Source organism: Mus caroli, unplaced genomic scaffold, assembly GCF_978045245.1.
Source record: "Mus caroli unplaced genomic scaffold, Mus_caroli_1 scaffold_4, whole genome shotgun sequence".
NCBI lineage: Eukaryota > Metazoa > Chordata > Mammalia > Rodentia > Muridae > Mus > Mus caroli.
The window spans coordinates 133,791,308-134,051,488 of NW_028227259.1; the positions used below are offsets into that span (position 1 = coordinate 133,791,308).

The 260,181-nt window shown below is 45.0% G+C and overlaps 11 protein-coding genes, 2 non-coding genes and 1 pseudogene across 18 annotated transcripts; 9 read left to right on the forward strand and 5 right to left on the reverse strand.

The window, feature by feature from the left end:
• The first annotated feature begins 13,549 nt into the window (after positions 1–13,549).
• Positions 13,550–17,737, forward strand: LOC110294942 (shugoshin 2A pseudogene; annotated as a pseudogene).
• A 9,813-nt stretch (positions 17,738–27,550) lies between these two features.
• On the reverse strand, positions 27,551–42,319 carry LOC110294943 (uncharacterized). Its single transcript, XM_029476985.2, has 3 exons — positions 42,310–42,319; positions 32,664–32,759; positions 27,551–30,155 (listed from the first exon to the last, which is right to left on the reverse strand). The coding sequence occupies exons 2-3, from the start codon at positions 32,671–32,673 to the stop codon at positions 28,222–28,224; spliced, it is 1,944 nt and encodes a 647-aa protein (XP_029332845.1). The 5' UTR covers positions 32,674–32,759; positions 42,310–42,319; the 3' UTR covers positions 27,551–28,221.
• A 6,233-nt stretch (positions 42,320–48,552) lies between these two features.
• Septin14 (septin 14) lies at positions 48,553–79,174 on the reverse strand. Its single transcript, XM_021162420.3, has 10 exons — positions 79,120–79,174; positions 78,401–78,469; positions 72,741–72,852; positions 70,995–71,190; positions 69,324–69,510; positions 66,248–66,403; positions 63,757–63,853; positions 62,306–62,474; positions 58,381–58,513; positions 48,553–55,944 (listed from the first exon to the last, which is right to left on the reverse strand). Exons 2-10 carry the CDS (start codon positions 78,452–78,454, stop codon positions 55,765–55,767), a joined length of 1,284 nt encoding a protein of 427 aa, XP_021018079.1. The 5' UTR covers positions 78,455–78,469; positions 79,120–79,174; the 3' UTR covers positions 48,553–55,764.
• A 20,260-nt stretch (positions 79,175–99,434) lies between these two features.
• Mrps17 (mitochondrial ribosomal protein S17) lies at positions 99,435–102,658 on the forward strand. Its single transcript, XM_021163470.3, has 3 exons — positions 99,435–99,493; positions 100,677–100,816; positions 102,089–102,658. Exons 2-3 carry the CDS (start codon positions 100,694–100,696, stop codon positions 102,326–102,328), a joined length of 363 nt encoding a protein of 120 aa, XP_021019129.1. The 5' UTR covers positions 99,435–99,493; positions 100,677–100,693; the 3' UTR covers positions 102,329–102,658.
• Positions 102,659–109,136: 6,478 nt separating this feature from the next.
• Nipsnap2 (nipsnap homolog 2) lies at positions 109,137–144,288 on the forward strand. Of its 2 annotated transcripts, XM_021162400.3 has the most exons (10): positions 109,137–109,283; positions 124,854–124,993; positions 125,100–125,145; positions 129,938–130,032; positions 130,449–130,519; positions 131,516–131,656; positions 133,022–133,053; positions 139,291–139,385; positions 140,924–141,007; positions 143,042–144,288. In XM_021162400.3, exons 1-10 carry the CDS (start codon positions 109,207–109,209, stop codon positions 143,104–143,106), a joined length of 846 nt encoding a protein of 281 aa, XP_021018059.1. In that variant the 5' UTR covers positions 109,137–109,206; the 3' UTR covers positions 143,107–144,288. The 2 variants fall into 2 exon arrangements, with proteins under 2 accessions (XP_021018059.1, XP_085693340.1); XM_085837214.1 differs by lacking the exons at positions 139,291–139,385; positions 140,924–141,007; positions 143,042–144,288 and adding an exon at positions 135,721–135,862.
• A 6,696-nt stretch (positions 144,289–150,984) lies between these two features.
• On the reverse strand, positions 150,985–172,344 carry Psph (phosphoserine phosphatase). 3 transcript variants are annotated; one of them, XM_029477686.2, is made up of 9 exons: positions 172,046–172,344; positions 164,060–164,142; positions 163,724–163,945; positions 161,554–161,665; positions 156,642–156,798; positions 155,768–155,902; positions 154,603–154,748; positions 151,762–151,910; positions 150,985–151,241 (listed from the first exon to the last, which is right to left on the reverse strand). In XM_029477686.2, the coding sequence occupies exons 5-9, from the start codon at positions 156,779–156,781 to the stop codon at positions 151,134–151,136; spliced, it is 678 nt and encodes a 225-aa protein (XP_029333546.1). In that variant the 5' UTR covers positions 156,782–156,798; positions 161,554–161,665; positions 163,724–163,945; positions 164,060–164,142; positions 172,046–172,344; the 3' UTR covers positions 150,985–151,133. The 3 variants fall into 3 exon arrangements, with proteins under 3 accessions (XP_029333546.1, XP_085693342.1, XP_021018728.1); XM_085837216.1 differs by lacking the exon at positions 161,554–161,665 and adding an exon at positions 171,220–171,364 and having other exon boundaries at positions 172,046–172,343; XM_021163069.3 differs by lacking the exon at positions 161,554–161,665 and having other exon boundaries at positions 172,046–172,343.
• Positions 172,345–172,430: 86 nt separating this feature from the next.
• Positions 172,431–183,401, forward strand: Cct6a (chaperonin containing TCP1 subunit 6A). Its single transcript, XM_085837215.1, has 14 exons — positions 172,431–172,665; positions 173,534–173,597; positions 174,512–174,646; positions 175,255–175,428; positions 176,017–176,120; positions 176,730–176,840; positions 177,044–177,203; positions 177,281–177,363; positions 179,605–179,701; positions 180,328–180,475; positions 181,019–181,152; positions 182,307–182,409; positions 182,919–182,991; positions 183,084–183,401. Exons 1-14 carry the CDS (start codon positions 172,529–172,531, stop codon positions 183,154–183,156), a joined length of 1,596 nt encoding a protein of 531 aa, XP_085693341.1. The 5' UTR covers positions 172,431–172,528; the 3' UTR covers positions 183,157–183,401.
• On the forward strand, positions 174,997–175,131 carry LOC115031187 (small nucleolar RNA SNORA22). Its single transcript, XR_003836807.1, has one exon. It is a non-coding gene; the product is annotated as a small nucleolar RNA SNORA22 (small nucleolar RNA).
• On the forward strand, positions 180,519–180,649 carry LOC115031184 (small nucleolar RNA SNORA15). The gene has a single exon (XR_003836804.1). It is a non-coding gene; the product is annotated as a small nucleolar RNA SNORA15 (small nucleolar RNA).
• A 927-nt stretch (positions 183,402–184,328) lies between the features above and the next one.
• Positions 184,329–202,305, forward strand: Sumf2 (sulfatase modifying factor 2). Of its 2 annotated transcripts, none has more exons than XM_085837217.1 (9): positions 184,329–184,431; positions 187,556–187,712; positions 190,264–190,375; positions 192,025–192,069; positions 192,631–192,829; positions 196,334–196,389; positions 198,460–198,544; positions 198,693–198,837; positions 201,509–202,305. In XM_085837217.1, the coding sequence occupies exons 1-9, from the start codon at positions 184,341–184,343 to the stop codon at positions 201,591–201,593; spliced, it is 975 nt and encodes a 324-aa protein (XP_085693343.1). In that variant the 5' UTR covers positions 184,329–184,340; the 3' UTR covers positions 201,594–202,305. The 2 variants fall into 2 exon arrangements, with proteins under 2 accessions (XP_085693343.1, XP_085693344.1); XM_085837218.1 differs by having other exon boundaries at positions 192,679–192,829.
• A 419-nt stretch (positions 202,306–202,724) lies between these two features.
• On the reverse strand, positions 202,725–214,639 carry Phkg1 (phosphorylase kinase catalytic subunit gamma 1). Of its 2 annotated transcripts, XM_021163296.3 has the most exons (10): positions 214,483–214,639; positions 210,109–210,225; positions 209,550–209,728; positions 209,097–209,151; positions 205,961–206,026; positions 205,472–205,635; positions 204,809–204,899; positions 204,524–204,677; positions 203,765–203,890; positions 202,726–203,474 (listed from the first exon to the last, which is right to left on the reverse strand). In XM_021163296.3, exons 2-10 carry the CDS (start codon positions 210,189–210,191, stop codon positions 203,226–203,228), a joined length of 1,167 nt encoding a protein of 388 aa, XP_021018955.1. In that variant the 5' UTR covers positions 210,192–210,225; positions 214,483–214,639; the 3' UTR covers positions 202,726–203,225. The 2 variants fall into 2 exon arrangements, with proteins under 2 accessions (XP_029332871.1, XP_021018955.1); XM_029477011.2 differs by lacking the exon at positions 205,961–206,026 and having other exon boundaries at positions 202,725–203,474.
• Positions 214,640–218,275: 3,636 nt separating this feature from the next.
• On the reverse strand, positions 218,276–225,623 carry Chchd2 (coiled-coil-helix-coiled-coil-helix domain containing 2). Its single transcript, XM_021162560.2, has 4 exons — positions 225,475–225,623; positions 221,935–222,184; positions 220,426–220,576; positions 218,276–218,523 (listed from the first exon to the last, which is right to left on the reverse strand). The coding sequence occupies exons 1-4, from the start codon at positions 225,522–225,524 to the stop codon at positions 218,513–218,515; spliced, it is 462 nt and encodes a 153-aa protein (XP_021018219.1). The 5' UTR covers positions 225,525–225,623; the 3' UTR covers positions 218,276–218,512.
• Positions 225,624–233,300: 7,677 nt separating this feature from the next.
• On the forward strand, positions 233,301–241,784 carry LOC110294944 (protein FAM200C-like). The gene is made up of 4 exons (XM_085837219.1): positions 233,301–233,388; positions 237,042–237,291; positions 238,196–238,346; positions 239,867–241,784. Exons 1-4 carry the CDS (start codon positions 233,339–233,341, stop codon positions 241,684–241,686), a joined length of 2,271 nt encoding a protein of 756 aa, XP_085693345.1. The 5' UTR covers positions 233,301–233,338; the 3' UTR covers positions 241,687–241,784.
• Positions 241,785–245,682: 3,898 nt separating this feature from the next.
• Nupr2 (nuclear protein 2, transcriptional regulator) lies at positions 245,683–248,383 on the forward strand. Its single transcript, XM_021163779.3, has 3 exons — positions 245,683–246,058; positions 248,001–248,049; positions 248,187–248,383. The coding sequence occupies exon 1, from the start codon at positions 245,720–245,722 to the stop codon at positions 246,035–246,037; it is 318 nt and encodes a 105-aa protein (XP_021019438.1). The 5' UTR covers positions 245,683–245,719; the 3' UTR covers positions 246,038–246,058; positions 248,001–248,049; positions 248,187–248,383.
• The last annotated feature ends 11,798 nt before the right edge of the window (positions 248,384–260,181 follow it).

Genomic DNA, 260,181 nt, shown 5'->3' on the forward strand with positions numbered 1-260,181 from the left:
TGAGTAGAGGCAAAAGGTGCCTACCTCAGTGTGGGATTGCTGCCAGCCTTCAGACCCCATCTCCAAAGACTAAGAGACAGGTTTGAGAGTTCCTAGATGTGGTATTGTTGCCTCTGGATACCAGAATTTTCAGAAATATCAAGGTTGCTATGCACCAGCACAAGGGATGCTGGCAAAGGTGAGTACTGAGCCTCTAATCTGGCCTGCGACTAGACAAACAGCATTTGAGGTTTTAAAAACAGCTCTGACTTCTGCTCTGGCTCTAGCACTTTCAGATGTCTCAAAACCTTTTGACCTGTTTGTCCAGGAAACAAGAGACATTACAAAAGGGATTTTAACCTAACCTTCAGGGCCGTAGAAATGCCCTGTGCAAATATACCTGTCCAAACAACTGGACCCTGTAGCCACAGATGGCCAGCCTATCTAAGAGTTGTGGCAGTTACTGCTAGTCTACTGAAAATAGACAAGTTAACTCTGGGTCAGGATCTTATACTAACAGCACCTCACACCCGAGGCCCTCCTCTGAGGAATACCAGAACACTGGCCATCTAGTGGCTATGTGACCCAGTACCTGGCCGTACTCCTTCACCATCCTCAAGTCTGCTTTGAGAAACGCACCACCATCAATCCAGCTGCCCTCTTGCCCGATGGTGACCTGCAGGTGCTCCTCTGTGACTGTCACAAGATGAAAGGCGAAGTCGGGTGTGTGGGAGCTGTAATGATTACTTCAACTGAAATGATTTGGGACCAAGTCAGGTACCTCAGCCCAGAAAACAGAACTAATCAATCTGACCCAGGCTCACGGATGGGGAAAAGGAAAGTCCACCCCTGTATACATGGACAGTCGCTATGCTTTTACTAGCAGCCATATTCATGGTATCATCTATAGAGAAAGAGGGCTTCTCGCTATGGATGGAGAAGGACATCAGCTTGGCCCCTGTAGAGGATATTTAGCATCCCCAGTGAATTGCTATCTTCCATTGTTGAGGATATAGAAAGGATGACTCCCCTGAGACAAGAAGTAACCAGCCACTGACCTGGCTACCTTGACAAATGACCCTAAGACCAGTGAGTCCCCTTGATGTTAGAAGACAGAACCCTGACCTGCTGCTGACTGAGACCCCATGGTACAAGTGAGAGGAAACAGGGATGCAGAGGACATGCCTCCGGAGATGCTTGAACCCACAGACTGGTGAGGCCGCCACAAGGACAGCATTCTCCCAGAGATAACTGGCAAGACTCTGGTAACTGACCTCCTCCAGGCGACTCATCTGGGGTCCCCAAAACCTGAATTGCTCAGACAATAAGTTAAGTTGTACCTGGAGCAGACAGTCTGGTGCAGGACGTCTCAGCCAGATGCAAAGGTCTGTGCTCAAGTAAATAAGTAACCAGAGAGTTCTTTCCCAGGAAGGGGTCCGAATGAGAGACCAACACCCTGGCAAACACTGGGAAATTGCATTTACTGAGATCTGGCCTGCCAGGGAAGTTTTCATAGACTTTTATAGTTGCTAGTTTTTATAGATACCTTTTTCAGGTGGGTAGAAAAATGCTCCCCACCTGGACTGAATCTGCTCAAATAGTAACTCAAAAGGTCCCTCAGAAACTGGTGCCCCAATTTGGCCTCTACCTAGCAATGGGAGTCCAGCAATAGCCCAGCTTTCCTAGCCAAAACCTCTCAACTTGTAATAGAATCTTTAGGGATAGATTGGAAAATTCACTGTGCTCTGGGCAGGTAGAAAAAAAAAATTAACAAGACATCAAAAGAAACTGCAACAAAACTCTATCATCAGAGTCCAAGGAAGGGTGGATCGGCTTCCTTCCGTTGCTTTGCCTGGGCCTGCTGCACCCCAGAAAGGGAGGGATTTACTCCCTAGGAGATTATGTTTGAGAGACCTCCCCCACTGCTTCTACAGCTCAGAAACCAGCAGTTGGAAACACTACTCCTTTTTCAAGTCCCTACCTAAGGCCATCCATAAGTCCTCCATAAGGCCATCGGACTATCTCAGAGACCCAGCTGACTTCTGAGTGCTCAAGTCCAGTGATACAGTCTGGGACAAGCAGGTAGCCAAGGGGGCGCTGAAACCAACTTGGAATAGACCTGTATGGTGATGACAACTGTGAAGGTAGCTGGTGTTATACCATGCATCCACTCCACCCAAGTCAAGAGAGCAGAAGCCTCCAGTGAAGACACCAGATGACTTTCCACGCTGTGGACCCATTAAGGTTTCATTAGGCCCCAGGCCCTTCCACTCTCTGCCCCTCTACCTCCTCCTGAGTCCTATGTTTGGTGTGAATACAGGAACAGGAGCCAACTGCCACCACTCTCAGGCCTAGATCTGGAAACTGAGGAAGACAGCTATAGGGAGATATTAGCTAGCGTGACTGCAGACCAGCAACCCGGATTCCTCTTGACCTTCCTCACTGATGCTCACTTTAAATGTCTGTTTGTATTGAAGAAATTGTAGGAAAGATGTGGGAGTTTATCCTTTCAGATAAGAGTACAGAGTACTTACTGTAATTCTACGCATGCCCCGTGGCTTGCCCCCCCACTTGTTGCCAAGGACAAGGGAGTTTCCATTGCGGAAACTGAGATTGTAAAATGGAGGTTTCCTGAACACACAGAGATAAAAACAGAGACAGAAAGCCCCCTCTCAAGAAATACACAATAGATACATGTAATCCAATGGCCATGATATTAAAAAAAAAATCTGGAAATTCAGTAAGGAAGATTCTGGCCTTTAGGAAAATAGGGGGAAACCTGGGGAATTAGAATTCATGCCACAGAAAGGGAGCCTGGGGGTAGAGTTATAGTCTCAGCCAGATATCAGCCAGGATTGCTAGATATGCTTAGACCCCTGGCTGCCACACTATATAGGGACAGGAACTAACCAGACCATCAGCCCATTGATTAACAAAACTCACTTTGCCCAGGGATGGGGGACAGTCCAAATTAATGTTAGAGGACTTACAAAGAGCTGAAACTTTAACCTAGGCATTTCCCCTTATGCCGATGCCTGCTAGTCTGCATTATAGGTTAATTCATATGGATAATAGCAATATAGCTGGGCTCCTGAGACTATCTGATACACATGTATTAATGGTTTGACTAAATGTGCCTCTTCTGGTGGCTTCCAAACTGAGTAGACAGGTTGATCCGGACCTCGAGGTATTAAAGGTTTCAGTTTCTGAACTCAAACAACAGTTAGATTCCCTTGCAGAAATGGTCCTGCAAGATTGGAGGCTTAGATGTCTCATGAGATTAAGAAAATTGTGTCTGGCTTTGGGAGAAACCTGCTGTGTCTATGCTAATTGATTGGGAGTAATTAGAGAAAAATCTTGCCTGGGTTAGGGAAAACTTCAAAAGAGAAAGAAACAAAGACATAAATCAAGGAATTGATACTATTCTCTATTCTCTGGTTCCCCTGGCTAATTACTTGGCTATCAGCACTGTCTGGGTCTTTAGTTCTCATTCTGATTGGAATAGTGGGGCCCTGCATCTTAAATTGTATGGCTGGTTATGCATCAGTCCAATAAAATGACTGTTCCTTAGGACCAACCACATCTCTTTAGAGCAAGATGAGTCCACGACTTGACCTATTCTCTAAGACCATCAAGAAATGTAACAGGGCCCCCAAACCTTAGCATAACAGACTCCATGATGGAAGAATCATTCAAGCCATAAAATCCAGAACATAAACAGCAGCACCTGCCTAAACAAAAGCAAACGCCCAATTCATCAAAGTCCACAGTTCTGGAAAAGCCTCTAAATGACTAGCCTTGCTTTTTTGGCTTATGTAGTTCCATCTCTGGCTAACTGTTCCTGGTAACTGAAGTATGCCAACCTGGGACATAGTTTTAGTGCTTAAAAGCTCGCTCTGAGAAGGCTCTGTGCTACAGCTTTGATCCTAGACATCCAATGCACCCAATCAGCTAATAAAGACTTTCTATTGGCTTAACTCTACCTAAGCAGCCTTCTCCAGTGGATACCCCATGTCTTAGGCAGGGTTTCTATTCCTGCACAAACATCATGACCAAGAAGCAAATTGGGGAGGAAAGGGTTTATTCAGCTTACACTTCCATGTTGCTATTCATCACTAAAGGAAGTCAGGACTGGAACTCAAGCAGGCCAGAAAGCAGGAGCTGATGCAGAGGCCATAGAGGGATGTTACTTACTGCCTTGCTTCCCCTGGCTTGCTCAGCTTGCTTTCTTATAGAACCCAAGACTACCAGCCCAGGGATGGTATCACCCACAATGGGCCATCCTGCCTTGATCACTAATTGAGAAAATACCTTATGGAGGTATTTCCTCACCTGAAGCTCCTTTCTCTGTGATAACTCCGGCTTGTGTCACGTTGACACAGAAAACTGGCCAGTGCACCCTACATGTCCTAGTGTCTTCTCAGTGCTCCTGATAGAGAAGCATGTGCTGCATTTGAAAAGCACCCAATGCCACCAGGGTCATTCCCCACTCTTCCACTTTCTCCCAGGCTTTTACCTCATGAACTCCCAAAGCCAGTGGTCTGGTGACAGGTACTTTAACAACTAAAACAAGGTTAAAAAAAAAAAAAAGATAACAGTTGAACAACCTGGCTGAGGAGCACATCTGTGTCAGGAAACATCTAGACTAAATCCCAACATACTTTAAAAAAAAAAAAAAAAAAAAAAAAAAAAAAACAGCCTTGTAAAGCTCTAGGGAGAGTATGGCCAGCAGATGTGAGGCACAAGCCTGGCACCTCTGAATGCAGATGATGGAGGCCATTGTGGGCGGGGCTGGGAGCAATGGAGGATGGTTACAAAGTCATAGCATCAACAGGATAGTGGAGGAGCTGGGTGGGTGAGGGAACAAAACTCACCCAGATGTTCTCATTGAGTGAGTGATCCAAGCCCCAATCAGGGCAAAGGACCTTTGCTCCTGTCTCCAGAGTCTGGAGTAATCCTCCAGACCTGCCACACCCACTCCAGTGGATTCTCTGTGACAAGTCCAAAAGCTTGGCTGCAGTCCTGAGGCAAAAAGTTTCATGGAAACTGGTCTCCTGAAGTGTTTGGCGTCCCATAACACGGAAGTGGGTCCAGATTTGTCATTGTGATAGTGTGGAGGGTCTTGTGTGCTTTCCTTCAGTATTGTTTTATTATAGGTGCCCCCAAGGAATGATTTGACAAATAGCTAAGTTAGATTGAACATTGTTTCCTGGCCTAGTATTTCAATATCCTAGGCAGTCGTTGAGACGACCCTGGGCTTGGAATTTCGTAAGAATGTTACTTATTCAGAGAAATGCCTCCAGAGAGATAGTGAAAGAAATCAGGCATTGCAGTTTACTGGATAAGAACTAGAAATCTCAGGGCAAGTTCAACAAAGTAAACTTAGAATAACAGCTAAGTCACTCCCATATGCAGGAATTTACAATGGTCTAGGAAGGAGGAGGGTTGTGGTTTAAGGAGGAACTAGAGCATTGCATTATTCATGAAAAGGTTAGCAAGAGCTGAATCCCCTGGTGCAAGGCTCAGAAGAATAGCATAGTTAGGAATTTACTAAGAGCTGGCTGGTGGTGGGTTAAACAATAAATTAGAGTTAGAACTATGGCTTGGGTGTGAAAGCCCTTGCCCCTGGAGCATAAAGACCTCACACCTGGCTTCTAAGAATAAGCTGATCTTAGATAGGGCTGACTTTGTCTCAGTTGTTACACTGCCTGGTTCCTGATAGTTTTTTTTTTTTTTTTTGGTTTTTCGAGACAGGGTTTCTCTGTGTAGCCCTGGCTGTCCTGGAACTCACTCTGTAGACCAGGCTGGCCTCGAACTGACCAGGCTGGCCTCGAACTCAGAAATCCGCCTGCCTCTGCCTCCCGAGTGCTGGGATTAAAGGCGTGCGCCACCAACGCCCGGCGCGCCACCAACGCCCGGCCCTGATAGTTTTTAATGTATGCATTTTTCTGTTTTGTGTAAAGAGTCATTATGCATCAGATAATCTCAATGTACCTTGGCTGATGTGTCCCCTAACTTTCTTATTTTTTTCTGTAATATAAGTCTGACGCTCGCTTTGAGAAATTACATTCAGATCCAGCACTCCCTTGTGTTCACGTCTGTTTGTCACTTGCTGACTCCTTGCCCATCTGAGTACTGGGACCCTGATTTCTCCCGAGGGTTGAGGGACTCCAACTGAGCCAGCCCATGGCACAGACCCTTGTTCTCCAGCTCACAGCTCCCATTCCAGGCACTGTGCATCACCCAGAGACATCAGAATAGGCAGGTGAGACTCTGCCATGTCCACTAGTCCATTCCTCTTCAGTGGGTCCTCTCTGTCTTATCTTGACTGTGGCTGAATCGAATCCTGTGGAATACTTCCTGGAGCCCAGGAAGCCTGTATTCTGTGTCCTTCTTTCCTAGACCCTGGTAGCCACCCCCCATGTCAAGCCCCGCCCCTTTCTCAAAAGAATTGTATTTATGTTTTGTGTTGTGTTATTGTTTTAGAAAGGTCTTGCTTTGTAGCCCAGGTTGGACAGGTGACCTTGATCTCCTGATCTTCCTCTGACCCCTAAGTCAATGATTCTCAACCTCTGGGGAGGGACACCTTTAGGGGCCAAATGACCTTTTCACAGGGGTCACCCAAGACACAAAACACAGATATTTACTTTATGATTCATAAGAGCAAAATTACAGTTAGGAAGCAGTAGCAAAACTAATGCTATGGTTGGGGGTCATCACCACAATGTGAAGAACTGTATTAAAGGGTTAACTACATGTTTGCTGCCTCTGAAATAGTCTCATTCATTAAGTGGCCCACTTAGCCTGGAACGCGCTATGTAGACCAGGCTAGCCTGAGCACAACTGTGCACTTGCTCCTGGATGCTAGGATTACAAGTTTTAAACCATCATGCTGGGCTCCTTTATTTTTTTCTTTTCTCTTATTATCTTATTATACATTTTTGTGTGTCTGTGTGTATGTATGTATGTGCACCATATATGTTCTTAGTGCCCATGGAAGCTAGAAAAGTGGTTGGATCCCTGGGAGTTAGTTTCTGTCAGTTGTGAACCTCCATGTGGGTGCTCGGAACAGAGCCCAGGTTCTCTGGAAGAGGAGCCAGTGCTCTTAACCACCGAGTCATCTCTCTACCACCACTACCACCACCCCCTTTTATTGTTTTCTTTTTATGAAATCTGCATTTTGACAAAGACCAAGTCAGGCCAAAGCCCCTGTGTCTGCTAGTTCAAGGCTGTGCAAATGGAAGATGCCCCCGTCTTAGTTATGAGACCATGAGCTGGTTCAGGAGACAATCAACAGTGGCTAGAGGTGCACTAGAGATGCCTGTGGCAGGCAGAGGACAACATTAGGGTAGGGACTTAGGTGGTTGGTGGATTAGCTAGGTCCTGGGGAAGGAAGGGGCTCGAGAGAACTGCCTGGGTGTGGTTCAAGCCATTGCAGTTTGCTAGATGAGAAAGCAAAACTTCTGTAAGGTTTCCACCTTGAAGCCAGGGACCTGGAGAACCATGATGTGCTCTGTCTCACTCTGCCCCAGATGCTAACTCAATAGCACTGGCTATGGGAAGTGCTGCCTGTCCTTGACCACTCTGCATGCCTTCAGGACATCTCACAAGCTTTGTCCCATCAGCTGCAGATGGCTACTATTTATGTTGGGCTGAGTCTATCAGAAAGAAGCAGATGCCAGTGACATTGAAAGACTCTGAGAGGAGCTCCTCGCTCAGGCCTCAGGACAATAGCGGACACCCAAGAACTCACAATAGACCAAGCTTGATGCAAACCACATGAGGCTTTATTCGGGGAAAGCCAGAGCTCTGGGGACGACTCATATCCCACACAGGGGTAGAGGAGTCGACCTCGAGGGGAAAGAGGTCCCAGTTTTTATAGGCCCTCAGGGGAGAAAGGAGAAGGGGGGAGTAGGGGATTTCCAAATCTAAACAATGTCTATTCTCAAGAAATGGGTATGGGAGGGGTACAAGGAAAGAGTCTGGTGCAGGTGTAGCAACTCAGGATTGGCCGAGCTGTGGTTGCTGGGGAGATTTTCTGACTCTTTCTCAGCAACCATTATCACAAACACCTGGCAATGGACTTCATCAGTGGGCACACACATGGGTTCAAGGAATGGTCAAAACATTGGCAGACACACAGGTTCAAGGAGTGGCCAGAGCATTATGCACCACTATTTTTCTAAATCAGTGAAGCTAGTTCTGCTAATAGTGACATCTATCTTGCCAATTTCAGGCAAGACCTGTGACCTTTTACATTCTGTCAGGATCTTTCAATATCTCTGACACCTGACACCTGTGATGACACCCGTGACAGCTGTGATACCTGTGACAACAGCTGTGACACCTGTGATGAGAGCTCTGACACATGTGACAGCTATAACAGCTGTGTCACCTGTGACAGCTGCAGGCTCACAGGCCATCTTAGGGCCCACAAAGGAGCTGCTAATATCTGTAGATGGCAGTCCTTCGGGGCCAGAAAATATAGGTAATACTAGGGCCCCTGAAACCCTCTTTCAGTCTCCCTTCATGCCACAACATGCAGCGCCCTTGGCTGGGAGCTGCTCACAGAGCACCGTTTCCCACTTAACCGGAAGCTTTGCCCAAAGTTTCCGAAGTCCCTTCTCTTTCTGGGCCTCAAGCTTTTATTATTTCCGTCCCAAAGCAGGCTTTTCCTATGTTGCCCTGGCTGTCCTGGAACCCACTCTATAGACCAGGCTGGCCTCAAACTCACAGAGAGATCTGCCTGCCAATGTCTGAGTGTTGAGATTAAAGGTGTGTCCACCACTGCCTGCCTGCCTGAGCCCCTTGCTTTTTTCTTTTCTTTTTTCTTTTCTTTTTTTTTGTTTTTTGTTTTTTTGTTTTGTTTTGTTTTGTTTGTTTTTGTTTTTCGAGACAGGGTTTCTCTGTGTAGCCCTGGCTGTCCTGGAACTCACTCTGTAGACCAGGCTGGCCTCAAACTCAGAAATCCACATGCTTCTGCCTCCCAAGTGCTGGGATTAAAGGTGTGCACCACCACTGCCTGGCAGCCCCTTGCTTTATGATGGTGGTGAATTTAGATGAGGGAACTGGAAGGAGTCAGAGCATGGCAGGGTACTGGGCCAACCACTCCAGTGCCCAAGCATCCTACCACCCCCAGGAAACCCATGACTAGGGCTGCTCAGGTAGAGGGGATTGACCACCCCTTATGTTCCATCTAGTACCTTCCTATAAAATACTAATCTAGCATGTGTTCGCCATGATACCTGATAGGAAAATAAAATTAATTTCTAAACTGTTTCCCTTATGTCTTATCTAAATACCTTCACTTACCGTGTTTGCTAATTTATGTGAACTTGACATGAGCTATCGTCATCTGGGAGGAGAGAAGGTCAGTTGAGAAAATGCCTCCATAAGATCCAACTGTAGGCAAGCCTCTAGGGCATTTCCATTCTTTTCCTTTTTAAAGAGTCATTTATCTTATGAACACGAGTGCTCTGTTTTCATGCACACCAGAAGAGTGAATCAGATCTCATTACAGATGGTTTCAAGCCACCACCATGTGCTTGCTGGGATTTGAACTCAGGACCTCTGGAAGAGCACCCAATGCTCTTAACCTCTGAGCCATCTCTCCAGCCCTAGGCTATTTTCTTAAACAGTGGTTGATGTGGCAGGACCCAGGCCATTGTGTGTGGTGACACCCCTGAGCATGTAGCCCTGGATGATGTAAGGCGGCGGCTGAGCAAGTCACAAGGAGGGGGTCAGTAAGCAGCATCCTTCCATGGCCTCCGAATTAGCCCCCACCTCCAGGTTCCTGTCCTGAGTCTCTACCCTGACTTCCTTTGATGAACAGTAATGGGAAGGGCAAATAAACACCCCCCTCCCAGAGGTGCTTTTGGCCGTGGTGCAGCAGCAATCAAAACCCTAACTAATACAAAAGTCTTCTAAACTCAAGAGGCCCCTATCTTCTAAGCCCAGAAAATTCTATCTAAACTCAGGCATCCCTTCCTTCTGAAGTCTCTGAATATGTGGAATTTCCTTTGTTCTTCTGGTTGCTGGTGGATCTCCTGGTCTGGCTTCACACACATATGCCCCCCGCCCCCATACATCCCCACCAACCACCACCACTGTGAATGGCTGGCATAATTAAAGGGCCTGATTGCCCAAAATCTATCCCAATACATGTCTACAGAACTGGTAAAGAATCTTTGTTGCTTAAAATGGAAAGGTCTTTTTTTCCCTGCTCTAGAAATCATACACAAGACCCAACACCAGCCAAACACTGGAAGAGGCACCTTCTTGGCCAGAATATCTGAAGCAGGGGGCTCATAAAATTTGCTTGTGGTTTTTTTTTTTTTTTTTTTTTTTGAGGCAGGGTATCACTCTTAGAGCTCAGACTGGCCAAGAACTGGTTAACTTTGAACTCACAGCAATCCACCTGCCTCAGCTCCCCAGATGCTTTTACTTGTTTTGAGGCAGGGTCTCACTGTCTGGAATTCACAGTCAATCATTGTGCCTCTCCCTCCAGAGTGCTAAGATTACAGGTGTGTGCCACCATACCTAGCTCGTAAAACTTATTAACCCCAGGGAAACAGGAAGTTATACAGAATAAAAGAAGTGGGATGTTTGGGGAAAACAGTGACCCACACTTGAAATCCCAAAACTGTAGAGGCAAGACTGAGAGTTCAAGAGCAGACTAGGGTACGTGATGAGACCCTGTCTCAAAAAACAAGGCTGGTGAGGTGGCTCAGTGGTTAAGAGCGCTGACTGCTCTTCCTAGAGGTCCTGAGTTCAATTCCCAGCATCCACACTGTGGCTCACAAACATCTGTAATGGAGTCTGATGCCCTCTTTTGGTGCGTCTGAAGACAGCTACAGTGTACTCATATAATAAAATAAATTATAAAACCCCACAAAATAGAAAGCGAGGCAGATGGCTCAGCGGTTCAAAAGGCATACACCACTTCCAGTTCTCTCTGTTTCATGCTTGCAGTTCAAGGTGTGAGCTCTTGGCTGTTCCCACTGACAGCCTGATACCTGTTGCAACTCCACTGCATCACCCTAGATCCTAACCATCTGGAAATGAAAGACAATATATAACTCTTTTATCCTTATCCCTCCCCTACCACTACAGTATAAATGCCATCGCAAAGATCCACTATGCCTTCAGAGCCCTGGTTTCTGCTATGGCGATAATGCATTGTACCATCACAATGCTGAACTGTAACTTTACAGTGCTCCTGTATGCCGTTCCAGTACCCCATTGTGGCAGTGGGTGTATTGTGATGTCACAGTGCACACTTGTATCATAGCAATTTGAATTATGATATTACAGTGTTCAGTACTGACATTGTAACGCCCCATTCTGACATCAAAATTCCCCACTGAAAATGTCTAAGATGACATTGGAAGTGCCCCTTTGTGTCCTGACAGTCCTCAGCTGTAAATAGCCATGCTTCATTCTGTGTGCCATCACAGGGACAATTTTGATAATTCCATGCTCTGTTGCTATATCACAGTGCTCAAGTGGGTCATCATGTCGGTTTGTGACGTCACTTGCTAGTGCTATTAGAACATGAATTATGACATCACAGCACTTCATTTTTATATCAAATGCTCCATTGTTGCATCACAATGCACCACTGGGCCATCACATTGCTCCATTGTTACATCACAATGCTCCATTGCTACATCACAATGCACTACTGGGTAATCATAATGTTCCATTTTTACATCACAATGCTCCATTGTTATGTCACAATGCACCACTCTTACACCACAATGCACCATCCACAATGCACCACTCTTACACCACAATGCACCACTCTTACACCACAATGCACCACTCTTACACCACAATGCACCACTCTTACACCACAATGCACCATCCACAATGCACCACTCTTACACCACAATGCACCACTCTTACACCACAATGCACCACTCTTACACCACAATGCACCACTCTTACACCACAATGCACCACTCTTACACCACAATGCACCACTCTTACACCACAATGCACCATTCTTACACCACAATGCACCACTCTTACACCACAATGCACCATCCACAATGCACCACTCTTACACCACAATGCACCACTCTTACACCACAATGCACCACTCTTACACCACAATGCACCACTCTTACACCACAATGCACCACTCTTACACCACAATGCACCACTCTTACACCACAATGCACCACTCTTACACCACAATGCACCACTCTTACACCACAATGCACCACTCTTACACCACAATGCACCACTCTTACACCACAATGCACCATTCTTACACCACAATGCACCACTCTTACACCACAATGCACCACTCTTACACCACAATGCACCATTCTTACACCACAATGCACCATTCTTACACCACAATGCACCACTCTTACACCACAATGCACCACTCTTACACCACAATGCACCATCCACAATGCACCACTCTTTCATCACAATGCACCACTCTTACACCACAATGCACCATTCTTACACCACAATGCACCACTCTTTCATCACAATGCACCACTCTTTCATCACAATGCACCACTCTTTCATCACAATGCACCATTCTTATACCACAATGCACCATTCTTACACCACAATGCACCACTCTTACACCACAATGCACCATTGGGTCATCATAATGCATCACTGGGTTATCACAGTGTACATTTTGACATCATAATACCTCATTATTTGAACACAATGTGGCATAACAAGGGACATTATTTCATGACATAATACACAAGTCTCTGTGGTGACACCGTTGTTACACTTTGTATTCCATTGTATTCCATAACAATATCTCAATGTGACATCACAAGCCCTATTACATGCTCACAATGCCTCTTTGTGATGGCAGAATGCTCAATCCTGATATCCCTCTTTCCATTGTGATATTAGAGTTCTCTGTTGTGACATCCCAGTGCTGATTGTGACATGACAGTGATCCATTCTGACTTTAAAAAGATGAATGGTTGACTTAGGGTTACTATCGCTGTGATGAAACACCATGACCAAAAGTGAGTTGGGGAGGAAAGGTTCATTTGGCTCACACTTCCACATCACAGTTCATCATAAAAGGAAGTCAGGACAGGAACTCAGACAGGGCAGGAGCCTGGGAGCAGGAGCTGATACAGAAGCCATGGAGGAGTGCTGCTTACTGGCTTGCTCAGCCTGCTTTCTTATAGCTTCCAGGACCCCTTTCCAGGGTGGCCCCATAGACAATGGGCTGAGCCCTCCCCCATCAGTCACTAAGAAAATGTCCTACAGCTCCCCCTCCTCTCCAGAGACCTTAGCTTGTACCAAATTGACATGAAACCAGCCAGCACACCTGACCCTTATCCACATGACACACAAACTCACTACTAGCCCACAACCTTTCCTTTCCTATTCACCTTCAAGATCTCACATCAACAGAAACATCACAATATAAAATATAAAATATTTGAAATTTTATTAGTCCCACAGACTTTAAAAATTCAAACACCTAAACCGGAATCCTGGGCTTTCCAGATTCTCAGAAATGGGGCAGCCAGGGAAAGAAGTTGACTGTTACCTCTGGAATTAAGAGACAGAAATGAAAGACAGAATTGCAAAGACAAAGATGAATGTTTCTCTTGCTTCAAAGATCAAAACAAAAATATTAAATGATAATTAAATGATTCAATCTTCAAGATCTCTCTAAAGCACAACATCAGAGCACTAGCTCGGCCCTTAGTAAAGAGAAAGAGAATTCTCGAGGAATTACTACCGGAAAGATGCAACTACAGAAAGAAGCAGAGAAACTGAATTTTGAGAATACCTTTCTTGGCTTAAAGCTAAATACCTTGAATAAGAAGCTTACAGAAACAGAACCATATGTGAGCAATGATCTGTTAACTGCAATCGAAATGAAGCAGTCTTCCCGAGTTCCATCAAAGTTCTTCTCTCCTGTCAGCTAACAAGAACAAAGTGCAAGCCTGCACATCTTCCATATGCAAGGGGTCTATTAACCTCAGAGAATGATGCTGCTGATGGTGCTGATGATAAATGGAATACAAAGTGTAACAACAGAACTATATCAAAGACGTCACCTGGTAGTACCTCTTCGGTATCAAGACCACCTTTAGTCTTACACCAATGTAATTTGGAAGGATTCCTTCCTAAAGAAGATAATCAAAAACAATGTGGTTCAGGTCATTCAGAACACACTTCAAGTGTTAATGTACTTCCTAATGAGAGCCATTGCCACCCAGATCAAAGTCCCAAGAGTTCTCTGAGTGAGATGAAATGGCTCCATCTCCCAACCTCAGAAGGGAAACAGTGTCACTTGGTAATATGTCTAAGAGGAAGAAGTGTGTGTCTTCAACTGCGGACATACCGTATGCGACAGATTTAGATCACCAACCAATTTCAAGTCCAGGATCAAATTGGAATAATGAGATAAATGGTCAATACTAATGACACCAGTAATAACACGCAAAGAAATACAGAGTGTTTTCTGGACTTGCCTTCTGAGTCTTCCAGTGACCCTAATGCAAAGCGCATGGAGCGAGTACAAAAGAACCCTGATACCTCTCACTTCCAGAAAACTGTGTCTGAAGATGCTGACATGGCGTTAACTGCTACTGACCTAGGCAAGATTGTAACAATTTCAAAAAGCAATAACAATCGAAATAAGAAAAAGGTAGGTTGCAGGAAGGAGATTTGCCGAAATTTGAAAGGTATGAGCTCCAATAAAAAGAGAGAAAGCTCAAAGAGAGAATGTAAAGATAGCTCAGAAGGAGACGCTGAGGGAAAGACTGATGAAACCAGACCAGGAGGAGGCTCTGGTGTCCTGGATGGCAGAGTGGATTCAGAAGGTCCAAACTGCATTTCCAATACTGAACAGCCACCACAGGTAAACACGCAGAAGAAAAGAACCCCCCAGAACAGCTCAGATCAGGAGAACATTCAAAATACAAAGAGGAGGCAAACATATACGACAGATGAACAAGAGGAAACATACCCTTTCTCTGGACATTCAGTCAAATTTCTTCAAGATGGTAAATTTGATCTGTGTCAGAACACCCTACATCATAATTTAAGTGAGCCTTCTCGACGGACACTTGTGAGTCATAAATCAGAAAAAGATAACCCATTTCCAAATCAAGATGATTAAAGACACCATTTCTGAAAACCTAGAAGTTACAAATGAATTTCGTGAAGCTGATCTTTCCATCCAAGATAATGTATGTGACCATGAGACTCAGACAATGTTGGGCTCGAAACAGTCTGTCAATGCTCAACAGAATCAAACGAAAATAAATAAGACTAAGCAGAAAGTAAATCGAAGAACAGAAATAATTTCTACCACGAACCACATACATGAGGGCAATGATAAAGGTATTCACGTCCTAGAAAAGGCAACTTTCCCTTCCAAACCCAAGCAAATAAAGAAACCAGCAGGGGAAACCTAGAGGCTACAGGGGAACTTGAAACACCTCTTCTCTTCACAAGAGACCGTGGAAGCTCACGTGACTATAAGACCCAGAATGTTCTGGAACTGCACAAGCAAATTCCTGGTATGTACCCTGGTCAGAATGAGTCTCAAATTAGCAAAAATCCCAGGCAGAAAGTAAATCGCAAGACAGAAGTAATTTCTGGAGTGAATTGTTTTAGTAGTGTATTAGTCAGGGCTCTCTAGAGTCACAGAATTTATGTGTCGTCTCTATATAGTAAAGGGATTTGTTGACGACTTACAGTCTGCAGTCCAACTCCCAACAATGGTCAGCAGCAGCTCTGAATGGGAGTCCAAGGATCTAGCAGTTGCTCAGTCCCACAAGGCAAGCAGGTGAAGGGGAGAGAGAAGGAGAGAGAGAGAGAGAGGGAGGGAGGGAGGGAGGGAGGGAGGGAGAGAGGGAAGGAGGGAGGGAGAGAGAAAGAGAGAGAGAGAGAGAGAGAGAGAGAGAGAGAGAGAGAGAGAGAGAGAGAGAGATCTTCCTTTTTCCAATGTCCTTATGTAGGTCTCCAGCAGAAGGTGTGACCCAGATTAAAGGTGTGTCCAACCATGCCTTTAATCCCAGATAAATTTGAACTCAGAGGTCTTCCTGTCTTAATCTTCTGGAATTCATATCCACAATGCCTCAAGATCCAGGTCAGAAACTTGTATCTCCCAGCCTCCAGATTAGGATCACAGGTGAGCCTTCCAATTCTGGATTGTAGTTCATTCCAGATATAGTCAAGTTGACAACCAGGAATAGCAACTTCAAGTAGTGACAAAGGTGTTTATTGTTCAGAAAAGGATAAGTCTTTCTTGCTACAAAAGGATAAAGATATTCCTGGAACCTTAAAAGACTTAAGTGAGTTTGATACACCTGCTTTTTGTAACAAAGGTAATACAAAGTCATGTGATTATAAGTCTGAAATACTCTTGGGGTTAAAAGACATGACCTTAATATGCAACCTGTTTGTCAAGATGATCCAAAAGTAGATAAGAAGCTTAGACAAAAGGTGAAGGGAAAGACAGAAACAATTTCTAAAATCACCCAAATACATGAACATGATGCAGGAAGTGCACGTGACCCATTCAATAAGCAGCTCTGTCAGAAGGTTCATATATCAGAAATCACTTCTCAAATGAGCCAAATACATGGGACTATTGTTGAAGATGGGAATGGCTTTAAAAGCGCTCTCAAAGATTGCCAAGATGTTATAAGTTGTGACTTTAGGGAAATCAACAGTAATAAAAGGAAACATTGTGATTCAAGATCCTTGCACACTAGTTAAAAAAACCAAACAAACAAGGAAAACAGCATCGTGTCAAGCAGGGAACAGTTAACAGATTCTTCACAGGTGTCTGTCACCTCAGACTCTGGCTTAAAACACCGTCCAAATGAAGCAGATACTAGTCCCGGAGAGCGGACTAACCTGCCAAACAAGCAGAAGCAATGCACTGCGAGGTCACCGGGAGATGCCATCTCTGTGAGCGTGGGAAAGGCAGGAAGGCACCCAGCCAAAGCAATTAGTGAAATGACACCCAAATCAAAGAAAAGAAAGCCCCTTCTAGGCTGTTCTTCTCCTGAAACCCATGGAACGGTGGAGATAACACCCAACACTGACCTCACTAAGGCTGTTGACCCCCAACAGCCTGAGGAGGAGAACTATTTGGAGAATGAGAAAATTGCCAAGAGTAAGCCAGACTTTTGTGCGAAGGTGTTGAAACCCTTATCTCAGACATGTTCATCTAACATAAAGAATTCTTCCTTGGGGGGCTGGAGACAGTGGTTAAGAGCACCGACTGCTCTTCCAAAGGTCCTGAGTTCAAATCCCAGCAACCACATGGTGGCTCACAACTATCTGTAAAGAGATCTGATGCCATCTCCTGGAGTGTCTGAAGATAGCTACAGTGTACTCATATAAATAAAAAATAAATATTAAAAAAAATTCTTCCTTGGACAGTATGCGTAAGAGTTCTCTACCTTTGAGTATTTCTTCTGGTAAAAACCTGATGCTGGAAGAAAATTCTTCCCTAGAGAGAATATGCATCTTCCAAGCTGGTGATGACGCCCATGAGGAGATAGAGGCAGGCACGCGTAATCCCCACCACAGAACACAAAAGTCGAGACCAGGTAGCAGAACGCTCCTGGTTCTGGTGGATACCAGTTCTGCTTCAAGCAACACTGCTAAACCCTGAGAATGAGTCAGAAGGGCAGTCCTCACACCTGATGAGAAGGAAAAGGCAGTGCCCGCCCCTCTCAACCTGTCAGAGCCAAGCCTTAAAGGGCAAGTGTTGCAGTGTTGCTAATGTGCTTTTGAGGAACGCTTTGCCTGGGTTAGTATTGGAGCCCTCCTGAATATCACTGACTCATATGAATCTGTTACACAGTGTGAACCTGATAGAGATTAAGTCAAAAGGAGCCCTTTTTCTGCTTTTTCCCCCTCTAGTTTTAAATTAATTTTGTTTCATTTAAATTCTATCTGATTACTGTCATTTTAAAAACTTTAATTGGTAGCTTTAATTTATTTTTAGTTTGTTGAATACAATTTACCAACCACCATTTTCATAGCTATCACATACATTTATTTCTGGTGTTGCTCCCTAGAAGTCAGTGTGCTCTATATTTCCTTTGGTCCCAAAGAATAGCAATTTTTAAAAAACTTTTTTTTTAACTGCGGATATATAGTAGTGAAGAAAGACTTCTAGCTCTCTCCCAATTTACCCACTCCTCAGGTTCTATAATTATCAAAATTGTGCTCTATTTGATTCAGATGTTGTACTTTTAAAGCGTATCTCTGAGTGATTTCATTGCTAAATAAAGAATAAGATTTTTTTCTGAAAAAAAAATTCAAACACCTAAAAAAATTTTAGTCTCTAAAAAAAAAAAAAAAAAAAAAAAGCCAGTCTCGGCTGGGCATGGTGGCACATGCCTTTCATCCCAGTACTCTCTGAGTCCAAGGCCAGCCTGATCTACAAAGCCATACAGGATCGCAACCCACAGTTTAAGAAGCTGAACTGTCATTTATACAATCAGAATATGTTGTCTGAATGACAAAAACAATCAAAGAAGTTACCCTCAAAATGATCTTTCTCCAGTCCCGGCTGCTTGAAAAGCTAAAGGAGCGCCATCTTGGGTGAAGCTCAGCCTGAGATGCTTGGCGAGATCTTCCTTGCCTATCATTTTTGATTTTCAAGACAGGGTTTCTCTGTGTAGCCCTGGCTGTCCCGAAACTCGATCTGTAGACCAGGCTGGCCGAGAACTCAAAGAGCCATCTGCCTCTGCCTCCTGAGTGCTGGGATTATCCTGAGTACTAGCCATACCTTGTCTAAAATAATAAAAACAAACAAACAAAAAAATGTTTCTAGTTTGAGTTTTGAACCCTTCTAACCTTCAAAACTGAAGCCTGAAGCTTTCTGAAAGGTAGAATTATTTATAATGCTCAATGTTATTTCTGCCTTCAAAGGCACAAGATTTTTCTTGTCACTTTTCAGTGCTTCTTTTTTTTTTTTTTTTTTTTTTTTTTTGAGACAGTGTTTCTCTGTGTAGCCCTGGCTGTCCTGGAACTCACTCTGTAGAACAGGCTGGCCTCGAATTCAGAAATCCACCTGCTTCTGCCTCCCAAGTGCTGGGATTAAAGGCATGCGCCACCACTGCCCAGCTTTTTCAGCGCTTCTTGTACGTATTTCCCATCAACACCCCCGCCCCTGCCTCCTACCCACTCTTCAGAGTCCCCTGCCTCTCCCACATTTACTGAGCCAAGCTGTCCTCCTCCTGGGGCCTGCTCCTGCCTTCCTGCCTTCCTCCTACCTATCTTCAACATCTGAGTTTTAAGACAGGCCAGGACTACACAGAGAGACCTGGTCTTGAAGAAAAAAAAATTAAAAAGTCATTTAAAATCCAAAGTCTCTCAACTGTGGGCTCCTGTTAACTAAAAAGAAAAAAAAAAAAAAAAAAAAAACCTCAATACTTTTACTTCAAGAGGGAAGACCTAGGGCACTACCACAATCTGATCAAAGCGAAATCAAACTCCCAAACTATAAATAACTTAATGTACAACTATCTGGGATTCACTCACCATCTTTTAGGCTCCTCCAAGGGGTTTGGGTCACTTCTCCCTGGCTCTGCCTTCTATAGCAAGCACAGCTTGTCTGCAGGCTCCATTCCCCACAGCTGCTGTTCTTGATGGTCATCCCATGGTACTGGCATCTCCAAAACGCTGGGGATCTTCTGCCACAACTGGGCTGCACTTTCACCAGTCGCCTCTCCTGGACTCTCTTCATGGTGCCCACTCTCAACTTCTCAGCATGACCCCTTCAATCCTGGGCCCTCAACAGCCACTGAGGCTGCACCTTCACCAACGGCCTCTCCTGGCCTCTCCTAGTGCTAAGCCTCAACTGTTCTTCGGGACTTCAAAATCAGTACCACCTGGGTGACTCAGCATCCATCAATTGTCTTAGAAAAACAAAGCTTTTACTTCAGTGGTGCTGGTCTCTTGTTAATCACAGCTCTGGCTGACCAGAACCACAGATACTTCACACAAATGGGGTACTTCTCACAGCAGTACCCCACTATCCTGGTACTATCCTGGTTTCTATTGTTGTGATGAAACACTAGGAACAAAAGCAAGTTGTGAGGAGTAAAGGGTTTACTTGGCTTACACATTCACACCACTATTCATCATCGAAGGAAGTCAGGACAGGAACTCAAAGAGAGCAGGAACCTGGAAGCAGACACTGATGCAGAGGCCATGGAGGGATACTGCTTACTGGCTTGCTCAGCTCAGTTCTTATAGCACCCAAGACCACCAGCCCATGGCAGCACCACCTAGAATGGGCTGGGCCCTCTTACATCAATCACTAACTAAGAAAATGCCCTACAGGCTTGCCTACAGCCCAATCTTCTTGAGGAATTTTCTCAGGTGAGGCTTCTTCCTCTCCAGTGACTCTAGCTCATGTCAAGTTGCTGTAAAATGCTCACACATAAATTGCTACATTATTCCACCACAATACCCCAATGTGCCACCATTACGTCCCATTATTCCAATGCTCCCTTATGCCACCACGATGCACCACTGCGAAATTTCGCTATTGTGTGGTGTGCTGGCTAGTTTTATGTCAACTGGCACAAACTAGAGTCATCAGAGAGGAGGGAGCCTCAGTTAAGAAAACTGCCTCTGGGGGACTGGTGAGATGGCTCAGTGGTTAAGAGCACCGACTGCTCTTCCAAAGATCCTGAGTTCAAATCCCAGCAACCACATGGTGGCTCACAACCATCTGTAATGAAGTCTGATACTCTCTTCTGGAGTGTCTGAAGACAGCTACAGTGTACTTACATATAATAAATAAATAAATCTAAAAAAAAAAAAAAGAAAGAAAACTGCCTCTGCAGGCTGGAGAGATGGCTCAGCAGATAAGAGCACCGACTGCTCTTCTGAAGGTCATGAGTTCAAATCCCAGCAACCACATGGTGGCTTGCAACCATCTGTAATGAGATCTGATGCCCTCTTCTGCTGCATCTGAAGACAACTACAGTGTACTTACATATAATAAATAAATCTAAAGAAAAAGAGAAAGAAAGAAACTGCCTCTGCATCAGTGCCTGCCTCCAGGTTCCTGCCCTGTTCCTGTCCTCACTTCCTTTGATGATGACCTGGGATCTGGAAGTATAAGCCACATAAAGTCTTTCCTCCCTGAGTTGCTTTGGTCTTGGTGTTTCATTACAGCAATAGTGACCAACACTGTGACAGTACAGTCACTGAGCTATTGCAATATACTATTTTGCCACCACAATGTTGTTTATGATGTCACTGTCATGGCTTTTGACATCACTTACCTTCAGTGTCCTTCGCAATGTCCTGTCATGCCACCTTTGGCCACCACACCGCTCCATTATGCCATAATGCTGAATTGTGACATCATAATGCTAAATCATTCCATATCAATGCTCCTTTGTGCTGATCCTTAATAGTGACACAACACTGTTACATCCATTCTTCCACCGCAATACTGAATTTTGACATTCTAATCCTACATTATGTCTTCACAAGCCTGCATTTGACATCTGTGCTGAAGTCAGCTGTCACATGACTCTAACCATGCTGCATTTTGCTATCACAATGGTGACTGGTGACGCCCAAGTGTTTCACTGCGACATCACTATAATCTGTAGCGCCATCACAGTGCTATGTTGGAAAGCATCAAGGTGTTTTTCATCGAAATTCTCATTTGTATGTGACAACATTCCGTGAAATGACAGAGTCCTTCAGTATAATGTATGCGAGACCAGGTAGCAGAACGTCCCTGGTCTTAGATTTTTCCAAAGCCCCATTATGACATCACAATGCTGAATTTTGACACTGCAATAACCATTTGTGCTAATGTCGTGCTGAATTGTGGCTTTGTGATGCTATATTGTGCCATCGTGATGCTGAATCTTGATGACACGGTGTTGAATTGTAAATATCACAATGCTGTATTTGATCACAATGTCTCATCATGCCAGGAAAATGCCCTTTGGGCCATCACACAGTTCACATGTGAGAGAACAAGAACACGACTTAGAGACACTTCCACTCCAGCCAGAATAGCTCCCCCACCCCTGTAAACGCTTGTCCAGCTTGAACATCACCCTTTCCTGTGACTAACAGTTTCATCTTCCCAAAGTCAATGCCCTTAAGCCAAACACCACTAAGTCTATTCCTGCACATCCTACCTGGCTGAACTGGACTCCCACCCTTTTGACCATCACACTCCCCAGCCATGACAAAATCCCAGCCTGAAAGAGGAGTTTGTACTCTCAAATTAATGAGAAGAACCCAGGTCTATTCCCAAGTAAACCTGACTTTACAGTCAAGCTGTCTTGGCCTACCGTTTCTTCCTCCACCTTGTCCCATCAAAATGCTGTTTTGTGACATGGTGACATAGTATCCCACTATGACCTAATAAAGCTGCATTATAGCCGGCAGTGGTGGTGCACACCTTTAATCCCAGTGCTCAGGAGGTAGAGACAGGTAGATCTCTGAGTTTGAGGCCAGCCTGGTCTACAGAATGAATTCCAGGACAGCCAGGGCTACACAGAGAAACCCTGTCTCAAAAAACCAACCTCCACTCCCAAAAGAAAACCAATGCTGCATGGTGACAATGTCATTCTGAATTGTGGCTTCACATTGCTCCTTTTCACCATGAAAACATGTTGAAATTTGACATCACAGGGTTGCTACCTTGTGACAACACAACATTCCATTGTGACATCACAACATTCCATTGTGACATCACTGGATTTTTGTTCCATAATAAAGCTATGTGGTAACACCACAATGCTCCATCACTGTTATGCAAATGCTCAACTTATAATATCAAAATTCTGAGTTGTGCCACTACAAAGAATCACTGACACTACAACATCCCCCTGTGCAATCACCACATTGAACCATAACATCTTAGTGTTGCATTGCGACCTGACAGTTTTCCATCGTGAAGGCAAATTTTCCACTGTTACAATGACCCACTGTGAAATTCTTTGACTTTTGACATCCCAATGTTCCACTAGTGGTATGACGTCATAAGGTCACATTTTCATGTTCCTCTTTCAAGTGACAATTCTCTTTGTTACTAACGTTCCACTGTCTTAGGGTTTTATTGTTGATAAAGAGGCACCATGACCACAGCAACTCTTATAAAGGAAAACATTTAAATGAGGCTGGCTTACAGTTCAGAGGTTTAGTCCATTATCATCATGGCAGGAAGCATGGAGGCGTACAGGCAGCATGGTGCTGGAGCAGGAGCTGAGAGCTCTACATCTTGATTTGAAGGCAGCCAGGAGGAGACTCTCTTCCGCACAGGGTGGAGTCTGAGCATAGGAGACCTCAAAGCCCACCCCCACGGTGACAAACTTCCTCCAACAAGACCACACACCTCCTAATAGTGCCACTCTGCATGGCCAAGCATTCAAACACCATTCCTTTTCTTTCTTTCTTTTTAATTAGATATTTTCTTTATTTACATTTCAAATGTTATCCCCTTTCCTAGTTTCCCCTCCAAAAATCCCCTATCCCCTCCCCCTCCCCCTGTTCCCCACCTACTCCCATTCCTGGTCCTGGCATTCCCCTACACTGGGGCATAGAACCTTCACAGGACCTAGGGCCTCTCCTCTCACTGATGACCGACTAGGCCATCCTCTGCTACACATACAGCTAGAGCCACAAGTCCAACCATGTGTTTTCTTTGATTGGTGGTTTAGTTTCAAGGAGCTCTGGGGGTACTAGTTAGTTCATATTGATGTTCCTCCTATGGGGCTTCCAACTCAGCTCCTTGGGTCCTTTCTCTAGCTCCTTCATTGGGGACCTTGTGCTCTAGCCACTGGATGATTGTCAAACAACATTCCTATTCAGGCACCGGTACAGGCACAAAATTGAAATGAGGAATTACAATACTCCATTGTGAATGATCAAGTTTCACTGTGTCATTACAATGCTCTGACGTCAGATTACACCACGTTGTTGTTATGAAGAACTCGATCTTGTTTGTTTGATTTGCTTTGTTTGAAGGAATGTGGAAGGCTTTAGAACTTTGGATTACAAATCCGTTGACTGCTGTATGAAGAACTTACCAGTTTGCCTGGAAGACTGAAGTGCTGATTAGAAAGCAGACAGTGGACACCCAGCTCGTAGCATTGCAGGGCGGGGAGTGGGGACTCTATTGGGCTGGCGGCCATTTGTATGAGAGGAATGGCCCAATATCTTTTGCAGAGGAAATTTCAAGACCCATGACTCTGTGATGTGGTCATTACTGTTACTCTTGTACAAGCCTACAATGACAAAGAGTAGCAAGTGGGCTGAAAGGAATACAAAATGCATTTTGGAAAAGAAGGGAGGGTGGGGGAGCTTCAGAGTGCAGTGAAGCCATGTGCAAAAGAAAGAGGCAGTGACCATTAAAGAGATTTGGATTGCCAGGCAATAGTGGTGCATGCCTTTAATCCCAGCACTTGGGAGGCAGAGGCAGACGGATTTCTGAGTTCAAGGCCAGCCTGGTCTACAGAGTGAGTTCCAGGACAGCCAGGGCTACAGAGAGAAACCCTGTACCGAAAAAATGAGAGAGAGAGAGAGAGAGAGAGAGAGAGAGAGAGAGAGAGAGAGAGAGAGAGACTGATTCAGATCGCTAGAAATAACTTGCTCTGCATCTGACAGACAGGAAGCAGGAAGAGGGCCCTCAGGGATATCACCCAGCTCCAGTCTGTGAAAGGAACGAACCTAAGGAGTTTTCTGATCCTAGAAAACATAGGAAAACAGGTTCAATTGTAGTCAAAGTGGCAAGGAGTCCACCCAAGCTGAAAGCTGGAACTGGCAGTGTTCTTGGAGACTGTGGCAATGCAATATTCTGAAAATAGTTTACATTCTTAGAGGCTCGAGCTTTTGCTGGACCTCACAGCCAGCCTGCTAGCCTACCATGTACTCAAAGTGCTGGCTTCACCTGCCTGCAAGAGAAAAGTATAAGGCTCGCCTGTACCTGCCTTGGACTTCCTATATAATCAACGTTTACAATACAAGCTAAATGCATAGCTGTAATTTTTAAGGTATGTGCTCTCCTAAGCCCCTGACACAGATAATGCGTGTGGCTTATTTGCTGAAAGCAGCAGATACAGAAGCCAAAAGCAACTTCCTAAAATCTACCAGAAAGGTTGGAAGCCATCATTTATACACACCGGTGGAACGCAACACAGGCATCGATCCAGAGGCCATGCATGGAAGAGTGATGCTTTCTGGCTTGCTCAGCCTGCTTTCTTATAGTACCTAGGACCACCATCCCAGCGGTGGTGGCACTGCCAGTGTGCTATTTCCTCCTACATCAAACATCAATCAAGAAAAGGCCAATCTAGCCGGGCGTGGTGGCGCACGCCTTTAATCCCAGCACTCGGGAGGCAGAGGCAGGCGGATTTCCGAGTTCGAGGCCAGCCTGGTCTACAAAGTGAGTTCCAGGACAGCCAGGGCTACACAGAGAAACCCTGTCTCGAAAAACCAAAAAAAAAAAAAGAAAAGGCCAATCTAATGGGGATGTTTTCTCAACTGCGGTTCCCTCTCTCCAACTGACCACTAGCTAGTGTCAAATTGACATAAAACCAGCCAAGACTGCTCTTATCTTTCAATTGCTCTTAAAGCATCTCCAAACATCAGGGAGGACCCCATCCATCAAGCAGGTGTGCAACTCCACACCACCTACAGGAAGACTACCATCCTGGAACTTTTCACTGACTGCTCCAGTCTAGAAGTTTCCCCTTAGTTACACGTCTCACTACCCTCTGCACTGTTCATGCCCCGCCACTATACCCCACGACCTGTAGAGGCAAGCCACCATGTCAATTTCCTCTGCACACACACACACACACACACACACACACTTCACTCTGGTTGTCTTGTTGCCCCCATCAGGCGCACCACCACTGCTCTTCCCAAAAGCATCCCTGGTCTTGTTATATTCTGCCAGCTACTAACATTCCTTCTGGTGGTTGGATATCCCTTCTCATAAGGTCCCAACAACTATCAAAGGTATGAGTCCACCCAAGTTCACTCTAGAGGAAACAGTTCTGGTCTTCCTTATAGAACATAGGTAAGGGGTTACTTATAGTGTGGGTGTTTCCTGCTACAAAAGGTTACACCAGAAAGTTTTTAGGCAGAAAGTATAATGGCTTTCCCACAGCAACACAGATGAAGTCCATCCTCCCAGTCATCGTTCTGACCTATGACCTCCTCTAGGCTGTATGCAATTAGGGCAAAATTCCATTTAAGAAGCAGAATGGAGTACTGTAAACTCAGATGAGGGTCCCATGACCTTCCCCACCCTCCTCCTATGGATGGTCAGCCAACAAACCCAGCTGGGCTGACGCTTTGCAAGCTCAACTACTGGAGTTTGCAGTTGATTGGCTCAGAGGATAACCATGATCAACAAATGGTCACATAAACACAGCCATAAACTTTAACTCATACATATGCCCTTCCTGGTTAACAGCCATAGAACCAGGAAGTTACTATTCTAAACAAAGAACCATGAAGCTGTTTCAATGTGTTCCATTTAGACAAAATAGACTTTATTCCCCCAAACAGAAGCTTTCTACCTTGCCATACATATCAGCTCCCTTAAAATGATTTTTGGTTTTTAACTTTACTTTTATTTTTAATCATTACCCACGAGCAGAGAGAACTTTTGTACTTCCACTCCTAAGGTTTGCCATGGGATTGTACGTCACAGTCAACACAAACGAATACCAACAATTCAGTGTTCGTTGTATATATCCAAAGGGGTGATGTGTGCATAAAAACCATGTGACAAAAAAAACAAATGAATAAATGACTTGAGATTCAGAAAGCTAGAACACTTTATTATACTTTCACATCCTGTGTAATTTCTGGGTTAAGTGCAAAAAGTATGGATTAAAATATCACACACAAAATCTCCAAATCTATACATCTGTTTGAGGGGTAAAGACACTGGGGACAAGAATTACCAATCACTCAGTATTTCTCAACGATATATTACTAAGATCTGTTCTGTACATGCTACGGTAAGGCGGTTTGATCTCGGTGACAAAATAACATGTCAAACAACACCTACCAGAGATAACAAGTGAAGAACCATTCGCTCCATGTATGCACTAAAATAAAGTCTATACATAATACACAGTTCTTCAAAATCAATTCTATGCTCTCTAGACAAAAAAAATGGTTTAAAACTTCTCAGAGAGCAGGATTATCTTTCTGCTGAGATGGCCTGAGGGCTGAGCTTTGTATAGTTTTTAAAGTGAGGTTACTTAGTAAATTTGGATGTAAAACAAATTCCATCCTTTCGAAGATGAGTTCAAATCACTCTGACACCTGTAATAGAGTCTTTCCACCCATTGATTAATGATAAGCAGCAGTTCAAAATTTTGCCACATTCTACATATTTGTAAGATTTCTGTCCGATGATAATTTTTTGTATGCACCAAGTTTTGAGGTATGGGCTGGGCCTGCGGGTGCATGTCTTTAGTCCCAGTGCTCTGGACGCAGAGGCAGGCAGATCTCTGTGAGTCTGAGGCCAGCCTGGTCTATAGAGTGAGTTCTAGGGCTATTACAGAGATCCTGTCTATAGAAAAAAAAAAGATTTGTTGAGGTATTAGTGAAATGTTAATCTTTTCATTTTGTGAGGGAATTTGTAGTATAGTGTTGGGATGTTCTGAGGGTTAGACATAGGACAATACTCTTTCCAATATGAATTTGCTACTGTCCAATAAAGAAGAGCAGTGATTGGGCTGTCGAGATGGCTCAGGGCATAAGAGCACTGACTGTTCTTCCGAAGGTCCTGTGTTCAAATCCCAGAAGCGGGGCCAACCAGAGCGAGCAAAAGTCCTAAATTCAATTCCCAACAACCACATGAAGGCTCACAACCATCTGTACAGCTACAGTGTACTCACATACACAAAATAAATAAATAAATCTTTTAAAAAAAAGAAAAGAAAAGAAAAAAGAAAAGCTGTGATCAAAGGCCAGGCCATGTTCTCACATCTGTAACAGTTTTCAACTCTGGGATGTTCAGTACACACTCTAAAACAGTACCACACACTACTTAAAGGTCTTGCCAGACTCCTTACACCTCTATTGTCTCCCCTCATAGATGGGCCTTTTTGGTGCAAATGGAAGGTTCAGCAGTTGTTAAAGACACTAAGTGCAAGAACAGGGTTTTTCCCTTTTATGAAACACCCGGTAACAACTGTCTTCCTATTAAGGCTTTGCTCATTATTCACATATACATATACACAAATTCTATACACTGTTTGGTGTCTGGAGAGCGTGAGTTTCCTGGTGTCGTTTAAGGCTGGAGGAAGTAATAAAGGCCTTGCCACATTCCTTACATCTATAGGGTCTCTCTCTGGTGTGGATCCTCTGATGTCGGTTCAGCTGTGAGGAGAAGCAGTAGGCTTTGCCACACTCTGTGCATTTGTACAGCTTCTCTCCAGCATGGATCCTCTGGTGTTTAGTCAGGTATGAGGAGCAGCTAAAGGCTTTGCTGCACTCTTTACACACATAAGGTTTTTCTACAATATGGATACGCTGGTGCTTATTAAGGTATGAAGAACAGTTGAAGGCCTTGCCACACTCCTGGCATACATAAGGTTTCTCCCCGGTATGGATCCTCTGATGTCGGTTCAGCTGTGAGGAGAAGTAGTAGGCTTTGCCACACTCTTTACATTTATAGAGTCTGTCTCCAATGTGAATTCTCTGATGTTTCGAGAGATAGGAAGAACAGTTGAAGGCCTTGCCACACTCCTGACATACGTAGGGTTTCTCCCCGGTGTGGATCCTCTGGTGCTTAGTAAGGTATGAAGTACAGTTGAAGGCCTTGCCGCACTCCTTACATATATAGGGTTTCTCCCCGCTGTGGATTCTCTGGTGTCGGATAAGCTGTGAAGAGCACTTGAACGGCTTACCACACTCTCTGCACCTATAGGGAATCTCTTCAAAGTGGATCTTCATATGCTGGATCAAGTAGGAGGAGCAGTAGAAGGCCTTGCTGCACTCCTGACACTTGTAGGGCTTCTCTCCTGTGTGGATTATCTGGTGCCGGGTGAGGGTGGAACTGTTATTGAAGGCCTTGTTGCACTCTGGGCATTTGTAGGGCTTGGCGCCGGTATGAAGTATCTGGTGGCGGGTAAGGTTTGACTGATACTTGAAGGTCTTGCCACACTCTCTGCATATGTAGGGCTCCTCCCCGGTGTGGATTCTCTGGTGTCGGATCAGCTGGGAGGAGAGCCTGAAGGGCTTACCACACTCTCTGCACCTGTAGGGCATCTCCTCGAAGTGGATCTTCATATGCTGGATCAAGAAGGAGGAGCAGTAGAAGGCCCGGCCGCACTCCTGACACTTGTAGGGCTTCTCTCCTGTGTGGATTATCTGGTGCCGACTGAGGGTCGAACTGTTATTGAAGGCCTTGTCGCACTCTGGGCATTTGTAGGGCTTGGCGCCGGTATGAACAATGTGATGTCGGGTAAGGGTTGACTGATACCTGAACGCTTTCCCGCACTCTCTGCATTGATAGGGCTTTTCTCCGGTGTGGATGACCTGGTGCTGTGTGAGAGACGAGTGCTTACTGAAGGCCCTGCCACACTCGTCACACTTGTGCGGTTTCTCCCCTTTATGAATTACCTGGTGTTGACTGAGCGTGTGGCTCCTCTTGAAGGCTTTGCCACATTCCTGACATCTGTAGGGTTTGGCTTCAGTATGAATGACTTCATGCTGAGTAAGGGTCGAGTTATATTTAAAGGCTCTGCCGCACTCTTTACACTTGAAGGGCTTCTCTCCCGTGTGGGTGATGCGGTGTTGAGTAAGGACAGAAAGCGCAGAAAAGGCTCTGCCGCACTCTTCACACTTGTGTGGTTTCTCCCTCTTGTGTGTCACCTGGTGCTGAGCAAGGTTTCTACTTCTCTTGAAAGCTTTGCCGCACTCTTTGCATTTGTAGGGTCTTGCGGCCGTGTGAATGATGCGGTGTTGGTAGAGGACCGAACGGTATTTAAAGGCTTTCCCACAGTCTTTGCATTCATAGGGCATGTCTTCTTTGTGCACCCTGAGATGCTGATCGCAAGCTGAGTCATCGAGTTCTTCCTGCTTGTACGGCTTCTCTCTGTGCACACCTTGCTGGATGGTAAGTTCTGGGCGTTGATCAAAGTCTTTCACAGAGTTGTTACAGTCAGAAAGATTCTCTGGGGAGAAAAGAAGACATACGATTTCATGGCTAAAACTATGAATTTCATTAGACTAACAGCATTTTCTCTCCCGTGCGTTATTCCCCAGCCTCGTGAATGTCCTATATCATCACACATGGGCTGGATTCTCCAAGGGATGCCCATGTGAAAAGAATGGATTAGGGGTTGAGTGTGGGAGCTATAAGCTCAGCACAGAGGAGAGTGAAGCAGAAAGATCAAGGCAAGTTCAAGGTGTGCGTGGCGCCATACCAAGTGCCAGGATGGCATGGGCTACAGTGAGACCTTTTCTCAAAACAAATCAATGGCAAAAAAATCAAACCAAACCAAAACAACCCAATAACCCTGTCCTATAGGGTTTTTACTGCTGTGATAGACACCATGACCAACTCTTATAAAGAACATTTACTTGGGACTGGGTTACAAGTTCAGAGGCCTAGTCCATTATCATCACGGCAGGAAGCATGGCAGCATCCAGGCAGGCCTGATGCACACACTTCCTCCAACAAGGGCACACCTATTTTAACAAGGCCACATCTTCTAATAGTGCCACTCCCTGGGCCACACATATTCAAACCACCACAAACCCCAAAACAACAACAACAACAACAACACTTCCTGTGTGTGTTCAGCTGTGTATTGTGGTGCAGAGAAAACCAATGCTGGCAGCCGAGCAATGAGGCCCTCAAATAGACAGCAGCCTCAAATAGACAGCAGCACCTCCAAACGTGTTCTTCATGCCCCAGTCTCCTCCTTCTAAAGGAACACTGGCCTCAAAATTCAGTCCAGCTGAATTTCAACTGTTCAAGTTCCTAATTAAAGCGAGGAACATTTTAAGAATTACCCAAACTTCATTTAAAAGGAAACTTATATTATCGGATGTGATGTGGCTATTTAATCAAATATATAGTCTCTTAACTGATTTTCTGGGATGCTGTATGCTCTTGATCTCTGTTGGCAATGGGCATTTTGTTGTTCAGGGCTGTCCCATGCTGTGAAATTCGTATTTGTAGGGCATCTCTCCTGTATGAACTCCCTGGTGTCGACTAAGAGTTGAGCTATTATTGAAGCCTTTGCCACACTCCTGGCATCTGCAGGCTTTTGCCCCAGTGGGAACAAGTTTGTGGCGAGTAAGGGTTAGCAGATATCTGAAGGCTTTGGTACATTCCTGTCTTTCTTTAATGCAAGCTGTCAAGATAATAATTCCCATATCTTCTCCCTATCATATTTTGGAATAAATGGTTTTTGGGGAGGTTTTGTTGTTTTTGTTTATGTTTTGGGGTGTTTTGTTTTGTTTTGTCCTGCTCTAGTGAAAAGCCTACGGACAATGAGAAGAAACAGCTGCAGGAAATCAAAATAACTAGTCCCCTCAGCTGTGACTTCTTTTTTTTTTTTTTTTTTTTTTTGGTTTTTCGAGGCAGGGTTTCTCTGTGTAGCCTTGGCTGTCCTGGAACTCACTCTGTAGACCAGGCTGGCCTCGAACTCAGAAATCCGCCTGCCTCTGCCTCCCGAGTGCTGGGATTAAAGGCGTGCGCCACCATGCCCGGCTGGTGACTTACTTCTAAGTCCAACATCAAAACCATGCCAAGAGGACGTGTCCTCCGGATGGTAAAAGAGCAGACAGAGGAGCCTCTCCACTGCCCTGAAGTAACATGAAACTAACGAAAGATAACCGTCAACTGCCTTTGTGACAAATCCCCAGCAGTGCCCCAGTGAGAACAACACTAAGGCCACCTGAGGGGAGTCTTTTTATTTTTGTCATTAGCCATAGCTCCTCTTTTCTGAAAACAACATTCCATGGTCACCCCAAAATATAGACAACTTCTGACATCCGTCTGCTCTCTTGGGAGAGAAAAGGGAGGACTAAGGCCTGTGTGAGGGAGGTGTCTGAGGGCTGGCAGGTAACTGCAGTACAGTCAGGACAGGAGGGTGTGTATGCATGCACCTGCAGAGGCCCCAAGGGAGCAACGGAGCCCCTGGATTACAGGAAGTTGCAAACTTGCCCCTCCCCCAAGCTGAGCGTTGAGAATCAAATTTGGGTCCTCTGAAAAAGCAGAACTTGTTCTCAACCACAGAGAATTCCCTCCAGCCTAAGCCCTGAAGTCCTAAGCAAATAAACATAAGACCCTACAGAACACAGCAAACAAAAGTCGATGTGAAGGACGGTAATGACCTCTATGCTATGCACTGCTGTATTATCCGGATGGCCCTGGCCCACAGAGACAGGAGCAGATGATAGACTTTGCATTACTGCTGTTTTAATTCATGACTTGTGCACTTGAAGGTTACATAGCTAGGGCCAGAGAGATAGCTCACAGTTTCAAGCATGAGTAGCTCTTCCAGAGGGAGAGCCTGGGTTCAGTTGCCAGCATCCACATGGCAGCTTCCAACCGTCTGTGACTCCAGCTCCAGGGGCTCCTGAACAATCGTCTCCTCTGAAATAGAGCTTCCCGGCCCACATCCGAAAGCCAGGCATCTTCCTGTGTTTTCCGATCCATTCCCACCTACCTGGGGACATGATTCCTGACTCCTGTCCCTTCACATCCCAAGGCTCTTGTTTCTGCTCCAGCAGTGTGACCAGGTAGGGCTTACACACAGCAAGACCTGTTTATTACAAACAGAGAATGGTATTCAGTTAAGAATCTCCTAAGAAGGAATAATGATTCTCTGACCATACTGTGCTGGGAAAAAGAGATCTGAGGGGAGATTTCAGGAAATGGTTTCCACAATTATTCCCTGACACAGACATTAGAATCTATGTAAGGGATTTTCAACTTGGAGATGCTAAGCTTTGCTTGCACAGTTGACCGTCAAGGCAGAAGGGGAAATGGACTGAAAGATACAGGCACAATGCTTCATGCTAGCACGTTTCTGAAGTTACCACTGACTTAGTGCAGTGGTCCTCAACCTTCCTAACAATTTGACCCTTTAATACAGTTCTTCATTGTTGTGGTGTCCCCCAATCATAGGAAATCAGCTGTTAAGAGGCTATTAAGAATTCTGAAGCCGGGCGTGGTGGCGCACGCCTTTAATCCCAGCACTCGGGAGGCAGAGGCAGGCGGATTTCTGAGTTCGAGGCCAGCCTGGTCTACAAAGTGAGTGCCAGGACAGCCAGGGCTACACAGAGAAACCCTGTCTCGAAAAAAAAAAAAAAAAAAGAATTCTGTAGACAGAGATCCTCAGCCAGGAAGACAAGGTTTCTGTAATTCTCCACCATCACATTTCTATACAAATTCTACCGAACAGGGTCTAGGCATTCCCTGCTCTTCTGGAGAGAAACCAACGGACACATCCTTGAATGACAACAGCTCCTGAAATATAAGTGGTTAGCACAGAGAACTAAACAAAAAGAAAACATATGACTTAATCCAAAAAATCGGATGAGGAACTGAGCAGAGGATCCTCAAAAGAAGAAATGTGAATAGCCAAGAAGTACGTTTAAAATGGTTCGGCATCCTCAGCCATGGGGATATGCAAATGTGAAGTACTTTCAGGTCCTGTCTCCACACAGTCGGAATGGGTAGCATCAAGAGAACATGGCAACAAAGGATGGTGCGGATGTAGGAAAGGAGACTTGTCACTGCTATTTGGAAGTGTAAACTGGAACGGCCACTGTGGGAATCAGGGGGGAAGTTTCTCAGAAAGCTAAAGACAGACCAGCACATGTCCCGGCATAAACCCAGAGGGCTCCATCTACCACAGAGATACTTGCTCATCCATAACCATGGTTGCTCTCCTCCGAACAGCTGGGAAATGGAGCCAACCTAGCTGTCCATCAGCTGACGACTAACAGTGAAGATGCGATACACACAGTGGGGTTTTATTCAGCTGTGAAGGACAGTGAAATTCACTGGGGGACCAGAAAGACAAATGTCACATGCTCTCCCGAGTACGCTATCCTAGCTTTGAACTGTTAGATCTGTATTCTTCACTTGGGGTGTTTCTGAAGGTCAGGAAGCTAGACCAGGGCTGATGAAGGCTGGTGAGGCTTCAACAGAGGAGGGATGGTGTAATATTTGTGACATGAAAGTTGCAGGGATGGTGTGGGGTACTGGGAGAGCATCCCCCACAGTGGACTGGGTCCTTTCACATCAATCATCAATCAAGAGAATGCACCACATGCTTGTCCACAGGCCAGTCTGATGGGGGCATTTTCTCAACTGCTATGCCCTCCTCAGATGACTTGAGTTTATGCCAAGTTGGCAAAACAAAAACAAAACCACCTAACCAGGACATTTGTGTTCTGACTAGAGAGCCGTACTGTGGAGCTGGAGAAATAGCTCAGTGCTTCCCGCTCCCTACAGAGAGTAAAGGTACTTCTGACCAAGGCAGACAGCTTGAGCTCTATCCCGAGGACCCACCGGGTGGAAGGAGAAAACCAACTGCCACAAGCTATCCTCTGACCTCCACAAGCATGTTGTACAGCCCCATTTGTACACACACACAAACACACGTGTGCACACACACACACAAGCAGACACAAATTAGATGCAGTGGGGAAAAAAAGTAAATTTTAGGACAAAAGAAAAACAGGATTCTAATGTTATATAGAAAGGTAAAAGACACAGAATAGTCAACACAACACCAGAAAATAAGTTTCCCAGATGGACACTAGCTAACGTTAGTGGACTTGACTAAAAGTTCTCTTTCAGCTCTGAGGTCTGTGAACCAAGAAAGGTCTCCAGAGAAGCGATGAGAGTTCCAGATTGTAGTAAAAATGGATAAATGCATTCACTCTAGGGTTGTCTCTGTCCAGAGCTGTGGACTGAGACAGCTGTGGGAGAGAACAGATGTGAGTGTCTGGCAAACACTGCCCACTGATTTTCAGTATTCTCTCTCCAGAGATGTCCGAATACCTGTTGGGTTGGTCTGTTGATAATTCCTTTTACACATACCCCACAACCACCCCAGAGAAACTAGGGATGCCGGTGGAAATCATCTGTATCATGTCTTCAGAGTTTTAAAAGCAGCTCTTCTTCCTGCTACCCACAATGATGAGCTGCAGCCTCACGGCTATGGGATGCATACTTTTGATGTTTAAACTCCACTGAAGTTTAGGCTATTGGATACCAAAGCCTAACATAGCTGACTCATTACAGCTAATGAGAATACCTTTATCCTGGGAAAGCACAAAAAGTGAGCCAATTACAGGTCATGTCTACATAGATGTCACCATGAATCTTTGTTATAGAACCACAGATTTTTCAGTAAGTACTGCTGAGTAAGTGCCACACCATGTCCAGTAGGATCTGTGTGACAAGTTCCACAAACTGAGGCGATTGACCTCAAAAGAAGGAGGCCTCCTGAAACTGGCTGTGGAACTCTTTGCCAGAGAAAAAGTATTGAGCTGTAGTTCTCATGGCAGTCTATCTATTTTGTTTTCTCTTATTCCTTTTCTTATTTACACATTCCTAGTAGCCTAGGCCAAGATCTTAAGCGACAATAATGGGTAAGAAACCATTCCTAGAGATGGAGCCACTAACATGACCTTATCCCCAGAGAAACCAATGTTTTACTCTCTAAATCATTTACAAAACTACCATGATAAAAACTTTCCCAACAATAAAATTTCATATGGCTACACGTGTGTCATCAGAGGTGGATTTTGGTATATGGTAAAGAAAGCCTTAATTAGAAAGATTTAAAATAGTTTAAATTATAATTGACCATGGAGCTAGAGAGTTAGTTCAGCAGTTAAGAGCACTGACCGTTAAAGATTTATTAACCTGCTCCTGGAAATATGCCACTAGCCTTGGATGACAGCGCCCACTGAATACATCCTTTAGAATTGTTATATTTTGGTGGTTTATAATGATGTTAACTGTTCTGTTTGTGATTCACTGAATACATGGTGTCTGAGTTGTAATGCTTGGATGATTTTTTTGTGCTTTACTGTGCCAAATGATTTTTGTTGTTATCTGTGATTGTTTCACTGGATATAGTTTCTAAGAGATGTAATGTTTGGTTTTTTAATGTATAAAATCCCCTGCTTGAGAGCTGCAGAATACACTCAGATTCAAACTGCCTCTGTGTTTGTTTCTGTTTGTCACCGCTGAATCCTTACCCACCTAGCTTCAAAGGATCCTCATTCCAGGGACCCCCATACCTGACTGGGGTGGTCTGTGGCAATTAAGCACATGGATGAAATAACTGAAATTCCTGTTTCCACCGTGCGCACAGAAGCTACAGAGCTGCATGACAGCCCATAAGAGTCACAGTCCAGAGCTGGTGACGGCCTTGAGAACAGAAACCAAGTGCCAAGAATTCATACGAGTCAAAACAGGGAACTTAAGGAAGGGAGATGGCTCGGTGGGCTCAGCATTCATGGAAATGCCCAGAGAGCCTAGAGGCCTCCTTGGAATCCCAGATCTCAGGAGATAGACCAGGAATCACTGGGGCAAGGTGGCTGGCTGGATTTGACAAATCAGAACATTCTGAGTTCAAGTGAGAGCGTCTGCCTTAATATGGAAACAATTGAGAAAGACACCTGACACCAGCACTTGGCCTCTACACACACCATCATATGTGCGTGCACACCTATACCTACAGTCACGCGTGAATATGAATACACAGTGCATGTGCGCACACACACAAAAAGAATAAAAATCAAAGGAAGAAATGGGACACTTCTGAGGGCATCCATTTCAAAGCTTAAACACAAGTAAGAATCACAATGCACTGGGAAATGAGCAATCACATTAAAAATAGGCAACTTAACTCAACAACTGACAATTGCATTCATAAGATAAAACAGAGGCCGAGTTATCAGAATGGAAGGATATCACAAGTCATTCCTAGCCTCCCCCCACACTACCCTCCACCAGCACAGTCTATGATTTTAAGGATATGGAAAGATGCTCAAACTCTATCAGAAGATGAAACACACAGCCTATGGCATGTGCCTGTGATCCTAGCACTCAAGAGGGTCAAATACGAGGATCATGACTTTGGAGCTAGCCTATGCTACACATCACATTATCAAACAGGCAGGGCAGAATAATAAAATCCTACCTTGCCACATCAAAAATGAATAGAGCATACGCTAAGTCTGCACGTTAATATTATTTTCATCTCACAGAATAACTTTGGGTCTGGGATGTAGCTCAGTGAAAGAGCACTTGTCTCATAAGCACGATGCCCAAGGTTCAACCCCTACTACTACCAAGAAAAAAGTCCTAACTTCACCAGACCACAGTGTAAGAAGCAACAGGCAATTACAACCACTGCCGTGTCTTCACAACTAAACTCTAGGTGACTCCTTCTGTGTTTTACACCTGCAGATTCACCCAGCACAAGATGACAGAAGACTATGGGAAGACACCTGAGCTAAGCACACACTTCTCTTGTCACTACTCTGTAGCTGTGCAGAAAAACTAATAGGTATGTAGTATTTCCATTACATCAAGTGCTCTGGGAAGTACAAAGTACCCCAGGGGACGTCTGTAGCTTGTTTGCGGATGCTGTCATTACACACACATTAGTGAAGTACCTGCAGGCTCTGGGTACCAAGGGACGAGATGAGTCTCCACCATCTCTACTTCAACTCTCATTTTGCTAACTAACGCAAATTCCATTCATTAGTAGTGGTGCTTCTCAGCCTTCCTAATGCTGCCACCCTTCAGTAGAGTTCCATGGGGTGGTGAACCCCAACCATAACATTATTTTTGTTGCTACTTCATAACTGTAATTTTACTAGTTCTAAATAATGATATAAATGATTTTGGAGATAGAAGTTTGCCAGAGGGGTCGTGGCCCACAGGCTGAGAAACGCTGGTTTAGCGGCTTCCCTAATTCTGAAGTGACCATGAGACTTTGCTTTTGGGAAATCACCCAGAACACTTGAAACATAAATTGTCAACTTAAAGGACCTTAACTTAGTTAGGGTTCCCTAGAAAAACGGAACCAACAGCACACACACACACACACACACACATATATACACATATACATATATAAAATTTACAGGGAGTACTGGAGACTCCCCAAACTGCCACTGCCACTGCCCATAGGTCCCTTCTGCAGAACACACTGTGGACTTCAGACACAGGACCCAGAGGGCCTGATCTGAACATCCTCTCCCTGGGGACTAGATTTCAAGGTACCAGATAGTGCCGTGCAAGTTTCCAAAGGAGAAAAGCAGACAACAGTGCTCCATGCTAGGATGCCTATGCACGACACCGTGAGCAGCAAGCATGCCACGACAAGCCACACAAAAATAGCTTGGAGGTAACTAACAGCTCTAACTGGACTTGATGCCTCTAACCAAGAGGGATATCAGGCCTGGTGCTGGGAACCTAACCAACTACCCAGAGGCAGTGAGATCATGAATCTAGGAGGAGAACCTACAACTGTCACTTTCCTGGGCCAGCGTAGCTTCTAACCACATTGGAAACATTCATCCCTACACTCACAGATAAATATAGTTCTCACCCGTCGTCAAGGGAACTTCTCTTTGCATCAGATGGAGACCATTACAGGAAAACACTAACTGATCAAAATATAGAAAACGTGAACGTTTCAGTCACAGTTGATACAAGGACTACACAAGTCCTGCATCCGAAGCTCTGGGTCCATCACAGTGGTGATGGGGTAGGAGCCTGAGGAGCTAGATGTCAAGATGTAAAGACCACAGTTACAGACATGCCAACATGTCTGTAAGGGCAAAATCTCACTGGGCCCCAGCCCTAGGCAAAGAACACAGGCCAGTAAGGATTGCTGAGACCTGGAGAAACAGCCTTCAGTTAGGAAGAAGCCTCCAATTGATAAGTCATCAGCAAATGATCAGATACATAAATAGCATTTATATAGACTTAAGTTGTGTGTGTGTTTGTAAAGGAATTAAATAAAAGCTATGAATCTGAGAGACAGCAAGGGGTACACAAGAGGAGTAGGAAGTGAAATTATATAATTATATTAATTGTAAACAATCATTTTTAAGAAAAGTACAAAAAAAATTGCCAGGCATGGTGGTACATGACTTTAAACCCAGCACAAGGGAGGCAGAGGCAGATGATTATCTGTGAGTCCCAGGCTAGCTTGATATCTAAACGGAGTTCCAGGATAGCCAGAGCTACACTACACAGAGGGGCCATCTCCTGCTCCCTCTCTCTCACTCTCACTTTCACTCTCTCTGGCTAGATATAGGTGGAAATATATAAACTAAATACACATTTAAAAATGGGAAATTTATTAGATTGGCTTATATAAGATATTAATTAGGGCTACCACTGCTGTGATGAGACACCAATACCAAAAGCACCTTAGGAAGGAAAGGGTTTATGTGGCTTACACTTCCACATCACCACCTTTCATCATCAAAGGAAGTCAGGGCAGGAACCTGGAGGCAGGAGCTGATGCAAAGGCCACGAAGAAAGATGCTTCCTGGCTTCCTCCTCATGGCTCACTCAACCTGCTTCCTTATAGAACCCAGGACCACCAGCCCAGGGGTGGCACTGCCCACAGCGATCTGAGCCGCTCTTCCAAATTAATTGCTAATTATGAGAATGCCTTACAGGTGTGGCTATAGGATCTAATGGAGGCAGTTTCTCAAATGAAGTGCCCTCTGCTCTGATGACTTTATCTTGTGTCAAGTCGACATAAAACTAGCCAGCACATACAATCCAACCTGGGTTAGTATGACAATGGTTGTCTTCACAATCAGAGAGACCTGAGAACCCTGCAGTTCCTTCCTCAGTTTGCAAAGCTGGATGCCTCTGCAGTCCTAACCTCGCGCTGAAAGCCTAGAGGCTTCCTGGAGATCCACTAAATGTCAGTGTGTGTTGGAAGCCCAACGAAATGGGGTTCTTGTATCAGCAAAGGAATATAGCCGCAGTGGTAACAGCAGTGAGAGACACAACAGAATAGATGAACTTATCAGCAAGACTGAAAGAGCAAAAGGGCAAGCTTTCCTCTAGGACTTCCTTTGAATTGAGCTACTAACGGAAGGTACCACCCACATTTAGAATGTCTTCCCACTTCAGATAAGCTAACCAAGAAAATCGCTCACAACTGTGCCCAGCAGCTCATGTCTGAATTGAGTCTAGAGCCAGTTAAACTGACAACCACAATTAGTCATCATACATATGGACAATTTTCACTTTGTGACAGCTGACATTTCCTGAATATGTGTGGCATTGAGAAGTTAAACTTAAAGGAACAAGAAAAAAAAAATGCTAAGAGTAAAATATATTTCCCTTCAGTCTCATCATGCTTAGTATAAAAAAAAAAAAAAAAAAAAAAAAACCTGCCCTGGAAAGGTCCTCAGACTAGAACTCAGAGTAATATAATTTCAGCTGCATGCTGCACGCAGATAATTGACTGATGTGTTTGTTGAAACAGGGTCTTGAGATGTTACCTAGGTGGCCTGGTATTCCCTGTGAAGGCCAAGCTGGTCCTTAACTCAGTCCCTTGGGCATTATTCCAATGGCTAGAAATACAAGCGTGCACAGGTACACGCTAACATGCCAATCATTTCAGAGAACGCCCAGCAACAGAGTTGACCATGGCATCAGTAAACCGAAGAAGAGAGAAGACTAGAAAAAGAGAGTATTTGGAATCTTTCAGGCTTTTGTTGTTGTTGTTGTTGTTGGAACAAACAAAGCATCCTTAAACTTCATGGAATTCCCTCAGGTAGGCACTTTAACGGGTGCTAGCCTCAGCACATTACACGTTCACTCGAAGCAGTCAGAACACAAAAGGTAGGGCAGCTTTGTAAAGAAGAGAATTTTGAAACTCCTAACATGGGTGATATGTATACAATGGGTGTCTACTGCCCTGATGACAGACCTGGTGATGGTTGGGGGGGGGGGTGCAGGGCACTGATCCCCTCATCTTTCATTAAAGGATCCATATATGAACTGCCAAGCTTTTTGGAAACAAAGGAGATGAAAAGTCTCCTTAGACCTCGGGCAGTGAATAACTATACGTACCCGTGTAAGCACAGTCACAGGGTAGTCATGAGGTAGAAAAGCTAGAAATCACAGTCCCTGTACAGTCCTGAAGTGTTTCTAGTAGATGCTTCCAGGAGCTATGTCAAAGCATGGACTCTCATTTATTAGCAACAGCAATTAAACCCAGGACTGGGAGCTCTTACCAAAAAGCTAACCCAGCTCTCAGGAGGCATCAACCAAAAAAAGAGGAAACTTACAGGCCAGAATGGGCTACCTGAAGAGATGTCTGTCATTAAAGAAAAAGCAAAAGGGGGGAGGGAGGTCCAGAGAACATAAACATGGGGAGGGGCAGTCCTTGGGAACTATTGGCAAGGTGACTATATGAATTTTTATATATTCATGTGAAAGCTCTTGAAAAAAAAGTTAAAGCTGACTTACTGTATGACCCATAAGTCACAATTTAGAGTAAATATACCAAGATTAGGACACAGTTATAATATTACAGTAGCCAAGATATGTAAATAAATGAAGTGTCTTCAGATAAAATATACTAAACAGTCCCTGTATCCCTTTGGTAACCAGCCTTAAAGGCTGCAGGTTCACAGATCCGCCCGAGGACAGAATCCCAGGGACCTTAACAACTCCTAATCTGGGGCATGGCACCGGTAGCACCTAGTACCTGCGCTTGAGGTCAGAAGTACTGAAATCCAGTACCAAAAAAAGAAAAAAGGCATATATATCACCTCTGAAATCTGCCAGGGGAAAGCTCAACCCAAAGGTTTTTCGTGCTAAAGTGCCCGTGCCTAGGGAGAAGAGTGACGTGAAAAGTTTTACTAGGAGTCTAATTAATAACTGTCCAGTGCTTTCTGCACCGGCGCACGGTTCACGAATATAAAACAAGTCCTTTTGCATTGCTACCCGATTGGGGGGGGGGGGGAGAAATATAAAAAGCACAAGAATTTGTTTGATACGCGGGGACAGTTTAATGTGAAGACATGGGAAATTCGTAGGAATTTACTGTCCAAGGTGCAGGCCGCTGGGGAGAAGGGGGTGCGGACCCCAGCCCAGGGCTTTTCTCGGCAGGACCCGCACACGGGGAGTCGGGGTGTCCCCAGTATCCCGCCATCGGGCTGCCAGCCTTGTGCCCTCGCCGCGAGCCGACAGCTGCCCTAGAGAACTCGACCCGACCCGGGACTGGCCGCCGATCCCGCACCGCTGCATCTACAGTAACCACCTCCCTGCTCGGAGGCCGAGCCAGGACTCACCTTGTCCCGATTCCGGAACGGATCTTTTCTGCGGTGTCCCGTTCCAGGGTGTCCGGGTTCTCCGGTCTCCGGTTTCCGCAGGCTTCCGTTCCGGGGTATCTGGGTTCCCGGGTCTCCGGGTTCCGCGGTGACCCCGGAGAGTGTTTGGGTTCCGAGGTGGCTAGGAATAATCCTCCCTGGGAGTCCAAGTTGTGAGTTGTGAGGGCAACAGGCTGGCTGGCAAGAGCTGGACCGAAGGTGCAAATAGGAAACGGTCTCCAGTGATGGTGGCACCCCACCCAAAGCCCGCCAAGACAGAATGAAGTCTGTCTCCATGGTAGTTCTCAGTCTAAGGGACCTGGATGCAGACCACTTCTGGCTTCCCACAGCCTTGATTGACACTGCAAGTTATCACTTCCAGGCTGAGTAGGGACAAAAATGATAGGTCTTTGCTGTATACATTATTTTTGGCAATTCTCTTAAGAATTTTGTACAATGTATTTTTTTGCATTTTCATATAGTTGCTTCAAACCCCTGTTAGATATGTATTAGATATCATGGCATGTCAGGGCAACCTGACTCCCACTTTGTTCTGGAAAGAATGATGAATACAGAATCCTATATTGATAGTCTTTTTCTTTGACTTTAAAGATATAATTGTTTGTTTGTTTGTTGTGACGGGGTTTCTCTGTGTATCCCTGGCTGTTCTGGAACTCTGTAGATCATGCCGACTTCAAACTAAAAAATCCACCTGCCTCTGCTCCCAAGCGCTGGGATTAAAGGCATGTACCACCACCTCTGGCTTCACTTTTAAATTTCTATTTCTGATTACATATTTCTGTAACTGAGATCATCCTTTGCTAGATATGTGTTGATTCTGCTTATTTCTTTCTTGATTTTCAGTTAATCTCTGGATATTTCTAGTTTGACTATGGTGTATGTCTTAGTGTAACTATTGCTGTGAAACACCATGACCAAAGCAACTTGGGGAGGAAAGGGTTTGTTTTGCTTATACATCTATATCACTGTTCATCACTGAAGGAAACAGGACAGGAACTCAAAAAAGGCAGGAACCTGGAGGCAGGAACTGATGCAGAGGCCATAGTGGAGTGCTGTTTCCTGGCTTGCTCAGCTTACATAGAATTATTTTCAGCTTACATTGCTCATCTTTCCCCCCAGTGGTTTCCTACAGTAGAGTACGCATGAAGAATCTTCAGTTTGGAGATGAAAGACTTCCTTGCACATATGACTAAATCAAAGGGAAGATTTGGACTGTAATTCATGACACTTCATGCCAACAAACTCCTACAATCACCACCGATGAGAGTGTAAGAAGCATCCTCCATCAAGGAAGGAGATTTTAAAAGGAAATACAGTTAAAATGAACCTGCCCACGACTTCCCTGCAAAGTGTAAGCTCCCAAGAAATATTTAATGAAGGGAGGGAGTGAAATATGGGCAGGGGGTTGGGAATTCTGTAGGGGAGAGATCCTCACTCAGAGAGACAAGGTTTCTATAATTCTCCAACATCACATTTCTATACAAATTCCACCAAGCAGCGTCTAGGCATTCCTGCTCTTCTGGAGAGAAAGCAATGGAGACATCCTTGAATGACAGCAGCTCCTGAAATTAAAAAAAAAAAAAAAAAAGAACAGCGTGATGACCATGTGACATCAGGAGCTAGGGGTGTAGCTTTTGATGTCATCGCTCATGCTGTGACGAGCTTTCAGATGTACCTGCTTCTTGGTCCTCCTCGCTCCTGTAATGCTTCATCCATACTCCCCACAAGTAACCCAAATCAACTCACTGTCTCACTACACTGAACTTAGTGAGTCCTGGAGTTGTTTCCTTGTCTGTGATTGGTACCCTGCTGGGGTGAACAAGCATCTAGTCACATTTCCACATGAAGAGTCAAACAGCACAAAGGACCAAACATGAGCTTGGGAAGAGTAGTTGAGTGTCCCAGCAACAGATGATAAAATGTACAACTGGAGTGGATCTGTGAGTGGGTTGTCCATGGAGGCCATCTCACTATGGCCACCTTGTCCCTCATGGTAGAGGATGATGCGCCTCCCTGCTGTGGCAACGGTTGCATGCTCCCTGTGACGAGTGATGGGACATCCAACCAAAGGCCAGCTATCTCTTTGAGTATAGTGTTCTTGATTGGGAATCCCAGAGTGGGCACCTAACTGTATGTGGCAAGGGGCAGCATACTGTCATGATGAATTAGGTGCGCCGTGTGAAAATAAGAATGCTTCAAAAGGGCGGATAAAGACTATACTGCAGTCTCTAAAAGCAACATGAATGGAATGGGTGGCAGGTATCTTTCAGCAGTGTGGCCAAGAAGAAATAAAACGGAGGCTCAGACGCCTCAAAATGAACTTGCCATTGTACAGACTCAATTCCATACACCAAGTAGGTGCATGAAAAAAATCCATTAAAGGATTCCCCTGAGCCAGGCGGTGGTGGTGCACGCCTTTAATCCCAGCACTTGGGAGGCAGAGGCAGGTGGATTTCTGTGGAGAGCCGTGCTTCGAGCAATCGCCATTATAAGATGGCGCTGGCTTCCACTGTGCCTAACTAGTAAACAAGCCTTGTGGGCAAGTGTGAGAGTGAACTCACGCCTAGTCACTGCCCATCTCGGGGCATAGTAATGAGGTGATGGGCGAGCAACAAATCAGGAGCTGACACGCCACATCAGGTGCTGAAACGCTACTCTGAGGGCTATATAAGCAGCACCATTTTCCGGGGTCTGGGACTTCTGTGTTCTTGCCGGCGAGAACGATAGCTTGGGACAGATTTCTGAGTTCAAGGCCAGCCTGGTCTACAGAGTGAGTTCTAGGGCAGCCAGGGCTATACAGAGAAACCCTGTCTCGAAAAAACCAAAAAAAAAAAAAAAAAAAAAAAAACCAAAAAAAAAAGACTTGCCTTAGTCATGGTATCTGCTCACAGCAGTGAAACCCTAAGGCACCTATACAGATGATCTAGCATGCATATACATGCAACCACACCAGAGCACGCATAAAGATTGGCGTGAAGACATGCTTAGGCATCTTTTGTGTACATATTTACTTCCATGAAGTCATGGGGATGTAGCAAAGTGATAATTTTTACACAGTGTTGTAGATTGAATAGGAAATGTTTTCAACAAGGTCATGCTTAGAATCTAGCTTGTGGTGCTATTTTCCAGTATTATGGAAACTTCACTTGGTAGAGCCTAGCTGGAAGAAGCCACTAAGAGTAGAACCTCTGTGGTGTCTTATCCCTGGCTTCTTCTTGTCTATATCTTTCTGTTCCCAGCCTTCCGTGATGTGCACTAAACTGCTTTATCACACCTTCCATACCCAAAAAGAATAAACTATTAAAAACCATTAGCTAAAATCTTTATTCTTCTAAGATATCTCCATCAAGTAATTTGTCCACACTGATGGAAAAGGGACTAGGGATGTTTGAATGATAAATCTCTCTCTCTCTCTCTCTCTCTATATATATATATATATATATATATATATATATATATATATATATAGTACTTTATAGCTATGAAAAAGAGTGTCCTTATGTTTCCAATTGTTATTTGGAGCCAGCAACACTGGCTAGCAAGATAAGAAAATCACCTGCCTTTAAAAGAAAGGCAAGCTGCCATGGGGAAGGTGACCGTCCCCAGCCAACTAGATGAATAAAGAATGTAGCCTTTTGTTAAATAAGCAGCTAACAACCAGAGCTGGGGCTGGATGTATGGGGGCAGAACTTCTGGGCAGGCAGACATGCAGGTGCAGATGCAGGAGATGTGGCAAAGTGAGGAAGAAAGGAAAGGAGGCAGAGGGGAGACGAACAGAGCCGGAAGCAAAAGTGAGAGCCACAAGGATGGAATGGCAGAGAAGTCAGGATAAGTTTAGACAGCTAGCTGAGACCTTGCCCCAGCAGACATACCAACAGCTTTAAATTATATAGATGCCACCATGTCTTAAACCTTAAGCATGATCTCAAAAGACCCACAATAGATCTACTTCTAGGCCAACCTGGTCTACATAACAAGTTTAGACCATCTAGGTGAGACCCTGTCACAAAGAATGTGGGGGGATGTCAGGAGCCATGGGACACGCTGACAATTAGCAGGTGATCATCCTGAAGTGGCCTGCTTCAGATTATATAACCTGGGACAGGTGCATCCTTATTAAGCAAGGCTGTAAGGGATTCATTTTAGGAAAGATTCCTGCTATTAATATGCTTTTCCTGTTGTTATTAAACATATATAATAATCACTAAGTAGTAGCATACCCCTTTAGAGCAGATCTCTGCAGATCCACAAAGATGTACGGTCATGTAGTGATGCTATATAGACAAATAGATGACTTAATTCTTAATGATGATCCTATAATAATTCCTAAGATTATACCTGTGATTATTAAGCTCTTTTATAGTGGGACTGCTAATTAGGTCCTTTTCTGATAGTCAAAACTGCAGTGAGAACTCAGCCAGTCTCCCAAGTGTCCCAGTTAGTTGCTCTTAGATGGTAACCAGACTTTCTCCTACTCAGAGCACATTCCAAGAAGTTGTAAAACAATTAACCAAAGGTCATAAAAAGGGAACTAACGATTTATTATAGGTGCTAGGACAGAAGATAAAATATTGACTGGGTTTATCTATACAAAACTTCACTAATAACTTAGTTATGGTTTTAAACTTTCAGTGAACCTGTGGAGCTGAGACAGGTGAGGGATGTTTAGCCAGATAATTACTCCTAATGGATATGCATGTAAACATTCACTGTTGTAAACTTCTATTTCTATTTCAATTTACGAGTCGATTTTTGTGTGAACTTGTGATGGACTTTGTAACGTGATCATGTATTCTGAAAGATGTGTAAGTTCTGAAGATAGGAGAGTTTTTTGCCTTTCCCCATGTAGACTAGAATTTTTTGCCCTTCACAACTTAAACTAGAATTTTTTGCCTTTTCCCACTTAGAGTAGAATTTTTCCCTTTCCCCACTTTGGATCGTTCCACTTTTCCCCTTAGATAGCTTTCATTGGAAACTTTTTACAACTTAGTAATAAACTTCCATAACCACTTCTCTAAGTGTCCCTTTTTCTTCCTGTGACTTCAAGCTGGCAGGCTGAAAGTTAGAGGCCAGCAGTTCCTGCTGAGATAGAACAAAGGCCACACTGCTTAATCCTCCCGTTATGCTACAGGTGTTAATCACCTAAGCCAGGAGTCCTTTACCCTCAGAAAGAGCAAGAAAGTTTTTTAGGACTTTTTAGAAGTTATTATCAGCATTTCAGTACAGTTAGAGAGCTAGAAAGCACTGAGACCCTCAGACTTTAAAGCTATCACCAGAGCCCTACTCTGTGACTCCACCACTACCTTCTCCGGGCCTAGGAGACTCCCGGCAGAGGGAGACCTCTAAAGCTCCAAACAGCAATGTTGGGAATGCTGGGAACAAGGAATATTTTCTAAGCAAAGATACAGGGAATGAATGAAGCCAGCCTAAGATACCATGTGGCAAGACCACAGGAATGAGTCTGAGAACACGCATTGGTGGTCAGATGATTACCAACGTGTGACCCAGAAGCTGAACATGGTACTTTCCCTGCTATGTTTCAGTCTTGGTTTGGCCCAATCATTCCTTTCTATGCATGGCACTTCTCTCCTTACAGAGGTATGATCTTGTTCAGTATTTTTATCTTGGACACATAAACTTGTTTATTCTTTATCTTCCAGGGGATCACAGCTAGGAGTTTGTTTGCAGCTACAGAAGAGACTATGAACTTAGGCACTGAGAAAATGTGGTAACAGATACAGCTGGGGTACTGCTGTAAATGAAGTACATCCATCTAGTATTATGAGACAGCCATACCACATTGGTCGACTAATGTAATGCGATGGCTTGAATCTGAAATCGTCCCTACATGTTCACATTTTCAAAATTTGGGACTCAGCTGATGGTGTTACTTTGGGAGGTCAAAAGGGCTTTAGAAAATGTGAGACAACTAGAAGAAATTGGTCACTGGGAATGTATCTTAGCCACTTTCTGACTTGATCTCTATTTCCTAGCCCTCCATGATGTAAACCAAGCTGTCCTGCATTCTTTCCCAACCATAATAAACTGGATCCCTGTATCCATGAGTTAGCATAGGGGTTTCTCCTTTAAGATGCTTATATAAAGTAATTTGGAAGAGAGCTAGAAAAATAACTAGCACACAACATGAATTTTATTGACTTTATTGATTTTATCTATCTAACATTGTTAGTACCAATTTTACAAACAATGCATTAAGATTAAAGAATAGCAATATAAAAGCATTCCAGCAATATAACTCACAGCTATGTTGAAAAGCTAGCTATAAACACTATAAAATGTTTAAAAGTCAATTATCTGAATGAAAGTAAAATGCATAAAATACAGGTAATACACTACTTGTGGAGTTATTTATTCTTCTAACAGTATTCACTGTGTGTCAAGAATTGTCCTAAGTCTAGGATGGATAAATAAATGATCAGAACAAAGGTTCTTCCCATCTTAAGGTGACTTACCAACACATGTGAGACTCATTGTGGATTTGTTTCTCTTTCTCTACTTTTCACATAAAATGGAATTTTCTCCTTCTGACCATATCTGCTTATGCTATACAATACATCCTTGGCTATTTTGATTAATAAAATATTTACTAGGTATTACTGAGTATTAGTCTATGTTGCATCATCTGATGAGTTATACATGCTATCTTTGTTCCAAGATATTTGATCACACTGTGAATCCTGAGATTGTGTTATTTGCTGGAAAGACCATTTTTTAGTTGTGGTGTACCTCAGTCTTAGCACACATTTTTAATCCAAGAGATTTCCACTTAAATATTATAAACAGGATTAAATAAAGTCAACCACTGGTCAAGAGGTGGAGCAAGCAACCAGTTGACAGGAATTATTAAAAAATAAAACATACAGAATAAGAGAGAGTCAGAAGGACAGATAGAGAGACACACGGAAAGTAGAAGCAGGGGACATTCAGTTTGAAGGACGTTGTTTGAGACAGTGTAAGAGGCGGGCATTGCTGATGGAATGTTGGATGAGGAAGAAAGTCAGCTGGGTGCTTTCTCTGTCCCTCTGAGCTAGCAGACTTTCACCCCAGCATCTGGCTCCCATGTCATCATGAATAAAATTGAACAATTGAGATTTTGTTCAAAAAAAAAAAAAAAAAAAAAAGGTGCCCAACATGGGGCAGTACCACATGGACAGAGAAATCACAACAGCTAAAGACAAACTGAGAAGTCGTCAGAGTTCGTAAGACACCAGGGGAACATCAAGGAGAGAGTTAAGTAATATTAAAAGGAAAAATATTGCCCATGTTAAGGATGGTAAATATCATAATACAGGGTGTTAGGACCTTGTATAGTGATATTTTAGATGCTTGAAAATAGAAGCAGAAAATTAAAGATAATGATCTGAGATTGACATAATACCAACTATGATTAGTATCAATCTGGTAATTCATATTTTTATCCTTAATGCCATGTACATTATGAAAATTTGTTCCATGACATTTGGTCACACTAAATCCTGAGATTGTGTTATTTATATTATGTTATGAATATGGAAATGTCATATTTATAATGCAGATATGAAAATGGCTTGATAACTGTGCCACATATGAAAAGTAGATTAATAAGATACAAGTCTTAGAAAGACTTACAGATGAAAGTAAGAAAAATACTCAGACACAGACACAGGAATTTAGACAAGAACCTACTGCGCCTCTGCGTGATGAAACTGAAAAAGGGCTGACCAAGATTATGAGAAAACCAACCTTAGTTTATCCAGTGACTATACAAGAACAACTACCAGATGATAGGAAATACCAAGGTTATGGAGAAGGTAAATGGAATCCGGTAGATATATTAGATTTGAGGAGACTTAAGGAAACTGTCATTGCATATCTTATGCATTTACCCTTATGTGAAGCAGGTACTAAATTCATTGGACACTCAGAACAGAATTATACCCCAAGACTGGGAAGATTTGGCAACAGCAATATTGGAAACTTGTTCTCAGATACAATGGCAAACCTGATGGAAAGAGGAAGATAGGGCCGAAGAATGATGTAAGACTGGAGGTATTAATATTTCTCAAGATCAGATGCTAGGTAAAGGTTAATATGCTGAGTTACAAGGACAGGTTGAATTTGATGATCAGCCCTTGTTGCTTTGTTGCTTAGCAGCTTTAAATGCTTGGGATAAGGTTGAAGAATCAGAAGAGACTGAGTCCTTTTCTAAAATGATACAAGGTCCAAAAGAAGCGTTCACTGATTTATTGCAAAGATTGACTTCAACTATAAATAGAATAGTATCAGATTCAGAAGTCAGACAAAGATTAATCACATTTTTGGCTTTTGAAAATGCTAATTCAGAATACAAAAGTATGATTAGACCTTTAAAGACAAGATCAGCACCAATAGATGAATGGATTAGAAATATGGCTGATATTGATTCTCACTGTTATTATGCTACTCTGATAGGAGAAGTAATTTCTAAACGTTTTAAGAAAAAACAGAATGTCAGGTGTTTTCATTGTGGTAAGCAAGGTCATTTGAAAAAAGGATTGTAAGTATGGCATTCCTAGAAACAATGTTTTTTCTGGCAATAATACAAGAAAAAAGGCCCCAGCCTTCTGGAATATACAGAAACTGTAGCAAAGACCAGCACTGGACTAATTAGTGCTTATTAAGAAGGGACAGACAGGGTGACCGTTTGCTATTGGGAAATGCCTTAGGGGGACTCCTACAGGTTCCAATATCAAATTTGATTCAATCATTCCCTGTTAGCACAAGAGAAACTCATCCACAGAGCAATCAAAAGATTTAATGCCTGTTGTTTAGAAACAACACTTCTCTGGATTTAATTGAGGACAGGACAGCTTCAGTAGATAGAACAAAAAATTCAGGACAGACCAGAAACCAAGTATTTTGGCAAAATGACTATAAATGATCAAAAACCAAAGATAAAAATACAAATAAAAATGGTGTTGAATGTAGCAGAAGATGGCCTAATCGGCCATTATTGGGAAGAGAGGCCCCTTGGTATTGCAAACTTTATTTGCCCCAGTATAAGGGAACGACAGGGCCAAGAAGTGGAAGTGGGTGGGTAGGGGAGCAGGGCTGGGGGAGGGTATAGGGAGCTTTCGGGATAGCATTTGAAATGTAAATAAAGAAAATATCTAATAAAAAGAAAAGAAAAAAAGGAAAGAAAACGGTGTTGAAATTAAAGGTTTAATAGACACAGAAGCCGATGTAATAATAATTTCACCAAAATCTTGGTATCCAGATTGGCCTCTTCAGGAGGTAAATATTTCGCTTCTAGGGATGAGAACTTTATCTCAGGTGAAACAGAGTGCAAGGTGGGTTGAGTGTGTACAGCCAGAAGAATAAATAGGACAACTAAAACCATATGTGCCTGATATAGCTATAAATTTATAGGGACATGATTCGTTGCAGCAATGAAAAACACACATTAATATTCCTCCAATCTCAGAAACAAACCATAAAGTATGCTTCTGAGAAAAATGTTAAAATGTATTATCAAAAACAGTACAGACCATTTCAGATTGTACATAAGCAGGACACAACAGCTGTTGGTCTTTCAAAAGTACCAACTGGCCTGCCTCTAAAATGATTAGCTGATGTACCTGTGTAGGTGGAACAATGGCCTTCAATGTCAGGAAAAGTAAAAGCATTAGAACAGCTGCTACAGGAGCAGCAAAGTGTTCAACATAGTGAAGAATCGACCCATCCTTGGAATTCTCCTATATTTGTCATTAAAAAGAAATCTAAAACAAAGAGAATATTAACATATTTAAGAGCCTAGAATTCCTTTGCCTTCTTTATTACCTAAGAGATGACTCATTATAATGATTTCTTTAAAAGACTTGTTTTTTACTATACCTTTCCAAGAAAAAAGAAAAATTTACCTTCATAGTGCCCATTTATAATAATGCTCAACCTGTTTAAAACTATGACTAGAAATACTTCCACAAGGAATGTTAAACAGCCCAACACTGTCAATATTTTGTGCAACAGCCATTAGAAATAACTTGTAAGCAGTTTCCTCAGTCTAAATTTTATCAGTATATGGATGGTATCTTACTGGCTGATTCAGATGCAGATACCTTAGGAAAAACATTTGATGAAGTAAAGAGAATTTTGCCTTGCCAAGGAAGAAAATTGCTCCTGAAAAAATGCAAAGAGGAGATTCTATTAATTATCTAGGAGATAAGATATGTTCACAGAAAATGCAACCACAGAAAGCACAGATCAGGAGAGATTGATTATGAACTCTTAGTGTTGCTGGGAGATATTAACTGACTATAGCTAATCACCGGATTAACCACTCAAGAGCTAAGGAATTTATTTCAAACTTTACAAGATGATAAGGACTTAATAAACCAGGAAAATTATCAGCTGAGGCTGAGAGAGGTTGGCTCTGGTAGAAAAGAAATTACAGGAGGCACATGAGAATCACTTGGATCCGAAGCTTAATTGTATTTTAGTTCTTTTACCTCCCACAAGGATTTTCTCTCTTATGCAGAGAGAAAATAATATCTTAGAATGGATAGTTTTAACACAGAGAGTTTTAAAAATTGAAGACCTATGTAGAAAAGATTTCTGAATTAAGTCTGAAAGGAAAAATGAGACTTGGTCAATTAACAGGATTAGGTCCAGCAGAAATTATGGTACCACTTACTGGTGTTGAAATTGCATCATTACTGACAGAAAACAAACATTGGCAAAGAGCTTGCAACAATTTTTTTTGGGAGAGATTAACAACAAATATCCCCAAAACATGAGACTTTGGTTTATAAAACTAACTGGATTCTACCTCATATAGTAAAAGCAACACCAGTTTCCGAAGGCCCTACATTCTATAATGATGCAAATAAATCAGGAAAAGCAGGTTATAAGTCAGGAAAAATAAGTAAAATGCCATATGGTATTACTAGATTTTCTTGAGTCTCTCAATATAGTTACTGACTCTCAATATGGCAGAAAGCATTATTTTACATCTTGAAAACTTTGAAGTTATTCCAGATGATTCAAAATTAACTTCTGTATTTATTCAACAACGACAAGTAATCAGAAATTGAAATCATCTGTTGTATATGACACATATCAGATCCCATATGGGTCTACAAGGCCCCTTAGCACAAGGCAATGATGAGACTGCTCAACTATTCATAGAAAATACGCTGGAAGCCTCAGAATTTTAGAAAACATATTTTAACAGCAAAAGTTTGAAGAAAGACTTTTCTGTCACTTGGGAACAAGCTAAGAAATTATAAATAAGTGTACTAATTGTTCTTTGTATAACCAAACTCCATTACCCGCAGGAAGTAATCCAAAAGTTACCCAAAGAAATAAAATTTGTCAAATAGATGTGTCTCATTTTGCAGAGTTTGGGAACTTAAAGTATGTGTACCATCCCATAGGCACATTTCAGGATTTGAATATGCAACTGCTTTAACTTATAAAAGGGCTGATTCTTTAATTAAACATTAAAAGTTGTGGATATTATGGGGATACCTGTACAAATTAAGACTGACAATGCTCCAGCATATGTCCCCAGTAAAATGAAATTTGCTGCATATTACAACATAAAGCATATTACAGGTATACCACACAATCCTATCCAATTCATGGTGTTTGTGCAATGGTCTGCATGTATGGTTATCAAAATGGAAAACCACTAATTGGCAGATAAGTGGCAAGGATACCTGGCCATGGGAGGTATGAACGAAAATGGAAAGCCTATCAAAACTTAGCAAAAGCATTAAATTTAATGTAGCTCGTACAGGCAAGACAGGCAAAACATCTGAAAAAAATAAAATAGTGGATAAAATGGCATCATGTTAAATTTGCTAGAGAACAAATTCAGAATGAATCAACAAGAATGGTGGCTTATACAGTCAAAAAACTTGAAAGCTTATGCTTAACACTAAAAAATAAGGAGAAATGGAGAAACAAACTAAACCAGGACAACCCTATGAGAATGACTATTATAAGGAACCCACAGCCAGGAGGTGGTTCACACCTTCAATCCCAACACTTGAAAAGCAGGTACATAAGAATTACAGTGATTTTAATTTAAAAGGTGCTTGCAAAAGGCAGGCTGAAGTTTAAAGGGAATGTCCTTTGTGATCTAAAAATAAATACACTTAAACCTGGAATCAATATGCAAAGAGGGGAATATAGGTATGTTTATCCACGCATACTAGGGTATATTGAGTTCCAAACTTTCAGGAGTTTAATTTCAATTGAAAGATACCTTCTCTGTTGCCAAAAAACATTCTGTCCTGGAAAAGATATAACCCGCCACAAAAGGAAGGCACCACCCACCCCACTAGGGTTAGGGTTGTGGTGGACTCCATGAAGGAAAGACTGCAGGGGGCTGGTGAGTTTCTTGAGGACAGCCCACCATCTTGCTTAGCTACTATGGGTGTACGCTGGAAAGGCTCGCCACCAGGGGCTTTGTCTCAGGATAGCTTCTTGCTTGTGCAAACAGTGGACACCTTTGGGCTTGATGGCTGTGCTCTACCTAATCAGGATTGCCCATTAATTTGACAAACACCACCCAAAGATCAGCCTCAGACCACAGGCTACTGGGATGTTCAAACTGTTGAGTTCATATGAGACTGACAAGAACATTTTACAGAACTTTGAACTCAAAAATATTTAATCCTAAGACTGCCCAATGCAACTAAGCTAGACATTGTAGAAAGCTTGGCAGAATTAGCTTCATTGTTGTAACCAGTTCTACTGTACTAGAGTTAAAACCTTTCCTTTTTAGATAAAAATGGGGAAATGCTACAGGATATTTGATTACACTGTGAGCCTCGAGATTGTGTTATTTATAGGAAAGCCTGTTTCTAGTTGTAGTGTGGCTCAGCCTTAGCAGATACCTTTAATCTAGTTGAATATTGTAGACAGGACTAAATGAAGTCAACCACAGTCAAGAGGCAGAGCAAGCAGCCAGTTGACAAGAAGTGAACATAGGATTATTAAGAAAAAAAAAATAGTCAGGAGCACAGATAGAGAGATGCACAGGAAGTAGAAAGGAGGTTATCTGAGATGGCACGAGAGAGGGAAATTCAGTGTGGGTCACTTTAGCCAAGAAGAAAGGTCACCTGGGTACTCTCTCTCTGCCCCTCTGAGCTAGCAGGTTTTCACGCCAGCATCTGGCTCCCGAGCCTTCATTGGTTAAAAATAAACACTTGAGGTTTTGTTTAAAACAAAAAATAAAAAACTTATCTTCCTCCCACAATTAAAATTTTGTTTAAAAACGACGTATCTTCCTCCCAAGTATTTGGCACTCTCGTGGAGGATGACACGTGCTGAAACATTTTTGAAAACATTAGAATTTCAGTCCGAGCTAAGTGGGTACATGAATGGAGGATAATGGGGCTCTGAACTCAGACAGGACGGTGAGAGAGATTACTTCTTACGATCTTTGTCCTTCTTTATGTTGGTGCACACCTGAGCCTGTGCTGACTCAGAAGCAGCCTTCATCTTATAAAAATCGATGATTTGTTCTTCTAATTTTCTCCTCTCTTCCTCCAGCTTCAGGATCTCCTCTTGCTGGATTCTCTTCAGGTGCTCGAACTTGTCCTGCAGCTATAAAATGAGAAGTAACCCTGTTGTCACAAAGATCCGTAAAACCCAAAAGGCAGACCATAACCCTAGAACAACGTATTTAAAACCCCTGGGCTTCCACGAGGAGTACAGAAGCTCTTAAGAGGGGTCAAGGATATCATTCCTGTACTCCTCAAGGTTTGGAAGTCGTTAGCAGTCACCTTTGGAGTAGCCCAAAAACTGTCAAAAGATAAAAAATTTAAAACTAAGCTTCTCATAATTCTAATGATTGGCTCCTACTTCTGCTTCTAGAGTCAGGCAGTGGGCCATTCTAATGGGCCTATTATATTAATATTTTATAATACTACATAAATCATAATGGGATGCCAAGAGGGTGAGCAAAGTCGGCATTTAAAGGAAGGAGGAGGAGCAGAAACCAGAAAGCCGAAACCAGGAGCAAAATCCAGATGGGTGTTTGAAAGTTTACTTTTCTTACAGGTTTAAAAGAGAAGCTTTCTTACACGAATTCAACTACATTCTCTCAAGAGTTTTTCTTGCAGTTGGTTCTCTCCTTCCACCATGGAGTTCCCAGGATCTAACTCAGGTCACCCAGCTCAGCATCAAGCACCCTTACTTGCTGAGTCACCTGTCTGGACCATAACTGGTTCCTTTTGAAGCTTCCTTTGATTATAGGTCGTTTAGCATAGGTGATTCCATTCTGGTGTCGTCTTGTACATTTTTTTAAAAAAATTGTAACAGATTATTATATTTACTCAATTATTCCTGATGGGATTCCAAGGATGGAATTCAGGTCATGAGGTTTGGTGGAAAGTGCAAAAGAGATATTTAATTAGCAAAGCACACAAGGTGCCATGTGGCTTGTATAAAAACTGCACATAGTAAAATGAGAGGCAGCAGAGATTAAAGATTGAATTCATAACTAAGTATAAATAGTAAAATTCTTGAAAGCTGAAATCAGCAATATGAGGAAGTTCTCAAAATAATGTTCAGAATATATCCAAGTAATCCTTTGCTAAAGAGATTAATATAGTAAGAAACAAGTTTTATTTGTCTATATAAGAATGGCCCTGGGCTGGTGAGATGGCTCAGTGAGTAAGAGCACCTGACTACTCTTCTGAAGGTCCAGAGTTCAAATCCCAGCAACCACATGGTGACTCACAACCACTTGAAATGAGATCTGACACCCTCTTCTGGTGTGTCTGAAGACAGCTACAGTGTACTTACATATAATAAATAAATAAATCTTAAAAAAAAAAAAAAAAGAATGTCCCTGAAGGGGTTGGGAGGTCTTGCAACAGGCTTGGTGTTCCAGGGACCTTGGGATTCACTACTGTGTACTGCCACAGTTCTCCTTAGCAACCCCAGCCTTAGTAATCAAGTGAGACCAGGCATGGCTTCATCTGATGCCCTTAGAAGGTTCAAGTTATAAATCTTGGGTTCTACTTCGTGATGCTAGTTCTGTGTACATGCACAAGGCGAGAGTTGTGGGATCAAGACGTCTTCACATAGATTTCAAAAGGTATCCTAGGTAGTCCCAAGCCTGGTCACAGGATTAAAGGTGCTACAGAGGGACTTCACTTATGACAACGCCTAATGGAGCTATGGAAATGAGGTAGTCCCCAAGATCCCTGTGGTGGTTTGATTACAACTGGCCCCATAGGTCCATAGAAATGGCACTATTAAGAGGTGTGGTCTTGCTGGGTGGTGGCGCATGCCTTTAATCCCAACACTTGGGAGGCAGAGGCAGGCGGATTTCTGAGTTCGAGGCCAGCGTGGTCTACAAAGTGAGTTCCAGGACAGCCAGGGTTATACAGAGAAACCCTATCTCAAAAAATAAAAGGGGGGTGTGGTCTTGTTGGAGTGGGTGTAGCTTTGTTGGAGGAAGTGCTTCACTAGGGGGTGGGCTTTGAGGTCTCAGTTACTGAAGACACACCCACTGTCTCTCTTTGCCTGTTTGTTGCCTGTGGCTCCAGATGTAGAAGATGGAGACGGAAGAGGAGCTATCTCTCCGTCACTGTCTGCCTGTGCATTGCCATGCTTCCTGCCATGATAATGGACTAAACCTCTGAACTGTAAGCCAGCCCCAGAGTTGCCATGGTCATGGGGTCTCTTCACAGCAATAAACCCCTAAGACAATCCTGGATCTGTAGGGTTCCCAGCATGCAACTCCATTCTGGGAGAGCGATACGCAGCACAGGTGCTGGGTGAATGGAGAGTGCAGACCCTGCCCGATTATATCAGAAAAAGAAAAAAAGAAAAGTGCAAAATGCTTAGGGAAAAAAAAACATATCATTTCAGCTTACAATTTCATAAGGGCTATATTAAGATCCTATAAAGTGAATAGCTGCTTTTAGAGAGATGTAAAGTTTCTTCCAAAATAAAAACCCACTAGTCTCTAGAATGTATCCCCTAGAGGAACAAGAAGGGGAGACTGGGTGTGAGGTGGGTAGTACATGCCTCCTTCTCTGCATCCTTAAAGGTCAACTCCTTCTCCTTGACTCGCTGCATGAACGTCTGCTTGAGTTCTTCCTCCTCCTTCTGACACTGAGTGTGGAACTCTCGTCTCTTGGCTTCATACATCTCTTGAAAACTGAAAGTGAGAATGTTTGTTATTCTAGGTTAGTCTCCTATGTAAGTGCTAATAAATGACCAGGGGGGTGGCAAGCTGGGGAAGAGTTCTTGCTGAGCGGAAAGACCTGAGCTGACCCCCAGGTTCCATCCTCACGGTAGGAGAAAAGAGGCTCCTGCACTCTGTCCTCTGAGAGAAAAGAGGCTCCTGCTCTCTGTCCTCTGACCTCCGCCATGTATGCACACACAGATGCATACAAAACAAAGGTTAAAAATAATTATTTTTAAGTGCTAATGTGAATTAGCATGTGAACTATAAATCTGTATTTCCAAAGTGTTGCTCACCAATAGTCTGTGTAGTGACACCCCAAATTTCTGTATGAGGAGATGTAAAAACTGAGACATTAATTACGTGAGTATATGACCGAGCATGAAAATTTGAAACATCATGTCCATGATTTCTGCTGTCCTGGCACTCACTCTGTAGACCAGGCTGACCTCGAACTCAGAAATCTGCCTGCCTCTGCCTCCCAAGTGCTGGGATTAAAGGCGTGCGCCACCACTGCCTGGCATGTCAGTGATTTCTTATTCCCGTAGTTGATGTTTTATTTCCCTGGGGGGAAGGGATTGGTAGTGGTGGTGGCAGTGGTTTAGTTTAAGGTTTTGTTTGTTTGTTTGTGCTGCTTTCCTTTTGAGACAGAGTCTCACTATGCAGCTCTGGCTGGCCTGGAGCTCACTATGCAGAACAAGCTGTCCTTCAACTTAGAGACTCATCTACCTCTACCTCCCAAGTGCTGAGATTAAAGGTACATACCGGCCGGGAGTGGTGGCGCACGCCTTTAATCCCAGCACTTGGGAGGCAGAGGCAGGTGGATTTCTGAGTTCGAGGCCAGCCTGGTCTACAGAGTGAGTTCCAGGACAGCCAAGGCTACACAGAGAAACCCTGTCTCGGAAAAAAACAAAAACAAAAAAAACCAAAGGTACATACCACCACATTCAGATGTTTAATAATAATCTTTTATTATTATTATTATTATTATTATTACTTTTATATTTTTTCAGTCTAGCCATTACTCCCCTTTTTGTTCCCCCTCCCACAGCTCCTCATTCCACTCCTCCTCCCCACTGTCTCCAAGAGGATGTCCCCCCATCCCCATCAGGACTCCTCACTCCCCTCGAGTCTCTCAAGAGTTAGACGCATCTTCTCCCACTAACTCCAGATCAGGCAGTCCTCTGCTATATATGCCTCTTATCTCTTGGACAACAGTATTTTAGGAAAACTAAATATAACTAAGTATGAGACTGGTTTCAAAAATAATCCAGATAAAGACATCCTTTAAAAAATAATTCACTTAGTTTAGGGTTAAGGAGAAGATTTGGTGTGCTGTGGTTCTCAGTTTCAGGGTTATGACCCCCACAGGGGTCATATATCACATATATATTTTCATCATGATCCATAACAGTAGCAAAATTATAGGTATGAAGTAGTAACAAAATGATTTTTTGATTGGGGGTCACCACAACAATGTAGTGATATGTCAAGTGAAGGCTTTATGTCTGGCTTTTTGGAAAGCCTTTGTGTCTGCCTTTGACTGAGATGTTTCAGTAAAGCCTGTGCTATGTTTGGGTTAATCAGTAGAGTTAATAAGACAACATGCCAGGCAGTGGTGGCACACACACAACTTTAATCCCAGCACTTGGGAGGCAGAGACAGGCAGATTTCAGAGTTCGAGGCCAGTCTGGTCTACAGAGTGAGTTCCAGGACAGCCAAGGCTACACAGAGAAACCCTGTCTCGAAAAAAAAAAAAATCAGACAACATTGAAGAATGTTATCTGTCTGGGAGGGCTGCACTTGGTACTACATGGGAACTCGCAGCTGCACAGACCTCGGTCCTAAGACGCTCCTAGCAAACCTGGAGTTCTTAGTTTTGATTATGGCTAGCCATGGTCGAAAGGGACTGAGATTTGTGTGGCTTGTCTGTTCTCACGGGCAGCAAGGACAAGATAACGTTGATAGCTGGAACTTTTCCCAGCCCCAGTTAACCTTGTAGAATGTTTGACTACAATAACTGGACTGAGCTAGCTGGGAATCAGTCTTTTCCAAGGCTGAACCCCTTCTGCTCCTTCAGGAAATGAGGGCTTGACAAGCTTCTCTCTCTATTGCAGCACTTACAACAGCCCAACAGCCAAACATCAATCAATACTGAGAGGCCAAGTCTTTTTTTTGGGTTGGGTTTTTCTGTTTGGTTGGTTTTTTGTTTGTTTTGGGTTTTGGTTTTTTTTCAAGACAGGGTTTCTCTGTATAGCCCTGACTGTCCTGTAACTCACTCTGTAGACCAGGCTGGCCTCGAACTCAGAAATCCACCTGCCTCTGCCTCCCAAGTGCTGGGATTAAAGGCGTGCACCATCACCGCCCAGCTGAGGTCAAGTCTTTTAAGTTCAGACTTTATCTTAGAGAACCTGGCCTAAGTTTGAACTCAGGTAAACTAACAGGTTGGTACCTAGCATTCGTTTCCAAGTTGTCCCCCCAACAACCTAGCTCCCGAACCTAGCTCCAGTCTCTAGGCTCATCCCTAATAAGACCAGCTTTTCCAGGTTACACCGTCAACAAGACCAGCATCTCCGGTTACTCCCCAAAACAAACCTGCACCGCCAGGTTACAAGTCCATCTCCTGCCTAACAACCACCCATGCAGAGGGGAGCAGAAATTAAGTTTATGACATGGCTCCTCCACCACCAAAACCATCCTGCATGTCGGTGGTGCATTGGGGGTGCCCAAGCTAGCTTGAATAGAATTAAGACCCTACTGTGAGTTACATCAGATTGGTTCCTGTCTGGGTTTTGATGGCTCACTACCGTTTCCCTGGCACTACCATACAAAAATGGGAAAGTGTATGAGAAGCACTGGCTCAGTCGGTAGAATGGCCCCACCACACACGCTCACGGGGATCTGGGTTTGGCTCCTAGAAAGCCCAGTGAAAACCCATCAAAGCTGCATGGCAGCCATGTATGTCTATAACTCCAGGGCTGTGAAAAGATTCAGGAGGATCCTGGGGCTCAATGGCCAGATAAGCTAACCAAATCTGCAAACTCCAGGTTTAATGAGTGATCCTGTCTCAAAAGGGAAGACACAGAGAGATTGAGGAAGCCACTCGACAAGAACTTCCAGCCCACAACAACAAAGTGCTGTAGGGCCATGTCCCTCCCAGTCTGACATTCCCTCCAAATTAAAGTATTTACCTCAGGAAGGAATGGCAACCTCATAAGGGTAGTAAACAGGAGGTCTCATACCCAAGAGAACAACGACAATAAAAATCAGAGAGGTTTCTGAGAGCCCCTACCAACTGTGTAAAAGGAGACAGCGTTTGCTGAGGTGGACACTCTGTGGATAGAGACATGTTTTGACTGTGGAATTGTCTGTGAGGTCAGGAGAACACCAGGGTGGTAGTTTCCCAGAGTTGTCTCCACCCATGTCCAAATTTGTTAAAAACCTAAAAATTCACGAAGAGCCACGACCTCATTCTTGAAGTGAGCATGCCTTGTTTTATGGGAGTTCTAAATGATCAACTCAGATGTAACATCAGTTTCTTTTTAAAGATGCTCACTTTGAGATGTATGTGTGTGAGTGTTGATTTACTCGTGTATGTCTTGTGCATGCCAGGTGCCCACACAAGCCAGAAGGGGGTGCTAGAACTGGAGTCACAGATGATCACCAGTCACCACGTGGATGCTGGGAATTGAACCTAGCTTCTCTATAACAGCGCTCCCAACCACGGAGCCATCTCTCCAGCCCACTAGCCATGCCTGCACTCACCTCACTGGCCGGTTGTCTGGGCCCGTGTCACTGAAGCCCAGCTTCTGCAGCCTGTTGCTCCTGTAACATTCATAATGCTGAGTGTGGGTTTGATCTTTCAGATCTTCCATATTAGTGGACAGAAGCAAATCCCGGAGCTTCACAAAGTCACAGTGGTTTTCATTTTCCACTTGTCCAAAAAAAAAAAAAAATCAGTAATAAATTCATTATGGAGGGTTTCTATTATTTTCCCGAATAAGCTTTCTACCATCTGGATATTCTCTTTTTTTGTTGTTGTTTTTTTTGTTTGTTTGTTTGTTTTTGTTTTTTCGAGACAGGGTTTCTCTGTGTAGCCCTGGCTGTCCTGGAACTCACTTTGTAGACCAGGCTGGCCTCGAACTCAGAAATCCGCCTGCCTCTGCCTCCCGAGTGCTGGGATTAAAGGCGTGCGCCACCATGCCCGGCTACTCATCTGGATATTCTCAACCCAAACATTTTGCTCTGTTTAATGATGTCTCCAAGTTTTCCTCGCTCATTTTCATTCATTCATTCTCTCTCTCTCTCTCTCTCTCTCTCTCTCTCTCTCTCTCTCTCTCACACACACACACACACACACACACCTTGCATATCTCAACAAAACCTACCAGCTCACCAATTATTTCTCCTATGATTTTAGCCTATGTGATATTTGTCCTTGGCTATCAACCTGACATCCCTGGGAAAGAATTGCCCCCATCAGATTGGCCTGTGTGTGGGCATGTCTGTCTGCTGGGTAGGTTCTTGATTACTAATTAATGTAGGAGGGCCCAGCCCACTTTGGGAGGTGCCACGCTGGGCAGGTGGATCTAGGTGGCAGTTCAGTGACACTTTTAGGTACCAATATTTATCCTTTAGCTTTGTTAAAGTGAGTCCCAGCATTGTGAATGGCATGTTTCAGGAAGGCAGAGGTCCTGTGCATATGACTCATTGGTTAGACATGGAGATTTGGAAGCTATGGGGCTAAGTCAACGACTGGCAGTTTCCTATAGGGAAGGATCATAGCTGCTCCAAGTCAACAGTTCCTAACCTGTGGGTCCTGACCCCTGTAGGGGTCAACCAGGCCTTTCACAGAGGCTGCATATCAGATATCCTGTATATCAGCTATTTACACTGTTATTCATAACAGTATCAAAACTACAGTTAGGAGGTAGCAACGAAGATAATTTGAAGGTTGGGGGTCTCTACAACTTGAGGAACTGTATTAAAGGGTCTCAGCATTATGAAGGTTGAGAACCAGTGTCACATAGGAAAGGACCATAGTCACTCGAAAAAGAAGCTTAAATGAAAGGACTCTGTGTCCCTCATCAGCAACTGCCAACTACAAGTTAGCTGGAGTTTTATCAGCCCTGGCTCAGATTAAAATGCTATTTCGAGAGCATTGATGACACAGTCCATATTGATTTCATCATCTTGAAACACAATCTCATATTTACCTTGCAAAACACCCCAGGGGTAATGGCGGCCTTTGACCATTCTCTTTCCAACTTTGACCTCCTCCATACTTCCTACTACAGCAAACGGTAACAGCCCCTGAACAAGCATAAATGATACAAGTTAAACTCCCTCCAAATGATACGGCTTGCTCGGTTTCTCTTTTCTTTCTGGGATATAAAGTACAGAGGTGAAGTAGTTTAGTACATTCAACCACACAAATAATCTATCCTGTGTCAGATTTTAATACTTGGCAGAAAATAAGTACTAATTGTTTTTTTATAAGCATTAACCCCAGGCTGACATATAATTAAAAATTACCTACTTAGTATTTCCTAAAACAAGGCATCCTGATGCACGCAATACAAAGATAAAAAGAATTGGGTTGTTAATACATATAATTTTTTTCACATTTTCTTTACAGTAAACACGAAGACAATATAGAGGAGTTGTTATGAAAACTATTTTTTTTATTTTCTTTTTGTGTTTTATTTTGGTTTTGGCTTTCAAAACAGTTTCTCTTTGTAGCCCTGGCTGTCCTGGAACTCACTCTGTAAACCAGGCTAGCCCTCTCAGACGCTGGGATCAAAGATGTGCGCCACCATGCCTGGCTGAAAACTAATTCTTTTAGGATTTATTTTATTTATATGAGTATACTGTTGCTATCTTCACCAGAAGAGGACATCGGATCCCATTATAGATGATTAGAAGCCACCATGTGGTTGCTGGAAATTGAACATAGCATTGAACGATGCTTTTAACCACTGAGCCATAGTTTATAAGTTAACAGATGAATCTATTAAAAGTAAAAATTAAGCTGGGCTTGATAGTGCATATCTTTAATCCCAGCACTAAGATGGCAGAGGCATATGGCTCTCTGTGAGTTCAAGACCAGACTGGTTTACTGAATGAGTTTCGGACTGCCCAGACTAATAAACGGTATTGTATATGTCTTCAGGAGGGCTAGGGAGATAGTTTCATTGATCAAGTGCTTCCTGCGTAAGCATAAGGTCCTGAGTCTGATAAGAAAACCAGGCATGGTGGCACATGTTTGTACTGTCAGCACTGGGGAAATGAGAACAGGAAAATGGACCCGAGGGACTTGCCAGTCAGCCACCCTAGCCTTGGTAAGATCTCAGCCAATGAGAGACCCCGTCTTAAAAACAAAAGCAGACGACTGAGAAACAACACCAGAAGTTGTGCCCTGGCTTTCACATGTGCATGTACACACACACACACACACACACACACACACACACTATGTGCCTGCTCACATGAACAGGCATATGCACACAGAAGAAATTCAATGGTGCTTTTACATGTCAAGAACACACTGTGTATTTCAAAAACTTGACAGAAAATCTTTTGAAAGAAGATTCTAGGTTTAAATGTTATGCAGTATATACATATAGACATATAGACATATAGACAAATACTACATGGTATCCCAGTCATACATGCAATATATACATATAGACATATAGACAAATACTACATGGTATCCCTGTCATACATGCAATATATACATATAGACATATAGACAAATACTACATGGTATCCCAGTCATACATGCAATATATACATATAGACAAATACTACATGGTATCCCTGTCATACATGCAATATATACATATAGACATATAGACAAATACTACATGGTATCCCAGTCATACATGCAATATATACATATAGACAAATACTACATGGTATCCCTGTCATACATGCAATATATACATATAGACATATAGACAAATACTACATGGTATCCCAGTCATACATGCAATATAGACATATATACATATAGACAAATACTACACGGTATCCCAGTCATACAGAATTTTGTGGGTTTTTTTTTTTAATCAACTAAAAATAAACTCAAATGAACTTTTAAAAATGCTTTTTATTTGCTTGTTCTTTCTTTGATCATTTATTTTTATTTTATGTCCATTGGTGGGTTTGCCTGCATGTATGTCTATTGAGGGTGTCAGCTCTTGAAGTTACAGACAGTTGTGAGCTGTCATGTGGGTGCTGGGAATTGAACTTGGGTCCCCTGGAAAAGTAGTCAGTAGTAGAGTCTTCACCCTTCATCAAGGAAGCCTCTCTTTGCAGTGGAGCGAGAGCTTTCCAGAAAACCACAACCCATAAAAATATAGAGTTGGGGACTACAGTCCCAACAGATGCATCTACAATATGACTCTGGAACAGAAATCCCAGTACTCAGGTAGTGAAAGTGGGAGAATCCGGGATTTCAGGTCAGCCTTATACATGCCACAGTAAATTCAAGGCCAACTGGGCTATGTGAAACCCTGCCAAGAAAGGATGGAAAGGGAGGAAGGAGGGATGAAGGGAGAGGGGAGAGGGATGAAAGGGAGAGGGAGACAGGGAAAGTGGGAGGGACAGAGGGGAGGCAAGAGAATTTCCACAATGTATTTTGAGGAAAAATGCATTGCTTGTCAGATAGAAGAGAGAAAGCACAGGCAGCGTCCCACTTACCGAGCTGTTCACTTGAGCACTCGCATCGTCATCGACCTGGAACTGATATATCTGGATGCCATTGCTGTTCAGCTCGCTCATTATGTTGTTCTTGAACCTCTGTAGGTCGTTCTTTGAAAGTGAGTCAGCTTTGGCAATCAAGGGTATGATGTTCACCTGTTAAGGAGGAAGAAGATCAAATTTCACTATAATTCACTATCTTTCAGTCTAAACCCTGAACCTAAAAAATAAAAAAAAAAAACAAAAACAAAAACAAAAACAAAAACCACCTGTATATGATTTGTTGTTGCTGCTGCTGCTGTGACAGAATCTTCGATGGAATTCCAGGAAGAATGCTAGGCGTACCCACAGCTCTGCCCCCATCATGCTTGGCCACAGAGAATTTCCTGTTTGGGGGAGTGCTGAGGACTAAACCTCAAGCCTTGACTGTTCGAGGTCAACGTTCTACCTTTGAGCTGTATTTTGAGCCCTCATCTTTTATCAGAACTCCGGTTTAGAAGTCTTAATCACAAGATCTTTTCTAAAAATCCCATGCCCCCGTGCCTCTGGAATTAGTATGATTTAAGTGGTCGAACAAACCTCATATTAAAATGTGGGGGTAGAGAGTTCCTCTCTCAGTGGTCATTCATGTAACTATTTCTCCATAAATGTGTATTAACCAATATCTTTCATACACCTTGGCTCTATCCAATTTAGAGCTACATGTGTTTAAGTCTGTTATATGGTGCAAATGAATAGATATCAGCTTTGAGCTCAAATCACATTTGATGAAAAGACCTCACATTAAAATGTGTGTGTGTGGGGGGGGAGAGTTTCTTTCTTAGTGGTCATTAACGTAACTCTTTCTCCGTAAATGTATATTAACCAATATCTTTCATACACTTTGGCTCTACCCAGTTCAGAGCTATATGTATTTAAGTCTATTATATGGTGCAAATGAATAGATATCAGCTTTGAGCTCAAATCACATTTGTTCAAATCCTTGGGCAAATCCCACATTTTCCAAACATGCTAAACTGAGGTGGGGGTAGATCTAATAAATGAGTAGAAAAAAATAAATGAACAGAATTTAATCTAAACTTGTAATATACCTTATAACTATTTATGTTATATAACATATATAATAAATAATATATATCACATATAATAGATATCATGATACATAACAGTTATATATCATATAATAGTTATGTTATAGCTATTATATATCATATATAATAGATATATCATATATTATATACCATAATATCTGTTATATATGACATGCAATATAGTTAATCTTCTATGAGAATACATGCTCACAATAAATTCAAGCAGTGGAGATTAGAATGAAAGTCAAGGTTAGAAATGAAAGTATTCTGGTGTGAGTTCTGACCTTGAGGAGAATTTGAGGAAGCTATGAGCAGTTTAGCATGTGTTTCCATGCAACCATATTATAAATGGTCATTTTTAAGATTAAAAGCTTAGTGGTGAAACAGATGAAAACTTTAAATTCAAGAGATTGAGAAGACTTGAGATAAAACACCCATCATCTATTGTCCAACCACTGTCCTTATGAATAAGATGAACCCAGCCTTCAGTTAATTCTTCCATACAGCATGGGCCCTCTGTGCGAACTGGAGAACAGGCTGAATATGTTGGAGCAGAAGTACAGGATCATGTATGCTGTTAAGGACCTGGCCACTCCTGCAGTACATTCTGGGTAAGAGGGACAGTCACATACATCATGTGGCTGTAGATACTTGCTAGGGGCCTGAGCCTAGAGCCTCTCCAAGCCTCAATGACAGGATGCCCACTGCCTCAAGTACTGAGCCACTGGTTCTGGCACCTAGAGCAAGGATCTTATCTTGTCCTTTATACCATGAACTCATAAAAATGTAAAGAATTTTCTAAAACCCCGGAGATAAGAAGTCTGTCAAAGGAAATCCAATTTCGTATGATAGCACCTGCAATACCTTGGAGGCTGTGGCAGGAGGATCATGAATTCTAGAAGGACTTGAGCTACAAATAAGTTCCCCTGTGAACAAGGCAAGTCTACATGTCTCTTAGTATCCCTCAAGGTCTTGTCTGGGGTCTTTTTTTCTTTAGCAGGCTGCAGCTTCCTGTGTGTTCTGTACTCTGAATCTCCTCTGAGAGAATTTGAAGCCAGAAGCAGAAAAACTTCAAGTTTCATTTGGTCAATGGTACCAGGCAAGGGGGTCATAGGATTATAGTATCATACAGCAAATTCAATTTTAAAAATATATACAAATGGCTGTCATCTGATTAGAATTCAGTCGCAGGAAAAAAATAATTTTTAGTGTTTTTTCCTGTATCTCTTTCTCTCCAAACAGGTAACATTGTCTTGTTCTGTTTTTTATTGCTGCTGTTTTTGTTTTGTTTTTTTGTTCTGAGACAAATTCTCACTCTGCAATTCAGGCTGCCTAAAGACTACTGTAGTCCAGGCTGGCCTCAAACTCACAGCTATCCCCCTGCCTCATCCCTGTAACTACTGAGATTACAGGGGTGCATCCTAATGCTCCAAGCAGTCATTGTTTTCATTAGTTTTACCTGGCATGATAGCTAAAGATGAATTCTATCAAATGTTAAATTTCCCTCCCCCTAAATATTATATATTTATGTCTTAACCTTCTAGCTCTTAAAAAAAAAGTATTCATATTTGTAATAGAAACTTTTAGGTTACGCTGTTGTAGTGGGGTCTAATCCAGAATGATTACCAACCTGTGTTGGTAATGATTCCCAAAACTGAGTTGGGAAAATCAGCATGTTAAAGCCAACCTTAGCTACATAGCAAGTTCAAGGCCAGCCTGGGCTATATAAGACCATGTCTTTAAAAAAAAAAAAAAAAAAAAGAATGTTGTACATACAGACACCAGAGATAGGTCACATGAGGAAAAGCAAAACAGTGTTTAAACCATCCACTCTATGGCATTTTGTTAGGAACGTCCTAGAAAATCTATTCAAATGCTTTCAAGAGCAACAGGAAAAAATATTCAAATATATGCACACATATATATGCATATAAATGCTTCAAGATGCATTGAACCTTGAAGAGACTCAAGCAGCTCTCACACACCCTTCTGTCAATGCTCTTCATTGTTAGCAGGTCCAGGGACTTGAGGGAATGTCCTGTAGGGGTGATGAAATAAAGGCAGACATGGATGCGAGAATCGTGATAGTCAGCTAAGGATCGCTTGATCTTCAGCTCCTCCTGGAGGTACGCTTCAAACTGAGCATCTAGGTAGTCAACGACTGGCTGGTAGCTTAAAAAAAAAAAACATTTAGCAGAACATTAATAACATCAAAATCTGATGTCTTACTATGAGGTAATCAATACTATGTGCTCTGAACAGTTTGCTACTGGATAAAATTGATGCATTTCATGGCCATATAATTTCAGGTCCAGGGGTGGGAGTGGCTCCGTTGGTAGGAGGCATGATAGCCAAGTCCTAATCCCTGAGGAATGTGATTTTATTTTGGGGGAAATGGAATTACAGATGTAATTTTAAAATTCAAAGCTGGTTATAACCACACAGTTCTGTAATCCTAACACCAGGAGGCTGGGACAGGAGGACACTGCTCTGAGACAGACTAGCCTGGATTACTTAGTGAATTCAAAGCTAGCCTGGGCTACATGGCAAATCCCAGGCTCAAGAGAGAAAGCAAGAATCAAACAAACATAAATTTGACAAAAATGTCATGGAGACCCTCAATGCACATCTTCAGTCCAGTGACGGTTGTCCTTCAAGAAAGGACCTCCACCGACAATATGCTTCCTGCACAACACACCGCCCATGTGCAAGTCTGCAGGGCATTATTTATTTATCTATTTGTTTGTTTGTTTGTTTTACTGATGATCCATATGGGAGGGTAGAGCTTGCCTCAGGTGGTGCCTAGATGGTATAAGAAAGGAGGCTGAGCAAGCCACAAAGAGCACGCCAGTAAACATCACTCTTCTATGACTTCTGCTTCAGTTTCTCACACAATGGACTATGTCTGGGGATGTGCATGCCAAATTAATGCTTTTCTGCCCAAGTTGCTTTTGGTCATGGTTTTCATCATAACAATAGAAACCGAACCAGGACAGTAGCCCAGGCTGGTGGAAAGCTCACAGCAAATCCGCCTGCTTCAGGCACACCCAGCTCTGACTCCTTGATTCCGAATTTTTGGACTGTGGGACTGTGAAGGAATAGGATTCTGTGGTTTGAAGCATTGGTTTAGGGTGATTTATTACAGTGGATTGCAGCAACTAATAGAAGACACACTGTGGGTCTTATTTTACCACAGAACAAAGTGTGTAGGGCTAAACTGATTTCTAAAACGATGTTCATATTCTACAAGTAACTATGTAAAGTAACATGCCATATGCCTTTGCTTCGTCCTTTTTCTGCCTAGTCCTCATTCAAACCATGTCCTGAAATAGTAAAATAATAGTTTTCATTTAGTCTTCTCAGTAAAGGAAAAAATACTAATTTTTAGAGCTATCTGGCATCAAATCAAGCATGGTGGTACACACCTTCAATCCCAGCACTTCGGAGGCAGAGGTAGGCAGATATCTGTGGGTTCAAGGTTACCCTAATTCTGTATAATGAGTTCCAGGCCAGTCAGTGCTGCATAGTAATACCCTGGTTAAAAAAAAAAAAATCTCTACTTCATTTTTAAATGGAAGAAACACATCATAATAAAGTCTAAATGCCTTTTGTGCTGACTTTAAAATTTAATTTAAAAAAAGTAAGAAACCACCAACCTGGCTTCCTTGTTTATCTGATCACCATACCCAACTGTCTTCACAACAGTCAATCTCAGTGGAATATTTCTTTCCAGAAGTTCATATGTCTTTACCGTCAGTCCAACCTTCGAGTAGAAATGAGAGGACTTGGTCTCTTTTAGATTTGTATTGAACAGTGTATTGATCAGGGTTGATTTTCCAATTCCAGTTTCTCCTGTAGGGAACAAAGTCATCATCACAGAGGCATAAGAGTATGCTGAACCTCAACCACCAGCTCCAGTGGGAGTGGCATTATTTGAGAAGGATTAGGGGGTGTGGCCTTTTGGAGGAGGTGTGTCACTGGGGCAGACCTTGACATTTTAAAAGTCCAATCTGGGCCTAGAGTCAACCTCTCTCTTCTCTCTCTCTCTCTCTCTCTCTCTCTCTCTCTCTCTCTCTCTCTCTCTCTCTCTTTCTCTCTCTCTCTCTCTCCCCTCTTTCTCTCTCTCTCCTCTCTCTCCTCTCCTCTCCTCTCCTCTCCTCTCCCCTCCCCTCCCCTCCCCTCCCCTCCCCTCTCCTCTCCTCTCTCCTCTTCTCTCCTCTCCTCTCCACCTCTCTCCACCTCTCTCCTCTCCTCTCCTCTCCTCTCTCCTCTCCTCTCCTCTCCCCTCCACCTCTCTCCTCTTCTCTCCTCTCCTCTCCACCTCTCCACCTCTCCATCTCTCTCCTCTCCTCGCCTCTCCTCCCGTTCCCCCTCCCCTCCCCCTCCCCTTCCCTCCCCTCCACTCTTCTTCTTCTTCTTCTTCTTCTTCTTCTTCTTCTTCTTCTTCTTCTTCTTCTTCTTCTTCTTCTTCTTCTTCTTCTTCTTCTCTTCTTCTTCTTCTTCTTCTCTTCTTCTTCTTCTTCTTCTTCTTCTTCTTCTTCTTCCTCTCTCTCTCTCTCTCTCTCTCTCTCTCTCTCTCTCTCTCTCTCTCTCTCTCTCTCATGCCTGTGGATCAAGATGCAGAACTCTCAGGTACTTCTCCAGCACATTGTCTGCCTGCATGTTATACATACTCCCTGCCATGATGATCATGGACTGAACCTCTGAAACCATAAATCAGCCCCCAATTAAATGCTTCCCTTTGTAAGAGTTGCCATGGTCATAGTGCCTCTTCACAGCAATAGAATATTGGCTAAGACACCCAGAGATCTGTCTGCTCAGCCTTCTGAATTAAAGGATTAAAGAAATTTGCGCCAGGCAGTGGTGGCACATGCCTTTAATTCCAGCACTTGGGAGGCAGAGGCAGGTGAGTTTCTGAGTTCGAGGCCACCCTGGTCTACAGAGTGAGTTCCAAGACAACCAGGGCTACACAGAGAAACCCTGTCTTGGAAAAGAAAGAGAGGGCTGATGAGATGGCTTAGTGTGTAAGAGCACCCGACTGCTCTTCCGAAGGTCCAAAGTTCAAATCCCAGCAACCACATGGTGGCTCACAACCATCCGTAATGAGATCTGACTCCCTCTACTGGAGTGTCTGTCTTCAGCTACAGTGTACTTATATATAATAAAAATAAATAAATCTTAAAAAAAAAAGAAAAGAAAAAGAAAGAGAAAAGAAAAGAAAAGAAATTTGCCACCAGGTGAGGTTCAAATGTTCTTCAATATTTAAACAATGCAGCTAAGAGAAGAATATATATATATATATATATATATATATATAGTCTTGAATTGACATCAATATTATGCTGTTTGGTATCAGCTTAAATGAGTAAGAGACAAATTTAAATGCAGTGTCTGGCACTTACCCACACAGAGAATATTAAAAGAGAATCCTTTCTGGATTGATTTGTTCACCAGCTGAGTGGGCAAACATTCAAAGCCAAAATGCCCAAGAGTGGATAAGCAGCGGATGTTCTCCTTTTGCGTAGGAACAGAAACAAAAAAGGTTCTCATTAGAATCAGAAATAACATCATTTGAAAAGACAAAGCTGATTATATTTTTTTCAAAAAGATCAGGACTGGTTATCCCTCTATTGTCTGCTTGATGCAAATGTGTGAAGTGAATTTGTGCAAAGAGAACTCACAAAGATGCTGATGTTCATGTTATAAATAAATTGAATCAACCTTTGACCACACTCTAAGAGGCCATGTCTCTAAAATGTAAGGAAGAAATTGAAGAAAAGAAAATGCCATGACAAACCCCAGGGTATTCTTCTAAAATAGAATAAAAAATAAAATGTTTTTTCTATATTAAAAGAAAGTTTTAATAATATTTGGTGTGTATCTATAGTAAGAGAACCTAAGGCAGGTATTTACTCTGCTCTCATTTTATGGTTGGGGGTCACCATGTAAGGAACTATGTTAACATTAATCCCTACAGTGAGTCCCAAGGTGATATAATGGAAGTTTGTAGGGAGTGACTCCTGTGCTCTGATAGAGATTCTGCATGTGAACACTGAAGGTCCTGTTCCCCAATTGGTTCTTGATCAGAGTGGTACACATCTGTCTTTCCAGCACTCAGGAAATCAAAGCAGAAAGATCAGGAGCTACAGATCAGCCTCAGCTACCTAGTGATTTAGTAGCCTACACATGAGATCTCTATAGTAAAGACATTTTCACCAGGGGTGGTGGTGCACATCTTTAATCTCGGAACTTGAGAGGCAGAGGCAGGCAGATCTCAGAGTTGAAGCCAAGCCTAGTCTACAGAGTGAGTTCCAGGACAGCCAAGACTGTATAGGGAAACCCTGGTTTTAAGAAAAGGAGAAAAAAATTGATAAAGAAAACCAATTATAACCTGGCATGGTGGCACATACCCTCAAACCCAGCACTCGGGGGATGCAGAGGCAGGTGGCTTTCTCAGAGTTTAAGGTCAGCCTGTTCTACCAAGTAAATTCTAGGCCAGCCAAGACTACATACAGTAAGCCTTGTCTCAAAACAACAATTGCCTGTTAATATATGTGACACAGAGAAAATCAATTGGAAGTATAAAACTAAGCAAGCAGGGGTCTGGAGAGATGTCTCAGTGGTTAAGAGCACTTCTGCCTTTTCAGAGGACTGGAGTTTGGTTTCCAGCACTCACATCCTCTATCTCCAGCTACAGGGACTATGACACCTTCTATTGGCCTCTAAGGGCATGTACATGTGCATATATATACCCACTCACACATATACACACAAACACATAAATAAAAATAAAATAAACCTTTAAAAAGCTATGCAGATGGTTTCAACTTTAAATTTTTATACACCCTTTGAGAACAACTTATTTTGCACCAAATTGCTAAAGAAGCCTTCTGCTAACACTACCACCCAAGAGTATTAGAAGATACATCAATATTATACCTAAATAACTGGTTAATTCTACAAGGCAGAAAAATAATTCAAAGAAATAATATATTTTAGGAATAGCTAATTTATTTTACCCATGAAAATCTCTCGTAAGTTTAAAAGTTCCACAAAAACATAATGAAGGTGTATTTATTATAGCACTTTTTAAATGTTAATGCACATTAATTGTGCAAATCAATGGATGTCACGCATATGTCCAACCTGCACTGATCAGGTCTATTTACTCTGCTCTCATTTTATGGTTGGGGGTCACCATGTAAGGAACTATGTTAACATTAATCCCTGCAGTGAGTCCCAAGGTGATATAATGGAAGTTTGTAGGGAGTGACTCCTGTGCTCTGATAGAGATTCTGCATGTGAACACTGAAGGTCCTGTTCCCCAATTGGTTCTTGATCAATCAATAAAGATGCTAGCAGCCAATGAGCTGTGCGGAATGGGCAGGACTTTCAGTTTTCCCCACAAGGCTGGCTAGCAGATGCAAGGGAGGAGAAAGTAGTTTCGCCATGCTTCGGAAGAAGAAAGAGACACCAGCCATGTGAGATCTCTGGTGGAGTGGTTATTAGCCACTTCCCTGACTAGACTAGGGTAGCAGGCAGGGGATTTGAAATGCAACTAAGCTGAGGGCAGATTTAGGGTGCTGAGCTAGGACTAAAGGTAACTGAACAGCTAAAGTTGAGACAGATTTAGGGTGCTGATCTGGGAGTGAAGGTAAGGGCACCATAGCCAAGGAAGGCTTAGCAGAGCCAAGCCATTGAGCTAAAGCATATCACAAATAAACGTGTGTGTGTGTGTGTGTGTGTGTGTGTGTGTATTTCATCTGCAGATCCAAGGGAACCTGAGTGGGGCTGGTAGTACTAGACTGTAGCCACAGATCTTCTGATCCTGTAGCTGATCCAGAGGCTCCACCAGTGGGCACTGGCTTAAGATGGAACTGTGAAAGTTTGCCTGGTGTTAGCTTTTACTCACCAGGCACTGGACTCTAAGCTGAAGTCCTATGCTTTCTATTCTCTCTCTCTCTCTCTCTCTCTCTCTCTCTCTCTCTCTCTCTCTCTCTCTCTCTCTCTCTCCCTCCCTCCCTCCCTCCCTCCTTTTCCTTTCTTCCTTTCTTCCTTTCTCCCTTTCTCCCTTTCTCCCTTTCTCCCTTTCTCCCTTTCTCCCTTCCTTCCTTCCTTCCTTCCTTCCTTCCTTCCTTCCTTCCTTCCTTCCTCTTCTTCTCTCTTTTTTTTTTTTGAAAACAGGGTCTCTCTACATAGCTATGGATGTCCTGGAACTCATTATGTAGACCAGGCTTGCCTTGAACTCAGAGATCCACCTGCCTCTGCCTCTGTGCCTCTGTGCCTCTGTGCCTCTGTGCCTCTGTGCCTCTGTGCCTCTGTGCCTCTGTGCCTCTGTGCCTCTGTGCCTCTGTGCCTCTGTGCCTCTGTGCCTCTGTGCCTCTGTGCCTCTCTGCCTCTGTGCCTCTCTGCCTCTCTGCCTCTCTGCCTCTCTGCCTCTCTGCCTCTCTGCCTCTCTGCCTCTCTGCCCCACTGCCCCTCTGCCCCTCTGCCCCTCTGCCCCTCTGCCCCTCTGCCCCTCTGCCCCTCTGCCCCTCTGCCCCTCTGCCCCTCTGCCCCTCTGCCTCTGCCTAGTGCTGGGATTAAAGGCATGTACCAGAGGCCTGGCTCTGTTCAACTTTTCAATGAATGGGATTTTGTCCCATAGTGTGGTGCCTGAAGTTTGGATACTACTGTTCAAGGCTGCCTCTTGGTTACCATGGCTGCTTTCTAAGCTGATTCATGCCACAAGGGACCTTCACAGTTTTATGGATACATCAGGGCCACTGCCGTGTTGAAGCTCAAAACATGAGTCCATCTACTGGGCCATGCCACTGTTATGTAGCCATGGAGGAAAAAAAATGTATCACATTACATCTCATGTGAAGAAGCTTAAAAACTAAGTTACTTGAAAACAGAAACCTGTGAGACAAAATTCTACTCATTGTAAATTGAAGAAGGCTGAGAGTTGTGGTGCACACCTTTAATGCTACACTCAGGAAGCAGAGGCAGAGGCAGGTAGATCTCTGAGTTCAAGGCCAGCCTGGTGCCACTTTCAGTGCCACTGCTACTAACATCAGACTGGCCATAAAAAAGATACCGTACACTCATAGTTGTGTGCACCACACTTGTGTGAACAGCTAGAATGTCCCCACCCCTAGTGTCCCTCAGCAACAGGCTCTCTTCAAACCAATCACATCATGAACTGTCCCTAAATCCATCAATTATAGCCATAGATGCTGTAGTGAGACAGTCATGTCTACTTAGAATCAAAACCAAGACACACAACAAATTCAAACACCAAGATACATACTGTGGCACTTTTAAATGTGGTCAAGACAGATGACCTGACACACATACAAATATGAATGCAGGTGCATAAGAAATATGGTTTTTTAAGTAACCTGGCAATTCCAAAAAAAACACAGTAACTCTCTAACAGTAGTTCCCAAAGAAAATGGTATTGAAGTAATATCTGGTGTAGAATTTTTAAATGTTTTACTATAGTTGTTTAATATGCATTTTGGTGAAGAAAAAAATACAGCGAAGACTTGGGTAAACAAAGTCAAAGATGAAAAGGGATACATTATAACAGACCTCACAGAAATATAAAAGGACACTAGAAAGATCCAAGATGGCAGGTTAGAACCCTTGGCACTCGCCAATTTCTCCTGTGGGTTGAATCCAAATACCTAGAGGGCTGCCCAAAAGTTCAGACAAGCTTGGAGAAACTCAGGAGACCTTAGACAGTGGAACTGAGGGAGCCCCGGAACTAATGACACAGCCACTTAGCAGAGAACAGGGTGAGAAATGAGAGAGCACCTAAATGGACCCATCACAGGAGCCATGCTGTGCTGAAACACTCCCTCTTCAGACAATGACAATGGGATCCCCATAGGAACTGGCTCTCTCAAGAAGTTCTGTGTTTGTGAGCTAGGTCTATGGTAGCCTGTGCCTTTAATCCTATGACTCAGGAGGCAGAGGCAAGGGCAGGTGGAGCCGGCCTGGTCTACAGAATGAGTTCCAGGACCTGCCTCAAGAAAAAAAAAAAAAAAAAAAGAAGAAGTGCAGAGTTCTCTAAGATGATACAAAAGCGTCCTGGGGAGCTATCTTGAGAATACCCCTGAACTTGTCTCTGTAGGAGTCACAACTCCTGGTTTTCTTGTCCCTGGGAGCCCCCTCAACAGTATTCTACCAACTCAGCCTAGAAGCATAGATTTCCCTTGGTGGAAAAATATCTGCTACAAACCCACTGAGAGCTTCTTGCAGTTCAGAAACTGATCTGTGACATGGAAGGTAAATGATTTCCTTGAAGACTGGCAGCTCAGATAGCCAGCTGGGGTCTGGGGAAAGAGATGTTGCAATCATTTCATGTGCACCAAAGTCCCAGAATACCCATCATGTGCACCAAAGGCCCAGAATGCCAGAGCTGTGAAAAGCAGATGGATGGGTAGGGTTCCAGTAAGTGAGAAGTCTTCTGCACAGGGAAGGAAATGATTGACAAGTAGAGAAACAAGCTACAGCCTGGGAGAAAATCTTTGCCAGCTAGACATCTGACCAGATACTAATTATCTATTATCTCCTGGACTTAGGGAGAGGAAGATCCCACACTGTTGTAACAGGGCCTCCTTCCTTTCCTGGGCTTTCCCAACTGGGGAGGAGGGATGCAGTGGGAGGGGCTGAGGACAATATAAATAGCTCGGGACAGTAAGTGGGTCTCTGAACCTCTTTCTCCATGAAGTACTTTGTTACAGTGATGCAAAACTAAAAACACCCCTAGAGTGACTTTAAATCTTGATTTAGTCTCCTTTGCTTTTAAATGAGAATGTTTTGCATACACGCGAGCGCGCGCGCACGCGCACACACACACACACACACACACCAACAGAGTCAAGAAACACTCTGACAATTGTTAAAAGCACCATTTACATTTAAATGTAACCAATACTAAGGTTCATGATCTGTTCCCAAAGATAGCAAGCCTCTTCTGCTGTCAGGACCTGAATCAACTTAGAGCCAATCATTTTGAAACTACTTATTGAAGTGCATAATGCATATATCATATACAAAAGATGCACTCAACTGGATCTTCACTGCCAGGTATTGGCACCGACGTGTTAGTTGGTTTTTCTGCCATGTCAGACCGAAATGGCTAGAATAAAGAGAGAAAACTTGGTCAGTTCCACCTATAACGGTCCTATTCTTTAATCTTAGACCCTTAGAGGATTCAACTGTGCTGTTCCCTTCACACTTCTGACTTGTTTGAAGTTGTATCTTTCATCCTAAGCAAGCATGCGTGTGCTCAACAACATAGTATATAAAGTAAGGCCATTTAACCAGTGATATCCAAAATGAAAAGATTAAACTCTCTCCAAATCAAGAAGTTACCGACATCATCTTTTTATGGATTGTTTTTTAGCCAGTAATGAATTTCATTGGGACATTCCACTCATGCATAACAGTATACCCAGTCCTCCATTTAAATGGCTCTGAGCCTGAGAAAAAGAAGCCACACACTCAGAGTGGCTTCAATTTCCAGAGGGGCTTAAACCTGAAGCTGAAGTAGCAGCCAGGAGAATTGAGAAGAGGGGAAATTAGGGATGTTGCAAAAGGGAAGCAGGCTTCTAGAGTCTACACAAATTCTCTAGGAACCAAACCAAAGCCAGTTTTGTTTTGTTTTGTTTTCATTTTTCATTTTTACGAAGCACCTTTACGCAGGTAGCATTGTGTCGGATGATCTACCTCCTGCAATAGTTAAAAGACATCTAAGATCTTCAGACTCAGAAATACCAAGTGACTTACCTGCCCCGGGTCTCAGCTGTGAAGTGCGCAGTCTGGACGGACTCGGAGTCTGCTGAGCTCTCCCTTGCTATCTGTGGATGTGGACCAAATTAATAGTCACCGTATTTGCAACAGTTGGGAACAAGGGAGTTAAGGTACAAAGGAGCGTACTGTCCTGATTTCTCAGCAGAAAAGTTTGAGAAGGCCATGCTAATCTACATTTGAGTACAGCACAAAGATACTGAGAACATGAGACTTTTGAAAAAGGGATGTATGTGGATTTGTTTTACATATTTGAGTATCATACCTGCGTGTGTGTGTGTGCCCACCATGTGCAAGTCTGATATCCTAGAGGTCAGAAGAGATCATTGGATGCCCTGGTCTTAGATATATGGACACTTTAAAAAAGAAGACTCACACACACTTGTGAACTGCCACGTAATTGCTGGGAAACCCAGGTCCTCTGTAAAAACAGAAAACACTTCTCTGGTTTTTCAAGACACAGTTTTTCTGTGTACCTTTGGCTGTCCTGGAACTCACTCTGTAGACCAGGCTGCCCTTGAAATACAAGATCCACCTGCCTCTGTCTCCTAACCTAACCATGACCAAAAAGTAAGTTGGGGAGGAAAGGGTTTATTGGGCTTCCACTTCCACATCACTGTTCATCACCAATGGAACTCAGGACAGAAACTCACACAGGGCAGGAACCTGGAGGCAGGAGCTGATGCAGAGGCCATGGAGGGAGGGGTGCTGCTTACTGGCTTGCTCCCCATGACTTGCTTGCTCAGTCTGCTTTCTTATAGAACCCAGGACCACCAGCCCAGGAATGGCACCAATAGTAAGCTAGGCCCTCCCCCATCAGTTACAATTAAGAAAAGGCATGCACATAGCCCAATCTTATACATGTTCTTATTTGAGATTCTCTCCTCTCGGATGATCCCAGCTTGTGTCAAGTTGACATAAAACAATCTAACCCAACTGATCCCTTGTCAACTTGACACAAGCACATCACCATTAAGCCACAGCCTTTTCTGTTCACCCCCAAGATCACACATTAATAACACTACCATAGAAAATATTTTTGCACACATTTTTCCAGTCTTTACAAATTCAGACACTTTAAACTTCAACCTCTTTTAAAAAAAAAGCCCAAGTCTTTTTTTTTTTAAACCTAAAATCTCAGCTGGCACCCACACCTTTGACTCCAGTACTCTGGAGGCAGACCTAGGCAGATCTCTGAGTTTGAGACCAGCCTGGTCTACTAAGTGAGTACAACCAGGGCTACACAGAGAAACCCTGTCTCAAAAAAACAAGACAAAACAAAACAAAAAACAAGCAAATAAGCAAACAACACACCTAAAATTTCTTTTAAAATTCAGCCATTCAACTGTGGGCTCCTATAAAAATCAAAATTAAATTAAATACATCCTTCAAGAGAGAAATACCAGGGCACAGTCAAAATTAGATATCAAATCCAAACAATGTCCAATATCTGGGATTCACTTACTATCTTCTGGGCTCTTCCAAAAGGCTTGGGTCACCATTCCAGCTCTGCTCTCTGCAGCACACAAAACTAGTCTTTTATGCTCTAGCAGGCTCCATTCCCCACTGCTGCTGTTCTTGGTGGTCATCCCATGGTACTCGCATTTCCAAAATGCTGGGGTCTTCTGCTGAAACTGGGCTGCAATTTCACCAATAGCCTCTCCTGGGTTCTCTTCATGGTGCCAAGCCTCAACTTCTCAGCATTACCCCTTTGATCCTGCATCTTCACCAATGGCCTCTTATAGTGCCAAGCCTCAGCTGCTCTCCAGGACTCCTTCATGCCTTCAAAACCAGTACCACCTGGGTGACTCTTACACTACCAAGTTCTTATACCAGCATGAGGTACAACCTTGGTCACCTCTGGAACACAGCTTCTGTGTACCGACCCTGAAGAAACACTTCCCAGAAGATTTCACCTCAGTGCTACAGATCTCTTCTTAGTCACTGCTAATCTCTCAGCTCAGCTGACCAACATCAATTGTTCCAGAAAAACAACACTTTTACTTCAGTGGTGCTGGTCTTTTATTAATCACAGCTCTGGCTGACCAGAACCACAGATATTTCACACAAATGGCCCGGGAGAGCCTTTGTTTCCCTCTGAAATCTCACAAGCCAGGCCTCCATCTTCTTCACTGCTTGCAACATTCCTATCCTCCAGTCTCCTACAGAGCAGTTCACTGAGCCCTCAACACTCAATGGCTTTTCTAGACCAAAGTTCCAAAGTCCTTCCACAGTTCTCCCAAATCCTGGGCAGGCCTGTCACAGTAGTACCACACTATCCTGCTACCAACTTGTCATAGGGTTTCTGTTGCTGTGACAAAACAGCATGACCAAAAAGCAAAGGGTTTACTTGGCCTACAGTTCCATATCACTGTTTATCATCAAGGAAGTCAGGGCAGGAACTCACACAGGGCAGGAACCCGGAGGCAGGAGCTGACGCAGAGGCCATAAAGGAGTACTGCTTACTGGCTTGTTCCTCATGGCTTGCTTTCTCACAGAACCCAGGACCACCAGCCTACAGATGGCCCCACCCACAGTGGGATGAACCCTTCCCCATCTGTTGCTAACTAACAGGCTTGCCATGTGAAGCCATTTTCTCAACTGAGGCTCCCTCCTCTCTGATGGCTCTAGCTTGTGTCCAGTTACCATAAAACAACCCAGCACTATCAGTTTGAGTTCAACAAGAGCTATCTGAGAGCCTGTCTCAAAGTAAACAAAAGAATTTGAAGTAAATAGCTACAAGTTGAAGACTGACTACCGCTGCATAGCAGGTGACATTGAGTCAAGTCCACAAAATTAGAAATGTGAGCTCCATGCTTAAAAGCCTAATTCCTAGTCACGTGGTCCCTACTCTCCTGGGAGAAGCCCACGCTTATGCTCTCATGAGAGTCTCTCTTCTTCCCAATGGCCTCTCCTTCTCTTAATCCTTGTGCTTAAAATCTGTGCTGAAAATGTGTTTTTAATAAATTCCAACTTTTTCTGATAAAATAAAAAAAAATAATAAAGACTAATTACTGATGCCTTAAACAAACAAAGGTATTCTTCTAGCATATAAACTTGGAGCAGAAGGGGCCTGGAGAGGTGATTCAGTGGATAAGAACATTGGCTGCTATTCCAGAGAGCCCATGTTCAATTCCCAGCACCCACATCAGCTGGCTTACAACCCTCTGTAACTCCAGCTCCAGGATATAATTTCTAGCTCCAGGAGATCCAAAACCTCTGGCCTCCACAGGATGCTGTAATCATATGCCACACCCACACCTACACACAATTTAAAATAATAGAAAATCCTCTTTAAACATAGAGCAGAAACTAGGTTTCTTTGGGGGTACCCATGAGATACTTTTTCCCCCCTAAAAATGCTAGGATATGATTTTTTTCCTGCTCCCTTGAAATTTACACCAGTGATTCAAAAGCAATGGTGTTGCTGGCCACTGGTGGTGCAGGCCTTTAATCCCAGCACTCGGGAGGTAAAGGCAGTTAGGTCTCTGAGTTCGAGGCCAGCCTGATCTAGTGAGTGAGTTGCAAGACAGCCAGGGCTACACAGAGAAACCTTGTCTTGAAAAAAATAATAAGGGGGGCAAGCTTAATGGCATACATCAGTTGACCCGGTCAAAGCAGGAGAATTTCAAGTCTGAAGCCAGCTTGAGATACTTAATTGAGGCTTAGTTGAGGTACTTAGTAGGCTGCATTGTCTGGGGTTGGGGGGGGGGAGGGGGAGAAGGAAGGGAAAGAGAAGGAAGAGGTTCAGAACTACAGGATCTCAGAGGGCAGAACAGAGGACTCATCATTCACCATCTCCACCTCCACCTCTGCCAGGAAGAATCGAGTTAGCAATCCTACAGGTGCACCTAAGTAAACTTCCATAGCTGCACCCAAAGTCAGTGACCCTGGAAGACAACAGAACGGACACTCGAGAGGAAGCTTCTACGATTCAGAAACAGGACTACCATTGCACACAGAGGGAAACAAATTATCCTAGCATCTGCCATCCTCGTTCCCTATCTGGAAGAGCGAGGCAGCTCCCTTTGGCCAGGCAGGATAAGCTCAGAAGGGAGTCTCAGAACACTCTTATCATAGGTAAGGATGACAACAAGGATTCCAGCTCTGGGGAAGTCTTCCAGGCCTTGCAGGCTAGGGAGTTACCGAAACAGGCACAATTGTCTTTCTTTGGAACAAGATAGCTCCTTATCTCCCAGCAAAGCTCCAGAGAGCTGAAGCCAGAATCACCTTGAGATGGAATCCATTGTCTGACTCCAAACTGAACAGGTGGTCAGAAACCCCTTGGATCCGTTCTTTTATTCCTCATCGCTGGGGGGTGGGGGTGGGGGGTTGTTAAAAAGCAGCTCAAGGGTGGTTTGGTTGGTTGGTTTTGATTTTTGTTTTTCTTGTTTTGACTTACGTCTGAGGGTACAGTCAGTTGTGGTGGGAATAAAGGTGTATGTTGTCAATCCAACAGGGCGTAGACCCACCTAAGAGATGAGCCAATGGCCATGCCATTAAGGGATTAGTTATCTAGATCAGGTTAGCCCGTGTTCATGCCTCTGCTGTATTATCTACCTGAGCTTGGTCTCTGAATATTGTCACTGAGATGGGAAGACCCATGGAAAATGGGCCACTCCATTCCCTAGCATTTCATCTGGAGCTGCACAGAAAAGAGGAAATGCATGCATTTGTGCCTGCTTCCTGACTACAAGGTCTAAGCTGCCTTAAGCTTCTATCATTGTGACTTTCCCACCTTGATTGATTGTGAACTTCAAACCATGAGCCAAAAAGAACACATCTGACAGGATCATCTATCACAGCAACAGACATATTGGCTACTATAGAAAGCTGGTGTGGAGGGATGGGTCAATTGCAATAAAACCCAACATTGTGGTTCTTAGGCCTTTGTGGGAAGAACGTGTTAGAGTTTGGAACTTTGGACCAGAAACATGGTTGACTAGTGTAAGCCTAGCTTCACAGGCCATTCTGGTAGCTCGGAAGACAAGAACGTTCAAAGACAAAGGTGGATAGTGTAGTCCCTCTCAGGAGGCTTCAGAGTTAAACAAGGATTCTCTGAGGAACTGCGCTAGTGGTGGTAAGTGTTACAGCTCTGAGGAAAAAGGTTTGTCCCAATAGAAGTATTGCAGCTCTGAGAAATGTATCTTGGCAGTCCTGAGCCGAGAAATACCACAAAGTCACACTGCACAGCAAACCTCACACAAGAGATTTATTGGGTAAGACACAAAAGAGTGGCTATCCCTGTTCAGACAGGATGCAGCAAAGAACTGACTGGGAGATGGGCTTCTTTTTTTTTTCCATATTTTTTATTGGGTATTTATTTCAATTACATTTCCAATGCTATCCCAAAAGTCCCCCACACGCTCCCCCACCCACTCCCCTACCCACCTACTCCCACTTCTTGGCCCTGGCGTTCCCCTGTACTGAGGCATATAAAGTTTGCACGACCAATGGGCCTCTCTTTCCACTGATGGCCGACTAGGCCATCTTCTGATACATATGCAGCTAGAGACACCAGCTCCAGGGCAGGTATTAGTTAGTTCATATTGTTGTTCCACCTATAGGGTTGCAGATCCCTTTACCTCCTTGGGTACTTTCTCTAGCTCCTCCATTGGGGGCCCTGTGATCCATCCAATAGCTGAGTGTGATCATCCACTTCTGTGTTTGCCAGGCCCCGGCATAGTCTCACAAGAGACAGCCATATCTAGGTCCTTTTAGCAAAATCTTTCTAGTGTATGCAATGGTGTCAGCGTTTGGAAGCTGATTATGGGATGGATCCCCGGATATGGCAGTTTCTAGATGGTCCATCTTTTCATCTCAGCTCCAAACTTTGTCTCTGTAACTCCTTCCATGGGTGTTTTGTTCCCAATTCTAAGAAGGGGCAAAGTGTCCACACTTTAGTCTTCGTTCCTCTTGAGTTTCATGTGTTTAGCAAATTGTATCTTATATCTTGGGTATTCTAAATTTATGGGCTAATATCCACTTATCAGTGAGTACATATTGTGCGAGTTCTTTTGTGATTGGGTTACCTCACTCAGGATGATGCCCTCCAGGTCCATCCATTTGCCTAGGAATTTCATAAATTCATTCTTTTGTTTGTTTGTTTGTTTTGTTTTTTCAAGACAGGGTTTCTCTGTATAGTCCTGGCTGTCCTGGAGCTCACTTTGTAGACCAGGCTGGCCTCGAACTCAGAAATCCGCCTGCCTCTGCCTCCCGAGTACTGGGATTAAAGGCGTGCGCCACCACGCCCGGCAAATTCATTCTTTTTAATAGCTGAGTAGTTCTCCATTGTGTAAATGTACCACATTTTCTGTATCCATTCCTCTGTTGAGGGGCATCTGGGTTCTTTCCAGCTTCTGGCTATTATAAATAAGGCTGCTATGAATATAGTGGAGCATGTGTCCTTCTTACCAGTTGGAACATCTTCTGGATATATGCCCAGGAGAGGTATTGTGGGATCCTCTAGTAGTACTATGTCCAGTTTTCTGAGGAACCACCAGACTGATTTTCAGAGTGGTTGTACAAGCTTGCAATCCCACCAACAATGGAAGAGTGCTCCTCTTTCTCCACATCCTCGCCAGCATCTGCTGTCACCTGAATTTTTGATCTTAGTCATTCTGACTGGTGTGAGGTGGGATCTCAGGGTTGTTTTGATTTGCATTTCCCTGATGATTAAGGATGTTGAACATTTTTTCAGGTGCTGGGAGATGGGCTTCTATAGGGTTTCTGGGTACTGGGTGGGGAGTAGAGACTTCATGCTCATGGATAGGTGGGTTTTCAAAACCCAGAAGTGAGTTTAGACTTTTTTTTTTACCCTACAGGAGCCATTTGTGTCATGTTCTAGCCAAAACTCTGGCTTTGTTCTGCCAGTGCTCAGAGAAGTTAGGTTGAACTTCCAAGTACCGACTGATGGTTTGGTGGAAGAAATATCAAGACAGGTGAATGTTCAGGCTTCCGTGTGGCTATTGTTTACCAGGCTTGCCTGGGTCTACAATGAAAGGGGGGCCAAGAGTTAGGCAGAAGAATATAGAAAAAGGCACAGTTGGGAGGGAAAAGGGGTACCTACAAGTTCGAAATTATAGCAGAAGCAAGTGCTGAAAAAAAGACAATAGCTGGCCAGGCATGGTGGCGCACGCCTTTAATCCCAGCACTCGGGAGGCAGAGGCAGGCAGATTTCTGAGTTCGAGGCCAGCCTGGTCTACAAAGTGAGTTCCAGGACAGCCAGGGCTACACAGAGAAACCCTGTCTCGAAAAACCAAAAAAAAAAAAAAAAAAAAAAGACAATAGCTGTTCAGGAGGAACCTCCCCCTCTGTGCTGGAAAAATAAGGTGTCCTGGGAACAGGTCCCTACCCATCAGAGGCATGGGAGGAGAAACAGCCTTTATCAGAGTGCTTGCCTCCCATATGGCAAGCCCTGGGCTTGATCCTCAGCGCCACACAAAACAGGACAGGGAGGAACATCCCTGTAATCCCAGCACTCAGGAGGTGGAGGCAAGATGATCAGACATTCAGTCATTCAGGACTGCTTATCGTGTCCAAGGCTATTGTAGCTAAATAAAACCATGGTTGGTTGGTTGGTTGGTTGGTTGGTTGACTGGTTGGTAGGTGGGTGAGTGGGTTTTTTAGACAAGGATAGGGTTTCTCTGTCCTGGAACTCATTCTATATACCTAGCAAGCTTCGAACTCAAGAAATATGCCTTCCTCTGCCCCCTGAGTCCTGGGATTAAAGGCATGTGTCACCAGACTTGGCTGGTTTATTTATTTGTTAAAAGGAGAGACTTATTGTGGGGGTTGGCTTGTGGATGGGAATGCAGTGTGTACACTGTCCATTCATTCCCTTACTTACATGTAAGCCTCTGTGTTCCTATTACTCATAATTAAAATACCACTTTACAGTAGATATTTCAATCTGTGTTCCAATAGAAGATAGATGGAAGAGACCCTAACCCAAAAGGAGGAAGCCTTAAAGTCTAGACAATCCTGGGTAGGCCAAACTAAGATCCATGAACTAAGATCTGTACCTGGGGGAGATTATATATTTGCTACTATAAGCTACTGAGATATTGACGTTGTTATTTGGCAAAACACAAACAAAAATGATACAATTCTTAAATGTTTTTATCAAGAGATAGTTTGACTATTAATTTGGAGAATCCTGTAGAGTTGAGTTGTTTGTTCTTTAAAGAAGGTTCTGGAAAGATGACTCAGTGAGTCTGTGACTAAGAGTGCTTGCTCTGCATATGGAAGGATCCGGGTTCAGATCCCATTAACCACCAAGAGCCTGTAATTCTGGTGTTGGAGAATGGAGACAGCGGACGGCTGGGATTTGATGGCTACCAGCCAGCTCTAGTTGTAGTGAGAGATGGCCTTAAGGAAGTAGGGCATACATGTCTAGAACAAAGACTATTTTTCAAACTCAAACTCTAGTGTTTGTACTGTTTTCAGCCTTCTCTGACATTGAAAAGACATTGTGGCATTTCTAAATCCATTTTTTGTGGCTGAGGACCTCCCAGCTAGCCTTCTAGTGAACATCATTAGTCTGTATTAATAAAAGGCAAGCATCTACAGAAGTAATTATAGAGCTGTGTAAACACGGTCCAAGCAATGAACATACTCAAGTTAAATTGTATGCTGGCGGATCAGTATTCAATAGTCCCTGTCTGAAAAGCTTTTCAAAGATGAAATATGTAAAATCTGTTTATGATTAGTGTTAATTGGCAGGCCATTACATGGTCACTGTGGTTAATACCTGTAATCCCGGCACATGGGAAACTGAACAACGTTCCCATGAATGCCAAACCAACCTGGGCTATTAAAAAAACAAACAAACAAACAAACAAACCTGTCTCAAAGCAAATGGAAAGAGGGGGAGGGGCCGGTGTGGGGGAAGAGAAGGGACACTATGCCATTTACTGTGAATTCTAACTAAACAAGAATGCATTGTAGCTGAGCCAGATGCTGTAGGCCTGTAGTGCCAGTTAAGAGGCTGAACCAGGATGGCAAGTTGAAGGCCAGTCTGGGTACCTTAGACCTGTCTCACAAAAAATGAAGAAGGAGGAGGAGGAGGTGGAAGAAGAGAAGGAAGAAAGGGGGAGGGAAGGAAAAGAAAAACAATCATGGGGCTGAGCTGGAGATATAATTCAGTGGTTAAGAGTGCTCTTTGCACTCAGGTATGGTGGCGTACATCTTAAATCCCAGCACTCAAGAGACAGAGGCAGGTCTCTGTGAGTTCGAGGACAGGCTGGTCTATAAAGTGAGTCCAGGACAGCCAGTACTCTATTACACACACACGCGCGCGCGCGCGCGCGCGCGCGCGCGCACACACACACACACACACACACAGTGCCCTTTTGCTCTTCTGGGGATCCATAACTCCAGGTACAGGGGGATCAAACCAGATGTCTTCTGACTTCAGCAGGCACTGGGCACATTGTGCACAAACATACATGCAGGCACAACATCACAACATCCATACACATAGACTACATAAATATTTTTAAAACTTTTAGTAAAAAAAAGACAGTAGAGAAGAGCTTGCCTAGGCTTGGGCTTAATCCTCAATAGCTTGTCTGCAAAACACACACACACAAATTCCATCAGTGGACCTGGAATTAGATTTTTCATATATTTTAACTTCATCAGTGTAAAATTGGCAGGTGGGGGAATGTGGGGATGGCTCCAGGATGGGGTGAATGCCGTCACCTTGAGAGTAAATGACATCTGCAAATAACGTTTCTGATTGACAAGGACTGTCCGACAGATCTGGTGCTCACCCATTTGGGGCACTCAGTACCCCCCCCCCCCCACACACACACACACACATGGACACACCACTATGTTTTAAATTTTGAGGTAGGACCTAAATTGCTTGGGTTAGACTTGAGTTTGCAGTCTTCTTGTAACTTCTCTGAGTGCTGGAATTAGGTTTGCACCACCACCTGGCTCAGATCAGCTCCATGCAGCTCCATAACTCTACCAAGCAAACCATTTGTATCGCAATCCCAATGCTGTAGCCGATGAGAGTTAATGATAACAGTTGAAGCCAGCTTGACCTGCGTGAGGTGCTGCCTCAAAACACAAAATAAAAATAAATAAGGTCATTATACATGACATAGAAAACTTATGCTGTTTTACTCCTTTTGGTTTTGGGGGTTGGTTTGGTTTTTGTTGTTGTTGTTTGTGTGGGGTTTTTTGCTGATGTATATTATACTGTGTGTTTGAGATAAGTCTAATATAAATCAAAATAAAACTAGAGGTCCAGTAAACTTCAGTACACGTAGAACTGAAGCATTTATCAGACCACGTTAGTGGCTCCCTGGTGCATTGGTTCATTGAATTATAATTTATGACCATGTCTTACTGTTAGATACACAGAGTATCTGGCATTTCTCTGTCACTGTGAAATCACTAAAAAGTTACAGCGAGGAAAAGGGTCCTGAACAAGGAATATGTAAACGAGGCACCGCATCAGGTCTATGATGTCATCGGGTCTGTGGCCTCAGGTCAATGATGTCATTAGACCTATGACTTCCAAAACTTCAGATTTAAGTTCTTTCACGAACAACACGTGAATAGTTGGGCTGATGAGATGACTCCAAGGATAAAGTGCTCGCCACTAAGTCCAATCCCTGGAACCCATGTGAATGTGTAAGCAGAACACCAACTCTATGTATGCCTGTGCACATACCACCCCACCCCCCGCCCCCCACCCCACCACACACACAATGATAGTAAGTGAATTTTTTAAAGTAAAAATACCATAAAATGCTTTTCAAATTAAATGTATTTGGAAAACATTTCATATAATATATATCAGCATCTCTCTATTTGATGGGGCTTTTGTTGGATTTTATAATGTATATCACAATACGAAAATCTTTTTAAGAGGAGCCCGGAGGTGGTGGTGAACGCCTTTAATCCCAGCACTCAGGAGGCGGAGGCAAGCAGATCTCTGTGTGTTTGAGGCCAGCCTGGTCTACAGAGTTACAGGGTTAGTTGCAAGATATCCAGGGCTACACGGAGAAACCCTGTCTCTCTCTCACACACACACACACACACACACACACACACACACACACACACACAAGAGGAAACAAAGAAACTTACTTAGCCTGGCATGCCACAAGCCTTGGGAGGCAAAGGCAGTTGGATCTCTGTGAGTTCCAGGCAAGCCTGGTCTTCATGGTGAGTTCCAGTGAGTTCTGTATCTTATTTTTTGATTATGTGTATTTGTGTATATCTCTGTGGCTACATGCATGTGAGTGTGGGTACCCTCATAGGCTAGCAGAGGATGCTGTATCCCCTGAATCACAGGTAACCATGAGCAGCCCAGCATGGATGCTAGGAACCGAGACTAAACCCAGGTCCTCTGAAAGAGCGCTAAGCACTCCTAACTGCTGAGCCATCTCTCCAGCCACGACAGTTTTAGTGGATGGGTTCAGGATCCCACTATGTATCCCTGGCTGGCCTGGAACTTGCTCTGTACACAAGGATGGCCTTACACTTTCAGTATTCTTCCTGTATTATTTTCCCCAGTGCTGGCATGAGGGGTGTGCATGGCTATGCCTGTCTGGGGCCAGCGTTCTCCTAACGTGCTTTGGAACCCTTCCATAGCATACAGCAGGGTATTACTTAGCATGCTTTGGGAAAGCCTCAACTTAGTGACCTCAGGGTCTTTTTCAGTTTGTATATATTAAGGAGAAACTCTGCCCTGACTGACTTAATAGATGAAGGGGTTTTGTCTTTTTTTAACTTTTTGTATTTTGTATATATAAGTGTTTTGCCTGAATTTGTGTATGTGTATCTCACACATGCCCGCTACTGGCAGAGGCCAGAAGGGAGGGCCAAATCTCCCGGAACCTGAGTTGCAGATAGTTGCACCCTCACCATGTGGATGCTGAGAACTTAACCCGTGTCCTTAACCACTGAGCTATCTCTCCAACCTGGATGAATACAGTTTTCTTGGTCTCACATTTGGCTTCAAGATCATTGAGTTTGAAACCTAAGGATATCTTTTATTAATTTTTATCTGGCCTTTTTTGGATTAATTTTTTGGGGGCTTTTTACATGTGGTAAAATTAGAACCTAGTTTCGTGGGCTGCTCTTCCAGAGATCCTGAGCTCAAGTCCCAGCAGCCACATGGTGACTCACAACCATCTATAATGGAGCCTGATGCCTTCTTCTAGTGTGTCTGAAGACAGCTACAGTGTACTCATATAAATAAAATAAATAAATCTTTTTTAAAAAAAAGAACCTAGTTCCTAAAGTTTTTTTTAAATGTATTTATTTATTTAATAGAGTACGTATGGAAATCAGAGGACAACTTACAGAAGTCAGGAAGCAAACGCAAGCCCTCAGCCTTGGCAGCACACACCTCTAGCCTGCTGACCTGGCACATAAGGTACTTTTCTCCCCTTTCTCAGACAGATGGCATTCTATAGCCTTGGCTGGCCTGGAACTTGCTCTGTAAACCAGTGACCTCAGAGAGATCCACCTGTGTCTGCCCTCCGAGTGCTGGGATTATAAGTATACACCATAATGCCTGGCTCCTAACATGATTTTAAATTGATCTAGAAAGATCTACCTCTAGAAAGAATTAGCCATGAAGTTTTCGGATTGGTGAGGTTTCAGGCAGTGAGGGAACGGCTTCCTTAACTAATGGGGCTATTCTACAGAAACAGCTGGTTTCTCTCTCTCTCTCTCTCTCAATAGAAAAAATGCTTTACAAAAATGCTTTTGTTGAGTGGGGGCACGGCACATGAAAACGCAATAATGAAATCCATTTTTGCTTATAATTAATATATGCTGATTTTTTGAAAGCTTTTTAAGAAAAGAAACGGCGTCTTCATTTCTGCCACTGGCTGTTTAAGAGAGATTTTCCAGAGCATCTTTGTGAGCAGACTTTCTTTTGTGTAATTAGCAAATCCATTCATTCTCTCTGCCGTTGAAATGCCTGGTTTAACCCTCCCCTTCCTCTCCTGCTTCCTTCTCCCTTTCCATATTTGAGGCAGAGTCTTAGGTTTCCCATGCTAGACTCCAACTCACGATGTCGCCAAGGATGACCTTACTCTCCTAATCCTCCTGCCTCGACCTCCCGAGTGCTAGAACTACATTTGGGTGCTGGTGATGTAACTCGGGGCTTCGTGAGTGCTGGCTCTATCAGTTGAACTACAGCCCAGCTCTGGTTTACTCTGGTTTGTTTCTAAGGAGAAAAAAAATCTTATCTTTCTTAAGACTTTCAGTTAACTAGGCAAGGACACTGTGTTCTCTGCTCTGGGAAATGGAAAGAAAATACCTATACTAAGTATCTCTAAGTTGATAAGATTTATAGCTCTCTGGGGTTTTGTTTCTTTTTGCTTTGAAGGGATGGATCTCTATGGAACCCTGGCTGGCCTTAGAGCTCCCTCTATAGACCAGGCTGCCCTCAAACTCATACAGATCCACCTGCCTATGCTGGGATTAAAGGCTTGCACCCCAAATGCCTGGCAACCTCTAGTTTTTGTGAGCCACCATGTGGTTGCTGGGATTTGAACTCAGGACCTTTGGAAGAGAAGTCAGTGCTCTTAACCACTGAGCCATACCACCAGCCAAAGATTTATTTATTATATTTATATGAGTACACTGTCTTCAGACATACCAGAAGATGGTTGTGAGCCACCATGTGGTTGATGGGAATTGAACTCAGGACCTCTGGAAGAGCAGTCAGTGTTCTTAACCACTGAACCATTCCACCAGCCCTCTCAACCTCTGGTTTTTAAAAATCTGTGAATTAGATATCTTAAAGCCCTAGAATGGCAGTAACTCGTGCCTGCCATTCCTACATTAGGGAGACTGAAGCAGAAAGATTACTGTAGGCATAAGTTTTTTGCAACCTACATTTAGTAGGGGTTCACCCTCTCCTCTAGCCCACCAGCCAGCAGAGGGAGTGGAAGAGAAACGTTATTAGGATTTGGGGGAAGTGGACCTGTTCAGCAATAGTTTTTTGGGGGTGAACTCAATCTTCATTCTCAGAAGTTCCGTCCCATAGCAAGCACCAAATAAGATTTAGCAGTCTTCTAGGCAGGCAGACACTAGGCTCGAACCAGAAGCTACAGTCCAGTTCTTTCAGCAGGCAGACACCAAACACAAACCGACAGCTGTAGTTCGATCCTAAAGAAATGGCAAAGCTCTCGAGCAGTTCTTGGGCAAGTTTCTTTCAATAGCTTTGTTACCACAAGTTGAGCTCAATAACGCTACATAAGGAGAACCAATACATGTGTGTCATTAGCAAATAGCGAGGCAGAGCAAACCAAACCAAAGCTCAGTGCTACTCTTCCACTGTCCGTGGGGTCGTAGTTATACTCCTTCATCAAGCATCCTTACTTGTGTTTACTATATCCAAGCATTCTTTCACCTGTGTCTGCTTCAGAAAAAAAAAAAAAAAAGTCTTTCATGTGTTTGCTTTAGCAAGACATTCTTTCACCTGTGTATCCCTGCACAACATTTGCAAAACACATGAAACTCAAGAAGAAGGAAGACCAAAGTGTGGATACTTCCTTCCTTCTTAGAATGGGAAACAAAATACCCATGGAAGGAGTTACAGAGACAAAGTTAAGAGCTGAGACGGAAGGAAGGACCACTCAGAGACTGCCCCACCTGGGGATCCATCCCATAAACAACCACCAAACCCAGACACTATTGCATATGCCAGCAAGATTTTGCTGACAAACAACCATGATATAGCTGTCTCTGGTGAGGCTATGCCAGTGCCTGGCAAATACAGAAGTGGATACTCACAGTCATCTATTGGATTGAACACAGGGCCCCCAATGAAGGAGCTAGAGAAAGTACCCAAGGAGCTAAAGGGGTCTGCAACCCTATAGAAGGAACATCAACCTGAACTAACCAGTACCCCCCAGAGCTTGTGTCTCTAGTTGCATATGTAGCAGAGGATGGCCTAGTCGGCCATCATTGGGAGGAGAGGCCCTTGGTCTTACGAAGATTATATGCCCCAGTACAGGGGAATGCCAGGGCCAGGAAGTGGGAGTGGGTGGGTTGGGGAGCAGGGCTCGGGGGAGGGTATAGGGGGCTTTCGGGATAGCATTTGAAATGTAAATGAAGAAAATATCTAATTAAAAAAATAATCTCTAGCCTGAAAAAAAAAGTTGCCTTGGTCATGGTGTCTGTTCACAGCAGTAAAACTCAAACTAAGACAGGGCCAGATTGTGCTTCACATAACCCTGCTTCAAGTAGATAACACTGGGAGATGGCTCAGTAGTTAAGAACATTGTTGCTTATGCAGAGGACCTTGGGTTTGGCAGATCTATTAGCTATAGTCTCAGTGGATGTACAGTTACCCAGCACACACATACATGTATGTACAGACAGATAAAACACTCAAACATATAAAATATCTTTTTTTTAATTTTATTTTCAAGACAGAGTTTCTCTGTGTAGCTCTGGCTATCTTGGAACTCGCTCTGTAAACCAGGCTGGCCTCAAAGTTAGAGATCTGCCTGCCTCTGCCTCCCTAATGCTGGGATAAAAGGCATGTACCACCACCACCTGGCAAAATAAATAATTTTTTAAAAATAGTACAAGACAAACTGGTGTTAGAGTTGTCTAAATTTTAAGCTTGTATCTTTGGAGGCTTCTTTGTGGATTGTCTGTATAGCAGGATGTTCCAAGGTTTAAAACCAGGTTTAATGCTGTATATTAACAATGTGTTTCCTTTATCTTTCCCCCCTATCAGATCCTCTCAGAATGCTTAATTTCCCCAGGAGGAAAAAAAAATGAAGGAGAAAAAAGTGAATGATGGATTCCAGATAGGAGAGTGCCAGGTAGATTTAATTTCCTCTCCTCAAATAATGCTAATTTTTTTCTTTATTTTATTTTATTTTATTTTTAATTTGTTTTTTACATTCCATATTCCATTCCCTGTCCCCCCCATCAACCCTCTGACTGTTCCACATCCCACACCTCCTCCCCACCCCACCCCATCTCCACGTGGATGCCCCCAACACCCACCCCACCTGACCTCTGAACTCTCTGAGGCCTCCAGTCTCTTGAGGGTTAGGTGCTCCATCTCTGAATGAACACAGACCTGACAGTCCTCTGCTGTATGTGTGTTGGGGTAAAATGCTATTACTGTAGGGAGAAACTGCCCAGACATTACAAGCACTTGTTCTTGCATGGGACCGGGGCTCAATTCCCAGCACCTACCTGGTAGCTAATGTCTGTAACGCCAGTTCCCAAGGATCCAGTGTCATCTTCTGGTCTCTGTGGGCACTGCATACACAGGGTGCACAGACATACTTGCAGGCAAAACACCTATACACATAAAAACAATTTAAAAAAAACTCAGCCGGGCGTGGTGGCGCACGCCTTTAATCCCAGCACTCGGGAGGCAGAGGCAGGCGGATTTCTGAGTTCGAGGCCAGCCTGGTCTACAAAGTGAGTTCCAGGACAGCCAGGGCTATACAGAGAAACCCTGTCTCGAAAAACCAAAAAAAAAAAAAAAAAAAAAAAAAACTCTATTGTAAAGTTGGGAAATAGTGCAGAGTATAGTAATTCAGAGATTGACACACCTGAGCTCAATACCCAGTATTGGGAAGATCTATTATATAATGGTTAGGATAGTATCTCAGGCAGTAACTGCCTGTCTTACAAGCAGGAGAACTGACTTTGATCCCCAAAATCTAGGTTAAAAAAAAATTATAGGCACTGGGCTGAGAAAGTGGTCCCAGTAGTTACAGTATCTGTTGTGTAACCGTGAAAACCTGAGTTCAGATCCCTGGGAGCCATGCAAAAGCCAGCTGCGTAGTACACACTTGTAATCCCAGTGTTTCTGTGGCAAGAGGGAGGCAGAGACAGGAGAGTCCCTGAAGCTCACCTGGTGCATACAGCTAGCCTGGTACATAGAGCAGCTAACAGGAGAGAGACCCTGTGAGGACCAACAGATGAAGTTGTTCCACCATCCAGCTGGATGAGGGGTTATTTAGTAGGAACAGGGATGATATAAAGTAGCTGTGTCACCAAAGAGCCCACCCTAGCATGGGTGACAACTCACCAAGGTAGTGCTGGAGCACTCTACACAGCTTGCAGGTGGCTCAACAGTCCAAGGACCTCTCTCTGTGCCTTCTCACCCTAACAGTTGCCTACTGTTTACACTGGGGGAGGGGCCCTAGAGATTCTTCTGTGTTTCTGTTCTGCTAGCCATATAATGGTTTGTTTATCTCCTGCGTCTCATGAGCCTCTTCCTCCCTTCCTCCATCCCTTCCTCCCTCCTAGAGAGAAGGTTTCAGTTTGGAGGAAACTGCCATACGATAGCATGCGGCCATAGGCATGTGTATACCTGTACACACATGAACATACATGCACGCACACACAGAGGAAAGCAATCTCCCGAAACCTGTTTGAGCCTTTCGTTACAATTCTTCAATATGATTTCCTCTGGACTTGGTATTTGGCTCGTACTTCTTTTCTTTCAGTATACGGGGGCTTATTTGGGGAAATGGAGTGGAATGAGGACCTGGAGAAGGGGTAGAGGCAGATGTGTGGACATGTAGACAGGGAGACAGACAGGAACAGAACCATGAGTGCAGAGAAGAGGATGGAGCACAGAGAAGGACGGAGAGGGAGAGGGAGAGGGAAAGGGAGGGAGAGGAAGGGAGGGGGAGGAAGAGGGAGAGAGGGGGGAGGGAGAGAGAGAGATGTAGGGAGAGAGAGGGACGGAGGGGGAGGGAGAGGGAGAGACAGACAGACAGACAGACAGACATCCTCATGCTCTCTGTGGGCACCAGGCCTGCACATGGAACATATGCATACATGCAGGCAAACACACATCCACATGAAATAAATTTAAGTTTTAAGATTTAATTTTATTATGCATACTTGTATGGGTTTTTTTTTTTGGGGGGGGGTTGTTCATATGTGTACAGGTACCTGTGGAGACCAGAGGTGTCCAGGTCCCCTGAAGCTGAAGTTACAGGCAGTTGTGAGCTGCCAGTAACAGTGGTGCTGGAAACTGAACTCAGGTCCTCTGCAAGAGCAGTATGCTCTCCTAACCACTGAGCCCTGGCTCCAGTCCTGGCTTACATAGAAGTTTTTATTCAGACCATCCTGCCTGTCCCCCACCCTGAGTACCCAAGCACCTGGCTTTGCTGTTTGGATGTGGTTTCCTATCATGCAAACATCAGCTTTTCCTGATGGCTCTGACTTGGTGATCCTCTGGCTTTCAGCACTCTGGGGCTTCTCATTCCCATGTCAGCCCGTTCTGCCCCTGCCTAAAGGGCTCCAACTAGAGAAAAGACTAGCTCTAACTTAAAGTAGCAATAATATGGACAGTTTTCAAAATGCAGCTCTGTGAGGTGCCCAAGCTCTGGGCTCACAGGAGTGACTTTTCTCCTATGTGTGTCAGGGATGGGCTGCCTAGCTGCCTTCTCGGGAAGCCAACTGCACTCCTTCATTTATTCTCAGAAAACTGTTCAGTTGTTTTGCTATATAAATTATGCATATATACATATTTAAATTTATATGTGTGATTATACATTATATAATATAGAGTGTGTATACGTATATATGTATGTATTTTAAAGATAGAGGAAGCATATATATTTTTATATAGTATATATGTGTGTTGTGTATGTATGTATATGTATTGTGTGTATCTATTTTGTGTGTATTTGTATGTACAAATATATTGTGTCTGGGGGGGTCTTAGGGTTTTACTGCTGTGAACAGACACCATGACCAAACAACCCTTATAAGGACAACATTTAATTGGGTCTGGCTTACAGGTTCAGAGGTTCATTCCATTATCATCAAGGCATGACAACATCCAGGCAGGCATGGTGCAGGCAGAGCTGAGAGTTCTACATCTTCATCTGAAGGCTGCTAGCAGAACATTGGCTTCCAGGTAGCTAGGATGAGGGTCTTAAAGGTCACACCCCCAGTGACACACCTACTCACAAAAGGCCACACCAGCTAATAGTGCCACTCTCTAGGCCAAGCATATACAAACCATCACAGTGTGTGTGTGAGTATAGTGTATGTGTGTGTGTGTGTGTGTGTGTGCATAAGCCACAGAACAAAGTGGAAATTGAAGGACAGTTTGGGGGACTAGGTTCTTCCTTCCACCATGTGATTGTGAGAATTGAAATTGGACAATCAGGCTTTTTGGTGAGCATCTTTACCTGCTGAGCTCTCTGGACCGCTCACCTTTTTCTTTTTTTTTTTCATTTGTATGTGCGCGCGCGCGCGCGCGCGCGTGTGTGTGTGTGTGTGTGTGTGTGTGTGTGTGTGTGTGAAGAAATGTTCTCTGTATTTACACTCTTTTATTACCTACTTCATACCTGGTTTGGTTGTTTCTCACTTACCTCTAATAGACTTTTGTCTCCCTTTTATTCATCTTTTCCCTGCAATGCCTAACACAGATTCTTAGAATATATGTTCCATAAATGTTTGCTAAAAAAAAAAAAAAAAGGGTTTGGACAGATTGATGTGTTGTTTTATTGTTGTTATTTTAATACTGGGGGCTGTTTCTAGGACATGGTGCCTGAAAGAAAAGCCCTTGGCCATTTGGCCATATTTCTGTGCCACCATGTCCCCCTTTAATATTAACTTGAAATTTTTGGACCTACATATTATACATCTTTATGAGATACACTGTGATATTGTAGTGCACACATACAGTAATGTCAGGGTAGTTGGCATATCCATACACTTATCACGTTTGCCTTAAAAATATTCCGAACCACCTGTATCTGCTGCTTTGATGTATGCAAATATTACACTGTGCAACAGGATATTAGAAATTATTGTAGATCATGCCTGTAATCCAACCCTGGAAAGGCAGAGGCAAGGCAGATGTAGTGTGAGACTGTGAAAGAAAGAAAGAAAGAAAGAAAGAAAGAAAGAAAGAAAGAAAGAAAGAAAGAAAGAAAGAAAGAAAGAAAGAAAGAAAGAAAGAAAGAAAGGAAGGAAGGAAGGAAGGAAGGAAGGAAGGAAGGAAGGAAGGAAGGAAGGAAGAAAGGAGTTTCTGTCTGACAAATACAAGGTCCTTTGATTTGAAGACATGTCCAATCTATTCCTGGGAAATCAAAAGAGCAGGAAACAAAATGGGATCGGAAAAGGTAGGACCCTCCTGCGCATCTATTGCAGTGCCTATGAAAAAAGAATAAGCGGGACACAATTAGCCCCAGGACTTCCGCCGGGAGGTGCTTGTTCAAATAGATTGGGCGTATTCTTATCTTTAGCCCCGCCCAAGACTGACAGGACTGGCGCCCTGTGAAATGGGAGGGGTGGGGCTAGCGCACCGTGAGCGTCATCACGCTGCGCCCATGCTCCGCCGGCCTTGTGGTGGACTCCGGAGGTGAGCGAGGGTTCCATCCAGGTCTGGGTGCTGGGGGTCAGCAGTGCTGCGTCCCGTGTCAGTTTCCCTGGTGGTTTCGGTAGCGACTGATTCCCAGAGCGGCCCCGAAGCTGGCTGACCGGCCGAGGTCTTGCCGTGAGCCCTGTGTGTATGGTAGCAGGTTGTAATGGCTATAAATGAGACAGACAGCTGCAGGAAGTGCTGTGACCTCGAGATCGTGCCCTGGTGACGACAAGGAATCAACACCGCAGACTCGGGAGTTGAGCACTTCAAACAACCCCATTTATTAGTAATACTCCCTAACCGGGGACCAGTTCCAAGAAAGGATACCAAGTGACAAGGTGTTTCTAAATGGTTACAGCACAAATAATAGTGGGTAAAGAGTAAATAAGGTGACTTGTCTTCTAGTGAGCTCGTAGGTACCTGTAGGTAGAAGAGCTTTGGTCTGTAGAGTTTCTGTGATCAGTAGCAGGGGAATTTTCCAAATGATTAAGTTAGCTGGTCTCTTAACTGCTTATTTTCCCACTGTATCTTTCCTCATTTGGATAGAGGGACTCCAGTGTGACCAGTTTACTTGTGTGCTTACACACTAATAGTTCCTCGAAACACTTGTGAGTTTTAACAGGCCATGTTATTCCTAACTTTTCTGTATAGGGAGTCTGAGGGTTAGATCCATTTTCTACTTTGTAAATATTATAAAGATAAGACCTATAAGGATCTCTGGCCTGGCTGTTTCAGAAAAGTAGAAAAAAATGAGTACTGGACATGGGCATTGCTCCTGACAAAATTCACTTGGTAAGCTCTAACCATCTGAAGGCTAGTTTAAATGGGGTATTGTGGCACCAGCCTGTGTATAATTTCAGAGGATCCCCTGTAACAGGTGCTACAGAGGTTTTGAGCCACCATAAGGGTGCTGGAAACTGCACCCAGGTCCTCTGGAAGAGCAACCAGTGCTTAGCTGCTTAGGCATCGCTCTAGCCCAACTCATGGGAGGCTAATGTAGAACCATCTCCCAATTTAAGGCAAGCCTGGGCTACCGTGGAGAAAGGTAAACTTCAAAAAAAAAAAAAAAAAGAAAGAAACAATGCCATTGGTTTGTTAATGGATAGGGGAAAGGGGGCAAGACTGTGTCTTAACAATGTTAAGCTTTGAGGGGTTTTTTTGTTTGCTTGTTTTATTTTAGGTGCTCACAGACACATAATGTCAATAGTCCGTTCATCCGTCCACGCCAAATGGGTTGTGGGGAAGGTGATTGGTACAGCCATGATAAAAACGGCTAAAGTAAGAGCGACCAGACTTGTTTTGGATCCCTACTTACTGAAGGTGAGGACCAACACTTGTTTTAAAATGCCATCGATAAAGTTACCAACGTTCCACTGCAGCTGTTCTCGGCCTGTGGGTCTCGACGCATTTGGGAGTCACATACCAGATGTTTACATTATGACCCATAACAGTAGCATGATTATGGCTACGAGGTAGCAACGGAAATCATGTTATGGTTGGGGGTCACCACAGCATGAGGAACTGTATTAAAGGTTCGCAGCGTTAAGAAGGCTGAGGACCACTGCTTTAGGGTCTGAGCGGGAAAAGCATTTCCCTGTCCATAAAAGATAAGTTGAGCATCTGCAGCAATCTGCTATACCCACTGCTGACCTGGAGGTGTAACCCGGTTCATAGGAGGCTTTCAGGAGCACCCAGGTCATTCTCATGTTTCCTGTAGTGACTAGCTAGGCAGAACAGCCCGGGAACAGGATAAAACTCTTAATCCCTTCTTCCCAGGTTGTCATAAGAGTCATCCCAGGGGCTGGTGAGATGGCTCAGTGGGTAAGAGCACCCGACTGCTCTTCCGAAGGTCCAGAGTTCAAATCCCAGCAACCACATGGTGGCTCACAACCACCCGTAAAGAGATCTGATGCCCTCTTCTGGTGCGTCTGAAGACAGCTACAGTGTATTTACATATAATAAATAAATAAATAAGTCTTTAAGAAAAAAAAAAAAGAGTCATCCCAGTAAAGAGACATTTGAGCCGACCCTCCAGTACAATTTTATCCCTGGACCGGGTAGCAAGAAGTCTTTCCACCGTTGATGAATACAGCTGTGATAGGGCATGGCCTCCTGCAGAAACAGCAAGTGGTTTTAAGGAATCAAGGACGGTTGCTTTGTTGCTCTGTTTTGTTTGGGGACGGGGTCACTCTATGTAGCCCTGGCTGTCCTGGAACTCAATATGTAGACCAGACTGGCTTTGAACCCACAGAGATCCACCTGCCTCTGCTGTCGGTCTGCACCACTATACCTAGGAATTCATAAGGACCAGCTTAAGGAGTGAGGCAGGGGATCCTGCAAAACCGTGGAGTAGAAACAATAAAGACCTGAACTAGAGTGACAGCAGTGGGAGTGGTGTGGGCAAGGCAGACCTGGGCAAGAAGGGACAGAGCTGTGGTTTGTGAGATGAATAGGGAGAGGGGCAGCTTCCCGGGAGTTGTTTTTCTGTGTGTGTGTGTGTGTGTGTGTGTGTGTGTGTGTGTGTGTGTGTTCTTTTTGCATCACAGATCCCAGATGGGAGTTACCGATCTGCCGCTCTCCTTCTCTCCACAGTACTTTAATAAACGGAAAACCTACTTTGCTCACGATGCCCTTCAGCAGTGCAGCGTCGGGGACATCGTGCTCCTCAGAGCTTTGCCCGTCCCACGATCGAAGCACGTGAAGCACGAACTGGCTGAGATCATCTTCAAAGTCGGCCGAGTTATCGACCCGGTCACCGGAAAGCCCTGTGCAGGAACTGCCTACCTAGAGAGCCCCCTCAGCGAACCTCAGGAGGAGCTCAAGGTCTCCTGAACCTAGGAAAGGAGGAGCCAGAGGCATTTCTGTCTGTGTGTTTTGCTCAATGGTTTTCAGTACTAACTGTTTCTCCTGTGACATTAAAAGTCGTCAGCAAAGTAAAGAGCTTAGTGCTCCAGACAGGTTTGCATCCTTTTTCAGATTCTCTGAACTGCAGGTACTCATTACTCTGTATGCCTAAGGATGCTGCATCATTTTGTGAGCTCTCTGTCCTAGATCGTATGTATTGTCTCATTGTTCATTGCCTCCCCCAAAGAAATCTTGGACTTAGCACCTTTATTTTGAAAGAAGAAAACCTTTTGATAATGACATAAAAGGCTGAACTTAGTTTTGGCAGCTTGATTTTTCAAAATTTATTGTGTGTATCCACGATGCCTGTGTGGGCACACCTGTGCCACGGCACGCACACTGTGGCAGCCAGAGGACAGCTTTGTGGAGTCGGGTCTCCTTTCACTCTTACATGGTTCCCAGTAACACCCCTGTACCCACTGAGCCATCCTATTGGCACTGAGTTTTAATGATTCATATTCAAAGTAAATTGGGCTGTTTTGTTGTGGTTTTGGAGACAAGGTTTCTCTGTGTAGCCTTGGCTGTCCTGGAACTTGCTCTGTAGACCAGGCCAGCCTCCATATCACAGGCCTGGCCTCTGCCACTGAAGTACTGGGATTTAAGGTGTGTGCCACCACTGCTAGTAAATTTAATTTTTTTTTCCCCTTACTTCACCAACTTGCAAGGAGAAATGTTTTAAATGCTATAAAGACTCTTACTGCAGAAACTTTGGCCTGTATATTTCAGTTTTCTGACTCCTAGAAGGAGACTTGAATTTATAGTCCTACCTCAAGCACTAGGCAGCTGGGATTCGTAAGTGTATCCCACAAGGCCTAGTTTAATAGACGACACCAGTGATGATCATCAGGCTCCCAAAGTGGAGAGGGACCCATAGGTGCCCTTAGGACAGATAGGACCCATGGAGAGACCAGATAACTTCCTGAGGGAGGGAGGGAGGGCCTCTCTGCAGACTCAGGAATGACAGGTATGGAGAAGGCAGTTCAAACAGGAAAGTGTGAAGTCCTAAATAACATGGCCAGTGAAACTGGAGAGATGGCCCAGTAGTTAGGAGCTCTTGGGGTCCAGATTCACCTCGCAAACTACACGAACACCAAACTCAGTCACACGGGGAGAGTTTATTGAGCATCTACCCCAGGACTTCGGGAACTGAACCATGACCCCATGGTAAGAGCCTACAGGATTTTTAAGCCCAAGATCAACAGCCAAGTTATTTTACCAATCAGGATTTAGTGATAGGGCATTTCCTTAGGAACACGTCTTTGCTGTACGCTTCTCCTGTTTCCATTGGTTGGGGTATTCAACTGTGGCAGGAGACTTGCCGTGTTTAATATTCATGGTCTAACCTGTCTACCAGGATGGGACTTGTCTAACAGTCCTGTCTTAACTTGCCATCCAGGGTGTCAGTTACCCACTTACATGGCTCTTCTGCCAAGTAAGATGTCAGTTCCCAGGGAGATTCTGGGAACTTAAATTTTACTTGACCACTACTCAAAATGGAAGTTTTAGTCCAGATCATTCCTTATATTGGTGCAGATGTCTCTTGTCTTGGGGTCCATCCCAGGGGCAGCTTACAAAAGCAAATACTATAAAAGTGTATAGACAGGTGCAGGGCATGCTGCTGGGTGGTTGGTCTGGGTCCAGGCTTATTGTGGGTAACTATACAAAACAGTTCTACTGACTTCTGTCGTGATTGGTTTCCAAGGGCCCAGAGCACAACAGAATATGTAATCAATCTCGGTGTTAGAAAGGTTCCTAATAACAGCAAAACCATTTGAGAAAGTCATAACAGCAGGCAGGCTAGGGCTGGAGAGATGGCTCAGCGGTCAAGAGCACTGACTGCTTGCTCTTCCAGAGGTCGTGAGTTCAATTCCCAGCAACCACATGGTGGCTCACAACCATCTTGTAATAGGATCTGATGCCCTCTTCTGGTGTGTCTGAAAACAGCTACAGTGTACATAAATAGGTTTTTTTCTTTCTTTTTTTTTTTTTTTTAAATGAAAAAATAATGGCAGGCTAGCCAAGTAACTGCTCCCTGGGCCTTAACAGGAAAACTGGCTGCTTTTGCAAAGGATCCAGGTTCAGTCCTCAGCACCCACATCGCATGGCAGTTAACTGTTAACTCCAATTCCAGATATGGCGCCACCTTCTGTTCTCAGTGAGCACTGCATGCATGTAGTACACAGACATGAGACATGCCAGCAAAGCTCTCATGCATAAATAAAAATCTTTCTTTTTTTAACAAAGCATAACCAGGAATTTTTAAAGCAGAAGAGAATTGCTAGGGCAGTTTGAATATAGGTAGACATTAGAGAAATAGGATAATGAATTTTTTTAAAAGGTTATCAGAGAAAATGAGGGTAAAGGTAAGCAGTGCCAATGTAAACTGGATAAAGATGCAGGGCCGGGAAACTGGCTTTTAAAGACTGATCCCAGGACTGGGCGGTGGTGGCACACACCTTTAATCCCGTTACTCGGGAGGCAAAGGCAGGTAGATCTCTGGTTTTGAGGACAGCCTGGTCTATAGAACAAGTTCCAGGACAGCGAGGACTACATAGAAAAACCCTGTTGAGGGTGGGAGGTGGGGGACAAAAGCCTGATCCTAAAACATAAACACCTTGTACAGAGAGGTGGGATAGCTTATGTTACTAGGGAAAACTCTTGACTTGGTGCCAGGGTAGGTCATGGGAAGGGAAGCCTTTTAGACCAGTGGTTCCTAATGCTGCAACCCTTTAACACAGTTCCAGGTGGGCATCTCTGCAGACCCACCTGGAGACGATAGAGGAATGGTGTATCAATTCCTAAGACCATCAGAAATATGCATTTCCTGATGGTCTTAGATGACCTTTGAGCCCCATGGGCTGTTTTAGAGCATCTCTGGCAGTGGGGTCTATGTGGTCCTCTCAGCACATCTCAGGTCTCCATCTCCAAGCATCTATAAGATACTTGACCAATTGATGTGCATGCTGATGTATCATTTTCATTAAAGTTTCTTGGGCTTGAGCTACAGTTCAGTGGTAGAGTACTTGCCTGGCAAGCACAAGACTCCCAAGGAGAACATCCTGATGGTGCTCACCTGTAAGCCAGCAACCTTGCCACCAAGCCTGACAGCCCGAGTGCGTCCAAGTTCCTGGGACACACATGGTATAAGAAAGTACCAGAATTTTTCCTCAGGCCATTACATGCTTGTTGACATGGCCCAAGTACCCACACACATGCACAATTAAATAAATGTAACTTATAAATTTAACTTTTTTAAAAATCAGGCATCAGGATATGGGCCTGGTAGTGTACCCCTTTAATCGCAGCACTCAGGCAAAGTGCAGAGGCCAGCCTGGTCTACATTGTTGAGTTCCAGGCCAGCCAAGGCTACATAGTGATTCTCAATCTTTCTAATACTGTGACTCTTTAATACAGTTCTAAATACACGTATGTGGGTGTGTCTGCCTGTGGCAGGCCCACCTGAAGAGGATAGAGGAGTCCTGTCTCAGTTCTTAAACCTAGCTTCATCTTCGATGGTTGTCTTTGGAAACCTCTTTGAAAAGATCATTGGACCAACTGCAATGGCGTCCTGACCCCCACAGGTTGAGAACCACTAGGGCCTTGCCACACCACCTCCAGTAGGATCTGTGTGACAAGTTCCACAGACTGAGGCGAATGACCTCAAAAGGGGGAGGCCTCCTGGAACCGGTTGTGGAACTCTTTGCTGGAGAAAACATATTGAGCCGTAGTTCTCATGGCAGTCTATCTATTTTGTTTTCTCTTACTCCTTTTCTTATTTACACATTCCTGGTAGCCTAGGCCAAGATCTTAAATGAGGATAATGGGTAAGCAACCATTCCTAGAGATGGGGTCACTAACATGACCTTATCCCCTGGGAAACCAACGCTTTACTTTCTAAATCATTTACAAAACTATTATGATAAAAACTTTCCCAACAATAAAATTTCATATGGCTACACGTGTGTCATCGGAGGTGGATTTTGGTATATGGTAAAGAAAGCCTTAATTAGAAAGATTTAAAATAGTTTAAATTTATACATTGATGATTATAAAAATCAGGCACTAGATGTTAAATAATAATTGACCATGGGGCTGGAAAGTTAGCTCAGTGGTTAAGAGCACTGACCATTAAAGATTTATTAACCTGCTCCTGGAAATATGCCACTAGCCTTGGACAACAGCCCCCACTGTATAGATCCTTTTAGAATTGTTATATTTTGATGACTTATAATGATGTTACCTGTTCTGCTGTGATCCACTGAACACATAGTTTCAGAGTTGTAATGCATGGATCATTTTTGTGCTTTACTGTGCCAAATGATTTTTTGTTGGTTTCTGTGATTGTTTCACTGGATATATACTTTCTAAGAGATGTAATGTTTGTTTTTTTAATGTATAAAATCCCTTGATTGAGAGCTGCAGAATACACTCAGATTCAAACTGCCTCTGTGCTTGTTTCTGTTTGTCACCGCCGAATCCTTACCCACCTAGCTTCAAGAACCCTCATTCCAGGGACCACCCCCATACCTGAGTGGGGTGATCCATGGCAGGGCCTAAAGCCACTTGGATAGTGGCATACACTTATTTTTGTAATCAATTAATTTATTATTATATCTAAATACACTCACTGTAGCTGTCTTCAGTCAAACCAGAAGAGGGCATCAGATCTCATTGCAAATGGTTGTGAGCCATCATGTGGGTGCTGGGATTTGAACTCAGGATCTTCAGAAGAGCAGTCAGTGCTCTTAACCACTGAGCCATCTCTCCAGCCCATGGCATACACTTATAATATAGCACTCAGGAGGCTAAGTGCTGAGCACAGCAAGCCCAGGCAACTTGGTAGGACCTATTTCAAAAATAGATTGAAGATGCACAGCTCATTAGTAGAGCACATGCCTAGCATATTCAAGGCCCTAAGTACAGTCACCAGTACCTGGGAAGGGAGAGAGCTCTGGACTAAAGAACTAATGAAACTCTAGAGCCAAATGGCAATGGGGTTGGGGGTGGGGAATACAGGAGAAATATGCCCTAATGCTAAGGAGCACAAAAGCAGAGTCATCAAAGAAATGCATAAACGCCAAGTTTGCATTCCGAGAGAGAGTTGAAACTCCTAACATATAAAGTTGAGTCAAGTGCAATACTGCATACCTATGATCCCAGCACTGCAGAGGCAGAGGCAGGAGCATTGAGAGTTTGAGGCCATCCTGGTCTGAATAATGAGGTCCAATAACTTAAACAGCTTATGACGGCTCTGCAAGTAATCTCAACCCAGGAGTTTACCCTGAGGTTACAAAAGGATTCCTGTCAGAACAGGCAGGACCCAAGAATGGAGTCGCGTGAGGGGAATTCTGAATGCTTGTGAGAAACTCCAAAAGAGTCTTGTAACCTCAGCTTCTTCAAAACACAAAACTTGTTCGTAGACTGCGCTTCACACCCCTTCCAGGTATAACGGTTAGCAGTGAGTTCACTCCAGATCACTCATTACTGCTTGCTGCTTTTATTATTTTTTTTGCCACGTGTGGCTTGTCCTTATGATTATACACCTAACTCGTGTGGTTCTTCTATACCCTCAGAGTATAAATCGTCTGATGCTCTGAATAAACGCTATTGCTTGAGACTTTAGTCCGCCTCGTTTTTAGGCTCCATTCTCCCTTTGAGGCCAGACTAGGCGCCACATAAAGACCCTGTCTCAGCTAAGTTGAGAAATGAAGGATCTATATAAAAAAGGCATGGCTCACCGACACTTGAAGAGGCCCTGCCCGCAGCAAGTCACATATCTGCCTTCCACAGTTGGGTCTACAGTTATATGGAACGCTCTCAGCCTCATTCACATTCAAAGGAGCAAGTGCCTCTCCCAGTCTGAACCGCTCCTCCACCACCCATAAGACCAGACCCTGTCATTTCTCCAAATTCTTGTTAGAAAAACTGTACCCATGGGGCTGGAAAGATGGCTCAGCGATTAAGAGCACTGGCTGCTCTTCCCGGAGGACCTGGGGTTCAATTCCTAGCACCCACATGGCAGCTCACAACCACCTGCAACTCCAATTGCCAGGGGCTCCACCCACACTCTCACACAGACAGACATACACGCAGGCAAAACACTGATGATGCACATAGACTAGGAAGAGAAAAATTTAAAAGATAAAGAAAACCACACCTCCTGAGCTTCAAGATAGAATCAGCTCCCATCCGTCCTCTAACTCAGAACCACGAAGGCAGCCACCAATTGGAGAGTATCCTTCTCTTGGTCTCTGCATGTAACTGAGGCCCAGGCTGCTCCCTATTCCTCTGATTCCTCGGGATCTAGTTCTGCTTTTGTCTACTCTTATCTTGCTAAAGTTTCATGCTTATATCCATAGCTCTTTTATTATCCTTACAGAATACACTTCCCCCTATACCAGTGGTTCTCAACTTTCCTGATGCTGCTAACACTTTAACACGTTTCCTCATGTTTGTGGTGGCCCTCAACCATAAAATCAGACTCTGGATTCCCCCCGTGCACAGATCTACTCCTTTCCCGTGGATCTCCCCGTGTACATTCCAGGTTCCTTTCTCACACCCACTTCAGGGACCCTGAACTCCCCTCGCGGGATCTACGGATTAACTTCAGCAACTGCTTGGCACGCCCCCTGGCGGCAGCACTGAGGCGCCACGCTGCTCCCCCTAGCGGCCGCTCCCCTGCACTACAGCGGCCTAGCGCCCTGCCCCGCCCCGCCCCAGCCTGGTCGGCCCGGCCGGGGGAGGGGTCGCGGTAGCGGCGGCGTCAGCGACACCGAGGCGGTAGGAGCTTCAGGCTCCGGAGCAAGATGGCGGCGCGGGTGCTGCTCGCGCGAGGAGGCCTGCTGCGGCCAGCCGCCCACAGCGGCTTCCTGCCGGGGCTCCGGTGAGCAGCGCCGCCCTTTCCGGGGCCCGGCCGGGGAGGGGCCGCCGTGGGGCGAAGGGCGCGGGGTCCCCGGGGCTGGGAGGGGACGCCGTGGGGCCGGCCTCCCGAGTCCCAGGCGACCGAGGGCTGGCGTGGCTGCGGCGCCTTCCCGGGCCCCCGTGGGGCTCAAGGTCACCGTCCTGCCGGCGCCGCCCTTGCCGGGGACGCCGGGGCTCGCGGGCTACGTCCGCCCGCAGCCTCTGCGCGCTGCGCCCCTCGCAATAGCAATGCCTCGCCCCAGGTCGTGCAGAGAAGCAAAAGGATGGCTGGTCTCCCTGGGGAAGCTGTACCCCGGGCTCCCCAGTCGGGACAGCCCTTAAATTTGAAAGCGGAGTGGCTCCAAAAAAAAAAAAAAAAAAAAAAGTAGCCCACGGTGGCCAGCTGTAGATGGCGGAGTTCGCTGTCGAAACTTTTTCTTTTTTCCTGACCACCGCGGAGACAGTGCTCGGTGTGTCAACCTGTCACCTTGACATCCCCACGTTTAAAAAGCGAAAGGCCATCCGAATTTACCGACAGATTTGTTTTCCCTTCTTTCCTTCCTTTATATGCTTATTTGGTGTTTAAGCGGTTTGTAGGATTTATTTTCTTATGTGTATAAGTGTTTGCTTTCATGTGTGGCTAACACATAGGTGCCTGGGGCAGCCAGGAGAAGGTTTTGGATCCCCAACTACCCGGAGTTACAGAGGGTTGTGAGCCGCCATGTCGGGGCTGGGAATTGAATCTGAGTTCTCTTCTAGAGCAGCAAGTGTTCTTAACCCCTGAGCCATCTCTCCAAGCCCTATTTATGTATGTATGTGTGTATGTATGTATGTATTTTGAGACAAGATCTTGCTACATATATTCCTGGCTGGCCTTGAACTTTCAGCAAACCTTTTGCTTCAGACTCCAAAGTTCTGCAGTTGCAGGTGTGCAGTTGCAGGCCAGCCTTGGCTAATTGAAATATTCCTTTTTTTTTTTTTTAACCTCTGAGCTCTCTGCCACGTGTGTGTAATTGATTTTCTTCCACCATGTGGGTCTGGGAAATTGAATGTAGTTGATCAAACTTAGCAGCCAGTTTCTCTACTCCTTAAGCCATCTCACCAGCTCCAGAACTTGTCTTCAGATTTCTTTTGTTTGTGCGTATGTGTGGTTTTTACCTGCATATATGTATGTGCACCGTGTGCATGCCTGGGGCCTTCAGGGACCAGAAGAAAGTCTCTGATCCTCTGAAGTACAGTTACAGAAATGGTTGTGAGCCACCACTTGGGTGCTGGGATTGGAACTCTGCCCCTCTAGGAAAGGAACAGGTGGTCTTAGGCAGGGAGCCATCTCTCCAGCATTATGAGAGCACCATATAACATGGCTTGTCTGATTTAGTGGCAATCTTTAGAACTAGGGTGTGTATCTCACACAGACACACAGAGGACAAGAGACACATCTCGAGGGAAAAGTGTGTGAATGCTTTTGTTTCAGAACAGATGCAACTTGTAGATGCAAATTATTTAAATCATCTGTAATATGATTCCAAGTGGAATGAACCGACTTCTTACTTTCATATCTGTTGTTACTGAGCAAGCAGTCCGAGCCCCTAAAGTTTGTATTTTGCTCCTTGGGAAACAGGCAGCTGAACCCCAAGGTGCTCACTCAAGGCCTAATGCTCAAAGTCATGAAGCTGGTAGAGTTTTGGACCTACCAGGTACCGGTACTTGGAGCCAAATGCTCCCTACCCCTTGATTCCTTGAGGACACTCTCACCCTCCTCTCTCCCTTCCTGCCAATCCTCTCTGGGAGCTATTCAAAGAGGAGGAAGAAGAGGGAGTCCTGAGAAGTTTAGAACCTTGTAAAGTCTGAGGTGTAGGCTGTTCAAATGGAAAATCCAAATGTCTGGGCTATAGGCAACTGGTGGGGATTAGCATATAAGAATGTTGATTGAAGCCGGCGTGGTGGCGCACGCCTTTAATCCCAGCACTCGGGAGGCAGAGGCAGGCATATTTCTGAGTTCGAGGCCAGCCTGGTCTACAAAGTGAGTTCCAGGACAGCCAGGGCTACACAGAGAAACCCTGTCTCGAAAAAACCAAAAAAAGAAAAAAAAAAAAAAAGAATGTTGATAGATATCTGGATTTTATTATACTGTTTGTGTTTTTACTGAGGTTTTGTTTTTGGTGGTGGTGGTTTTGTTTTTCTGTGGGTTTTGGTTTGTTTGGGGGGTTAGAGGTTTTTTTGGGGGGAGGGGTTGGTTTTGGGAGAGATGGGAGTTTGAGAGACAGTATCAGGCTGTTAAGCCTGCCTCTGCCTCCCTAGTGCTGGGACTGAATGAAGGTGTATGCCACCACCAGGCTTGTTTTGGTGTGTGTGTTTTGTTTTAAAGCCACCGTGATGGATGAAATTGTTTTAAGGAGAGAAGGAGGCTAGTGAAGAAGCTGAGAAGCAGGGCCTAGTGTGTTTCAACATTTACAGGCTGTTGAATAGAGGAGAAGGAGCCAGCAAGGAAGACAGGGAAAGAGCAGCCAGAACCATCATTATGTGACAGGCGTCAGAGAGGGGATATTTATTGGACCGGTTAGCTATGCCTGATCCTGGCTAAAAGGTTAAGTAAGATGGCAGTAAATAAATAAATAAATAACAGATGTGCTCACAGGGATGTTGAGGTGACCTTGCAACATGAGTTTCAGATAGGAATCAGGTCTCTGTAGGCATCTCAGACGTGTGTATTCTAGTACTATGGGTCGAGATCCCCGGCCGGGGGTCACATCAGAAATCCTGCATATCAGCTATTTATATTATAAATCCAAAGAGTTAGTAAAATTCCACTTCTGGAGTAGCGATGTGATAATGTTATGGTTGGGAATCAGCACAGCATGAGGAACTGTAGTAAAGGGTCGCAGTGTTAGGAAGGTCAAGAACCACAGCTGTAGTCCATTTTATTTAGCTATGGATTGTATTAAGCCCAGAGTTCTCAGCTGCTTATTAGACAGTCGCCTAGAAAGGGTTTTAAGGTACAAAGGATTTTTTGATTGCTCTCTTCCCAGGGATGGACCATCTCCCATCGTCCAGGCCAGAAATCAGGCCTTTCCCAAGCCTGTGCTGCCTCTCTCCTAGCCTTCTAATCTGGTCGTCAGATCTGTCATCTTTGCTTCCCAGTATCTAGGCTCCACCATCTCTGTTCTCATCCCCCTTAACTGTCAGCAGCAATTGTATGGATTCCTTTGAAGACTGTGAACTTGATCCCATCATTGAAGGAAACAGATTAAAAAAAAAAAATTCTAAGAGGCCATTTTTCCATTATAAAAATCTCCCTTGGGGCTGGTGAAATGGCTCAGTGGGTAAGAGCACCCGACTGCTCTTCCGAGGGTCCAGAGTTCAAATCCCAGCAACCACATGGTGGCTCACAACCATCCGTAACAAGATCTGACTCTATCTTCTGGAGTGTCTGAAGACAGCTACAGTGTACTTACATATAATAAATAAATCTTTAAAAAAAAAAAATCTCCCTTAACCAACCTGTGCTGGCAGGAGAGGTGGCTTAGCAGTTAAGGGCGTGTATCTGAGTTTGTCTCCCATAGCACCCACATTACCCATATCACATACTCATACTCTCCTCTCCCATGCATATACACATAATTAAAAATGGAAATAAGTCTTTAAAAACTTGGCTATAGTCAGTACTTGGGAAAGTGAGGTGTGAAGGTTGTGAGTTAGAGGCTATCCTGGGCTACATAAAGAGACACCCACACACACAGCCCTGTCTCAACCACCCCCATACAGACTGGATCCTAATCCTTTCCTTCCATCTCCAACATCCCTCCCATGAAAAGCCATTTAGAAGACAACGCAGACGTGTAATAGAGCATGGATGTAGATATTTTAGAACAGCTGTGTTTCTTAGATATGATAATAGCATAGCGGATTTATCTTAGTTCTCTGGAGATACATGTTAAAGTATTCACTTATTGAGACAGTGTCTCACCCATTGTGCTGGCCAGCCTGGAACTCTCAGTGTAGACCAGGCTGGCCTTAAACTCAGAGATCTTCCTGAGTCTACCTCCTAAGTGCTGGAAGTAAAGATCTGACCACCACGGGAAGCATATGCTGAAGTGTTAAGTGGTATGTGTCTAGACAATTTCCAAATCGTCAGTTTTCTTTTAACTTACACAACACATTTTTATCTACTTGGAGTGTGTAAATTATTTCAACTTCTCTATGTTTGAAGCTTTTCTAAACAAGAAATGGGTGAGAGGGTCTCTGTAGCTGCTGTGCAGGAGTTAGGGTCACAGGAGTATTGCTTTAATATGAAACATCTCAGAATAGATCTGCCGCCCTCCCCTGCCCGTGCGTGCTTCCTCACTGCAATACTTACTCCTGGCTTTGTGACTAGCCCTCACAAACGCTGTCTCCAGCTGACAGACGCTTCCTCCCCTTCTCTGTCAGTGGTTCTCAGCCTGAGTCAAGACCCCTTTGGATTGCATATCAGATATTTACATTACGATTCATAACAGCAAAATTCCTGTTAGGAAGTAGCAAATGAAAATCATTTCATGGTTGGGGATCACCGCAACATGAGGGACTGTGTTAAAGTGGCAGCCTGAGGAAAGCTGAGAACCACTGAGCCACATCATTAGCTCAAGAGTTACTTCTTCCTGGCACCTCATCTCCCGGCCACCTGAGACCCTGCCTCATCCGGCCACCCTGTGCTCCTGCATCTTATCCCCCACCCCCTGGGCCTCTGTCCAGAGCTTATCTGGGGATGCATGTGATCCAGTTCCCCTGCTCTCGCCTGCAGGCTCAGCTCTGTGGGGTCAGGGCCGGGTTCATTCTCTGTATGTCCTTCTGCAGCTAGCCCAACCCCTAACACATACCATGATGCAGTTAGCAAATATTTGTGGGTCAAGTGGGTAGGTAAGGCCCCCTGTGCTCTTTCTGAACATTCAATCTTTTTCCCCTGCCTCCCTTTGCTGACTAAACCTTAGTGCTGTCTCACACCTGGTCAGCGCTGTTTTCCACCTCTTGGTTTTTGAGGCGGTTTTGGTCGGGGGTTGGGGAGTGTGTTTTGGGTTTTGTTTGTTTGTTTGTTTTGGTTTTTCGAGACGGTTTCTCTGTATAGCCCTGGCTGTCCTGGAACTCACTTTGTAGACCAGGCTGGCCTCGAACTCAGAAATCTGCCGGCCTCTGCCTCCCAAGTGCTGGGATTAAAGGCGTGCACCTTTTATTTTATTTTGTTTTATTGTTTCACTGCAGTTGGGTTTATGGTTTGTTTTATTTTGAGGCAGGGTTTCACAGTTTAGCCCTGGCTGGCCAGAAACTTGATATGTAGATCAGACTAGCCTCAAACACAGAGATCTGCCAGACTTTTTCTCTAGTCTTGGGGATGCACTCCCAGCCCCAGGGGTGTCTTTTGAAAGTATTGTTTCCCTTCATCTCTACATCCAACATCTGGACAGGAGACCATCCATCCTTTTTCCCATCCACCCAGAGGTTTCTTTCTTTGTTTTTTTTCTTTTTTAATATTTATTTATTTGTTTTGTTTTTTATTTTTATTTTTGTTTTTATTTATTATATGTAAGTACACTGTAGCTGTCTTCAGACACACTAGAAGAGGGAGTCAGATCTCATTAGGAATGGTTGTGAGCCACCATGTGGTTGCTGGGATTTGAACTCAGGACCTTCAGAAGAGCAGTCGGGTGCTCTTACCTGCTGAGCCATCTCACCAGCCCTAAAGATTTATTTATTATATGTAAGTACACTGTAGCTGTCTTCAGACACTCCAGAAGAAGGAGTCAGATCTTGTTAAGGTGGTTGCTGGGATTTGAACTCCTGACCTTCGGAAGAGCAGTCGGGTGCTCTTACCCACTGAGCCATCTCACCAGCCCTCTTTGTTTTTGAAAACAGGATTTCTCTGTGTCCCTGCCCATGGAACTCACTACGTAGACCAGGCTGATTTTGAACTCAGAGATCACCTGCCTCTGCCTCTCAATTGCTGGCATTAAAGGTGTGAGCCACCTCTCCTCGCTGAGTGTTTGGCTTTTGGTTTTGGGGGTTTGCTTTGTTTTTAAGGCTTCCTTCAATAAAAGGTTGGGCCAGTCATGGCAGGAGAGTCCAGGAACTGCACCCCCTGCCCTGGGGATTGGCCCAGTATTACCAGGCTGCTTTTCCTGCCTGTTTTGAAAATCTGCTGGCAGTATCCATGGCAGTGTAACACGCAGCAGCGTAGCGCCCCGCCCACGCTGACCTGGTACCACCCGCTTCTTCCCACTCCCGCCCTGCACACCTTACAGACGCATGCGTGCCGTCCGTTTCCCGACCCTGTGTACTTGTACATGTTGTTCTCTCTGGCTAGAATTAGCACCTGCCTTGTCCATCTGTCCTGCCCGGCCTCCAGCGCAGGGCTGCAGAGTCTCTCCTGGAGTCACTCTTGCTCCTCTTGAGGCCAAGCCGGTGATTCATTCCCCTGAGCTCTGGCAGTGTGTCCGCTCTGGGATCTGTGCTCATTCTGGCTGTTTTCCCCGGGAGATGGAACTGACTTAGCATCTGGTAGAACCTGATACCAACAGAGCCTAGCATACAATGCTTATTCTCAATTCCAGTGTTTGATAGAAAGTAGGGACCCTCCAAGCTGGATGTGTGTCAGTCTGTCTGTCCATCTGTGTCTCTGTATGTTTATGTGTATGTGTGTATATGTCTCTCTGTGTATATGTATGTGTTTCAGTGTGTCTGTGTCTCTGTGTTTACATGCATGTGTATGTGTGTATATGTCTATCTGTGTATATGTATGTGTTTCTGTGTGTCTGTGTCTCTGTGTCTCTGTTTATATGCATGTATGTGTCTATGTTTTGTGTGTGTGTGTTTCTCTGTGTGTATGTGTGTCTGTGCCTGTTTATATGGGTGTCTGTGTGTATATGTATGTGTCTGTGTGTTTATGTGTGTGTGTCTGTGTCTGCATGTGCCTGTCAGTAAGAACCCAGGCCTTGCCTGGATCCAATCTCTCTGGCAGCTGTTGGCATAGCTCTCTCCATATTTGGCTTAGACAGTGAGAGAGACTGGATGACGTGTCATCAAGTATCCTGTGCCCAGGACTGGGCATATCATATCGGCTTTTGTCAGCTGAAACCTGACACTCAAACAAGATTTCAGAGTTTGACCCTCAAAGCCAGGCTCGCAGGTTCGGCCAGAGATGTAGGTTTGGGAGATGGCCCTGATTAGTAGAAACATTTTGAATGTTGTTTGTTCTTTGAAACTTCTGAGCCCATTGTTTAGTCTCTCTGAGCTTGTCTGGGGTTGCAAGACCTCCCTTGCTGTGGTTTTGAGGCTCTAATGAAATGACCTAGGCAAATGACCTCAAGCAGCCCATGGGAAGAAATGTGTCTTTAATAACTGTTGGTATCCTTGAGTCCTAAGGAAGAAGAGAAAAGTGTCACTGTCCGCTCTATACTTAGTCTACAAATAATCCTTTCAGAGTCACAAATACATTCAGTGCAATAAAAATTAGTCATGTTTTGACGCTGTTACGCTTTCTTTAAAATAACTAAACGCAAAAGAAACTCTCTGAAGTAGTCTGCCGCTAATATATACATATATTGTAAAAAAAAAAAAAGGTATATTTTGATTTTCTTAATACCCTTGTTGACTTTTCTACAGTGAACATTTTTAAACTTGATTTAATAAAAATGTTAATTTTGGATATGCAGTTTTGTAAAAAAAAAAAAAAACCTTTTTCAGTTAAATGGTAATGACTTTATTTATGTTCAGTAATATAGACTCACAAGAAGCCATACATCTTAATGCCTTTTTTCTGTCGTTTCTTGAGCGCGATGTTTACTGTGTTCTCTAGCACTTTGAGTTGACATACAAGAGTAATTCTGGGAACACCTATATAATGAACTCTTTAAAAGGAGACTTCTGTCCACAGTTCTCTGCAATAACTTGGATATTTTTAAAGTTTTATTGAGCCAGTGTGTTCCTAAATCATCTTGGGATGAACAAACTTAAAGGGAGACTTGTACTAGCGATCATTTTGGAATCCTGTTTTGAAGTCTTGTGGATGAGTTCTATTAATATATTAGATTAATAGCTTTTTCATGAGAATTATCTTTTTTTTTTGCATTAGTAACTTCTTGAATATAGGAAAAACTTTTAACGTCTTCTTTTGTCAGTGGATTAAGAGCAAGGATTGACCTTACAGTTTAATTCAGGTGGCGGGGGGCGTGGGGTGGGGGACACACAACTCAGTAGTCTTGTTTTGTAGCTATCAGGATAAAGGAGAGCAGCTATAGCAACATGCTGATACATCAGTTTCACAGTTACCAGTTAGAAAAGCCACTTCTCCTTCTACTTAGTTTACTTTATGTCCATAAACACAGTGTTGATTGAGATGTATTATTTTTCAATTAAAATGGTTTTCTCCTAAAAAAAAAAAAATTAGTCACATTTGCACATGTATAGTGCATGCTTGTCTGCATTTTTTTTTTTTTTTTTTTTGGTTTTTCGAGACAGGGTTTCTCTGTAGCCCTGGCTGTCCTGGAACTCACTTTGTAGACCAGGCTGGCCTCGAACTCAGAAATCCACCTGCCTCTGCCTCCCAAGTGCTGGGATTAAAGGCGTGCGCCACCACACCTGGCTGCTTGTCTGCATTTTTGAAGGATACATTAAACACAACTGGAATAGGCCACAGTGGCACATACCTGAGCGTGAGCACTGTGGAGACAGAGACAGAGAGCTCAAGAGTTCGAAGCTAGTCTTAGCCACACAGTGAACTTCGGGTCATACTGGGTGTCATAAGACTGGATCTGAAAATAGACAACCAAACACACTGTAAAGTAACCTATAAATCTTGATGATGGGGAAGAAAATGAATTCACTGTTATTGCTTTGGTTGTAAGTGAAATTGCTATTGAAGTAATTTTCTTTTAAAGTTTTTGTTGTGCTTGGGTTGGTTGTGGTGGTGGTATATTGCTGAGACAGTCTCACGCTGTGGGCTAGCCTGGTGTGGAATTCACCATGTAAACCAGGCTAGCCACAAACTTGAAGTGGTTTCCTGGCTCAGCCCTAGCTTGGCATCCTTTTTTTTAATTTTGCTTTTGTTTATCTGTTTGTTTGAGTCAGGGTTTCTCTGTGTAGCCCTGACTGGCCTCGAACCCACAGAGATCCACCTGCCTCTGCCTCTGAGTGCTGGGATTAAAGTGTGCGCTGCCACAGCCCAGCCCATAATGTTTAAGGATTTATTTATTTATTTTATGTATGTGAGTTAGCTATATAGATGGTTGTGAGCCTTCATGTGGTTGTAACTTAAACACACACACACAAAAAAAAAGCCGGGTGTGGTGGCGCACGCCTTTAATCCCAGCACTCGGGAGGCAGAGGCAGGCAGATTTCAGAGTTCAAGGCCATCCTGGTCTACAAAGTGAGATCGAGGGCAGTCAGGGCTATACAGAGAAACCCTGTCTCGAAAAAAACAAAAAACAAACAAACAAACAAACAAAAAAACCCAAAACAACACAACCCCCCCCCACACACACACACACATTGACTTATTTATTTTTCATATATAGGTATTTTGACTGCATGTATGTCTATGTACCCTGTGTGTGCCAGGTGCCCTTGGGGGCCAGGAGATGGTATTGGCTTCCCAGAGATTAGTTACAAACAGTTGTGAGCTGCCATATGGGTACAGTGTGGTTTATCATATCCACTTGCCACTCTTCCCAAGCCCCACGGTCACATCCTCCCGCTGCATGCGTCTATTTATCCCTAGTCCCCTGGGTTCACTTAGTACTCCCCATATGCACATGGCTGTGGGCCATCCGCTAATGCTCGAGCAGCTCCCACCTGGAGCCAGCCTGAAGAAGAAACTGATGGGAGAGATGGCTCGTGGTGAGAGCCACTTGTTGCTCTTGTGGAAGACCCAGGATTGGTTCCTGGTACCGGAATGGTACTCACAACCACCCATAATTCTAGTTTCTGGAATCTGGTGCCCTCTTCTGAACCCTTTCAGGCACCAGGCACATACGTGGTACACATGCATACATGCAGGCAAAACATACACACACACACACACACACACACACACATGAGATAAATTTTAATCTTCAAAAAATTAAATAAAATTTAAAAAGAAAACTGACTCAGCTGGGTGTCGTGGGGCACACTTTTAATCCCAGCACTCAGGAGGCAGAGGCAGGCAGGTTTCTGAGTTTGAGGCCAGCCTGATCTACAGAGTGAGTTGCAGGACAGCCAGGGCTACACAGAGAAACCCTGTCTCCAAAAACAAAGCAAAGCAAAATCTGACTCTTCCTTCTCTAGCAGGCTTTGATCACCAGTAGCTCCTTGGCTAGTAGGTGAGGTTTTATGAGCCCCTCTATTTGCGTGTGTGCATGTGTACGTGTGTGTGTGCTCACATACAGACCCCAGATCAGGGCATCCAGTGCCCACTTGCATCACTCTCTTGCTCTCAGGCAGAGACCCTTCCTGAGCACAGGATTTACATCTGAGCTAGGATAGAAGCCAGCAAGCCCCAGCAGGCCTGTCTCCACTTCTCTCTGTGCTGGAGCCCTAGGCATATTTAGGGAATACCCAACTTGTGACTCGGATTCTGGGATCAAACTGCAGTCCTCATGATTACAGAGCGAGTCCCCTTAACCCCTGCAGCAGCATCTCTCCAGCCCCTCACTCATAGGCTTGCCATTTGCTGCATCAGAGTGTCAAACAAATGTCCAAAAGGTGCTATGCTCCAAGCTGGGTATGATGGGACACACCTATAATCTTAGCACTCCGGAGACTGAGGCGGGAGGATTGAGAGCTTGAGGCCGATCTGGGGGTGCACAGTAAGACACTGTCCATAAAACATTTTGTTCTAAAAATAGGCTCAGGCTGTTTTAGGCTGGCCTGAAACTTGCTATGTAGACTCAGGGTGCTTCAAACTTGGTAATCCTCCTGCCTCAGCCTCCCAAGCACTGGAATACTTGGTGTGTACATGTTGACTGGCCAAAACTATTAATATACGTAGGAAAAAGGCAGGCCCCTGTTGACCGGGACCAGGAGACCCGGGCGAGCAAGAGCTAGGCACCACTGATTTTTACCTGGTACTGGGCATAAAGCACAAGGCATAGCAGAGTCTAACGTAACTACCACGAAGTCTCCCTACAACTGGACCCTGACCGGGGCGGCCAGGAGTCAAGATGAGGTTTTCTCCCACCTCTCCATAGCCTGCAGTAAGTCTACTAAAACCAATACCAAAACTGGGATGTATGATAGAGCTAACACTTTGGAAAGCATCTAGAGTGGGCATTTCAGGTTGGTTGGTTGGTTTGTTGGTTTCAGACAGGGCTTGTCTGTTTCACCCTGGCTGTCCTGGAAATAGCTTTGTAGACCAGGCTGGCCCTGAACTCACAGAGATCTGTCTGCCTTTGCTCCTGAGTGCTGGGATTTAAAGCATGCGCCGCCGCCACCACCACCACCTGGCCAGACAGTCCATTTTTTTAAAAGATAAGCAAAGGCTGTGGAAAGAACGAGCTGCTCCTAAGCAGGCCAGTCTGCGAGGTCAGAGGCACAGGCAGGAAGGATGGATTCTGTATGCTGTGTCCAGTTCACAGGGGAACCAGGAGGGGGGCGGATGACCATTAAACAAGCTGCTGGTGCCAGAGGTCCCACCCAAGAGTGCTTTCACTGAGAGTCCTGCATAAAGGTGGACGAGAGGCCAAGGGCTCAGGGAGGGACTAAAAGCAGCACACTGTAGGGGTCCACTGATAAAATCTCACTTAGAGCAGACGAGGGGGGGGGGGATAGGATCAGCAAAAGACTGGCAGTAGGATACCAAGCATCCCAGGAGAAGGGGAAATGGTCCTTCACAAGTCTGCCAGCTTTTCCTGGTGCGAGCATAGGCTTGGTGCAGTCAAGATTTGATTACTCCCGTCATCTAAGCCACAGTTTCTCACCCCACCCCCCTTGCCAACATGACTGTCTCTGTCTTGCTTTCATCAAGGCAGCCATTGAAACAGGCGCCTCATCTGAGTCGCTTCAAGACACCTGCCAACCAGCTGTCTTCCCAATCATGGTCTCCTCTGGGTCTGAATAATCTATTGTCGTCTGAAGACTAGGGGAGACAAGCATTCAGACTACTTCAGACACAGTTATGAGACTTGTATATAATCAAATAAACAAAACATTAGAAAAAAATGCTTTTAAAAATTATGTAAATGAGTGATTGCCTGCTTGTATGCCTGTGTACCACTTGCAGGCCTGGTGCCCATGAAGGCCAAAAGAGGGCCTCAGAGCCCCTAAAGCTGGAGTTACAGAAGGCTGTAAGCTGTCGTGTGGGTGCTAGACATTGAACCCTGAATCTCTGGAAGAACAGCCAGTGCTCTTAACCACTGAACCATCTATCTCTTCTCTAACTCAAATTCAACAACAACAAAAATCTGTGTCTAAAACACTTAAAGCCAGATGTAATGGTGCACACCTTTAATCCTAGCATTCAAGAGGCAGAGGCTGGTGGATCTCTGAGTTGAGTTTAAAGGCAGCCTGGTCTACACAGCAAGTTCCAGGCCACACCCAGAACAACATAGTGAGACCATGTCTCATAGAACAACAAAACTAAGTTGTGCATAGTACTAGGAGGTACACACCTGTTGTGGAGTGCCACAAATTTGAAGCCAGCCTGTTCTATATAAGGAAACCCAGGGTATCCAAAGATGCATAATCAGACTGTCTTTGAAAAAAAAGTTATTGCCGGGCAGTGGGGGCGCACACCTTTAGTCCCAGCACTTGGGAGGCAGAGGCAGGCAGATTTCTGAGTTCAAGGCCAGCCTGGTCTACAGAGTGAGTTCCAGGACAGCAAGGGCTACACAGAGAAACCCTGTCTCAAAAACAAAAAAAAGTTATACAAATTAAATTTTAAAAAAATTTTTATTTATAGGAGTACACACCAGAAGAGGTCATCAGAGCCCATTACAGATGGTTGTGAGCCACCATGTGGTTGCTGGGACTTGAACTCAGAACCTTTGAAAGAGCAGACAGTGCTCTTAACCGCTGAGCCATCTCTCCAGTCCAATTTTTAAGTTTTTTTATTTGTTTGTTTGTTTGTTTGTTTTTCGAGACAGGGTTTCTCTAATTTTTAAGTTTTTATCAAAATAAAATGTGTTATCATTCATTTAGAGATTCTTCAAAATAAGTTTAAAATTTTTTATTTAAAAAAATGGAAAAAAAAAGAAACAAAATAAAACGAACAAAAAACAAACAAAGAAAAAGAAAAAAACAATGGATTGATGATAGAAACAAGCACTATATGACTCTGAGAAAAAAAGAGTCTGTGTAGCCCAGGCTGGCCTCAACCATTCTGTTTCCCAGCCTCAGCCTCTGGAGGGTTGAGATAACTAAGATTCGATGCTTACCATTTTTAGTGATGTTGCTGTGCATATGTGTGTATGTACATAGGAGCATAGAGACCAGAGCTATTAGGTCCCCTGGAGCTGCCTAGTGTGGATGCTGGGAATTGAACTCTGGTCCTCTTAGAGTACATACTCTCAACCATGGAGCTGTATCTGCAGACCTCAGAAACAACTCTTTAAGCCTTCTCCATATTCCAGATGCTATTCTAGGGCTTTTAGGTGTGTTATCTGGAAGAATGCACGTGTTCACACTCAAACCTGTACAAGAGTGGGGCCAGCAGGGCTGGTGAGATGGCTCAGTGGGTAAGAGCACCCGACCGCTCTTCCGAAGGTCCGGAGTTCAAATCCCAGCAACTACATGGTGGCTCACAACCATCCGTAATGAGATCTGACTCCCTCTTCTGGAGTGTCTGAAGATAGCTACAGTGTACTTAAAATAAAATAAAAATAAATAAATAAAAAAGTGGGGCCAGCAAAATGGCTGAATGGGTAAAAGAACTTGCTACACAGTTCTGATGACCTGAGTTCAGTCATCAAAACTTACCTAAAAAGGCCAGCTGTATGCCAGGAAGTCGTGGAGCACACCTTTATTCCCAGCACTTCGGAGGCAGAGGCAGTCGGATCTTTGTGAGTTCCAGGCCAGCCTGGTCTACAAAGCTGCACCCACCTGTAATCCCAGTGCACCTATATTGAGACGGGAGAATTGCCTCAGACACTTGAGGGCCAGTTAGCCTGGAGTATAATGCAGCGTATCAGAAACAAGAGATCCTGGTCAACAAGATGAAAAGAAAGAACTCCTAAAAGCTGTGCTGACCTCCACAAGGGTCCTGTGGCACGTGCACACACACTCCTCTACACTCACAGACACCAACAGAGTAATAAATTTTAAAGTACAAAGTAGGCTGACAAGACACCCAAAGAGTAAAGTGTCCCATCACCATGTCTGACAACCTGAGTTTGACCCTCAGGCCCTCCACAGTGGAAGGAGAGAACTGACCTCTTACATGCATCCACACAAACAAGTATAGTAAAAGAGAAAGCACAAAATCGAGGAAGAGTCGGTGCAGAATTAGTTATGTGGGACAGACTCCTGTCCTTGTGAAAGTGACATTAACCCATAACAAAGGAGCTTTGACCTGTGGTAAAGCAAAATGGAACAGTAGCCTGCTCTTCTTGTTTTGGTTTTCAGGACAGAGTTTCTCTGTGTAGCCCTGGCTGTCCTGGAACTCCCTCTATAGACCAGGCTGGCCTCGAACTTGGAGATCTGCCTGCCTCTGCCTCTGGAGCATCCCTCACGTTCTCTTTTTAAAAAGAGTTAGGCCGGGCGGTGGTGGCGCACTCCTTTAATCCCAGCACTTGGGAGGCAGAGGCAGGCGGATTTCTGAGTTTGAGGCCAGCCTGGTCTACAAAGTGAGTTCCAGGACAGCCAGGGCTACACAGAGAAACCTTGTCTCAAAAAACAAAACAAAACAAACAAACAAACAAACAAACAAACAAATAAAAAAGAGTCAGGTGTAGCTTATAATCCAGCACTGGGGAAGCAGAGACTTGTTGGTCAGTCCCACTAACCTATTTGATGCATTCCAAGACAACAAGAGACCTGTCTCAAATACACAAACCAGACTGGGCCAGATGATGCACGCCTTTAATCCCAGCACTTGGGAAGCAGCGGGAGGAGGATCTCTGTGAGTTCAAAGCCTGTCTGATTTATATAGAGTTCCAGGCCAGCCAGGGCTACACAATGAGACCCTGACTCAAAAAAAAAAAAATTATTTTTTAAGCAGGCTGGGGCTGTTGGTCCCACTTGCCTAATATTTGTGAGGCCCTAAATTCAGTCTCCAGTACTGAAAAGGGTGGAGCGGGGGAGAACCTGAGGAATGACACCTAAGGTCGTCTTCTGACTTCCACGTGTGACGGTGGGCACGTAAAGATACAAACACATATACATACACATAAAATATATATTCACACATTTACCACAAACTCTAGATTTACTGTTTCACTGACTTTGCTCTAATGATGGGTTTTGTGTATTTATCCTTATGTCTTGCTCATCTTGCCTCCCCAACCCGGCCCCAGAGGTAGGGATTTATGCTCCTGGGAGTGTGGCAGTATTGGAGAAGGTGAGGGTCTCCACACTCGTGAAGACTCAGAGCACCGATTTTATTCTCCCCTAGGAAAGTGACATCCTCAAGTCACCGAGCTCGGGAAGACAGCTGGCTAAAGTCCTTGTTTGTCAGAAAGGTCGATCCGAGGAAAGATGCTCACTCCAACCTCCTAGCCAAAAAGGAGACGAGCAGTCTGTACAAGTTACAGTGTGAGTAACGGCCCCGCTGGCCTGATAGTTAGCTCTGTCTGTCTGCCTGTCTGTCCATCTGTCCATTCAACCATTAAGTTTATCATTGCATTTTCTTTCCTTTCAGTTCACAACGTTAAGCCGGAATGCCTAGACGCATACAACAAAATTTGGTGTGTATCTCAAATTATCATTTCCTGGGAATAAGGGAGGCATGTAATTGATGTTCATACATGTGGGCTCCGCTGACACTCAATAGCTCAGGAGAGATCTTTGATCCCCTAAAGCTGAGTGCTCAAAGGTTAGCCTGAGGACTGCCAGGGGCACTTGGGAGGGATGGTGGAATGGGGACACTGCCAGGGGCACCTTTAAGCACAGCTTGCTCAATCGGGACCCAGAAAGACTGTCTGCGCCTTGAATCTGTTCAGGCCTTCCTGAGAAGTAGGAACTCAGGCTGGAGAGATGGCTCAGTGGTTAAGAGCACTGACTGCTCTTCCAGAGGTCCTGAGTTCAATTCCCAGCAACCACATGGTGGCTCACAACCGTCTGCAATGGGCACCCGATGCCGTCTTCTGCTGTGTCTGAAGACAGTGACAGTGTATGAAATAAAAATATGGTCGGAGCAGGAGCCAGCCGGGGGGGGGGGGGAGGGGGGAGAAGTAGGACCTACATTGTTTTTCCCTGAGTGAACCTGCCATCCCAAAGCCCTGTGTGAGGACCTGGGGTGGACTCAGTAACAGGCCTGTAATGCCAGCTCATAAAGATAAAGACAGAAAGGACAGGAGTTCCGAGTCATCCTTGACTTCACAGTGAGTCTCTGGCTGGAACACAGCTTGAGCTGTAGTGTGGAATTCTTTCTAAAACTTAAAAAAATTAGCTAGGTGTGATGATGCATGCTTTTAATACCAGCACTTGTGATGCAGAAGCAGGCAGAGCTCTGTGAATTCCAGGCCAGTGTGGTCTACATATCAAGTTCCAGGCCAGCCAAGGCTACATGGTGACACCCTGTCTGGCTAATTTTTTTTTCCAATAAATTAAAGATAAAGAAGCTAGAGGGATGGCTCAGTGGTTAGGAGTGCTTGTTGCTCTTGTAGAGGACCTGGGTTCAGTTCCCAGTACCCACATGATAGACAATAACTGTCTTTAGTTACTTTTCTGTTGTTATGCTGTGATATCATGACCACGGTAATGTACATACAGAAGCAGTATCTTATTGGAGGCTCAGTGTTTGAGAAAGTGGGTCTGTGGCCATCATTGTTGGGAATATGGCAAACAGACTGGCAGGTAGGTAGCAGGTAGAGCAGTAGCCCATAGCTTACATCCTGATTCACAGGCATGAGAGCTAATTGGGAATGGGCTGGGCATTTGAGGCTTCAAAGTCCAACACACACACACACACACACACACACACACACACACACACACACACACGTCAGACCTCCTCCAACAAAGCCACACCTAATCCTTCCCTAACGAAGTTTTACCAACTGGGGACCCAGCATTCAAATATATGAGCCTGTGGGGTCCATTCTCATTTAAATTCCAAGGGATCCAGCACCCTCTTCTGGCTTCCATGGGCACTGCATGCACATGGTGCATAGACATTGATGCAAGCAAAACTGCCCATACAGGTAAAATAAAAATAAATCTTGGCCATATGTGGTGGCTCTCATTCCAGCCCTTGGGAAAGGCAGGAAGATCTCTTAGGTTTAAGGCCAGCCTGATTTACAGAGAAAGTCCTGGGATAGCCAGGGATAGATATATAGAGAAATCCCATTTCAAAACAACAATAGTGAACTTTGTTTGGGGGGGTGGTTTGGTTGGTTTGGGTTGGGTTTTTTGTTGTTGTTTTTGTTTTTTCGAGACAGGGTTTCTCTGTGTAGCCCTGGCTGTCATGGAACTCACTATGTAGACCAGGCTGGCCTCGAACCCAGAAATCCACCTGCCTCTGCCTCCCAAGTGCTGGAATTAAAGCATGTGCCACCACCACCTGGCAATAGTGAACTTTTAAAGTAAATAAATATGACCAAAACCAAAGATGTTGATCTCTTAGTTTTTCCCCCACCAAATGACGTATTCCCTGAGCTCTGCCTCTCTGGTCATCTTTGTGTCCTCTCTGTGTCCTGTCTTAGATTCTTGGCTGGGTGTCTTTAGTGAGTTTAAATCTCACTTCAGACTCCACACTACAATCTTTTTTTTTTTTAAAGATTTATTTATTGATTATATGTAAGTACACTGTAGCTGTCTTCAGACACTCCAGAAGAGGGCGCCAGATCTCGTTACGGATGGTTGTGAGCCACCATGTGGTTGCTGGGATTTGAACTCTGGACCTTCAGAAGAGCAGTCGGGTGCTCTTACCCACTGAGCCATCTCACCAGCCCTCCACACTACAATCTCCAGCTCTCCTGTCCCTGCTGTGTTATAGTTAACCCTTTCCTGGGTTCTCAGAGATGAATCACCGAGGGCTGGCATTCTTCATGTGCCTTATATCAGGGTGCCCGCAAGTCTCTTCCTCAAACTCACTCTCAGCCTACCCAAGCCCTGTCCCCAAGTTAACTTTATCTCTGCCTGCCCTCATGGCCTGGAACAACATGTCCCTTACTGTCCTAGTGACCCCTTACCCCAAAGTATGTCACACAATCTGTAGTCAGACTTTTGGCTACTTTGTAGGTTCTTTTTCTTCCACTGTTCTCCACCTTTTCCACGTTTCAACCCCCAACACTAGATAGGAAAGAAGAAAAGAGAGAGGGAGAGGAAATGATGTTATCCTTAGACTCCTTCCTGCTGATTAGGGACATAGAGTTCCTTGGGGCGAGTTTGATCTTTGCCATCAGAAAATCTAATTTTTTCTTCCTCTCATTTCTTTTTGAGCACAATTACTTAACAAACAGGAACCAACAGTAACAGCAAACAACCTCTCAGGGTCTTACCACTTAAACACCCTCTGAAAAGTCCCCAGAATTCCAGATATCACACAGTTGCAGAAACTATCTGCCACTGGCAAAATCACACCCCTGCCAGAGCACACGGCATATCACAGTCAGCTGCTGTGGACAGTCCAAAGCAGCCTCATATCTCTTACCTGGGATTGAAATGAAAACATCCCATAATATTTCTGTGATTTTCAAAGAAACCAAAATTCTCACTACCTCTATCTACTTGAGTTCTGTTTTCTTCCCACACTGTGGTTTATTTTTATTTGTTTGTTTGTTTTCCTTTGCTATACAACTTTGAGGAGCACCTATTCCCACAATGTAACTGCCACCTTTAGAGGCCCCTGTCAGGAGACTCTGCCCACCCATCCAGTCGGTTCTCAGTACAAGTACTGCCTGCCTCACAGCCCCTGCCTAGATAAGGCCAGGGCTTATCAGAGCAAGTGTGGGGCTCTGCACAAAGGACCAACTGATTCCGTATGTGAGTCTGTGTAGCTGCCTAGGGCCCACTGTCAGCCCCACCCTTACCCCCTCCCTTGTACCTCTCTGGTCCCCACCTTGTTTGTGCACACTGATGCCACTCCTCCCCAGTAGCTCCACTGCACAGTTGTTTACCTCCTGCTTACGTCAGGATGCTCGATAGTGGTAGCACATGACTGTAATCCAGACATTGGCACAAAGGAGGGTAGGGGCAGAGGCAGGAGGATCGTTGCAAGTTGGAAGCCTGTGTGGTTGACATAGCAAGTTCCAAGCTAGCCAGGGCTACACAGCAAAATCCTGTGTTCGAAAACAAAAAAAAAAAAAAAAAATCAAAAAACAAAACAAAAGAAAAACCACTAAACAACAATGTGTAGCACTTGTCACCATCCTCCGGTAATCACAGTGTGTTGTCAGCAGATACACTAAACAAGTAGCATTTCTTTTTTCTTTCCTTTTTTCTTTCGTTTTGTTTTTAAGACGGGATCTAGTGCTAATGTTCTGTATAGCCAGGCATAGAGGCAGACGCTAGTACCTAAGAAGAATCAGTCCCCAGTTTAAGGTCCGTATCAGCTACATGAGACCATGCCTACACCAAAGGAAGGTTACTGTGGAGTTAAGCTCAGATATGATGCCTGTTAAAAGACATGCGTGGCCATGACTTGTCAAGGCTCAGGCACCAGTCCCGTTCCTGGTGGTCCTGAATCGGTTGGTGTGTTCATCGTGAGACCTCTGAGACACCCGAGCTGGCTGAGTCGAGTTGTTGCTTCACATGTGTGTTTTGTTTTGATTCACCCACTCTTAGATCACACGGTGTCTGGAGGTCCCCCCCCCCCCATCCTGCTCCCAGTGCCTTGCCCTGCTGAGTTGCCTAGTGCTCCCCTCTGCCTTGAATGCCTCTCCCCACGCTCTGATCTATCTCTTCCATGGCCTTGTGTGTAATTCCTGACTTTCATTCTTTATGGGAAGCAGCAGAACCTAACTGTTGCAAACATCGCATTCCTAAATAGCTTTGTTCTTTCTCCTAAAATAGCAAACAGTGGAGCCGGAGCTCCTGGAGCCTGGGACCTTTGGTCCTTTGTAAACACCTCTATCAGTGTGCAGGAGTTGCTTGTAACTCTTGCAGATAACCCGGGGTTAAAGCCTAAGCTGTTGATAAGTTGGGGGCTGATACACAGCAGAATGTGGCTGACCCTTCAGTTCCGGATGGATGTCATCTTCTAAATCTGCTGTGGAGGGCTGGCGAGATGGCTCAGTGGCTTTGGGTACTCGTTGCTCTTCCAGAAGACTCAGGTTCAAGTCCCAGAGCCTACACGATGGTTTACAACCATTCATAACTCTAGTTCCACGAGATCGGATGCTCTCTTCTGGCGTCTGTGGGTACCAGGCACACTCATGGTACACAGATATACATGCAGATAAAACACTCAAATTCAAACCACGTATGTTATAGAGGCAGTTGGCAGAACAGGTAGTCAGTGGTTTGCATTCCAGATGATGCTTTCGGGGAAATGGCTCCCCTGTTTAATCGGCGCTGCTGTCTCTTCTCTTTAAGTCAAGAAGTGTTACCAAAGATCCATGAAGGCAAGCAGTACCCTTGTACCCTGGTGGGGACGTGGAACACGTGGTATGGCGAGCAGGATCAAGCAGGTAGGAAGCAGAAGTCTTTGGGATGGCTAGCTCTTCCTCACGTAGCTCTGCAGTCCTTTCATTGAATGGTCTGGTCAGTGAATGCTTGTTTTTGCAATCCTTCTCGAGTCTCATTCTGCTTTGGTGGATCAAATGACTGGTTTCTTCAGTCACTAGCTGTAAAAGGACTTCTTTAAAAAATGCCCGAATCTGTTATGGAAACATAAGATAACTCGAGGGCAGATACGAGGCACACTATAATATTTTACCATGTTCATGTGGTGGATCCAAGGCTCAGTACAATGTTGAACTGTGTTCATGTGATGGATACAAGGCACACTACAGTGTGCTACTGTGTTCACATAGCATGCACCTATAGTGTCAAGGGAAGAGTTCCTTGACACTAAATGTTTTCTGTCTTTTAAAATCCATTTCAGTCCACCTCTGGAGGTATGAAGGAGGCTATCCAGCCCTCACGGAGGTCATGAATAAACTCAAAGAAAACCAGGTAACAACTTTGAAAAATAAATGTGTGTATACTTGAAAAATACACGCATGCGCTTGTGCAGTCTAATGTGTATTCACACAGAACCTCATGACAACACTGTTATTAGCTTTTGTAATTAAGCCATTCAGCCTTCACAGTAGAAATTTCATTGTATGAACTCTTAAAGTTGTATATAAGCATGAGATTGCCCGTTTTAATACCATCAAAATCACAGTTCCTCCATGACACCACATTGCAACTGAGGAGACACTGCTTTGACACTGGCTAAGCTGCGTGGTAGACACAGCCCTGGATAACATTAGCAACCCAACCACTCACTCACTGTTTTCTTTTTGAATTTTTGCTTGTTTGTTGTTTATTTGAAATGGTCTCGTCTAGCTCAGACTAGCCTCAAATTCCTTATGTACCCAGGGATGGCCGTGAGCTCCTGATTCCCCTGCCTCCCAAACCCTGGGACCGTAAGTGTGCACCTCCATACCTGGCTTCTGTGGCGCTGGGAATCAGACCCTGCCTAGTGGTTTAAAGTGCGTGTTGTTCTTGTTGAAGACCAAGGTTTGGTTCCCACACTAACATATCAGCTCACGGCCATCGTAACTCCAGGTATAAGATCTCCAGGGGATCTTATGCCCTCTTCTGACCTTCATGGGTGTCAGGCATATGCGGTACATATACATGCAGACAGGCAGAACATTCATACACAGAAATAAAACAAATCTTTACAAACAAGCAAAAAAGCTGGTATACATTAGGAAGTTAATTCATTGGTTAGGAATTTGTTATTTCCATGCAGTAGATTCAAAACTAAGATGGAAGCTGGGCATGGTGGCACACACGTTGGAGGCCAGCCTGGTCTACAGAGAGTTCCAGGACAGCCAGGGCTACCCAGAGAAACCCTGTCTATAATATAACTATATCTTGTGGTATGTTGATGTTATTAAAGCATATCTTCATGTAAGTATCTGAAGATTTCATGAGCATATTTTCTTCCACCCAAAGGAATTTGTAAATTTCCGAAAGGCCAGAAGCGACATGCTTCTCTCCAGGAAGAACCAGCTGCTGCTGGAGTTCAGCTTCTGGAATGAGCCGGTGCCGAGACCGGGCCCCAATATATACGAACTCAGGTCCTACCAACTCCGAGTAAGTAGCAGACAGGTGCACGCTGGCTGTCCTTCCCTGCTTCCTGATGCAGACAGGAAAATGGAAGTGAGCATTTTGTTATGTGTTTGGAGTCTTACGTTTATTTTTGAGGGGGCAGTGGCAATGATTGGAAACAGGGTCTCTGGTAGCCCATGCTGTCCTTGAACTTGAGCTCCTCCCTCCCTGAGTGTTGGCGTTACAGGCATTACCACCACGTCCACCTTGTATTTTGATCTGACTTGTTCCCAGCTCCCCAGCCCCACACCCCATCAAGTCTTTTTTTACTTTTTTTCCTCTTTCCTATCCCTTCTCTTCTGTTAAGTTCTCTTGTATTTAAGTCATTATGTATAATGTTTATTACTTGATGTTTTTCCAAATAACTTTTTTTTTTTTTTTTGGGTTTTTCAAGACAGGGTTTCTCTTTATAGCCTGGCTGTCCTGGAACTCACTTTGTAGACCAGGGTGGCCTCAAACTCAGAAATCCACCTGCCTCTGCCTCCTGAGTGCTGGGATTAAAGGCGTACACCACCACACCCGGCACTTTTTTTTTTAATTTAATTTTTTTATATCCATTGTCCCCTCCCATCACCCCCTCCCACAATATTTCCCCCATCCCTCCTCCCCTTCTCCTCTGAACAGGTGGGGCCCCTGGGTATTCCCCCAACCGTAGTGCTTGAAGTCTCTGCTATAGCAGATCCTCCTCCTCCTCCTGCCTTCTGGACCCTGGGCTCACGGTGAGCCCTGCCACACCCGGTCTATACAGGCAAACACTGTTCTGAGCCACATTGCACCCCCAGCTCCAGGCAAGAAGAAAAACATCCCGTGCAGAGCCAGGCACAATAGATAGCAGCTGCCCTAGAGTGCCGAATCTCTCTGAGTTCAAAGCCACCCTGGTCTATAGAGCAAGTTCCAGCCAGCCATGGCTATCCAGAGAAATCCTTTCTCAAAACAACAACAAAAAAGAACTGAATAAAAATGTAAAAATGAATGACCTAGATACAGCCTTGTCTTTCCGGGTAGCCTCTAATTGTACTTAGGATAGAAACCATGGTTAATTGTGTTGATTGACCACCTTCCTCCTGTGCACACTGGTCATCCTCCCCAGCCTCCAGTAGCATTAAAGAGTGGCCTAATAATGATCTTTGTGCTGGGGAAGATGGAGAGAGGTCCTTCAGAGACTAGAGATGGACTAACAGTGGTTTAATCACCACTGAGGATGGCTTCCCCTTGCGCTGTACATAGGTTATCTATTCATATGACACCATAAAATATTAAGTCACAGCACAAGAACACAGCACAGACATAGTTTTGTTCCTGTTCTATGATTTTTTGATACAACTAACCAACATCTAAATTCCCTTTCAGCCAGGAACGATGATCGAGTGGGGCAACTACTGGTAAGTACGTTACAGGGTTGAGTCTGTTGGTCTCATTAATAGATTATTTCAAGCCATATCATGAATGATTTTTGCTTGTGTTGCTTTTTTTAGATAATCTCATATCCCAAACTCACTGTATAACCAAGACAGCTCTTGAACTCCTGATCTGTCTGCTTCTGCCTCCCAGGTTCCTGATGTAGAGGTGTGTGCCACAACACCTGCTTCATGCGGTAAATCCTTAGGTTTAGAAAAAGTAAACAAGGGGCTGGAGAGATGGCTCAGCAGTTTAGAGCACTGACTGCTCTTCCAGAGGTTCTGAGTTCAAATTCCAGCAACCACATGGTGGCTCACAGCCATCCTTAATGAGAACCAAATAGAGTGAGGCCAGAGCGAAAGGGAAGGTGGGGGAAGGAAGAAAAAAGTAAACAAACAAAACAAAACAAAAAACCATAATGCCCCGTCTTGATGCTGCACTTTCGCATTACTTGTTTATCTTTATCTTCTGCACATTGGTCTTTTTCCTACATGAATCCCTGTGTGAGGTGTTAGATCTTTCAGTTACAGACAGTTGTGAGCTGCTGTGTGGTTGCTGGGAATCGAACCTCAGTCCTCTGAAAGAGCAGTCAGTGTTCTTAACCATCTTTCCAGCCTCTATCTGATTTGTTTTCTTTAATTTTCTTTTTACGACAGTTTTGCTTATCTATGGGAAAGGAATATGGTGAATGTAGAGGTCAGGACAACTTCTAGGAGTTCAGATGTGCAAGACGTGAGAGAACGATATCATGGATCCCCGTTCTATTCTTATGCCTAAGCTTCCATAATTACTTAACACGAGCCACACACCACATATAATCCCATCATTTAGGAGGCTAAAGTGAGACAATCACAAGACATAGCAAGATGCTGCCTGTCTCAAGAAAAGCAACAACCACACGCACATGGGCAGTGTTGCTTTAGCTCTGACTCCTCCAGTTCAGACTCCTGTGTTGTTCAGTCCAAACCACTTCGGCATATAGCTCTTCAACAGAGGGGTTTGCAAGCCAAGTCCCAGGACTCTGTAAACTATCCTATACCCTTCTGGGGAGCTGTCTCCCTACGCATCTGGGTTTTACACTAACGGGGCAGTTGGCATTGATGAAACAGTTGGTTTTGTTTGTTTGGTTTTTGTTTTGTTTTGTTTTGTCGTTTGAATATCCAAGTACCAGAGCAAGCTTAGATGGACAAAGCAGGAAGCCTGAGCATTCTTCGTGAAAGCTGGTATTGTAAGCCCTCTCCTGTGCCTTATGCCTGTGATGCTAGCACACGGGCGGCTGAAGCAGGAAGGGTTCTACACCTTAGATGCCAGCCTGCGATACAGTGGAAGACATTGTCTTAAAAGAAAAAGTATAGTTTTGGCATATAGATCAGTGATACAGAACTGAAGAACTAGACGTTAACACTTGATTCATTTATGAGCAAGTATGCCAAGGTAAATCTTCCTTCAGAGAGGGAAGAGAATTATTTCACTGAAAGATGCTGGGGGGCTGGTGAGATGGCTCAGTGGGTAAGAGCACCCAACTGCTCTTCCAAAGGTCCGGAGTTCAAATCCCAGCAACCACATGGTGGCTCATAACCATCTGTAACGAGATCTGACTCCTTCTTCTGGTGTGTCTGAAAGACAGCTACAGTGTACCTACATATAATAAATAAATAAATCTTTAAAAAAATTCTATTTAAAAAAAAAAAAAGAAAGATGCTGGGGAAACTCAGTATGTGGGAAAAAAAAAGAGGTTGAGTTTACACTTCTGCCTCACATTAAAAAAAAAAAATACAAAGGAACTCAAGAGGCTGGAGAGACGGCTCAGAGGAGAGCAGTTGTTGTGCTTGTAGAGGACCCAGGTTGTCTCTTGGCACCATGACAGCTTACAGCAGTCTGTAGCTCCCATTCCAGGGTGTCTGCTGCCCTCTACTCACCTCTGAGGGCACTGTGCACACACAGTGCACATACATCCATGCATGTAAACACTCATCCATGTAAAATAAAGTAAGAACTGAAGCATGGCATGTTTAGATAAAAGCTTAGGGAAAGTCTGTATGTATCTGAGCTAGGCACAAGTTCTTAAGCTCTGTGCAAAAGCTCGATCAAGCTTAGTGTGGTAGCATACACTGTGCTCCCAGCTTCCGAGAGGTAGAGGCAGGAAGATCAGCAGATCAAGGCTATCCTTAGCTACATAGCAAGTTTGAGTCTAGCCCAAGATACTGAGATGCTGCCTCAAACAAGCAAAAAAAGGAGTACATGTTTGGTTATATGCTATGATAGGCACCATTTTATCAAGGGGGGGTGTTCATGCTTTTGAGCTGTGCATTTTATGCCATTGGCTCTCAACCTTCCTCATGCTGTGACCCTTTATTGCAGTTCCTCACATTGTGGTAGCCCCCAACCGTGACATTTTCATTCCTCCTCCATAACTAATTTTGCTACTGTTATCAGTTGTAATGTAAATATTCGTGTCCACTGATGCTCTTAGGTGACCCCCTGCAGGTTGAGGACCATTGTTTCAGCCTGTAACTGGAGATGGTCATAGCACTGCGATGACACTAATTAACTTCCACTCACGGAGCAGCCACAGGATATATTGAGGTTACTTAGCTATGTTAAACTTCCTGTCTAGCAGGTTCAGCATTTGATTTATATTTTGTGTATAGGGTAACTATTAAGATGGTGGTCTCCTCTGCGGCACACGTTTGTCGTTATTACCAGGCTACGGCAAGTATATTTTCTTTGCCTCCCATAACCGAATTGGAAAACTTCAGAATGAAATGAATCACCCAGAATATCTTGTCACAATCAGCGGAAACGCTTCTCTTCCCCCTCAGCAGTTACAGTGCACAGTTTGACTGATTTCCTTAATTCAAGATAATTGATCATGTTTGTAATTTTTGTGACAATATCTGTATAATTTATGGATAATCCATGGGTCATTCCTGGCAGAGGAAATGGGAAGCTTTGGTGGGGTCACGCTTAGGAGGCTCGTCTACGTGAAGGAGAGTTGGGGGTGTGCAAAGTGGTCTTCAGCAGGCTGTCTTAGCCACTAACGGAATAGGGCACTCCGTTAGTTCTGAGCCCCTTTAGTGTTCGCATTCAGTACATAAGGCTTCCCACCATTAAGAAAAAGCACTGGTCACCAGGCATGATGGCGCACGCCTTTAATCCCAGCACTCGGGAGGCAGAGGCAGGCGGATTTCTGAGTTCAGGGCCAGCCTGGTCTACAAAGTGAGTGCCAGGACAGCCAGGACTACACAGAGAAACCCTGTCTCAAAAAAAAAAAAAAAAAAAAATTAAAGTAGCCTGGCCTGACCCTTAAGGGTTATTTTTCTTACAATAGATGTTAATAGCTTATTTTTCAGGTCCTGATCATTTAAATAAATGAGGATGAATCTGTCTCCCCAGGCTTTACCCCTGCTAAACCCTTGTGTGCCTGAGACTAGGTCAGAGCCATGGGCAGTATCATGGATTTCCTGGGTAATCCACTGCAAGGATGCCGGGAGAGATTCATTTTTATCTGAGATGGTAGAAAAGTGATTTTGGGAAGAATACATTTTAAACACTGTCAAGATTTCAGATTGTCTCACTGAATGTGGCTGGCGCCAGTAAAAGATGATGTTTAAGTTTAAAAAAAAAAAAACAAAAAAAACTGGGTCTGGAGAGATAGTTCAGTGGTTAAGAGGTCCTGAGTTCAAATCCCAGCAACCACATGGTGGCTCACAACCACCCATAATGAGATCCGACTCCTTCTTCTGGAGTGTCTGAAGACAGTGTACTTACATATAGTAATAAATGAATACGAAAATAAATCTTAAAAAAAAACTAAACAGATTTATTTTAAAAACTGATGCTTTTTTCAAGGTGTTAAATTTTTGAGGTGTTAATTTTTTTTTAATAATTTATTCTTATTTCATGTGCATTCATGTTTTAACTGCATATGTGTCTGTGTGAAGGTGTCAGATCCCCTGGAACTGGAATTATAGGCAGTTGTAAGCCACCATGTAGTTTCTGGGATTTGAACTCAGGACCTCTGGAAGAGCAGTCAGTGCTCTTAACCACTGAGCCACCTCTCCAGCCCGAGGTGTTAAATCTTGAAAAGGAAGAGGGTTAGTTAGTTGGTTGGTTCCATGGAGCTTTTTTTTTTTAAGGATTTGTTTTTTATCGGTTTTACATTTGTGTCTGTGCGTGCACATGCATGCACCTGTGGGGGCCAGCAGAGGGCATTAGATGCCTTGAGGCTAAGGGTACAGGTGGTCATGAGCCCGGGAACAGGGGTACAAAGAATTGAAATTCAGGTCCTCTAGAAGAGCAGCCTGGGCACACTGAGCTGCCTCTGCAGACCCCAAATGCCCATTTTAAGCCATTTTGATCTCGGCTCTGTGCTGTGTGCCTCAGTAGCCCACATGTCTGCACTTCCTGTGCATTATAAGAACCACAGTGCATGGGTCTCTCTGAAAAGATCAAAAGCTGCAGGCAGCTTCAACTGTACTAGTGAGAGTCCTGACTGCAGCACAGAGTGTGCTGCCAGGAAGGGACCTCCTTACAGGACCCTGTGTGCTAGCTTTCCAAAAGGCCTAAGAGTCTCTTGCTGCTATGAAAGAGTATCCTTTATGTCTGTTTCAGTACACAGGAATGGGGTCCCCCATAGATATGCTGCCCTTTGGCATCTTGGGTACTGTGTATCAAAGGTTCCTCCCTTTCTTCTAATGAAGCATCTCTGTCTCTGTATCTCTGTCTCTCTCTCTCTGTTTCTGTGTCTCTGTCTCTGTCTGTCTGTCTGTCTCTCTCATTAGTTGTTCTGAGGCACGATCCAGAGTTTTTCATTGTGTAGCCCTGGCTATCCTGGAACTCACTCTGTAGACCAGGCTGGCCTCTTATCAAGGCTTAAAAACTGACTCTCGTGCTGGTGAGATGGCTCAGTGGGTAAGAGCACCCGACTGCTCTTCCGAAGGTCCAGAGTTCAAATCCCAGCAACCACATGGTGGCTCACAACCATACACAATGAGATCTGGCGCCCTCTTCTGGAGTGTCTGAAGACAGCTACAGTGTACTTACATATAATAAATAAATAAATCTTTAAAAAAAAAAAAAAAAAACGGACTCTCAGCAGCCATCAGTGTCAGTCACTGTTCAGCTAGGAGCAGGACTCGCATACCTCCCCTCCGCCACGCCGGGGTTTTGTCTGCCTTGAGCTTTTGCAGGTCTTGTGCTGTCACAGTCTCTGTGAGTTTGTGCAAGCATTTCCAATTTATGTCTAGGAGACGGTTTCCCTGAAGTCATCCACCATCACCGCCTCTGGCTCCCACAATCTTTCTGCTCCCCTAGTGCATAGATCCTTGCGTTTTTATGTTTATAGAGACTCCATAGGACTGGACACTCCAAAGCACCCTACTCTCTGCTCTTGACCAGTTGTGGGTCTGTGTTAATTGTCATCTACAAGAGAAGCTCAGGTGAGGGTTGAGCGAGGCGCTGATCTACGGGCCTGGCATAAGTCATTCTATTGCTGTGTCCACTTAACAGAACAATAGTAGAGGCTGTCCTCAGCAGTAGTGTCAAGTGTGGATTCCTCTTGTAGAATAGGCCTTAAATCCAACCAGGAAGTAGACGATTGTCCCATAACGCTGGTGCCACCCTTATGCCAGTGGACATAGATTGTGAGGAGAGTTAGCATAGATTGCAAAGTTAGCCATGAAGCAGTTCCTTATAACACATCTCCTCCCCTTCCTGTTTATATCAAGTGTTATTTGCTACTAATAATAAACAGAAGTGGCCTTATATTGCTGTTTTCATTTTTGGAAAGTCAAGATTAAATATTATCTACTTCTCACAAAAATAATCAGCCTTCTAAGAACTGAGGGGAAATGACTATGAGGTCACTGGGCTATATATGTTCTAGGCTAGCCTAGGGTACCGAAGAAGCTCCTCACTTCCCCTCAAAACCAAACAAAATTCAAACTTGATTGTATTTAATAACGTGACAAGTGCTAAACCAGTCTTCATTCCTAACAGCTGGCTGAGTGGAGAACATAGTCTGACTCTTTGCTGTGCCTGGAAAGGGCCTCAGTACGTAGCACAGGCTAGCCTGGACTCACTGTATAGCCCAGGTTGCTCTCTAACTTACTGCAGATCCTCCTGCCTTTGCTTTCAAGTGCTGAGATTCGAGGTGTACATGAGCGCCCCCAGTGCCTCCTGACTCTCCTTAACTGTCGGACACTGCTCTTCTCTCACAGGGCCCGGGCCATTCGCTTTAGACAGGACAGTAATGAGGCAGTTGGGGGATTCTTCTCTCAAATTGGGCAGCTATATATGGTGCACCATCTTTGGGGTATGTGTATTTTTCCTTCTTTTGTGATTTGCTGGGATTGAAGAATTCATTACTAGTTAAATTGGAATGGTGGGATAAATCTTTACTCCTTGAGAACCTTAGACGATATAGGAAAGGCAAGCATGGGGGGGAAGGCTGGTAAATGCTGGCCTATCTAGAAAAAGGCCAATAGCAAGAGGTCGGTGGATTCACAGCTTATAAACAGGGACAGGTTGGGATGAAGTCATATGTGGTAGCACATGCTAATAGTTCCAGCGCTCAGGAAGCTGAGTCAGGAGGATTGAGAGTTCACCATCAGCACGGACTGCATGGCATGTTCAAGACCAGCCTTGAGCTAGAAAGCAAGCCAGGGTCAGAAAAATGGGCTGCTGGGGAGGGTGTGGGGCATTGGGGGGTGGGGGACAGGAGGATAGATAGAATTCTGTTTCACTGCATATATATATATATATATATATATATATATATATATATATATATATATATATATATATATATAAACATTAAACCTGGAAAAACAACCACCACCAGGATCTAGAGGGATAGCACAGCAATTAAGAACTCACTGTCCTTTCAGAGAACTCGAGTTCTTTCTGACCTCTGAGGTACCTGCACTCACATGGCATACATCACACAGGCATACAGGCATACATGTAAATGAATGTAAAGAAGCAAGGGTATGGCCTGGTGACAAGACAGTTGCCTAGCATGTGCAAAAGCCCTGGGTTCCCCTTGATCAGAAAACAAACAAACAAACAAACAAACAGCCACAAATAGTGCAGACCAGTTACACAGTAGCATAGCCGCTGGGAAACTAAGCCTCAGCAGATACATTGAGGCAAAAAGGGTCACTTCTGTAGTCTTCATTCCTCCCAGAAACCCCTGCTGCAGCTGGGCTCTCCTCAACTGAGCTTGCCTGGTGTTTAAGAGCCCAAACCCTGGGCTAATGATAGACTATACCAGTAACCCTTCATCCTTCCAGCCCCCACTCAGCCTTGTCCTGAATATGACATTGTCTGCTGAGGAGAGATTTAGCCCACAAAGCTCAGAGTTTTCAAAGGTATAGAATTTATAAACAAACGTCAGAAGACAAATAACCGCAAAACCACTGTGTGTTCTAGAGCTGGTGAGATGACTCACTGGTTAAGGGTACCGGCGCTCTTGGGGAGGACCCAGTTCATTTACCAGCCCCCACCTAGTGGCTCTCAGTCACCTGTAACTCCAGAGCCAGAGAATCTGTGGCTCCCTTCTGGCCCCCGTGGCATGCACAGACTGCACCTGCATACATACACATAGATGCACACACGCAGGCAAACCGTTCATACACATAAATTAAAATCTCAAATTTAAAAACCAAGACAAAAGTTCATGTTCTACCCAGATCATATTGCATGTGCCTGTAATCCCAGCACTTGAGAGGCAAAGACAAGGAGAGTCTGAGTCTGATGCTGTTGGTTGTCTATCTGGCTAGCTGAGGTCTGCGCTTCTAGAAGGTGGGTATTGGGTCTGACTGAGACCGCATTCCTGTGCTTCTGTTCAAGCTTATAAAGATCTTCAGACCAGGGAGGACATCCGGAACGCGGCCTGGCACAAGCATGGCTGGGAGGAGCTCGTGTACTATACGGGTAAGCTGTTAGTGACCCCGCGACGGGTTCCTGCTTGGAGTGTGCATTTGGGAAAGTGAGGGCGTGGTAGGCTAGGGTATGAAGGTAAGGCTAGCAAGACATGAGACAGACCAGAGTTTTTTCCTAAATGCTGACTTGATTTTGTTTCAAATGAAGAATCTTGATTCTTTAATCCAGCATAGTGGCTCATGACTGTAATTCCAGCACCTTGGGGAGCTGAGGTAGGAAAGTTACAACAGAGGGCCAGCCTAGCCTACAGCGTCAGACGCTGTCTCAAAAAAAAAAAAAAAAAAAAAAAAGGGGGCTTCAAAGACTGGCTGCTCTTTCAGAGGACCTGGGTCTAATTCCTAGCACCCTCATGGTAGCTCACAAAGCTCTGTAACTCCAGGTCAAGGGATCCAGTGCTTTTTTTTTTTTCCTCTATGAGCACAAAATGTATAGCACACAAACACAAAACACACGTATGCATATACTTAATAAATTTTTTTTTAAAGCAGAGGACAGATTAAATAAGAATATTGACTTTATTACATATATTTTATAATATTTGATTATATTGCCTTGTAGAATGGATATATGTGTGGATATATACATGTGGATAGCTTAATTTTTTTTTTTAATTATTTTATTCCTTGGTTGTCCTGGAACTCAACTATGTAGACCAGGCTGGCCTCGAACTCATAGAGATCCACCTGCTTCTGTTTCCCAAGTTCTGAGGTCAAAGGAGGACACCACCATACTGGGCTAGCTTTTTTTTTTTTTTTCCAAATATTACTTTTTATTTTTTTTAGTTTCTTTGTTCTCTGAAAGAATATTTCTTTTTTTTTTTTTCTAAAATTTTCTTTATTAAAACCATCAGTTCCCCAAAGTCATTTACTACACCAATTAAAAAGAATAGTTTTGAAAATAGGTATGGTGGGATACACATGTTGAAGGCTAAGCATAAAAGATAAGCTGGACTACAGAGAAACAAATGCCAGCAATAAGAATAACAACGGTAATAATTAACTTAGGCCTGAGGGTATGGCTCAAACCTGGCCCCCAAAACCAAACATCAGAAATTTAATATTTGGTTGATTGGTTTTCCCAGAGGGTCTCACTATATAGCCTTGGCTATCCTGGAATTCAAGTATGTCGACCAGTCTGGCCTTAAATTCACAGAGACTGGCATATAACCCTGAAGGGTATTTAAGCTACATACTTACTAAGAAGGCAAGAGAGCAGCCTATGATGTAGAAATAGCTTGTCTTTTTTAGTTAAAACAAATAAAATCACATAATTGAGCCAGGCCTGGTGCAGATCAGCTAGCTCAGCATCCCGAAAGTGCAGATAGGAGACTCCAGATCTGCGCCGTCCTTGGTTACTTAGAAAGTGAAGGCCAGTCACAAAAGAAACACAACCGTGCAGCTGTATTCAGTGTTGTGTTTTATTCTTGTGTCGTTTTGATGCAGGGTCTCTCTCCCTATAGCCCAGACTGGCCTCCCACACTCTGGGGTGACAGGTGTGAGCACCATGCCTCCGCTGGTCTCCCCCTCAGCTTCTCGTCAGTTTCCAGAGCGTGATTTGGAAGTCGTTTTTACAAATTTTTCAAATGAAAAAAATTGTTTTTCTTTCCCATTTATTTCCATGTCCATCTCATTTAGACCCAGTATTATTTGGGTTTTGTTTGTCTGTTTTAGTTTAAATAACCTTTGAGAAAGCGCCTGGCTGTCCTGGAACTCACTCTGTTGACCAGGCTGGCCTCGAACTCAGAAATCCACCTGCCTCTGCTTCCCAAGTGCTGGGATTAAAGGCGTGCGCCACCACCACCCAGCAACCAAGACTTTACTAATTTCTCATCAAAAGCAGCTCTGCCGGCAGGCTGACTCTCAGTTTCTGTAACATCCTTGTTGGTGGAGTTGAGGTTTCTGGCTCGGTTGCTCAGACTCTGCGCTTCCTAACAGCACACGCGTTTCCGGTCTGAGCAGGCGCAGTGTCCATCTCTGCCGGGTGGGTTTGGGAAGGCCAGGGCAGTAACCTTCGGCTTCTTTTCAGTCCCACTCATTCAGGAAATGGAGTCCAGGATCATGATCCCGCTCAAGACCTCCCCGCTCCAGTGACGCTTCCGTGTGCCTACGCAGATTCCTGTGATGAACGCGTGTCATGATTTCATCTCACCCAGTCACCGAGTGAAAGCAAGCGAGGTGTAAACTGCTGTACATAGCTTCTAAGATCTCTTTTCTTTAAAATTGAATAATCAAGCAACGGGAACTCCGGAGGGCTGAACTAACAGAAGTGGTGCAGCCTCTGCTCAGCAACCGCTCCTTAGCCTCTGGCCCTTCAAGAAAACAGGATCATTTGAAGCCGGGTGTGGTAGCTTTGCACTCAGGGAGCTGAGGCAGGAGAATTACAATAAGTCCTAGGCCAATCTGGGCTACATAGAGAGTTTCAGACCAGCTTGGACCTTGTGAGACCCTGTCTCAATAACCAAAATTAAAGTTTGAATTCTCTCTGAGTAAAATCCCAACTATGAAAAAGAATTAGCTACTATTTCTTGCTATTAAAAAATAAAATCTGTTTTACAATTACAGATTTTTTTTTTTTTTTTTTTTTTACAAATTTCCTTCCTTCAGGAAGAAATACAAATGAAGTCACGTTTCCTGAGCAGTTTTTCTGAGTCTCAAACTAGGAACAAATTATGAGTGTACCAATGGCTGCGAATGCTATGATTTTGTGACTTCTGGTCAGTCGGTCAGCAGGCCGGGATGTATTATTGCCCTGAGCTGGAAGGGTGGTCACCCTGCACCTAGCCAGCCATGCAGGCTCCATCAGGCACCGTGTCCCAAGGGGTGGGCATGAACCAGTGCGCCACATGTGATTTTGAAATAAACACCTCAACTAGCACTAATTTTATTTGCAATATTTTTCTATAAAACAAGTAGCTCTTGGAAAAGGGGTTTCTTTTCTAAGCCGCCGTTTGTGACCTCTGGTTCTATTTTGGTAAGCTCCCAGCAGACACTTCCAAGTCTTGTACCAAGGGCAGTGCACACTAGGTCTAAGTTGGCATAAACCTTCATATTCTGTCTGTCTCTGTTTGGTTTTGTTTTTAATATAGTGTGCCAATTTTGTGACTGTAATCATGTGAAAGTCCCATTGAACCGAAGAATTATGTCTGCCCTACAAATTGATTTGTGTAAAATAAAGTATAACTAAATCTCCTATCAGATGTCTAATTTTTACATGCGAATGATTTTCTCCAAGAACATATTAAAGTAAATAAAAGCCTCTTACTTTTCATGGTTTGCACGATTGAGACCTTTTTGTTTGTTCGTTTACTTAGCTTGTTTGACATTTTTGAACCCAGGGTGTAAGTATGTAGTGGAGGGCAGCCTCTAACTAAATCCTGCCTCCACCAGGCATCGCTAGGTGACATGCGCGCACAGTACAGGAGCTCGCGGGACCACTCCGTTGTTTATGTTGTACAGGGGAAGGAGCACGGGAGCCACAGTGTGCATGGAAATCCGGACAACTTAGAATCAGCGTCTTCCATGCACGTCCCTGGGATGGAACTCAGACAGTCAGGGTTGTCCCCAGGCGCCGTTCCCCACTGAGCCACTTTGTTTGCTCTTGAAGTCTTTTGCTCTGAGCTTGTGCTTCGGAGGACTTGTACTGGGGCCATGGACTCAGGAGGAAGATAGGGCATAGAGCAGAAGTCACGTGCTGTTTAGTAGGTTTGATTTGGTGTGGTTTCTTTGAGAAAGAGTGTCACTCTGTAGCCCATGATGGCTCAGAACACTCAGCATGCCCACTGGCCTTCCCTCCCCAGGTGCTGGGTTAAGTACATGAGCCATCACACCTAACCCCTCCCCATTTTTTTCAATGAGTCTCCTGATTGGCCAATAAACTTTTTTCCCCCAGACAGGGTTTCTCTATGTAGCTCTGACTGTCCTGGAACTTGCTCTGAAGACCAGGCTGGCCTCAAACTCAGAAATCCACCTGCCTCTGCCTCCCAAGTGCTGGGATTAAAGGCATGCTCCACCACTGCCTGACTGGCCAATAAACTTAAAGCAATCATCAATCTCTAAGACTCACTCTCCCATCTTCAGAATGAGGAAAATCTGCTGTACTTCTCTTTGGAGTTTTTATGAAAATTGCAATCTTTAAATTTTTTGTACCTGGCCCTCTCCTTGAACCATGTGGGTCTCAGAGATTACACTCAGATCATGAAGCCTGGCAGTTGTGTCTTTCTCCACTGAGTCCTCTCACTGGACTGGTGAGACTGGATTTTACTGTACCCCAGGTTGGCTCTAAATCACAGCAATCCTCCTGCCTCAGACTCCTGAGTGCTGGGACTGCAGGTAGATACCAACAGGTTTAGCTACGGTTTTTTGTTTTTAAGAAAAAAAAGACCAGAGCTGAGGATAGAGGTCACTTGATAGACTATTTGTCTAGCATGCCTGTCTTAGTTAGGGTTTTACTGCTGTGAACAGACACCATGACCAAGGCATCTCTTATAAGAACATTTAATTGGGGCTGGCTTACAGGTTCAGAGGTTCAGTCCATTATCATCAAGGTGGGAACATGGCAGCATCTAGGCAGGCATGGCGCAGGAGGAGCTGAGAGTTCTACATCTTCATCTGAAGTCTGCTAGGAGAAGACTGCCTTCCAGGCAGCCAGGTTGAGGGTCTTAAAGCCCACACCCACAATGACACACCTACTCACACAAGGCCACACCTGCTAATAGTGCCACTCCCTAGGCCAAGCATATACAAACCATCACAGTGCACAAGTGCTAGCTAGGTTCAGTCAATCCCAGCAGCATACATGGGAGATTGGGGCTTCAAGGTCAGCAGCAGGTACCTAATAGTTTGTAGCCAGCCTGGGCTACATGAAAGCCTGTCTCCTAAAAAGGCAAAATATAACTAAAAGCATGACGTTACTTCCATCATGCTCCACTCTCCAGATGACCACACACACAAGTGTTTCTCCATGATTGGATGATAGGAAGGGATACCCCATTCCACAAGAGCAGCAGCGGCAGCGAGCGGAATTCCAGAGATTCAAGGGGATGCTTGCCTTTGCCTGCACAGTCCTCAGAATCGTAATGGTTGGATTCATTTGGACGAGTGAGTGACCCGTCCACAGGTCACATGAGTTCTGCTCACAGCCTCCGAAGTGTTTTCACACTTCTTGTGTAATTCCTACAGCCCTGACATCAGCAGTCCAAGAATTGCTGTCTTCAACAGAGAGATATGCTCACTATTTACTGACTGCCACAGGTCACATCCGGAGCCAAAGCGATTTCCACGGCATTCGTTTCATTCCCTAATGCATTACTAGAGTTAACAATTTACCTAAACCAGGGTTGTCCATCCTAGCCTAATACTTATTAACGCTGACTGCGGCATTAACGCATTAATACAGTGGAGGACATCTTATTCCCTAGGGTTCTTATAAAAACCAGTGCTAGGATTACAGGGCTGTGTGAGCTCATCTACTCTTCTGTGGTGCTGGGGATGGACCCCCTAGGACCTTGTGCGTTCTAGGCAAGCCCTCTACCAAATGAGCTCCTTCAATTCCTTACCCTTTAAAAAAAATGGCACTTGGGGGGCAGAGGCAGGCAGATTTCTGAGTTCGAGGCCAGCCTGGTCTACAGAGTGAGTTTCAGGATAGCCAGGGCTACACAGAGAAACCCTGTCTCAAAAAAAAAAAAAAAAAAAAATGGCCAGAGGTGGTGTGGTGGCACATGCCTTTAATCCCACAGTGCTCTGGAAGCAGAGGAGGGTGGATCCCTGTAAACTCGAGGCCAGTCTGGTCTACAAGGCGAGCTCCAGGACAGTCAGGGATGTTAACACAGAGAAGCCCCATCTCGAACAAAGAAAGAAAGACAATGTATCTGCGTGTCTGTCTATGAGTGCACATGTCATGGTGTGTGTGTGAGGAGGCCAGGGGACATCGTGCAAGGACCTGATCTCTCCTTCCTGAGATCAGGAAGAGAACAGGTTGTCAGGGTTGATGGTTGACAGCAAGAGCCTTTACTTGCTGAGCCGTGACTGTCGTCCTTGCCACCCTTTCCTCTTTAGTATTCTCTCTCCCTCTCCCTCTCCCCTTCCCCCTCCCCCTCCCTCTGTGTGTGTGTGTGTGTGTGTGTGTGTGTGCGCGCGCGCGCGCGCGCACACGCGTGCACGCATGAGAGCCTGAATGTAGGTATGTGCAGTGCATACTTGCATGTGCCTTCAAAGGCCAGAAAATAGTGTTGGATCTCCTGGAACTGGAATTACAGGTAGCTGTAAGCAACCCCACGTGGGTGCTAGGAACCGGGTCCGCTTTAATAGCAGTAAATGCACTTAACTAAACCATGGCTCTAACCCCTGAAAAATGTTTGGATTTGTGTTTGTGTTTGTGTGTGTGTATGTGTGTGTGTGTGTGTGTGTGTGTGTGTGTGTGTGTGTTTTGGGGCGTATGTGTAGAAGACTATCTCGTGGAGTGGGTTCTCTCCACCTGTATGTGAACTCTGAAGATCGAACCAGACTTGCCTGGCAAACACTGAGCAGTCCCACTGGCCCTGTTGAGACAGGGTCCCATGCTACCCGAGCAGGCTGGCCTCAACAAGGCAGGCCTCGAAATCCTGTTCCTCCTACTTTGCTGGGATCACAGGCATCACAGGCATACACCACCAGGTCCACTTGCTTCTTTTTTTTTTTTTTTTTTTTGATACAGTATCTTGCTTCAGAGCCTGTTCTTGCCTGGAGCCCCACATTCCCCTGCCTCAGGCCCCAGAGTGCTAAGATTACAAGTCTATCCCACTATACCTAGCTACAAGGGCTTGGATTCCTTAATACAAAGACAAACTGCAATCAATTCCTTAACTTTCTCTGCGTATAGAAACCGTTTTCACAGATTGAAAACTGGCACCCCACGCGGGAGCTATGTAATGCTGCTGCCGCTCTGGGTACCCAGCCTATTGTATCTCTGCATGGGCGTCACCTCTGGGAGAAGTACTTGCTGGCTGCTTCCAGCCAGTCTACAATTGGAAAGGCATGAAAGATGCCAGTACAGTTCCTGCCTCATTCATATTCACCCCTGACACAACAAAGAAGGCCTTGTACGACTGGGGGTGTGGGGGGAGCTGAGCTCGGAGCCTATGGCCCACAGAATTAACGGTAGAACTGTAAACTGCTCTCCATCCAATCATAATCGCAAATCGCATATCTATCAGATTTCCTCTGGGGCAAATTCAGCGTGCACCTGTGCAGGTCACTGCTCTGTCACAGCAGGCTGCTGTAACCAGTTCAACGGCAGGGCCACCTCCTCCACCTCTGCCTGGGCTTGTGTGCTCCAAGCGGTGATGAAAACTGAGACCCTTTGTAATAGCACTCTGCCAGCCCCAGCACGCCTGGTTGGTCCTTCCCATTTTGCTGTGCTGAAATGTGCAAACCCACAAAGCAGCATCTAGGAGAACTGCCAGGAAGCATTTACAACTGGGGAACAACGGCCTTGTTGTTGGGATGCCTGTGTGACCTCTGCCAAACGTAATCCTCCACGCCTCTCCTACGGAACCTGAGGGGTTTTGTTGTTGTTTTTGGGTTGTTTTTTTGGGGGGAGGGGTGTTGTTGTTTGTTTTTTGAGCCAGGGCCTCACTATATTGATCCTCCTGTCTCTGCCTCTCAAGTGCTGAAGTTTTCAGGCATGTAGCATACTTTCAACTGATTTTGTAGTTGGACACATTTTTTTGATTTTTTTGGCTCAGTTATATGTATATGTATATGTATATATATATATTTTTTTCAAATCATTTATACTAGTTACATTTCGGGCAGTGGAAGCAAGGGCTGAGGCTCAGTCAGCAGACAGCTTGCCTAGTGTGCCTGGAGTTTTACATTCAGTCTCAGCTTGGGTAACCCAGGACATGTCGCTGCACACCTGTGATCCCACCACTCAGGAGGCAGAGGCAGGAGGAGCAGGACTTTAAGGTCCTCCTCAGGAACGGAGCTGAGATACACAAGACCCTATCATTTAAAATAAAATAAAGCAAAATGCCCTGGGGTAGAAAGAGTACTTAGCTCAAGTGTGCAAATCTTTCAGGGCGGTGGTGGCACAGGCCAGGGCTTACATAGTGTAAATCCCTGGCTCCATTCCTAGCACTAGTGAAAAAACCAGTAAAGCCCCAAACCTCATATGCCTTCCCTACTTAACGAGCCAACAGTGGCAGCTACCTGTGTCTCCCTGAACCATGTCTTTGCCCTCTGCCTACATTCTCAGCAAGGAGGGTAAACATTCACACCCTTTTAAAGCAACAGCCCCCTCTTCATATTGCTTCAAATACCCAGGAACCTTTCGGGTCTTTCTTCCCACGTCATCTGTGAAAAGGAACTCAGTGTGTATTCCTGTGTATGTGTGTGTGTGGTGTGTGTTTGTGTGCATGTGTGTGTGTGGTATATGTGCGGGGTGTGTGGTTTGGGTACCAGATGCCCTCAAGCCACGGCACACGTGCATACAGGGGTTAGAAGACAACTTTTGAGAGAGTTCTATTGTAAGCTCCAGGAATTGAACTCAAATGGCCAGAATTTTGCAGCAAGCACCTTTTACCCACTGAGCCATGTCTTAGGCCCGAGAACTGTTTTACTAGGAAAATGTTTCTCTCTCTTCATGATTTGTAAACCTTATATGTTAGATGTAACTTTCAAACATACACATGCCTTTATTTCCTGTTTTGTTTTTTGAGACAGTCTTGCTTTGTGGCTCTGGCTGTAGAATAGACAAGGTTGGTGATGCCAGTGATCGCCCTGCCTCTGCCTCCTACTTGCTGGGATTAGACAGGGGCTACCACTTCTGGCCCCAAATCAAAAAAAAAAAAAAAAATTTTTTTTTAAAGACTGGTACTTTTATTTAAGCTTCTATTGTTACTTGTTAAAATGTTTGCTTTTATTATTTTCAATTGTATGTATGTGTGTGTGTTTCTGCAAGTGGGTCCATGCATATGAACGCAGGTGTCTAAGAAGGCCAGAGATAGCAGATCCCTCCGGAGCTGGAGTTACAGATAATTATAAACCATTAGTTGTGGGTGCTGGGAACTAAACTCAGGTCTTTTCTAAGAGCAGCAAATGCCTTGAATCCCAGCATTCAGGAGGCAGAGACAGGCAGATCTCTGTGAGTTCAAGGCTAGCCCAGTCTATAAAGTGACTTCCAGGACAGCCAGGACAACACAGAGAAACCATGTCTTTAAAAAAATTAATTAATTAATTAATTAATAAGATGTAACATTCTTTTTATTCTTTTTCTAGGATATAGGCTCATATTCTGGCTGGCTTGAATGTGCCATACCTCTGCCTCAGCTTTCTAAGTGCTTGGACTACGTGTGTGCCCACCATAGCCAATGTGATGGGGAAAAGGATGCCCTCTCCTCTGAGCCAGGGTTTCCGGTAATGAGGTGGGGTCAGGGCAGTGTGACAGTGCTGTGAACAGAGGAAGCCCAACAACCCTCTTCCTGGTGTGGGGTGGTTTGTACTTACATACTCAAAGTTCCTGAAACACTAGACACAGAAATTCCTAAGAGGCAGAATTAAAAATAGCACAAATCAGCTGGCTGTGGTGACATGCGCCTTTAGTCTGGTACTTGGGAGACAGGAGGATCTCTGTGAACACGAGGCCAGCCAGGCTACATGAGACCCTGTCTCAAAAAGAAAACAGAAAATTGAGCAAGTCTGTTCTGAAAAACTTTTTTCCCAACACAGATTTTCTCTGTGTAGCCCTGGCTATCCTGCAACTCACTCTGTAGACCAGGCTGTCCTTGAACTCAGAGATCTCCCAAGGGCTGGGACTAAAGGCGTGGGCTACCATCACCCAGCATTTGGTATATAAATGTTCTTTATATACCAAAAAGAAGCCCAAAATTCACTTAAAGCTACTGAATCCATGTTGCAAGAGTAAAAGTCTTTAATTTACTGTGCACCTCAGAAAGCTCCAAGTAAAATGTTTGTAGGAATATACACAAAGAATTCAGAATATAAAATTCTCCATTTAATTAGTAGTCATATTAATATTGGAACTACAGTAGAAAAAAATAGCTGTCTCCTAGATTCTCCCAGGAGCCTAACTGAGTGGCTTTGAGAAGGTGGAGTTGTTCTGAGTGAGCAGGAAGTCAAGCTCACTCCTCCAGTTCTCCCAGCAGCTCCACGAAGTCAGTGATGTACCACTTGGCGTTGTCCTTAACCTGCTGCCTGATCACATTGCCTCCAAAGCCGATGAAAGCATCCTAGGAAGGGAGCGGGGAGGGGGGTTCAGTGTCTTAAAATGGCATACCCAGAAACATATATAAAAATAAATATAAAATAGACGCAAGGGAAAGTTACCTATATACTCAACACACACACACACACACACCTCCAGTCTCACTCTCTCTGCCTCCAACTTGCTGATGTGAGCTCTTGGCTATTGCTCAAGCCCCATGCCTGCCTGCCTGCCTGCTGCCATGCTCCCTGCCATGATGATAATGGACTGAACCATCTGAAACTGTAAGCCAGCCTCAGTTAAATGTTTTCTTTTCTAAGTTGCCTTGGTCATGGTGCCTTTTCACGGCAATAGAACACTGGCTTAAGGTAGTTATTCATAAATATTTCTAGACTGAATGTCTTTTAGTTGCTTTGTATTCTTATCATGATATTTAGCTACTCTTATTTAACTTCTGTTGTAAACTTTCAGCCAGACCTAGAAAACAAAAATACCAACTTAAAAAAACAAAACAAAACAAAAACAAAACACTCTTGAATACATACAGCAGGAGGGCAGGCTTCCATGTCCGTAGCTCCATCTCCAATCATGATTATTTTCTTAAAGTGAAATTTTTCCTTTAAAAATCGAATAACCTTTCCTTTCCCACCCGACTCGGCTGTCGGCTGCATCTCATCAAAACCTGCATACTCACCTGAAGAGATGGGGGAAATGATTAGATTCACAGAGGCATTTTTACTTAGCTAGCGTGTTTATACCAGTGGTACCTGGACTTAAATATCAGTAGTAAGTCTGAAATAGCCCTTGGCACACTCACACTGCATGGAATATGACCCCTGTTCCTGAGGAGGTCGCCCTAGGGGTCACCTTCAGTTCAATTAGCTGCCTTCCAGTGTAGTTCTTCTAAGCTTTGTTGAGATAGCAGAGCATCATAATATAGCAATACATAAGCTTATCACATTAATATACTGTTAATGTTACCTAAAAGAAATACCAACTTATCCTCGCTCTTTTTCTGAAATAGGATCTCCTGTAGACCGGGCTATCCTTGAACTTACTATGTCCTAGGATGAGCTTGGATGTCTGATCCTCCAGCTTCCACATCTGGAGTGCCCGTGCACACCCGAGCCTGATTGCAGGGCTGGGGATGGAACCCAGGGCTAGACTGCAAGTTTAGGCCAACTGAATCCCATCCCTAGCACCGAATGTATTTCTATTCTTGCAGGAGTTAACATATTCACTAGCGGGCTTGGCGTTGGTTTGGTGTATTTGAGACTGGGTGCTCAGGCTGGTGTAGGACTTGAAACAATCCCCCAGCCTCGGCCTCCTGGGGGTAAAGGACGACTCCCCAGGTCTGGTCCACTCATTGGTTTTGTTCGGTTTTTGTTGTTGTTGCTGTTGGCTTAGTTTGTTTTGTTTTTATTTTTAAAGATGGCGTCTAAGGAGCCAAAGATGACCTGCAACTGCTAACTGCAACTCCTCCCCCTACTTCCCAAATTCGGGGATTACGTGTGTGCTCCCTTCCCAGGCGTCATGCTTTCTTCAATCAGTGACACGGAGTGTATCTGTGTGGGGTCAGCAGCAACAAGCTAGCAGTCCTGACTAGCTTTCCTTCCATCTTAGGTGGGTTCCAGGAACTGGACTGCAGTCGGGCTGCTTTAGAGTGCCTTTCTCTGCCGAGATGTCTCACTGGTCCTCACTACAGCTACCTAAGGAGGGGACAGTGGTGCAATCCCACCATTTGAAAAGCAGAGGCAGGAGGATCAAGGCCAGCCTGGTCTACAGAGTGAGTTCCAGGACAGCCATGGCTGTACAGAGAAACCCTGTCTGGAAAAACAAACAAACAAACAAAAAAGATTACCAGCTACCCTATGACATAGCCAAAAGCCCTTTTTTTGTGTTTTGAGACACAGATTCACAGAGCCCAGGCTATACTCAAACTTACTATGTATACTACGCTCAAAGACCTTGAACTCATGATCCTCCTGCTTCCTGACTGGTTTATGTGTCGACCCAGAGCTTCAAGCAGGCTGGGCAAGAACTCTACAACAGGACCCCAGCCCAGCCAAAGAGTGCTTTTGTTTGCAGGATTTTTTTTTTATTTATTGTGATTATTTTTATTGTTTTGAGAGAGACAGAGAGAGAGAGAAAGAGACAGAGAGAGACAGAGAGACAGAGAGACAGAGAATGCAGATGTGTGGAATCCAGACTAGTGTGAGCTGCCATCCAATATTCTACTTACAAACAAAGTCAGGTCCTCCAAATGAACACCCTGTAACTCTTAACCTCTGAGTCATGACTCATCCTGTTTTTGGTTTTTAGAGACAAGGTTTTGTTCTGTATCCCAAACTGGGCTCCAGTTGAAATCCTCCTGCCTCAGCATCTCAAGAGTACAGCATAAGTGGAGCCTCCTGAGATGATGTAAAATGTGGCTGTGACCTCAGGTGACCCAAGGGCAGTGGGAACGCGGCAACTCACTAACCCAACTCCTTGTTGGGACTAAACTGCTCCAGCTACAGTAAGAAAGGAATGCAAACGGTGTACAGTATGTACGCAGAGTCAAGCCCAGCCCGCTCTGCAGAGCCAAGAACAGCAAAGAGCACACAGTCTCGTCAAGACAGCTGTTCAGAAGGGGTGGGAGAGAAGGCCCAGCAGTTCAGAGTGCAGACAGCTCTTGCAGGGGACCTGAGTTCAGTTCCCAGCATCCACGTCAGATGTCTCAGAACCCCTGGCACTCGAGCTGCAGACTCATCCCCTCTTCTGGCCTCCAAGCGTATTTGTTTTGAAGATTTATTTACTTTTATTTATATGTGTGTATTTTGCCTGCATGCTTGCTTCTACAACACAGGAGTGCCTGGTGCCTTCAGAGGCCAGAAGAAGGACTAGGATGCCCTGAAACTGGAGGTACAGGTAACTGTGGGTTGTCCAATATGGGCGCCAGAAACTGAACCAGGATCCTCTGGAAGAGCAGCTGGTGCTCTGATCCCTAAACTACTTCTCCAGCCCCCATAAAAATGTTTTTAACAGAATAATTCATATGGGGCTGGAGAGATGGCTCAGAGGTTAAGAGCACTGACTGCTTTTCCAGAGGACCTGGGTTCAATTCCCAGCACCTACATGATGCTCACAACTGTCTATAATCCCAGTTCCAGGGGATCTGGCCCCCTCACACAGACAGACAGACATGAAGGCAAAACACCAATGCACATAAAATAAAAATAAGTAAATCTTTAAGATGAATAATAATTATTGTTATTGTTATTATAATTCATGTAACTCTTAACTCCAGGGCCACCAGTCTTTAAGTTACATTCCAACAGATACTACCTAGAATATAAAATAGTAGAACAGAAAAGCAAGGGAATATACTACCATTCAAATCTTACCATTAAAGTAGAACTTCAGCCTGTTGGCAAACACATTGGTTGTTGGGATATTGAGCTTTGCAGCAACATGCTCCACAATGCTCCTAAAGCCACCAGAGATGAGGAACACCTGGACATTGCGCTCCTGGAGGCGGCTTACCAGCTCCCTACAAAAAGAACCCCCGGCACCAAGCACATCAGTTACAGAAAGGAATCATGAAAACGATGTTAGGGCCTTCTTTCCTGGATCCAGTGCTGGGGGCCCATCTATAGGGACCATACCTTTGAGATTAACATTTTGTATGGTTTTCCTTTTTGGGTAGGGTGTTGTTCATTTGGGTTATGTGTGTTTAAATAAAATTACTTTACTGAACTTGTAGCTGGTCAGAAAACCAGAAACCTCTCTGCACGTTCAGTATTAAATGCCTTTTTCTTTATGCACCCACTTTTGTTTTCCTTTGTGTTATTGTTGTGTGGTTGTGGATTTCATTGCCTTTAGTTTAGTTAGTTGTTGTTTTTTAAGACAGATTCTTGCTATGAAACCAGACTAGCCTTGAACTCTCAACAGTCATCCTGTCTCAGCCACCTCAGGATGGGTATTTCAGATGTGAACCAGCACAGCTGGTCTTGGCTTTTTTCTTGGCTTGTCTGTTTTTCTGGCTGCTTTTGAGATAGAATATCATGCGCCTGTGGATTATTTTGAATTTCTAATAACCTACCTCCACCTCCCATGTGTTATGAGTACAAGGATATGTCAAGCAGACATCCAGTTTGTGTGTGTGTGTGTGTGTGTGTGTGTGTGTGTTCTGAGACAAGGTCTCACTCTGTAGCCCAGGCTGGCCCTGAACTCAAGATCCTCCTGTCTCAGCTTCCTGAGTCCTAGGAATTTTCAAATGGGCACCACCATTCCCTACTTTATACGTGATTTTTCAGCTACACTTAGCAGTTAATGGGGGGAGCTTTTCTGCTTTAGGTAACCACTGCACCAACACTAAGATTATGAAACCCTAGAAAGGCCTGGAGAAGGTGGGGGGAGGGGGGAGTGGACAGACAGGAGCAAGACCACAGGGTACAGTAAGAGCAGACATGAGTGAGACAACCTCACAGAAGGGAACCCAACAATAGCATCCTCTCAGGAGGAAAGAGCCTCACGAGCCCTGAGCTGATAAGAAGCCAGTGTGCTTACCTTATGCCAGGGGTCAGATGTGGCGGGTGCTCAGCTAGGAGCCTCTGGACTTGATCCCGAGAGGGCTGGATCAGTGCCAGGCGCTGAGTGAGCGCGTCTTTAAAAGGCAACGCTCCTCCCATGGCTCTCCGTGTCCTAGAAGGAAGACCCAAGGATCAGGCCAGCCATCACAGGTGTCCTTGAGAAGTTGACATGCCTTGCCATGCCAGGACTTTGTGACAGCCATCAGGAAGAAGGTGGTACCACGAGCCTGACAACACAGACACGCTGTGTGCTGTGTACAGGAGGTCGGCTTGAGAACCCCACTGACACCCGGGCGTCGTGTACTGCGGACCCACACATCCCATACACAAGCACCTTGCTTGCAAACTGTGAGCTTTTATTACCGAGAGAGCAAGCAAAGGTTGAAAGCTCTTGCAGCAAACACAGCTGAGCAGGTGACAGCCGTCAACTCAGGAAGGTGTCACTGCTGTACAGTGGGGAGAGCAAAGAGAAGGGACAGAAGGTTCTCGCCTGAAGCAGTAAGGCTGCACTTTCAACCATGACAGGAAGCACTGGACATTTAGAGGCCAGAGACGATCTTCTTGGATTAATCATTTTCCCAGGCTGCCTAAGAATGTGTCTCATCTGCAGAGACAACCCTGTTTTGCTTCCTCTGTTCCTGCTGGAATATTTACAGATGGTTAATGAAGACGGTGCTCTAGCAAAGTCAGTTCTAGGCAACGGGAGGAAATGCCTACTGCTTTGTCTTAGCCAGAACCTAGGAACTGAGACCCTAACCCAGCCTTTCATCCAGTCAGTCTTTTTTTTTCTTTTTCTTTTTTTTAAGGTGAACTCTTTACCATATCATAAAGGGAATACAGACGGTTCGTACATTTCAGACACTGCGGCCTCCACACCACAGAATTTGGCCAGCTCATCGATTCCTTCTTCTCTGATGACGGTGCTATCAACATCAAAGCACACTGCATCCGCTGAACAGAAGAGCTTCCTCAGCTCTGAGTGGGAGACCATCCTGGGAAGTTTTCCTCCTATAAGAGAAAAAGAGAAATGAGCTTAAAGGGGCTGGGGCTGGGGCTCAGTAGTAGTGTTTGGCCAGCGTGTACAAAGCCCTGAGTTTCACCCCAGGACCACCTAAGTCAGGAGCAGTGGTGCATGCCTGTGATCTTAGCTCTTAGGAGTGGAGGCAGGAGGAGCAGGAGTTCACGACTGGGGCTGAAGAGATGGCTCCGAGGTTAAGAGTGCTGGTGGCCCTTCCAAAGGACCCAAGTCCAGTTCCCAGCACCCACATCAGGCAGCTCACAACTACCTGTAATCCAGCCCCAAGGGATCCATAATCCTCTTCTGGCACGCACGTGCACACACACACACACACACACACACACACACCTAAATAAAAACAACAACAATAATTTTTTTAAAAATAGAGTTGCTGGGCAGTGGTTGCACACACTTTTAGTCCCAGCACTTGGGAGGCAGAAGCAAGCTGATCTTTTAGGTTCAAGGCCGACCTGGTCTACAGAGTGAGTTCCAGAATGGCCTGTCTCAATACATACACACACACACACACACACACACACACACACACACACACACACACACAGAGAGAGAGAGAGAGAGAAATAGAGGGGGACAAAGGGGGGAGAGAGTGAGTGTGTGTTTTAGGTCATCTTTACCAACATAGTTTGAGGCCCAGCCTAGGCTACACCAGACCCTGTCTCAAACAAAAATGGTAATGAAGAGTTGATCAACGGGAAAAGAAGCCTGCAGCCAAACCTCAATGCCTGGAAACCACACGGTGGAGGTTAACAGAAGAATCACAAAAAGTTCCTCTGACCCCCACACTCACATGTTACCACAACAAAGAAAAAAGCAGGCACACAAGCAAGCAAGTGTGTTCCCCAAATCCATCATGTGAGTGAACTGAGCAGGACAACGAGGGAAAGCCAGCCAGGAAGACGCATTATGTAAGAGCTGAAGAGAGAGAGTGACAGAATGACTGACAGGACCTGGAGCCTCCAACCGGTGAGAACAGGAAGCCAAGTCAGGCATGGGACCTGGGAGGAAACCAAAATGTCCTTAAGCTGTTCCCAGTGTTTCAGAGATGCTGGGCATGGTGGTGCACGCCTGTGCTTGCAATCTCAGCACTAGGGAGGGCAGGGGGGCGATCGGGAGCTGAAGGTCTATCCTTAGGTATACGGTGAGTGAGTTTGAGTTAATAAGGTCAAGGCAAGTCCGGGCTAGAGAGCCGACCTCTAAATAAGAAATAAGAAAGTAAGTAAATAGCAGATATGGATGGTGATGCACACCTATGTTCCCAGCACTGAGGAGGTTGAGGCAGGAGGATCATGAGCTCAAAGCTAGGCTGGTGCTACACAGTAAGACTAGTCTATAAATAAATAAATAAATAAATAAATAAATAAATAAGCAAGCGAGCAAGTGGTGGGGGGGTGGTCTGGAGAGATGGCTCAGTGATAAAGAGCACTGGTTGCTCTACTAGAAGACCCGGGTTCAATTCCCAGCACCCACATGGCAGCTCACAATTGTTGTAACTCTCGTTCCAGGGATCTATGGCACCAGGCATGCACATGGTGCAACTACTCATGTATATAATATAAAATAAATCATTAAACAAAAAGTCCTTGGCTATAGGGAAAGCAGCCTTCTAAGTTCAGTTCCTTCACAGTAAACTGTACATTAGACCTTCACCGAGAGAAAGAAAAGTCACTGCTGGGAACCGGACTCTGAAACCTTCACACCTGGCTTTTGGGGGAAGGGAAGGCCAGGGCCCCGGGGACTGGAGAGAGTGCAGGCAGAAAGGTCTGTGTTCAAACACAGGCCCAGAGTTTCTGTGCTGCTTAGCCTGCTGTGGTGCAGACTGGGCTCCAGCTTGGCCATGGATCCATTCGACTTTATTTTAAAAGTGTGCTAATAAGCCCTTTTTTTTTTTTTTTTTTTTTTTTGGTTTTTCGAGACAGGGTTTCTCTTTATAGCTCTGGGTGTCCTGGAGCTCACTTTGTAGACCAGGCTGGCCTCCTCGAACTCAGAAATCCGCCTGCCTCTGCCTCCCGAGTGCTGGGTAAAGGCGTGTGCCACCACGCCCGGCTTTTTTTTCTTTTCTTTTTTTTTTTTTTTTTGGTTGATAAGCCCTTCTTAACCAGGGCTCCAAAGTGAAAACACACGTTTCTTTCATGGCTGGATTTAGTCCTGAAATGGGTGAGAGGGGAAATAAAATCTCCTTGCTCAAACAGATGGCAACCCTCCCATACCTAAGATCACCTCCCACACCTAAGATCACCATCTGCTTCACTAACCTCTCATCTTCAAAGATGGATTTTCTCTGCATTAAAATAGATAACAGCAGGGGTGCCGGTGTGAGTCTACTATCAGTGTGGAAGGTGGAAAAAATAAGAGTTCAGGGTCACCAGGCAGTGGTGGCACACACTGTGAATCTCCGCACCCATGAGGAGAGACAGGTGGAGCTCTGAGTTTGAAGCTAACCTGGTCTACAGAATGAGTTCCAGGACAGCCAGGGCTACACAGAGAAACCCTGTCTCAAGAAAAAAATAAGAGTTCAGGGCCAACAGGACTACAAGAAACCCTGCCTCAAAATAAAGGGCAGTTAAGGTCAGCACTCAGCACCCACATGGCAGCTTGCCTCCCAGGAGATCCAGTACCACCTTCTGGTTTCTTCATGCTTGCACCAGTATGCATGTGGCACACATACATAAAATAAAAATAAGTAAATCTTTAAAGTGGCCACAGAAGCTGAGCACATCAGAAAAAATCAGGATCCCTAAACAGTGCAAAAGAGTGTGGGAAAGTTCCAGATCCACAGCAAAGACCTGCTCTGGAGTAGGAGAAAGGTTACTGGCCAGCTTTTGTTGTTGTTGCAGAAGGTTTTGTCAGGTAGCCCAGGCTGGTATGGAACTCTTTGGTCAATCTGCCTAGGCTGTGCTGAATGTAAGACCTTCATGCCTTAAAGTGCTAAGATTACAGGCATACAGCACTACACCTGGGTGAGCAAGAGGGCACAGTGGAGATACAGGACTCTGAAGCCAAGCTTGTTGGCCTGAGTTCTGTCTCCATGACTGATATCCTACAGGGAGAGAACTGACTCTCTCAGAATGTTGTGTTCTGACTTCCACAATGTACCATGGCACCTGTGCACCCACTCACACACACACACACACACACACACACACACACACACAAATCAGTCAGTCAGTCAATGGAAAAACTATTTAGATAAATAAAATGTTTAAGGAGAAAAAAATCAGGGCTGGAAGGATGTCTCGGTGTTAAAAGTGTGTATGTGGGGGGGTGGATGTGTGTGTGCGTGCGCATGTGTGGGCACTTTTTTTTTTGACATTTTGTAAAATGTCAATTTACAAAAGAAACAGAGCTAGAGAAATAGTTTAGCAGTTAAAAGCACTTGTTCTTGCTGAGGACCAGGACTTAGTTACCAGGACCTGCACGGTGATTCATAGCTATTCATAAAGGCACTGAATGCAAGTCCTACACTTGCATTAGGGCAAGCAAACATTCATACACATGAAATGTCTTTTTTTTTGAGATATGGTCCCTCTGTGTTGTGGGAGTTTTGGTTTTGTTAAAAACCCAGTTATGTTATATGAATCTGTTTGTGTTTTAACCCCAGGTGTGGAACACAGGGCTGCTTTAGGTTGTCCACAGTCTTTAACTATGACTGTCTTTTGCTCTCGCAGGGGCATGGTTTTTGCCAGCTCCAGATAGTTTATTCTGAAAACTCTGGAGAGGGTATAAATGCCAGAGTTCTAGAGGGGCGAGAGGCACTCAGAAGATGAAGATGGTGGCTTCCACTTCCTGATGCTACCCTTGGCTGCTGTTGTTGAGGTCTGTCAACTGGCCATGAGCAAAAGGACGAGAAGAAGGTAAAGAAATCCTAACAACAAAGATTGGACTTGCTGGGCTGGAGGAATGACTCAATGGTTAAGAGCAATGACTGCACTTCCAGAGGTCCTGAGTTCAATTCCCAGCAACCACATGGTGGCTCACAACCATCTGTAATGGGATCTGATGCCTTCTTCTGGTGTGTCTGAAGACAGCTACAGTGTACTCATATAAGATTACCATCCAGGCAAAACGAATAAATCTTTTTTTTTTTTTTTTTTTTGGCTTTTCGAGACAGGGTTTCTCTGTGTAGCCCTGGCTGTCCTGGAGCTCACTTTGTAGACCAGGCTGGCCTCAAACTCAGAAATCCGCCTGCCTCTGCCTCCCGAGTGCTGGGATTAAAGGTGTGACCCACCACGCCCAACGAATAAGTCTTTTTGAGAAAGAAAGCTAGCTGTTCAAGCCATGCATGATAATTCACATCTGAAATGTCAGAACACAGGAGACTATGGCAGGAAGGTTACTGTGAATTACAGACCAAGCTAGAATACAGAAGGAAACTTTGCCACAATAAATAAATAAATAATTTTTTAAAAATTTGGGGGCTGGAGAAATGGCTCAGCAGTTAAGAGCACTGGCTGCTCTTCCAGGGGCTATTGATCCCAGAACCCATATGGTGGCTCACAACTGACTATACCTCCGGTTCCAGAGGATCTGATCCCTCTTCTGGCTTCTTCAGGCACCAACCATGCAAGTGATACACAAATATGCATGTGGGCAAAACACGGGCAAAGCATGTGCCCTAGCCACTAAGCCACATCCAGAAACCAACAGACAATACTGTTCACTTAGGCGAGGAGGTTAGCTCACAGGCAAGCCTAAGGACCAAAAGCATGGCGCCGTCTGGTACTCACGATTCTCCAGTGTGCTGGAGTCTTTCTCTTCCCCTTCCTTTGTTGGTTAAAAATGCACCCTAAACCTCAGCTTAGAGGTTTTTAAAGGAAGATCTGTGGGTTTTGCAAGAGACTAAAAAACAAAACATGAGAAAAATGAACAACCAGGAACAGACTGGCAGGGTGGTAAAGGAGCTACGAATTGTGGCCCAGTTGGTAAAGCATTTGGCACAGAGCACAGAGCAAGCCAGGGATTGTGCCCTCTGAAACACAGAAACCACGGGTGACCTACACCTGTAATCCCAGCACTCAGGGGCAGAGTCAGTTCAGAGGGTCAGAAGTTCAAGGCTACATAGGGAGTTTATGGTTCAAGGCATGCCTGGATTAATTGAGACTGTCAAAAAGAAAAGATGGAAGGGGGCTGATTGGCCTCCTAGTAAAATGGTTCCAACAATGGTTCAAACTCAAAGTTTCCTAAAACTGCTTCCTCTGGAAGATGCTGGAGCACTGCAGAGAAGTAACTATGGCATTGCCCGTGGCTTCCACTCTGCCACATCCAGGAGTTACCATACTTATGAGCAGATTATAAAGAGAAGGGTCAGGAAGAGGACCTGCAAAGGACCTGCTTGGAGAACAATACGCAGCTACAGAACAAGCCAACTGGAGTCTGCAGCAGACCCAACAGTCCCTACTGCCTTCAGAATGAGACACACACATGTGTGATGCCTCATACCTGGAAGTTCAACATTAGAGGAGTTAAGGAAGCCTGAGGCAGGAGAATTGATCTGAGTTTTAATCCTGTCTCAAAAACTGGAAACTATAGAATAAGGGAAGAAGAGCTAGACTGTGGTTGGCAGCCAAGTGCACTGCTCTATGGGCTTAGCCAGCTCAGCCTAATTGGCAAGTTCCAAGCAAGTGAGCAACCCTGTCTTTTAATAAATAAATAAGCCGGGCAGTGGTGGCACAGACAGTTTATCTCAGCACTCTGAAGGCAGAGGTAAGCAAATCTCTGAGTTCGAGGCCAGCTTGGTCTATAGAGGGAGTTCCAGGACACCCAGGGCTACACAGAGTCTTGAAATACCAAAGAAAAGAAAGTGGACCCAAGGCTATGGAAGCAAGATCGCTGCAAGTTCAAACCAGCCTGGACTACGGAAGGAATTTTCGACTTTCAGGCAGCCTGGGCTACACACACTCTATCTCAAAAAAAAAAAAAAAAAAAAAGACTACACCTTTCAAAACGGAAGCTATGTAAGAAATGAGGAGAATTTGAGAGAAGATACAAGTACTGAGGACATATCACAGCCAGAACTCACATGCACTGCTGGGGGCAAAAACTGCAGCAAAGTTCTTGTAGGTTAATCATAGACTTACAAGCCCCAGTGCCCCTGCTCTTAGAGAGTCACCAAGAAAAATAAAGGCTGGTGGGAGAGAAACATTTTCATGGGTGTTTCTGGGTGTGATTGCCCAAATGTCCACCAACCCATAAGCTTTAAGCACTTGGGAAATGGAAGTAAGAGGATCAGGAGTTCCAGGCCAGCCTGTGCTAACTCACACACACACACACAAACACACACAAATATAATATGCAAGATTCACAGGAAAAAAGTATAATCGGGGCTGGAGAAATGACTCGGTGGTTCAGTTTGCTTGCTGTTCCTGCAGAGAATAGGAGTTTGCGCGAATGCCACCCACCTGGGTCACAGGGGTCAGTTCCCAACTTTCTGTAACTCCAGCTCCTGGGGATCTGACACCTTTGGCCTCTGAAGGTACACACACACACACACACACACACACACACACACGGTTACTTAAAGAAAACGAACAAATTTAATGAATGAAAGATTTAACACCCAAATTAAAGCTATCCCTTTATAACTGAATATGGCTATTTATTTCAAATTCTATTTCTATGGAAAGGATAGCAAAGTCAAGCCACTTCAGCTCCCGGTTTGGAGAATTTTCTTATCTCCTCCAGATGATTCTCCTGTGGCAGATTGCATCATTCATTCAGGCTGTTTGTCGGAGAGAATGGAAAAAAGTGAAGTTATCTCAAATATGAACCAGCCTAGAGTCCCAGGACATAATCTACCTATCCAATAAAGAATCAGAGAGGAGATAGCTGTGGCAGAGCGAGTACCGGTGCATCAGAAAGCTGGACACAGGGGAGACTGGTGCGAGCGGGGGAACTCACCGCGATTCCTGGGCCGCGCTGGTCTTCTTGGTTCCGGTACCTGTAACTTTCCGGTAGCAGTGGGGTCTGGAGCTGCTGCAACGTGCGAGCGCTGTTTCCTGAGTGAGGTGACCCGTAAGGCAGATCACAGTCCACACTCAAGGCTGGGATCTGCGGATGCCTCCGGCGACTCCAGAGCAGTTTGGCATGTGGGCTTCCAACTGGAGCAGCCAGAACTCAGCTCTGCAAAACCGGGTTGGAAGGCCGCCTTGGTCCAGCCCCCAGGGGCGGGGCTTCCCAATCCCGCCCCCAACCCCTTCCCTTCCAAGGGGCTCAGCGCCTACAGAGCTTACTTACTGTAAGATCTGTGATTCCTAGTTTGTTGAGTTGGCTCGAAAGAGCTCCTGGACTTTTAGAAGCTGCGTCCCAGTGCCGGATCCCTGCACGCGGGAGAAGCGAGGGACCTCTGAGCTGATTTTGCAATGCATGAAGTTCCTTGTGAGCCCTTTCTGAAGCCCACATTTTCTACACTACCCCTGCAGGAATGCAGGTGCCAAGAGAATTACAAAATCTACATACTCAATTGGCGAGTGTTTGCCTAGCATGCAAAAACTGGGTTCCGCTGGGGCCGTGGTGCCCCCCGCCCCCGCCTTTAATCCCAACAGAGATAGGTGGTCGAGGCTAGTCTGGTCTACAGAGTTCCAGGACAGCCATGGCTGTTACACAGAGAAACCCTGTCTCAGGGAGCTCACATAAACCCGGATTGCACATGCCTGTAATTCTAGCACTCTGGAGGTAGAGATAGGAGAATCATACCTTCAGTCATACTGACATTATGAATTTGAGGGCAGCCTGAACCATTACAGAGACCCTGTCTAAAAAAATAAAAATACTCTGTTCACACCTCAAGTTCCCCCTACCATTAAAAAAAAAAAAAAAAGCCAAAATCGTTGCTGGGCTGGGGAAAGGCCCTGAAGTTACGGAGTGTGTACGACTCTTGCAGAGGGATCCAGGTTTGAGTCCCAACACCAGCTCAGGGGAGATCCAATGCCTGTTGGCCTCTGAGGGCATCGGTACACATGCAGGGACATGCATACACATATAAGTAAAAATAATTATTTTTAAAGTAAACGTGGGGGTGGGGGGGTGGAGACAGGGTTTCTCTGTGTAGCCTTGCTACCCTGGAACTTGCTCTGTAGACCAGGCTGGCCTCCAACTCACAGAGATCCACCTGCCTCTGCCTTAAAATCTTATTTAATATGTATGTGTGCTCTGTCTGCATAGCAGTCTACTTCCTGCATGCCTGGTACCTGATGAGGCCAGAAGGGGGCATCTGATCCTCTGCAGGTGGGGTTACGGAGGTTGTGAGCTGCCATGTGGGTGCTGGGACCAAACCCAGGTCCTCGGGAAGAGCAGCCAGTACTGTAACTACTGAGACATCTTTCCAGCTCCTCTCTTTTTGTTTGTTTGATCTTCGCAGATGATTTTTTTTCCCTCGTGTGTTTGTGTGGTGTGCATGCTCATTTTTCTATGTGTAACAGGTGCTCGTGTGTGTATGTGTGTGTGTGTGTGTGTTGGTGGCAGGTGTCTTCCTCAATTGCTTTCCACCTTATTCATAAGTCAGGATCCCTTTATTGAACTCAGAGTTCAATGAGCTACCTAGCCTGCTAGTTTGAGGATCGTATTTCTGCCTTCTCAGTGGTGAATTTCAGACAGGCCTCTATTCCCACCCTATGTGTGGGTTCCATGAATCTAAACTTCCAATCTTGGGCTTGAATGCCAAGTACTTTAACCACTGAACCATCCTCGTAGTCCCTGTGTCTGTTTGTTTTATCTGTCCATTTGGTTGGTCTGGGGAGTCGAGTTGTTGAGGGGCAAAGAGAGAAGAGGGAGGAGGGAGAAAAGGAGGGGGAGAGAGGGAGAGCGAGCGAGCGAGCGAGCGAGAGCGTACTTGGAATTATGAACCTTGGGCTTGACATTTCGTCAAATGTTATACTAGTGAGCCTTTCAGCCCTAGCCTTACTGTTTCTTAGCCTTCAACACCCTCTGTAGCCCTGTCAGTCCCTGAACATATGATCCTTCTGTCTCAGCCTCCTGAGTGGCTGGAGTGACAGGCCCGAATCACCAGGTCCAGCATTCACCTATTTTGTTCTGTCCTATCTGTCCCCTTCCAGATGTCACTTGTCCAGCCATTAGTTTAGCAGACCCAGTAAGGAGTATGGTTCCCAAATATTTACATTGCAAGAAACTGGCTGCCATTAGGAAATGAAGTCCACCCTCAGGTCACCTGAGCCTCCGGTGCTGACCATCTGTTTCACCAAGCAGAGGAGGGACTGTGGCTAAAGGCAGGCTTCTAGCCACAACAACGGCACTCTGAGCCGGAGAAGCTCTCAAACTACACACTTCAGGCCAGCGGCACAAATTTTCAATCCCAGCATTTAGGAGGGAAGCAGAGGCAAGTGATCTCTGTGAGCTCCAGGCCAGGCTACAGTAATGTGGTGAGACTCTGTCCCAAAACAAACACACAAACAAATAAACTATACAATTCAATCCAGTAAGAAAAGCCCCCAGAGTTTTTGCTCAGAAGTGACTTTGAAGCTCACTATTCTCAGAATTCACTGGCTCAAAAATGGCTGTAAAAAATGGGGCAAGTAAGTTCCCCTGTGCCTGCTGGAGACGGGATGTGTTTATGTTACATGTATTTAATTATAGAGGGGTGGGGCTCCACAGTGAGCATGTGGACGTCAGAGGACAGCTTTATGGACTCAGTTTTCTTCTTCCACCATGGGCATCCTGGGAAATCAAACTCGTGTCATAAGGCTTGGTGACAAACATCCAGGGCTACACAGAGAAACCCTGTCTCGAAAAACCAAAAAAAAAAAAAAAAAAGGCTTGGTGACAAATGCTTTTACCAGCTAAGCCATCTAGCCATTCTCAGAGATGGTTTTGATGAGGGAGGGTGCTGGCCTAGGTTCAATCCCCAATATCAGATGAAAATGTAGGCAAATTAAGAGTTTTGAATGCTCTTCTTGCCCTCTTGCTCCTCTCTTGCATTCTCTGCTTCCCTTCCCCCCACTCTACATGCCGGTCTCTATTCTACTTCTCTTCTCTTCTCTTCTCTCTCTCTCTCTCTCTCTCTCTCTCTACATGCCGGTCTCTATTCTACTTCTCTTCTCTTCTCTTCTCTCTCTCTCTCTCTCTCTCTCTCTCTCTCTCTCTCTGCCTCTACTACCCTCTTAACTCCCCTCTCCATGCCCTGAATAAACTCCATTCTATACTTAAAAAAAACAGAGTTTTGAAATAACATTTGGTAGTAACTTTAAAATTAGTATACTAAAGGATGCAAGATATTGAACACTTAACATGTATTTTCGTCTACACAGCAATGGGAATTTTTCTTTCAAAAGGAAAAACTTAACTACTACAAATATGATTACATACATGAGTTCATTTGTGCTATTATTCCTACTTTACATATTTATCAAATAAATTCCAGATATTTAAATAAAATGTATCAGCTGGTCCTGGTCCTGATCGCCTAATCTCAGGCCTGCAGAATGTTTGGGCACGAGATGGAAGTGTTGATGTTCAGGCAGAGCACACATAACACATCATTTAAAAATGCCACTTCCCAACACTTAGGAAGCAGAGACAGGCAAACTTTATGAGTTGCAAGACAGACAGGACTACACAGTGAGATACAGTGAGACTATCTAAAACAACAAACAGACATTAAAAAATACACAAATAAAAAAAAAATACACAAATAAGTGTCATAGAAATAGCAACGACAACAAATTAATAAATGATAGAACAGTGGTTCTCAACTTGAGGGTCTCTACCCCACAGGAATTGTATATCAGATATTTATACTGCAATTCATAACAGTAGCAGAATTACAGTTATAAAGCAGCAATAAAAACAATGTCATGGCTGGGGAACTGCATGAAAGGGTTGCAGCATTGGGAAGGCTGTGAACCGATGGGCTACACAAGTGTGCAGCATGGTGAAAACCAAGATATGTATAGAACTCCTCACAAGTTACTGACTGAACACAAAGAGCAACTGTATTTTTAGAGATTGACTTTTTATTATTTTTGATTTATGTAGCAGCTATGTGTCTGCACGTGAGCATGTGCCCATGAGTGCAGGTCTGTCAGAGTTCCCTGCAGCAGGTATTACAGAGGTTGTGAGCTGCCTACTGTGGTGCTGCGAGCCAAGCCCAGGTCCTCTGTGAGAGCAGAGACAAGTGCTCTTAACCACTGAGCCATCTCTCCGGCAGCTCCAAAGAGAGTAAACTGGTGACTTTCAAATAAATGATCAAAGTTAACAACATGAACAATGGGATACACTGGAGTCACATGATTCTCCTTAAGCCACAAAGACATACCGTAGTCTCTGTAATATTTATGGCCAAAAATAAATTTAATCACTAGAAAACATCAAAGTACACAAAACTAAGTCTTTAAAATAACCTTTCCATACTCATACCAAGTTCAAGCCAGGGAGAGTGGTACAGATCTGTTCATCTCAGCACTCTAGAATCTGAGGTGAGAGGGCTGCCAGTGTGAGGCCAGCCTGGGCTCCACAACAAGTTTCAGGTCATCTTGGGTTACGTAGTAAGCTTGACTCAAAAATACAATCTGGTGTGGTGATACATGGCCATACTCCTAGCACTCTGGATACAGAGGCAGAAGACTCAGCACAAGGTCATCCTGAGCTACGTACTAAGTTTGAGGCCAGCCTGGGTTACATAAAACCCCATTCATTTTTTAAGAGATAAATTTAAAAAAAAAATAAGGTCAGGGTTTGGGACATGTACCTCTTCAGAATGGAAGACGTGACACTAAATACAGTCCTGGATAAGATCCTAGGACAAGGGCTGGAGAGATGTCTCAGAGGTTAAGAGCGATGACTGCTCTTCCAGAGGTCCTGAGTTCAATTCCCAGAAACCACTCGGTGGCTCACAACCATTTGTAATAGGATCAGATGCCCTCTTCTGGTGTGTTGAAGATAGCAACAATGTACTCGTGTACATAAAATAAATAAATCTTTAAAGATCCTAGGACAGAAGCAACAAGTTAGAGGCATGGCTAGGGAATCTAGGGCTATTGATGAAGAACTAGTTTTGTTTGGGTTTTGATTTCTTTTCTAATCATGTCTGAGTGTTTTGCCTGAATGCATGTATGAACATCACATGTGTGCCTGGTACCCTCAGAGGTCAGGAGAGAGATTCAGATCCCCTGGAGCTAGAGTTAAGGATGATTTTGGGTCACAATCTGGGTACTGAGAACCAACCTGGGTCCTCTGTAAGGGCAGTACATGCTTTGAACTGCTGAGCCATTCTATGGCCCTCTTAAGTTTTTGAAAGATTTTCAAATTAGTGTTAGTTATGCATTAGGGATGGTCTACTAGCAGTCAGTGGCCACAGAGACAAGAAAAGGGCATCAATAATTCAATTCTAGGGATCCCTCACTCTCTTCTGACTTCTGAGGGCATGAGGCATCCAAGTGGTCCACATGTAGACAAACAGGTAAAATGCTCACAATCGTGAAATAAATAATTTTTAAATTTTTTAATGTTTTAATTTTTTTTTGAGACCAGGTTCTCTGTGAATCTCTGTGGATGTCCCTGGCTGTCCGGGAACTTGATTTGTAGACTGATCAGGTTGGCCTCAAATTCGGAGATCTACCTGCCTCTGCTTCCTAAATGCTGTGATTAAAAGCAAGGTGGCCAAGCAAATCCCAGTACTTGAGTGAGGGCAGGAGGATCAGGACTTTAGGTCATCTTCAACGAGTGAGTTTGAGGCCAGTTTTGGCAACATAAATCCCTGTCTGGGGATGAGATGGCTCAGATGATAAAGGTGCTTGCTCCTAAGCCTGGTGGCCTGGATCTGACCACAGACCCCTATGATATAAGGAGAGAACCATCTGGCCAGAAGGTGGTGGCGCAGGCCTCTAATCCCAGCACACCAGAGGCAGAGGTAAGTGGATCTCTGTGAGTTCGAAGCCAGCCTGGTCTACAGAGCAAGTTCCAGAACAGCCAGAGCTCCACAGGAAAACCATGCCTCAAAAACATACACACACTCAAAAGTAATCCTCTAACCTCTCTAAATATACTCTGCCACAGATGCAAACACCCATGCACACGAATGAGCGTAATAAAACCTTTTTGAGACTCTCATTTAACAACAAAACTCTTTACAAAGACTGGAAAGTAGTTGTTGTAGGGGTAGACCAAAGCCTGTGACAATCACATATCTCAAATGTATCTTACAGACATCTTCGCATATATGTTAAATGTCACAGAGATTTTTTAGTTGCAAAATATCAGAATAAATTTAGCCCAATGGGAACTTGGTGAAATATATTATGATTCAGTCATTTAGTGAAATATGCCACTATTTAAAAACAAAAAAAACAAGCCATGTGGTGGCAATCACCTTTAATCCTAGCACTCAGAGGGCTGAGGCAGGTTGACCTCTGAATTTGAGGCCTGTCTGGTCTACAGAGTGAGTTCCAGGACAAACAAGACTACACAGAGAAACTGTCTCAAAAAACTAAAAGACAAAAAAAAAAAAAAAAAAAAAAAAAAACAACCTAACAAAAACAGTTTAGCCAGATGTGGTGATGTCGTGATATTCCTTGTTGAGAATGACAGAGTCACTGGGACATAGTTCAGAAGTTAAGCTCCCGGCCAAAAAGTGTAAGCTAGGTGTGGTGGCGTGTGCCTGTACTACCTGCATTTAGGAGGTGAGCAGATCGAGCCAGAGGCTCATGGGTTAAGAGCACTGGCTGCTCTTCTAGAGGCCCTGCATATAACTCTCACTCAACACCTAACATGGCAGCTCACAACTACAGCCCTATAGGATCTGATGCCCTCTTCTGGTAAGCAGATATACATGCAGACAGAACACCTATATACATTAGATAAACAAACGTACGAACAAATAAAGAGGTAGGTAGAGGCAGGAGGATCAGGAGTTCAAGGCTAGCCTTGTCTACATAGTGAGACCTTGTCACAAAAACAAAACAAACCACGAACAAACATAAAGCAGCTCCAATATATTCTTGGCTAATGTTTTAAAGGACTTTTATACTAAGTATTACTAGTGTCAACTCTCAGTGTTCCAGGGCGGTCTTTAATTTTCCAACTCAATCCAACATCTCTGTGTCCTGTTCTCTACTTTACAAGCAGACAACTGACTCTGGAGTCTCCCTCTGCATCATTTACCAGCAGCAACAACAACAAAACCGCACGCCCACCCAAGCGGTCTATATAAGTAAACATGAGTCTTCTTCATGCCACGTTATCATCTGCACAGCTTTTGTGGTTTTCAATTCTACAACTGCACTTGAAAACATTACACTAGCATACTCACTGCAGCCAGAAGAGCAGAGGTTTGGTAATAACTAAATGTCAGCCGTATGACTAGTTGTTTCTCTTTCCTTTTTAAATTTCCTGTATTCGGGACCTTTAAACCGGTTAAACCAGCACTCAACCTCTGAGCTACATACCGTATAGTTCTGTTTTCTTTAGACAGGGTCTCCCTATGTAGCCACGGTTGGCCTGGAACTTGCTATGCAGACCAGGCTGGCCTTGAACTCACAGAGATCTGCTTGCCTCCCATGTTCTGTGACTATGCCTGGCTCTGTATTGTTCCTGTAATGAGGACCACACAGATGTGGAGGAGAATAAGAAGTTCTCATTGCTATCAAAATGGCAAAGCCTTCAGTATAGCTCAGTGGAATACGTCCAATGGCATTACGAGTTGTCATCTGTGTGAAGTGATTCATATTCATATACATGTTTAAAAATTCAGCACGTATCTATATGTAAGTGCTCAACATACAGGCAGGAAAAACACTTATACGCTTACTATTCTTTTTTAAAAACAATGTTTAAAAGAATGCTTTCAAAGACTGGGCACCACTGTCCAGCCATGTTGTTAGTTTTTAGCAGGCTTAGTAGCTCATACCACTTTGGAAGTTGAAACAGGACTGCTACGAGTTAGAATACCAGTCCGGGTTAGACAGTTCGTGGTCTAGCTGGGACATAGAGTGAAACAAGGATTACTATTTGTTTCATTATTTTAAAAAAATTAAAACAAAATCCATTTTAGTTTTCAAGCTGCCTCAATGACCTGGGCCCTAAGAACAGACCGATCCTGAGTCTCCTCAACGCCCATCGCACCACTCCTAAGAAGCCATCTAGTACTTTCTACCTAGCGTAGTCCTCCCGTCAACCTCCGGGGTCTTAAAATGACCAGGGTACAGGGGAAGGCTCCATTTTCTGTGCTCCCCCATTTACAGATAAAACAGGCAAGGAAAAAAAAAAATGAACCTGGGAAACCTCGCGAGAGTGCGAGGGAAGCATCCCGGAGTCCAGTAGCTAGAGACACCCTGCAACTAGAGGCCGACGCCTCTGCTTCCTGTCACACCCAGTCGAGTGCAGAGGCCGAAGCATCCCTCACACACGACCTGCAGGGCTTTTCCTGCACCGCGGGGCCGCGCAGCCTCCACGCTGCAGATTCTTAAAAGCGCCGAACCGTGATGCTGGGCGGCGAGCACAACGGAACCTTAAAATCCGGAGTGCTGAAGACGGGAGAACCAGTTTCTCCGATGCGCAATGACGTCGCAACTGGGCGTGATGGGCGGGGCCTAGAGAGACCAGCGTCGGGTTAAGCCAATCAGCGGGCGGCAGGAGGGTCGCCACCCAATGGAGGTGCTCTGCGGGCACGCCGGGGGCGGGCCGGGTGCGTAAGACTTTTCGAGAAGACCCCGCAGAGAGCACGTTGTTCTCGGCCTCTCCGGAGCTAGGCCAGCCATGGCGGCGGTGAAGACCCTAAATCCGAAGGCCGAGGTGGCCCGGGCCCAGGCAGCGCTGGCGGTGAACATCAGCGCGGCTCGGGGCCTGCAGGATGTTCTGAGGACCAACTTGGGGCCTAAGGGCACCATGAAGATGTAAGCCCGGGCTGGCGGGAGGGCGGGCCTGGCGGCTCGATGGCCGCAAACTCGAGTCGCTGCCTCCATGCCTTCGCGCTAGCGTTTTCTTTCTCCCATATCTGGGCTGCATCCCATCCAAACTCCCCGAATCCGCGCCTTTCGGGGTTGCCATTTGCACCTATTTCTTATAGAGGAAGAGAGTGGCGTGTGCACCCTTCCCGAACCCAGCCCCCGGCCCCGAGTTTACTGGGATGTAGGAGTAAAGTCCAAATTTCGGGATCTGTTTTCGTTACCTCGTTAGCTAGCAAATTAATGAAGTTCACTGAGACATAGCGCTTGGATTTTTTTTTTAATTTTTTTTTTAAAGATTTATTTATTTATTACATGTAAGTACACTGTAGCTGTCTTCAGACACTTCAGAAGAGGGCGCCAGATCTCGTTACGGATGGTTGTGAGCCACCATGTGGTTGCTGGGATTAGAACTCTGGACCTTCGGAAGAGCAGTCGGGTGCTCTTACCCACTGAGCCATCTCACCAGCCCTTTTTTTTTTTTTTAATTAGTCACTCTTATTCACTCTCTTTTCTCGCCTCTCGTATCCGTTCCTCAAATTACGGTTGCTTTGGAGTCATATATTTCATAGCCTCCTTTGGTTCCCTTTACACTTCATTCTTTTTTGTGGGAATTTTCTTTATGTATTTAGTTGGATCGGGTCTGACTGATAAGTTACGGCTTGTCTCGAACTCCCTGTGATTCACTTGACTTCAAGAGGGGATGGAGGATATACATCACCTCCCCTTGGCTGCTTTATGGAATTCTTACTTGTTTTGTTTTGTTTTAATTGGAAAAAGTCACATCCTTGCTCATCAATTCCTTCCCATTTGGCAGGCTTGTATCTGGTGCTGGAGACATCAAACTTACTAAAGATGGCAATGTGCTGCTTCATGAAATGGTAAGAGGCTGTCGTGCTGGGTTTAAAAAAAATTTTTTTTGACCTTTTCCATTTGAGGTGGATAAAATTATTCATCAGGTCATACCTTTCAGTCAGAAATATAGGAAATGCTTTAGTGAGTTAGGGACTCTGTCAAATGTGACACATGTGTTTGGATCCTTGGTTTTTTTTTTTTTTTTTTTTTGGTTTTTCGAGACAGGGTTTCTCTGTATAGCCCTGGCTGTCCTGGAACTCACTTTGTAGACCAGGCTGGCCTCGAACTCAGAAATCCGCCTGCCTCTGCCTCCCGAGTGCTGGGATTAAAGGCGTGCGCCACCACATGTGTTTGGATCCTTGGTTTTTGTTTTGTTTTTTGGTCTACTTTGTAGTCTGGGCTAAAATAAAAAATTGTATAAAAGAATATTGTTATCTCTACTTTAGCTAAATATTGTACCACAGAGCTATAATCCCAGCATTCAGCCAGATCTCTTGAGTTCAAAACCAGGTAGAGCTACATAAGCATAGTGAGACCTTGTCTCAAAAACAGTGCAATGGGAAAGAAAACCAAAGATAAACGCTCATCTTTCCACTCAACTGCAGGAGAAATGAAAATCTTACTTTTGTTTGTTTAAGATAAATCTCACTGTGCAGCCCTGCTTGGCCCCAAACTGGGATTAAAGCTATGCCTCTCACACCGGGCTGTCTTATAGTTATTATTTTTGTCCCAGGGATCATATTAAATTGACCCAACTACCCATTTCCCTCACTTTCAGGTCCTATAGTTCAAATCCTAGTAAAGGGAATGACTTGAAATCCAAGCAAAATGTAGCCAGCGGTACTGTGCAGTCTTAGTGGAAGGCATTGAAAGAAGCCTGTCCGTGTTGTACCCTAGGTAATGTTTTAAGTTATTTAAATAGTTCTTTTTCTACCTACAGCAAATTCAACACCCAACAGCCTCTTTGATAGCAAAAGTGGCTACAGCCCAGGATGACATAACTGGCGATGGCACTACATCCAATGTCCTCATCATCGGGGAGCTGCTCAAACAGGCGGACCTGTACATTTCTGAAGTACATATGCTTCTTGCTTCTGTGCTATGTTGTTTGGTGGGCTATTGGTACACAGTGATGTGATGCTAGCTGAGGGCACACTGTAGAATGGTCGGGCTGCTTAACGCTGGGAGCCTATGCCTGTCTGTAACCTGGTCTGAAATGAATGGGAAAAAACTTGCCGACTGTATGTAAATGATTACATGTTTATCATTAACCTGCTAGCCTCAGACTCAGGAGATCTGCCTGCTACTGCTCCTACACAAACACTATTCTCTGATCTCAAAATGATGTGAATTAGTTTCAGATGTCTGTAGACAAGAGAAGAAGCAAGCTCTTACAGCTAAGTTTTAGGAGCCAGTTTTTGTGGATTGCACAGTGAACACCCAAGTGTGCTCTGTAGTTCCCTTGGCCTTGACTCTGTGCTAGAGTAAAGTCTGTTCTTTTCCTCTGCATTAAAAGGAGTACTGTGTCCTTTTAAATGTATTCAGAAAATCAGCACACCGTCTTAATTGTAGTAAGTATGAATAACTCAGGGTGTTGCTTCAGACGTTACTGGACTTAGTGTTAGTGGTGTCTAGTTGAAGATGCAAGTGTTGGCAATGGGTTTATCACTGTTTGGATTATAGGGTCTTCACCCAAGAATAATAACTGAAGGTTTTGAAGCAGCAAAAGAAAAGGCACTCCAATTTCTGGAACAAGTCAAAGTAAGCAAAGAGATGGACAGAGAAACACTCATCGATGTGGCCAGGACATCTCTGCGGACTAAAGTTCATGCTGAACTTGCAGATGTCTTGACAGAGGTGTGTATTAAGCATAGTTGGGCGCATGTGGTACAATGCATGGGGAAAGTCTTATCTAAAAACCTGTTCTAAGTGTTGCACACATAGGCTCTTCACAGGGATGCTGTCTAGAGGAAGGGGTTAGAGTTTTCCCTAGGCAGTAATGATCTAATCTGTCTTCAACGTGGAAAGAAGGGATTGTTAACTGGCAAGGCTTAGGAAGGAAAATTTGCACTGTTGGAAGAAGTCTCTAGTCCTGTGGTTTTGCTTCCATTCCTCCCTGCCCCCTTTGCACATTTAAGGGAACTGGTAGTTTGGTATGAGTTACAGTCTAATCAGGCTGATTAACATTCTTCTCTAATACTTTCTTTGGGGGACTTTGGAACTCACCTGCTAGTCCACAATACAGCATGAATTGTTACAAGGTGTGGTTAACCATTTTGAGGGAAAGGTGGGTTTGAAATATCGCTGAGATTGGAGGCCTGCGCCACCATAAAATAGCACTCCTGTTACAGTTAGGGTTTTTTCTTATGCCTTTTACACTCTTCTGAACAACAGCTAAAGTGTATCAGCCTGTACACACTGAATTTATTAATGGTTCTCTCATAGGCTGTAGTGGACTCCGTTTTGGCCATTAGGAAAAAAGACGAGCCCATTGACCTCTTCATGGTTGAGATCATGGAGATGAAGCATAAATCTGAAACCGATACAAGGTAGGTAAGAGACCGCTTTGACGTGCTTCCTACCACTGAACTGCTCCCGGTTCATAGTGAATAGGTTACTGAGTGTGGCATTTGCTGTAAGTAGCAAGCACTCTGGAAATGACGGAGGGTGAGGCTGTGTTTGTCGTCAGTATGATTCTGACCACATCAATGAACAAGTATTGATCTGCTTGTGTACAGTACGCAGAAGGAAAAACTCCCTTCAAGATTCTAGTTTGAAACTTTTTTTTTAAAGATTTGTTTATGTGTGAGTGCTCTATCTGTATGTACACCTGCAAGCCAAAAGAGGGCATGAAATCCCATTAAAGATGGTTGTCAGCTACCATGTAGTTGCTGGGAATTGAACACAGGACCTCTGGAAGGATGGCTAGTACTCTTAACCTCTGAGCCATCTCTCCAGCCCTGAAAACATAAAGTGATAGCCTGCTGGTAGTAGATGTGCAAGCTTATTATTTTTGTTCGGGTGGCCGGTCTTGTGTCATAGAGCACTCCTTTTTCACATTTGACCTTAGGTTTAACTGAAAAGTTGTTGAACAGTTTCACAATCTAGTGGATGTATGTAGAAATTAGTACTAACAATTATTTGACTTTATTTTATAGCTTAATCAGAGGGCTTGTTTTGGATCATGGGGCTCGGCATCCTGATATGAAGAAGAGAGTGGAAAATGCCTACATCCTCACGTGCAACGTGTCCTTAGAGTATGAGAAAACGTGAGTTTATGGCCCTCTTCAGGGTGGAGGAAGGTGACATTCTTTTTCCCCACTGTGAGGACAGTAATGCAAACATGGGGGCTTGGGTTATGTGGAGCCCACTGGTACAGCACTTGCTTGGAATGTGTTTAGCCTGATGTAAGCCCCTTAAAAAAACTAAGATAACATGGAAATCTCTCCTTTGTCTTTTATTTTTTTAATAGAGAAGTGAATTCTGGCTTTTTTTACAAGAGTGCAGAAGAGAGAGAAAAACTAGTAAAGGCTGAAAGAAAATTCATTGAAGATAGAGTTAAAAAAATCATAGAGCTGAAAAAGAAAGTCTGTGGTGACTCAGATAAAGGATTTGTCGTTATTAATCAAAAGGTAAGAACTTAAAATTATGAATTAGTCTTATTTCTTTTTAAGGTGAAGGCTGCTGAGAAATGTTTGTTTTTATTCAGGGGATTGACCCCTTTTCTTTAGATGCCCTTGCGAAAGAAGGGATCGTAGCTCTGCGCAGAGCCAAGAGGAGAAACATGGAGAGGTGAGTGAGGCCAACGTTATAGTTTGCATGGGAGTTAGAATTATTCTCTTCATACTTCTGCTTGTTTTTTCATTTTACTAGCATGTATGAATTGAACAGAATTGTTGTTGTTTGTTTGTTTGTTTCCTTATACAGGCATTTCACACACATTCCCTGTGTGTGGCTCTGGTTCCCTTCTGTTCCTCTTACTGCTGGCTCCTGTTTGTAGATAGTCTGTTCTTAGCTGGGCGTGAATCCCAGCATTTGGGGAGCAGACGCCATATGTTCTCTTGAGTGAGGCTAGCCTGCTTTACAAAGCTAATTCCAGAACAGTCAGGGCTGTTACACAAAGGAACTGTCTCCCCCCAAAAAATGACACAGACTCTTGGTTTTATTGTAGCAATCTGTAAATTTAAAAGTCTACCTTATAAAAGTTTTTTTGTGTATATTCAGGCTTGTGCTTGGAGCAGTTTACAGTGTCTCCTACCTTGTGGATCCAGGGATTAAGCTCAGGTTGACAGGTCCCCAAACTTACCGTTTAGTTTCACTGTATTATCTGAGCTTGGCAATCCTCGGCCTTCCAAGTATATGGTTACAGATAAGCAACACCATTGCCAGCCATTATTTTAGCCATTTTTAAAGTTCAGGGGCTGGAGGAGACAGCTCTGTTATTAGAAATACGTAATGGTTCTTACAGAGCACCTGAGTTCAGTTACAAGCACCCCAAACGATGGTTCACAACCTCTGCAGCTCTAGTTTCTGTGGCTCAGAAGCCCCCCCTCTGACTTCTGGGCTTCTATGTGCTCACAGAAAAACTACAAAGTAGAATTCATTGGCATTAACTGTGGTCCCGTCTGGTCATCATCTCTGTCACCACGCTTCACTTTTTTCTTCTCCTATCCTTTAACACCATGTAAAAGTAGATTGAAGATATTTGTCTTTTTCCATGTCTTTACATCTTTTATTATGATTTTATTTTTTTTTTTTTTTTTTTTAAGAGAGAGAATTTTTTTTTTTTAATATTTATTTATTTATTTATTTATTTAATGTAAGTACACTGTAGCTGTCCTCAAACGCACCAGAAGAGGGCATCAGATCTCATTACGGGTGGTTGTGAGCCACCATGTGGTTGCTGGGATTTGAACTTCGGACCTTCAGAAGAGCAGTCGGGTGCTCTTACCCACTGAGCCATCTCACCAGCCCTGATTTTATTTTTTTAAGACAGACCCAGGTGACTTCAGAAGGAAAGAAATCTGTTTACTTCTGCCATCTCAGTGCTTTGGTTAAAGGCATGTGTCACCGTGCCATCTGTATTTTCCGTGTGTGTGTGTGTGTGTGTGTGTGTGTGTACACCATGGGCATTCAGTGTCCGTGAAGGTCAGTTTAAGGCATTAGAACCCCTAGAACTGGAGTTAGAGATGCTTAGTCAACATGTGGTCCTGTGGTCTGTGCATGAGACTCTAGGTGCTCACTGCTGCCTATCTCTCCTGCCTGTTGTACACTTTTGGAATAGACGGTGTAGGGACCTAAGAGGGTCAGCCTGGCGTATTTCACTTGCTTGGCATAGTTTATAACATGCAATCAAGTGAGAGCTGGTTGATGTTCCGCTGTGTAAATGTTGTCCTGGTAGTTCGGTTGTGGATTGTCTCACATTCTGAGATTTACATGGAATTCTATGAACATTGCTTTAAACGTTTATTTTATTTTTAGGCAGGGTCTCAGTATGAACTGACTGTATAAATCAGAATGGCCTCTAGTTCACAGAGATGAACCTGCCTCTGCCTCCTAAACCCTGGGATGGAAGGTGCGCGTCACCATGCCCAGCTGCCTGCTTTAGTTTTTTCAACCATGACATAAGTGAGACTTTTTTTTTCCTTGTCTAGAGGCCAAGGATGTGGTTGCACACAAACCTTGTAGTCCTAGCACTTGGGGAGTGGAGGCAGACTATTGGCCTGTGTGCATGTCTCAACCAAACATTCAATATATAAAACTAGAAAAGGTTCCTAAGAAATGTTCCTCCCACAGAACCCCATCCATGGTCTGGTTTCTTCATGAATTGCTGTTTTGGTGGCCTTGGCATGCAGTTTAAATTGAGATTAAATAGGTCATTTACCCACTGGGTTATGAAGAATGTGAAGGGGGCTGTTTTAAGATACACTTTCATGCGGTTCTGATAATCTCCTTGCTAAAAAGATTGTTGGCCTTTTTGAACCTGACCACCATGGCTTACTATATTTTCCTTAATGTGCTTTACTGTTGCAGGCTGACACTTGCTTGTGGTGGGATAGCTCTGAATTCCTTTGATGACCTGAATCCTGACTGTTTGGGACATGCAGGGCTTGTATATGAGTATACACTGGTAAGTAAGTGTTTTCTTCCTAAGACAAATAGTATTTTGTTTATCAGTGGTTGAGTAGGAAACTTTAAACTCAAAATTCTTAACAATTTTATGGGTTTTGGTTGGTTGGTTGGTTGGTTGGTTTTTGTTTGTTTGTTTTGAGACAGACAGGGTCTCTATACTGCACAGACTGGCCTGGAACTCACTGTGTATGGGTCTGTCACTGAGTTGAATCAAGGTTACTTCTAGGAACATGGGTGGAGGGTTATTCACTGGGCATAACCAACTCTTAATAGTGACTACACCATTTTAAAATGACTTCCTTTTATGTTTTGGTATGTTTATGTATAATGTAAGTTGGCTTTTAATTTCTTTTGCACCTCAAATTATTTCTCCCCTTCAGCTTTTCTTTCCTGGGATGATGGTGGGTTCCTATTATATTACTAAGTCTTCATACGCCCCTCCTGATTCTCTTTGCATAATACTTTTTGTATTTGTTGGGTTTGTGTTAAGATAAGGTTTTACTGTGTAGCCTTTGGAACTCACAGAAACCCACCTGCCTCTGCCTTCCAAGTCATGGGGATAGAGGTATACACCATCGTGACTGTGGGTAATCTGGTTTTGACAATAATTTCTCTTTTACACAGGGTGAGGAGAAGTTCACCTTTATTGAGAAGTGTAACAATCCCCGTTCTGTCACTTTACTGGTTAAAGGACCAAATAAGCACACACTGACTCAAATCAAGGATGCGATAAGAGATGGCTTGAGGGCTGTCAAAAATGCTATTGATGATGGTAAGAACCACTCAGTATTTGAGTTGTATTGCTAGTCTAAAAGGCATGGCTGAATACTGTGTTCTTTAGTCAGTAATTTACACAGCCAGACACCATGCAAAAGTAAAGTCTTCCTTTTAAGATGGCTGATATGCTGTATTTTATGGTATATCATTATTAAAAGTGAGTACAAGTAAGTGGCTAAGCCTGCTGGTTCCTGAGCTACTGGTTACTACTTACGGTAAGGTTGGATCCCTGTGCTGCTGGCTGTGACTGAGTGTGCTGTGGCTCTAAGGAGCAAGGCTGTGCTGAGGGTACTGCCTGTTGGTGCAGCGCCTGCCTAACTTGCCTGAGACTTGTACTTGACTCTCTGTTATTGCAAAAACAGATTCTGTGTGTGTGTGTGAGAGAGAGATCACAAGCATAGAGAAGTCATAAGTTAATTGCCTAATAACATCACACCTTAAAATGAATTCTAAACGACTGTCTTTGTTTTGTTTTGTATTTGGTAGGTTTTGTATCTTTCCCTGTAACTTAGCATTGTCTCCTTCCCTTGCCCACCAGGCTGTGTTGTCCCGGGTGCAGGTGCAATAGAAGTGGCACTGGCAGAAGCTCTGATTAAATACAAGCCCAGTGTGAAGGGCAGGGCTCAGCTTGGAGTCCAGGCATTTGCAGATGCCTTGCTCATCATTCCCAAGGTTTGAATACATACCTTTTTTTTTTTTTTTTTGGTTTTGGTTTTTCGAGACAGGGTTTCTCTGTGTAGCCCTGGCTGTTCTGGAACTCACTCTGTAGACCAGGCTAGCCTTGAACTCAGAAATCCACCTGCCTCTGCCTCCCCAAGTGCTGGGATTAAAGGCGTGGGCCACCGCAGCCACCTGGCTAGTTAAAACTTAAATTAGTTTTCCTGGAAGCCTGTAGCTGTGGTCAGTTGTAAATGTTAGTTCCTACAATAGAAAACTAGCTAGTTGTGGTGGCTGTGCCTTTAATAGCATTTGTGGGGTAGAGGTAGGCAAATTTCAGGCAGCCTGGTCTACATAGCTCATCTCATGCCAGCCAAAGGTATTTGTAGCAAGACAATACAGCCCTGAGTGGGTAGAATTTAAAAGACTCTCCACCCTATCACATCCTGTGACAGGCGAGCAGGGAGTCTCTGCACCTGTACAGGGGAGAAAGCTGGAGAAAAGAAGGGGGAAACCAACATACAGGTCAGATGCAAATTAAGGACTATGTGGCAGGAAGAGAGGCTTAGCTGACAGATTAGCACAGCTTCATAGCACCAGCCCAGTAAACCACTGCCTAGATCAGTTACTGTTCTCTGTTCGGTATTCAGTAACGGTTAGGGCTTATTACCAGTGCTTTGATTTGCTAGGTTTGGGGTATATTAGAGAGTTAGTTGGTCAACTACACTCTGCCTGTTCTTCAAAAAAGAACATGAATAATGGTTCTGTTTTCAGTCAGAGCATGCAACCTCAGCCTGTGTGATTGGTAGGAGCAAGAAGGGGTATGCTGTAACACATGTATGCTGTAACACATGTATGCTCAGAAGACGGCCTACAGGGAACTTTTTTTTTTTTTAAGATTATTCATTTCTTTAATGTATGTGACTATAATGTAGCTGTCTTCAGACACCAGAAGAGGATATCACATCTCATTACAGGTGGTTGTGAGCTACCATGGGGTTGTTGGGAGTTGAACTTCAGGACCTTTGGAAGAACAGTCAGTGCTCTTAATTGCTGAGCCATCTCTCCAGCCCCCTGGGAACTTTTTAAAATTGGAAATACTGTTCATTTATTCTGGCTTAACCCTTAATTCTCAGTGTGTCTTCTCAAAAATTAAATCTGTTCTCTAGGTTCTTGCGCAAAACTCTGGTTTTGACCTTCAGGAAACATTAGTTAAAGTTCAAGCTGAACATTCAGAATCCGGTCAGCTCGTAGGTGTGGATCTGAGCACAGGTGAGAATATTGCAGCTTGGTTGTGAGGTAAACCTAGGTGGGGGAAGATGGATGACAGGAGGATCTTGGTACCAGTGCTGTGTGGAAAGCAGAAAGCCTATGTCAGTAACCTAATAGAAGACATTTGGGAATGAGAGAAGTCAAAAGTGCATGTGTTGTGGGTCAACAGCAGTGTGTCCTGAGCAGAGTGCAGCAGTCTGGTAAGCAGTGAGCACTGACTGTAAGGCATTGCTAAGAAGAGTGATTGGAGAACTCTTGGTTACTAATGGAAGAGTACTATTCCTTTGTATTTAAAGTCCCTGACGTTGGCCTGATGCAGCCTGTGATCCTTTCAGAACTCAGGCAACAGGACTGCAGCCTGGATGCCGTCTTGGGCTATAGTATAGAAAATTCTTGTCTTTTGAAAAGGAAAAAAATATGGTCTCAATTGGCCCATGTTTTCTGTTTTAGAATTGGTAGGGTTCATCAAATATATGAAAAAAACCTTTGGTGCTCTTGGTTATTTGCAGGTGAGCCAATGGTGGCCGCAGAGATGGGTGTGTGGGATAACTACTGTGTGAAGAAGCAGCTGCTACACTCCTGGTGAGTGTACACGCTCATGGCGGCTCGCGGGCGGGCGGCAGACACAGCAGTTTGGGTTGAAATCTCATCTGTCCTCTTTTCCTCCTTTTCAGTACTGTGATCGCCACCAACATTCTCCTGGTCGACGAGATCATGCGAGCTGGGATGTCCTCTCTGAAGGGTTGAAGCCTGCCTGTGATACTACAGGATGTTGGGGGGGAATGGTTATTTTTGTCCAAGCTTCAAGTGATTTGGAAAATAATTTTCTCTTCCCTGATTGGAGAAAAGGAACAGGACATTTGGCACCTATTCAAATTATACTGTAAAATTTTATTTTTGCCTTGAGTATCTGAAGACACTCAAAGCAGCTCTCTTTCAACCCACTGAACAAGTTGTTTTAGCTTCACCGATACATAAATTACATAAGATAAGCATGTTGTCTACCCTTGTTCCTTAAGTGTTCTTTGAAAGTTTGTAATGGTTTTCTCCTAAATAAGGCATGGTGACACATGCCTGTAAGCCTAGCCCTTTGGAAATAGTCCGGAATTTCTAAGCCAACTCAGGCTACAGGAGACCCCAGGTCAAAAGAATAATTTGTTGTGGATGTATTTGAAATTATCCAGCCAACTCCATGTTAAACATGTAAGATCCTTGCCAGTGTAAAACACATCTGGGTAATTTATGGGTTTCATAGTGTCTAATAAATACTTAAAAGAGTGAAGCTACTGGATCATTCACACTTGAAATGACTGAAAATGCTTCAGAAAAGCTAATAAAGCCAAGTTACTCCGTTGAGGCTGGAGGGTCAGAATTCTGCGGCCCAACCTCCAGACATGGGAACATAAGAGGCTGAGAGAGTTACACATTTAACAGCCAAAAGAAGGACGGTTGAAGAATAAGGGTTAGGGTGAAACACAAGAATTTTAGGCTATTTTCTATCTTCTTTTTGCATCAGACCTGTAACAGCTTATCTCTTAGGTTTTCATGTACTTGATTTTATGTGTTTGATATCTGGGGAGAGAGGCTGGCTCCGTATTCCACAGTGAGTGAGTGAACAGCTCTACTGAATAGAGGAAGGCCTCTGGGTGGAGAGTTGGCTCAGCTACTTAGAAGTACTGCTTCACACAGACAGGCAGTTAGTGCCCAGCACCATGGGCAGCTTCTAGCCAACTGAGACTGCAGCACGTTGGACAAAACGCAAGGGCGTTAATATCACACAAAAGCGGTCAGATAAAATCTGAGAGTAGGATGGGTGTGGGCCTGTGTTCATTCGTGGGCGGGCCTGACAGGCAAACTCCCAAGGAGCACCCTGCCATTGGTCACTGAGTCAGTACGAGTGCGCAGGCGCGAAGAAGCGCCCGAGCAGACGCATGCGTTCTGAGTTCTGGTTCCCCAGCATGGGTTCCCTGCTCCCTCCGGTGTTGCTGCTGTGGCTCCTGTCCTGCCCCAGGCTTCAGCTCGGTCAGTGTGTGGCTCTGTGCCTATATCCCCTTTATCCCTGAACACCTGAAAGTGACTGTATCCTGCGCTCTAGATGCTACCCCCGCCTCGGAGGGGGTTTGCGGGGTCTCGGGCTACTTGCTGGGGCTGGCCATCATGAAACTGCACTGCACTTCTTTCTTTTCTTTTCTTTTTTTTTTTTTTTTGAAGCAGGGTCTCTTCTGGTATTCAGCCCTGTTTGGGGCATTGGGAGTAAGGCATTCTGATTTTCCTTTTCTCCATTTCCATGTCTTGAGCTGGTGCACTCGTGTGACACGTAGCTTTTATTTGTAGAAAGCTTTGAAAGTTAAAGATACGCTTAAGTCACATACACACAGTAATCTGATACTCAAAATGTTGTTTGTTTAAATGCACCTTTTATCTCTAGTTACTTTTGGATTCAGTTTTTCTTAGAATATTTTATGTGTCTGAGTGTTTTGCAACCTCATATGTAGGTGCACCACGAGCGTGTCTGGTGCCGGCGGAGGTCGGGTTGGATCCTAACAACAGAAGAAATATGGTTATAAACATGGTTATAAATGGGTGCTGGAGACTGAAAATGGAGCGTCTTCGAGAGCAACAGGAGCTCTTATATGCTAATACCCTATTTTATTTTATATTTGAGGCAGAGGCTCAACTATGTCGCCTTGTCTGGCCTGGAATATAGACCAGGCTGACCTCAAATTCATAGATTCAAGCACTCTCTCAGCTAAGCTACAGCACAGAGGCCCCTTGTTTAGGGGTTTGGGGTTTTTTGGGGGGGGGTATTTATTTTTTTATTTTGGTATAAAGGTCTTGACTGTGTAGCCCTAGCTTGTCTTGAGCTTGTGATCTCCTGCTACAGCTTCTTTAGAATTGGGATTATAAGGTATAAAATATGGTCTTAGATTGTAGTTTGTTGTGTGACAGGATCTCACTATGTAGACCAGGCTGGCCTCAAATCACAAAGATCCATCAGTTTCTGCCTCCAAATGCTGGGGCTTAGAGGTGTACACCACCAAGCATGACCTGAAAAAAAAATATTTTTTATGTATGTGTTTGTGTGCCATGAGTGTACAGATACTGACAAAGAACAGAAGACTTAACCTGGTCCCTAAAAAAAAAATTAATTTTGGCTTTTAGAGACAGAGTTTCTCTGTATATCCTTGGCTGTCCTGGAACTCATTCTGTAGACCAGACAGGGCTCAGACTCAGAGAAATGCCTGCCTCTGCCTTCCAAGTGCTGGGATTAAAGGGCTACCACTGCCCAACCCTAAAAATATTTTTTAAAACATTAGTTTGTTTGTTAAATTACAATCAAACTACAGTTTATATTGCAGCTTGATATTTCATTCCCCTTTAATTTGAGATCTCCCTACTCACTCGGTTTTTTTCCCCTCTCGGGATTATTCTTTTTTTTTTTTTTTTTTGGTTTTTCGAGACAGGGTTTCTCTGTATAGCCCTGGCTGTCCTGGAACTCACTTTGTAGACCAGGCTGGCCTCGAACTCAGAAATCCGCCTGCCTCTGCCTCCCGAGTGCTGGGATTAAAGGCGTGCGCCACCACGCCCGGCTAAAATGTGTAGCCCAGGCTGGCCTCGAACTCGTGATCCTCCTGCCTCTGCCTCCTTCAGCAAATCCTACTGGCGTGCGCCACCACTACCGGCGGGATTATTCTTGAGACGGGTAGAATTGTATCAGAATGAGAGGTTGGGTTAAATATAAGACCCTGAAAAGCTGGGTATGGTTGCTTATACACCTTTAGTCTCTTGAGAGGCGAAGGTAGGTAGATCTCTGTGACTGCCAAGCAAGGCTAGTCCATCTATATAGTGATTTTTTTTCAGGGCAGCCCAGGGTTGGAGGGGGATGCCAGTGGGGTGACCTTGTCATCAAAAACTAAAATAAGGAAAAAAAGCAACTAATTTTAAAATGAGAAGCTAGGGTCGAGCACCACATAGCATATGTGAGACCCTGGTTTCAATTCCCTGTGACACATACATCAAGTTCTTGAGCCTGGGGCACAGTGCCACATGCCTGCAATCTTAGCATTGGTGAGGCATAGATGGGAGGGTCCCTGGAGTGAATGAGCTGTAGAATTGTTTGGGGTTTTTTTTTTTTTTTTTTTAAATCAGAAAGATTGCCATGCAGAAAAACCCTATCTCACACACACACAAAAATAAAAAAGTAATATGCACATAAATTATGGGTGTGATTCATTTGTACAGTGCTTGCTTAATGTGAAACCTGATTTCCATCCCCAGCATCACATGAACTGGGCCAAGTGGTACACACCTACCTGTTCCCCTGTCATCAGGAAGTCAACGTCATCCTCGGATACCTAGTTCTAGGCCAGCCTGGGCTGCATGAGCCCTTATCTCAAAAATAAAACAGTAAAGTGTTCAACAGTTCAAAGGGAGAGGGAAAGAAACAGCATGAAGTGTGAGTGATGTAGTTGCTTACATATTAATCCCAGCACTTGGGAGGCAGAGGCAAGCTGATCTCTGTGAGTTCAAGGCCAGCCTGAACTATATAGTAAGACCTTGTCTCCAAAGGTCAGAGCGGGTGGTAGAGGGAATGTGGGTGGAAAATGTACATGTATTTGAAGTTACAGTTTCTAAATTTACCTAGCTTAGGCAAGAGAGGTATGTAAATAATCAGGTATGGTCTGGAAAGGTGACTCAGCAGTTAAGAGCACTTGCTGTTCCTGTAGGATGAGGACCTAGGCTTGGTTCCCAGCACCCACATGGCAGCTTGCATCTGTGTTGTTCCAGACAACTCAGTGCCCTCTTCTGGCCTCTGTGGGTACCAGGCACACACACTCACGGTGAACTTATATACATGCAGATACACACTCATAAAATAAACATGTTTAGAAAGCAAAGTGTTGCCAGGCAATAGTGGCGCACGCCTTTAATCCCAGCACTTGGGAGTCAGAGGCAGGCAGATTTCTGAGTTTGAGGCCAGCCTGGTCTACAGAGTGAGTTCCAGGACAGCAGGGCTACACAGAAAAACTATGTCTCAAAAATTATTATTATTAATATTGTTAAATTTAACTAACAATGCGGTAAGTGCAGCCCTATCTCTGTGCATATATCTGTATGCATTACTAGAACCTGTCTTGTTCTGCAGGACATGCCCAGGATCCTGCCATGGTGCATCTGCCAGGTGGCCGGTTTCTGATGGGGACAGATGCTCCAGATGGCAGAGACGGTGAAGGGCCTGCCCGGGAAGTGACAGTAAAACCCTTTGCCATCGACATATTTCCAGTCACCAATAAAGACTTCAGGTATTTCCAGTTTTTCGGTGCAGGGGTAAGGGTTCCTTCTAATCTTTTCTAATTCTAACCTTTATTCCTAATAAAGGGATAGCTGTGAGAGATTGATCTGAAACACAGATTACAAATCACGAAAGATAGACTCTCGATTTTTATTTTTTAAAGTTTAGATATTTGTTTTCTTATTTTATGGCACATGAATGCTTTGCCTGCGTTTAGTGTGTGCACCCACATGAAGACCTGGTGCCCTCGGAGGTCAGAAGAGGGCATTCAATCCCCTGGAACGGGAGCTACAGGAGGTTGTGAGCTGCCATGTGGTCGTTGGGAATCAAACTTGAGTCCTCTTTGTTTAGCTGTCCTGGACCTCACTCTGTAGACCAGACTGTCTTTGAGCTCAGAGAGCTTCCTACCTCTGCCTCCTCTGTGCTGGGGTTAAAGGTGTGGGCTGCCACCTTCCCAAACCCACGTCTTTTTTTTTTTTTAATATTTATTCATTTATTATATGTAAGTACTCTGTAGCTGTCTTCAGACACACCAGAAGAGGGCTTCAGATCTCGTTACGGATGGTTGTGAGCCACCATGTGGTTGCTGGGATTTGAACTCCAGACCTTTGGAAGAGCAGTCAGGTACTCTTACCCACTGAGCCATCTCACCAGCTCCCAAACCCACGTCTTTTTTTTTTTTTTTAAGATTTATTTATTTATTATATGTAAGTACACTGTAGCTGTCTTCAGACACTCCAGAAGAGGGCGCCAGATCTCGTTACGGATGGTTGTGAGCTACCATGTGGTTGCTGGGATTTGAACTCTGGACCTTTGGAAGAGCAGTCGGGTGCTCTTACCCACTGAGCCATCTCACCAGCCCCAAACCCACGTCTTTAAGAGCAACAAATGTTTGTGACTGTTGAGCCATCCCTCCAGTCTGATCCCAGTTTTTAGAAGTATGTAATACATGAACCCAGAGGACACCGACTACATTAGTTAGTGGGTTGGCACATGTTTTTGTAGCTTTAAAAGGAGCAAACTGAGGGTGTCTCTCACTGTGAAAAACTTAGCTAGCAGGGCCTTTGGTTCATTGCTTAGCACTGGAAAAAAAAATTCTTTAAATTTAAAATCCTTAAGTTGGGCTCTGACCTCCATGTGAGCACCATGGCACATATGTTCACACACACACATACATACATCCATGCATGCTCATGCGTGCACACACACACACGTAATAAAATGTTAAAAAACTAATTAATAAAAATAAAAAGGAGTGGGGCTGGTGAGATGGCTCAGTGGGTAAGAGCACCCGACTGCTCTTCCGAAGGTCTGGAGTTCAAATCCCAGCAACCACATGGTGGCTCACAACCATCCGTAACGAGATCTGACTCCCTCTTCTGGAGTGTCTGAAGACAGCTACAGTGTACTTACATATAATAAATAAATAATAAATCTTTAAAATAATAATAATAATAAAAATTAAAAGGAGCAAAACATGTTGATACTGATACAAAAAAAGAGAGAGAGAAAGAGAAAAGGAAGGAAAAGAAAAGAAAAGGAAACAGGGCGTAGTGGCGCATGCCTTTAATCCCAGCACTCAGGAGGCAGAGGCAGGCGGATTTCTGAGTTCGAGGCCAGCCTGGTCTACAGAGTGAGTTCCAGGACAGCCAGGGCTACACAGAGAAACCCTGTCTCGAAAAACCAACCCCCCCCCCAAAAAAAACCACTGCTGTACAGTGAGTCCCCATCTTTTTTTTTGTTTTTTTTTTTTTGTTTTTTCGAGACAGGGTTTCTCTGTGTAGCCCTGGCTGTCCTAGAACTCACTTTGTAGACCAGGCTGGCCTCGAACTCAGAAATCCGCCTGCCTCTGCCTCCCGAGTGCTGGAGTCCCCATCTTTACAAAACAAAACAATGAGGACCTCACAGAACTATAACCACAAAAGACATTTTTACTAACATATTCTAGTTTTATAGAAAAATCAGGTCAGGTGTGTTAGGAGCAAAGAATAATGTTGGTGTTGCACAAAGGAACACACAAATCGAAAGTAGCTTGGCAAGGCAATTTTTTTTTTTTTTTTTTAGATTTATTTTATTTATTTATTATATGTAAGTACACTTGTAGCTGTCTTCAGACACTCCAGAAGAGGGCGCCAGATCTCGTTACGGATGGTTGTGAGCCACCATGTGGTTGCTGGGATTTGAACTCTGGACCTTCGGAAGAGCAGTCGGGTGCTCTTACCCACTGAGCCATCTCACCAGCCCGCAATTCTTTTTGTAAAGATTTATTTATTATATCTAAGTATACTGTAGCTGTCTTCAGACATACCAGAAAAGGGTGTCAGATCTCATTACAGATGGTTATGAGCCTCCATGGGATTTCTGGGAATTGAACTCAGGACCTCTGGAAGAACAGTCAGTGCTCTTAACCACTGAGCCATCTCTCCAGCCCCAGGTTAATTTCTTGAAGCTTTTGAAAATTTGAAAGAGTTTTCACACGAGGCTCCCTGGAGCAGAGGACAGACATCAGGAATAGGAGGTGGAATCGTAGCCACTGAGCCAAGTGAACTCTCTCTTTCCAGGGAGTTTGTCCGGGAGAAAAAGTACCAGACTGAAGCCGAGGCATTCGGGTGGAGCTTCGTCTTTGAGGATTTTGTCTCCCCTGAGCTCAGAAAACAAGAAAATCTGATGCCGGTGAGAGAGCCTGGTCACAGCAGGGATGGAGGTGTGGGAGCCAGATAGACTTCTGAAGAGGAGGGGTCACCTGGGGGGCGTCTTGGAGGAGCTGACAAGACAACTGCTCAGTTAGCTGGAGCAGCCAGGGCAGTAAAAGCCGCGCCTGGCGATGCCTGCCTGTAAGCCAAGGCAGAGTAGCAAGGTCAAGGCTAGCCTGAACAGTTTAGGGAGACCCTGGCTCAAAATGGATTTTTTTTTTAAAGGGACAGAGCTGTGGGCCAGTGGCAGATGCTTGCCTAATAACATGTAGAGAGCCCTTTGTTTAGTCTGGGTGAAGGACAGAGGAAAAAGATTTCTCTCAGCCAGGCATGGTGGCGCACACCTCTAATCCCAGCGCTTGGGAGGCAGAGGCAGGCGAATTTCTGAGTTTGAGGCCAGCCTGGTCTACAAAGTGAGTTCCAGGACAGCCAGGGCTATACAGAGAAACCCTGTCTCAAAAAAAAAAAAAAAAAAAATTCTCTCTACTTTGGCTTTGATTTGAGGGTCTATGGGAGAGGGCTATTGTGGATTTTTGTTGTTATTTTGTTTTTTTGTTTGGTTGGTTTTTCTTACTTAGTTTTGTTTTTTGAGACAAGGTCTCACTATGTAGACCCTGGATCTTGGCCTGGAGCTCACTCTACAGACCAGGTTGGCTTTGAACTCACAGAGATCCATTTGCCTCTGCCTGCCAAGGGCTGTATTAAAGGCGTGTGCCACCACTTGCCCAGCTTCAGACGAGCTTTCTGAGACTATGTAGCCCAATCTGGCCTGGAACCCACTATATAGTCCAAGATGCTCTTAAACACCGGATCCTCCTGCCTCCGAGATGACCGGTATACATTGTTAGGCTGTTTTTACGCCATGATGGAGATGGAATCCAGCGCTTCTTGCAAGCGCTCTGGCAACTGACCTAAAAGCCCAAACTTTTCAAAGATTCCATCCAGGGGCTGGTGAGATGGCTCAGTGGGTAAGAGCACACAACTGCTCTTCCGAAGGTCCAGAGTTCAAATCCCAGCAACCACATGGTGGCTCACAACCATCCGTAACGAGATCTGGCGCCCTCTTCTGGAGTGTCTGAAGACAGCTACAGTGTACTTACATATAATAAATAAATAAATCTTAAAAAAAAAAAAAAAAGATTCCATCTAGAGCCAGGTGTGAGGGTTGTATACATTCAACTCCAGCACTCTGGAGGCAGAGGCAGGAGGATCTCTGAATGTGTGGCCAGCCTGATCTACAGAGTGAGTTCCAGGAACGCCATGACTACAGAGTGAGACCTCTCTCAAAAAAACAAAACAGGGGGCTGGTGAGATGGCTCAGTGGGTAAGAGCACCCGACTGGTCTTCCAAAGGTCCGAAGTTCAAATCCCAGCAACCACATGGTGGCTCACAACCACCCGTAATGAGATCTGATGCCCTCTTCTGGAGTGTCTGAAGACAGCTACAGTGTACTTACATATAATAAATAAATAAAATAAATCTAAAAAAAAAAATTAAAAAACAAAACAAAACAACAATAAAGCCCCACAGCCCACAGTCTGTGTTCCACTTCCAATGTGGGTCGGGTCAAGAGGGGATCCTCTGCTGGGTCAGTTCGGCTTGCCCTGATAATGTTTTCTGTCTCTGCAGGCTGTTCACTGGTGGCAACCAGTGCCAAAGGCATTTTGGAGGCAGGTGAGTTTTGCTTCCTCTGCCTCATTATTGATAACACTGCTGAGTTTCATTCTGGCTTCCCTAAACCCGTAACTTGTCCAGGAATACTTTTTAAGACAGGGTCTCTCTGTATAGCTGTATAGCTGGGCTGCAACAGGCTCTGTAGACCAGGCAGGGGCCTCAAACTCAGAGATCTGTCTGCGTCTGCCTCTGGGTACTGGGGTCACATGCATCACCTCTCTGCCCCGCCAGGAATGATGAGTTAGGACATTTTAGGAGTAACCCTGTTTCTTCTGCTGTAACTCTTCCATATTTCCCACTGCTCTCTTTACTGAAGAAACCATCTTTTTGTCTCTCCCCTCCTCCCTCCTGTCTCACGGCATCCCACTCTGTAGCCCAGGTTCCTCCTTCCTCAACCTTCCGAGTGCTGGAAATCCAGGTGTGTGCAACGCTTGTCTCTTCTGTTTCCCCCTCACCGAGCTATCCTTCCGGACCTCCCTCCTCTACCTAGTATAAAAGCTGAACTGCGTCACCCCGAGCCAAGCCGGGTTTTTTTGTTTTGTTTTGTTTTTTGTTTTTCAGCCTTTCCCTAGATCCCAGAAGCCTGTCTCACTTCGCCCTGTCTGTCAGCCTGCAGGTCCCGGCTCTGGCATCCGAGAGAAACTGGAGCTTCCCGTGGTACACGTGAGCTGGAACGACGCTGGTGCTTACTGCGCATGGCGGGGGAGACGCTTGCCCACAGAGGAGGAGTGGGAGTTTGCAGCCCGAGGGGGCTTGAAGGGTACGTGGATCATCTTCCCTCCCTGTCCTGCACTGGCTTGAAAGGATGGGGCTGGTCCAAATCCCGTCCCGAAGGGATTTTCGAGTACCCTCCCGTAAGGATTTTTGTTTTTATTTTTTTTGAGACAGGTTTTCGTTTCTCTAGCCCTGGCTGTCCTGGAACTCACTCGGTAGACCAGACTGACTTCTAACTCAAGGAGCTCTGCCTGCCTCTGTCTCCTGAGTGCTGGGATAAAGTAACCTCTGCCCAGCTATAGTAGTGATTTTTAACGTGGGTAACAGTGTAGTATAAGAAGACAAAGAAAACCCACCAATCCCTGAGCTCACTCTAGCTCAGGATCTGAAAGCTTACCACCCATCCTCACCCTGGAAAAAATCTCCACTCTGAAAAGCCTCTCCCCACCACCAAGAAATTGTATATAAAGCCTGCCTTCTGCTCGGCCCTCTGCTGCTTCCCCCAACCCCAGCAGAGGCCGCCACACTCCCGGGTTCTCCCTCTCAGTCTCTCCCGTGAGGTTTGTTATGCAGTGTGACTTTGTGGTATTCCTTGACTCTTGACTGCCAGGATACCTCTCAGAGCATGGCTGTAACTCAGGGAGCTTGACTGCATTTCCTCAACGCTGCTAGATGGGTCCTGCTCTACTGCTCCAGGGGTCACAAAACACATTTTGAGATGTGGGAGAAGCCAAAGCTGGGGTTTTCAGACTCCCTGGTACCTAGTCCTCCCTGGGGTGCCGCACACAGGAGTTGGGAATGACAGATCAGGGGTCCACTGGCCCATGAGGAGGCTGAGACTGGAGGCTCCCAAACCCTTGGCCATCTAGGCGTTGCAGAGTTAAGAGAAGTTGGGAATGGAGTAGGGGCTACAGGCTAAGGACAGTTCCTAGCCCTGGGGCTGGGGGGAGGGGGAGCTCTCGCTTAGCTCAGTGGTGATTGTCCTTAGCTTGATGGCGGTTGTCTGGAGTACAGATGGACTTTCTGTGGGAGATTTAGCTGTGGTTTTATAGGCTAAGGCCTTTTCCTTGTTCCCCATGGCCATGGTAGATGAAAGAAATAGTCTATGGTTCTAAACTGTTAATGACTGTTCATCGTGGAAAATGGATGCATACTAACGTCTCAGGGTAGACCCGAGATTAAATACCTCTTGCAGGGAGGAATGTCTGGGGAGGGAAGCTTATTGGCTAAACCCTCAGGGCCTCTAGGAACCTCATTAGCATGGAGAACTCTGTTTGGGGCTACATGACAGAAGTGGGGAACATGGCACCTGTTCCAGACCAGGAATCTGGCAGGGATCGGGGAGTCGCATAAGTCTCGGATGTGTGCCCACCAAGTCTCCAGGTCTCAGACCCACTCTAACTTACCAGGCGTTCTGGCATGGTCTTAGCATCCCACTCTAACACTTTTTTTTTGGTTTTTCGAGACAGGGTTTCTCAGCTCTGGCTGTCCTGGAGCTCACTTTGTAGACCAGGCTGGCCTCGAACTCAGAAATCCGCCTGCCTCTGCCTCCCGAGTGCTGGGATTAAAGGCGTGCGCCACCACACCCGACTCCCACTCTAACACTTTTGCTAGGGAAAATTTGCCCCTGCCAGAGCAGAGCTGTAACGCTTGCATTACGGAACAGAACTTTTAACACTTCCATAGAAGCCTTTCCCTTCAGAGCTGTAAAACTTACATACGGACCAGTTGCTGGTCTATAGTTTCATCTCTGGTCCAGGACAGATCCATCACCTACAACATACTGTGAAAGCTAAAACCTGGGGGGAAACAGACTTTAGGGGGCTAGAGAGAGATAGCTTAGCAGTTAAAAGCGCTGGTTGCTCTTCCAGAGGAACTAGATTCGATTCCCAGCACCTACAGAGTGGCTCACGACCATCTATCTATCTGTAACTCCAGTTCAGGAAATGAGCGCCCCCTCCTGGCCTTCATGAGCACTGCATGGATGTGGTGCATAGTCGTACTTTCCCACAAAACACTCATACACATAAAACACTTTTAATTTTTTTTGGGAGGGGGGAATGGGTTTATTCAGCTTACACTTTCCACATTGCTGTTCATCACCAAAGGATGCAGGACTGGAATTCAAGCAGGTCAGGAAACGGGAGCTGATGCTGAGGCCATGGAAGATGTGACTTGCTGGCTTGCTTCCCCACTTTTAAATTTTTTAATTAAAAAAGAGAGATAGCCGGGCATGGTGGTGCACGCCTTTAATCCCAGCACTTGGGAGACAGAGGCAGGCGGATTTCTGAGTTTGAGGCCAGTCTGGTCTACAGAGTGAGTTCCAGGATAGCCAGGGCTACACAGAGAAACCTTGTCTCAAAAAAAAACAACAAAAAAAATTTTTTTAATTAAAAAAAGAGATTAAAATTTTTATTCCTTTAACTTTGTTTCCTTTTTATTTGCACACGTGTCATGTGTGTACAGGTCAGATGAAACTGATTCTCCTGAAACTGGAGTTACAGATGGTTGTGAACTGCCATACGTGTATACTGGGACTGAACCCACATTCTATGAGGAAATAGCAAGCATGCTTAACTGCTCAGCCATCTTGAAGCCCTAAAAAATATTCTTAGAAAGTCACACATAGTGGCACCAGGGCTTACATCCCAGCACTCAGGAAGCAGAAGCAGGCAGATCTCTTGTGAGTTTAAGGCCAACCTGGTCTGAACAGTGAGTTCCAGGACAGCCAGGGCTATATAATGAGACCCTGTTTCAAAAAAAACCCAAAAAACAAAAAACAAAGAACAATTTACATGGTCAGGGCTGCAGGATGATAGACTCATGAGCAAACCCGGTGATGGGTCTACCAGTGACTCGCTCTCCTTTCCACAGTGGTGATGCTCCTGCCTCAGCCTCCTGGGTGCTGTAATCCCAGGCGTGAGATAACAAGCCTAAACACTAACAGGGCTTCTCTGTGTAGCCTTCGCTGTACTGGGACTAGCCTCAAACTCAAGTGATCCGCCTGCCACTGCCTTCCACGTGCTGGGGTTAAAGGCCTGCGTCACCACCGCCTGACTAAACAGCCCAAAGAGCAACTCTTTAATGTCTGTAGGAAGGGAGTGAGGCTTTTGGTAACTCTGTCTGTCATCCTGCAGCCCTGACGGTGGAAACTGTCCTTAAAACGGAAACCCTTTCCCCACCTAAGCACTTGAACACACTTGTGAAACACAAGGTTCCATCATTAATCAGTTAGAACCTGTTGATGTTTGCCCTTTTAAGTCCAGCTAACAGGTTCCTTACTCCTTTTTCAACCCCCCCCCCATACATACACACACACACACACACACACACACTCAAGAGTCACAGGTGCTCAGCAGAGGAATGAAATCTACCTTCCAAGGGGTAGAAGGGGGTGGGGCCTGGCCTGTGATGGAATGATGTCAGCCCTTCTTCGCCACCTCCTGCCTTCCTTCCTGTTTCCTCCATTTCTCCCTCTTCCCTACCCCCCCCCCCACCTTCTCACCTTCTCAAATTCTTTCTCTTTTTTTGTCTCTTTGCCATTCTATAGGTCAGGTTTATCCATGGGGGAACCGGTTCCAGCCAAACCGCACCAACTTGTGGCAGGTAAGACCTAAGGAATTGTTTTCCATCCCCACCAAGACTCAGAGTGCTCTGTGGAACACTGCCAAGGCCAAGGGCACAGAAGACAGTGCTGAGTGTGGCCTGGTGCCACAAGTTTGTCCTCCCAGGCGGAATCACAAGTTCAAGGCCTTCTTGAGCAGCTGACTCGGAATTTAAACATGGGTGTACCCTGCCTCAAAAAAAAAAGAAAAATATGTTTTTTTTTTTTTTTTTTTTTTTGGTTTTTTCGAGACAGGGTTTCTCTGTGTAGCCCTGGCTGTCCTGGCACTCACTTTGTAGACCAGGCTGGCCTCGAACTCAGAAATCCGCCTGCCTCTGCCTCCCAAGTGCTGGGATTAAAGGCGTGCACCACCACGCCCGGCTGTTTTTTTTTTTTTAAAGATTTATTTATTTATTATATGTAAGTACACTGTAGCTGTCTTCAGACACTCCAGGAGAGGGCGCCAGATCTCGTTACGGATGGTTGTTAGCCACCATGTGGTTGCTGGGATTTGAACTCTGGACCTTTGGAAGAGCAGTCGGGTGCTCTTACCCACTGAGCCATCTCACCAGCCCCAGAAAAATATGTTAACATGTGCGTGTGCCCATGCCTTGGCACACTTGTGGAAGGTGGAAGACATCTTATGGGAGTTGGTCCTCTCTTCCTACCATGCTGGTGGGGGGATGGAACTCAGGTCCTAGGCCTTGGCAGGAGACGCCTTCACCTCACCAATACCTTTACGGCATTATTAAACATTCACTTAAAACAGACAGGTGGTGGCAGCACACACCTTTAATCCCAGTACTTCGGAGGCAGAGGCTGGGGGACCGTTGTGAGTTCCAGGCCAGCCCAGTCTACAAAGCGAGTTCGAGGACATCCTGGGCTAGATAGACCCTGTCTCTAAAAACAAAACAACAGCAGAGAAACAGATAGACAGACAGACAGAAATAAGTGTAACAGACTATCACATATGGTTGAGCAAATCACAGCCAATTATCTTCCCTCGTATAGGAGCAGCTACTCTTGTGTAGTGGCTGCAGTTTGTTGGACGTGTGTGTGACCTCTGCACGTGTGTGCACGTAGGTGTGTATGGAAGTCAATGGTTCATGTATGGTTTCTTTCTCAGTTGCTTCACCACTTTATTTTAGGATTTAAACCAAATCAATGCTCATAAAATAAAAATTAATAAACTTAAAATTTAAAAATTTTTAGCCAGAGGGTGGTAGTGCATGCCTTTAACCCCAGCACTCAGGAGGCAGAGGCCAGCAGATCTCTGAATTCAAGGCCAGCCTGGTCTACAAAGCAAGTTCCAGGACACAAGTGTTGGGAATGAAACTCTGGTCTCCTTGGGTCCTCTGCAAGCAATGTGCATGCTATTTTTTTTTAAAGATTTATTTATTTTTATGTGCATTGGTATTTTGCCTACAGGTCTGTCTGTGTGGTGGTGCCAGATCCCCTGGAACTAGAATTACAGACATTTGTGTAGTGCCATGTGGGTGCTGGGAATTGAACCCAAGTCCTCTGGGAGAGCAGCCAGTGCTCCTAACTGCAGAGCCATCGCTCCAGCCACTCCGCAGTATTTTTTGAGACAGGACATCTCAATGGAAGATGGAACCCTCTCTTTCATAGATTAGTTAGCCGACCACCCCCAGGATCTGTCTCTCTCTCTCTGCCCCCACAGCACTGGGGTTACAGATGCTTGCCACCACGCCCAGATTTTATATGGTTCTCAAGATGTGAACTTGGGTCCTTCTGCTTACAGAGTGAGCCGTCTCCCCAGCCCCTGGGCCCCAGTATTGATGAGAAGGAACCAATCACATGAGCAAACACAGGTGACTTTAAGTCAAGTCAGGAAGGGCAATGGAAGAGCAGGGGCTCCAGTGGCCCCAGCCCTGCCAGCGATGGAGGAACTGGATGGGCGGAGACAGCGCTCTTTCCAAAGCACCATGGAAGGGAACTGAGGTCACTCTCCCCGCATGAAGCAGCAGAGTGTAGTGACCCAGGTTTTCCTCTGGACAGACAGGAGCACATGCCTTGGGACAGGCTGATAAACCTTTCATTGTCTTTGTCAGGGAAAGTTCCCCAAAGGTGACAAAGCTGAAGATGGTTTTCATGGACTGTCACCAGTGAACGCTTTCCCCCCACAGAACAACTACGGTAAGACCTCCTTTCACACACAGTGCCTGACAAGGTGGCAGAGGAAAACCCTTCCTCTCCGATCCCCTGGCCCCATTTCCCCAGGGCATTTGGTGGGGAGGAGAGAGTCCCCTGCTTCTCCATCTGATGGCCCACTGCTACTCTGTAGGACTATATGACCTCATGGGCAATGTGTGGGAATGGACAGCGTCCACATACCAACCTGCTGCCCAGGACATGCGTGTCCTCCGGGGGGCATCATGGATCGACACCGCAGACGGCTCCGCTAATCACAGGGCTCGGGTCACCACCAGGTAAGGGTCCGGGGACCACAAGCCTCTGCCACCATGGCCCAGAGTTGGGACAGGAGCTGCTTCTGCACCCCATCCCATCTTCTCACACCAACCCCTTCCTCACCAAGCTCTTTCTGTATCCAGTCCCTACTCCTCCCACCCTTCGTGCAGATCCAGCCTCCATGCAAAGTTGTAAGAGGAGCAGGCCAGCGCTGCTGAGTGTGGGAGGTAAACATAGGTCCCCGAGGCAGCCTGGGGACCCTTTCCTGAGACTCAACAGCACCGAGGGGACAGAGGGAGGTCTGGCAACCTCCTGCTGTAGGCTCCCTCCCCACACCTAGCAGGGGCAGAGGAAGGAGACGGAGTTGCTCATCAATACATCACACCCAGGAGATCTGAGTTAACCGACTCATCAAGCTGCCGGATGCAGAAAAAGTTACTGCTTAGAGTCATTTTGTCAGCAGGGAAGTGCTGGGGCGGCTCGTCTTGTATGGCGGTCAGTGGTAGCTCCCCCATGGTTGACTTCTGGTCTCTGTGGCTTCTGCCTCACTCCCCATAGGTTTAGTTTGGTGGGCCATGGCTGAGACGCCTCAGACTTTGCAGTTGCAGATTATAGGTTTGGAAGATGGTGAGCCCCTGTTAACAGAGCAGACTGACTGCCGTGTTAGTCAGGGTTCTCTAGCATAACAGAACTTACAGAATGCGTTCCTCTCTATGTATAGAAAGGGGATTTATTGGAATGACTTACACAGGCTGTGATCCAGCTAAGCCAACAATGGCTGCTTATGAATGGATGGTACGAGAATCCAGTAATTGTTTAGTCCATGAGGCTGGATGTCTCAGCTGGTCTTCAGTAGCTGCTGGAATCCCAAAGTAAGCTCTAATGGCACTGAAGGAATGGACTTATTAGCAAGGTGTATTCCTCAGGGTCACAGAACTTATGGAATATCTCTTATACTGAGGAAATTTATTATGATGACGTACAGTCCGTAGTCTTAACTCCCCAACAATGGTCAGCTGTGAATGGAGAGTCCAAGAATCTAGTAGTTGCTCAGTCTCACGAGGTTAGTTGTTTCAGCTGGTCTTCTGTAGAAGTAGATTTCAACAGATGTGCTGGCAAGTAAATGCAAGCAGGCGAAGAAGAGCGGCTCTTCTTCCAATGTCCTCATGAAGGTCTCCAGTAGAAGGTGTGGCCCAGACTAAAGGTGTGTACCACCACACCTGGATCCGGGACTTGTTTTGTCCCAGGTTGCCCTTGAACTCAGAGATCTCCTTGCCCTTAGTCTCCTGGGATTAAAGGCATGTACTACCTTGCCTGGGCCTAAGCTTTTCATGGCCACTATGTCTCAAAATCTCCGTGCCAAGATCCAGGTTAGAAACTTGTGTCTTCCAGGCTCAAGATCTGGATCACAGGTGAGCCCTCCAACTCTGAATGGTAGTTCATTCCAGATATTGTCAAGTTGACAACCAGGAACAGCCACTACACAAGGTGAAAGCAAGCAGGCAAAGAGGGAAAGTTTCCTTCTTCCAGCAGAAGGTGTGGCCCAGAATAAAGGCCCGCCTCAAAAGATCTGGATTGGGCTGGAGAGATGGCTCAGTGGATAAGAGCACTGACTGCTCTTCCAGAGGTCCTGAGTTCAATTCCCAGCAACCACATGGTAGCTCACAACCATCTGTAATGAGAGCCAATGCCCTCTTCTGGTGTGTCTGAAGACAGCTACAGTATACTCATATAAATAAAAATAAAATAAGTCTTTAAAAAAAAAAAAGATCTGGATTAAAGGTGTGTCTTCCCACCTCAGAGATTCAGATTAGAAGTGGGTCTTCCCACTTCAAGTTGAGCAAAAACCCTCACAGGTGTACCCCTCCATTTCTGAGTTTTAGTTAATTCCAGATGCAGTTGAGGTGACGACTAGCCATCATGTGCCGTGCAGCTGTGCTGAGCTGTTCTGCTAAACTTAGAGCAGGAGCCACTCATCAGTGGTCACTAAGATCACCCTCTATTGCAATCCTTTGTGGCCACCCACCGCCCCACTCTGTCCCCTTCCCCCTAGTGGCAGGCACACTTGCTGGACTTGACCTCAGACCAATCATGTTGGTTATGATTCAGTTGCTGTGAAAAGACACCACGACCAAGGCAACTCTTATGAAAGAAAGCATTTAATGGGGGGATTGCTTACAGTTTCAGAGGGCTAGTCCACGGTCATCATGGTAGGAAGCAGAACGTGGTGGAGCTGGAAGGGCACTTGCGAGCTTCATATCCTGACCCACAGGCAGCAGGCAGTGAGAGACCCTGCCTGGGCCTCTCATGGGTTTTTTTTTTTTTTTTTTTGGTTTTTTTCGAGACAGGGTTTCTCTGTGTAGCCCTGGCTGTCCTGGAACTCACTTTGTAGACCAGGCTGGCCTCGAACTCAGAAATCCACCTGCCTCTGCTTCCCGAGTGCTGGGATTAAAGGCGTGTGCCACCACGCCCGGCTCTCTCATGGGTTTTTGAAACCTCAAAGCTAATCCTTCGTGACAGTTCCTCCAACAAGGCCACACCTCCCAACCCTTCTAAAACAGTTCCACTCCCTGATGACTAAGCATTAAAACATACCAGGGCCATTCTCATTCAGACCACTACAGCTCCTCTTTTCTCGACAGATTCCCCCCGCCCCCAAACAGTATGCACCTCTCTTCCTTCTCTATCCAGGATGGGAAACACTCCCGATTCAGCCTCAGACAACCTGGGCTTCCGCTGCGCCTCCAGTGCAGGCCGACCGAAGGAGGACCTGTGAGCAGCCAGACCGAGATGGAGAACACCCTCTCAGCCCTGTATCTCCCTGACCATATTCCAGAGGCAGCTGGCTACCAAGCTCATGCGTCTGAGGGTGGCCTTTTGAGCCCCTCCCCTCTGACAGACACCAAGAACGCTCGGACCGCAAGAAGGGACTGCAGTAGCCTGGAAGATGAGGACCTGGATGTCCAAGGCTGGGAGCTGGTCTGTCTCTTAAGTGCAGTATTAAGGACAAAGGAACCAAACCCTCCAGTATCCAAAAGATGGCATTTTTTAAAATCTCTCCCTTTTTGCTTTCTCCCTGGCTGGTTCAGCTTTCACTTCTGGGAAATTCTGCAGAAGGAAAATGCTTCCTTTGTGAGGTGGTGCCAAAGCCTTGCTGCCAGAACCTAGCCTCGCTGTCCTCTGAAACGAGATATTCACTATGTGGCAAGGCTGGTCTCGAACTCTCGATCCTCCTACCTCAGCTTCCTGGGTGCTGCTGGGATTACACACCACGCCCACTATTTAAAAGCCCCGGTAAAGCAAATGATTTATGAAGTGAAGATGTGCATTGTGGGAGAACCAAAGTCAGTGCCCTTCTAGGAAGACAAATGCCAGAACCTTCTCTGAGAGTTAGCTAATCATGTAGGGCCTTCTGTGTATCCTGCAAACATGACCCTGAAGAAGAACTGGATCCTATGAGGTCAATAAATTCTTATGTATATCAGGAAGTGCAATATAATTGTTGTTTGAGATAGGGTTTCATGTAGCCCAGGCTAGCCTCACGCTCCTTGTGCTTTCACTTCCTCAAATATCCATAACCTTAGCTAGGCAGTTATGAGCGCCTGTTCTTGCAGAGGAGGGGTTCAATTCCTACCACCCACAAGGTGGGCTCAACTATCTATACAACTCCAGTTTCAGGGTTTCTGACGCCTTCTTGTGACCTCAACAGGTACTGCATGCATGTGGGTTACATAATATACATGCAGCTAAAACCTTCATAAAATGCATCAATCTTTAAAAAAACAAGAAAACTATAACTTGGGAGGCAGAGGCAGGCGGATTTCTGAGTTCGAGGCCAGCCTGGTCTACAGAGTGAGTTCCAGGACAGCCAGGGCTATACAGAGAAACCCTGTCTCGAAAAACAAAAAAAAAAAAAAAAAAAAGAAGAAGAAGAAAACTATAGACATCGACAAAGGTGCACAGTAGAGAAGCCAGAAGGCTTATAGCTCCCAGAATATACGTGCTCTTTGCCCTTCCATGTCTGCCTGTCACGGTCTCAGCTGCGTTGGATTTATTTATTTGTTTATTTATTATCTATTTTTGCTGTACCAGAGAGGTTGAATTTGGAGGTCTTACACTCACCACAGGGTTACATTCCTAGCCTTATTTTTATTTTGAAATAAGCATCACTAAACTTCCCCGGGCTGGTCTAGAACCTGGGATCCTACTGTCTCGGGGCAACAGGCACATGCCACAGCACATCTAGCTCCAGCTGTAATTACTGCTGTTTAATGGGAACACCCTGTGCTTCTAGTGGCGAGCCTTTGAGAGCACGGAGTAGGGCCACCTATTCCTTTGCAGAAGGCTACTCGGGGCATCCTCTTCTCACAAGTCCCTCTGTCTGCTTTCCCCTGGGCCCCGCTGCCCCTCAGAAGTCGTCCTCCTCAGCCAAGGAGAGGAGCACGGCCTTGGGCGTGTTCTCGAAGAGGGCGGCTCTGTTCTGCTGTTGCCCTTTCTTCACCCAGTGGCCGTAGATACGGAAAGCGTAGGCGTCAATGAGCCTCCGCAGCGGCCGAAGGGCGTAGGGGTCTCGGATGACGATCTCCCTGGTTACCGGCTTCACCCGACGGTACTGGTAGTAGATCTTTACTGATGCCAGCACAGTTAGACAGATCACCTGCAGGGGGCAGCACTGAGAACCCTCAGCCCACAGCAAAGCTTGTCGGGGAAGCCTTAGCTGGCTTTGGGGGTGCCTGCCCTTCATGATGTCCCCTATTCCCAGGCTACAAGCATCTGTAGGGATTTAGGTAACAGGGTCAGTTAGCTGACATTCCCTGCAACCAGAAATTGAATTGGAACAGTGGGTACAAGCCATTCCCCCATAGCTTAAAGCTCTGGGAGCCTGGTGCCAGCAGGAGCCAACAGCAGCCTCCCCCAAGAACCTTGAGGAAGGTTAAATTTCAGTACCTTGAACTTCCCTCGGGGGCTGAAGTGCCGTACTTCTTCTACTACATACTCCTGAAAGAAAGGGTGTGCCAAGGCCTCTTCCGCCGAGCAGCGGTCCTGAGGTTGCACCACCAAGAATCGAGACACCTGGGAGATCATAAGGGACCTGAGAATACCACGGCAGCGTTCTGGAAAACACTGGGGTGTGAGTGTCAGTCCTGATTGCCAACTTGCTAGGATTTAGGACTACAATGGAAGCAGGTCTCTGGACCTGTCTGTGCGGGATTACGCACACAGGTTGAGGTGAAAAGCTACACCCTAAATGTGGGTGGTTCCAGTTCATGGGCTGGGGTCCTGGATGGAAAAGAGAAAGTGAGCTAGCTAATCCCCAACATTAGTCTCCCTCTGCTTCCTGACTGTGATGGTCCTCACATATCTGTAGCCATAAACAAACCCTTCCTTCCTTAAGTAGGTTTATTATATATATTTTTGGGGTTTGTTTGTTTGTTTGTTTTTGGTTTTTCGAAAAAGGGTTTCTCTGTGTAGCCCTGGCTGTCCTGGAACTCACTTTGTAGACCAGGCTGGCCTCGAACTCAGAGATCTGACTGCCTCTGTCTCCCAAGTGCTGGGATTAAAGGCATGTGCCACCATTTCCCGGCCCTTCAGTGGTTTTTGCTAGGTATTTCATTAACATCATTGAGACAGATACAGTGATCCCTCCACTCTGGGACATGCTCCTGTCCCTTGACATCTGGGGAGCGGGCGGCCATGGCCTCTCACCAAGTCTTTCACTGTGTCAGAGTGGTCATCCCACTCTGGTGAGCCAAACTGGTATTTGCCGTCCATGATCATCCGCAACATCAGCATTTGCTTCCGGTGCCAGAAAGGCGGGGAGCCAGCCAGCAGAGTGTACATGATGACGCCTGTGCTCCACCTGGAGGGTGGGCGGGGCCTCGTGTCACCCTTAGCCTCACGGGTAGGGGAGGCGTGCAGGAGTGGTCTCACTGGGGTCAGGCCATAGTTGTACCCACCTCTCCACCCTCCCCCGCCCCCCAGCTCACTTACATGTCCACCTCCTTCCCATAGCCAGGATGGCCGTCGTCCATGGAGCACTGTATGATTTCAGGGGCCAGATAACTGGGAGTCCCACAAACCTCTGCGGGAAGGGCTGCTATCAGGACAGGACACCAGGGGCCCTCCCTTGGAAGAAGTTACTCAAGAGAGCCAAGAGACAGGACAAAAACAGTGCTTGGGAGGGCTCTCCTATTTTACACTCAATAGTAACAGCAGAATACACAGGCTCAGAGGGTCACCTGTGGATTCCTAGGTCCTTTTAGGCACCCGGGCGTGGAGCTCAGGTGGTGGGAACCTGGCTCAGTGGAACTCAGAAATTCGCCTGCCTCTGCCTCCCAAGTGCTGGGATTAAAGGCGTGCGCCACCACGCCCGGCTTCCACCTTGCTTTTTGAGACAGGATCTCTCACTGGCCTGAAGCTGACTGATTCAGGTAGACCAGCCAGCAACCGCGAGGGATCCTCCTAGCTGCCAGCCTATTGCTGGAGTTACATGGGCTGTGGGGATTCGAACTCAGGTCCTCATGCTTGTGTCCTCATTTGACCCACTGAGCCATCTCATTAGCCACTGACATGCTAGAATTCTTATTCTGGGGAGAAAATCATGCAATCTCCACCCCTGAGGCCCCTTTATGGGCCAAGGCCATAGTACCAGACCTCGGAGCTTCTCTCCTGGCTGCAGCTGGCAGGAAAACCCGAAGTCTGTGAGCTTTATATTCATGTTGTCATCCAAAAGGATATTCTCTGGCTTCAGGTCCCGATGGACAATATTGAGTTTGTGCAAGGTACAGATCACCTCCAGCAGGGCCCGCATGATCTTTCTGGAGGGAGATGCATGGCATTGGCTTATTATTTTTATTTTATTTATGTTGCTGTTGTTTAAGAGAAGCTTTCTCTTAAAAAAAAAAAAGATGTATTTACTTTATATATGTGAGTACACTGTCACTGTCTTCAGACACACCAGAAGAAGGCATTACAGATGGTTGTGAGCCACCATGTGGTTGCTGGGAATTGAACTCAGGACCTCAGGAAAAGCAGTCACTGCTCTTATCCACTGAGCCATCTCTCCGTCTAAAACATGCTCGCCAGGCCTCCCGCCAGACGGCTTCGATGCTAGTACTAGTGCAGAAGGCGCATGCGCCTTACCTGGTTTCCTTCTCGGTTAAGGTGACCTTCTCAGTGAGATAGTCAAAGAGTTCCCCTCTCTTCATCCTGTGGGAACAAAGCGTTTCCAAGACCACCAGCGCCTTACTTGTCCCCAGATCTGTGTTCCCACCCTGCTGCTGCCGAGGGCGAGGTGGACTGATCCTCTGAGGAAAGGAACCTGGGGAGGGCGTAGAGGAGTTGTCTGGGAAGAACTGGAAGAAAAGCAAGAAGCTAGGAAAATATGGTGTCCCTGCCTATGAACATTCATGGCACCCTGGGATCTGTTGGTGCTGGGGGCAGAGGTTAGGCATCTGAGTCTCTGACCCAGGACCCCTAAAACCAGATCTAGAGGAGTTGGGATTTTTTTTTTTTTTTTTTTTTTTTTTTTTGGCCAGGAAGCAAAGGGGAAGAATCAACCGTGTAAGTGTTGGGAAGGCAAAGTCTTCCCATCATAAGTTTAAAAGCCAGCTGTGGAGGCGTATGCCTGTAATCCTCATGGACACAGGAGAATCAGGAGTTCATAGTGAGTTGGAAGCTAGCTCGAGCTACATGGGACCCTGTCTCAAAAACAAAAACAAGAACAAAAACAAAAACAAAGGAAGAAACAGGCTGGAGAGATGGCTCAGTGGTTAAGAACACTGACTGCTCTTCCAGAGGTCCTGAGTTCGATTCCCAGCAACCACATGGTGCCTCACAACCACCTGTAATGGGATCTGATGCCCATTCTGGCAGGCAGAATACTGTATACATAATAATTAAATTTAAAAAAAAGAAGAAGAAGAAAAACAGAAACGGGGGCTGGAGAGATGGCTCAGCAGTTAAGAGCACTGACTGCTCTTCTGGAGGAGCTGGGCTCGGTTCCCCGCACCCATGTCAAGGCACTAACAATTGTGTATAAGTCTAGTTCCAGAGGATTCAAGAGAGCCTGTGGTCTGCATAGGCACCGACACTCACTTGCACATACCCACATACAGACACACCTGCACACATACACACCACACACACATCAATGATAATCAAAACAAATGGTTTAAATAATGAAGACACAGGCCAGATCTGGGGGCACACACCTTTAGCTCCAGCACTTGAAAATGCCCTACAGGCTTGCCTAAGTTTGGATTTTCTTTTTAAAGAATCATTTATTTATTTTATGTATAGGAGTACACTGTAGCTGTCTTCAGACATATCAGAAGAGGGCATCAGCTCCCATAACAGATGGTTGTAAGCCACCATGTGGGTGCTGGGAATTGAACTCACGACCTCTGGAAGAGCAGTCAGTCGGTGCTCTTAACCACTGAGCCATCTCTCCAGCCCCAAGGTACCTAGTTTTATCTTTTCCTAATTAACCACAGGACTGGCCCTAGTAAGGCTCTCTCCCCTGCCCAGTGGCAGCTATGCTGCTGTATTCACAGGACTCTGTCCTGTGTAACCTTTGGGGACAGCTCAAATGTCTTTAACCTTTAGTGAAGTGGCTTGGAGAAGCTATTTTTACTGGTGTCCCCAGGAGCCCTCCAGGGTAAAACTAGATTGCTCTAGAAGAGACCACGTTCTAGGTCAGAAAGGGAAAAAGATCAAATTAAATTTTTTTGTTTTTGTTTTTGTTTTTGTTTTCTGGGATAATGTGCACAAACTGGCTTCAAACTTTTGATGCTCTTGCCTCAGCCTCTGGCTGGCACTGCAAATGTGGACCTCCCAGGCAGGATTTGAAGTGCAGTTCTCTCTTCCCCTCCCTTCTCTTCCCTCCTGTTCTTACTCCCCACCTGCTCATCCCCTTCTTACTGTCCTCTGTTTTTTTGTTTTTGTTTGTTTGTTTTTGGTTTTTCCAGACAGGGTTTCTCTGTGCGGCCCTGGCTGACCTGGAACTCACTCTGTAGACCAGGCTGGCCTCGAACTCAGAAATCTGCTTGCCTCTGCCTCCTAAGTGCTGGGATTAAAGGCGTGCACCACCACACCAGGCCTGTTCTCTGTTTTTGAGATGGGGGTCTCTGTATACACTTTGGCTAGCCTGGAACTCACTGTGTAGACCAGGCAGGTCCTGAACTCACCAAGATTCTGTCTCCCAAGGGCTGGAATTAAAGGCATGCATGGCCTCACTAGAAGGATTTTTTTTTCCTCCTTTCTTTTCTTTTCTTTTCTTTTCTTTTCTTTTCTTTTCTTTTCTTTTCTTTTCTTTTCTTTTTTCTTTTTTCTCTTTTCTTTTCTCTTCTTTTCTTTTCTTTTCTTTTCTTTTCTTTTCTTTTCTTTTCTTTTCTTTTTTAACAGGGTTTCTCTGATGGAACTCACTTTGTAGACCAGGCTGGTCTAAAACTCAGTAATATCTGCCTACCTCTACCTCCCAAGTGCTGGGACTAAAGGTATGGTTTAATACCTGGCTTAAATTTTTTTATATAAAGACTGATCATAAAGCTGCTGGTGGTGGTTCATGTCTTTAATCCTAGCACTTGGGAGGCAGAAACAAGAGGAACTCTGTGAGCCCAAGGCCAGCCTGGTCTACAGAACAAGTTCTAGAACAGCCAAGGCTTTTACACAGAGAAACCCTGTCTCAAAAAAAGGGCTGGCAAGATGGCTGACTTTTGAAGGTTCTGAGTTCAAATCCCAGCAACCACATGGTAGCTCATAACTACCCATTATGAGATATAACACCCTCTTCTGGTGAGTCAGAAGACAGCTACAATGTAGTTATGTATAATAATAAATAAATCTTTGGGCTAGAGCAAGCAGGGACTAAGCAAGTGGAGTTGACCCAAGCAAGCAGGGCTGAGGGAAGTGAGCAGAAGTCCTAAAATTCAATTCCCAACAACCACATGAAGACTCACAACCATCTGAACAACTACAGTGTACTCACATACATAAAATAAATAAATAAATCCTTTAAAATATATACAATTAAAAGGAATATGTACACACACACACACACACACATATATATATATATATATATATATATATATATATATATATATATCTCCCATAAGTGGTACTCCAAGTTTCAAACCTGGCAGTGTGGCCCTGAATCAACTGTTGTCTTTGTCTGGTGTCTCACCATGGGGGCTGATGTTGGCTGGCACCCTGGTGAGGATTGCTGGAGGGCCTCATAAGCCCCAGGATAATAGTGGCTCCAGGGTTGGGTACTTACAGATCAAATACCAAGAAGAAGAAAGTGTTGGTCTCGTAAGTGTCCTTCAGCTGTACTGAAACGGAAAAGGCTAGCTAGTCTCAAGGATCACAGGAGCCTTGGCACCGGCCACAGGGCAGACTGACTTCAAAGGCAGGGGTGGGAAGGTGCTGGGGTTTCCAAGGCAATCCCTGTGGTGTGGGAAGGACCAGGGGCTTCATACCCCGCTTTCCCACCTGCCCTACTCCCAACACTGGCTGTACCCATTCTGAGTAATGAGGGAGGCACCTCGAGCCTCAGTAATAGGCTGGCAGAGCCACTGAGCAAGATGCCCTTGAATGGGTAGAGCTCGTCACACAAGGTGGCTCTTACTTAACACCCTGACTTGAGTTATTAGGGCAGAATCTCTCACTATAAAGCACGCTACCGTGGCTTGTGCCCGGAGGAATAGGGGAGTTTGAAGGATACACTTACTGATGTTGGGGTGTCCTGAGACCTTCTGCAGGATGTCCACCTCCTTCAGGGTGGCTTCCCGAAGCTCCTGTACCTCCTCAGAGCTAAAGCTTCCTCCTCCGGTGATGTCAATGATTTTCACTGCGTATTCCTGGCATGTGGGTTTGTGGATGCAGCGCCTGACCACACTGCTGACTCCCCTTGGGGGCAGAGAACAGATGGCTTTGAGACTCCTTATTCCAGCCTTGACCAAAGGCTACCGTACAGGGACTGGAGGGAACCTAGCGTCAGTTCCCGGCACCCACATGATCACTAACAACTTTCTGGAACTCCAGGGGATCTGACGGACACCAGACACGCATGTGGTGCACAAACATGCACACAGCCGAAACACTTGTACTCAGAAAACAGAAATGAAATCAAGCAGGACACCAAAGGCCCTGGACTGTAACACAGGCTTCCCCTCTCACCCTACGGGGAGGAACTAAGGGGTCAGAAATCGATTAGTGAGGAGGGTGGAGCCAATCTGCGATCAGAGCTGAGGTCAGGAACTGTCTGTCGCTGGTGGTCCTGGTCTTACCTGCCCAGGATCTCCTTGGGCTCATAGTTCTCGTAGAAAGTCTGTGCAGAATGCGAGTCAGGGAGGGCGTCATCCCGGGTCATGGTCACGTGGATCTCAGGGGGATCCCAAACACCTCTGAAGGGGGTACAAAAAGAAGCAGGCAAGTTCCCACTCCTCCCGCCTCTTTTTTCCCTTTCTTTCTTTCTTTTTTTTTTTTTTGGTTTTTTCCAGACAGGGTTTCTCTGTATAGCTTTGGCTGTCCTGGAACTTACTTTGTAGACCAGGCTGGCCTCGAACTCAGAAATCTGTCTGCCTCTGCCTCCCGAGTGCTGGGATTAAAGGCCTGAACCACCACGCTCGGCTCTCCTTTGTTTTTCTTTCCTTGTTTTTCTTTTTCCTTTCTCTCTCTCTCTCTCTCTCTCTCTCTCTCTCTCTCTCTCTCTCTCTCTCTCTCTCTCCAAGACAGGGTTTTTTGTTTTTTGTTTTTGTTTTTGTTTTAGCTCCGGCTGTCCTGAAACTATTTCTGTAGACCAGCCTGGCCTCCAACTCACAGAGATTTGCCAGCCTCTGCCTCCTGAGTGCTGGGATTAAAGGCCTGGGCCACCGCTGTAGTTCCAAACCAGCCAGAGCTAAAACCGAGGAACGCTGTCTTGAAATACTATAAGAAAAAAGGTGGAAAAAAAGCAGGCAGGGTTGTCTGTGGGTATGTGCACACTAATGCAGGTACCTGCAGAGGAGGAAAGAGGGATAAAGAAGAGGGAGCCTGAGATACTGGATTAGAGCAGTTGGGAGCCGCCATGCAGGTGCCGGGAACCAAACTCTGCAAGGGCGGCCAGTGCTGGTAACTGCTGAGCCATCTCTCCAACCCTTGCTTTTCTTCTGTGTTTTCTCTGCACTTGTGGCAAAGAAGGAAAGCTTCGCACTTTCCTCCTGGTACTATTGCATCCTGTGGTACCCTTCCATCCCTGGGGACTCCCTTACCTTCCTGCCCCTCCTTCCAGGGTGAGCTTCCTGCATACATCACACAGCTCCTCCCTCGGCTGTCCATCAACAAGCCAGCTACCACCCCTTCTGTATTTGTTGTTATTCTGCCTATGATGGCTGGCGGCGACGACTCTTTGGCTTCTTCTTTTGGCTTAAGAGTCTCATGGAGCCTAAGCTGTCCCTGAACTTGCCTGTAGCTGAAACTGATCTTGAACTCCTGATCTTTCGACTTCCCAAGTGCAGGGTTTCAGGTCTGGTCTGTGCCATCATGCCCATGCGCTGTATTCTTAACTCTCCCCCCTTCCAGTTTCTCAGCCCTTAGCTCCTCCCCATATGGCAGAGCATCCATGCCTTTCATTTCCTGACCAATTTTATTTTTATTGGAGTACAAGCGTTTCACCCTTATGTATGTTTGTGTACCACACGTGTATCTGGTGTCCTTAGAGGTTAGTGGGTTTTTCTTGGGGGGGGGGAGGGGAGTGTGTTTTGTTTTCTAAGAGAATAGAGACAGCTTATTGAGAAAAAGAAAGACACTTTTTTTTTTTTTTTGGTTTTTAGAGACAGGGTTTCTCTGTATAGCCCTGTCTGTTCTAGAACTCACTCTGTAGACCAGGCTGGCCTGGAACTCAGAAATCCGCCTGCCAAGTGCTGGGATTAAAGGTGTGCGCCACCACCGCCCAGCAGAAAGACACTTCAAAGAATGGGAGTGGGCCAGAAAGCTGGGGAAAGATAAATATTAAAAAGCCCATTGTTGAGCTAGACCTCACTCTATAGCCCAGGCTAGCTTACCATTAATTACATAGCCCAGCTAGCCCTAAAGCTTGTGATTCTCCTGCCATTAGATTTACAGGCATGAGCTATCATCACTCTTGGCTAATGGCTAATAGCCATGAAATAAGCTAAACACTGGGGGTATGCTGGGCACAGCAGACAGGCAGATCTCTGTGTGTTCCAGGCCAGCCTAGTCACCAAGGTGAGAGAAGAAGACACTGCCTTAAATAACAGAAAGAAAGAGAGAAAGAGAGAAAGAAAGAAAGAAAGAAAGGAAGAAAGAGAGAAAGAAGAAAGAGAGAAGGAAAGAAAGAAAGAGAGAGAGAGAAAGAGAAAGAAGGAAAGAAAGAAAGAAAGAAAGAAAGAAAGAAAGAAAGAAAGAAAGAAAGAAAGAAAGAAAGAAAGGAAGGAAGGAAGGAAGGAAGGAAGGAAGGAAGGAAGGAAGGAAGGAAGGAAAAGAAGAAGAAAACAGACCTAGTGGCTAGTGAGATCTATATAGCAAGTTCTAGGCCAACCAGGGCTACATGAGACCTTGTATCAATAAAAAAGGGGGAGTGAGGGCAGCTGGATATTGAAAAGAAAGCTTAGTGGCTACAAGCACTGGCTGCTGTTTCAGAGGCCCAGGCTCAAATTCCCAGCACCCACAGAGCAGCTCACAACCATCTATAATTCTAGTTCCAGGGAATGAGGTGCCCTCTACTGGCCTCTATCGGGACCAGGAGGACATATGGTACACACATAGAACAGTGATACATGAGCCGGGTGTGGTGGCGCACGCCTTTAATCCCAGCACTCGGGAGGCAGAGGCAGGCGGATTTCTGAGTTCGAGGCCAGCCTGGGCTACAGAGTGAGTTCCAGGACAGCCACGACTACACAGAGAAACCCTACACAGAGAAAAAAAAAGTGTCTTTCTTTTTCTCAATAAAAAAAAAAAAAAGAACAGTCATACATGTAAAATCAAGATAATCTTACTTTAAAAAAAGCCAAGCACTGTACTGGAGCTAGACGAGTGATGCTTGGTCTCAGATTCTGCTATTACCTCCCATTAGACTGTGATGCTTAGATGTGCCTTCTGCCCAGCACCGGTGTTTGGCAAGTGCTGGGTATGTTTCAATGGACAGGTGATGCACTGTATAAGTCTTAGTTGATGGATACGGTAGATCCTACCTAGCAATGACAAGCAAGACTCCAGTAGTCCTGGAGCAGAGTGGACAACACCGTAAGGTTTTGTTTTTTGTTTTTTGGTTTTTTTTCCTTTTGAGACAGGGTCTCACTATGTTGCCCTGGCTGGCCTAAAACTCATAGATAAATAGATCTGTGTGCCTCTGCATTCCTAGTGCTGTCATCAAAGGCATGTGTCTCCATGCCTGGCATGAGTCAGTTACTCTTATTTCTACTTTACTTTAAAAAATAATAATTTAATTTTATGTGTCATGGTGTCTGTGTGAAGGTGTCGGATCCCCTGGAACTGGAGCCGAGGGCAGTAATGAGCTGCTACGTGGGGGCTGGGAATTGAACCCAGGTCCTCTGGAAGAGCAGCCAGTGTTTTTAACCACTGAGCCATCTCTCCGACCCATCTTATTTTTATCTTTAGGTGCTAGCGATAGAACCCAGGGTGTTGAGTATGCTAGGCAAGCACTCTGTCACTGACTGAGCTGAGCTACGCCCCACCCTCACCGCCACCCCACCACATCCCCCACAGCCCTGAGTCAGGGTGCTCAATCTTGGATATGGAGAAGCTAAGCTGGCCTATCTTGTTCCAGGGACATAGAGGCTCCTACCAGGAAACTGAATTCCTGCTCCAGACCCAGGGTTTGAGAAAGGCAGAAAATCACCCAGCAATAGGAAGAGGCAAGCAGGCAAAGGGTACATGCTTCATGTCCACTTCCAAGAAAGTCTGGTCTCCCAAGGGGCCCAATTTGCTGACCAGCCAAGCGGCAGTGCTGGCTGCCTCAAGCTGACCTTTGCAGGAAGCCTGGTGTCCAGAGACTGGGTGCCTGGTTACCAGAGGAAGGTTTAGAATAACAACTGTCTCCTTTGCCAATAGCAGGAACCAGGCCTGTGTGCTGACCCTATCAACAGCCAACAGAGCCCGAAGGTGTTAGTATGCCTTGAAAAACAAGCCTCTTTGCTGAAAGGCCATTCTAAAGTCCCAAGATGGGCATGTATGCCCCTCACTTATTATCTAGGCACAGCAGATCCCTTGCGTGAGTTAGTTCAGAGCAATTCTTGGTCCACACCAGGTTGCCAGCCTGAGCCAGGCTGGTCAAATTCTGGCTGTGTTTACCCTTTCTGATAATATACGTGTGTCCATCTCCCTGTTCTTAAGGCCTGACTTGAGCCAACCATGGATCTGGATTTACTGCTTCATTATCCCCTGACACTTGTTCCAAGACTCCCTAGGGGTGTGGAGATGTTCTAAATGAGAATAGATAGTCTAATGTTTTGGAATTTGATATTCCAGAAAGCTAATCAGAGAACACAGCCAGATCCATGATCTGTAGGTAACTGCCTGACAGGTGCTCTGAGAATCCGTGCTCTCCCAGGATTAAGGGGAAATGGGTCAAACAGACCTGGAAGGGGTTCCTGTCTTTGCCTCACAAGCCCATTGCTCCCATCTACTGCCTGGCTACTCACCGTGAGGTCCTTGTAGGCCCTTGAATGGAAGTGACAAGAATTCCAAAGGTACTGGAGCCCTTGGGAGACAGCAGACCACAAAGGACTGAAGCTGTGTCCTGAGCAGACACTTATTGGAGTTGCTGTCTTGCTCCTCTTGCGAGACTTTGGTACTTGGTGATGGAAGGCTGGCCTGCCAAAAATAAATCACAACTGCAAACCTGGGATGCAGGCCAAGGTCCAGCAGGGATAGGCCTGGGGCAAATGGGATGCAGGCCGAGGTCCAGCAGGGATAGGCCTGGGGCAAAACTACATCAGGGGTGACACCTGGCGGAGCCTGGGGAAAGCACACGTGGCAGGGATAAAGCAAATGGCTCAGAGGAGACAAAGCCTTTTGGTTTTTTTTTTTTTTTTTTTTTTTAAATATTGGCTATATGTGGTGGAGAACACTCAGGAGGCAGAGGCAGGTAGATCTTTTGAATTTGAGTGATTTCCACAACAGCCAGAGTTAGACATAGAAACCTGGCCTGGAGAAACCAAAGACAAACAAGCAATTTTTTTTTTTTTTAAGATTTATTTATTTATTATATGTAAGTACACTGTAGCTGTCTTCAGACACTCCAGAAGAGGGCGCCAGATCTCGTTACGGATGGTTGTGAGCCACCATGTAGTTGCTGGGATTTGAACTCTGGACCTTCGGAAGAGCAGTCGGGTGCTCTTACCCACTGAGCCATCTCACCAGCCCCGAGTGTGTATGTCTTAGTTAGGGCTTTACTGCTGTGAACAGACACCATGATCAAGGCAACTTTTTTTTCTCTCCCCCCTCTCCCCTCCCACACCTCCTAATAGTTCCACTCCCCAGACCAAGCATACACAAACCATCACAGCATATCTGTATGTGGATATGAGTATCAGTGCCTGCCCAAGCCAGAGGTGTTGGGTTTTTCTGCAGCTGGAATTATAGCTGTTTGTTTGCTACATGGGTGCTGGAGACCGAATTCTGGAAAAGCAGTTTATGATCTTAAGGAATGAACCAGGTTCTCTAGCCCTGTTTTTTTTTAGATTTTATGTGTATGAGTCTTTTGCTGGCAGTATGTATGTGTAATACAGGAATGTCTTATATGCTCAGACATCAGTGAGGGCATTAGATCCCCCTAGAACTGGAGTTACAGACTATTGTAGCCACTATGAGTATGGAAAACTGAACTCAGGTCCTCTGAAAGAGTAGCAAGTGTCTTCACAGGAGCCATGCATCTCTCCAGCCTGGCAACACCAGCTTTGAAAGGAATACATTGTTATTTTTTGAAGACAAGAGTCTTTTATTTGGAGATAGGGTTTCTCTGTGTAGTCCTGGCTGTCCTGTAATTCACTCTGTAGACCAGGGTGGCCTTGAACTCAGAAATTTGCCTGCCTCCTCTGCCTCCCAAGTGCCGGGATTAAAGTCGTGTGCTACCACTGCCCAGTGAAGACAAGAGTCTTATTACACAACTCTGAGGACCCAGAAACCGTGCAGACCAAGAGGCCTCCACACTTGCACTCCTGCTTCTGTGTTGGCACTATAGGTGTGCAACACCAAGCATGACCTTTTTTTTTTTTTTTTTTTTTTTAAGATTTATTTATTTATTATATGTAAGTACACTGTAGCTGTCTTCAGACACTCCAAAAGAGGGCGCCAGATCTCGTTACGGATGGTTGTGAGCCACCATGTGGTTGCTGGGATTTGAACTCTGGACCTTCGGAAGAGCAGTCGGGTGCTCTTACCCACTGAGCCATCTCACCAGCCCGACCTTTTTTTTTTAAAGTTTTTTATTTTATGTATGTGAGTACACTGTAGCTGTCTTTAGACACACCAGAAGAGGGCATCGGATCCCATTACAGATGGTTTGTGAGACACCATGTGGTTGCTGGGAATTGAACTCCATGTTTTTGTTGTTGATGTTTGGCTGGTTTTTGTGTGGGACAGGGTTTCTCTGTGTAGCCCTAGCTGTCCTGGAACTCATCCTGTAGACCTGGCCAGCCTCAAACTCTCAGGGATCCACCCGCTGTGATCCCAGAGCTGTGATTAAAAGTGTGCACTGCCATGCCTGGCTACAGGATGGTTTTTAACTGGGTATGGTGGCACAAGCCTCTAATCCCAGCACTTGGGAGGCTGAGGCAGGATAGGCCATAGATCTGGACTATACAGGGAGACCCAATGGCTTGCGTACACTGCCTCCATGCAGACACGCAGTGTCAAGTGGCCATCGGAGATCTCAGTAATGTCTACCTGCTTACCACTTACTTACCTACTTGGTTTGTTGGCATGGCTGAAGACAGGACCCAGAGCCTTGTGAATAGTGAATACTAGACAAGCCTGCCGCAGCTGAGTATCACACCAGCATCCTGACACATCACAATTAGCATGTGATCAAAATTTAAAATAAATAAATATATATAAAATATTATATAATATATATAAATATATATATATATAAATAAATATATATATGGGTTAAGACCCCACATGACAGGATGTGATAGTGGATGCCTTCAATCCCAGCACGTGGGAGGTAGAGGCGGGGTGTGTGTGTGTGTGTGGGGGGGGGGGGGGGAATCTGTTTCATGTCATCCAAGAACTGTTACATAAGAAAACCTGACTTGAGCCGGGTGTGGTGGCGCAAGCCTTTAATCCCAGCACTCAGGAGGCAGTCGCAGGCGGATTTCTGAGTTCCAGGCCAGCCTGGTCTACAGAGTGAGTTCAAGAAAACCCTGACTTGAAAAACAAAACAAAAAATAACACCCCCAAAACTATAGGACCCCATATGAAAATGGAGGACCTAGAGAGATGGTTCAGTGGTTAGGAGCACTGGCTGGTCTGGGACTAGGGTTATTTCTAGCATCCACATGGTTGCTCACAACCTATTATGGCTCTGTTTCCAGGGGATGATGTCTTCCATCTAGGCGAAACACACACATCCAATACAAATAAAACACCAAAAATTTTTTGTAAAGAAAGCCATCTGGCAGAAACTAAAACCTCTTTTGAAAAATAGTACTTTTGAAAAAATGTGCTCAAGGTTGTACCCTGGTCTGTGCTATTCTTAACAGTGTGAGACCATGCTCTGTCCCCACCAAGGCACAGCGCCCTTTGCAAATAAAAACCAAGAGCTCATTCCAGTCTTCTGCAGAATTAACACTTTCGTGGGACCCTGGACCTGGAGCAGCTAAAACCATTTTAAAAAGCAGCACGATTAGTCAAGGTTCTCTAGTCAGAATTTATTGGAATGACACTCTGCAGTCCAACTAACCCAACAATGGCCAGCTGTGAAAGGGAAGTCTAAGAATCTAGTTGTCCCGCAAGACTAGATGTTTCAGCTGGTCTTCTACATAAGCTGGAATCCTGAAGAAATAGACTCCAACAGATACATGCTGACAAGTGCTAGCAGGAGAGAACCCTTCCTTCTTCATTGTCGTTATGCAGGCCTCCAGCAGGCAGAAGGCATGGCGGGATTAAAGGTGTAGCACAGCTAGGACATAAACTGTTCCTTACTTGGAACTTGACTGTCCCCGACTGGCCTTGAACTCAGATCCACTTGCCTGTGTCTCCTGGGATTAAAAGCATGTATCACTTTACCTGGGCCTAAGCTTTTCCTAAATTCTATGCCTGGAGATTCGGATCAGAAAGCTGTGTTTTGATGAGGAACTGTATTAAAAGGCCAGAGCACTAGGAAGGCTGAGCACCTCTGGACTAGACGAATGACAGGCACAGAGAATGGCTTCTCCTAGGATGCTACTATGTTCCGCAGGCACACACAATAAGGACGCTACCACACACTTCAGAATAACCAATTTATTTTTTTTTAACTCACAATCACAACACAGTCCAAGGAGGCCAAACACGTGCCCAGTAACCAACACTACATACAAGCCTCAGTAAGCATCCATAGTTAGATCTCTTTCATGGCCATTCCAAAGCAATGGAGCTGTTAGAAATATAAGGGTCCACACTTGTACTATTGTACTATCAGTTATACAGAACCAATGTTACATCTCTTCAGCTTGAATTTCTTGATTACATTAAACCTGTTTAAAAAAAAAAGTAAGTTTAAGTTAGAAGACACCCAACACCACCATTTCAGGGTTCATTCAATCAAACCTCAATTCTATCTTTGCCATAACTAAGACATGGTGCACGTGTCTACAGACAAAGGCCCGAAGCAGAGGGTTAGCCAACTTGGTAGATGTTAAACCACCAAGAAGTTATGAATTAAGACAAGTATGTATCTGTCTCTCTCAATTCCATTACTAACCCTCTGTCAGAAGCTAAGGGGAGGGTTTCCTCAATGGGCACGGCAGTGTAGTGCCTGTCTCTACCTAACAACCCTGTCCTGGAAATAGATATTCCGTGGACCAGTTCACAGACATCCCCAGCATTCTGTCTGGGAGTTCTCAGGTTGGGGATCGGCCTCAGGCCTGGGTCTTCCCTGTTGTGGGACGGTCTGATATCAGTTTTATCAGGCAGAGAACCTTATCGAGATTCATGAATAACATGTTGGTTTTTTTTTTTTTTTTTTTGGTTTTTCGAGACAAGGTTTCTTTTTTTGGTTTTTTCAAGACAGGGTTTCTCTGTATAGTCCTGGCTGTCCTGGAACTCACTTTGTAGACCAGGCTGGCCTCGAACTCAGAAATCCGCCTGCCTCTGCCTCCGCTGAAGCCCCCAGTGATGGCGTGGCCCAGGGTGTGCCCCACTGCAGAGCCCACAGCCACACCGGCCGCGGTGGTAGCCATCTGGGCCATCAGGCCTGGCTGTCGGGGCGCAGCGGCAGGTGAGCCAACTGCAGATGGTGCAGCTGCTGCTGGAGGCTGAGCTGCAGGTGCTCTTCGGGGAGCAGCCCTCATCTGAGGGGCCCGGCTGGAAAAGAACAAAACTCCTCAGGTCCCAGACAAATCGCTTTGCAATCTACTCAAGAGACCAAACAGGCCATGTTCAGAGGCACATAGGTGGAAAAACCAGATCAGGGCCATCTTCACCATACAGTGACTTATTTCTACTTTAACCCTCTCCCATATACCCTTCCTTGATCTATTTTCTTTTTTTTTTTTTAAAGGGGCTACTTGGCCCTTCCTCTCTTTCTTTCTTTCTTTTTAATATTTATTTATTTATTATATGTAAATACACTGTAGCTGTCTTCAGTGCTGGGATTAAAGGCGTGTGCCACCACGCCCGGCGAATAACGTTTTTTAAACAGCAGTGGTTCCTCTCTAGTTTTTTTGAGAGACAGGATTTTCCTCTGTTTCCTGAGTGCTGGATTAAAACTGTGCATGACCTCTATCTGGCTAGGACAAGTACCTCTTAATTCCATTCCTAAATACCTCACCACCCTCCCATCTAACTCAGCTATTTTCACCCTGACGGTCTCCTTAGGTCACTACAGCATGAGGACCTAAGGTTGAGAACCAGTACTCTAATTGAAACTGGAAAACAAAAACAAGCATTGAACTGTAAATACTACAAGATTTCTTCCGGGGGGGGGGGGGGTAGGGGGGAAGAGTAGGGGACTTTCAGGATAGCATTTGAAATGTAAATGAGAAAATACCTAATAAAAGAATTTTTTTGGAGAAAAAAAAAAGAATTCTACAAGGGCAGGGCAGCCATGGTGTATGCCTTTAATTAGAGGCACACAGATCTCTGGAGGCCAACCTGGTCTACAGTGAATTCTAGAACAGCGAATGATATGTACAGAAACCCTGCCTCAAAAACAGTCTTGCCGGGCATGGTGGCGCACATCTTTAATCCCAGCACTCGGGAGGCAGACAGAGGCGAATTTCTGAGTTCCAGACCAGCCTGATCTACAAAGTGAGTAGCTATACAGAGAAACCGTGTCTCGAAAAACAAACAAACAAAAAGGTCTTATTGGAGGACTTAACTCCAAAACTAAATAGGGTTCAGGACCATCAACCTGAGCAGAGGGACAAGTCACCTACCATTTGCAATCCTGCACTGCCGCAGTACCTCGTTGAAGCCCTCACAGAGCTTGACATCGCTCTGGTTCTGAGCACACTCCAGAAACTGCTTGATCTCTAGAGAGCAAGGTCCAAAAGACTGCTGGTTCTGCAGCTGGGCTCCCTGAGGCTCCTGCAAAGACACAACATCTTGTGTTGAGATGAGAAAGCATAGGCCACCACCCAAGGGCAGCGCTCACACAATGGGAGCTGGGGAAACAACTGGAGAAAGGTGCAAGTTTAGTGCCAGCCAGGAACATGGCAGTGAAAACTATGTAAAGAACAAAGATGTCCTCGACAACTCAGAACCAAAAGAAACAAACGCCAAATCACATCATCTGGAGCGTAAATGGGAGCCAAGGTCCTATGAAGAACTTGCTCAGTACACTCAAGGCTCTGGGCTGGGCCTTAACATTGTAAACATTAAGACCAAAACTTTAAAAACGGGCTAGGGACTCCACAGTTAAGACTGTATTCTTTGCCCCGGGTTTGAGGTTTGATCCCAGCACAACATACACACACACTCTCTCTCTCTCTCTCTCTCTCTCTCAGGCGCGCATGTGTGTATTATATATATGTATACATATGTTTATATATGTATATTGGTGTATGTGTGTACTGTGTGTGTGTGTGTATTGTGTATGTGTGTGTGTGTATAGTGAACCATTCCTAAGGAAAACTGGATCATGGGAAAATATGGGCAAGAGATGGATGAGAATTTCAGACATACCAGAAATACATGCTCCTTAGAAAATACATCTACCCCAGAGAAAGAAATAGTAAAAGACATATAAACAAAACCAAAAACCCAAACTAGGTAAGGGGTCATAAAGCCACAAAAGGGACTGATTGTGTAAGGAAGGCCAGGCCTCAGGGCTCAGGGCTCTGCCTGTGACACCAGCACTTGAGAGGCCAAGAAGACTGTTACAAGTTAGAAGTCAGTTTGGGTCACACAGTGAAGACTTTGTCTTCAAAAGCAACAGTAAAAGTGTGGCCAAGATAAGTACTTAAAGCCAAGGTAGGAGGCTTGCCAGTTCAAGGCTAATTTGAGTGATATGCTCTCAAAAACAAGCATCACCTAAAGGGAAAAAGGCTGTTGTACAGTAACTCCTGTTGTAACTCGGACCACCCTATGTGGCTTTATACGTGATCCTCCCATGAGTGTGTGGACAGATGTCCCCAAGGGGAGATAGGCCAAACATACCCTCAACCACTCTCTTATTTCCTGGAGACACAACCTCTCACTGAACCAGAAACTAATTTCATCTCAGCAGGCCAGTCAGCCCTGCTGTGGAAACTGCCTGTCTCCGCCCCACAATGCATGTGGTTACAGTTATGTATGGCTATGCCTGATTTTTTGTGGGCTCATAGGATTTGAACTCAGGTCCTCATGGTATCAGAGTAAATGCTTATTCATAAAAGACACTCTCCAGCTGCCAACACATGTCAGAAAAGAAAAGCACAGGAAGGAGAAGCTGCTCCAAAGCTCACCTGGTAAGTGATGTCAGGCTTTGCGGGCTCAGCACTGCCACCTCCGCTGAAGCCCCCAGTGATGGCGTGGCCCAGGGTGTGCCCCACTGCAGAGCCCACAGCCACACCGGCCGCGGTGGTAGCCATCTGGGCCATCAGGCCTGGCTGTCGGGGCGCAGCGGCAGGTGAGCCAACTGCAGATGGTGCAGCTGCTGCTGGAGGCTGAGCTGCAGGTGCTCTTCGGGGAGCAGCCCTCATCTGAGGGGCCCGGCTGGAAAAGAACAAAACTCCTCAGGTCCCAGACAAATCGCTTTGCAATCTACTCAAGAGACCAAACAGGCCATGTTCAGAGGCACATAGGTGGAAAAACCAGATCAGGGCCATCTTCACCATACAGTGACTTATTTCTACTTTAACCCTCTCCCATATACCCTTCCTTGATCTATTTTCTTTTTTTTTTTTTAAAGGGGCTACTTGGCCCTTCCTCTCTTTCTTTCTTTCTTTTTAATATTTATTTATTTATTATATGTAAATACACTGTAGCTGTCTTCAGACACTCCAGAAGAGGGAGTCAGATCTTATTACAGATGGCTGTGAGCCACCATGTGGTTGCTGGGATTTGAACTCTGGACCTTTGGAAGAGCAGTCGGGTGCTCTTACCCACTGAGCCATCTCACCAGCCCTTGATCTATTTTCAAGCTGATAGCCTCCTTTTTCATCATCTTTATTAGATGCATACCTGTGTACACACACATTTCTGCACATTGCTGACCACCTGGTGTGCTCCTTGCTTCCGACTCTTAAGAGTCCCTTAGTTGCTGTATTCTTTTTTAATATTTATTTCATGTATGTGAGTACATTGTAACTGTCTTCAGACACAACAGAAGAGGGCATCAGATCTCATTACAGATGGTTGTGAGCCACAGCCCTGCTGTGGAAACTGCCTGTCTCCACCCCACAATGCTGTGGTTACAGTTATGTATGCTATGCCTGATTTTTTGTGGGCTCATAGGATTTGAATTCAGGACCTCTGGAAGAGCAGTCAGTGCTCCTAACCTCTGAGTCATCTCTCCAGCCCAAGTTGCTGTATTCTTTATGTAAGGCTGAGGTCTGTGGACTTTTCACTGTACAGCACAGTACAGTACAGTTTGGCATATCTACTCTTATCCTTGCTCTATACAGTAATTTTAAGGCCAACCTAACAATCAATACCCTTGTCTCAAAATGGTGAACAACGCTGTCATACAGTTAGGCGTGGTAGTGCACACTCAGGAAGCAGTCAAGTGGAAACTCAGGGTCAGGTCATCAGACCCCTCTGAGTTTCCAAGGCTCTAGTGCCCATTCATTTGCATTATGTCCACTTATGGACAATTAAAGTTAGAAAGTTCCCCAAAGGATTTATTTATTTAAATGACAGTTGGACCTCTCTGAGCTCCAAGGCATTAGAAGCTATAGAATGAGCAAACACTTGGGAGGCAGAGGCAGGCGGATTTCTGAGTCAAGGCCAACTTGGTCTACAAAGTTGAGTTCCAGGACAACCAGGGCTACACAGAGAAACCCTGTCTCAAAAAAACAAAAAAAAAAAAAAAACAAAAACAAAAATAGAATGAGCAAACAGCTTTCCTTTATTAGTCTATCAGTATCAGAAATATCAGACAGGTGCTGCCATGTAAAAAAAAAATTGAGGACAGTCAAGGACTAACCTAGTGAACATCTGAACCAAGATTTAGAGCTGGAAGGAGGACAGGCGGCTGGTCAAAGACTCACTAGAGAAGGATGCTTGACACCTTGAGGTTGGTTGACTCCTGGAACCCAGAAGGTGGAAAGAAACAACCAACCCCCATAAGGTGCCCTTGGACCTTCACTCCAGCACACACAGAGGCATAAATACACTGGCCATCCCGGCTATTCAGTTAGTGAACAAGGCCATTTAGAAGAAGGATTTAGGACCAGTGTTGACAATGGAGAAAGACAGTCACAAGTCAACAAAAGTCATGAGGTGATATTAGGAATGCAGTCCAGTGCCTTCATTTTACCCAGTTAGAAAGGGCTGGGCTTAATTCCAGCACCTGGGAGGCAGAGGCAGGTAGATTTCTGAGTTTGAGGCCAGCCTGGTCTACGGAGTGAGTTCCAGGACAGCCAGGGCTACACAGAAAAACCCTGCCTCAAAAATAAATAAATAAATAAATAAATAAATCAAGAAAGGGTTGGGCTGGAGAGATGGCTCAGGAGTTAAGAGCACAGACTACTCTTCTAAAGGTCCTGAGTTCAATTCCCAGCAACCACATGGTGGCTCACAACCATCTGTAATGAGATCAGATGCCCTCTTTTGGTGTGTCTGAAAACAGCTTCAGTGTACTCGTCATATACATAAAATAATTTTTTAAAGATTTATTTTATGCATAAGTACACTGTAGCTGTCTTCAGACACCCCAGAAGAGGGCATCTGACCTCACTACAGATGGTTTTGAGTCATCATGTGTTGCTGGGACTTGAACTCAGGACCTTCCAAAGAACAGTCAGTGCTCTTACCTGCTGAGCCATCTCGCCAGCCCATAAAAAAAAAAATCGGGAAGCAAAGGCGGGCAGCCTCTTTGGAGTTCCAGCCAGGGCCACAGTGAAAGCCCCTTTCAAGGAAACAACAAACCACTACGCCAATCCAAAAAGAAAAATCTAGGGAAAGTGACCTGCCTGAGCTGCAACTTTGACTCATTTTTTTGAGGGGGTTCTGGACAAGAATCTCTCTATGGGTAGCCTTGCTAGCCTTGAACTGGTCGCAACCCCCGCTTGCCTTCCGGGAGAAGGAGGCAAAAGGGACTATCTTGATGGCAGATGACGCATGCGCTACAACATGCAGTCCTGAGGTTCACTCCCAGTACGATTTTATTACCCCAAAGAGGGACCTTCAGAATCTGGATTGGGGGAAAGGGATGTCAACAATTTCCTATTTGTTTTTTAGGTCGGCCAGCAAGGTAGCTCAATAGATCGTTTACCACAAAATGGAAGACATCTTGGACCCAAGTGATGAAAAGATCTAAACTTTAAATTTTCGGCCCTCCACACACAGCCCGCAATTTTCTTTCTTTCTTTTTCCTTAAAAAAAAAAAAAAAAAAAAAAAAGGAAAGAAAGAAAATCTTTAAAGCCGGCAATCCCAGCCCTAAGGAAGCGGAGTCAGGAAAATCAAGGAAGGCCAGCCAGCCAGGCCTTATAAAGTTCAAGGCTAACCTGAGACTCAAAAACGCAGTAAGTAGAAAAAAGAAAATACAAAAACCACCCCACCCCCACCCCTGGCCAAGCGTTTCGCACGCATCTTTCTTTCCTCGCCTCCTCGTATACTACGCCCTCGACAGCCCTTCCCCCAGCCTGTCTAGGGAAAAGGTCACGTTTCAGAGTCCTCTCCCCGAGTGCACCGACCATGTCCCCGTTCTCAGGAAGTCCGCCCCACCAGCGGATCCCTTCCCGACCGCTAGCTGTCTCACCCCCGGTCGCCTTCGCAGCCCTCAGGCTACAGAACCCTGCCCTGGCCACCTGCGCTCGGTTCCCGGCCCCGAGGGTCTCACCTGGCCGGAGGAGTCACCCGGGAAGTGCGGCTTCGGCTTCCACGCGGCATCCTAACTGCTAGAAGTCTCACCGATCAGCGAAGACAAACTGCGAAACGCCCAGAAGCGTCCAGCAATTTCTACCAAGGAGAGAGGAAGGGTGGAGGCGGTACCTCACGCGGCAGCCAATAAGAAACCAGGAAAAGCTCGGGCGCTAAAGGTTATTGAACAAAGAAGACGTCAGTAATGGGCAGAGCCTGGGCTCAGCGTCCTAGGCCCGGAAGTTACGAAGTTAGCGAGGAGGAGCTGAGGCTAACCGGAAGTTCCTGGGGTTGCACTCTCAAATCTTGTCCTCCGATTCAATGGTGGAGGTTAGGTTTTTGCTTCCGATGGCTGGCCGGCCTACTCCACAACCTGGCTGACCTTGATTTTCACTGTCTCCTGCCTTAGCCTCTCAAGTAAACTGGATTAGGGGCTTACTGGGGTCTGCTTTTGGGCTGTTTACTTAACCCTTCTCTGTTTTGTTTTGGGACAATGCCTCCGGTAATGGATGTTGGCTTGGATCTCGCTGTTCTCACGTCTCAGCCTCCTAGTACTGGTCACGCAGGAAAAACTCTGTTTTTCTGTTATAAAGGATTTACTAATAAACGTGTTTGGAAATATTAAATTACACAAGCAGAATTTCGCTAAAGGAGTTCTGCTCCCAACATGTCTGGAACATAGTGAACTAGCCGAGCTTGTTAGAAACTATGAAAAGGGGGCTGGTGAGATGGCTCAGCGGTTAAGAGCACTGACTGCTCTTCAAAAGATCCAGAGTTCAAATCCCAGCAACCACATGGTGGCTCACAACCACCCATAACGAGATTTGGCACCCTCTTCTGGTGTGTCTGAAGACAACTACAGTGTACTTACATATAATAAATAAATAAATCTTAAAAAAAAAAAAGAAACTATGGAAAAGAAAATTCTGTACATAATTCAAGTTTCTGTTGCAGAGAAATTTTCTGCTCTTGTTTATTTACCAAGGCTCGCCTTCAATTAGGCGCTATTTCCATAATAAAAGATGACCATCATGACTTAATACTAGCCAGTAAGATCATCTGCATATCAAAGAACAGGCCTCTAAAGCTGTGGTCCTCAACCTGTGGGTTTCAGACTTTGATTTAGGAACAGAGACACTGCTCTTTTCCACATAAGACTGCTCAAATGCAGAGATGCCCACATTCCAGTATCCAGAACTGTATAAAAGGGTCGCAGCATTAGGAAAGTTGAGAATCATTGAATCTAGAAGACTCCTCAACTGTGGCCACAGAGACTTGTAGTCCCATAAGCTGTCGCAACAAAGGCTGTTGGTGACCTGAGCCCATTGATTGGCAGAGATATCTGCTGTGTCAATCCATGATGCTTCCTGGAAAACACTCGGGTCCTGGTAATGTGGATGAAGACCATTCCCACACATTGTCCATGAGGTCATATAGTCCTACAGAGTAGCAGTGGGCCATCAGATGGAGAAGCAGGGGACTCTCTCCTCCCCACCAAATGCTCAGGGGAATGGGGGAAGAGTTTTCCTCTGCCACCTTGTCAGGCACTATGTATGAAAGGAGATCTTACCATAGTTGTTCTGTGGCAGTGGGAAAGCGATCACTGGTGACAGTCCGTGAAAACCATCTTCAGCTCTGTTACTCCTGGGGAACAATCTGTGACAAGGACAATGGAAGTCAAAGAGTTATCAGCCTGTCCCAAGGATGTGCTCCTGTCTGTCCAGAGGAAAACCATGAAAGATCTTGAGAGAGAGTGAAAAATTATTTAAGCCCCTAGACCTGTGTCCAAAATAGAGAACTTGCCCCATTGTTCCAGGATGCCAGGTCTTTTCGGTTAGCCCAATGCCAGGTGTTTGCGGTTTTTGCCTTTATAAACCCCACACCCCTTGAGCTCATATTTAACTCCTCTATCCCTGCGTGGGATACAAGTCGTCCCCAGTGCACTGGTCTTCCCCGAATAAACCTCTTGCAGTTTGCATCAAGACCGTTACTCGTGAGTGATTTGGGGTGTTGCCTCTCCTGAGTCAGAACGTGGGGGAGTCCTCACGTTGTGGGTCTTTCAACCAGAGTCACTCTACTCTGCTGCTTCATGGGGGGAGAGGGACCTCAGTTCCCTTCCATGGTGCTTTTTTGTTTTGTTTTGTTTTTTGTTTTTTGTTTTTCGAGACAGGGTTTCTCTGTATAGCCTTGGCTGTCCTGGAACCATGGTGCTTTGGAAAGAGCGCTGTCTCTGCGCATCCAGCTCCTCCATCCCTGGAGCAAAGGAACCACTGGAGCCTATGCTCTCCCATTGCCTTTCCTGACTTTATTTAAAGTCACCTGTGTTTGCTCATGTGATTGGTTCTATGAGACCCTGACTTAGAGGACTTAGAGCATTTCTCCCTGGAAGGTAAAGCCCCTGGACGTTCCTCAAGCTTGTTTTCCCTGATCTCTAAAAATACAGCCAGAAAGAAGCTCTTTGTTCTCTATAGCCAGCAAAAAGCCTTTTTGTTTCTATAACTTACAACTAGAGATGCAATAATTGTAATTTTACCAAGGACACCCGGCAGAGAAGAGCTGTAGCCCAACTCCTCCCAACTCTCCTCTCAACTCCTCCCAATTCCTCAGCTAGCTGTTAAAAGCCCCCTGTGCAGGGGCACAGCAGAAGGAGTTCATCCTCAGCTAGCTGATAATAAAACCTCTTGCAGTTTGCATAAGGTGTGGTTTTCTCTGAGTCATTGGGGTGCCGGCCAGCTCATCCTGGGCCAGCTTCGGGGGTCTTACAGTTCCTTCTGATCAAAGCTGGGGCCCAGGGACTGGGAAGAGAGCTCACTCTGTAAGCATAAGGACCCAAGTTCATATCCTCAGAACCATATTAAAAATAGGCATAGTGGCATGCACCTGTAAGCTAATGGTATGGGACAGAGAGAGACAGGTCCTGGCTAGCCTAGGAATGGAGAGCTCCACCTCCCATTGAGAAGTCTTGTCTCAAAAAAAAAAAAATACTGTGGAGCGGCTGGAGAGATGGTTCTGCAGTTAAGAGTACTAGCTGCTTTTCCAGAGCAACAGGGTTCAAATCCCAACACCCACAAGGCAGCATACAAATGTCTGTAGTTCCAGTTCCAGGGTATCTGGCACCCTTGCACTGACATAATTGCAGGTTAAACACCAATGCACATGAAAATAAATCTTGAAAATAAATAGCATGCACTGTGCTTGAAGAGAACCCAAGGAGGCCTCAGAAATCCTCCTGCCTCTGCCTCCCGAGTGCTGGGATTAAAGGTGTGCACCACCATGCCTGGCTTAATTTATTTTTTTTAATCCTAAAAATATGAAATAGAGAAGCAACTAAAGAAGATGCCATACATGAAAAATCTGTACATGTATGCCTAGATCACAAGTTGTAGGCTTATATTTTTCAAAATCTTACTTTAATAAGTATACATAAATGCTTTAACCTCCCTTCTAGCCCACCACCCACCAGACTTAGTGGAAAGGAAAGATGAACAGGGCAAAAGAAAATGTGGACCGGTTTAGAAATAGTTCTTCAGGGTGACTCAGCAGTTCAGTTCATACAAGTCAGCAGTGGTAGCTTGGTCCACTTGCAAACACCATTCATGAATCAGCAAGGGCAGTTTGACACAAAAGAAACTGAGGGGCTCTACCAGTCAGCCCTATTCTGGGGAAGCATCAAGAAGCTGCTGGAGTGAGGGCTGGAGAGATGGCTCAGTGGTTGAGAGCACCGACTGCTCTTCTGAAGGTTCAGAGTTCAAATCCCAGAAACCACTTGGTGGCTCACAACCATCCGTAATGATATCTGACGCCTTCTTCTGGTGTGTCTGAGGACAACTACAGTGTACTTAGATATAATAATAAATAAATCTTAAAAAAAAAAAGAAGCAGCTGCTGCTGGAGCACCACCTGAATTTCTTTGGTGGGTGTGATGGTCTGTATATTCTTGGACTAGGGAGTGGCACCATCTGGAGGTGTGGCCTTGATGGAATAGGTGTGACCTGGTTGGAATAGGTGTGTCACTGTGGGTGTGGGTTGAAAACTCTCACCCCAGTTGCTTGGAAGTCAGTCTTCCACTAGCAGCCTTTGGATGAAGAGGTAGAACTCTCGGCTCTGCCTGTGCCATGACAGCCTGGATGCTGCCATGCTCCCACCTTAATGAGAATGGACTGAACCTCTGAACCAGTAAGCCAGCCCCAATTAAATATTGTTTTTTATAAGACTTGTCTTGGTCATGGTGTCTGTTCAGAGCAGTAAAACCCTGACTAATACAGTCACAACAATCGTCAGCAAAGCCGGCAAGGTGAACCAATACCAGACACCGCCATCCACTGTCTGCTGGATTATATTTATACTCTTTCCAAACATCACATGTTCTCAAACATCCTCCCATGTGTCTGCTTCAGCAAAAACCTCTTCCCATAAGATGGTTTCCAGAAAAACATCACGTGACACAACCGAATCTCCAAAGGAACCAGGAATTTCCACTTCAACATCGAAGTCCAACAAGCTGGAGTTCAGCTGCCACTCCACTGGAGAAGCTGCTCCTACACAAGGGCAGATGATTGGGCTGTGGTTGGCTCAACAATATGTGACAGTCTGGTCCGGCTTGGTGGCACATGCCGTTAATCCCAGCACTTGGGAGGCAGAGGCAGGAGAATTTCTGAGTCCGAGGCCAGTCTGGTCTACAGAATGAGTTCCAGGACAGCCAGGGCTATACAGAGAAACCCTGTCTTGAAAAAAATATGTGACAGTCTGATGAACTTCTCTTTCTAAATAAGTGTCTAACAATGCTGTAAGGAAGGACTGTCAGTGAGATGAAACACTGCTAAGGTCTAGGGCCTGAGTTTGAACTTCTCACAGGCATGGTAGGTGAGAATCTGATCACTTAGTTGTCCTCTGACTTCCATAAGTAAAAGAAAAGGAAAGCCTAGTGGTGGTGGTGCACACCTTGGATCCCAGCAGTTACTCAGGAGGCTGAGGCAGGCAGATTACTGAGTTCGAGGCCAGCCTGGTCTACAGAGCAAGTTCCAGGACGGCCGGGGCTACACAGAAAAATTGTGCCTCCAAAAACAAACAAGCAAGCAAGCAAACAAACAAACAAACAAGAGGTAGACAGTGACTGTCTGTGGCCCCTTAAAAGTTAAGATTTCTGAGATGTAAGACTGTTCCTACATCTTTGTAGCTGTCATTGCCTGTTACTATGATTGTCCTCTGGTTCACGATTATGCTCCAATTTGCTTTAGAATCTGATCTTGACTGTCGTTTTAACAGGAAGAATGGAAGGTACACTGGTTATAGGAAATAGCTTTATCTCACTCTGTAAGGCCAGGGACTGGTCCCACCTGCTAGGTCCCAGTATTTGCTGAAGGAAGGATAACAAACCGGTTTTACCCAAATGGGAGGAGGGCAAGTGGGAGGGACTAATTTGACTGACCAGTCCCTGGGGAACCATAGAGACCTCGGCAGGATTAACTATTCTTTATAAAATCTGATCGTGGAAATTAGGAATGGATTGTATTAGGGTAACCATACAGACCTCAGTAGGATTATCTTTGATAAGATCTGATAATGGAAATTATGAATGTATTGAGATAAAAAAGAGAAAACAGGGCTCCCGGTCACTTTCATTGAAATTAACATGTCTACACTGCCACTGTCTACCGATAATTGATTTGATACCTAGCTGACACCTAAGATCAAGTATTCCCTTGTGAGATCCCCAAAGGGGATCCTTCAATTCCTGGTTTCCTGAAACACACACACACACACACACACACACACCCTAGACTGAATAGAAGTCACATATACGACTGTGGTTAAGAGCACTGTCTGCTCTTCTAGAGGTCCTAAGTTCAATTCCCAGTAACACATGGTGACTCACAACCATCTGAAATGGAATCCGATGCCCTCTTCTGGTGTATCAAAAGACAGCTATAGTGAACTTATATAAATAAAATAACTCTTTAAACACAGCTACAGTGTACTCATATACATAAGATAAATAAATAAATCTTTGAAAAAAGAAGTCACTCATAAACATTATCACAGGATACCAGGCTAGAAGGGAACTCAATGGAACACGCCCCCATACACATTTCTGGGGTTAGAGCTGATGGCCGTCTAAATAACGCCTTTTTCCTTCACTGTCTATGCTTTGAGTGTACTGATGTCCCTCCCCACTGCAGCAGTATTTCCAATCATGCACTCCCCGGGGGAAAAGGATTCTCCCCTGGGATGGATTTTTATCCGTGAGAATACACGTCTCCTGCTCCCACCCCGTGCTATAAGGGCATACGTGGGATAGAAAGAATCACACCTATTTTATTCGGAAAGTCTCTAAAGTCTTCTAATAGGATTAAGAGGTCAGGGAGCTCTAACTGTGGAGGCTCCCCACATCTGCTAGACCCCGCCTCAGCAGCAGTCACAACCTGCCCCTCATTGGTTGTGGGGATGAAAAGGGAGATTTCTAAAATAGCTGGCTCACTAGCCGAACACTATATAACAAAGATATTGACAGAAATTAACCGAGAAATTAGAGAGTAAAGAATGACAATCCTACAAAATAGAGTTACCGTAGTCTTTCAGTTGCTCACGCATAATCTTGGATGTCAACAGTTCCCTGAAATGTGTTAACATATCAGATTTCTTTAACACCGTCGATAACCTAATTGATAACTTATATTGGAGAAAGAATAACTCCAAGGCACATATTGATTGGCCCTCCTGGCTAAGATGGGTCTCTCCCTTCATTGCCCCCCTTGATGGTTCTCGTATTAGTCATAATACTTGAGCTCTGTGTTTTTGGTGCATTATTAACCTAAATCACCCTCCAGATACTCAATACCAGAATCCTGTTCCCCCTACTACAACATCAAGCAATGCTTGCTCTCTTGTCAAAGATTTGAAAGAGTTAAACAGGCCAAGATGAGACTATGAGACCATAAATCAAAGGGTACAATGTGTCAAATCCATATACCTTCGAAATTAAGGACCACATTGTATTAAGTACCCATACCTTGCAAATTAAGGAACCCAGTGTGTTAAGCCCCTATACTTTACGAGTCTAGGGTTCTATTTAAGTTTGTTTCCTAAATCTGATGTAATCTGGAAAAAAAAAAAAAGACCTCATTTATATGATGAATATCCTTGTCTTCCTGTTTCATTGTATTTTTCTAACAATCTCTAACAGTCAATAGTCTGGGCCCTGTAAACATGCTTACATCTGTTTTCTATTAATCTTTTATCGCTCCCCCATAAAAGGCATCCCAAAAGGCCAGTAAGGGCCTGTTCTCTAAAATCCCCACAGATTAAGACAGCTGGATATCCAGTCCTGGATGCTGGATGCACCTCTAAAATAAAGCTTGCTTTTGATTAGACAATAGAGTTTAGTCTTCATCCACTCAATTTTCAGGTTTAACACGTGTTAACACAGTGGGCGTGGCAGCACATGCGGGTAATCTCCCAAGCCAGTTCACTTGAGATGCTGAGGCAGAAGGGTCTCAAAATCAAAGGACAGCCTGGCAGTGGAGGAATCCAGTGGTCCATCGGAAGAAAAAAACTAACCATACATCTCAGAACCGAAGAACAAGATTTGAGAGAGCAACCTCAGGAACTTCCCATTAGCTATAGCGCCTCGTCTCCAAGCAACTTCCCCGCGTGTTACGCAGCGGCACCGCATTGCCAGTTACTGATGTCTGGTTCGTCCAATAACCTGCAGCGATCGTGCTTCTACTGGACTCTAATTGGCTACTTGTGGAGGTTCCGCCTTCCACCTTCCTCCCTCCTTGCTGGACGCCCGTGGGCGTTCCCGAGTTTGTTGTGTCTGGACGCTTAAGGTGCAGACACCGAGGATGCCACGTGGAAGCCGAATCCGCACTTCCCGCGTGACCCTTCTGGCCCGGTGAGACCCACGGGGCTGGGGACCAAGCGCGGGCGGGCAGGGCGAGGTTCTGTAGCTTAAGGGCTGCGAAGCCGATGGTGAGATGGAGGGAGCGGAAAGGGATCCGCTATAGGGGAGGACTCCCCGAGAACGGGGACACGCTCTGTGCACTCCCAGAGAGGACTCTGAAATGTGACATTTTCCCTAGACAGGTTGAGGGAAGGGCCGTCGAGGGCATAGTCTAAGAGGAGGTGAGGAAAGAATGAATGATAGGTGTCAAGCTCTTAGGGGTGTTTTTTCTTTTCTTTTCTCTTTTTTTTTTTTTTTTTTTTTTTCTTTTTTTTTTTTTTGGTTTTTCGAGACAGGGTTTTTCTGTGTAGCCCCGGCTGCCCTGGAACTCACTCTGTAGACCAGGCTGGCCTCGAACTCAGAAATCCGCCTGCCTCTGCCTACCGAGTGCTGGGATTAAAAGCTTTTAGGGGTGGTTTTTGTTTGTTTTGTTTTGTTCTGTGTTTTTGAGTCTGTCAGGCTAGCTTTGGACTTCATAAGTCCTGGGTAGCCTTCCTTGATTTTCCTGACTCCGCTTCTCCGGGGATGGGATTACAGAGTTTAAAGGTTTATAGAAGAAAAAAAAAAAGGATAAAAGAAAATTACTCGTTATTTGTGTGTGGAGGTTTGAGAATTTTAGAGTTTTCTCCTTCCACCGTTTGGGTCCAGGATAGCTAACACTTAGTTGTAATTACACTACTACAAGGGGTATCAACATTCCTAATGCTGCCATCCTTTACTACAATTTATGTTGTGGTGACCCCTGATCATTTAAAAAAAAAAAATTGTTGCAACATCGTTAACTGTAATTTTGTAAGTTAGGCGAGCCCTGTGAAAGGGTCGTTCGACCCCCAAAGTGATCCTGACCCACAAGTTGACAACTGCTGCTCCATTGAGCCATCATCTTATGTCCACATGAAGTAGGAAATACTCAATAGCATCAAGATTCCAGATGTCCCACCTGGGAGCCTGTGTGAAGGTCACAGGGCAGTTTATGGGAGTTGGTTGTTGATCTTTCTAAGGCTCAAACTCAGGTTGTCAGGAGTGGGTTGCAAGGACACTCTACTTCAGCACCAGCATCCCCCTCTCCCTCCCCCAGCCTGAAATGTTAATTCAGATGTTAACTAGGCTAGGGAGACACCTTGGTCTAAACCTGTGGGTTGCTACTCCTTCCTGCTCCAAAAAGTGTTTACCTGATGGTTCATTTATTTATTTTTATTTTATTCCTTAAATTTATTTATTGTTATATGGAAGTACACTGTAGCTGTCTTCAGACGCACCAGAAGAGGGCGTCAGATCTCATTACGGGTGGTTGTCAGCCACCATGTGGTTGCTGGGATTTGAACTCCGGACCTTTGGAAGAGCAGTGAGTGCTCTTAACCGCTGAGCCATCTCGCCAGCCCGCATGGTGGTTTATAACAGTAGCAAGATTACAGTTTTGAAATAGAAGGGAAAATGATTTTATATTTGGTCACTACAACATCAGGAACTGTAATAAAGGGATCATTATACCATCAGGAAGATTGAGACCCACTGGAGTCCATGGCAGTACCTGTCTGATATTTCTTCTTTAATACTATGACATTTTATTTGATACTGATATAGGAATAAAATGAAAGCTGTTGGCTCACTCTGGAGTTCTTGTCCTGGAACTCACTACATAGACAGGGATAGCATTGAATTGACAGAGATCCTCCTGCCTTTGCCTCCTGTGGCCTGAAATAGTCTGGTATACAAAGTAGCTGTTTACATTGGAATAAATAAACCCTTCGGGGATCTTTCCAGCTTTGTTGTCTGTCAGTGGGTATGTATACATGAAGTGGGGGTGTCAGCCTTGAAAGGCCAGAAGTGTAGAATGGCCTAGAGCTAGCTGAATTTCATCACGGGTGGTTAAGAGCTCCTGGGAACTGAGCATGGGCCCTGTGAAAGCCAGTATCTGGTGGTCTTAGCTATTGAGCCATCTCTCCGTCATCCTTTCTAACTTTTAATAAGTCTATGATTTTTATGAAGTATTGGAATAACTGTCCTTTAGAGATACTGTGGGCCATGTGGAGTCATGAAAATAGTTCCAAAAAAGTATATTATATGTAATATATATATATATAACATACATATACATATGTAACCAATAGAAACAGTTTCTATAGTCTTCTTGCATGTGTATGTTATGGGTGTTTAAAGATTTAGAATGATGCCAGGAGGTGGTGGCACAGGCCTTTAAGGGCACAAGCTCCTGGGGCACTTGGGAGGCAGAAGCAGGAGGATCTCCAACCTCCAAAACAGCCTGGTCTTCAGAGTGAGTTCCAGGACAGCCAAGTGTTCACAGAGAAACCCTGTCTACAACAACAGCAGCAACAAGAGGCTAGAAAGTTGGCTCTACAGTAAGAGCATTGACTGTTCTTCCCGAGGATCCAGGTTTAATTCCCAGCACCCTCATGGTGGGTCAACCCCATCTGTAACTCCAATTTCAGGTGATCTAATGCCCTCTTCTGTAATGCAAGTGGTACACAGATACAGGTGCGGGCAAATAATCATGCACATGAAATACAGTAAAGTAAAAAGATAGATAATTAAGCCAGACAGAGTGACAAATTCTTGTGTGCGCCCAACTCACCAGCAAGAGAGCTTGATTGCAGAGGTGAAGAGACCCCAAGCCCAGAACTGGTGCTGCTTATATAGGCCTAGGAGAGGCATGTCTCACACCCGGATTGGTTGTGCTTGGGTTATGCTTTTCACCTCATTTGCATGCCTACATCTGATTGGTTAACTTGTCTCTCATCTGATTGGTTAACTTGTCTCTCATCTGATTGGTTAATTTTGGTTAAGTCTCAAAACCTCATCTTGGCAAAAGAACTTTACTGCCTAAGTATGCGTGGTGGCCAGCGGAAGCCAGCGCCACCCTGCAATGGCACATGTGGCTTCCCACAACAAATGTCTTGTAATTCCAGCACTGGTTGAGGCTGATGTAGGAATAGGAAGTTTGAATATAGTAGTATAGTAGGTTGGTTGTTTTGTTTTTTTGTTTTGTAAGGAGGATATTTATTCTCAGGCTGGCCTTAAAATGACTGTGTAGAAGAACAGGGATGAGAATAGATATGCCAGAGTGTACAGTGGAAAGCCAGAGTCCTCAGCCCTGCAAAAAGAAAACAATGTTTGCCCAGAGCAGGAGAAATAGTCTCCCCTCAGCTAGAGAACACCAGTTAGTTATTTAATACCAAGCGGTCAGCCCTGAAAACACACTCATGCAGTGAGCATACACACTGAGGCAGAGTATATTTAGGAGTGTGTAGGTATACACATGTATGCATTTAGTAACAATGACAAAAGAGCCACAAATTTGAAATCAGCAGTCAAGGAGGGGTATATGTGTGGGCCGGGGTGTTGGAGGGATGATACAGAAGGGCGAGATGCTGTAGCTATTATAATCTCAATAAAATAATACAGCACGTAGAAGAGGAAATAAGCCACTGTGTCACTGAGGGTGACCTTCATCTGCTACTTCTCTCTGTCTCTGCCTTCTCAGTGCTGGGATAACAGGTGTGTGCCACCAAACCTGGCCCGTTTGTTCTCTTGAGTAGATTGCAAAGCCATTTGTCTGGGACCTGAGGAGTTTTGTTCTTTTCCAGCCGGGCCCCTCAGATGAGGGCTGCTCCCCGAAGAGCACCTGCAGCTCAGCCTCCAGCAGCAGCTACACCATCTGCAGTTGGCTCACCTGCCGCTGCGCCCCGACAGCCAGACCTGATGGCCCAGATGGCTACCACTGCGGCCGGTGTGGCTGTGGGCTCTGCAGTGGGGCACACCCTGGGTCACGCCATCACTGGGGGCTTCAGCGGAGGTGGTAGTGCTGAGCCCGCAAAGCCTGACATCACTTACCAGGTGAGCTCTGGGGCAGCTTCTCCTTCCTTTGCTTTTCTTTTCTGACATGTGTTGGCAGCTGGCGAGTGTCTTTTATGAATAAGCATTTACTCTGATACCATGAGGACCTGAGTTCAAATCCTATGAGCCCACAAAAAAATCAGGCATAGCCATACATAACTGTAACCACATGCATTGTGGGGCAGAGACAGGCAATTCCCACAGAAAGGCTGGCTGGCCTGTTGAGACGAAATAAGTAGTTTCTGGTTTGGTGAGAGGCCCTGTCTCCAGGTAATAAGGAGTGGTGAAGGGAAGACAGCCGATGCTTGGTCAGTCTCCCCATGGGCACTTCTTGAGAGTATCTCACTCAAGCTAGCCTTGAACTCATGGCCAGCCTCCTGGGCTTTGGGTATTTATCTTTTTTTTTTTTTTTTTTTTTTTTTGATTTATTTATTTATTATATGTAAGTACACTGTAGCTGTCTTCAGACACTCCAGAAGAGGGCGCCAGATCTTGTTACGGATGGTTGTGAGCCACCATGTGGTTGCTGGGATTTGAACTCTGGACCTTCGGAAGAGCAGTCGGGTGCTCTTACCCACTGAGCCATCTCACCAGCCCCTGGGTATTTATCTTGACTACACTTATACTGGGTTCCTGTTGTTGCTTTTGGAGACAGAGTCGTCACTGTGTGACCCAAACCCACTTCCATTTACGCTCCAGATGATGTGATTTGGCGTTTGTTGCTTTTGCTTCTGAGTTGTCGAGGACATCTTTGTACTTAACATCGTTTTCACTGCCATGTTCCTGGCTGGCACTAAACTTGCACCTTTCTCCAGTTGTTTCCCCAGCTCCCAGTGTGTGAGCGCTGCCTTTGGGTGGTGCCCTGTGCTTTCTCATCTCAACACAAGATGTTGTGTCTTTGCAGGAGCCTCAGGGAGCCCAGCTGCAGAACCAGCAGTCTTTTGGACCTTGCTCTCTAGAGATCAGGCAGTTTCTGGAGTGTGCTCAGAACCAGAGCGATGTCAAGCTCTGTGAGGGCTTCAACGAGGTACTGCGGCAGTGCAGGATTGCAAATGGTAGGTGACTTATCCCTCTGCTCGGGGTGATGGTCCCGAACCCTGTAGGGTAGTGGTTAGGTTATATAGCCTGTGGGTTGAGACCTCTTTGGGGGTGAAAGACCTTTTTTCATAGGAGTTCATCCACGGCTACTCAGCAGCGAGATGACATCAGCTCACCAACCCCGTCACATACACCATGATCAGTTACAGGTGAATATGACAGGGTTGGCACCATAATGTACTAAGTGGACCAGTCCCAAGTGAAGAGAGCAGCTTCTGTGTTGAAAGCAGGAATACTGGAGGTAAAGGGACACTTTGGGAGTCGTAATTACTGGGTAGAGTCATCAAGCACTGTAGGAAATAATCAGATCACAGGAGCTTAGTCTGGATGCTGATTGTTGGGGGGTAGGGGGTGTTTTTGTTGTTGTTGTTTGGTTTGACTTTTTTTCTTTTTTTTTTTTTTTTTTTGGTTTTTCGAGACAGGGTTTCTCTGTGTAGTCCTGGCTGTCCTGGAACTCACTCTGTAGACCAGGCTGGCCTCGAACTCAGAAATCCGCCTGCCTCTGCCTCCCGAGTGCTGGGATTAAAGGCGTGCGCCACCACGCCCGGCAAAGAAAAGCAGCCTTTTTTTTTTTTTTTTTTTTTTTGGTTTTTCAAGACAGGGTTTCTCTGTATAGTCCTGGCTGTCCTGGAACTCACTCTGTAGACCAGGCTGGCCTCGAACTCAGAAATCCGCCTGCCTCTGCCTCCCAAGTGCTGAGATTAAAGGCGTGTGCCACCACGCCCGGCTTGGTTTGACTTTTGAGACCAGGTTTTTCTGTATAGCCCTGGCTGTCCTAGAACTCACTCTGTAGACCAGGCTGGCCTCAAATTCACAGAGATCAGCCTGCCTCTGGGATTGAGTGCTGGGGTTAAAGGTAGCTGCTACCACCTGGAACGAAATCTTTTTTTTTTTTTTTTTTAATATATTCAGCTGCCCTTGCTCCTGTGAAGGTTCTGTGCCCCCATAGAAGGGAATGCCAGGGCCAGGGAGTGGAAGTGGGTGGCTTGGTGAACAGGGGGAAAGGGGAAGGGATAGGTGATTTTTGGAGGGGAAACCAGGAAAGGGGATGACATTTGAAATGTAAATAAAGAAAATATCTGGGACTGGAGAGATGGCTCAGCGGTTAAGAGCACTGGATGCTCTTCCAGAGGTCCTGAGTTCAATTCCCAGCAACCACATGGTGGCTCACAACCATCTGTAATGGGATCTGATGCCCTCTTCTGGTGTGTCTGAAGACAGCTACAGTGTAGTCACATAAAATAAATTGAAAAATCTTTAAAAAAATTCTAATTAAAAAAAGGAAAAAAATATATTCAGCTATGGTTGCTGAATATTTCCCCCTTGTGATAATAACAGGTACGTAAACCAAACCAAACCACAGGAACACATAGAGAATGGTACATCATAGGAAACGTTAATGTACTCCATTGGCTGAGCTATGCTAAGTATTGTCCTTTATGTTATTAAAGCTATTTTTATGGATTGTTTTCATTAGTGGACCATCCCAGGCTGGTGGATCATGGAGAGAGGAACGTTAAGAGAAGAAAATATAATGAGGGTTTTTTGCAGTATGGTTTTACCTCAACCATCGCAGTAGGAATTGAGAGACCACAGTGTGTCATTTGTGGGGTGGTTCTGTCGGCGGAGTCGATGAAACCCAACAAACTGAAACGCCATTTTGAGAGCAAGCATTCCAGCTTCGCTGGCAAGGATACCAACTATTTCAGAAGCAAAGCTGATGGACTCAAGAAAGCCAGACCTGACACTGGCAGCAAGTCCAACAAACAGAACGTGGCAGCCGTGGAAACTTCCTATTTGGTGGCCCTCAGAATTGCCAGAGATATGAAACCGCACACCTTTGCTGAGCACTTACTGTTCCCGGTGGCCAAGGACAGCGTTCGCGTCATGATCGGAGACGAATTTGTTACGAAACTGAGTGCAGTCTCCTTATCTAACGACACTGTCCGAAGAAGAATACATGACATGTCTGCTGATATTCTTGATCAGGTGGTCCAGGAAATTAAATCTGCTCCACTTCCAATATTCAGCATCCAGCTCGATGAATCGACAGACGTTGCAAACTGTTCACAGTTAATGGTTTACGTGAGGTATATTAATGATGGTGACTTTAAAGATGAGTTTCTTTGCTGCAAACCTCTTGAAAGGACAGCTACTGCCCTTGATGTATTTGAGGCAGTTGACTCATTTCTGAGACAGCATGACATCTCTTGGGAAAGCATCTGTGGGGTTTGCACAGATGGTGCCCCAGCTACGCTGGGCTGTCAATCTGGGTTTCAGCGTCTGGTCCTAAATGAGTCCCCAAAAGCCATTGGAGCTCATTGTATGCTTCATCTGCAAACATTAGCAATGAAGACGCTGCCCCAAGACTTCCAGGAAGTAATGAAAAGTGTCCTGAGTTCTGTCAATTTCGTAAAGGCGAGTTCTTTGAACAGTCGACTGTTTCTGCAGCTCTGCAATGACTTAGATGGGCCAAGCAAAACCCTGCTACTTCATACTGAAGGGAGATGGCTGTCAAGAGGAAAAGTTCTAAAACGTATCTTTGAGCTCCGTGATGAACTCAAGATGTTTTTTAATCAAAAAGCAATACGGCAGTTTGAAGCACTTTTCAGTGATAACAGTGCATTGCAGAAGGTAGCTTATTTGGTTGACATCTTTACCATTTTGAATGAGTTGAATTTACCACTGCAAGGACCAAATTCAACCTGCCTGGATCTGTCTGAAAAGATCCACTCATTCCAAATGAAACTTCAACTCTGGCAAAAAAAATTGGATGAAAATAAAATTTACATGTTGCCTACCTTATCCGCTTTCTTTGAGGAACATGACATTGAACAGCACAAAAGGATTACAGTAGTGATTTCCGTGAAAGAACACTTGGACATGCTTGCAAGTGAAATTTCCTGGTACTTTCCAAATCTACCCGAGGTTCCGTTTGCACTCGCCAGGAGCCCGTTCGCAGTCAAAGCTGAAGATGTTCCCGAGACAGTGCTAGAGGAGTTCATCAGACTTACCAACAGCGACGCGGCGAGAGCTGATTTCTCCACAATGCCAGTCACACAGTTCTGGGTCAAGTGTTTGCAGTCATACCCGGTTCTGTCTGAGACCGTGTTGCGCCTCCTCCTTCCCTTTCCAACAACGTATCTGTGTGAAACAGGGTTCTCCAGCTTGTTGGTTATCAAGTCTAAATACAGAAGTAGACTTGTGGTGGAAGATGATCTTCGCTGTGCTCTTGCAAAGACCGCCCCGAGAATTTCTGATCTGGTGAGAAAGAAGCAGTCTCAGCCTTCGCACTGAGGTTGGCTTTTTACGCACAGTGTCCTGAAATGTAGCAGTGTAGTTTATGACATGATGTTAAGACTGGTAACAGTGCCACACCGTGCTTCAAGACAAAATCTCATGTGTTTGTAATTAGTAATAAATATTTCCACAGAGAAACCCTGTCTCAAAAAAAAAAAAAAAAAACAAAATCAAGAACGATTTTACAATATATAAGTACATAACTGTTTTTGTGATTAATCACTATGCTTTGGTTATGTTCAGTTTATAATAATGAAAACACATCCTGCATATCATATTTACACTATTCATAACAGCAGAATTACAGTTACTACGTAGCAACGAGAAATTATCTTAGGGCTGGGAGTCACCACCACAGCATAAGGAACCCTATTAAAGGATTGCAAGCCTGGCATGGTGGCGCACGCCTTTAATCCCAGCACTCGGGAGGCAGAGGCAGGTGGATTTCTGAGTTCGAGGCCAGCCTGGTCTACAAAGTGAGTTCCAGGACAGCCAGGGCTATACAGAGAAACCCTGTCTCGAAAAATCAAAAAAAAAAAAAAAAAAAAAAATGCCCCACAGACAATCTTCTGGAGACATTTTCTCAATTGTCTCAGATAATTCTCTTTGGTGTTGAGTTGACAAAAGCTAGCTAGCACATTGTATTAGCCTTGATTCTTTCCTGCATTGGGAGGACCTTGTATAAGTCACATCCCATCAGAAAATGTCGCTCTTACTCTCTGCCCCTTCTCTCTTTCCCCCTCCCCCTTTCTCTCTCTCTTTGGAGGCAGAGGCAGACGGGCCTCTTGAGTTCAAGGCTAATCATAGCCATATAGTGATACCCTGTCTAGAAACCGACTGTGTTAGTCACTGCACTGTTGCTGTGATAAAACACCATAACCAAGGCAACTTTTTTTTTTTTTAAAGATTTATTTATTATATGTAAATTCACTGTAGCTATCTTCAGACACTCCAGAAGAGGGCGCCAGATCTCGTTTCGGATGGTTGTGAGCCACCATGTGGTTGCTGGAATTTGAACTCTGGACCTTCGGAAGAGCAGTCCGGTGCTCTTACCCACTGAGCCATCTCACCAGCCCAACCAAGGCAACTTACAGAAGCCTTTATTTGGGGTTACAGTTTCAGAGGGTTAACTTCTTCAGGGCTTGCAAGCAGCAAGCAGTAGGCAGGGTGACCGGAGCAGGATGCTGAGAGCTCACAGCCTCGACTGTAAGTAGGAAGCTGTGAGTAGGAGTTGGTAAACCGAGACAGGATAGGAATGAAAGCCCACCTCCAGTGCCAGATGGGATGACGCATGTCGTACAGACCAGCCAGGGCTACAGAGTGGGACCCTGCCTCAAAGCAAATGAAAGAATTTTTAAAAAGGGCTGGCCATTGTGGAGCACACCTTCAATCCCAACCTTGAATTGGGAGGCAGAGGCAGGCGGATCTCTTGAGTTCCAGGCCAGCCTGTTCTGCAAAGCCAGTTCCACTAGGCTACATAGAGAAACTGTGTTTCAAGCAAACAAACCAGACAAGGTGGTGCACGCCTTCTGAGTTCGAGGCCATCCTGGTCTACAAAGTGAGTTCCAGGACAGCCAGGGCTATACAAAGAAACCCTGTCTCGAAAAAACAAAACAAAACAAACAAACAAACAAAAACAACAAAAAGACAAACTTCTATTGAGAGACTTTAACTACCATAAACAGTAAATGAGTGAGTTGTATGTGAGTGTGTGTACTTGTGCATCTGTGTGTATAGCTCTGAGGAAAGCTCTTGGGGGCTGCATTCAAATCAAAGTACCACTTAGAGTAAACGAGTAAGTTTGATGTGGGTATGGGTGTGTGCCCTGCCACCTTATGCCATCTGGGGATGAAACTCGGTCATCAGATCTGTATAGAAGTGCTTCTAGATCTATTAAGCCATCTTGCTAGCCCTCAAAGAGCTGTTTTTATTTTTGTTATTTTTGTGTGTGTGTGTGTGCGCGCGTGCACGCTCGCTCGAGCAATGCTTGAACAATAAATGCACTTCCTCACTTAGCCATCTCGGAAGACTTGTTTGTTTCAAGATATGTAACTAAGAATGACCTTAAACTTGTTCTCTTGCCATCAGGCATGTGTCATGGCACTGCGGTTTTTGAGACAGCCTCCCCATGTCGTCCTGGCTGGCATGGACCTCACAGGTGCTCATACATTGGACTTCCAAGACAGGATTTCCACTGTGTAGCCCTAGATGTCCTAGAACTCTCTAGACCAGACCAGGCTGACCTTGAACTCAGACATCCACTTGCCTTTCCCTCCTGAGTGCTGCGATTATAAACATGCTCCACCTTTAACTCTCTGTCCATGCTTTTACTTTAGCTTTGTCAGTCAGCATTCTTGGGGTTTGATTATATGTGTGAAGGATTGTCCTTTTTTTTTTTTTTTTTTTTTTGGAAACAGGATTTCACCTTGCAGCCCAGACTAGCCTGGAACTTGAGGTAATCCTTCTGTGTCAACCACTTGAGAGCTAGCACTATAGGTTTATACTAGCACTACCACCACCACCACGACCCCACTGAGTCTAACTAACATCATTATGTTTATTTGTTTTGAGACATGGGCTCATTTATGTAGTCTTTGCTGGCCTGGCGCTCATTATGTAAACAAAGCTGGCCTTGAATTCACAGAGACCTGCCTCCCTTTGCTTCTTCCTAAATGCTAAAATTACTGTTGTACACTGATAAGCCTGGCTGGACTTTGTTGGCCTGAGGATTAGCAAAGTGGTAGTGCTTAATAAGTTTGAGAGCCTGGGATTAATCCTCAAGATACTTTGTCTGTTAAGTCTGATATCCGTGTTGCTTTAAGGATGATATCTATTAATGATTGTTTTTCTTTAAAAAAATCATGTGGGGGCCATTCAGATAGTTCATCAGATAAAGGTGCGTGTTGCCAAGCCTGAGGTTTTGAGTTCAACCCACAGGACCCACTGGGTGGGAGGAGAGAATAGATTTCCAAAAACTATCCTCTGACATCCATGTGCTTTTAAATTTACATGCATTTATTTGTGTGAATGAGTGTTTTGCCTGCTTATATGTATGCCCCAGGAAGCCAGAAAAGGGCTTCAGGTCCCCTGGGACTGGAGTTGTAGACAGTTGTGAGCTACCATGTGAGTGTTGAGAGTAGAACCCAGATCCTCTGCAAGATCATAACCACTAAACCCTCTCCAGCCCCTTGGCTCTAACATGCTACTTGTGGTGTTTAGTAAGTCTGTCTTCTCAACTTATGAGGCATGCCTTTGCGTAGATTTGTTGAGGGAATTTCCAGAGATTATAGATTGGGGAGAGACAACCCACCTTGAATGTAGCAGCACCATCAGTAAGTAGGCTGGGAACTTGAATAAAAATGGAGGGGGGAGGTACCAAAAAAAAAAAAACAAAAAACCCGCAAGCAAAATGCTAGAATTCCCCTTTCTTTGCTTCCTGATGGATGAATGCAGATATGAATAAGTAGCCTCAAGATCCTGCCCACCGTGTCTTCTTAGCTGATTGTATTCTCAAACTGAGACAAAAAAAATAACCTTTCCTAAACAGATTATTGCCAAACATTTGGTTATAACAATGAAATAGTAATGTCGTGAAGAGAATTTTCTTGTCACAAGAACAAAGCTAAAGCAATTCAGCAAGCCAGTTTTCTTTTTGCAAAAAATGAACCCAAACTGGGCTAGTAAATACATTTGGCCAGAGCTCCTCGTCTTTTATCCCCGTGTTAGGATTATAGGTGTGTGCACAACCACACCTGACTTATACAGTGCTGGGGATGGAACCCAGGCCTTTGTGCATGCTAGCACTCTACTGAGTCACATTCCCCTGTACCGTCCTGCGGAACCAGGTTTACTATACTTATTTACAATTCGGACCCCGAAGAAACACAATTCCTCATCTGGAACAAAGAAGCATGGAAGCCACGCCCCTGTGAGGTCACAGAGCGCTCCCTACAGCGGAGCCAATAGGAGCACTGGGCGGGGCCCTCCGGCCGGAGTAGCCAGCGGCGGCGGCGGGCGGAGCGCATCGGCGATGGACCCTCCAGCTCTTCCTTCTGTCTCCCGCCCAAGGACTCGAGCCCGCCCGCCGCCGCTGCTGCCGCCGGAGGCGCTGCCCACCGTCGGCTTCGAAGAGGAGGTGTACGACTGCCTGGATTACTACTACCTGCGTGACTTCCCGGCCTCTGGGGCCGGACGCAGCAAGGGCCGAACGCGGCGCGAGCAGCAGCTACGCACCAACTACCCGGTGCCGGGCGGCCACGAGCGCAAGGTGGCGCAGATACTGCTCAACGGGCAGCGCAAGCGGCGCCAGCGCCAGCTGCAACCGCGGCCGCGCACACGCCTGGCCTGAGCACACGTCACGCCTGAGCGGGTATGGGCAGGCCGAGCCCATTGGTGTTGGGTAGGGAGTAGAATTTATATCTCAGGTCGGCCTCGAACTCAGTTTGTAGCAGAGGATTACCTTGGACTCCAGATTGTCCTCCATCCAGCTTCCATGGGCTGGGATGATAAGACATGCGCCACAATGTCCAATTCTTTTTTTCTCTCTCTTCTCGTCTCTTCTCTTTTCCTTTCCTTTTCTTCTCATTTCTGACACTGTCTCCTAAACTGATCTCGAACTCATCACCCCTCCAGCGTTTACCTTAAAATGCTGAAGTTTCAAGCATGGGCCATGATTCCCTGGTGTGTGGTTTTGTTTTATTGATGATGCCCGTAGCCCAGGATTCCATGGTGTGTGGCAAGCCTCAGGTTCTCTATTCCTGAGATGACAGGTCTGACCACCATATTCACCTGTCATCTGCTTCTGAAACTTCCCAGCATTAATCATAACTGTGCTGGCTCCCGATCCTCGACCCAGGGTTTTCCTGGCTGCTGGTGAAAGTCTCCACCATTAGGAAGTTTGCAATTGTGTGAGAAAAGTCTACATTGGAAATATAGGGAAATGTCTGAGGAAATCTATCTTGGCAGGGTGGCTCACACCTGAAATCCATCTCCGGCCTCTGTGCTCAGGAGACTGCTGGAATTGGAGGCCAACCAGGAACACTCTTTGAGGCACTGTCCCAAAACAAAACTGCCCCTCCTCCTTGTTTGCTTCCAATTGCTGTAATAAACACCGTGAACTTTTGCTTGCAACTTGGCAGGAAAGGGTTTATTTCACCTTAAAGCTTACAGCCCTTCCTGAAGTCAGGGCAGGAACCCAGAGGCAGGAACCATAAGCACAGTTCCCAGAGGTTCATGGTCATTTACCTTTCTTGTACCTCCCAGGACTATCAACCCCAGGTGATACCGCCCCACAGCTTGAGTGTTGAGAAAAATCCCCCCACTGACTTGTCTCCGGGCCAGTCTGACAATAGAGGTATCTTTCCAGATGACTCTAGTTTATGTCGAGTTGACAGAACCAAAACCCAGTAAGCCAGCAGACAGAAACTGGGCATGATAGTGCCCACCTCTATGCCTCTTTGAACTAGCAAAGTGAAAGAGGGGGTCAGAAGTTCAAGGTCAGAGGCTGGAGAGATGGCTCGGCCATTAAGAGCACTTGCAGCTCTTGCCTTTTAGGATCCCCACACCTGTATTAGATGTCTCATTACCATCCATAGCTCAAGTTCAAGGGGGATCCAACACCCTATTCTGCCCTGTGAGGACGCTGCATGTATATCACACAGACATATGCGCACTTAAACACATAAAAATGAACAAGACATTTAAAAGTTCAAGATTGCTGGGCTGTGGTGGCACACACCTTTAATCCCAGCACTTGGGAGGCAGGGGCAGGCAGATTTCTGAGTTTGAGGCCAACCAGGTCTACAGAAGGGTTCCAAAACAACCAGGGCTACACAGAGAAACCCTGACTCAGAAAAAAGTTCAAGACCATTGGCTACATAGTATGGGGCCAGGCTGACCTATAGGAGACAGGAAAGGGGAGGCTGAGAGCACAGTTGAGTTGATAGTTTTCAATTAGTAAGCATATAGGACCCTCATCTTAGTATTCGGGAGATAGAGGTTCATGAAAGTTCCTGGCTATCCTTATCCTTAGTCCCAGAGCTGGAGGCCAGCCAGACGCCATCTTTATAGATGGCAGGAGAGATGGCTCAGTGGTTAAGAGCACTGACTGCTCTTCCAGTGTTCCTGAGTTCAATTATCAACAACCAAATGGTGCCTCACAACCATCTGTAATAGGATGCCCTCTTCTGGTGTGTCTGAAGACAGCAAGTGTACTCACATATAAAATAAACAAATTATATATAAATATATATATATGTATATATAAACAAAACAACCTACTAGTGACTATGACCTCTTTTCCTTTCACTCAGGAACCTGAGACAGGAGGATCTTGAGTTGGAGTCCTGCCTGGGCATTATTGTGAGTTTCAGAATCCCACGAGCAAGAGTGAGCCACCTCATCTCCAGAGGAGAAAAAACAAATCCCTTTTAGTGTCTAGTGCTCTTCCTACGACTTGGGGAAGTCATTGATTTTTGTCTCCGTCTTATTTCCTACAGGAAACCTGAAAGACCTGTTAAAAAGTCTTTTCCAGCTATTACCAAGATCCTCCGAGCTGGTCAACTGGACTTTTTGACAGGGTTTTAAGTTTACTGCTCTAGTGTTTTTCTTCACTAATTAATTATTAAGTAAGTAGTTTCCTAGTGTGTATGCCTTTTTAGGGTTTTTTCAATTAAAAGAGCACAGCAAGAATGTATTTTAACTCTTCTGGCTTTTTCTCCCTCTCCTCCTCGACCTCCAGTTACTGTGGAGGTAACTGGTCTCCAGTTCACAACTCACTGGGCTCTGACATATAAAGAGGCGATCACAAGCTCAGGAGGTAATTGGTTTGCTAACGTAATTGCAGCAAAAAGCCCAAGGACCCGAGTACGATCCTTAAAAGCCATGTTTTTGAAAAGCTGGGTGTAATGGCCCACACTTAAAATGCTATCCTTTGGGAGGTAGAGGAAGATTCCCGGGGCTCACTGGCTAGTCAGCATAGCCTAATTTATGTGTTCCAGGCCTTTAAAAAGGATAGATGTAGCTGGGTGTGGTGGTGCACACCTTTAATCTCAGCACTCGGGAGGCAGAGGCAGATGGATTTCTGAGTTAGAGGCCAGCCTGGTCTACAGAGTGAGTTCCAGGACAGCCAGGGCTATACAGAGAAACCCTGTCTCGAAAAAACAAAACAAACAAACAAAAAAGAATAGATGTGCCCTAAGGAAGCAATATCTATATTGATATTGGCCTCTACATGGGCACCCTCATGCACTTGAATGCGGGGGTGGGGTGGGAGGAGTGATGAAGGGGGGCACAGGTACTCATGCACATGCATGCGCACACATATACACACACACACACCCCACCACCACCACCACAAACAGTGAAATGGGGAGACCCAAGATAGGATATTGTACAAGAAAGAATTCTACACAAACATCATTTCTGAAAGTTTGGTTTTTGTTTTGGTTTAGGGGAGGGAATGAGACAGGGCCTCTCTATATAACTATAGCTATCCTAAAATTTGCTATTAAACTGGGGTGGCCAAGAACTCACAAGAGATCTGCCTACCTCTGCCTCTGCTTCCTGAGTGCTGAAATTAAATGTGTGTACACACCACTACCCTAGGCTGAAGGTTTTGTTGTTGTTGTTTTCTTTTTTGATTTTTCCACACCAGGTTTCTCTGTGTAGCCCAGGCTGCCCTTGAACTCAGAAATCCACCTACCTCTGCCTCCCAAGTGCTGGGATTAAAGGCATGCGCCACCACTGCCTGGCATCAGGCTGAAGGTTTTAATATGTGTTACAATAAGATATTGTCAGAACTGGAGATATAGTTCAGTTGGTAGAGAGTGTGTCTAGTATGCACGATGCTCTGGATTCAAGCCACAGCATCTGCATTAATTGGGCATGTGGTAGGTAGCATGTGCCTAAAGTTCCAGGACTTGGGAGTTACAGATTCAAAGATTAGAAGTTTATGGTTGGGGCTGGTGAGATGGCTCAGTGGGTAAGAGCACCCGACTGTTCTTCCGAAGTTCTGGAGTTCAAATCCCAGCAACCACATGGTGGCTCACAACCATCCGTAATGAGATCTGATGCCCTCTTCTGGGGTGTCTGAAGACAGCTACAGTGTACTTACATATAATAAATGAATAAATAAATCTTTAAAAAAAAAAAGTTTATGGTCATTGATTGTGAGTTGAGGTCCAGGCTTGGAGTTGGTGAGCCCCTGTGCCAACACTAACAGTAGGCGATATTCAACAGTCGCTGGGTTCTCTTTGGTCTCACAACAGTTCTTTGACATGGGTGCTGCTGTCCCCATCTTAAAAAATGAGATTCTCATAATTTCCAAGTTAGTTTTTAAAAAAACAAGTGTCTGTCTGTCTAGATATATCAGGTGTATTCTGGCAGCCTGAAGAGAATGCTGAATCCCCCTTGGAGATGGAATTATTACAGTTAGTTGTAAGCTGTCCACTGTGAGTACTCAAAACCAAACTTCATGTGGTTTTGAAACTGCAGAACACTATTATTAACCCCTGAGCCGTCTCTCCAGGCCTCTAGTTAGATTTAATGCTCACTTTGTCACAGTCTGGAGTTAGCTGACAAAGGAAGCCCCAGCGAGGAGTCCCTAGGTAAGATTGTCACACCAACAAAGGCAGTGGTGGGTGGGAGGGTCTTTTGATAACTGAGTAGAAAGAATCCAGTCCACTGTGGGCAGCACCGTTCCCTGGGAAGGTGGCATTGGACTGGAGAAACTGGCTGAACCTGTCTTGGTGTCTTTAATGGCTTTAATCTCAACACTCTGGAGGCAGAGTCAGGAAGACTACTATGGGTTTGAGGCTTAGCCTGGTCTACATACTGAGTTCCAGGCCTGCCAAGGCTACCTAGTGAAACCCTCAAATGTAACAGATGATAGGTAGCTGAGGTGGTATAGCCAGCACGGTTCCTCTGTGGCTTCAGCTTTAAGCTCCTGCTTAAGTTCTTCCCCTGACTTCCCTCCAAGATGGCTTGGCCTATAAGTGTAACCCAAATAAACCCTTTCCTGTTGCCTTTTTTTTTTTTCCAGATTATTTTCTTTTTTTTTTTTTTTTTTTTGGTTTTTCGAGACAGGGTTTCTCTGTATAGCCCTGGCTGTCCTGGAACTCACTCTGTAGACCAGGCTGGCCTCGAACTCAGAAATCCGCCTGCCTCTGCCTCCCAAGTGCTGAGATTAAAGGTGTGCGCCACCACGCCTGCCCAGATTATTTTCACAACAGAAAGGAAACTAGAACAAACACGGTGTGAGTAACATGCAGAGATCACCCAGGAGTAAACCAAGTGACCTGGTCCTAGCAACTATGCTCCTGTTGTCAGGGCAACAGTGATGAGTTCATGTCCAGTTATACCTAGGGTTTATCTTTGGGGTATGATAAAAAGTATGCTTAAGCCAGTCCATATTTTAACAACCTTTTCTCTCTCTCTCTCTCTCTCTCTTTTTTTTTTTTTTTTTTTTGGTTTTTCGAGACAGGGTTTCTCTGTGTAGTCCTGGCTGTCCTGGAACTCTGTAGATCAGGCTGGCCTCGAACTCAGAAATCCGCCTGCCTCCGCCTCCCAAGTGCTGGAATTAAAGACGTACGCCACCTCTCTTTTTCTTTTGTTTCTGTTTTTGTATAAGGCAAGGCCTTCCTATGTAGCCCTGGCTGGCATCAAACTCACAGAGATCCACCCATTTCTAATAAATATTGGAATTAAAGACACGTACCACCAGGCTGGGCTTAACAATATTTTTGAAAATGAAAATTTTTAACAGAGACTCATTCCCTCTCCCCCCCCCCCCCCCCCCAAACAGGGTTTCTGTGTGTAGCCCTGGCTGTCCTGCAACTCACTCTGTAGACTGGGTTGCTTGGAACTCACAGAGATCCTCCTCCATCTGCCTCCCAAGTGTTGGGACTAAAGGTGTGAACCACCATTGTCTGGCTTCCCACACTTTAACAGCACCCCCCACCTGCAAGTACACCTGACTGCCAGAAGAGGGCATCAGATCCCTTTATAGTTGGTCATGGCTCCCCATGTGGTTGCTGGGAATTGAACTCTGGACCTCTGGAAGAGCAACCACTAGCTCTTAACCACTGAGCTATTTCCCCTGCTCCCCCCAACCCCACAAGGCTTATTTATTTTTATGTGTATGATCATTGGTCCTCAACCTGTGGGTATGCTAAAAGCATAATATCCCAGAAATCAAGGTTATCTAACACAGCTGGTACAAATGCTGTTTAATGGGTGCCTCGTCCCTCATGTTCAATCCCTAACACCACATACCCAAAACAAGATGAGAATTTCATCCCAATTGTCACTTCAAAATCATGGACTCTTGGGTGTCTTTATAACTGCTGTTCCCTCCTCCTGAAATGCTCACATCCTTAATAACAGAGCAGCCAGGTGGTGGTGTTTGCCACCCACACATTGAGAACCGCTGCTCATACACATAAAAATAAACCTTAAAAGGGAGTCTGGGAGCCCGGCAGTGGCAGTGGTGGTACACACCATTAGTCCCAGCACTCAGGAGGCAGAGGCAGTTGGACCTCTGTGAGATCGAGGTTTGCCTGGTCATAGTAAATTCCAGGACAGCCAAGGCTGTCACACAGAGAGCCCCTGTCTTGAAACACAAAACCAAAACAAGCAAACAAAGATGTGGCTTGCTTCCCTGATTCATCAAGGACTCTATTCAACTGGTCCTGTTGAAGAGTTCTGCCCTGGGCTAACATGGGCAGCTCAGTGGATAAAGGGGCCTGCTGCCAAACCTGAGGTCAATGCCTGGAACCCTCATTCATGATCGAAGGAGAGAAAAGACTCCTAAAATTTGCCCTCTGACTTCCACAAGTACTGTCTGCACATGTGTGACTCAGAGATCCACCTGCCCACAGGTGCTGTCATTAAAAGGCATACACAACCACCTCACAGATATCATTCTTAAGAGGCCTGACCTAGCCGGGCAGTAGTGGCGCAGGCCTTTAATCCCAGCATTTGGGCGGCAGAGGCAGGCAGATTTCTGAGTTCAAGGCTAGCCTAGTCTCTACAGAGTGAGTTCCAGGACAGCCAGGACTATACCAAGAAACCCTGTCTCGAAAAACCAAACAGAGTCCTGACCTGCGCTCTCTCTCTCTAATTTTAATATATATACACTATTTTGTCTGCATGCCAGATCCCAGTATCTATGAAGCACCATGTGGTTGCTGGGAATTGAATTCAGGACCGCTGGAAGAACACCAGTGCCCTTAACCTCTGAGCCATCTCTCCAGCCCCCTGACTCACTCTCCTAACTCCCCACCTCAGGCAGCTCTCTCTTCACGTCAACACCATGTGATTTAGATCAGCCTGTGTCTCCCCTTGCAAAGCCGTTCCCTCTAAACTGCAACATCCCCTCCCAGAGGAAGAAGGGACGGTTCCAAGTCTCAGGCAAGGCAGCCTGCCAAACACAAGATTCAACAGGTTCAGCCTGGCAAGTTGTGGCATGCACGCCTTTAATCCCAGCACTTGGGAGGCAGAGGCAGGCAGATTTCTGAATTCGAGGCCAGCCTGGTCTACAGAGTGAGTTCCAGGACAGCCAGGGCTATACAGAGAAACAGGTTCCCCCTTGAGGTTAATAATCTGGTCCCCTTACTTCCAGTGCTCGCAGCTGGTGGCAGGAAGATCAAGGTTATGCTTGTTTGAGGCCACCCTGGGCAAACAGAACCCTATCTGGGGTGGGGATGGGTCATTAATTTGGGGGCTGGAGAAACAGTATGGTGGAGATCTTGGGTGGAGAGGATGCCGGGAAGTTGTTCAGGGAATCCAGCGATTCAGCTTTCCTTTACCACCCTTCACATTTGCAGTGGGCTTTTTATTTTATGCATGGTTTTTTGAGATGGGTTTGTTTGTGTAATAGCCCTGGCTGTCCTAGACTCACTTTGTAAACCAGGCTGGCCTGGAACTCGCAGAGATCCACCTGCTTCTGCCAAGTGCTGGGATTAAAGATTAAAGGCATGTACCGCCATGCCTGGCTAGAGTGGGCTTTTTGTGTCATGGTTTGTCACTCCCTCTCATGTCCCATTTTTATTCCTCGAGGTGACTCCAGGGAACTTAGTTCACCAAACCATGTCATTACATTCTCTGTCTGGGACACATAGATGTTCTATGGAAAAAAAAAATCACTCAATATCCTACCTTGAAATTTAAATTGTATAGGAATAACCTTGTTTTATTTGCTTACTGTAGCTCCAAATCATCACAGCTGCCATCCAATAAAAACGTTTATGGTTGTGAAAAGGGGCTGACCATATAGCCTTGGCTGGCCTTGAATTTGTAGTGAGCTGTATCTGCCTTTCATGTGCTAGGATTTACACGTATGCCCTACAAACACACCTGACTTTAATAAACTTCTAAAATTATCAGTGGATACTAGCCTAACTTGAAACACAAGCCCTGTGCAAGGCAGCTCAGTCAATAGGGTCTAGAAGGGTGGGGGTGGGGGTGGGGGATGGTGGAGGGGGAGTTGAGGATTAAGGAAAAAAGATAATTAGACAACATTGTGCTATGACCCCAGCAAGTGCTGAAGTGACTTTAATGTTTCCTGGTCTGCTGTTATGTTATTCAAGGTATATGGGAAGAAAAGGGTCAGATCCAGGCCAAGAACAAAGTAGTCAAGGAACAAGCAAGGCATAAACAAACGTCCCATGGTACTCAGGGACTCAAGATGATTGAGATCTCAAGCCTACTTCTTTCTTCTAGCCCAATATCAAATTCTTGCCAATATTCTTGAATCGGCACCAAGAGCTCTCCACAAAATCCTATATTGAAAAAGAGCTGAAATGGGTCGTGATAAATGAAAGGAATTGTCTTAATTTAGCCTTAAAACTGCATTCACGAGCTGGGCGTGGTGGCGCACGCCTTTAATCCCAGCACTCGGGGGGAGGCAGAGGCAGGCGGATTTCTGAGTTCGAGGCCAGCCTGGTCTACAAAGTGAGTTCCAGGACAGCCAGGGCTATACAGAGAAACCCTGTCTTGAAAAAACAAACAAAACAAACAAACAAAAAAACTGCATTCACAGACAAGAGAAACATATATAACTCCAAATTTAGGCCTAAAACTGTCTTGTGTGAATTTATTTTACAGAATCCATATTTTTAAAAAAGTACTTAGAGTGGAAACCAAAATGCCTGTCCAGTATGCCTGATAACCTGCGTTTTGACCCCCAGCATCCGTGTAAATGGCTGAGGGGCAGTCTGGCCTTCCTCTTATCCCCCAGTGCATGGGAGACAGCTAAGAGGCAGCAAGCTGCTTAGCTTACTTAGAGTTGGTTTACTAGAGTTAGGTTGGTCAGAATCAGCAAGCCCTGGATTCAGCTGAGAGTTCCTTCCTCCGTATGTAAGGTGTAGGCTGAGGAAGACACTTGACTCCAATCTCTGTTCCCCACAGGCTCTACCTGTTTTCCACACATGTGCATGCATAGATGCAAACACATCACATGGCAAAGAAAGAATAAAACCCAAAAAGAGTTCCAGGAGTTGGGGACAGCACTGGGTGGCAGAGCACTTGCCCAGCATTTGTGAGGCCCTAGGTTCAAGCTCTGGAAGTGCCAACAAAACCCATCACAGCTCTCAGCTTCAAGCAGTGTGATGATGCTCCACACGTCATAATCGTACATTAAAAAAAATTTTTTTTTAAAGCTTATTGTTAATGTCTAAGAGCAGTGGTTCTCAACCTGTGGGTCTCGACCCCTTGTGTGTTGATCTTTCCACAGAAGGCTCCTAAGACTATGTCCGTTGGCCTTAGGAACTAAGACCCACGTGGCTCCTCTGTTCGTCTCTAGACCAGTCTACTACACTTTTCTACCATACCTTTTCGCTGGGTCTGGTGCTGCAGGCCTTTATCTCAGCATTCTGGAGGCGGAGGCAGAGGAAGGTAGATATCTGAGTTTGAGGCCAGCCTGATCTATGAAATAAGGCCTGGAGTTACTGAGGGTTGTGAGTGGCAGCCATGTTGAACCTAGGTCCTCTGGAAGAGCAGCCAGTTCTCTTCTTAACTACTGAACCAACTCTCTAGGCCTAAGATTTATTTCTATTATTTATTTATTTGTTTGTTTGTTTGTTTATTGGCTTTTTTCGAGACAGGGTTTCGCTGTGTAGCCCAAGCCCTGGCTGTCGTGGAACTCACTCTGTAAACCAGGCTGGCCTCAAACTCTGAAATCCACCTGCCTCTCTGCCTCCCAAATGCTGGGATTAAAAGCATGAGCCACCACTGTCCGGCCTTATTTTTATTTTTAATCCATGTGTAGGTGTGTGTCTAGGCAAATGTGTGAGAGTTCCCAAGGGAGTCAGAAGGGGGCACCGGCTCCCCAGGAAGTAGAGGTCTGGGTCATCATTGGAGCATATGCCACATTGATCCTCCCCTTGGTCTCTCCACAAGAGCAGCAAGTGCATTGCCATCTCTCCAGCCCTCTCACACACGCTCTCACTCTTATGAAGACAGGGCAGAGCGGGAATGGATAAGGAGTTTGGAGTTCTTCCCTCTTGCTATTTCAATGAAGAGAGATGCGTTCCTTTTCCTCATTCAGGCTGTATGGGAAAGACATCAGGAGCAGATGGCTCAGTGTGTGTGCTGGAGACCTACGGGAGTACGCTGGGATTTAGGAAAGGCTTTTAAATGTGAAGTAACAAGAGTAGCTTAAATGCTGGCAAGAAAGAACCACTGGGCCGGGAGGGGGTGATTAAAGATAGAGCAGAGAGGAAAACTGGTGAATATGGGAGAAGGCAGGGAGAGAGGAGACTCCTGGGGAAGGAATTGCTTCCCCGCACCACCCCCACACCCCATCCCACCCTCCACCCCACCTCACCCCCCACCCCCCGGTGCTGGGAACACATCTTTAACAGGCTAGACAAGGTCTTCCCACTAAGCCACGCCCCCACCCCCTCCTGGCCTTCGGTTACAACAGAAGGGAACATTGTGGCAGTACCTAAATTCAAGGCCAGAAAGTGCAAGAGAGAAGTCAGGTGTGGTAGCAAATACCCGTTAATCCCAGAGCTCCCAGAGGCAGGAGGATCAGGTTTTCCAGGTCATCCTCAGCTGCGTAGCAAGATGATGGGGCCAGGCTAGGCTGTCTCAAAACCAAAAACAATTTGTGCAATTTAATCTAGCATCTTTGGGGGCAGAGCCTTGGTAAATTTCACAGAGCGGATGATCTTCCTGACTCATAGTGACTCGTCTGACATTCTATCTTAGGACTGTGTCCTCTCCAACCTGTATAGCCCTGGCTGTCCTGGAACTCAATTTATAGACCAGGCTGCCTCTGCCTCCGGAGTGCTGGGATTAAAGGCGTGCGCCACCATGCCCGGCGAAATGAATCTCTTTTTGGACATTCTTTCTCAGTTTAGGAATGGTAGCTGCTTCTTGAATTAGCATAAAGTAATGGTTCCCAACCTGGGAGTCATGATCCTGTTACATGTCAAAAAACCTTTCAGGGCTGGAGAGATGGCTCAGCCATTAAGAGCACTGACTGCTCTTCTGAAGGTCCAGAGTTCAAATCCCAGCAACCACATGGTGGTTTACAACCATCCTTAACAAGATCTGATGCCCTCTTCTAAAGTGTCTGAAGACAGCAACAGTGTACTTATAATAAATCTAAAAAAAAAAAAAAAAAAAAAAAAAAAGACCCTTTCATAGAGGTTGCAGATTAGATATTCTATATATCAGATATTTCCATTATGATTCATAACAGCAGCAAAATACAGTTAGGGAATAGCAATTAAAACAATTTTGTAGATGCGGGAGGCGGTTCAAAACAACAAAAGGAACTGTCTAAAAAGCTTGCAGCATTAGGAAGATTGAGAACCACATGTAGATGCTAGTGTTTAAATATTAATTTATGACTCTGGGAATTAACTCAGTGCTCTATCTGAGGTATACCCTCAGCAAACCTTTTTATCTTCCTTTGCCTCCTGAATGCTGAGATGATAAACATGTATTATCATACCTCCTTTAAGGCAATATTCTTTTTTTTTTTCTTTAGTGTAGCTAAAGTAGCTCTGGCCTGGAGCTCACTATGTAGAAAAGGCTAGTCTTGAACTCACAGAGAGTGTCTGTCTCTATCTTTTTTTTTTTTTATTAACTTATTTAATGTAAGTACACTGTAGCGGTCTTCAAACACTCCAGAAGAGGGCGCCAGATCTCATTACGGATGGTTGTGAGCCACCATGTGGTGGCTGGGATTTGAACTCAGGACCTTTGGAAGAACAGTCGGTGCTCTTAACCACTGAGCCATCTCTCCAGCCCTGTCTCTATCTCTTGAAAAGGCCATATTCTTGTTGTTAAGAAAGGGTCTCGGGGGGCTGGTGAGATGGCTCAGCGGTTAAGAGCACTGACTGCTTTTCCAGAGGTCCTGAGTTCAATTCCCAGCAACCACAAGGTGGCTCACAACAGTCTGTAATGAGATCTGATGCACTCTTCTAGTGTGCGTCTGAAGACAGCTACAGTGTACTCATATAAATAAAAAAATAAATCTTAAAAAAAAGAATGTTTAAAAAAAAAAAAGGGTCTCAGTCTGTAGTCTTGACTGCTCTGGAACTCACTATGTCGACCAGACTGGTCTAAAACGAGAGCCACCTGCCCCTGCCTCCAGGGCACTAGGATCCACACAGGAGCCATGATGTGTGCATCGTCCCCAAAAGTAAATAAGTCAAAATGTAATTTAAAAGGACCACTGTAGGGCTGGAGCAATGGCTCAGTTGTTAAGAGCACAGACTACTCTTCCTAGAGGTCCTGAGTTCAATTCCAGCAACCACATGGTGGCTCACGACCACTTGTAAAGAGATCTGATGCCCTCTTCTGCTGTATCTGAAGAGAATAACAGTGTACTCACATGAGTAAAATAAAATAAAATCTAAAAAAAAAAAAAAAAAAAAAAAGCTGCCATATCTGAGGAAGATCCGATTGGGGACAGGCAAGAAATGTGTGACTCATGCCTTAGGGTGTTTCCAGAAGGTATGTACAACGGAGACAGGACCAATGACATTCCTTTATGATTATGACTGTGTCCTTTTTTGACTTCTGACCTAGCACTGGCATTTCTGGGTCAGTGACTTAAGCTTTTGCTAGTAATAGTGTACATATGTGTGTATCTCTCTCTCTCTTTCTCTTTCTCTCTCTCTTTGTTTTGTTTTGTTTTGTTTTGTTTTGTTTTGTTTTGTTTTGTTTTGAGACAGGGTTTCTCTCTATAGCCCTGGCTGTCCTGGAACTCACTTTGTAGACCTGGCTGGCCTAGAGCTCCAAAATCTGCTTGCCTCTGCCTCCTTAGTGCTGGGATTAAAGGCGTGCGTCACCACGCCTGGCAAATATGTCTCTCTTTTTTTTTTTTTTTTTTTTTTTTTTTTTTTTTGGTTTTTCGAGACAGGGTTTCTCTGTGTAGCCCTGGCTGTCCTGGAACTCACTTTGTAGACCAGGCTGGCCTCGAACTCAGAAATCCGCCTGCCTCTGCCTCCCGAGTGCTGGGATTAAAGGCGTGCGCCACCACGCCTTTAAAGATTTATTTATTTATTATATGTAAGTACACTGTAGCTGTCTTCAGACACTCCAGAAGAGGGCGCCAGATCTCGTTACGGATGGTTGTGAGCCACCATGTGGTTGCTGGGATTTGAACTCTGGACCTTCGGAAGAGCAGTCGGGTGCTCTTACCCACTGAGCCATCTCACCAGCCCCAATATGTCTCTTTTTTCCTCCTCCTGTATCTATAAAATTAAACATGGGTCAAAAATAATCAAAAAAAAAAAAAAAAAAAGAAAAAAGCCGGGCATGGTGGCGCATGCCTTTAATCCCAGCACTCGGGAGGCAGAGGCAGGCGGATTTCTGAGTTCGAGGCCAGCCTGGTCTACAAAGTGAGTTCCAGGACAGCCAGGGCTATACAGAGAAACCCTGTCTCAAAAAAAAACCAAAAAAAAAAAAAAAAAAATAATAATAATAATCTGGACCAGGGCTAAAGAGAGGGCTCCGTGGTTGAGCACACTTACTATTTAGTCTTGCAGAGAGCCAGCTTAATTCTCAGCACCAAATACACACACTCTTTGACTTCAGCTCTGGGGTAGCCAGTGCCCTCTTCTGGCCTCCTGGGGCACCTGCACAGTCACACACAGAGGCACACACACATACGTACATGGAAACAAATAAAAATAAGAAAAATATTTGGGAAGGAGCTAGAGAGATGGCTCAGTGGTTAAGAGCACTTGCCTCTCTTGCAGAAGGCTCAGGATTTAGTTTTGGGGCCCACATGGTGGCTCATGGCCATTTGTAACTCCAGTTCCAAAGGATCTGATGCCCTCTCTGGCCTCTGTAAGCACACACATGGTGCATATACATATAGATAATAACACACTCATACACACAAATGTAAATAAATATTTACGGGCTGGTGAGATGGCTCAGTGGGTAAGAGCACCCGACTGTTCTTCCAAAGGTCCAGAGTTCAAATCCCAGCAACCACATGGTGGCTCACAACCATCTGTAACGAGATCT

Bases quoted from the DNA above. Each gene is read 5' to 3' on its own strand.
- Septin14 (XM_021162420.3), bottom strand. From the start codon at position 78,454: ATGGCAGAAAAACCAACTAACACGTCGGTGCCAATACCTGGCAGTGAA. The intron at 71,191-72,740 runs GTAAGTGCCAGA...TGTTCCCTACAG, and splicing joins TTTTAATATTCTCTGTGTGG to GAGAAACTGGAATTGGAAAA. The intron at 69,511-70,994 runs GTTGGTGGTTTC...TTTTTTTTTAAG, and splicing joins CAGATAAACAAGGAAGCCAG to CTACCAGCCAGTCGTTGACT.
- Mrps17 (XM_021163470.3), top strand. From the start codon at position 100,694: ATGTCAATAGTCCGTTCATCCGTCCACGCCAAATGGGTTGTGGGGAAG. The intron at 100,817-102,088 runs GTGAGGACCAAC...TTCTCTCCACAG, and splicing joins TGGATCCCTACTTACTGAAG to TACTTTAATAAACGGAAAAC.
- Nipsnap2 (XM_021162400.3), top strand. From the start codon at position 109,207: ATGGCGGCGCGGGTGCTGCTCGCGCGAGGAGGCCTGCTGCGGCCAGCC. The intron at 109,284-124,853 runs GTGAGCAGCGCC...ATTCTCCCCTAG, and splicing joins GGCTTCCTGCCGGGGCTCCG to GAAAGTGACATCCTCAAGTC. The intron at 124,994-125,099 runs GTGAGTAACGGC...CTTTCCTTTCAG, and splicing joins CAGTCTGTACAAGTTACAGT to TTCACAACGTTAAGCCGGAA.
- Psph (XM_029477686.2), bottom strand. From the start codon at position 156,781: ATGGTCTCCCACTCAGAGCTGAGGAAGCTCTTCTGTTCAGCGGATGCA. The intron at 155,903-156,641 runs GTACGAACCGTC...TCTTCCTTCTAG, and splicing joins GAGGCCGCAGTGTCTGAAAT to GACACGGAGAGCCATGGGAG. The intron at 154,749-155,767 runs GTAAGCACACTG...TTCTTTTTGTAG, and splicing joins CATCTGACCCCTGGCATAAG to GGAGCTGGTAAGCCGCCTCC.
- Cct6a (XM_085837215.1), top strand. From the start codon at position 172,529: ATGGCGGCGGTGAAGACCCTAAATCCGAAGGCCGAGGTGGCCCGGGCC. The intron at 182,410-182,918 runs GTGAGAATATTG...GGTTATTTGCAG, and splicing joins AGGTGTGGATCTGAGCACAG to GTGAGCCAATGGTGGCCGCA. The intron at 182,992-183,083 runs GTGAGTGTACAC...CCTCCTTTTCAG, and splicing joins AAGCAGCTGCTACACTCCTG to TACTGTGATCGCCACCAACA.
- Sumf2 (XM_085837217.1), top strand. From the start codon at position 184,341: ATGCGTTCTGAGTTCTGGTTCCCCAGCATGGGTTCCCTGCTCCCTCCG. The intron at 184,432-187,555 runs GTCAGTGTGTGG...CTTGTTCTGCAG, and splicing joins CTGCCCCAGGCTTCAGCTCG to GACATGCCCAGGATCCTGCC. The intron at 190,376-192,024 runs GTGAGAGAGCCT...CTGTCTCTGCAG, and splicing joins AACAAGAAAATCTGATGCCG to GCTGTTCACTGGTGGCAACC.
- Phkg1 (XM_021163296.3), bottom strand. From the start codon at position 210,191: ATGACCCGGGATGACGCCCTCCCTGACTCGCATTCTGCACAGACTTTC. The intron at 209,729-210,108 runs GTAAGACCAGGA...TCTGCCCCCAAG, and splicing joins CCCAAGGAGATCCTGGGCAG to GGGAGTCAGCAGTGTGGTCA. The intron at 203,891-204,523 runs GTGAGAGGCCAT...ATGATCTCCCAG, and splicing joins CTGACACAGTGAAAGACTTG to GTGTCTCGATTCTTGGTGGT.
- Chchd2 (XM_021162560.2), bottom strand. From the start codon at position 225,524: ATGCCGCGTGGAAGCCGAAGCCGCACTTCCCGGGTGACTCCTCCGGCC. The intron at 222,185-225,474 runs GTGAGACCCTCG...GTTCTTTTCCAG, and splicing joins CGGGTGACTCCTCCGGCCAG to CCGGGCCCCTCAGATGAGGG. The intron at 220,577-221,934 runs GTGAGCTTTGGA...GTGTCTTTGCAG, and splicing joins AGCCTGACATCACTTACCAG to GAGCCTCAGGGAGCCCAGCT.
- LOC110294944 (XM_085837219.1), top strand. From the start codon at position 233,339: ATGCCACGTGGAAGCCGAATCCGCACTTCCCGCGTGACCCTTCTGGCC. The intron at 237,292-238,195 runs GTGAGCTCTGGG...GTGTCTTTGCAG, and splicing joins AGCCTGACATCACTTACCAG to GAGCCTCAGGGAGCCCAGCT. The intron at 238,347-239,866 runs GTAGGTGACTTA...TGTTTTCATTAG, and splicing joins GCAGTGCAGGATTGCAAATG to TGGACCATCCCAGGCTGGTG.
- Nupr2 (XM_021163779.3), top strand. From the start codon at position 245,720: ATGGACCCTCCAGCTCTTCCTTCTGTCTCCCGCCCAAGGACTCGAGCC.